We start from the raw sequence: 288,358 nt of genomic DNA, 5'->3' as shown, positions 1-288,358 counted from the left end.
AGAGTAAATGTTGTTAGCAAAAATCTCGAAGTTGTTGGCTGGCTGCCTTCAAATTTTTACACATTTATCTTATACATATTTGGTCAGACACAACCTCTATGCTATAGCACCTAAATCATTTCAAAGTTTGTAGTCCTACAGGTTCACAGTTTAAAACTATCTGAAGTATTTTCGCTGAAGTTACTATCCTTACAGATCCAGCAGCTCTCATTCCCTGTAACCAATGATCCCAACTGATTTACCCATCCATTCTAAGCAACTTAAATTCCAAGCAAGGTTTTCTTTGCAATAAGGGTCAAGGACAGAGGAGGGGAGGGGGGGGGGGGGAGTGGACGGGATAATGAATGCGTCCGATTCCACCAGTCTGCTTTGACCCATGACGTCACCAATATGGCAGAAATGACCATTCACAACAACTCCCATATTGCGCCTATGATGTTATTATGTACACATTACAAATAGATCGAAAAATGATCAAAAACATATTCATCGAAAAATATAATGAAACTAATGGGACAAGCGGGGGAAATTGTGGGTTTTTTGGTGGGGACAAGCTATAAATAAACACACGCCACTAAACAAAACGAGAAAATAAACCAACCACAACCTTCCCAAAATCAATTAAAAACAATATCCACTGGAATTGATCACTTCCCTTGACCTATATAGATCAACAGAAACTACCGATACTAAATCATAAAACCCAAAACGATCACCACCTCCACAATCATTGCTACCTAAAATCCCACAGCTACAACCACACATTGGAATCGAACACTTCCCTTCACCTATACAGGTAACAGAAATTCACAATACCAAATCACCAATACCAACAACCAAACCCCCCACAAATAACCCACCAACCATCTAAACAGACAAAAAAATAAACCAAAAAAGAAATAACTCATTGCAAAAAGCACCGGCGCTGCCCTCTAGGTGAGACACCACAATCTCCCACACATACACACACACACACACACACACACACACACACACACACACAACAAACCACAACCAAATAAAATAACCAACCCACGCACACCCCAACCCCCCCTCCCCCCCCCCCCCCCCCCCCCCCCAAAAAAAATCAAAGACCTGTTAAAAAAAAAAGAACATAATCACACCCTAAACTAAAAAAACTACAACAAAATCTAAAAACACTGACCACCCCCCACCCACCTACCTCCCCAAACCCTACCAACAACAACCCCCCCCCCCTCCAAACCTAACTAACCCACAACCTTCGGCCTATACATCTTACTGACAGCCCTTAAAGAAGGCCTAAAAGTACAGTAGCCCTCAAGGACACTCTTCAGCCAACAGTACTCATCCAAATGAGCCTGAAGGTTAGAAGAGCACCTCTTCCCCCTCCCAATAACAGACTTAACAGCCCCCCAAAACCCATCTATAGTATTAGTACAGGCCCTACTCAGCTCGACACTGTGGTTCACTACCAAATGCTGGTACCCATGCTGACCCAACCCACTATAAGAAGAAAATGCGTCCGAAACTGTAGTGCTACCCACTTCTACATATTCCTCAATCAAACCTACTAACTCCCTTTTTGTATGCCCCTTGACAACCCTAAAAACACATTCTGAACACACAGCCCCCCACACCCATAAACCAACCACAGGCTTACCCCTCGCGTACTTTCTCCTCCCGAACTGCGGCTCATCAATCTCTACAACAACCCCAGCCCCACCCAACTTACCCCTGTATTTAATATATTCAGAACAAACCTCATGACAAAAAGAATACCAGTCAAGCACCATCCTCTCACTAACACCCACCTTATGCACATAAAATCTGCGAGAGGATTGATAACAAAAATGATAACTCATTAACACAATTTCACACATGCCCAAGCTAGACATCTAGAACCAGGAACCTCGGCATATAGAGCATCATAGGTTATCCCTACAACATCTCCTCATGTAGCTGTCCCTGATTCGAGATGCCAGAACTTTGGTAAGCCTCATATCTTCTCCACACACCGAACATCTCACCACTTCCGCCAAGAGAACGAACATCTGCCAGAACTTTATAAGCGACAATGCACTGTCACCCAAAGCCTCCACAAACGACAACTGTTTATCTTCTCTGTCATATCCATACCTAACAAAGACATAACAACAATTATCTAAAGAATTCACATACGACGAACCAAAAACAACACTACAATAACTTAGCCATAACAAAAATTAAACTGTCAACTCACTACAAAATATTCCAGTAGACACACAGTCAGCACCACAACAAAACCCATCAACGTCTACCACTCAAATGAACCCAATACAACACATAACATGCAACCCACCAACACCACCAGAGAGCACCACTGACCACAACAAAAGAACCACCTACAAACACACCACAAACGCAAACTAAACCCACAACACCACACATCACACAACCCACAAACACACCACCAGAGAGCACCTCCGTCCGCATCAACATGACACTCACGACTAAACTTCGTGCTGTCGTGACATCACACACCACAACAGCTTTACATCACGGGTCAAAGCCGATGGGTGGAATCGGACGCTTTCATTGACCCAGAATAATGGACATAGGGAGGGGGAAAGAGGAGATGGACAGAGAGAGGGATGATGTTCGGTTTGTGGAGCGCTCAACTGTGCAGTCATCGGTGCCCATACAAAGTCCCAATTTTTACACAGTCCAATTTAGCCACTGTCACTAATGATATATGATGATGAAATGATTAGGACAACACAAACACCCTGTCCCTGGGCAGAAAGAGGGGGAGGTTTGGACAGTTGGAGGAGGGAGGAAATCATGGACAGAGGGAATTGTAACATTGTGGAGACAGTATCGGTAGATTCAGTAAAACTTAGTACTTCATCTGTACAATCTGTTCAAACTGTTCACCCAATATTGTGACAGATAACATCTGTAGACAGTGTACAAGTACTATAGACAAGAAATATAGGATGGATTTTACAGCTTGTCGAAAATTATCTTCAATGTAGACTTACAACCAAATTTGCAACCTTACGATTATCAGGAAAACAGAAATTTTTGTAACAGCCAAAATGTATATTACATGTAAACAAACCTCTGAGCACTGACATTGTAGAAATAACCATGTTAATTTCAATAATGAAATGTATCACAAAAATTACAAATCGTGCAATGTTATTAAATTATTAATTAAATCATCTTTTGGAACTTTGTCTCATTCAAAACCTTAGGAGACAGAGACTCTGAAATGCTTCCTAATTTTTGTCAGTTCTATCCCAATTAGAAAATAGCTAAATTTGAAATATGAAAATTGCTTCATAATTTTGATTAAAAAACACCATTGATTCACAAAAGTGTTCACACCAAAATTACATTAATTGTTAGAAAATCCTGATATGGAACATACAACAGATGTAATGTATTTGTAAAAAACACAAAATTGCAAAACACCTGTTTGACAATCAGAGTAGAAAACATACCGAAGTCAAATTAAGTATACCACTGTCAACACAATATAAACACCATATTCTTGCAAATAATTAGCAGTAGTTACTGTAAGCATTAGTCTCAACCTGCGAGTTTCACATTTTTCTAGTTTATGTAATAGTATTAACCTGTGTCGAAAGCTTGCAAACAAAATCCAGATTAACAACTCCATCCTGAAGCTGGAGGTTTCACAAGGTCTTCAACATCTCAAGGCAGAAGACACACTTGTTTGCCAGAAATGGTAGCAAGTGGAGGAATGATCATCATAATAAAATAAGGAAATCAGAGCTTACACTATTGGAGAGTGGAATAATAGAGAATTATTGTAAAGATGATTCGATGAACCCTCTGCCAGGCACTTAAGTGTGATTTGCAGAGTATCCATGGATGAGTTTTGAGGGGCGCTGTTGTCACGACTAATACATGTGAATATTGTAACCAGTACTGAAAGTGTAATCAGAATTTGGAAGTAAACCATCTGGTGGAAAATAACATCATGAGCCAGACCTTTTGTTTAAAGACAAATGTCAAACCTCTTGCCAGAAACTGAGCGAGGTGGCGCAGTGGTTAGCACACTGGACTCGCATTCGGGAGGACGACGGTTCAATCCCGTCTCCGGCCATCCTGATTTAGGTTTTCCGTGATTTCCCTAAATCACTTCAGGCAAATGCCGGGATGGTTCCTTTGAAAGGGCACGGCCAATTTCCTTCCCCCATCATTCCCTCACCCGAGCTTGCGCTCCGTCTCTAATGACCTCATTGTCGACGGGACGTTAAACATTAATATCCTCCTCCTCCTCCTCTTGCCAGAACTTATCTTTATGAACTTGCACAAGAAGCAGCAGCAGCCACCTTGGAGACATCACCCAAAACTTCAACAACACCAGAAATCTAAGTATAAATTAATTCAGCTATGCCTTCTTCACTTTGTCCAAATTTAAACACTTTAGGGAAGTAGATGAGTATGGGAAATTAGTCATACAGAAAAGGTATTAGGAGAGGTGGATGTGACGTTAGAGAGTGGTAGGAGGAGGAGATGGACAGAGAGAGGGGAAGAAGGAGACTGGGATGTATACCAAGTTCCCATACAGCACAATTTAGCAATTAAAAAGCATTGCTGGGTTTCCTTGTTGAAGTAATGATTTTCTTGGGTTACAGTTCACAATATTTTTAAATGTTGTATTCCCAAATTTGGACAAATAAGGTCATCCAGCATAAAAATTTCAATTATCTTGTATAAATTTAATTTTTAATGAATAAGTTGTGAGTTAATGCAAAATATATTGCAAACAATTCATCCAGTTCTCCTACTCACCTTCTGCATGATATCACAATGTTTGCAGGTGGGGCTGAATCCATTATATCTCACAATATGTAAAGTTATGGTCAGTGGCTTGTAAGAAGAGGTGAAGCTTAATTGTGTCAGAGAGCAAACTCTGGGGAAGATGACTCCAGGTCGTGATATCAACAAAGACGGCAGTAATCTTATATTGTTTGTGGTAACCTGAATTTTTGAAGGAAACAGGGATATCTTTGTTTCATGCAGTATTATGCATGCAGAAATGTCTGAGAGTTTAGCTACAGCTTCAAGAACAAGGTGGTGTTTGTGAGTTAGGCTATGAGCAGCAATAATAGCTGTGGTACTTATTGGCCACAGGATGTTTGAGGCTGTGCTTAATTTCAGGATTGATTGATGGAAGAGGTGTCAGTGAATTCCATGTTACGGTCTGTAGTGTGTTTATATACCAACTCGTGCTTTGTAAGACGTGATACATCTCCCGATGCCCAACTAATTTTGAGTGACTATTTTAAATGTATTAAACATAGTGCTGAAGTATTTTGTTTACCTAATGAGGAACTAGATATTATTACTAACATACTTGAAGGGATTACACAAACTGATAAATTGTAAAAGTGGTTCATGATGAAGCCCACTTTCTGGCTGGAACATGATAAAATGGTGCATGTGGAGAATATTAGGTATGATAATTAAATTGAAACCCTTAGCTGCTGACAGGTGTTGTTGATATACATCAATGGGGACAGCTGAAAATGTGTGCCCTGACCGGGACTCAAACCTGGGATCTCCTGCTTGTGGACAGTTGGGAATGTGGATGTCACAGGAAGCGTGCAAGGGGTAAGTCCCTGCAGTTGCACTATCCTCTGTACCCTCTGTGGCTCAGATGGATAGAGCATCTGCCATGTCAGCAGGAGATCCCGGGTTGGAGTCCCGGTCGGGGCACACATTTTCAGCTGTCCCTACTGATGTATATCAACAACACCTGTCGGAGGCTAAGGGTTTCGATTTAATTATCATTTCATTCTAGAGAAGCTGCACCATCGTCAATGGTATCTGTTCTTTCGGGAACAGATACCATCTTCATAGAGTTAAAGGCTACCCAGCCATTGACCTTCTTCTGTGTGAATGCGCACAGGTTGCCCAAACTCTTACGAGACTCGTCAGCTTAGTCTGGCGCAAGTAATGAGTGAATGGGCAAAAATCTATTAGGAACATTACGAACATAGGTTGTGGACAGTTGGGAATGTGGGTCTCACGGGAAGCGTGCAAGGAGTAAGGCCCAGCAGTCTCAGTATCCTCCATGCTCTCGGTGGCTCAGATGGATAGAGCATCTGCCATGTATGCAGGAGATCCTGGGTTCGAGTCCCAGTCGGGGCACACATTTTCAGCTGTCCCCATTGATGTATATCAACAACACCTGTCGTCAGCTAAGGGTTTCAATTTAATTATCATTTCATTCTAGAGAAGCTGCTCGGTCATCAATGGTATCTGTTCTTTCAGGAACAGATACCATCTTCAAACATTAGATATGTGAATGAACAACACAGAACTTTGAAAAATAAGCGAGTAATAGCATCACTATTAATGTGTAAGTGGGCAGTTTTTGAGGAAATGTTTCTGGTGCGATAGTGCCAATCGCCTTTATCAGAATTTCTAGGAGGTTCATATACAATAAACCAAAAAGACTGTATGACTAGTGGCAACAAATTGGAGCAGACTAAGAGCAGATTATCTCTTAAGAATTGTGATTTATGTTGTGGAAAAATAGGAGCTTCCAATGTTAGCATTCCTTTACATTGCAATGGTACAATTGAAGAACAAGTTAGTGCAATTTTTGGACACAGGTAATTCCATTTCCTAGGTAAGTGAAAGTGAGTAGTGCAGTAATCATGGGCGTTCAGACAATAGAACATACGTGGTTGTAGAAGCAGAAAAGATGCTGTTGTTACATGAACTATGAGATAAATTATATGTTAAGGATTTTACTTGCAAATTTCATGTGAGAAGTCACATGACTTACCAGTATCAGTTTTCCTGGTTTCAGATTTTATTCAACAAATGGGCCCGAGACATAAGTGGTGAGAATGCAAATATTCTTTTGGTTTTTTAAGTACAAGACCCATACATTTTTTAACATATGGGACCACCGGTGGCTCAAGTTGATGTTGTTGAGTATAGTATCAAGAAGGAAGAATAAGATTTTGAATGTGATCATTTGTTATGACATATGTTGATCAGTTTTTGGTGTGTGCACTGTTTCAGATATGTAACTTAATCCCCATAGTAATAATATAGCATATGTGACTATATTCATTTGTATGAACAATGTATGGTTGTGTTGTAGTCAAATTACTGCAATACCAATGAATTTTGTGATACAGTGATCCACATACTGACCCAATGGCACAAGGCTAACAACACAGCCAGCCTACAAACCACCTCATCATTTTAGCAATATCCAACTAGATTCTGGTAAAGGCTCATCAAAGAGCAGTGCATGCCGTCATAGCCAAACAGCAAAACAACTTGGTATGAAAATGCTCAGTTGTACTGTGTGGTGGTACTGTGTATGTTGGGGACATACAGACTCTACCAGACCACTGCTAGGCACACTCATCTAGGTCTGATGTTTGATGCCATCAGGCTGCCCATGGAACCTTGTAAGTGCTCTACTTCCCTTCAGTGATGACCATTGTATGATACCACCGGATGAGGGTGCACACCTGTATCTGCTTTAGTTTGATGAATAAGGAGTTTTATTGAACTCCACCTATTCTGCTGCTGTATCCTTCGATTCTGATGTATTTCCCACTGGCCCATTGAATACAGAGTGCCCAGGTTGGGGAAAAGCTATGCCATCCTGAAAGGTTGAAAAATGACTTCTCAGCCCTCTGTAGTGGTTCTATCACTTTAGTGTCAGAAGTAAGATTGGAAAAAGTATTACTGACATCATCAACACCATCATGAGTAAGTAGCATCTTGTGTGAACTTTAGATACTTGTGCGTGCTGTATGTCCTAAGTTCCTGATTAAATATCAGTCCTCTTTTTTGCTTTTCTGTGTAGAAATACACCATAGGCAATATGCCGCAAATGTGGTGAGTGTATGTTGGGAAAATACAGGAGAGTGTAAATAGTAAATGTCACATTATTTAATAAAAGTACTGTTGTCATGTAGGTTATAGATTTAAAAATCCTCCTGGGATCTATGCTGTGTTGTTGTTGTTGTGGTGGTCTTCAGTCCTGAGACTGGTTTGATGCAGCTCTCCATGCTACTCTATCCTGTGATAGCTTCTTCATCTCCCAGTACCTACTGCAGCCTACATCCTTCTGAATCTGCTTAGTGTATTCAGCTCTTGGTCTCCCTCTATGATTTTTACCCTCCACGCTGCCCTCCAGTACTAAATAGGTGATCCCTTGATGCCTCAGAACATGTCCTACCAACCGATCCCTTCTTCTGGTCAAGTTGTGCCACAAACTCCTCTTCTCCCCAATTCTATTCAATACCTCCTCATTAGTTATGTGATCTACCCATCTAATCTTCAGCATTCTTCTGTAGCACCACATTTCGAAAGCTTCTATTCTCTTCTTGTCTAAACTATGTATCGTCCACATTTCACTTCCATACATGGCTACACTCCATACAAATACTTTCAGAAACGGCTTCCTGACACTTAAATCTATACTCGATGTTAACAAATTTCTCTTCTTCAGATACGCTTTCCTTGCCATTGCCAGCCCACATTTTATATCCTCTCTACTTTGACCATCATCAGTTATTTTACTCCCCAAATAGCAAAACTCATTTACTACTTTAAGTGTCTCATTTCCTAGTCTAACTCCCTCAGCATCACCTGATTTAATTCAACTACATTCCATTATCCTCGTTTTGCTTTTGTTGATGTTCATCTTATACCCTCCTTTCAAGACACTGTCCATTCCGTTCAACTGCTCTTCCAAGTCCTTTGCTGTCTCTGACAGAATTACAATGTCATTGGCGAACCTCAAAGTTTATATTTCTTCTCCATGGGTTTTAATTCCAACTCCGAATTTTTCTTTTGTTTCCTTTACTGCTTGCTCAATATACAGATTGAATAGCGTCAGGGAGAGGCTACAACCCTGTCTCACACCCTTCCCAACCACTGCTTCCCTTTCATGTCCCTCGACTCTTATAACTGCCATCTGGTTTCTGTACAAATTGTAAATAGCCTTTCGCTCCCTGTATTTAACACCTGCCACCTTCAGAATTTGAAAGAGAGTATTCCAGTCAACATTGCCAAAAGCTTTCTCTAATTCTACAAGTGCTAGAAATGTAGGTTTGCCTTTCCTTAATCTATTTTCTAAGTTAAGTTGTAGGGTCAGTATGCCTCACATGTTCCAAGATTTCTACGGAATCCAAACTGATCTTCCCCGAGGTCGGATTCTACCAGTTTTTCCATTCATCTGTAAAGAATTTGCTTTAATATTTTGCAGCTGTGACTTATTAAACTGATAGTTCGATAATTTTCACATCTGTCAACACCTGCTTTCTTTGGGATTGGAATTATTATATTTTTCTTGAAGTCTGAGGGAATTTCACCTGTCTCATACATCTTGCTCCCGGGGCCTTGTTTCGACTTAGGTCTTTCAGTGCTCTGTCAAACTCTTCATGCAGTATTATATCTCCCATTTCATCTTCATCTACCTCCTCTTCCATTTCCATAATATTGTCCTCAAGAACATTGCCCCTGTATAGACCCTCTATATACTCCTTCCACCTTTGCTTGGAACTGGGTTTCCGTCTGAGCTCTTGATATTCATGAAAGTGGCTCTCTTTTCTCCAAAGGTCTCTTTAATTTTCCTGTAGGCAGTATCTATCCTACCCCGCATGAGATAAGCCTCTACATTCTTACATTTCTCCTCTAGCCATCCCTGCTTAGCCATTTTGCATTTCCTGTCAATCTCATTTTTGAGACGTTTGTATTCCTTTTTGCCTGCTTCACGTACTGAATTTTTGTATTTTCTTCTTTCATCAATTAAATTCAGTATCTCTTCGGTTACCCAAGGATTTCTACTAGCCCTCGTCTTTTGACCCACTTGATCCTCTGCTGCCTTCACTATTTCATTCCTCAAAGCTACCCATTCTTCTTCTACTGTATTTCTTTCCCCTATTCCTGTCAATTGTTCCCTTATGCTCTCCCTGAAACTCTGTACAACCTCTGGTTCTTTCAGTTTATCCAGGTCCCATCTCCTTAAATTCCTACCTTTTTGCAGTTTCTTCAGTTTTAATCTACAGTTCATAACCAATAGATTGTGGTCAGAGTCCTGGAAATGTCTTACAATTTAAAATCTGGTTCCTAAATCTCTGTCTTACCAATATATAATCTATCTGAAACCTTCTAGTATCTCCAGAGTTCTTCCATGTATACAACCTTCTTTCATGATTCTTGAACCAAGTGTTAGCTATGATTAAGTTATGCTCTGTGCAAAATTCTGCCAGGTGGCTTCCTCTTGCATTTCTTAGCCCCAATCCATATTCACCTACTACGTTTCCTTCTCTTCCTTTTCCTACTGTCGAATTACAGTCACCCATGACTATTAAATTTTCGTCTTCCTTCACTACCTGAATAATTTATTTTATCTCATCATACATTTCATCAATTTCTTCATCATCTGCAGAGCTAGTTGGCATATAAACTTGTACTACTGTAGTAGGCATGGGCTTCGTGTCTATCTTGGCCACAATAATGCATTCACTGTGCTGTTTGTAGTAGCTTACCTGCACTCCTATTTTTTTATTCATTATTAAACCTACTTCTGCATTACCCCTATTTGATTTTGTATTTGGAACCCTGTATTACCTGACCAAAAGTCTTGTTCCTCCTCCCACCAAACTTCACTATGCTAGTAGACATGAAAGTTGACATCTATGGAATACCTGGGTCATGGGCAGAGATTTTTTATTCCTTTTCATTTCTGTGCCACACTGCTTCTGCCTCTTTCTATGACTCTTTTCCCTAGTTTGATAGATATAAGGCATGATACACTATAGACCAGTGTCTCAACAGATACTACACAATCGCAACAGTGTCTTCTGGTAAGATTTTTCTTTCTTTTGATCATGCAATGTCTGAATCATAACGGTATAGTATGGTGCTGAAGTACTGCACAGATGTGAGATAGGTTGCATTCCATTATGTCACTGTTATACTGCTCCCAGTTCCTTCAAGCTGGATCACTATTGCTATTTGGGGAGCAAAATAACTGATGATGGTCGAAGTAGAGAGGATATAAAATGTGGACTGGCAATGGCAAGGAAAGCGTTTCTGAAGAAGAGAAATTTGTTAACATCGAGTATAGATTTAAGTTTCAGAAAGTAGTTTCTGAAAGTATTTATATGGAGTGTAGCCATCTATGGAAGTGAAACGTGGACAATACATAGTTTAGACAAGAAGAGAGTAGAAGCTTTCGAAATGTGGTGCTACAGCTGGAGTGATAGCAATAGTCTGCCTGAAATAGCTGTCAGAACCACTGTAGGGCACTATGGATGGGCACTCGATCAAGGGAACCATTATGTAATAATGTGAGAAGGACTGCTAGTTCCTAATACTAGTTAACATTAGGTGGCATAGGATCAGACTGAAAGTGCACCTATAGCTAGTTGTGATACAGAAGCCAAAATAAGATTGCATAGAGTATCTATGGCTAATCATCTGTGTCAGTCAAATCTCAGAGTTTATGGAAAACACACCTTGAGTATTTTCCCTCAGAAAATAAATGATTTTCCCTACAAACAGTGGAAAATTCAGGATGGAATGTAGCAATATTATGAAAAGGAAAGTTATTACTCACCATATAGAGGAGGTGCTCAGTTGCAGGTAGGCACAACAAAAAGACTGTCACAAATAAAGATTTCAGCCAGTAAGGCCTTCATTAAAAACAGATGACAGACACATATACGTACTCATGCAAATGCAACTGACACATACATGACTGCAGTTTCAGGCAACTGAGGTAAGGAGGAAGCTGGGTTGGGGATGGGGAGGGATAGTAGGGTAGAGGTGGCCAACAGTGACATGCTGCTGGGGTGCATGCAGGGACGAGGTGGAGAGAGAGTAGGGCAGTTATGCGAAGTTGGGTGGTTAGACGGAGATTTAGCGAAGAGGTCGGGGCGGGGTTGGGTGGTGGTGGGGGGGGGGGGGGGTGGGGGGGGGTAGCAGGAAAGGAGAGATGTGAAAAAAGTTGGCCCAATGATGGAATAAGGGCTGTTCAGTGCTGGAATGGAAATGGAAATGATCATATGGCAGTGTTGGCCAGGAGGCCCCTTTTGGGGGAGTTCGGCCACCGTATTGGAAGTCTTTAGGTGACGCCACATCGGCGACTTGCGAGTCAATGATGATGAAGGACACACAACATCCAGTCCCCTGCCGGGAATCAAATCTGGACCCTCTGCATTGTAGGCAGTAATGCTACCACTATGCTACAAAGGCGGATGCTGGAATGGAAACAGAGGAGGGACTGGAGGGTTACGGGAATGTAAGATATATTGAAGGGAAAGTTCACACATGCACAATCAGAAAAGCTGATGTTTTTGGGAAGGATCCACATTGCACAGGCTGTGAAGCAGTCATTGAAACGAAGGATGTCATATTTGGCGGTGTGCTCAGCAACAGGGTGGTCCACTTGTTTCTTGGCTACAGTTTGTCAGTGGCCATTCATGGGGACAGGCAGTTTGTTGGTTGTCATGCCCACATAGAAGGCAGCACAGTGGTTGCAGCTTAGCTTGTAGATTACATGGCTGGTTTCACAGGTAGTCCTACCTTTGATGGGATAGGTGATGTTTGTGACCAGATTGAAGTAGGTGGTTGTGGGAGGATGTATGGGACAGGTCTTGCATCTATGTCTATTACAGGGGTATGAGCCAGAGGAAATGGGTTGGGAGCAGGGATTGTATAAGGATGGAAAAGTATATTGTGTAGGTTTGGTGGACAGCAGAATACCATTTCGGGAAGGATAGTGGGTAGGACACTTCTCATGACGAGAGGTAGTCGAAACCCTGTCAGAGAATGTAATTCAGTTGCTCCAGTCCTGGGTGGTACTGAGTTACGAGGGGAATGCTTCTCTGTGGTTGGATGGTGGGACTTTGAGAGGTGGTGGGAGATTGGAAAGGTAAGGCACAGGAGATTTGTTTTTGTATGAGGTTGGGAGGATACTTGCAGTTTGTGAGAGCTTCAGTGAGACTGATGGTATAGTTCGAGAGGGACTGCTCATCACTGCAGATGTGACGGTCATGGGTTGCTAGGCTGTATGGAAGGGACATCTTGCTATGGAACGGGTGGCAGATGTGGAAGTGGAGATATTGCTGGTGGTTAGCAGGTTTGATATAGACGGAGGTACTGATGTAACCGTATTTGAGGTGGTGGTCAACATCTAGGAAGGTAGCTTGTTGGGTTGAGTAGGACCAGGATGAAGAAAATTGGGAAGAAGTTGTTTAGGTTCTGGAGGAATGTGGGCAGGGTGTCCTCACCCTCAATCCAGGTGGCAAAGATGTCATCTATGAACCAAGAGAGGGGTTTAGGATTCTGGAAAGATTCCTCTAGATGGTCCATGAATAGGACGATGCCAAACACGTGCCCATAGCAATATCCTGGATTTGTTTGAAGGTAATACCTCAAAAGGAGAAGTAATTGTGGGTGAGGATATAGTTGGTTGTGGCATGTAGGAAGGAGGTTGTTGATCTGGAATCTGTCAGGCATTGGGAAAAGTAGTGTACAATAGCGGAAAGGCCATGGACATTGGAGATGTTAGTGTAAAGGGAGGTGGCATCAGTAGTGATGAGCAGGACACTGTGTGGTAAAGGGACAGGAACTATGGAAAGCCAGTGGAGGAAATAGTTGGTATTTTTTATACAGGGTGTTACAAAAAGGTAAGGCCAAACTTTCAGGAAACATTCCTCACACCCAAAGAAAGAAAATATGTTATGTGAACATGTGTCCAGAAACGCTTACTTTCCATGTTAGAGCTCATTTTATTACTTCTCTTCAAATCACATTAATCATGGAATGGAAACACACTGCAACAGAACGTACCAGTGTGACTTCAAACACTTTGTTACAGGAAATGTTCAAAATGTCCTCTGTTAGCGAGGATACATGCATCCACCCTCCATCGCATGGAATCCCTGATGCGCTGATGCAGCCCTGGAGAATGGCATATTGTATCACAGCTGTCCACAATACGAGCATGAAGAGTCTCTACATTTGGTACCGGGGTTGCATAGACAAGAGCTTTCAAATGCCCCCATAAATGAAAGTCAAGAGGGTTGAGGTCAGGAGAGCGTGGAGGTCATGAAATTGGTCCACCTCTACCAATCGATCGGTCACCAAATCTGTTGTTGAGAAGCATACGAACACTTCGACTGAAATGTGCAGGAGCTCCATCGTGCATGAACCACATGTTGTGTCGTACTTGTAAAGGCACATGTTCTAGCAGCACAGGTAGTGTATCCCGTATGAAATAATGATAACATGCTCCATTGAGCGTAGGTGGAAGAACATGGGGCCCAATCAAGACATCACCTACAATGCCTGCCCAAACGTTCACAGAAAATCTGTGTTGATGACATGATTGCACAATTGCGTGCGGATTCTCGTCAGCCCTCACATGTTGATTGTTAAAATTTACAATTTGATCACGTTGGAATGAAGCCTCATCCGTAAAGAGAACATTTGCACTGAAATGAGGATTGACACATTGTTGGATGAACCATTCGCAGAAGTGTACCTGTGTAGACCAATCAGCTGTTGATAGTGCCTGCATATGCTGTACATGGTACGGAAACAACTGGTTCTCCCATAGCACTCTCCATACAGTGACGTGGTCAACGTTACCTTGTACAGCAGCAACTTCTCTGATGCTGACATTAGGTTTATCGTCAACTGCATGAAGAATTGCCTCATCCATTGCAGGTGTCCCGTCATTCTAGGTCTTCCCCAATCATGAGTCATAGGCTGGAATGTTCCGTGCTCCCTAAGACGCCGATCAATTGCTTCGAACGCCTTCCTGTCGGGACACTTTCATTCTGGAAATCTGTCTCGATACAAACGTACCGCGCCATGGCTATTGCCCCGTGCTAATCCATACATCAAATGGGCATCTGTCAACTCCACATTTGTAAACATTGCACTGACTGCAAATCCACGTTCGTGATGAACACTAACCTGTTGATGCTGCGTACTGATGTGTTTGATGCTAGTACTGTAGAGCAATGAGTCACATGTCAACACAAGCACCGAAGTCAACATTAGCCTTCCTTCAATTGGGCCAACTGGTGGTGAATCGAGGAAGTACAGTGCATACTGACGAAACTAAAATGAGCTCTAACATGGAAATTAAGCATTTCCGGACACATGTCCACATAACATCTTTTCTTTATTTGTGTGTGAGGAATGTTTTCTGAAAGTTTGGCCATACCTTTTTGTAACACCCTGTATAGGAGGGTAGGTTCTGGGTAATAGGTTGAAGCAGGCAGAGATTCTCTCAGTGGGAGCACAATAAATGGCCACAATATGGTGTCCAGGGTGGTTAGAGTTATGGACTTAGGAAGCATGTTGGAGGAGTGCAGGGAGTGGTAGGGTGAGCAGAAAGATGGATTCCAGGGCGAGGTTCTGGGTCAGGTCTAGAGATTTTAGGAGTGACTGGAGATCCTGCTGGATTTCTGGGATGGTGTTACTGTGGCAAGGTGTGTAGGTGGATGTATCTGACAGCCAATGGAGTCCTGCTAGGTAATCCTTGCAGTTCAAAACAACACCCCCCCTGTGGGTTGGGGGATTAGAATAGGCTCGAGGTATTTCTGCTTGTCGTAAGACGCAACTAAAAGAAGTCTGACATGTTTCGGCCTTTATGTGATGGTCCCCTGTAGGGTTTGAACTCCAGTTTTCAAAAATTTCCTGAAGAGTGAGTCAACTGGGGAAGGGTGCCTTATATGGTGCATTGTGTCCATCATGCATTGAGATCTTTAGCCCACTTTCTCATTGTCATATTGCAGTCCTGCCCATTCTCCATCTCTTGGATGAGGACACCTTCCTTGGTGTGTTTCCCACCATGCACTATACAGTGTCACTTTCTGTGCTGACGATGAGCATGGACTCCTTAGCACCTCATATCCAGCACAGTAGCCAGTCGGTTGTGGTGGGGCTGCCATGTACCCTGTTGGTTTTAGCCCCCTGACAATACAGGGATTGCTCTGCTGGTGCCTGCGCCATTAATTCCCCACATATGCCAAGGAGTAGATGATGTCACCCTGGGGCATTGGGACTCTGGCAATGGCCATCCTGCCAGGTGGCCTTTCCTGCGTCTGGGTGGCACCCATGGGGAGGCCCCCTGGTTGGAGTGGGTGGCATCAGGGCAGCTGACATGCCTTGAAGTGTAGTACGTCATCTGTTGCTGGTGATCTGCCGCCAGCAAAAGTCGAACTTTAATGCTAAGAAATATGACCCCAAGTCGTTCCCCTCCATGGCCACACCATGGGAGGAACGCCAGGCTAAGGATGGCAGTGAAGCTTATTCGCCCCCGTACCTCATGTGTATGAGAGTTGATGGCAAATATTTCATGTCCATGAAGCCTCAGTTTTTTGTAGATCATTTGGAGGACAAGTATGAGGAGGTGGAGGGCTTGTCCAAAATGCGCTCTGGGTCAGTTTTGATAAAAACATCCTCCAGTGCCCAGTCACGGGCAATCTTGCTTGTGGCAAGTTGGGGGATGTTTCTGTTACCATCATACCTCATAAGAGTTTAAATATGTTCCAGGCTATTATTTCCACAGGGACCTTCTTTTGTAGTCTGACGACGAGCTGTGTGCCAATTTAGAGTGCCGAGGTGCTCATTTCATTGGTCACATCAAGCAGGGTCCGAGGGATAACCAGGTTGCCACCGGTGCCTTCATCTTGGCCTTCGAGGGTGACACATTGCCTGAGAAGGTCAAGGTGATGGTCTGCTGCTGTTGAAGTCAAGCCATATATCCCTCCGCCAATCTACTGAGCAAGGTGGCACAGTGATTAGCACTCTGGACTTGCATTTGGGAGGATGACAGTTCAAACCCGCATCTGGCCATCCTGATTTACGTTTTCCGTGATTTCCCTAAATTGGCTCAGGTGAATTCTGGGATGGTTCCCTTGAAAGGGCATGGCCAGTTTCCTTCTGCATCCTTCCCTAATCTAATAGGCCTGATGACTTCGCTCTTTGTTCCCCTCTCCCCAAATCGACCAACCAACCAACCTCCCTCAATGCGGTGCTTTAAGTGCTGGAAGTTTGGCCATATGTCTTCCCACTGTGCTTCCAGCATCATATGTCAAGATTGTGGACGTCCATCCAATCTGTATCAACTGCAGAGAGCATCATTCACCTTGCTCACCAGCCTGCAGGATTTTACAGAAAGAGAGGAAAATAATGGATTTTAAGACCCCAGACCAACTGATCTACACTGAGGCTAAGAGAAAATAAGAGCACATACATCCTGTGGCTATGACCTCCTCTTATGCCTCCGCTATGAGAACAGTTGTTGCCCCATCAGTTCCTCACATTCCTGTCGCCTCTCAGAACCAGAAGACTATACCTGCCCCCTCGATAGTGGGGGGGAGGGGGGTGCAATTCCCTCCCTGTTGCTCCTGCACTACCTACTTCAGGAGCAACACCCCTCTCCCCAACCATCGGGGATGTCAGTCCACATTTCTGAGCCAGAGAAGCATAAGTCTGCTTCAGCTCCTCTCGCTAGGAAGGGGGGGGGGGGTCACTCCCTTCCCAGGTTTCTGCTAGTGAGAAATATGACACCTGCCAGTGGCTGAAGAGCCCAAAAGAAGCTGGCCGTAGGGCTTCACACTCATCCTAAGTCCAGGAGACTGAATCAGTCAAGTCCTCCGAGCAACTGTTAAGCTTTACACCTGTTTTTTGCATTGACCTCCAGGAAACCTGGCTCCTGGCAATTAGGACCCCTGCCCTGCACATCTATAAGAGATATTACAGGAACCATAGCGACTATAATCGAGTGTCAGGTGGAGTTTGTGTTTATGTCATAAACTCAGTCTGTAGTGTAACTGTGCCCCTTCAAACCCCTCTTGAAGCTGTGGCTGTCGGAATGACGACTACACAGGAAATAACTGTCTGCTATGTATATCTTCCTCCGGATGTGTAGTATCCTTGAATGTATTAACTGCACTGACTGATCAGCTCCCTAAACCTTTCCTAGTTTTGGGGTATTTTAATGCCCATAACCGCTTGTGGGGTGGCACCGTGCTTACTGGCTGAGGCAGAGATGTTGAAACTTTACTGTCTCAGTCCGACCTCTGCCTCTTAAATACTGGGGCTGCCACACATTTCAGTGTGGCTCATGGTAGTTACTCGGCCATTGATTTATCAATTTGCAGCCCAGAACGTCTCCCATCTATCCACTGGAGAGCACACGACGACCTGTGTGGTAGTGACTACTTCCCCATCTTCCTGTCACTACCCCAGCATCAGGCCCAAAGACACCTGCCCAGATGGGCTTTAAACAAGGCAGACTGGGGAACTTTCACCACTGCTGTCACCGCTGAATCTCTCCCACACAATAAAATTGATGTGTGGTTGAGCAGGTAACTGCAACAATAATTTCTGTGGCAGAAAACATAATCCCTCTCTCTTTAGGGTGTCGCCAGTGAAAGGCAATCCCTTGGTGGTCGCCGGAAGTCGCCAAAGCAACTAAGAAGTGTTGGCGAGCTCTACAGCAGCATAAGTGGCAGCCTTCCCTGGAGCACCTCATAGCCTTTAAATGGCTTCCTGCTCATGTTCGCCAACTTATCAAACGACAGAAGCAGGACTGTTGGGAGAGATATGTCTTGATCATTGGGTGCCATACGTCACCTTCCCAAATCTGAGCAAAGATCAAATGTGTTTTCGGGTACCAGACCTCAACAGGTGTTCCCAGTGTTAACAAAAATGGCATGTTATCTACCGACAAAACGTGTTTGCTGAGCACTTAGCTGAACAGTATGCTTGAGCCTCTGCATTGGAGATTTACTGCACAGTGCATGGGGGCTTAATTAATCTATAATGCAAATAATTTTAATTTTTTGTAGCTGTTGTATGTCCGATTACGAAGTCTCGTAAACGGTAGGCCCTGACTAGTATTATTACGCTATCTGACTGCATAGAACAACAACAAAGAATGAAATGAAAATTTTCGTTAATACAATTAATTAATTAAGTCCCCAGCAACTATAAAAACTACGAAACCAAAGCACAAGTATAACTGTTCTGTGTGTGGAAGTATGACTCAACGTACGCATCTGGCACGATTCTTCTTCAACAACACAAGAAATTTTAAATATCATTATACTGAATTAATTAAAGGAAATAGAAATACCATAATTACTCAAGAAAACCAGAATTGCACTCTAATCCAAGAACACAAGCCAGATGCTTTGTTGACTGAACCTGTAATGACACATTATTTAAGACACTGAAATAATGAAAAAAAAAACATAATATTTTACCTTCATATATATTGACGAAAAGCACTCTGATCATTACAGTATTTCCATTCGAACCATCTGCTGTCTATCCCATCAAACAACTGCATAAAACATGGAACAGGCACTTCTTACTACAACATCTCGACAAGCACTGCCCACTAGTAAATTTCAATACGAACTGACTACTACGAGTCCTCGACAAGCACTGCCCACTACGACATCTCAATAATCACTGCCAGTGGAGGCGGCGGAACAATACTCTCTAGCGCGATCTCTGGCGCTGTGGCTCAGTGTAGCCACCTTTCATATGCCCTTCCTCCACGGGCTAGAATTTGATGGTATTTTTGCTAGCATTGGCGGTGAAAATACCACCAAATTCGTCAAAAAAATACAGACAAAAATAAAAGATAATATTAATGCGTAAATATCATATAACTAGACAAAATTTTGGCTTTGCACTGACCTTTCAATAACCTAATATATAAAATACAGTAAGCAATACAAATTCTTTCATACATGTGACTTTACATAACAGTTTACACAAGTATTATGTGGTTAAACAATTCAATCAATAGCGTCAGCAATGACGAATATGTGCAGGTAAGAGTCTCATAACTTTTCACAAATAGTAATACACAAAAAATCAGTTTATACAAATATTCACATAAATGATTTCCATAGCTCAAGAATAAGCAGTTGACAGTTCCAGCAGTAGCACCCAGCAATGGTCAACAGGTGCAAATACCAACAAGTAACATTATTTCAATAGAAGCAGTCCATCAGTGGCACCCAGCAATGTTGAACAGGTGCAGACACCAACAAGTAACATCATTTCAGTATAAGCAGTTCCATTAGTGGCACCAGCAATGTTGAGCAGGTGCACACAGCAACAGGTGACATCTTTTCAGTAGAAGCAGTCCATCAGTGGCACCCAGCAATGTTGAGCAGGTGCAGACATCAACAGGTGACATCTTTTCAGTAGAAGCAGTCCATCAGTGGCACCCAGCAATGTTGAGCAGGTGCAGACATCAACAAGTGACATCATTTCAGTAGAAGCAGTCCATCAGTGGCACCCAGTAATGTTGAACAGGTGCAGACACCCACAAGTAACATCTTTTCAGTAAAAACAGTCCATCAGTGGCACTCAGCAATGTTGAACAGGTGCAGACATCAACAGGTGACATCTTTTCAGTAGAAGCAGTCCATCAGTGGCACCCAGCAATGTTGAGCAGGTGCAGACATCAACAAGTGACATCATTTCAGTAGAAGCAGTCCATCAGTGGCACCCAGTAATGTTGAACAGGTGCAGACACCCACAAGTAACATCTTTTCAGTAAAAACAGTCCATCAGTGGCACTCAGCAATGTTGAACAGGTGCAGACATCAACAGGTGACATCTTTTCAGTAGAAGCAATCCATCAGTGGCACCCAGCAATGTTGAGCAGGTGCAGACACCAACAAGTAACACCATTTCAGTATAAGCAGTTCCATTAGTGGCACCCAGCAATGTTGAACAGGTGCTGACCGCAGTCCATAAAATTCACTATCACTAATCACACTGTTCATCAGCAGAAATTAAACATGTCCTAGTGGCACCAATCATGTAGAAAAAGTGCAAGTAACAAGCCATAATATTCACTATCACTAATTAGACAGTTCATCAGAGTTCATTAGCAGAAATTAAACATTTTCAAGTGGCACCAATCATGTAGAAAAAGTGCAAGTAACAGTCCATAATATTCACTATCACTAATTAGACAGTTCATCATACAAATAATAATAAACACACAAATGATATCATGTAATTGTCATATTAACTATGACTGTACACAAATAACAGTAAACCTATAATATTTATGGGTGTCAGTGCAAGCCACAACAAACAAGTAAAATAATATTTAGGAGATAGGTTGGTACCAATTTGGGATAGGGAAAGGAAAACACACAAAACACACTCTCTCATCTTTCATCCACATTTGTACTACTGTGTAATTGAATAGTGTTAACTGTGTAAATGCAATTCTGTCAAAATTTTATGTTCATCGTGTATATCAAGTAGTAGTGGCAGCAATGTATAACAGTCAATAATAGTTAGTCAATGTCATAGTCATCATGTCAAGACCAATGTTTGCCAAGCCAGATCAAAATGTACGGTTGCTGAACAACTGTCAGTGAGCCAAGATATGCAAATGCTTCCTCTCTCAAAAATAAGTATGTACTCCTTAGTGATTTAACAAAGTGTGTGTAGACAATCTTCCTTCCACTTTAGTGTTCTAGTCTGCCATCTTCATCCTCCTTGTTCCATATAGACCAACAAAAAAAAAAAAAATATGCTCCTCACTTACTTTACCTCTTATCCACCAAAACTCCAATAATCATCAGCATCACATAATCTCAATACTTCAATAATACCTCTTACGTCTACATATAAACCTTATCATGAATATCATTTACCTTTTCTCTTGTCCACCAAAATTCCAATAACCATCAACTTCACATAATCTCAATACCTCAATAATACCTCTTCAATACGTCGATACATATAAACCTCAGCACCAATATCATTTCACTTCCATAACAACTCTTTCCTCTAGTCAGTCTCCTCGAACAAGTACAGACAAAATCCTAGTGCAAACTTCAATTCAGCATCCCATACAATCCGAAGACACAGTGTCCACACACAACCTCTGTGTAATCCATCTGACCCAAATCTTCTACTCATTATGAATCATAAAATATATTTTGCTTACTTTGTCCATCATTAAATAAAAGAAATGCATACATGACTTCTAACAGCCTTTAGTTCGAACAACTCTCAGTAATTAAGTACGATTACGAAGTGTGAATAATCGTGATATTTCAGTGTGTACACCACTTCAAGAATTATGGCAAACAGAAGTAAACATGTGGAGTATTTCTTGTGTCAAGTATCACTTCCTATTTCAATTGCTCACGAAGAATGCAGTGTAATAACTGTCAATGGTCTAAACCTAGTGTTGGTATATCATGTCGTTAGCTTCCTTCCTATTAGCATAAATTTATACAGCTTCCATAAAACCTCCAGCTCATGTGACTTCTATGAAGTTTCTTGTACTAATGTCGTTCGTCGAATTATAGCAGTTCATTTTCTTATCTTAAAAATATAAGGCACTGAGCGTAAGCAAAACATGCAATAGCGCGACAATATACCAGTAGAGAACAGAATGTCAACAAGTGGATGGAGCACAATTCCTACAACAAGGCTCTGCCAAGCAAACAATCTATAATTAATACCATAGTGTGACCTAAGCTCTATGTTCGTACACAGTATCAGCAATTCTATATACCAAATTAAAGAGTAGTTATGACAACAAAACAGAAATGTGTAAATATGCAATCCATACGCAAAGCAGCAAATATACATCTTACCTAATAGACAGGTCATTAGCATCATATCAGCATAAGCAAATAAATGTTCATACGTAATCTTAATAAGTAAACATGAAGGCGCAAGCAGATAAATCACAAAGTATATCTTACATACATAACCACAGTCAGCACAATTAATCAGTTGACAATTACAATTTAAATAAATAAGCACAGCAGGCACATAATAAAAAAAAAAATGACATCAGTGAAAAGGCATAGCAGCCAAGCGATGCATAATATACATAAGTAACAACACTGTTCATCAATCAATAATTGTCAAAATCAACAAATGTACACAAGCACGTCGCTTCACAAGTAAATTCATAGAACATGAAATTTAGCACAAGGTATGAGTCACGTAATCGCAAGCAGCAAATTACGTCTAAAGTACGTACCTAAGTGGAAATATGTTACCTGAAAACTAAACGCAATTAATAGTTACCCTTTTTAGTTTATTACTTTTTTTTTTTCGAAATTACATTCTTCCTGAAATTTTCTCCATAGCAAGTCGTCTTAACGTCGGACACGCACAGAATTTACCTGAAGGTCTTAAATATTTTACACAACCGTATCCTGAAAAATACTGAACGTTAATAACATAATTCATCAAGTCACAATAGCTCTATACTGAATTTAATCCGAGAAATTAGACTGTGTATTTGTTTACGGCTGTCAGTGCATTCGCACTGAGCGCTCGATCAGCTGTTGGCGCGTGACGTAGGAAGTAATTGTTTGCGGTCAACGACTGCCTTGTGCGGCGCGCAGACTGACTGTTGCTTGGAGTATGTGGCGCCGCCAAAACACAGCGCGGTATCCTTGTACTCTCTTCGTGTTTACATGTAGCTGTTAGTTTCTCACAAGTATGTCATTCCACAAAATTTTTTCAAAATTATATCATTCCACAAAAATTTTAACGTTAGATATATGATGTATTCCCTTACAGCGTCGAGATTTAAGAGTTTCTACTTCAACAGTGTTATCATGGATAATTTTGCGAATTCTGTATGGACCGTTATAAAGCAGAAAAAATTTGCGACATAAGCCTTTTCCTTTATGAGACAAACGATGAGATTTAATTAACACCTTCTGACCAACTGACAAAATTTTTAAACGACCAGGACACTTAGCTGATTTCTCTCTTCTTGCCGCCGCAGACGCAATATTTCGTAGAGCCAGGTTGACAACTTCAGAATGCCGCAGTTTCCGTGAAGGCGGAAAAGGAACGATTTCAGAAATGCGATTTGTTGGTACTTTATTTTTTTAATATCAATAGAGGCGGTAAAGAGGTTGAATCATTAGGGAGTTCATTCAGAATGTTTTGAAAAATATGAAGATACTGATCCCAAGTTCTGTGATTCTGATGACAATAAAGACGGCAAAATTTATTGATTTCCTTCATCCATCTCTCTGAAGCGTTAGATTGATGGTGAAAAAGTGAAATAAAAATTGGTTTAATCTTACGACGCCATAGAGTACGAAGCCAAATTTTAGAGCGAAACTGTGATCCATTATCTGATATAACCTTATCAACACGACCAACTTCTTTAAGAAAATGTTTGATGAAAGCGTTAGATACTGAACGAGCTGTTGCTTTGCGTAAAGGTGTAAAACACACATATTTTGATGTTAATTCCACTGCTACGAAAATATACGCAAAACCATTAGTAGAACGAACCACTGGACCGAACAAATCGACTGCAGCCATGTCCTTTAATTTCGCTGGAATGATAGGAAACAACTGTGCTCTGTGAGAAACAGTTGGCGGCTTAGCCTGTTGACATAATTTGCATTTGGCAAGAACAGAACGAATACGTTTTTCCATATTACTGAAGTAGCAATTTTCTCGTAATTTATGAAAGCATTTTCTGGGACCAAAGTGCGCATAACTGAAATGTGTAAACGAGGTGTGGCCAAATCATCCAATCTAACAAAGCGTCTAAGAAAATTACAGACACCAAGGAAACTACGAACATCACGTTTTGTGGAAGGAACAGCATAATTACGAATAGCGTCTAGCTTCTCTGGATCGGGAAGAATACCTTCTGTAGAAATAATGTGACCGAGAAATTTCACCTGAGAACGACCAAATTCAGATTTTTCCAAGTTCACTGTAATGTCAACTCTTGCAAAAATACGTAATAAGTAATCCAAAATTTTGTTGTGCTCACTCCAAGAACATTTAGCAATAAGAATGTCGTCAACATATGAAGTAATATTGTCACGAAAATAAACAGGTAAAATTTCATTTAAGCTACGAATGAATGCTGCAGAAAATATAGTACATCCAAACGGTAATTTCCAAAGTCACTTTTGGGTAAAGCAGTCAAATCCGGTTATTCTTTACCTACTGTCTAGATAGATGGATAGTAGAAGAATTGTTTTTTATAGATGCAAAGAATAATGAAAGAGTAGGCAGCGGTGCAGAAAACTAAAAGCGAAATAGCACCACTACACTCGGGGCCCTGTGAACGCTACGGCACATATTCACTTAGTATAGTGAATCCCCTGAGGACTTTAATAGCCGCACATAAATTTCAGTTTGTGACTTAGTGGCAAATTTAGCGGAAGTGCGTACACAAATTGATCTAACCATGAACATGGATGTATGTCATTCTTAGAATTGCGGAAGATCTTAAATTTCCGAACAGTCAAAAAGTGTTTATAGTCAAAGTTTTCGCCTCGTGGCGACAAAGACCTACCGCGCCTGTCCCAGTCCGAGTGTTGATTATTGTCAAGTTCGCGCGCCTGGCGCTCTCTTGTTGCTTCTCGTAAATGAAATAAATTATTTTCTTCAAACCCCTCTGATATCTGTGATTCTAAATTTCTTTTGCTGTCTTTTCCTACGATTTCGCTTTCAATATGTTTGTCTTGCTTTTGTAGTGCCTCAAATTCCCTATTAACGCGATCATTAAATTTTTCCTGATTTTCAACATACCTATTTATGTTCTGGTACTCTTCGGTTTCTGCAAATGGCAATAGAGCTGTATCATCTGAATCTCTGTCCCCATGTAAACTAAGATTTGTCAATTTATCTGAAATCTCCTCAACTCTTTCCGATGAATCACCTAATTGTTCTTTCTGTTTATTTACGTCTTCCGTAAGTGTCGCGACTCGGGTTTCGGTATTGTCACATTTAGTAGTTAACTGTTCATATTGTTGTGTTAGATTATTTATTCTGTCATTTGGTACAGATTCCTCGATTCTCTCAAATATTTCTTCCTTATCATGTGCACGTTGTAAATTTAACTCTGAAAATTTTTGAACTATCACGCGATCTTTTTCTTCCTGTTCCCTGTCCTGTTCCTCTTGTCTAATTCCTGTTGAAATTAAACTATTATTGTGAGCCTTCAAAATCGGTTGTACTTCTTCTCTAATTTCTTTCTTTGATTCATCTTTCATGTTTTTGAAACATGTCCCTGTTCGTGAGCCTAACTGTGTTTCCATTGTTTCCATCTCGTTTTTAATTGTTCCTTTTTGTGAGCCTAACCGTATTGTCAAAGTTTCCATCTTCGTGTCAATTCTTCCTATTTGTGATCCCACTGTTTTTAATTCAGTTTTAATTGTTCCTAGTACTGATTCTAACTGAGATCCCCGTGAGTCTAACTGTGTTTTTAATTCAGATCCCAAATTTAATATTACACTCATCAACTGCTCCATTTCTTTTGTCGTTAATCTCGTAATCTGAGAATTTTTCGATTGTGAAAAATTTTGAACTGTTTCCGGATTATTTTCGCGACTTATTACATTGTTTTCCACTTCATTATTCATGATACTGTTTTCCTCTGTTGGCGAGTTCGCCATGTTAACAATTTCGTTATTCCGACTATTCATCATTTTTTTTTCTTTTCATCGATCGCGTAATCATTTACAAAACATACAAAACTCGTCACAATACGAAAATTACAGAGAATGTAACACGTTATCACCAACAATACCATAAATACGAAATGCTTCCCTCAAACGCGATTAACGAACAATTGAAATAATTGCACTAAATTATCAAACCCATAGACAAAACAACAACAAAAATAAATTTTGAAAAATATCATTAGAAGAATTCCAATTACCAAATCTACACATGCAATATAGACTACAATTACTAGACTACAAATTACTACAACAATACTACTGTCTACTATTTCTACAATCAGAAAAATTCCAAGGGACGATCCTGGCAGGGTCGCCACGTGCATGGGGGCTTAATTAATATATAATGCAAATAATTTTAATTTTTTGTAGCTGTTGTATGTCCGATTACGAAGTCTCGTAAACGGTAGGCCCTGACTAGTATTATTACGCTATCTGACTGCATAGAACAACAACAAAGAATGAAATGAAAATTTTCGTTAATACAATTAATTAATTAAGTCCCCAGCAACTATAAAAACTACGAAACCAAAGCACAAGTATAACTGTTCTGTGTGTGGAAGTATGACTCAACGTACGCATCTGGCACGATTCTTCTTCAACAACACAAGAAATTTTAAATATCATTATACTGAATTAATTAAAGGAAATAGAAATACCATAATTACTCAAGAAAACCAGAATTGCACTCTAATCCAAGAACACAAGCCAGATGCTTTGTTGACTGAACCTGTAATGACACATTATTTAAGACACTGAAATAATGAAAAAAAACACATAATATTTTACCTTCATATATATTGACGAAAAGCACTCTGATCATTACAGTATTTCCATTCGAACCATCTGCTGTCTATCCCATCAAACAACTGCATAAAACATGGAACAGGCACTTCTTACTACAACATCTCGACAAGCACTGCCCACTAGTACATTTCAATACGAACTGACTACTACGAGTCCTCGACAAGCACTGCCCACTACGACATCTCAATAATCACTGCCAGTGGAGGCGGCGGAACAATACTCTCTAGCGCGATCTCTGGCGCTGTGGCTCGGTGTAGCCACCTTCCAACAGCCTTTCGCACTCTCAAATGGCGGCTTGAAGGGAAAGTCCTCTCGTTCACTACACACCACAGTGAATCCTCTAATGCCCCATTTACAGAGTGGGAGCTCCTCAGTGCCCTTGCACATTGCCCCGACACAGCTCCTGGGCCAGATCGGATCCACAGTCAGATGATCAAAATCTCTCATCTGACTACAAGCAACAACTCCTCGTCATCTTCAACCGGATCTGGTGCGATGGCTTCTTTCCATCGCAATGGCTGGAGAGCACCATCATTTCTGTGCTAAAACCTGGTAAAAACCCACTTTATGTGGATAGCCTCACCAACGTTCTTTGTAAGCTGCTGGAACATAGAGTGTGTCGGCAGTTTTGTTGGGTCGGATCTGGGAGTCACGTGGCCTACTGGCTCCATGTCATGGCGCCTTCCACCAGGGTCGCTCTACCACTGATAATCTTGTGTCCCTCGAGTCTGCCATCTGAACAGCCTTTTCCAGATGCCAACACCTGGCTACCAGTCTTTTTTGATTTACGAAAAGCGTATGACACCACCTGGTGACATCATATCCTTGCCACATTATATGAGTGGGGTCTCCTAGGCCCGCTCCTGATTTTTATCCAAAATTTCCTGTCGCTTCATACTTCCCTTGTCCAAGTTGCTGCCTCCCAGAGTTACCCCCATATCCAGGAGAATGTGGTCCCGCAGGGATCTGTATTGAGTGTCTCTAAATCTTTAGTGGCCATTAATGGTCCAGCGGTAGCTGTAGGGACGTCCGTCTCGCATTCTCTGTATAGAGACGACTTCTGCATTTTGTGCTGCTCCACCATACTGGTGTTGCCGAGCAGCGCCTGCAGGGAGCCATCCACAGGGTACAGTCACGTTATCTAGCCCACGGTTTTCAGTTTTCAGCCACAAAGTCATGTGTTATGCACTTCTGTCACTGTCTTACCATTCATCGAGAACCAGAACTTTACCTTAATGATGATCAACTCACTGTAGCGGAGACATATGGATTCTTAGGACTGGTTTTCTGTGCCCAATTGACTTGGCTTCCCCACCTTCATCAGCTTACGTGGATGTTCTGGGAGCACCTCAATGCCCTCCGCTGCCTGAGCAACACCAACTGGGGTGCAGATCACTCTACGCTGCTGCAGCTCTACAGAGCCCTCGTTCAATCCAACTTTGACTATGGGAGTCTGGTTTATGGTACGGTGGCGCCCTCAGCTTGCGTTTACTTGACCCATTGCACCACTGTGGCGTTCGCCTAGCAGCAGGTGCTTTTAGGACAAGTCCGGTTAGACCCGCATCCTGGTGGAGGCCGGAGTCCCTCCATCACAGGTTAGGTGTGCACAACTGCTGGGCAGTCATGTTGCTCACTTTTGTAGGTTCTCCTGTGCATCCAAATCACCATCTCCTTTTCCCACCCATGGCGGTTCATCTCCCGCAACGGCAGCCCAGGTCATGGTTTCTAATTGCATTTCGTGTCCGATCCATTTTTTCCAAACTGGAGTCCTTTCCTTTACAACCTATACTTGAGGTCTATTCATGTACACCTCCATGGTGTACACCTAGGCCATGGCTTTACCTGGACATTTCACATGGCCCTAAGGACTCGGTTAACCCTGCGGCTCTCCGCTGCCACTTCCTCTTGATTCTTGACATGTACCGAGGCCACAAAGTGGTTTACACCGATGGCTCGATGGCTGATGCTTATGTCGGCTTCGCATATGTCCAGGGAGGATGTATTGAACAGCATTCCTTGCCTGATGGCTGCAGTGTTTTCACAGCTGAGCTAGTGCCTATATCTCGTGCTCTTGAGCACATCCATTCATGCCCTGGGGAATCGTTTCTTCTGTGTACTGACTCCTTGAGCAGCCTACAAGCTATCAACCAGTGCTACCCTCATCATCCTTTGGTAGCTACCATGCAAGAGTCCATCTATGCCCTGGAATGGTCTAGTCGTTCAATGGTGTTTATGTGGACCCCAGGTCACGTCGGAATCCCAGGCAATGAACTTGCTGACAGGCTGGTCAAACAGGCTATGCGGAAATTGCTTATAGAGATTGGCTTCTCTGCATCTGACCTGTGTTCAGTACTATGCCACAAGGTTTTGCGGCTTTGGGAGGTGAAATGGCATAACCTCAGCATGCACAACAAACTGCGTGCCGTTAAGGAGACTACTAATGTGTGGCTGTCCTCCATACGGGCCTCTTGCAGGGACTCTATGTTTCTCTGCCGGCTCCACATTGGCCACTCTTGGGTGACACACTGTTACTGTTGTGACTTGGCAAGACAGCCAAGCCACTAAGAGATAGCCGAAAGGCACGCGTTTAACTCACGCAGGCTGGCGTGAGGTCTGCAACAGGACACGGTTGTTATAGTATCAAAAATAGTACGTAGCTTCTGGAATACTTAACTTTAATCCATAATTGGTGAACATCTGTCTAACGGTACATGCATCACAAGATAAATAACAAATGATAATGGCGCCTTGCTAGGTCGTACCAATGACGTAGCTGAAGGCTATGCTAACTATCGTCTTGGCAAATGAGAGCATAATTTGTCAGTGAACCATTGCTAGTAAAGTCGGCTGTACAACTGGGGCGAGTGCTAGGAAGTCTCTCTAGACCTGCCGTGTGGCGGTGCTCGGTCTGCAATCACTGATAGTGGCGACACGCAGGTCCAACGTATACTAACGGACCGCGGCCGATTTAAAGGCTACCACCTAGCAAGTGTGGTGTCTGGCGGTGACACCACATTCCTCCCCCGCAAATCGGCAGACGGTTGTGGTATAAGGCTTCTGCCCGCCGTGGAGAGGACCCCATGTTGGCGTATGCAACGAGGTGGGGAGACTAACAACAGGCGAGGCTGTGCCACCTGCACCCTGCCATTCGGTCTGAGGGGAGCTAGGAAACGCCTGAAAACCTAGTCCAGGGTGCACGCCAACATGCGGTGTATGCGCCCGCAGAGAGACAGGAGGAGCCGAAGGGTCGACCTCCATCGGGTCGGGGCACCCAACGGGCGAAGATGACATATGGTCCGGAGCGGGCAAGAATTCGATGGCGGAGGACAACTGGTCACGGGAAGCGATCGGTGGCGCGTGACCCAGGAAGGTGCCCGGCGGTGGCAGTGACGCGTCCACTGCGGGCGTCTCCGACGGGAGAACAGGCGGCGGTGGCTGCGGCGCGTCGCCATGAGGCAAAATGGAACGCATTGTTGGTAACACCTGGGGCTGAGGTGAGCCAGTAGATGGGTCCCCAGGGCGCTGACCGGACGGCACCATCACTGAAAGCAGACGGGGAGCGGCAGATCCCGTGCGAAGACAGAGGCGCAGCTGATTGAGATGCCAACACACCTCATCAGAGGCCCCCAAAACCAGATATATAGCGCAGCCGAGGCAGCGAAGAATGCACCCTGCGAGCCAACGCCGTGAACCTCGAAAGTTGCGATAGTATACAACGTCGCCTGGGGCAAAAGCAGGTGTCTGCCGCTGCACAGGAATCTGATGCGGCGTATGTAGCAAAGACATCAAGGTTCGATGAGGGCGACCGTGAAGCAACTCAGCCGGCGAGCGACCATTGCGAGGCTGAGAGCGATACGAGGACAAAAGAGCAATAACGCGTCCTCCTGAGAATGCGACTCATTCAACTTCAACATCTGTGACTTGAAAGTCCTGACCAAACGTTCAGCAGCACCGTTTGACTGTGGCGAAAACGGCGCGGACGTCAGATGTTGAATACCATTGGCCTTGCAGAATGATTGAAATTCTGCGGACATGAATTGTGGGCCATTGTCAGAAACAATAGTCTGTGGAAGACCTTCTATGCAAAAGATAGCAGATAACGCTTGGATGGTGGCAGATGACGTCGTGGAAGACAGCCGGACAACAAAAGGAAAATTACTGAATGAATCCACCACAACCAACCATCGAGCATTCCAGAATGGACCAGCAAAATCGATGTGTAAGCGTTGCCAAGGGGTAGTGGCTTTCGGCCATGCAAAGAATTTCCGCAGTGGTGCGGATTGTTGTTCGGCACACGCCATGCAAGAAGAGCACATATTCGTAATCACAGCATCGATTCCGAACCAAGTACAGTGCTGACGAGCAAGTTGTTTCGTTCGCACTATACCCCAATGTCCTTGGTGGAGAAGCCGTAAGACAGAGGACTGTAAAGAACGTGGGACCACGACCCTGGACTGATCATTATCAGAACGCAACAGCAAAACACCACGTCGTACAAAAAGTCTCTCCTCGTGAGCAAAAAATCGGCGAACCAGCGGATCCTCGATCCATGACTTTGACAAGGGCCACTGCGTAGCAACAAAACGCAGAACGGTAGCAAGGACAGGATCAGCAGCTGTGGCCGTAGCTACACAACAAAAATCAATCGGAAACGATTCGACCACGTCATAGGTTTCTGAATCAATGAACATGCAAGCAAGTTCGGAGGAATCGAATGCTCTATCCTCAGCAACAGGCAAACGGGACAACGCATCGGCATTTCCGTGCTTAGCAGTGGACCGATACAAGATATTGTAACGGTACTGCGAGAGGAAAATAGACCAGCGAATGAATTTCTGCGCTGTGCGTGGAGGTACAGGCTTGGTCGGATGAAAAAGCGACGTCAAAGGTTTGTGGTCTGTGATGATGGTAAAGTGACGACCATACAAGAAATCATGAAACTTTGTAACACCAAATACGAGAGCCAAAGCTTCTTTCTCGATCTGTGAATAATTTCTTTGCGCAGACGAGAGCAATTTGGACGCAAAGGCAATAGGGCGATCGTGCGAACCATCTTTGTGCGCAAGCACAGCACCGATCCCGAAATCCGATGCATCCACCATCAACAAAAGGGGTTTCTGGGGATCGAATGGCGTAAGGCAAGTATTGGAAAGCAACGCCAATTTCAACTGGCGAAAGGCGCGTTCGCATTCCGTCGTCCAGACGAACGGAACACCTTTACGGCGTAAGCGATGAAGTGGAGCTAAAATGGAAGAGGCGTGGCGCACATATCCATGGTAGTAATTGATTTTTCCCAGCACACTCTGTAGCTGCTTCAAATTTTGCGGCGAAGGCAAGTCTTGTATGGCAAAGAGGTGCTCTGGACTGGGATGTATGCCTTGGGCATTGAGTACATGGCCCAGATAGGGTAAATCCCGAGCAAAAAACACACATTTGTCCTTCTGCAAGCGAAGACCATTTTGTCGCAAGACCTGAAATAATGTTCTGAGATTGACTAAATGTTCTTCTTCCGTCTTTCCGGAGATCACAATACCGTCCAGATAGTTTGCTGCAGTAGGGACCGACGCACAAACAGTTTGTAGATATTGCTGAAACAATGCAGGGGCGGATGCACACCCAAATGGCAGTCGTTTGAATCGGTACAAACCAATATGCGTGTTAACCACCAAAACGTGCTGGTATGCTTCATCAACCAGTATTTGCAAGTACGCATCTGCTAGGTCCAACTTCGAAAAATATTTACCCAGACACATTTGTCAAAAAGATCGTCCGGGCAGGGTAAAGGAAAAGTTGCAGTCACTAGTTGGGGATTCGCTGTTGCCTTGAAGTCCACACAAAGTCTCAATTTTCCGGAAGGCTTTTGCAAAATTACTAAGGGTGATGCCCAGAGAGAAGCCTGCACACGTTCAATTACACCTTGTCATTCCAAATCGTGTAATGTTTTTGCGACCTCATCACGCAATGCGTGGGGAACATTGCGCGTTCTGAAAAATTTCGGTTGCGCGTTTACTTTCAGTTCCAAATGGGCTTTATAGTCCTTAGCGCAACCAAGGCCCGGTGCAAAAATGTCTGCAAACTCTTCACATAGACGAGAAACACTGTCTGAAGGCACAGTCTGGTTCACTGAGAGAACCTGATTTACTATAGACAAGTTAAACAACTGAAACAAATCGAAACCAAACAAGTTCACCGCAGAAGAAGAACGAAGGACATACAATGACACAAGTTTTGTTTGTCCCTTGTATGTTGCAAGAAGGCTGCACTGTCCTAACACAGGGAGCCTGTGACCTGAATATGTAGTTAGCTTAATATTTGCAGCACACAACGAAGGTGTGCCCAGCTGTTTGTACGTGTCTTGATTGATCAGTGAATCTGCAGCTCCGGTATCCAGCTGGAACAGTATCACTTTGCCATTAATGTCCAAATCGACAAAAAGTTTATTGTCCTCTTTGACGACAAGAGCGACTGTCTCTTGCAACGTGAACTGACACTGGTACAGAATCACTTGCGACTTGACGTGATTTCCGGCGACGTCTACGCACACTATTTGTGGGATGAACACAGTCACTGTTAGAGAGAGTGGCACTGGGTGGAGTGGCATGAACTACATGAGTTTCCATAGGCGAAGTGTCGCGAGCCTGAGTATCCTTGGTTCGATTCCGATTCCGGCGCGAAGCAAAGGGCCTGGAATGGTTTTGAGCGTCTGATCGGAGCTTTTTCTGGCAAACACTTTGAACATGTCCTTTTTTATTACAGAAAAAGCAAATAGCCTGGCGTGATGGGCAATTCTCACGCGAATGTCTAGTAGCACACCGCGGGCATGATTTCACTGCATTTGCTTGCCAATGCGGGACTCGTGGTGGAGAGCCAGGCGGCTTTGGTGCAGCCGGGCGCGAGGACTGTTTACTGTTCCGTGCAGCTCGCCCGGCGGGCCGGTTAACCTGACACACGGGTGGCCAGTCTAATGCTTTTAGGGTGGATGTTTTAATGTGTCACAGAGTGGCTGCCTTTTCCCTTTTATTCTTGTGGTCGGCCAGCCACGGTCATCTGCTCTCTTATTTTTACCCCTTCTACCTGTTTCTTGCTTCTCTCTGTGGTTTTCTTTTCCTGTCCATAGTAGTGTTGGTTGTCCTTCTGTCATTCTTCTGGTTCTTCCTTTCCCTTTTTATTGTGCTGTACATCTCCTTTCTTTACTTATTTCCCTTGTGTAATAATTTTACTGGGAACAAGGGACCGATTACCTCGCAGTTTTGTCCCTTCCCCCCCTTCCCCAATTTTAAACCAACCAGAAATCCAGCAGGATCTCCAGTCTCTCCTCAAATCACCTTCCTAGTTGCCGTGACCAGCTGTATCCTCACCCAAAAATACTTCTTGTTTGAATGCATTACTTACAAACAAATCCGGGGTATGGCTGTGGGCACCCTCAACGCACCATCCTATGCCAACACAGTCATGGGCTATCTAGTGGAATCCTTCCTAAACACCCAGAATCCTAAACCCCCTCACCTGGTTCAGATTCATTGATGACATCTTTGCGATCTGGACCAAGCATGAGGACACCCTACCCACATTCCTCCAGAACCTCAACAACCTCTTCCTCATTTACTTCACCTGGCTGTACTCAACCCAACAAGCCACCTTCCTGGATGTTTGACCTTCGCCTCAAAGATGGCTACATCAGTACTTCCAACCATATCAAACCTGCTAACCACCAGCAATACCTCCACTTCGACAGGTGCCACCCTTTCCATAGCAAGATGTGCCTTCCATACAGCCTAGCAACCCATGACTGTAGCATCTGCAGTGATGAGCAGTCCCTCTCGAAATATACAGTCAGTCTCGCTAAAGCCTACACAAACCATCATTATCCTGCCTACCTTGTACAAATCTCCCATACCTTTTTCTTCCCAGCCCCCACCACCTTCAATAGTCCCACTGTCTAGTCACAGAGGAGCATTCCCCTTGTAACTCAAAATCACCCACGACTAAAGCAACTTAATTATATTCTCCATCAGTGTTTTGAGTACCTCTTGTGATTCCCTGAAATGAGAAATGTCCTGTCCATTATCCTTCCCACCCCTCCCACAGTGATATTCTACCGTCCATCAAACCTACACAGTATACTTATCCATCCATACACAGCTTCTGCTCCCAACACATTACCTCCTGGCTCATACCACTGTAATAGACCTAGATGCAAGTTGTGTCCAACAAATTCTCCTACCACCACCTACTCCAGTCCAGTCACAAACATCACACATCCCATCAAAGGCAGGGCTACCTGTTAAACCAGTCATGTGATCTACAAGCTAAGCTGCAACCACTCGGCTGCATTCTATGTGGGTATGACAACCAACAAGCTGTCTGTTCACAGGAATGGCCACTGACACACCGCGGCCAAAAAACAGTGGACCACCCTATTGCTGAGCAATCTGCAAAACATGATGTTCTTCATTTCAATGACTGCTTCACAGTCTGTGCTATATGGGTCCTTACCACCAACACCAGCTTCTCTGAACTGAGCAGGTGAGAACTTTCCCTTCAATATATCCTACATCCCCGTAACCGTTCTGCCCTCAATCTTCGTTAGTCATTGTCCTCTCCCATCCCACCCCATCTCTGTTCCCATTTGAGCACTACACAGCCCTCATTCCACCACTGCACCCACTCTTTTTACTTCTCTCTTTTTCCGCTAAACCCCCACCCTCCCTACTACATACTATCTAATCTCTGCAGACTGCACATAGCTGCCCTACCCTCTCTCCACTTCGTCCCTGCATGCTAATCAGCAGCATGTTACAGTTTGCCATCGCTACCCTACTATCCTTCTCCCTCCCTGCCCCAATCTCCTCCTTAACCCCACACAGTTGCTGCTCCCATCAAGTAATGGTGCTGCTGCTCACAGTGCGGCCTTAGTTGCCTGAGACTGCAGTCATGTGTGTGTGTGTGTGTGTGTGTGTGTGTGTGTGTGTGTGTGTGTGTGTGTGCGTGCGTGCGTGCGTGTGTGCATGTTGCATTTACGTGAGTGTGTTTGTGTGTGTCTGTCATCTTGTTTTTGACAAAGGCTTTACTGGCCAAAAGCTTTATTTGTGACGGCCTTCTTGTTGTGCCTATCTGTGACTCAGCATCTTCGCTGTATGGTGAGTAGTAACTTTGATGTTACGTACAAAAATTTGTCTTCAATGCTGAAAGGACAGAGTCTGAAAATAGTTCTGTTTGTTGAACTTGTATATTAGTTAATGAATTTATCATTGAATGAATACATCAGCTTTTGTAGCAGAATGAAACTCACAAGACAGTCAAAGTACCTCTTTTTAAGTATCAACACTGAAAATTTTTAAATAAAATTTATGTTCATCATTATTATCTACTTGAATTTACTCGTTTGTTGAGAACTTAAGGAAGTTAAATTAATCAAGTATTATTGCAATACAACCCATGGGCTATATATGTTTCATAACTTTCTTATGAAAATGAATAATACAAACTTTACATTAACTGCAATCTCTTTCTGATAGGGTTTATGCAAAAGTATTTATTAGGTATTTGTTAAAGAATTGTAACACATTTGACAATTTGTCATTATCATCATCAGCCAATTTGATCATTTGGTGATGTGGCCTCTTTTGAGTCAGTGCACAACATAGGATCCATGCAGATTCTTCCATTTCTACTGACCTCCAACATCCCATTGCCAATTCAATCCAACTGTCTTTCTGAAGTCTATGTTCCATCTGTCCAGTGGTCTTCCATTTGGTCTGTTTTTGTTGGCTGGCCTCCAATCTAGTACTTGTTTTGACTACCTGCCATCTTTTCTTTAAGCAACATGACTAGCCCACTTCGATTTCAAGGTACTCACCCTTTCCATTATATCAGTGACATTTGTTGTCTCTCTGATATCAACTGCATTTTTTCTGTCTTTATTTGTGTAACACAACATTGAACCTTCCATTCCTCGTTTGGTTAAGATTAGTTTTCTAACAGTGAATTCATTTGATGTCCCTGTCTCACAGCCATAAGCTATTGCTGGCATCATATGTTGGTCAAAAACTGTTTTCTTCAGCTCAGAAATGTCACAGACTTCAAAACTGAAGAGTATCTTCTATAAGATTGCCAGCCTAATGTAACATGTTGAAATACACTCCTGGAAATTGAAATAAGAACACCGTGAATTCATTGTCCCTGGGGTCAGATACATCACATGATCACACTGACAGAACCACAGGCACATAGACACAGGCAACAGAGCATGCACAATGTCGGCACTAGTACAGTGTATATCCACCTTTCGCAGCAATGCAGGCTGCTATTCTCCCATGGAAACGATCGTAGAGATGCTGGATGTAGTCCTGTGGAACGGCTTGCCATGCCATTTCCACCTGGCGCCTCAGTTGTACCAGCGTTCGTGCTGGACGTGCAGACCGCGTGAGACGACGCTTCATCCAGTCCCAAACATGCTCAATGGGGGACAGATCCGGAGATCTTGCTGGCCAGGGTAGTTGACTTACACCTTCTAGAGCACGTTGGGTGGCACGGGATACATGCGGACGTGCATTGTCCTGTTGGAACAGCAAGTTCCCTTGCCGGTCTAGGAATGGTAGAACGATGGGTTCGATGACGGTTTGGATGTACCGTGCACTATTCAGTGTCCCCTCGACGATCACCAGTGGTGTACGGCCAGTGTAGGAGATCGCTCCCCACACCATGATGCCGGGTGTTGGCCCTGTGTGCCTCGGTCGTATGCAGTCCTGATTGTGGCGCTCACCTGCACGGCGCCAAACACGCATACGACCATCATTGGCACCAAGGAAGAAGCGACTCTCATCGCTGAAGACGACACGTCTCCATTCGTCCCTCCATTCATGCTTGTCGCGACACCACTGGATGCGGGCTGCACGATGTTGGGGCGTGAGCGGAAGACGGCCTAAAGGTGTGCGGGACCGTAGCCCAGCTTCATGGAGACGGTTGCGAATGGTCCTCGCCGATACCCCAGGAGCAACAGTGTCCCTAATTTGCTGGGAAGTGGCGGTGCGGTCCCCTACGGCACTGCGTAGGATCCGACGGTCTTGGCGTGCATCCGTGCATCGCTGCGGTCCGGTCCCAGGTCGACGGGCACGTGCACCTTCCGCCGACCACTGGCGACAACATCGATGTACTGTGGAGACCTCACGCCCCACGTGTTGAGCAATTCGGCGGTACGTCCACCCGGCCTCCCGCATGCCCACTATACGCCCTCGCTCAAAGTCCGTCAACTGCACATACGGTTCACATCCACGCTGTCGCGGCATGCTACCAGTGTTAAAGACTGCGATGGAGCTCCGTATGCCATGGCAAACTGGCTGACACTGACGGCGGCGGTGCACAAATGCTGCGCAGCTAGCGCCATTCGACGGCCAACACCGCGGTTCCTGGTGTGTCCGCTGTGCCGTGCGTGTGATCATTGCTTGTACAGCCCTCTCGCAGTGTCCGGAGCAAGTATGGTGGGTCTGACACACCGGTGTCAATGTGTTCTTTTTTCCATTTCCAGGAGTGTATTTCTGGTTTTAGGTCTACTTTCATATTTACAAGGTGATCCAGATAGACATAGTCTGTGACCATTTGCAGTTGCGAACTTCCATTCATTGATCGTGCTCTTGGTTTTATCGTAGTTCGTTTTTAGTTCAACTTCAGAGCAGACCATTGCAACTTCACTAACCAGTATTTGAAATTCTTCTACATTATTTGCAAATAGAGCAATATCATCAGCAAATCTCAGCTTATTTAATATCTCTCCCAGAATTTGAACTGCCCTTGTTTTCCAATCCAACTTAGGCATTGTTGTTTTCTAGGGCTACCGAATATAGCAGAGTAAGGGGTAATGGATAGTAAAGCTACTTGTGGGAGCATGCAGCAATGAGGTGAAGAGAGGGTAGAGCAGCTACGTGCAGTCAGGAGGTTCGCAAGGGGGAGGGATAATGGAAAAAGACAAGTACAAAGATTGTGGGTGCACTGGTGGAATAGAGGGCTGTGTAGTGCTGAAATGGAAACAGGGAAGGGGTTAGATGACTAAGAACAATGACTAATGAAGATTGAGGCCAGGAGGGTTATGTGACTGTGGGATATAGTGCAGGAATCACATGACTGGTTTCATAGGTGGCCCTCTCTTTGATGGGATAGGTGATGCATGTCATCAGACTGGAGTAGGTGGTGGTGGAAGGATATATATGACAGGTCTTGAATCTAGGTCTAGGGATAAGAGAGATGAGGTAAGGGGTTTGGAGCAGGGGTTGTGTTGGGATGGATGGAGATATTTTGTAGATTTGCTGGGCAGCGGAATACAACTGTGGAAGGGGTGGGAAGGATAGTGTGAACGACATAACTCATTTAGGCCACGACGAGAGGTAGTCAAAACCCTGGCGGAGCAACTGAGTTACATTCTCCGCCAGGGTTTCAACTACCTCTTGTCATGCCCTGAAATGAGAAATGTTCTTCCAACTATCCTTCCCATCCCTCTCATAGTGATATTCTGCTGTCCATGAACCTACACAATATCCTTGTCCATCAATAGACAATCCCCACTCCCATCCCCTTGCCTCATGACTCATATCCCTGTAATAGCCCTAGATGCAAGACCTGTCCCATACATCCTCCCACAACCACCTACTCCAGTCCGCAAGCATCACTTATCCCATAAAAGGCCAGGCTACCTGTGAAACCAGTCATGTAATTTACAAGCTGAGCTGCAGTCACTGTGCTGCATTGTATGTGGGCATAATAACCAACAAGTTGTCTGTCTGTGTGAAAGGCTACCAATGAACTGCAGCCAAGCAACAGCTGGACCACTCAGTTGCTGAGCACACTGCCTAACAAGACATTCTTCATTTCAATGACTGCTCCATAGCCTGTGCCATCTTTATCCTTTCCATCAACACCAGCTCTTCTGAAATACACAGGTGGGAACTCTCCCTGCAATATATCCTACTTTCCCGTAACCCTCCTGGCCTCAACCTTCATTAGTCATCGTCGTTACACATCCAACCCCTCTCCTGAACCATTCCAGCACCACACAGCCCTCTATTCCACCAACAATACACCCACAGTCTTTTTACTTCTCTCCTTTCCTGCTACCCCCCCCCCCCCCCCCCCCCAACCCTCTGCCTAACCTCCTGACTCTATCTAGCTGCCCTACTCTCTCTCCACATCGTCCCTGTATGATCCCACAAGCAGCATAACAATGCAATTAAACTATCAACTACTGATTTCAGAATACTTATACAAGCAGAATATGGTATCTCTATCTCAATATCAAACACATTATTAAAAGTAAATATAATATAGTTCTGTTACACATGTCCTACATTTTCTTCGTGTTTCCTGTACTGCATCTGTTTTATGATTGTGGTTTAATATTTGTTATTCAAATCAATAAAAAAATTACATATGATTTTTTATACTGTATAGTATCATTATTTTACCACACATAGATCATTTCAGACAGAGTTTGCTTAAACAGTTGTTTTTCCTGAGTAATTTTTAAGCAGTCACAAATTACTCAATCGGTTTTCATCATAATACTGTCACACTTTTTAAACTTGTGCAGGATATACACTCCTGGAAATTGAAATAAGAACACCGTGAATTCATTGTCCCAGGAAGGGGAAACTTTATTGACACATTCCTGGGGTCAGATACATCACATGATCACACTGACAGAACCACAGGCACATAGACACAGGCAACAGAGCATGCACAATGTCGGCACTAGTACAGTGTATATCCACCTTTCGCAGCAATGCAGGCTGCTATTCTCCCATGGAGACGATCGTAGAGATGCTGGATGTAGTCCTGTGGAACGGCTTGCCATGCCATTTCCACCTGGCGCCTCAGTTGGACCAGCGTTCGTGCTGGACGTGCAGACCGCGTGAGACGACGCTTCATCCAGTCCCAAACATGCTCAATGGGGGACAGATCCGGAGATCTTGCTGGTCAGGGTAGTTGACTTACACCTTCTAGAGCACGTTGGGTGGCACGGGATACATGCGGACGTGCATTGTCCTGTTGGAACAGCAAGTTCCCTTGCCGGTCTAGGAATGGTAGAACGATGGGTTCGATGACGGTTTGGATGTACCGTGCACTATTCAGTGTCCCCTCGACGATCACCAGTGGTGTACGGCCAGTGTAGGAGATCGCTCCCCACACCATGATGCCGGGTGTTGGCCCTGTGTGCCTCGGTCGTATGCAGTCCTGATTGTGGCGCTCACCTGCACGGCGCCAAACACGCATACGACCATCATTGGCACCAAGGCAGAAGCGACTCTCATCGCTGAAGACGACACGTCTCCATTCGTCCCTCCATTCACGCCTGTCGCGACACCACTGGAGGCGGGCTGCACAATGTTGGGGCGTGAGCGGAAGACGGCCTAACGGTGTGCGGGGCCGTAGCCCAGCTTCATGGAGACGGTTGCGAATGGTCCTCGCCGATACCCCAGGAGCAACAGTGTCCCTAATTTGCTGGGAAGTGGCGGTGCGGTCCCCTACGGCACTGCGTAGGATCCTACGGTCTTGGCGTGCATCCGTGCGTCGCTGCGGTCCGGTCCCAGGTCGACGGGCACGTGCACCTTCCGCCGACCACTGGCGACAACATCGATGTACTGTGGAGACCTCACGCCCCACGTGTTGAGCAATTCGGTGGTACGTCCACCCGGCCTCCCGCATGCCCACTATACGCCCTCGCTCAAAGTCTGTCAACTGCACATACGGTTCACGTCCACGCTGTCGCGGCATGCTACCAGTGTTAAAGACTGCGATGGAGCTCCGTATGCCACGGCAAACTGGCTGACACTGACGGCGGCGGTGCACAAATGCTGCGCAGCTAGCGCCATTCGACGGCCAACACCGCGGTTCCTGGTGTGTCCGCTGTGCCGTGCGTGTGATCATTGCTTGTACAGCCCTCTCGCAGTGTCCGGAGTAAGTATGGTGGGTCTGACACACCGGTGTCAATGTGTTCTTTTTTCCATTTCCAGGAGTGTATTTTAAAAAAATGTGATATGTCTTTTCACATTAGTAATTCACATAAATATAGCATATTACACTTCTTAATTACTATGTCATTACAAAAAAACATACTTTTTGTCCTATTTAGAAACAAAATATTGTATTTCATCACATTAGTACTCCATTGAGCATCTCCCAGTTTTCTCCTTTTTTTCACTTCCATTATCAGAAAACTGTCAATCTCAGACATTTTTAATACATTTAACATAAGTAAAAGCATCTGAAACTTACATAATTCATATTAGTACATGATACACTACTTTTTCACATACATATTACACTAAATATTCATTTTAATATGTTTATGAAATATTAATCATAGTATTGTTTGAAACTGACATAATATACCGCAATGTGTCAACATTTTATTTTTATTACTGGTTACCAATATTATCCATTCTAGTTTCATAGAGTTTCAGATCACTTTTGTTTCCTACAACCTATGTTTTTCCTCATATAGGAAATTATAAGTAAAAAACATTTGTGTGTGGCATGCCCCAAATTCTGCATGGTTCATTGTTCACAAATTTGAAATGACTATCTCATGGCTGATTTCAGTGTAATATTCATGTCTCTTAACCAGCACTAAGTAACAAAACTTTGAATTTACTACTCTGCAAGATTTTATATCTACAATTCCCCAATTATGCTTGTTGTTTTTCATCCTGTATTTAAGTGTCTCTTTCTTCACATCTAAATCATTTCAGGCAAATGCCAGGATGGTTCCCAATCCTTCCCTAACCCGAGCTTGCGCTCCGTCTCGAATGACCTCGTTGTCGACGGGACGTTAAACACTACCCACCACCACCACCACCACCTTCTTCACATTTGTACTAAGTTCCTTCTGGAATGGGAAATCTAAGAAATTTTCAACTTAAATTATTAGTCTTTCTCTCCATTAAATTGTCTTCTGTAGTAAAAATTGTATCCTCGTGATTCAGATAGTTGATAATCTCTCAGAAAACAGTTATACTCTACTCCTATGGTTATGGTTATTATGGCAGTATGTACAACACAATTTATTATTATGCAATACAACTTGCTATCAGATTATTTGCAGGTTGATATGCTGATATCTGAATGATTTGTACTCGGTTCATATTCACACTTCAGTTCAATATTTTGGGACAAAACTGTCGACCATTATCCAATAATACGTTACTCAGTTTTCACAGTTACAGAAAACTGTATATAATGTATTGTAAGTTATATATTTAATTTATCATAGACTATTTAGCTGTAGCCTTTCTCAAATGATGTAATTTGAGAAATTTTGTAAACATTTCCACTATTACTAAAATGCACCAAAAATTTCCTGAACTGCAGTTAGCTCCATCACGTGAGTGGGTTTATTAGTTTGCATAGGCCCCTTTGCCTTTTGGCACATTTCCCCCTAATTTATTCATTCTGCTACCTTCCTTACCCAGGTATAAAAAATAAATCTTTTGAATATTTTCTAGCTCTGCATTGTCTATATGTGAAATGAAAATAGTCAGTTAGATTGTTAGTGTATTTTAATGGCCAACATCCTCCTAAAATTTCCTAATTTTTGTCCTTACACAAATACCACACACTGTAACGGAACTGAAATGATAGTAGGCTGCCAGTAATTTGGAGCCCATGCGTTGGAAACGGGCGCCCTGGCGTGAGACTGCCAGGGAGCATGCCCTGATGCCATCTATTGGCGAAACCAGAAAGGTTCGGCTGACACTAGCGGGAACTAGCAGAAAGAAACCACCACGCTATCTGTCAGACAATGCACTAAGCTCTCGGACTCAAATGTATTCTTTTTCTTGTTAATTATAAGTTATTACTGTATAATTTAATGTTGTTAAGCACTAGTAGTAAATCATTATGACTGGTATGAACTCCAGGGTAATAAATATAAAATTTCTTAAACGCTAAATGATTTTGGTAAAAATGTGGTAGGGGAAGGCCCCCACTCTTGGTGATACGAGCGTCACTAGTGGTAGCTGGAGACACAGGGACTGAACAAGAGAATGGCCTGAGTGGTGTTGACGTGATCGGACGTGTGTAACTGTGCTCACGCAAATGTGATTGTGCAATGGCGAAGAGGCGAATATCGTCGCCGTTTGTGGAGTAAAACGCGACGAATGGTTATCGAAGCCGCCTCTATGCCACTGGGGCTGATTGTAAGAGTTCCTGCACCCAGATTTTATGGCGAATGCGCAGTAGCTTATACAAGTGCTACGGCTCGTGGTTCCAGCCACCATTAAGGGCATGGGGCGTGAAGAGTTGCGTTATCCACATACATCTCACCACCAGCACCGGCACGTCTACCCAAGGCAAGACTGCTTGTAATTGTTAATTTGAACTTTATAGAAATGTAAAAGGAGAATACCAGTTTTTCTTTTTATGCAAGCACAGAGGACAGAATACAGTTATGAATAAAATTACGACGCGTGTTGTTCATTGTAAAGTGTAGTAACCTCAAACATAGTATAGTGAAATCAGACTGAGGCCACCATCAACTCTTTCATTTACAATTCTTTTGTTATAGAATATTTAAGCGTAGTGGTTCATGGTGTGGGTTCCTGTTGTCATGTCCTGGTTCATGAACCACGGGCAACATACGAATGGCCAAGTAAGTGGTCCCGACAGTCGGGATACCAGTTACTTTGGAATAAGGCTGGGCATCTTGGACGTATTCTGAGTCGTGGTCATCTTTGTGCTCATACGGCAAAGACTACCAAATCCACTGGTTAGTCCCTCAGCCGTTAGGGGTAAAACCCAATGGGACTCGGGGCAAGTAAGGCTAGCAACCTGCTTCCCTGGTACTTTAAATATGATGCTGGCAACAATCAGAGCAAAATGCCTCGGACCTTTGGAGGTGACGGAGTCCCACCTCTAACTGACAAACCAGGGACTCCTAAGATACGACTTGGTAAACAAATGGTAATGAGATGGGGAGCTATTAATATCAATGGGGGCTACTCTGGGAAGAAGGTAGAGCTGGCAGAGGCTGCAAGTAAGATGGGGCTGGACGTTTTAGCTGTTATTGACATTTGGGTAAGGGGTGAGAAAGAAGAGGAAGTGGGAGAATACTAGGTCTACCTGTCAGGAGTCAAAGCAGGAATAGCACAATGGGGTGTAGGGCTTTACATCAAGAAATAAATGGCACCCAGCATAGTTGCAATAAGGTATGTAAACGAACGACTGATGTGGATAGATTTGACAGTGTCTAGCAAGAAAATTAGGACTATGTCAGTATATTCGCATCGTGAAGGGACAGATCAAGATAAGATGGATAGTTTTTATGATGCACTCAGTGATGTAGTTGTTAGACTAAAGGACAAGGACAGTGTTCTACTCATGGGTGATTTTAATTCCAGGATTGGAAAGCGAACAGAAGGGTATGAAAAGGTTATGGGTAAATTTGGAGAGGATATGGAGGCCAACAGGAATGGGAAACAACTCTTGGATTTCTGTGCCAGTATGGGCTTAGTAATCACAAACTCCTTTTTTAAACATAAGAACATTCACCGGTATACTTGGGAAGGCAGGGGAACCAGATCTGTCATTGACTATATAATAACAGATTAGGAATTCAGGAAGGCTGTGAGGGACACACGTGTATTCAGGTGATTCTTTGATGACACTGATCATTATTTAATCTGCAGTGAAATTGGTATTGTGAGGCCGAAAGTGCAGGTCAGGTCCATATGTAGGAGGATAAGAGTGGAGAAACTTCAGGATAAGGAAATCAGGCACAAGTGCATAACAGTGATCTCAGAAAGGTACCAGTTAGTTGTATGTAGTCAATTACAGTCATTGGAAAAGGAATGGACAAGGTACAGGGACACAGTACTAGAAGTGGCTAAAGAATGTCTTGGAACAGTAGTGTGTAAAGGTAGGATGAAGCAAACAGTTTGGTGGAATGACACAGTCAAGGCAGCCTGTAAAAGGAAAAAGAAGGTGTATCAAAAATGGCTACATACTAGAAATCAGGTAGACAGAGAAAGTTATGTTGAAGAAAGAAACAAAGCCAAACAGATAATTGCAGCATCCAAGAAGAAATCTTCGGAAGACTTTGGAAACAGGTTGGAGACTTTGGGTCAAGCTGCTGGAAAACCGTTCTGGAGTATAATTAGGAGTCTTAGAAATGGAGGTAAGAAGGAAATGACAAGCATTTTGGACAGGTCAGGAAAACTGCTGGTGAATCCTGTGGATTCCTTGGGCAGATGGAGGGAATATTTTGAAGAGTTGCTCAATGTACGTGAAAATACGATCAGTAATGTTTCAGATTTCGAGGTACAATGGGATAGGAATGATGATGGAAATAGGATCACATTTGAGGAAGTGGAGAAAATGGTCAATAGATTGCAGTGCAATAAAGCAGCTGGGGTGGGTGAAATTAAGTCGGAACTCATCAAATACAGTGGAATATCAGGTCTTAAATGGCTACACAAGATAACTGAAATGGCCTGGGAGTCGGGACAGGTTCCATCAGACTGTTGAAAAGCAGTAATCACACCAATCTTTAAACAACTACAGAGGTATCTCTTTAATCAGCATTGTGGGTAAAATCTTCCCAGGTATTGTTGAAAGGAAAGTGCGAGTATTAGTTGAGGACCAATTGGATGAAAATTAGTGTGGGTTTAGGCCTCTTAGAGGTTGTCAGGACCAGATCTTTAGCTTATGGCAAATAATGGAGAAGTGTTATGAGTGGAACAAGGAATTGTATATATGCTTTATAGATCTAGAAAAGGCATATGACCGGGTTCCTAGGAGGAAGTTATTGTCTGTTCTAAGAGATTATGGAAAAGGAGGCAAACTTTTGCAAGCAATTAAAGGTCTTTACATGGATAGTCAGGCAGCAGTTAGAGTTGACGGTAAATTGAGTTCATGGTTCAGAGTAGTTTCAGGGGTAAGACAAGGCTGCAACCTGTCTCCACTGTTGTTCATATTATTTATGGATCATATGTTGAAAACAATAGCCTGGCTTGGTGGGATTAAGATATGTGAACACAAAATAAGCAGTCTCACATATGCGGATGACTTAGTTGTGATGGCAGATTCGATTGAAAGTTTGCAAAGTAATATTTCAGAGCTAGATCAGAAATGTAAGGACTATGGTATGAAGATTAGCATCTCCAAAACGAAAGTAATGTCAGTGGGAAAGAGATATAAACGGATTGAGTGCCAATTAGGAGGAACAAAGTTAGAACAGGTGGACGGTTCCAAGTACTTAGGATGCATATTCTCACAGGATGGCAACATAGTGAAAGATCTGGAAGCAAGGTGTAGCAAAGTTAATGCAGTGAGTGCTCAACTATGATCTACTCTCTTCTGCAAGAAGGAAGTCAGTACCAAGACTAAGTCTTTGAACCAACTTTGTTGTATGGGAGCGAAAGCTGGGTGGATTCAGGTTACCTTATCAGTAAGGTTGAGGTTACGGATATGAAAGTAGCTAGGATGATTGCAGGTACTAGTAGATGGGAACAATGGCAGGAGGCTATCCACAATGAGAAAATCAAAGAAAAACTGGGAATGAACTCTAGATGTAGCAATCAGGGCGAACAGGCTTAGATGGTGGGGTCATGTTACTCGCATGGGAGAAGCAAGGTTACCCAAGAGACTCATGGGTTCAGCAGTAGAGGGTAGGAGGAGTCAGGGCAGACCAAGGAGAAGGTACCTGGGTTTGGTTAAGAATGATTTTGAAGTAATAGGCTTAACATCAGAAGAGGCACCAATGTTAGCACTGAATAGGGGATCATGGGGGAATTTTATAAGGGGGACTATGCTCCAGACTGAACGCTGAAAGGCATAATCATTCTTAAATGATGATGATTATGATGATGATGATACTTTAGCTTATAAGAATGTTGAAAGGAGCAATGGTCACACCAGAATGAATCGCCATTTTATAGTTAACTTAAATTTTTCTGAGTAACTTTTTAAGTAATGTCACTTAAGTAATTCTATATCAATTGTTCAAAGAGTAACATTCAAAATCATTACATAAAATTTAAGGATAGAATTTTGCTAACCCAAGTTGCATAAAGAGTCTTGGTAGTAATTGCCAAGTCAACACACAGAAATTGAAAGAGTATTTGCTTTGTTGAATCACCTTGAATGATCAGTAATAGTAATATTCAAAATTAAGTTTAAATTCAACTCAAGCCATTTCACTGTGAAACGAGCCAAAAATTGATTTATTCTTTTGCTCCTTCAGAGCTGGCAACCATAGTTATAAGTATTTTCAGGAGGATTCGACGGTAAGTCTGCTGCTCTCGTCGTGCTGATAGGATTATCCATTGCTGCTAGCAGTGATGATTGGATACATAAGCTCACTACCAAGTTAAGTGGGTCAGGTAGGCAGTGATACCGTGTGAACTGTAGGGCACTGTAGGCCGTGGATCAAACCCGTTCAGTCATCACAGCTCTTTGGGAAATAGTCTGGTTAGGAGTGTGCTTTAATCATTAGGTAAATACTGGCGAGTAATGGTCAAAATGTACATGCAAGTGAATTTAATAGCTTAGCAAGGTCCAAGTAGCACATAGTTAATGCTGTGCAATGGTGAGGGTAGGAGCGGAGTAAAAGTGAACTGAGTGTGTGGTAGCTGTGCTGTATTTAAATATTAACAACTTGAATTCACTACTACCTCTTACCATTAGGACTGAGCTATTTACTGTTAAAATACGTAGCAGTAAGCGCAAAGGCGTGACAGGTGATATACATATGGAATTAGGAAGCGGGTCATTCCGTCAGTAGAGGGGGTTAAAACAACCGAGTCAGTTTAGAACATACCCCATTTACTGACGGAAGGATTCGGCGGTTCGGTCGCATGTGGCGACCGTGACAGGACTTACCAAGTTTGTAGAATAATGGCTGCAATAAAAGTGTTTTATATAAACTTGTAGTTACAAGAAAATTTTTAATTTAAAATTCTGTTGTAGACAAATATACCACAACTGGTAAGTTCAAGATGACAACCTGCAAAGCAGCAAAAGAAAGTCCAATAGTAGGAGTTAAACAAGTAATACTGATTTAATAAAAATTTGTATTAGGCATGAAATACAGCAGCATAAGATGGAGTTGAATGGTAACAAGCAAGACGAAAACATTACAAGGTCAGACCCAGAATTAGGGACCATAGATACTGTTGCAGGGTTGGAAAATCCTATAGATGAATCCACACCCATACGACAGGAGGAACGTGAAGTGAAACTGAAGATAGTGAAAAGTGAACCCAATGTATCTGTGGATGCAAGTCAAAAGGGAGAGGATATGGAATTTACAGGTTTGTTAAATAGGATGATGGCACAAATTTGAGAAGGGTATGCTAGTTTGAAAGCAGAAATGGTTAGTCATATATCCCAATTGGATGAAAACCTATCTGGAAAAATAAAAGCCAATTTAGATATTTTGAATATGCAAAGCCAACTTATCATGGAGGTAAACAAATCAGTAAATAGCATTAGGGCTCAAATAACAAATGTTCAGACAAAAGTCACAGAAATAGAGAAAAGATTTGATACCGAAATTCAGAGAATAGAGAACTCAGTGGAACCTTTGGTCAGTGAAAAATTAGAACTGATAATTGAAAGTAAATTACAGGTAATAATACCAGTTGTAAAGACAGAGATTGTTAAAGAAACAGCAGCTGATATTGAAACACTGCGCAATACCATGTCAAGTTTTGATGCATGTGTGCAGAAGCAGGAAACTACACTGCGTAATGAGATAAAATTGTTAAGTCAGCAAGTTCAGAATCAGACGTTTCTTAACTGTAGTGGTATCCCATTGGTAATGCAAAAATCAGAAATACTGAGCAGGGAGGAAAAATATGATCCTCAAAAGAAACAAGGTGGATGGCATCTAATGGATTTTATAAAAAATTGCGAACGTGTCTTACCAACAGACATGTCGGATAACAAAAAAATTAATTTAGTAATAGACGCTTTAGCAGGTCATGCTAATCGTTGGGGATTGAATTTGGATATGGACAGTTTGAAGTTTACAGACTTCAAAGAAAAGTTCCTAGAGGAATTCTGGGGCACACAACAGAGAGATAGGTTGTGGAGAGAATTCGTGTCACCAGAATGCCAGAACATGGGCGTGGGCCCATGAAAGAACACTGTGAAGAATGGTTCAAGCGTTTGGAGTATCTTAAAGATCATAGATCAGAATCTGAGATAGTGTGGGAGTTGTGGAAAAAGCTACCTGATGATTCAAAATGTTATGTAGGAGGCACTCATCGAACATTCGATGAATTTTTAGAAAAAATTGAGAATGAAGATAGGTGGCGTGAAACTAGAGAGTTTCGAGGTTCCAGAAATCAGAATGGAATAGTAAAAGGTGGTAGGAATGAACCGCAAATTAACATGATGAGAGGAAGAGGTCAAGGAGGTAACTCTCAGCGAGGGAGAGGAAACTATCAGGGAAACAGGGTGCAATATCAAAATCAGGAAAACTAAATGCTGCGCAGGTCAAGGGCCTAACGCGCGGGAAGAAAGAAATGTCCCAAATATAGGGAAGTTCGGAGTATTCAGTACTATAGTAGGATAGTGCGTCGTTCACCTTAAGAGCAGTTTCATAAACAAAACTTTGTGAAGTAAAATGCAGGGATACAAGCAGAGGAGAGAGAGCAGGGAGGAATTATTAATGGAAATGAAGTAGGAAAAGAATATCGGTCAGATTTGAAGGCTCAGGTGAATGGGATGAGTACAATTCGAGGTCAGAGTGACGAATTAATGAGGGAAGGGAAGAGTCAGAGAAGGGGTTGTTTGTCGGTAGGGATGCCAACTGTGCAGAGAGGCAGGGGCAAGGGAGGAGTGATGTTACTTATGGTAAAAGGTTTGTACGAATAGTCGACGAATCGCACGATCTGAAGGTTGACCGATCCATCGTCATTCTTCCGGCGGACAAGGGTTCCACGACCGTGGTACTTGATCGTCGGGAGTATGTGGCTGAGGGACTGCGTCAGCTTTCAGATAACACCACATACAAAGTTTGCCAAGGTAACCCCATTCCCGATGTCCAGGCAGAGCTTCAAGGAATCCTCAGAACCTTAGGCCCCCTGCAAAACCTTTCACCTGACTCCATCAACCTCCTGACCCCACCGACACCCCGCACCCCTACCTTCTTCCTAAAATCCACAAACCCAATCATCCCGGCCGCCCCATTGTAGCTGGTTACCAAGCCCCCACAGAACGTATCTTTGCCTACGTAGATCAACACCTTCAACCCATTACATGCAGTCTCCCATCCTTCATCAAAGACACCAACCACTTTCTCGAACGCCTGGAATCCTTACCCAATCTGTTACCCCCGGAAACCATCCTTGTAACCATTGATGCCACTTCCTTATACACAAATATTCCACACGTCCAGGGCCTTGCTGCGATGGAGCATTTCCTTTCACGCCGATCACCTGCCACCCTACCTAAAACCTCTTTCCTCATCACCTTAACCAGCTTCATCCTGACCCACAACTTCTTCACTTTTGAAGGCCAGACATACCAACAATTAATGGGAACAGCCATGGGTACCAGGATGGCCCCCTCGTACGCCAACCCATTCATGGGTCGCTTAGAGGAAGCCTTCTTGGTTACCCAGGCCTGCCAACCCAAAGTTTGGTACAGATTTATTGATGACATCTTCATGATCTGGACTCACAGTGAAGAAGAACTCCAGAATTTCCTCTCCAACCTCAACTCCTTTGGTACCATCAGATTCACCTGGTCCTACTCCAAATCCCATGCCACTTTCCTTGACGTTGACCTCCACCTATCCAATGGCCAGCTTCACACGTCCGTCCACATCAAACCCACCAACAAGCAACAGTACCTCCATTATGACAGCTGCCACCCATTCCACATCAAACGGTCCCTTCCCTACAGCCTAGGTCTTCGTGGCAAGCGAGTCTGCTCCAGTCCGGAATCCCTGAACCATTACACCCACAACCTGACAACAGCTTTTGCATCTCGCAACTACCCTCCCGACCTGGTACAGATGCAAATAACTAGAGCCACCTCCTCATCCCCTCGAACCCAGAATCCCCCACAGAAGAACCACAAAAGTGCCCCACTTGTGACAGGATACTTTCCGGGACTGGACCAGACTCTGAATGTGGCTCTCCAGCAGGGATACGACTTCCTCAAATCCTGCTCTGAAATGAGATCCATCCTTCATGAAATCCTCCCCACTCCACCAAGAGTGTCTTTCCACTGTCCACCTAACCTTCGTAACCTGTTAGTTCATCCCTATGAAATCCCCAAACCACCTTCCCTATCCTCTGTCTCCTATCCTTGTAACCGCCCCCGGTGTAAAACCTGTCCCATGCACCCTCCCACCACCACCTACTCCAGTCCTGTAACCCGGAAGGTGTACACAATCAAAGGCGGAGCCACATGTGAAAGCACCCACGTGATTTACCAACTGACCTGCCTACACTGTGATGCATTCTATGTGGGAATGACTAGCAACAAACTGTCCATTCGCATGAATGGACACAGGCAGACAGTGTTTGTTGGTAATGAGGATCACCCTGTGGCTAAACATGCCTTGGTGCACGGCCGTCTCATCATCTTTGTTTTTTGATATATATATATATATATTAAAATAAAGCAATATGTAAATAGTTTTGTTTCTTTTGTTCTATGTGAAAGGTAAATGTAAACTAAAATATGTTGCAATATTCTAATGAAACTTCTAGTTTAAGTAGAGACTAAACAGATAGGGAAAGACTGAGCTTCTAAGAAAGCCTTAATAGACGTGTAAGTAAGTGTTGTGGAAAAGGTAGAAAAGTGAGGAGGTAAAGTGAAAAGGATGGGCTATAAAGTAATAGGTGCATAACGTGTGTTTTACTTGCCTGAGATAAAAGAAGTTTATTTAAAATTTTTGTAATCAATTGTTTAAAGTGTGCTGTGTTTAGAAGTAAGAAAATTGGAAAGAGTGTATGTAAATCATTTATGTAATGTTTAGTTGTAAAGAGAGAAAGAATTGGTGTTTAATTTTAAATATGTAATATAAGTGTGGAGGTGTACCAGTAGAAGGGGAAAAAAAACTTTGTAAAAAGCTTAACGATCATTTTCAGATTGATTATAGCAGAGACTTCTTATTGAATTATCACTGTTAGATACTTCAATAAGAAGTGGGGCATGTGTAACGGAACTGAAATGATGGTAGGCTGCCAGTAATTTGGAGCCCGTGCGTCGGAAACGGGCGCGCTGGCATGAGACTGCCAGGGAGCGCGCCCTGATGCCATCTATTGGCGAAACCAGAAAGGTTCGGCTGACACTAGCGGGAACTAGCGGAAAGAAACCACCACGCTATCTGTCAGACAATGCACTAAGCTCTCGGACTCAAATGTATTCTTTTTCTTGTTAATTATAAGTTATTACTGTATAATTTAATGTTGTTAAGCGCTAGTAATAAATCATTATGACTGGTATGAACTCCAGGGTAATAAATATAAAATTTCTTAAACACTAAATGATTTTGGTAAAAATGTGGTAGGGGAAGGCCCCCACACTTGGTGATACGAGCGTCACTAGTGGTAGCTGGAGACACAGGGACTGAACAAGAGAATGGCCTGAGTGGTGTTGACGTGATCGGACGTGTGTAACTGTGCTCACGCAAATGTGATTGTGCAACGGCGAAGAGGCGAATATCGTCGCCGTTTGTGGAGTAAAACGCGACGAATGGTTATCGAAGCCGCCTCTATGCCACTGGGGCTGATTGTAAGAGTTCCTGCACCCAGATTTTATGGCGAACGTGCAGTAGCTTATACGAGTGCTACGGCTCGTGGTTCCAGCCGCCATTAAGGGCATGGGGCGTGAAGAGTTGCGTTATCCACATACATCTCACCACCAGCACCGGCACGTCTACCCAAGGCAAGACTGCTTGTAATTGTTAATTTGAACTTTATAGAAATATAAAAGGAGAATACCAGTTTTTCTTTTTATGCAAGTACAGAGGACAGAATACAGTTATGAGTAAAATTACGATGCATGTTGTTCATTGTAAAGTGTAGTAACCTCAAACATAGCATAGTGAAATCAGACTGAGGCCACCATCGCCTCTTTCATTTACAATTCTTTTGTTATAGAATACTTTAGCGTATAACAATGTTGAAAAGAGCAATGGTCATACCAGAATGAGTCGCCATTTTATAGTTAACTTAAATTTTTCTGAGTAACTTTTTAAGTAACGTCACTTAAGTAATTCTATATCAATTGTTCAAAGAGTAATATTCAGAATCATTACATAAAGTTGAAGGATAGAATTTTGTTAACCCAAGTTGCATAAAGAGTCTTGGTAGTAATTACCAAGTCAACACACAGAAATCGAAAGAGTATTTGCTTTGTTGAATCACCTTGAGTGATCAGTAATAGTAATATTCAAAATTAAGTTTAAATTCAACTCAAGCCGTTTCACTGTGAAACGAGCCAAAAATTGATTTATTCTTTTGCTCCTTCAGAGCTGGCAACTATAGTTATAAGTATTTTCAGGAGGATTCGACGGTAAGTCTGCTGCTCTCATCATGCTGATAGGATTATCCACTGCTGCTAGCAGTGATGATTGGATACATAAGCTGTAGGGCACTGTAGGCTGTGGATCGAACCCGTTCAATCATCACACCTCTTTGAGAAATAGTCCGGTTAGGAGTGTGCTTTAATCATTAGGTAAATACTGGCGAGTAATGGTCAAAATGTACACGCAAGTGAATTTAATAGCTTAGCAAGGTCCAAGTAGCACATAGTTAATACTGTGCAATGGCGAGGGTAGGAGCGGAGTAAAAGTGAACTGAGTGTGTGGCAGCTGTGCTGTATTTAAATATTAACAACTTGAATTCACTACTACCTCTTACCATTAGGACTGAGCTATTTACTGTTAAAATACGTAGCAGTAAGCACAAAGGCATGACAGCTACATGTCCGTATTGGTGATATACATACGGAATTAGGAAGCAGGTCATTCCGTCAGTAGAGGGGGTTAAAATAACCGAGTCAGTTGAGAACATACCCCATTTACTGACGGAAGGTTTCGGTGGTTTGGTCGCAACACCTTTGACTTTTCTGGCTGCTTAGCATCAAATCTATTCTTCACTAACTTCAGACAGTCTCCAGTTAGGTAACATATTTTTACAAATATCAACTATCTTCTAGCTTCCTTAAAATAATTAATATGGAATGTTCCCTCATTTTCCTATTTCCTTTCTTGTTTTTCTGCACATTTAGGCAGGCTAGAAAAAGCATCTTGCCTTCTACAAAGGTTGCCCAGAAAGTAATGCACAACATTTTTTTTTTTCCAGCTGAAAACAATGCTACGAATGCAAAATGTTAAGTATGTGTTACTTGAACTCTCCTGAGTGAGCGCACCACATTTCTGTCACTTCTGACAGATAGTGTAGACGATTTCAAAATGGCGTCTGTAGGTGATGTACATTACAAGCAATGCACCATCATTGAATTTCTCACTGCAGAGGAAGAAACTGTGGGGAATATTCACAAACACTTGTGCAACATGTACGGCACATCTGCTGTTGAGAGAAGTACAGTTAGTCGCTGGGCATGGAGGATGAGGTCATCAGAATGCGGTTCGGCAGAGCAAGATTTGCAACAGTTGGGGAGACCATTCACGGCTGTCACACCTGACATGTTGTAACGAGCTGATGTTGTCACTCACAAGGACAGATTAAAGGATGCCATTCAGGGAAGACATTTTGAGGACGATGAGAAGGTGAGTCACACAGTGAAGCACTGGCTCCGCCACCAGGAAAAGGACTGGTACCAACAGGGCATACACACCTTGTTTCACGCTGGAGGAAGGCCATAGAATGAGATGGAGATTATGTGGAAAAACCGGGTGTGTAGATAAAACACCATTCTTTCGTGTGTGGTGTTCTCATTATGTTCAATAAAGAATTGTTGAAGAAGAAAAGAAATGTGGTGCATTACTTTCTGGGCAATCCTCGTACATATATTATTCTCATCTCAAATCACTGCAAAAAAGAGAATCCATTTGGTTAATCAATTATGTAATAAATGACAATCTTTATGGAAAGTCAAGGCTCTTTAGATGTGTGACTCAGAATTTTGTGACCCCATAAAATTTTTTTTAAACATTTTAAATCCTCAAATCCTTGCTAATGCTTTTTTTTCAGAAATGGTTCCAAAGAACTGGGCCTCACAGACCAAAATCTGAACCATCAGTTCCCACATGAAATGGTTCATTCAAATCAGAATGATATATTATTGCTTCTCCCAACATCTGTTGTTAACTTTTCGAATTAAGATTGGCATTCACGCATCTACATAAATGGGCTATTCTTGTCCAAAAAGTTATCCAAATAATGGTCATTAAATGCATGTCCTTTAACGAACATACAATAAAATCTTAATATTCTAACACATGCCTTCAATTGTTTTCTAGACTTTTGTATTTGACAATTTTTTTATTGCATCCATTTTAGATGCATTTTTTCCTATTCCTTCACTGGTTACAACATGCCCTGAAAATCTCCTTCTTTACAAATTCTGCTTTGTAATTTAAGTGTCATACTTCCTCTGATTAGATCTTGAAATGTGTTATTCATTACATTTAGGTGTACTTGCCAAGTTATAGTGGTTATTAACAAATCGTCCACATATATTTTAATCTTGAAACTAGCTTCTTTAGCTAGGCCTTTATTGAGTGCTCTCATAAAAAGTGATACTGAAGTATTTTAATCTGAAAGGTGCCATTTCGAAGCGGTAGCATTTTCCTGTAAATAAAAATGCAGCAAACTTTCAATATTTAGGTGATAATGGCACTTGCCAATAACCTGTAACTAAATGCAAAATGCTCATGTTCTACTACACCTCTTTTAACTCAACTCAAGAGTTGAAAATATTCAAACTTGCATAAAATATTATATATTTTGAAAATAACTGACTTTGTTTCTTATTTCTTGTGATTGTGTCAGCTTGGAATAAATAAAGCATGCCAATATTGTTCACACTAGCAAATCAGACTTCTTAAATTAAATAGCCAGCAAGTCCTGAATAATCACTACAATTTGTAGCAATATCATTGAGATATCAATAGTGGTGGCTAAGCAAGCTTCAATAAAGCCTATTATTACTGTTCTCACAGCGAGACTAACTTTCATTTTAATTCAATTAAATTTATGGCTTTTAACACATAATTTCACATGCATGTGCATTTTCAACTAAGTATAAAATTTTTACAATTACATTTTTTTAGTTTTCATTATTTCTTATTACATTGTAATTCATGATAAATTCAAGTTACAAGGGCATTTTTGGATAAGCCACTGCTTGACTTGCTTTTTAAAAGTATTGCCTGTCAATATCTTAACTTCATTTGGTAAGAAATTATTAAAAACAGCTCCTTTGACATAGGAGCTTTTTACTGTTAAAGTTCTATGCCTTGTTTCATAGTTGTGAACATCCATTGTTCTTTTTGTGATCTCTGTGTCTTCTTTCACTAGCATTATAGTTTGTAGTACATACAAGGCATAAACTGTGAGAATATTGCATTTAATGAAAAGGGGTTTGTGAGAAGTTCCTTTTTTTTACTTTTGCTATGATCCTCAAGGCTCACTTCTGCAATATGACAACTCTTTTTATATTAGTTTGCCATGACCCACCCCACAGTACTATTCCATAAGACAAGGAAGGATACACTAATCCATAATATGCAGTCCTTAGGGTTTCAGAATTAAGATATGGTGATAATCTTCTTAATACATATTGAGGGGGTGTTAAGGTCTGTAAAAAGAAATTCAGCTTGCTGCTTCCATAAAAGTTGATCATCTATGCATAAACTCTAGAATTTACAATCTGTACAGGTTTTTGGTAGAATTTCATCAATCACAGTACTTTGTCTGTTTGGACCACTTGATTTAAAATGAATAATATTAGTTTTTTTCTATGTTTACTTTTAAGTTCTATCTTTCAAAGTGAGCTCTTGCCTTTTCAATAAAGTTACGTATCTCTTCAACTAGGCTGGGCTCATTGTCTGCACAGCAGCCACCAGATGTATCGTCTGCATAGATTGTGATCAATTGCTTACCGTCAAGAGAAATTGGGAAGTCATTTACACGGCATATGAATAGGACTGGGCCTAAAATACAGCCCTGAGGAACACCAAAATGTATGTTTCTTGTACTTGACCTTCTCCTCTCCAGTATTTCTCCATTAGAGTATATTATCTCCCGGCACTGTTGTCTACCCTTCAAATATGTTTCTAGCAATTGCAAGAGTTTTCCAGTGACACAATCTCCACAATTTTTGATAAGAGCATATCACTATGTACTCTATCAACAGCCCTTGAGAGGTCCAGGAATACTCCTGCTGCTTGGGATTTTTCATTTATTTTTTCAAGTACATTATGGATAAATTGTACTGTTGCTGATGTGGTACTTTGACCTCTTCTGAAACCATGCTGGAAATCACTTAATATTGTTGCATACCATTGATAGTTGAACCCGGGACTCCAGATGGCTGAGCTGAAGCCAGGGACCACTGCGCTGCTTCTCGTCAGGAGGCCAAGCAAGTTCAGTAGAGTCAGGGGGCAGTGCAGAGTGATACAGCGGTATTCGGTAGCATTGCTTGATTCACATAATTTACAATACTTCGATGGGTGCAGCGTAGTGTCAGTGTGCTGCTCGCAGCACTGCTCTGCGAGTCCAGCCGGTTCAGCAACTCCTGGTATGCTGACACCGCTGCTCTGTCATCGAGATCGCTCAGCTCGGAGTCGGCCATGCTCTGCCCGGTCGCCACTCACTGAGGCGTCCCGTCTTGCACCGCGTAGCTGTCCGTGATTCTGGAGACTGTTACATTCCCTGGTTTCCACCACCATCCGCCCCTCTTGGCCTGCTCTGACCGACCATGGGACGAAGGTGATTGTACTGATCACCCGTGGCCCTCGGGCCACCACTGCTCCCAGGACAGGGCCAGACTTGAATCTGCGCCCTCCTGGATGCAGTGCCGCAACCTGCCACCGTCCCTAACGCTGCTTCAGCACTGATGCACCTCCCACAGCGTATGTCTTGCCCGGACCCTGGAACGCCAGGTGGGAAGCGAACATGGCCCATCCTGGACACTCTCACTGCCCTCCTTCAGGCAGATTGTGGAGTCTCCAAGTACCCGGCTTCTGTTCCATCCTGCCCTAGTGTTGTGTCCACGGAGGTGGAATACAACCCGAACAACTACATAGAATATTTACAACATCGCTGCCAGAGACTGGTCCCTATAAGTGTAGACCAGCACAGGTCCGACCCGACTCTTGACTGACCTGGCACACCCCTCAAGCTAAAAGTGCCTGACAATTTATATTGCTTTTTCCCTCACTTCTGATGTAGTGTCAAGGAGAGACAGAAACTATGGCTGGGGTAAATTCCCATATGTCAGCCAGTTACACATCGCCACTCGCGGCTCTGGTCTACTGCCTCGCCTCATACATCGCAATAAGTTAAAGCAACACTGCAGTTCCCTGCCTTGTGTTTGCTTCACTCCAAACAAATTGTACATGCAATGCGCCGCTGCAGCTCTGCGCTATGTTTACTCTGCCTGGCCTAATGGCAGCTGACTATTACCACACGCTGCCAGCGGCCCCAGACTTCATCACCCAGCCGTGTGTTTACTGAATTTTTAACAAAATTGCCCTTTCCTATGACTAAGAGTAATACTAGCACAGCACACCTACCTCCTTTCGACAAGATGTGTCCCAAATCATAATATAACAGCAGTGGCCTGTGGCTGCATAAACATACCTTGTTCACAAAACTTATATGCTACAGACTAAAACTAACAAGAACATAAAAATATTAACACTACCCATATATACTGTTTACACTGGTTACCCATGCTGTAGGCAACTGATGTGTTGGCACCTCCTCTACTGTCACATGTGTCCACCCTCTCCTCAAAGCTTTACTCAAGAAAAATAGAAAAAAGGCACACCCTGTGGCTGAAATGCTCACTGTCATTATTCTGTCAGTGCGATGCTGTTGTAATGTTCAAACGTGTTCCAATACTTTATTAACCATAATAGATACTTCCTGTGCATTAATAAAGGAACCCAACGTTTCCAAAAACACTGGATTTAACGCGGATTTAAATATGTCAGATTCTGCATTGGTAATGTCTCTAGAACCCCTTCCAGATAAAACAACATTCCCTGTGACAAAGTTAAAGCTGTTTCATCCATACGTGATGCTGGAAGATGGAAATCCTTCCCCACAATTTCACAAACTGTACCATTTATAATTATTCCACTCTCTCGCAGTTGCAGCCTCCTTATTTTATCCGCTCTCTGATTGGTATAACAAGTGACCATCACCCATGTCGGCGTAAATACCGAATATAACCAATGCCTCCCTACCTTCTGGAAGTAGGAATGTGTCGATAACACCTCTCTCATAATCTGAGCCATTTGTAATCCCCAGGAACAATCCAACTTCACATGTACTACTATCTGAAAAAACTGGTTGATTAGGGCAAATCATCACTCGTCCCTGTGAAGAAAAGGAACGAAACATGGCTGTACCACCCCTTTCCAATCCAGGTTACTACAACATCATATGACATCCTCAAAAATTCCTGATAGTTCACTCTGTCCCTATCGAATTCTCTGAAAATAGTCTCCCCCATACAATGACAAAACTAAAACAACAAACAAGAAAAACACAACTATTATCTGACATCTGACCCACGAAAACAAAACAAAAAAACAATGTAAATTATCCCTTATACACAAACACCAAATGTAAACATGCCATACAATATTATACATATAATACACTCCTGGAAATGGAAAAAAGAACACATTGACACCGGTGTGTCAGACCCACCATACTTGCTCCGGACACTGCGAGAGGGCTGTACAAGCAATGATCACACGCACGGCACAGCGGACACACCAGGAACCGCGGTGTTGGCCGTCGAATGGCGCTAGCTGCGCAGCATTTGTGCACCGCCGCCGTCAGTGTCAGCCAGTTTGCCGTGGCATACGGAGCTCCATCACAGTCTTTAACACTGGTAGCATGCCGCGACAGCGTGGACGTGAACCGTATGTGCAGTTGACGGACTTTGAGCGAGGGCGTATAGTGGGCATGCGGGAGGCCGGGTGGACGTACCGCCGAATTGCTCAACACGTGGGGCGTGAGGTCTCCACAGTACATCGATGTTGTCGCCAGTGGTCGGCGGAAGGTGCACGTGCCCGTCGACCTGGGACTGGACCGCAGCGACGCACGGATGCACGCCAAGACCGTAGGATCCTACGCAGTGCCGTAGGGGACCGCACCGCCACTTCCCAGCAAATTAGGGACACTGTTGTTCCTGGGGTATCGGCGAGGACCATTCGCAACCGTCTCCATGAAGCTGGGCTACGGTCCCGCACACCGTTAGGCCGTCTTCCGCTCATGCCCCAACATCGTGCAGCCCGCCTCCAGTGGTGTCGCGACAGGCGTGAATGGAGGGACGAATGGAGACGTGTCGTCTTCAGCGATGAGAGTCGCTTCTGCCTTGGTGCCAATGATGGTCGTATGCGTGTTTGGCGCCGTGCAGGTGAGCGCCACAATCAGGACTGCATACGACCGAGGCACACAGGGCCAACACCCGGCATCATGGTGTGGGGAGCGATCTCCTACACTGGCCGTACACCACTGGTGATCGTCGAGGGGACACTGAATAGTGCACGGTACATCCAAACCGTCATCGAACCCATCGTTCTACCATTCCTAGACCGGCAAGGGAACTTGCTGTTCCAACAGGACAATGCACGTCCGCATGTATCCCGTGCCACCCAACGTGCTCTAGAAGGTGTAAGTCAACTACCCTGGCCAGCAAGATCTCCGGATCTGTCCCCCATTGAGCATGTTTGGGACTGGATGAAGCGTCGTCTCACGCGGTCTGCACGTCCAGCACGAACGCTGGTCCAACTGAGGCGCCAGGTGGAAATGGCATGGCAAGCCATTCCACAGGACTACATCCAGCATCTCTACGATCGTCTCCATGGGAGAATAGCAGCCTGCATTGCTGCGAAAGGTGGATATACACTGTACTAGTGCCGACATTGTGCATGCTCTGTTGCCTGTGTCTATGTGCCTGTGGTTCTGTCAGTGTGATCATGTGATGTATCTGACCCCAGGAATGTGTCAATAAAGTTTCCCCTTACTGGGACAATGAATTCACGGTGTTCTTATTTCAATTTCCAGGAGTGTAATTTACTCCCTCCGTGACTGTAATGCATACAGAACATTATGCATCCGCTGTTGTACCTCCACCGCAACATTCTTCTTCCGTTTGCTTTGCCTAGCCTCTGCAATTGGGTCACTTCCTTGTAATTGAGGTAACCCGTCCACCATTCCTTTAAAAGGCTTTACTCTACTTACATGGATAACGGATGTTTTTGTTGGCTGCTGCACTTTAACATTTACAGGCGAAGTCATCTCCATGACCTGGTATGGTCTGTGGTACTTCATCAAGAATTTTTTCGTCTTTCCCTTAGGTGTATATGGATTCATGATCAATACCCATTGACCTACCCTGTACCGTGGTAAAGGTCCCAACCGCTTATTCTATTCTTCCTGCCTTTCCAACACTTTCGTATTGGCCTTCTGTACCCTCTTCCAGACTTCCCGAATTGTCCATGCAAATTTCCTCACTGTGTCCCCTTGAGCTGCTGATTTTGGACATAGAATGTCAAATGGTGATGGCATCTTTCTTCCGTAGACCACCTCGAATGGTGGCATTCTGACCCCCGAATGTATTTTGGTGCTATAACTCGATACCATGTACGGAAGATAAACGTCCCAGTTATCATGGTTTCCATTCACATAATAACTTAGCATTCTTGAAACTGTCTTATATACTCGCTCCATTCTCCTATTTTCCTGCGGATGAAATGGACTGGTCCATAATTTTTTAATTCTCAATAACCGCCACAACTGTGACATTAATTCGGACATGAAGTTCATTCCCTAATCCGTAATTATGGTGTCAGGCACCCCAAACTTTAATAACCAGTTATTGACTAAAGCTTCTGCTACCGTACTTGCCTGTTGGTCTGGTATTGTGACCATGGCTAGAAACCGTGAAAAGTGATCAATTGTAGTTAAAACATAACAATTCCTTGCCGGTATTTGGTTATATGGCCCACAGATACCTAGCCCGATAAACTTGAAAGATTTCGAAGCCTCTGGTAACTGTCACAATGGAATTCTTGCATGCGTTGCATCCACTCTCTGCACGCACAGTACACAATTTGCTATATATTGTTCCACATCCCTTCTTCGAGTGCTCCACCAAAATCATTCTGTTACTCGTCTTTCCATTGCTCGATGACCCCCATGCCCTGAAAGCACATGATCATGTGCCTGCTTTAAGACTTCCTCTCTCAGACTTTTTGGTACCACTATCTGTGGTCCACGCCTGGTAATTATACACAACAAATTTCCCTCCACAATGAAATGTGGTTGAGTTCTAACACCCTGGCACTCCTCATCCTCTGCTTGTGCCGTTTGTCATTCCACAACACTCTTCCCCATTACTTCTAATGCATCTCACTTGTGACTTAATGCATCTGCATTCCCGTGTTTCTTCCCTGGCTTATGAATTACTTCAACGTCAAACTCACTTAATTTTAGAGCCCACCGTATTAACTGACTAGAAGAATCCTTGAGTCCCAGTAACCATCTCAAAGCTGCATGATCTGTCATGACCTTAAACTTCCTACCATAAAGGTAACAACAAAAATACGTTACTCCATATATTACAGCCAACATCTCCTTTTCCATTGCAGAATAATTCCGCTCCGCCCTATTTAATTGTCTGGAAGCATACACCACCAGGTGCTCCTGTCCATTTACCATTTGCCCCAGAACACATCCTACGGTGCCATTTGAAGCATCACATGATAAGATAAAGTCTTCTTCAAAATTCAGAAACACCAACACCGGACCAGAAAATAATCTCTTTTTTAATGCGTCGAAAGCTTGCTGGCATTCCTCTGTCCATTGAAATTTAACCTCTTTCTTTAAAAGTTTTGTTAATGGCTCAGCTATTTTAGCAAAATCCTTTACAAATTTACGATAATATGAACATAACCCAATATATAATTGTAATTGCTTTGTTGTACATGGTGTCAGAAAATTCTGAACTGCCTCTGTTAACCGAGGATCGGTTTGAACCCCTTGTTCACTGATTACATGACCTAAATATTTGACCTGCATCCGTGCAGAATTACATTTTTCTAAACTTAATGTTAACCATGCCAACTGTAATCTCCTAAGGACTTCTCTTAAACATGATACATGTTCTGGTACATCCTTTGAAAATACTATAATCTCATCTAGGTAAACCATACATGTGCTTGGTTTCAGTTCCCTTAAAATCCCACCTAATAATCGCTGAAAAGTTGGTGGTGCATTCTTCAACCCGAACAGCATACATATATACTGATAGTGTCCCCCAGGAACAGTAAAAGCTGTCTTTGCCCTATCCTCTGGCGCTACTTCCACCTGGTGGTATCCACATAAATCCATCGTCGTAAAATACTTACATTGTCCCAGATTATCCAATATGTCCGTGATATTCGGAATCGGGTATGCACCTGAAATGGTTTTCGCATTCAGAAACCTATAATCACAACAAAACCTATATTTCCTTGTACCATCCACCGACTTCTTAGGTATGAGAACTAAATGGCTTGAATACGGACTATCGCTATGCTCTATGATTCCATCCCGTAGTTGTTCTATAAACTCCTCTAGTAGCGGTTGCATATGACATGCTATCTTCTATATGGTTTCCTAAATACTGGTATATTATCCTCCATTGGTATGTGATGCTTCGTAATCGGTGTTGCCAGTAACCTACCCTTCGTTCCGAATAAATTGCTAAATATCAATAACAATTCCTCCAATGCGACCCTGTCGTCTCCCTGCAAATGCTGTAATTTTCCCCTCAAATGTGCTGCATTAATGTTTTGCTTATGGCTCACCCCTAAATCCTCCGTATCAAGATCATCTTCATTAAAAAAAACCAATGTGGCCAATAACATCCCTTTTGATAAGCTAAAATCTGCTCTGCTGAAGTTATCTATACTTACAGGAACCCTATTATATCCTTCCACATAACTTGTGTGAACTAAACTCCTTCGCACATAATAGTGTGCATTATCCAACTCCTCATTTATACTAATGTAACCCTTTCTATGTCATTAACAGGTTTTGTTATACATGGTGGCCAACATGAAATTTCATCATGTTTCTCCACAGAAAAGAGTTCATTTTGCTGTTAAAAAGAAGATGTGTGCAAATTGTAAAGCCGAGATCATGAAGTTAAATGAATGTTTGTCCAGCTTACAATTTACAATCGGTGCTCTGAAAGTGGATATTTCGAATTTTCAGCAAAGCGTCATGCCTGCTAGCAAAAAATGGATTACAGTCACTTTCGAAAACAGAACACAAGATCTGCAAAATCATGTAAAGGGTAAAAGTACCGGTGACACAATCTTTGTGCAGGAGAACCCTTTTGAAGTGCTTTCAACTGTAGACTATGATATCTTAGCGAGCTGCATCAAACCACTCAGAAAGAAAAAGAACATCAGAAACAAAGAACGACAGAGTCAACTGTGATTGTAGTCACTGACAGTGAATCAAAATCAAACATTCCTCAAGTTGGATTATTGACTAATATAGACAAAAAAGACAAAACAAACAGTGCCACCACACAACATCCAAGTACCAGCAGGCCTAAAAAACAGTTATCATCAACCAGCAAAAACATGTAAAATAAACCCATTTGCAAATAGTCAAGGACGGAACATAGCAGCTGAATTTCAGCCTAGAAGCAGTCCCAAAATAACTAGCACAGTGAAACCAGGTGCAAAATTTCAGGATTTCCATGAAATGAATACAACATCAAACAACAACTTTTTCATTTTCTTAGCAGGAACAAATGATGTAGCAAAAAACGAAAAGAAAGACCTAGTGATCTCACTTAAAAGAAGGCTGCATGAGCTCAGGAGTTCAAACATGATCATCTTCTCTGTTCCACATCAACAGGACTTGCCAATCTGATCATGTGTTAATAAAGAAATGCAAAGTGCAAATAAACAGATCCTAAATATATGCATGAGACTCAAAAATGTTACATTTGTGGACATAAGCTGTGTAGGAAGAAGATTCCACACATCCCATGGCTTACATCTCAACAAACTAGGGAAGGACTTAGTTATAAAACAGATCCAAGAAATAGTGAACAGCAAATTGAATGTACAGTGTTGTGCTACAGAGGCCATCCCTCTCAAAGACAAAAATAACGAACACTTATGAGAATCAACCACGAAATGCCAGGTCAGTAAAACAATACATTGGCAGGAAAACAGCGATGTTTTTTTAAGACAGTAAAACCCTCCACCAGCGAAACACCAGATGCACGTGTATGTGTTTCGTATGTGCCTCAAGCAGACGTCAATCCACACAAGAATAATTTATCACTTTTGCATTATAATGTACAGGGTTCAGGCAACAAAATAGATGCTTTTGAATCATTTATCACAGGACTATCTCCACATGTAGTAATAGTTACAGAACACCAGAAAATAGTGAACAAGATTCAATATTGCAAATTGGAAGGCTACAACCTAGCTACGTTCTACTGCAGAACACACAGTAAAGCTGGTGGTGTTGCCACCTTCTCAAGAAAATGTAAGTTCATAACCACCACAGAAAAAGTGCTATGGGGGAACAATTTTTGTGTTGACAAAGATTTCAAAATTGCATTTCTTAAAATCTCATTTTGCCCTATTCCTTTCTATGTCATAGGTGTATATAGATCTCCTGTGGAAACTTTGATGCTTTTCTGAAATCACTTGATGGAGTTTTAAGTAAATTAATGTCACACTGTAGAAGTGCAAATCTTGTCATACTGGGAGATCTGAAAAGCAACACTTTACATGATGGTCAGGAAAGCAAACATTTTATAGATTGTATCCTGTCTTATGGAGCTAAAGATCTTCTTGGACTCATACCCACCAAAATAGCTAACACACATAGTAGTTCAATTGATCATGTTATCACAAACTATGACCACATCATCCCAACAGACGTAATAAATGGTCACCTCTCAGATCATTTAGGCCAAACACTAGTGCTAAAATATAATACCAAACTCAAAGCAAGGAAAATGTACGAGTACAGGTGAATATTATCTGCAAACAACATTACTACACTAAGACACAGTTTAAGTCAGGAATCATGAGAATCAGTTATGACAATAAATGGAACATGTTCACAGAAATTATGACTGAGCACTTAAATAGAACCATGCCTTTAAAAAAAGTGAGTCTCCAGAAAAATCAACCTTCAAATTCAAAACATGTGCCATTAGATTTTAAAACAAAAGATCTGAAAGAAAAAATGGAAAATATGTATAGCTTACACAGACTGACAAACTCAAGAGTTACACAAGCAGTACAAATATAAGTATCGCAAAGAAGTCAGGAGATTAAAATCAGAAGGAGTCAGCCAACAGATAATGCTTCAAAGACTTGCTGGTCAATTGTAAATAAAATCAGAAACAATGAAACAGTAACTAAAATCAATAACGTACAATTAACTGTGAATAATGAAGATATCTCTGATCCTCTTCTAGTCAGCAATATTTTTAATAATTACTTCACTGATACTGTATCTATGAAATAGGATATACAGCAGTAATTTGAGTCTTCTAACAAACAGACCTGCAGTACATTATCCGCAGGAAGCACATATGGCATTCTGCAGCTTATTGATAACCTTCTCCATATCTATTGAAGAAATCTAAACATGAACTAATGAAAAACCACTCGTTCATCCAATAAACTGTGTTCTCAAAGATGGTGTGTTCCCTGACAAGCTGAAATTGTCTGTAGTGAAACCAGAAACCAGTACACAAAAAGGGGGAAAAAGCATGTACAGAACTACAGACCCATTGCCCTAATCTCAACTTTCAGCAAACTCATAGAGAAAATAATATTAAAAAAAAAATTTGGAACATTACAACAATACTGACATATTGCTGTGCTAGTATTAATCTTAGTTGTAGGAAAGGGGAATTTTGTTAAAAATTCATTAAAGGCATGCTTGGACGATGAAGACTGGGGCCACTGACAGTGTGTGGTAACAGTCGGCAGCTAGTAGGCCAGGGAGAGTAAACTTGGTGCAGAGCCACAGTGGCGTATTGCACGTACAATTTGTTTGTAGTGGTGAAACAGCAAGGCAGGGAACTGCAGTGTTGCTTTAAGTTATTATGATGTATGAGGCGAGGCAGTAGGCCAGAGCCGGGAGTGGCGATGTGTAAGTGGCTGATGTATGGGAATTTACCCCTGCCATAGTTTCTGTCTCTCTCTGAAACTACGTCCGAAGCGATGGGAAAAGCAGTATAAATAGTCAGACACTTTTAGCTTGAGGGGTGTGTCAGGTCAGTTGAGAGTCGGGTCGGACCTGTACTGGTCTATGCTTATAGGGGCCAGTCTGGCAGTGATGTTTCAAATATTCTGTTTATCTTGTACTTTGTTTCTATGTACTTGTTAGGGTTGTATTCTGACTCTGGGGACACAACTCCAGGATGGGATGGAACAGCAGCCAGGTACTTGTAAATTGCACGGTCTGCCTGAAGGAGGTCAGTAACAGCAGCCTGCAGCGGGTCCAGGACAGGCCACGTTCGCTTCCCACCTGGAGCACTGGGGTCCAGACGAGGCATATGCTGCAGGAGGCACAGCAGTGCTAAAACAGTGTTAGGGATGGCGGCAAGTGTTGCCATCCGGCAAGCACCACTAGCGGCGAGTTGCGGCACCGCATCCAGGCAGGCGTGGGCTCGAGTCCGGCCCTGTCCTGGAAGCAGCAGAGGCCCGAGGGCTACGGGTGACCAGTACAACCACCTTCGTCCCACGGTTGGACAGAGCAGACCAAACGAGCAGCTATGCAGTGAACGACATGATGCCTCAGTGGGAGGTGACCGGGCAGAGCGTGCTGACTCCCAGCTGAGCGATCTTGATGATGGAGCAGCGGCATTGGCATACCAGGAGTTACTGAGCCAGCTGGACTTGCAGAACAGCACTGTGGGTGGCACACCGACACTACGCTGTACCCAAGTACTGTAAATTATGTGAATAAAGCAATGCTACCGAATACCGCTGTATCACTCTCCCCTTGATGCTATTGAACTTGCTTGGCCTCCTGACAAGGAGCGGTGTGGTGGGCCCCCCCTTCAGCTCGGCCATCTGGAGTCCCGGGTTTGACCATCGACACGCCGCAACAGTGGTTACAACGCTGGTACCGGGTTTCCATTCTCACATCTTATGTCAAGCAAGTAGCGTTGAGGTGTGCCTGTGTAGAGTGGTAGTTGAGGTGTTTGGTTGCGTTCGTGATGGGTGGTTGTACACTTCTTGTTACATCTTGTCATTCGGGAAGTGTTTGTCCATACCAGTATAGGGAGGAAAGCAGGACTCACCTGCACACAAGTACAGTGGGGATGGGTGAGTGACATCTGATTTATTGTTTATGTGTCATTCTTTTGTGTTTTAAGGGGTTAAGTGTCAATTAGGATTGACTTTTTGAAGGTGTCTTTTGTAAGGCCAGAGGAGCCTGTAGATTTATCTGAATTCAGGGGAAATGATGGATATGATGACATAGTGTGTAAGTGATGTAATTTATGTAACCTGTCAGGCCATGGATTACCATGTACAAAGTGGGTGCCGAAGAGTTGTTTTATTAATAACACATTTGGACATTTGGCGGGCAATTGGTCAGAATGTACATGGGCGATGATTCGCCGCATGAACTAAATTTTAGGAGTAGCAGAGTGGAATTTATACTGACAGTACAGCTATAAGCAAGAATGGTGGAAACATGGCAAGCAGCAGAGGCTGTGGCAGTGATTACAGCGGAAGCTGTAGCTGCTCTAACTGAGCAAATTCGGGTATTGTCGGAGGCAAGGATAAGAGACAAAGAAAAATATGAAGAATTAGCAGGGAGATTTGAGGCATTGCGAGTAGGGGAAGGGACGTCGGGTGAAAGTAAATTGCAGGTCAGGGAGAGTCATAGACCATTTGACCCGGCAATCACAGCATTGATTAACCCCTTTTTGGGTAAAACAACGGAGGATGTGTCGGTATTCCTTAATGATATTATCACAATGGCTGAGGCCAATAGGTGGTCAGATGTTGTAATGTTGAGAGTGGCGAAGTTACGCTTGATAGGGGATGCCAAGTTGTACATACTGTACCACGAGATGTTGAACAATGTGGGGACGTTTGCAGATCTTGAGGCTGAGTTATACCATAGGTACGAAAAACAGAATAGTACCAGGTTTTTTCGGGAAAAATTAAGTGTATTAGTTATGAGAAGAAATGAGACTGTGGAGGTTTTCTCAGACAGGATTCGAAAGCTGAATGCACAAACGTTCGAACTGTCACTGAATGGGGAGATGAATAGAGTGCTGTTACAGGAGGCCGAGAACAAGGTGTTAGATGTGTTTTTGTGGGGAGTACCACCAGATATGTCATGTTGGGTGAGAATGGAGAATCCCAGCGATCTTGCGGCGGCTCTAAGGATTGCCACATATGTAGAGGAGGTAGATTATGTGACGAAGCAAAAGGTGGAGCATAAAGTTCTGGCAGTGGAAATTAAGTGTTTTGGTTGTGGCCAGGTAGGGCATAAGAGGAGGCAGTGTCAGCATCTGTTGCGGTGCTACTCATGTGGGAAAATGGGTCACTGGGCAGTGAACTGCAGGAGTACAAGTAGGGGGGAACCTCAGCAACAGCAGCCATTAAACGAGAACAGGACTGCTTCAACCAGCGGAGGGCGGTCCCAGTGAAATTAGGTAATGCGCTTGTAGGTGCACAGATGGAATGCTGCTTATTAGGCTTGGTGAACGGAAGGGAACAGACGTTTCTGGTTGACACGGGGGCATACGTGTCTGTTATTAGTCTAGATCTGGTTAGCAGGAGAAGGCTTGAGCCAACACGTTGTAGGTTACATGGGGTGAGGGATAATAAAGTGGAGTCATTGGGTACAGGAGTACTTCGATTTGTGATCACAGGAACTAAGTTTAGTGAGCAGGTAGAGGTGTTACCATGTGCGGGTGAGGGGTATTCAGTGATTCTCGGACTGGACTTCCTTGACAAGCAATGTGCAAAGATAGATCTTTGGCTACAAACAGTGGAACTTAGTGGAACAATGTTTTGCGTGGGGGAAATGGTTGCAAATGGATGAATGTCGCAAGGTGCACTAACGCGAAAGTGTTGCCAGCTAAACTGCGAATAGATTCATTAAAGGTCGATCAGCAGGATAACATACCGGCAGGTACAGGGAAGGTAGTATGGGTTTCGATAAATGTTTGGACAAAAAAATGAGTGATGATTTTCACTTAAAGAAACTTAAATTAATTTGTACCTCTCGACAGTACAAGGCCATGAGGAGGAAAGGTGAAGAGGGAAGTGACAGATGAAGGATGTCAGACAAAAGGCGAATACTAATTTTACAAAGATTGTTCTGTCAGTTTCTCTATTACTCTGAAGTTTAATTGATACCATTTTTATGATTTTACTTTTTAAAGCTGTAAGTTATTTTTTTACACACATCAAAAACAGTTTTGTATCAACTTGGTTCCGAGAGTTCCGGAACCTGTACAGAAAATTGGAATAGAGATCAACATAAACATTGTGAATGAGACATAAACATCATTTCTGCCCTTTTTATTGCTCATGAAAACCACACATTGCATATTGTACCACCATACAGCGAGACCTTCAGAAGTGGCGACCCAGATTGCTGTACACACCAGTACCTCTAATACCTAGTAGCATGTCCTCTTGCATTGATGCATGCCTGTATTCATTGTGGCATGCTATCCACAAGTTCATCAAGGGACTGTTGGTCCAGATTGTCCCACTCCTCAACAGCAATTCAGTGTAGATCCCTCAGAGTGGTTGGTGGATCATGTCGCCCATGAACAGCCCTTTTCAGTCTATCCCAGGCTTGTTCGATAGAGTTCATGTCTGGAGAACAAGCTGGCTACTCTAGTTGAGCGACGTCTTTATCGTGAGGGATGTCATTCACAAGATGTGCACAATGGGGGCGCAAATTGTCATCCATGAAGACGAATGCCTCACCAATATGCTGCTGGTATGGTTGCACTATCACTCGGAGGATGGCATTCACATATTGTACAGCAGTTACGGCACCTTCCATGACCACCAGTGGCATACATCAGCCCCACATAATGCCACCCCAAAACAGCAGAGAAGCTCCACCTTGCTGCACTCGCTGGACAATGTGTCTAAGGCAGGGCCGGCCAAACGCTGCACAGTGTGCAGACGTGTGGAAGTGCTGCACATGTGCGCACGTGTGCGACAGCGAGCGACAGCGACATCTGTTATTAGACATGTGTCCTAAATGAACGGTGGCGGCTCCACCTCCCTGTTTATGTAGTACATGCAAGAGCTTGTTTGTGAAAGATTTTTCTAGGTGATGAAAATGAATAAATCAAGGTTTCGCTCAAGCATAAGTGATGAAAATTTTCGCAACTGCTTGCGTTTGTCAATGAGCCGCACTTTTGCACCCGATTTTAACTATATCATTTCTCATGACGAGTGATAAACGTGTTTGGATTTATTCCTTTCATAATTAAAAATTATTGTTTACTAAATGTGCATTATTGCCTCATTCTGCTCCATGTTACATTATTATCATGAAAATTGGTCATTAAACCGATTGTTCCAATGTATACTTACATTTAGGGGTTTTTATTAATGTAAGAAGGGCTACGCTCAGCTGAAGTCGATAAAACATAACATTCATCTAATTGTCAGTTATTATGGAGATTTCAGATGGAACTGCTGAAAGATATAGCAATAATGGTATTGAAATAACAGGTGATTATCGAGATGTCCGCGGTTATCATTTTGTTCAGAGGTCAGTGAGTCAGAAATGATGTGGGTGTAACTGAGGGCACTTAGAATTAGTTACAGAAAACCTTGCATTAGTTTAATGTTATTTGAAATCATGAATAAGGTTCGTTGGAAGTCGCTAAGTGCTCTCTTTCTTAAATACTAGATCAAAAACATTATGCGTATTTACGTGCCGTCAGTCAAGCTACCTTAATAAAAACCCACAGTTGTTAACTGTATTGCTTGTCTTACTGGGTTAAACTGTTAACATAAAAGTAGACGTCTCAATGAGCAGACTGTGACAGTAATGTTTAATACGCGAAATACCTTCCCATGGTTGGCTTGCAAGCTGTGGAAAGAGCACTAGAATTCGCCGGTACAGAGTATCCCAGCAAGTGGATAAAGAGACATCTATGCGTAGAAACATGCACTACATGAACACTGACGGCTGCGGAGTGCACGCTATGACCCGGAAGTTGCACATGTGCAGGAGCACCGCACGTATGCAGAATTTCTGGCCGGCCCTGGTCTAAGGTGTTCAGCCTGATCGGGTTACCTCCAAACATGTCTTCAATGATTGTCTGGTTGAAGGCATATGCGACACTCATTATTAAAGAGAACATGCTGTCAATCCTGAGCAGTCCATTTGGCATGTTGTTGGGCCCATCTGTACTGAGCTGCATGGTGTCATGGTTGCAAAGATGGACCTCGCTATGGATGTCGAGAGTGAAGTTGCGCATCATGCGACCTATTGCGCACACTTTGAGTCATAACATGACGCCCTGTGGCTGCATGAAAAGCATTATCCAACATGGTGGCGTTGCTGTCAGGGTTCCTTCGAGCCATAATCCGTAGGTAGCAGTCATCCACTGCAGTAGTAGCCCTTGGGGAACTGTGCTATTGACCGTCTAGGCATGGTTGATCTACAGACAACCCGAGCCGTGTACCTCCTTCCTGGTGGAATGACTGGAACTGTTCTTCTGTTGGACCCCCTCCATCTAATAGATGCTGCTCATGCATGGTAGTTTACATATTTGGGTGGGTTTAGTGACATCTCTGAACAGTCAAAGGGACTGTGTCTGTGATTCAATATCCACAGTCAACGTTTACCTTCAGGAGTTCTGGGAACCAGGGTGATGCAAAACTTTTTTGATGTGTATATTATAAATAATCTTCCCCCATGAACCATGGACCTTGCCGTTGGTGGGGAGGCTTGCGTGCCTCAGCGATACAGATGGCCGAACCGTAGGTGCAACCACAACGGAGGGATATCTGTTGAGAGGCCAGACAAACATGTGGTTCCTGAAGAGGGGCAGCAGCCTTTTCAGTAGCTGCAGGGGCAACAGTCTGGATGATTGACTGATCTGGCCTTGTAACATTAACCAAAACGGCCTTGCTGTGCTGGTACTGCGAACGGCTGAAAGCAAGGGGGAACTACAGCCGTAATTTTTCCCGAGGACATGTAGCTTTACTGTATGATTAAATGATGATGGCGTCCTCTTGGGTAAAATATTCTGGAGATAAAATAGTCCCCCATTCGGATCTCCGGGCGGGGACTACTCAAGAGGACGTCATTATCAGGAGAAAGAAAACTGGCATTCTACGGATCAGAGCGTGGAATGTCAGATCCCTTAATCGGGCAGGTAGGTTAGAAAATTTAAAAAGGGAAATGGATAGGTTAAAGTTAGATATAGTGGGAATTAGTGAAGTTCGGTGGCAGGAGGAACAAGACTTTTGGTCAGGTGATTACAGGGTTATAAATACAAAATCAAATAGGGATAATGCAGGAGTAGGTTTAATAATGAATAAAAAATAGGAGTGTGGGTAAGCTACTACAAACAGCACAGTGAATGCATTATTGTGGCCAAGATAGACACAAAGCCCATGCCTACTACAGTAGTACAAGTTTATATGCCAACTAGCTCTGCAGATGATGAAGAAATTGATGAAATGTATGACGAGATAAAAGGTAGTGAAGGGAGGCGAAAATTTAATAGTCATGGGTGACTGGAGTTCGTCAGTAGGAAAAGGGAGAGAAGGAAACATAGTAGGTGAATATGGATTGGGGGGAAGAAATGAAAGAGGAAGCCGCCTTGTAGAATTTTGCACAGAGCATAACTTAATCATAGCTAACACTTGGTTCAAGAATCATAAAAGAAGGTTGTATACCTGGAAGAATCCTGGAGATACTAATAGGTATCAGATAGATTATATAATGGTAAAACAGAGATTTAGGAACCAGGTTTTAAATTGTAAGACATTTCCAGGAGCAGATGTGGATTCTGACCACAATCTATTGGTTATGAACTGCAGATTGAAACTGAAGAAACTGCAAAAAGGTGGGAATTTAAGGAGATGGGACCTGGATAAACCGAAAGAACCAGAGGTTGTAGAGAGTTTCAGGGAGAGCATAAGGGAACAATTGACGGAATGGGGGAAAGAAATACAGTAGAAGAAGAATGGGTAGCTCTGAGGGATGAAGTAGCGAAGGCAGCAGAGGATCAAGTAGGTAAAAAGACGAGGGCTAATAGAAATCCTTGGGTAACAGAAGAAATATTGAATTTAATTGATGAAAGGAGAAAATATAAAAATGCAGTAAATGAAGCAGGTAAAAGGAATACAAACATCTCAAAAATGAGATCGACAGAAGGTGCAAAATGGCTAAGCAGGGATGGCTAGAGGACAAATGTAAGGATGTAGAGGCTTGTCTCACTAGGGGTAAGATACATACTGCCTACAGGAAAATTAAAGAGACCTTTGGAGAGAACAACTTGTATGAATATCAAGAGCTCAGATGGCAACCCAGTTCTAAGCAAAGAAGGGAAGGCAGAAAGGTGGAAGGAGTATATAGAGGGTTTATACAAGGGTGATGTACTTGAGGACAATATTATGGAAATGGAAGAGGATGTAGATGAAGATGAAATGGGAGATAAGATACTGCGTGAAGAGTTTGACAGAGCACTGAAAGACCTGAGTCGAAACAAGGCCCCGGGAGTAGACAACATTCCATTAGAACTACTGATGGCCTTGGGAGAGCCAGTCCTGACAAAACTCTACCATCTGGTGAGCAAGATGTATAAGACAGGCGAAATACCCACAGACTTCAAGAAGAATATAATAATTCCAATACCAAAGAAAGCAGGTGTTGACAGATGTGAAAATTACCGAACTATCAGTTTAATAAGTCACAGCTGCAAAATACTAACGCGAATTCTTTACAGACGAATGGAAAAACTGGTAGAAGCGGACCTCGGGGAAGATCAGTTTGGATTCTGTAGAAATGTTGGAACACGTGAGGCAATACTAACCTTATGACTTATCTTAGAAGAAAGATTAAGAAAAGGCAAACCTATGTTTCTAGCATTTGTAGACTTAGAGAAAGCTTTTGACAACGTTAACTGGAATACTCTTTTTCAAATTCTGAAGGTGGCAGGGGTAAAATACAGGGAGCAGAAGGCTATTTACAATTTGTACAGAAACCAGATGGCAGTTATAAGAGTCGAGGGGCATGAAAGGGAAGCAGTGGTTGGGAAAGGAGTGAGACAGGGTTGTAGCCTCTCCCTGATGTTATTCCATCTGTATATTGAGCAAGCAGTAAAGGAAACAAAAGAAAAATTCGGAGTAGGTTTTAAAATTGATGGAGAAGAAGTAAAAACTTTGAGGTTCGCCGATGACATTGTAATTCTGTCAGAGACAGCAAAGGACTTGGAAGAGCAGTTGAACGGAATGGACAGTGTCTTGAAAGGAGGATATAAGATGAACATCAACAAAAGCAAAACGAGGATAATGGAATGTAGTCAAATTAAATCGGGTGATGCTGAGGGGATTAGATTAGGAAATGAGACACTTAAAGAAGTAAAGGAGTTTTGCTATTTAGGGAGTAAAATAACTGATGATGGTCGAAGTAGAGAGGATATAAAATGTAGACTGGCAATGGCAAGGAAATCGTTTCTGAAGAAGAGAAATTTGTTAACATCGAGTATAGATTTAAGTGTCAGGAAGTCGTTTCTGAAAGTATTTGTATGGAGTGTAGCCACATATGGAAGTGAAACATGGACGATAAATAGTTTGGATAAGAAGAGAATAGAAGCTTTTGAAATGTGGTGCTACAGAAGAATGCTGAAGATTAGATGGGTAGATCACGTAACTAATGAGGAGGTATTGAATAGGATTGGGGAGAAGAGAAGTTTGTGGCACAACTTGACTAGAAGAAGGGATCGGTTGGTAGGACATGTTTTGAGGCATCAAGGGATCACAAATTTAGCATTGGAGGGCAGCGTGGAGGGTAAAAATCGTAAAGGGAGACCAAGAGATCAATACACTAAGCAGATTCAGAAGGATGTAGGTTGCAGTAGGTACTGGGAGATGAAGAAGCTTGCACAGGATAGAGTAGCATGGAGAGCTGCATCAAACCAGTCTCAGGACTGAAGACCACAACAACAACAACATTATAAATAATGTATCTGACAGTCATAATACTATAACTGCTCTAAAAATAAAATTAAATTTCATTTAAAAAAGAAGGTAAAGACAAAATACTATTGTGTCTCTATACTGCACCCTTGACTGAAGCAAAGAAATAATTATATTTACTTGATGAAATCAAATTTAATAAGTGTCTTCCACTAATTCCAAATCTCTTAAATAATAAACATCTAGTATCTTAGCTAGATTAAAAGTTTAAATAAGTATCTATTTGGTGTTGAAAGTTAAGTCCTTCATAATTTTCATCATCAGACCCATGTATCATACAGTTACGTATAGATAAAAAAAAACTGTATCTTATTGTGTTAAAAGTTCAATAGTTTCAAAGTCACAGCAGTAAGGTAATAACCACAAAGAATAATTGCACATGCACTTAGTTCTTCTGATTATTTAGCACATAACACCAAAACGAAAATGGTTCAGTTACATTGTTAATTTTTCTTTAAAAAGTTTGGACCATATTTGGTTAGTCATATTATTCATTAAAATTTAGGACCAGTGACATGGGCATTGTAGTCAGTGGACCAGGTGTGCAGGACACCAGACATGACTACATGTTGTCTGAGGACCCATCAACGAAGCCAGAACCATCCAGAAAGGTTATTCAAAATTAGTGGACAGAATATCTCAAGGCCTTTCAAGACAGGATTCCATGGAGATCATGATGATGTCCACATTCAGTGAGTTACATAAAAGACACATAGATTAGATTACATTAATATAAAATATTCTTGCATGCTTGACAAGGAAAGTCTATTTTAGAGGGTAGGTAAATTTGTTTTCTTTTCATTTAACATTAATCATTATAATCTGCATCAACATTTATTCATAAGAAATTCTCATAAGTATAAATTTGAAGCTGCTGTATACTTGCATGGCTATTCCAGTCTTACTTTAGCACAGCTTATTTACAGAATACTGGGGATAGTTCTTAGATCGTCTTTATTGGTGAATGTTCATACTAGGGATCACTAAACAAAGGCATAGCTTAAAGTGTCCTTGTGCATAGTATTGTATTTTGAAACACCTCATATTTGTCTGTTGAAAGTTAAGAATATAGGCATCTGAATCAGAACACTGACAATAATTGAGTATTACATCACACACCCGGCAGCTAAATTACATGATATAACACTATTGATGCATATACACATCCCATTGCTTTAGTGAATATTCAAGATGTGTGTATCTTCAACAATTCACAGTTTTTGGTGTTATTCACTGGATGAAGCAATGACCTCTTTTGTGACCGCAATTGCTGCTCGCTTCTACAATGATCCACCACTGATAAATGAAATGTAATTTCATAGGCACATAGTTTATTCAGAGTGTGAAACAATTACTTTGCACCACCACTTATCACTCTTTCAGTTTTTATTCGTCACAAACAGTCTCAGATGCACATAACGCAATAAGTTGCCAAGACTAAATAAAACAAAATTATTGTCTCCCTCTTGCCTTAGTTATAGAACATTTTATATGCATTTAGGTATTGCTCATGAGTAATGGACTACTATTTAGCCAAGATTTATCTCTTGCTTTTACATTATGTTACAATATTTTACACATTTACAACTTTCTTTCTCTGTGCGGAGAGATCAGCTGAGTGGTCAAAGTATTGTCTTCAATTCCCTTCAGATGGGATCACAGTTTAGTGCATTTATTGTCCTCATCAGCTGTACTTAGCAAGACAATATCACTCATTCATTCACTGAAAAATGAAACCAATAAATTTCCAATACACGAATGAAATCATTACAAGCACTAAGGTGTGCAAAAGTCTGTCTCATTAAAGGAGACAAAGAATGGAAACTCTAACCATGGAGCTTATGGGAAGATAAAAGAAGTGTGGCGACAGTCGGCTGCCAGAAACTTCACCCTCGAAGCGCAGAGTAAACGGGCTTTGGACACTCGAGCTTCTTTGGCAGTCCCGTCTGCGACTTGACTAGTGATACACGTGTCATGAAATTGTGCATTGTTTTTCTTGTGCTTCTGTAAATATACGAACCGTAATGAAAGTGCCTTATTGTAATAAGTTGGAATTTTTGGTGCGTGGACTGTCACTATAGCCATAAAAACCCACATTGGTGACCCCGAGTTGCGAAAATACATTGCAGTCGCTTGCTGTGTATCACCGGTTTTGCGCCAATAGACAATGTCGCAGCCTCCAGTTTTTACGGCAGTGCACGACGCCGCGACTGCAGAATGGACATTCGACTGTGAAGCGCAACGCTTCACCCCGTGTGCCACTAATACACCAGGAATGTTTGTATCTCCCGTGTGTGCCTCGCCTGGCCGGACGACTCTAACCACTGCTGGCATACCACAACGGTGCTGTACACATCGTCACGGACACCTTCTATGGCATTCTACGCTCAACAGAATGCCCCTTCAGCACAGGACCCCGGAAACCCCAAGTTTCTACCGCACAACATGGACCACGTGGCTGGCCAGTTTCTGGGTCCACATGCATGGCCGCCGTTTAACATGACCCCCTTCGCGCCGGTTGAAGGGACACTCGCGCCAACCATGCCGGACCATTTATACGCCTATCCGTCCTGCCGCCCCGCGCACACCTCGGGCGACGCACCTGCCGTGGTTCCGCCCCGTCACTCGGCGCTCAATCGCGATCTCACACGTATGCTCGAGATTCTGGCTGCACCGGCAGTTGACCCGCCCACGCCTGCCATGCCGTGCTTGTCGTGTGGCCGTACAGATTCCGTGCCTACAAGGACGGGATACCACGTCTCGCCTACACAGCTAACGGACGTTCAACGCAACACATCGCCTGCCACTGAGGCACATTTCGCACCAGTGAACACCGTGCAGAATCTCCGTGCGTTTCGTGCCTCTCCTACAGTCCCGCAAACACTGGCCCCCGGCCGTTTTCCGAAGCTGCCGCCGTTACAACCGGACAACCCAGTGACGTGGTGTACCTTGGCGGACAACATGTTGGACATACACGGTATTGCGGACGACAGCACCCGTTTCGTGTGTTTAGTGAACCACCTGCACAACCACCCTGATCTCATCAGTGACTTATTGCTGAACCCACCTAAGAGCAACAAATATGCCTCTGCTCGCACATTACTTATCGAACGCCTCTCTCGTCCGCCGGCCAATACTATTCACAACATAATTTACGACGAGACTTTAGGCGACAGATCACCCTCACAGCTGTGGCGACGCTTGCGTGCACAGGTCAGTACCGAGATCCTGCCGAACTTAGCGCTCTGGGCATTGTGGTTGGTGAAGCTGCCGCAAGAACTACAGTTACATTTGCTTCCACATACCACAGCGTCACTCGAGGATAAACTACGGCTGGCGGATCAGGCATACGCCATTATTCGACACAGCCACCTTCCCCCGCGCAGCACAGTGTCTAACACCACTGAGGTTGGTAACCCTGTGTGTATACTTCCACCGTCGGGCGGTAGAGGCCGGGAGCGTGCGTATCGCGGACAGCACACAGAACAGCAGCCACCTAGCGGCCAAGACCGGGAACCGCCATCGGGTCGGCAACAGCCGCTCCCCACCCCAACTGGGCCAGTGCCTACCCGCCCCGCCTTCCCCCTGCCTGACGCTTCGGCTGGCGGGACGAGTACAGCCGACTCACGCATATGCTGGTTTCACACCACTTTCAGGGACGCCGCTCGCAACTGCCGTCCACCCTGCACGTTCCCAAACGCTGCACGCGGGCCGCAGTAGGTGCAATGGCCCGCGGATACAGGCAGGGGCGCCCACAGACATTGCATTCTGTCAGATCCCCCACCCCACGAGGACGTCTGTATGCCTTGGATGTAGGTTCGCGCCAGTATTTTCTCGTCGATACCGGAGCAGACGTTAGTGTCATACCTCCCACATTTTCTGTAAAGGACACGACACCAACCAAACTGTCCCTTCGAGCAGCAAATAAGTCGACACTTCGTGTCGAGGGTTTGGCCAAGTCACCTATTGAACTCATACCTGGTAAACTGTTCACTTGGTCCTTCTACGTGGCTGATGTCGAAGATCCAGTATTAGGCATTGACTTCCTTTTCCACTTCAGACTGTCTCCAGATCTTCAGTCAGCCGTATTATTGCACCACGCCTCGTCCACGCACATTGCATGTTCAGTCGCCTCTTCGGCCCCCCCTCCCCCTCGGCTGCCCGACGACCTGGACACAGCTCCCATCAAGTGCTCTTCATTAGCAGACAGCCTCACAATTTCCACCGCCCATCTCCAGCCCGAACGCCCTGCAGTCGACGATCTCCGTCCTCACAACGTCGAATGGAACTGTGCCAGATCATTGGCTATGCAAGCCCTCACCGAGGCACGACGCCTCGTACACCGCCTGCCAACGCCGCCACCACCTGACACTGGAGATGCACCTCGTGGAACTTTGTCGACACCGAAGCAGACTGCTTCCCTGGCACATCAGGTTAGTGACTCTTGTGTACTACCGATCCCCATTCACGACGGCCCCCAAATGAGTTCACCAGCCAAGCTGAACGCTATCACAAATGGCACGACACACAAAATTGTCACGACAGATGGGCCCCCAGTGCGCCATAAAGCGTGCCGACTGCCACCACATAAACTACGCCTTGCTAAAGATGCAGTGGAGGAACTTCTAAGGACAGGCATTGTTCGCCCATCGGACAGTAACTGGTCTTCCTCATACATTTAGTTCCCAAAAAGGACGGCACTGTGCGCCTGTGCGGTGACTATCGTCGCCTCAACGCGCGGACGGTATTAGACAATTACCCGATACCTCACATACAAGACTTTGCGCAAGTACTTAGCGGAGCACGCATCTTCAGTGTCTTGGACTGCCGCAAGGCATATTTACAGATACCAATGGAACAGAGTGACATCCCAAAGACAGCAGTAATCACACCTTTTGGCCTGTACGAATTTTGTTACATGCCTTATGGTCTCAAAAACGCGGCCCAAACTTGGCAGCATTTTATAGACTCACTTCTTTTTAACTGCACATATTGCTACGCATACCTCGATGACATACTAATTTTCTCCCCCTCTGACAGGGAACATGAACTCCACCTGGCCACGATACAGGACTTATTGACACGTAACGGAGTCAAGATCAATAATGACAAGTCACAACTCCGCTGCACCACTGTCACTTTTCTGGGGTACACAGTCTCCTTGGATTGTATATGCCCCCCGCAGGAGCGGGTTGACTGCATTCGTGAGCTACCCCTCCCAGTGTCGTTTCGCAAATTACGCCAGTTTTTAGGAACTGTCAATTTCTACCATCATAACCTACCGATGGCGGCAGCAATTCAAGCCCCTTTGACTGATGCATTGGCCGGGAAACAAACCTCAGGCAGTCGCTGAGTACCGTGGTCTGACAACATGGTGAGACCTTTTGAAGACCTTAAATCAGTGTTAGCACGTGGTGTCACTCTTGCCCATCCTTTGCCAGATGCCTGCATCTCGATTACAGCGGATGCAAGTGATTTCGCAATCAGTGCAGTCCTACAACAGCATGTCAATGACACGACTCAACCACTCCGGTTTTTTTCCAAAAAATTATCTACAGCTCAACGTAAATGGTCAGCATTTGACAGAGAATTGCTTGCAGTTTATGAAGCTGTAAAATATTTCTGCACATACATTGAAGGAAGGAATATAACAATTTTCACGGACCACCGCCCCCTCGAGGAGGCTCTCCGTAACCCCGATACTGACCTTCCCCCACGTAGGTTCTGGCAAATGGACTTAATTTGCCAATACACAACAGACATCCGTTACATTCGAGGGTCAGAAAATGTGGTGGCTGACTACCTATCACGTATCACTGCAATTTCATCCCCCATTAATTTCAATGAATTGGCCCACTTACAGGACAGTGACACCGAATTGCACAACCTCCGACAGGACCCAGATACTTCCCTTCAGATTGTTTCATGCAACCTACCACGCTCGGCCAAGCCACTGTGGTGTGATACATCCATGGGCACTGCTCGGCCTATTGTTCCCCCTCCACTGCGTCGCCAAGTGTTCACTACTTTACATAACCTGGCACATCGTGGTGCTAAGGCTACTACGCGCATGGTTACAGAACGCTTTGTGTGGCCAGGTGTGAAGAGGGATTGTCGTACTTGGGCTCGTGCTTGTTTACAGTGCCAGCGCAGCAAAGTCGGCAGGCACACACAACCCAGTCTAGGTAAATTCGACATCCCGAAAGGCCGCTTCCGTCATGTACATGTGGATCTCATAGGACCATTACCCGTGTCAGATGGTTTCAGATATATCCTGTCCGGCATTGATCGCGTTACACGTTGGGTGGAGGCAATCCCCCTGCGGGACATCACAGCAGATTCCGTAGCATGCGCATTTGTATCCTCCTGGATAGCTCGATTTGGCTGTCCTACATCCATCACCACCGACCAGGGAAGACAGTTTGAATCCCTGCTGTTTAACAAACTCTGCGTCCTCTGTGGGGTGGATAGATTCCGCACTACGGCTTACCACCCCCAGAGCAATGGACTGGTCGAGCGGTGGCACAGAACGCTGAAAGCGGCACTCACGTGCCACGGTGGTGAGTAGTGTGATGCCCTTCCCTGGGTTATGCTAGGAATACGCACGGCATACAAGACAGACCTCCAGGCTTCACTCGCAGAGCTCCTGTATGGCGAGACCCTAGTCCTCCCCGCAGAGTTCGTCAATGACGAAGCAATCGCCGACCTGTCCGACCTCCACATGCTAATTGAACGGGTCCGGACACACGTAGCCACGATCTGCTCGCCTCCTCAATGGCCACATACCCGCCCTCGCGTGTTCAGGCATGCGGTGCTGGACTCTTGTGAGTACGTTATGTTACGGGATGACACAGTCAAACCGGCATTACAACCACCCTACTCTGGCCCACATCGAGCAGTGGCTCGCAGGGACAATACTATGGACATTCTCGTCAGTGGTCGCCGGCAGACAGTTTCCCTCCAACGCGTGAAACCAGCCTGGACGATCGAAGAATCTGTAACACACCCCCCCCCGAGTCGAGTGTTCATCCATCAGATGGTGACGATCCCGATCCCACACAGACCACCCACCCTCCTGCGTCCCACCATGATCGTATGTGCACCGAGCCTACACCCGAGGGTAACTCAGCGGTTGCGTACGATGATATTCTACCCTCGTTCCAAACAGGCACTGTGTGTGACAATCCACAACCTCAGGCTCAACCTCATGTTGCGTGTGACATTACACCGTCACAAGTGTTGGCACCCAATACCTCCACAGAGTGTTCCAATGTTTCTCCTGAACTACGTTACTTTTCGCCCCCAGCCCCCGTAGTGCACCCTACATCCACTGTCGACGAAATTTGCATCGCAATCAACGCCTCTGAGTGCCAATGTGATGAGCTTTCCTTGCAGCTCCACGAGGGATCCATCTTCGTCCTCCGCATAGGGGACACTTCTCGTGGGTCCACACCCATGTCACACATCACCATCCTGCACACAGTCCCTATCCCAAATGGGGTGGATACGGCTGCCATAACTGCAACGTTCAGCACCGACGGGATGCTCAAGATTCGCATCCCCCTCTCCACCAGTACTGCAACAACATCTCCTGTGCCTGTCCAGTCCACGCGCGCAGGTCGACCAGTCCGCCCCCCCCCCCCCCCCCCTCACTGGATGGCGGACTATACGAGCGCTAGTCCACCCTGCACAAACAGTATGGACACTTCACTTCGCACACGCTGCTATCAACCAGCGAGCATCCCACAGGAAGACACCCACGTCCTTCCCCCCAGTGCTCCGCACTCCCGGGGGGGGGGCCCCTGTGGCGACAGTCGACTGCCAGTAACTTCACCGGCGAAGCGCAGAGTAAACAGGCTTTGGAGACTCGAGCTTCTTTGGCAGTCCCGTCTGCAACTTGACTAGTGATACATGTGTCGTGAAATTGTGCATTGTTTTTCTTGTGTTTCTGTAAATATATGAACCGTAATAAAAGTGCCTTATCGTAATAAGTTGGAATTTTTGGTGCGTGGACCGTCACTATAGCCATAAAAACCCACAGAAGTAAAATTTATTGTTTTGAGACTTGTACACAGAACTCTATAGCTAGTGTTGTAAAATTCCCGGGAATTTAAAATCTAAGAAATATTCCTAGGGAATACTGCCGGCAATATTCCCAAAATTCATAAATTCCTGGGAATTTATGATTAATTAGCAAGACAGCTCAAAACTGTTAATAGTTAAAAGCAGTAATTATATGGTTAAATCTTATATGAATCTGGACTTAACCTCCTTGTTAGAAATAAACACATTTTTTGGTTTTTAATGTTTTAAGTATCAAAGAATTAACCCTAGAACTGGGAAGCATTGACATTTATGACTCTTACGTTTCCTAGAACTGCCAACATTGAAATAATCAAACTTTAGAAAAACCAAGTTTATAATATTACTGTGCCATCTAGTAACTAAAGTTACTAAAATACACAGGGAAGTTTGTTTATTCAATTTGTCAAGTTTTCCATTGGCATTAGAGGTATTTTAAGCTATAAAGTTTAAAATAAACTCGTGCAAATTTTGTAAACATTAGTCATTGAAAATGACATTTTGGGGAAAAATTATGCGAATAAACTGGTTGAGTTTTATGATTTACTTGAAAATACAAGTGATTTTATTGACGTAGAACATGGTAAAATATTAACAATTCTAAAAGTGAAAGTGATCACGATATTTCAGAAAATAAATTTATAAATTGTAATTCATCACATGAAATGAGGAGTCTTTGAATTCTGAAAGTGAAACATCTCTAGTCATTCATTTGGAAAAATTAAAAAATACCACAGATAATGGCTGATTGAGAATTACACCACCAGAGAAATATTTTCTAAGTTTAGGTTTCATTCAGAGAAATGTGGGGTTTCAACTTGCCTAAAAATAGTATGCCTAGCGAAAATTTTAAATTATTTTCTCCACCAGACTTACCGTAAATAATGTTTTGCATGGAATTTGCAAGGAAATTAATGCATGGAATGGTAAATCTTGGATTAAAATGTATGACTTTACTTAGTTAACTTAGATTTGATGTACTTTACATTTAATAAGTGTTAAAGCATTCAAAAGCTAACAATTTTCATAAATTCCCAATTTTTGGGAATCTTTCTGGGCCAAAGAAATATCCCTGGCAGTATTCCCATTTTATAAGTTCCCTCCCACCGGGAATATACCCAGCCTGCATCACTATCTATAGCACTTCTCATTTACTTATTTATCCATGAAAATAATTCTGACATATAAGTATAAATGTACACTTCTTATTTATCTGGTTATCTCCAGCTGTCATTCTAAAAGCATAATTTTGTTCTCTTACTTATTCACATATTAGATAATGTCTAAATAACTATTCAGGTATGAGACTACTCCCTAACTACAAACAGGTTAAACACATTTACAAAAGTTCTTGAAAGGGCAAAATAAAAATAGTCCAATTACTCCCCTGGTGCTATTCAAAATTCCACACTTTCTTCAAAATTTTAGTCAGAAGCATCCGTGTAACACGCCAAGCATCATATCATTATTTACTAATTAACACTAGTTGATAGATTTTTTTATCACTTACCATACACAGGCTTGAAGATTAGATTACCCAATGGAATGGGACACCCTTTTCTCTGGACTCATTTACAAAGTAGTAATGTATTTTGGCGAGGATTCTTTTTTTGTCAAGAAAGTTTGTAAACTCTTTTGCATTTTAAACTCTTTGGAATATTGTGAATACCGCAGAATGTAATTAGTAGATGGAAACAAAACATTTTTATGTGATCGACACTAGCAATATAATTTGGTATATTAAGTGGAAATTGAAAGAACATTGTGATATTTAATAATGTGACAAAGAATAAAATTCAAGAAATATACAGGCAAATCTTCATCAGTTATTTAGTCATCAGGAACCCACAACGTTAAGTCAAAATTTTAGCCACAAGAATGTATCCCTAGATGCAAGTCTTGGAGCCAACAAGAAGAGAAAATGAAGATAAGTAAAAGGTTTTTTCTTTTGTATATCTTAAGCCTCATGAAGCTTTTGAAACTAATGAATACACTAAAAAAAAAAAAAAAAAAAAAAAAAAAGTTAATGATGATGTGTGGGAGGGTAAGATTACACCATCCAAGGTATATCTGTATTACTTCATCAAACCATTCTGTGGCCAGGATTTTTATTAGGATACGGTAATTTTAAGTTCATAGCACAGACTTCTATTGTTTTATTCTTATAGGGAGAGTACACTTGATTCCTATTGACTTTGGTGACTGAGGTCTCTTTACATTTTATTACATTTCTAATACAAGTAGTTTATACTGAAATTTGGTAACTATTACATTTCACAGCTTTCATTCATTAACATGAGGTGGTTACTTATGCACTAAATAAATAAATCCCCAGATAAATCATCAGATCACATTTCATAAGTAAATTGGTTTCCACAGTATTTGTGATGATTTCAGGCAATAAGACTGACACAAGTCAAAACAGTGGGAACATTAATGTTTAAGAATGTTTTGTAGAAGTGTAAGTTGTCCTTGTTCTTTGATACTTGCATTTGGTTCTTTGTTTGCATTGTACTGTGTAATTCATATGTGTGATGTGTTAGTATGTATTAAAGTGTACAGTGTATTCATATCCAGTGTACATCTTTTTGTTGGAGGGGAAGTCATAATTTTTCCACTTTGGTGACCCTGAACTGGACAATTATCTTCTGCAAGTGTATTGTTACAAACCTTGACAATATGGCTTACGATAACTCCACTTCTGTAAAAGAAGAACCTCAAACTCAAAAGCAAGATTCTTCTACAGCACCTGTGGCAACTGCAAGCAATGGCAATCACTTGGGCAACAGGAATGTCAAGATTCCCCCCCTTTTGGCCTACAAATACTCAATTGTGGTTAATACAAGTAGAACCCATCTTGCATTTCCATGGCATTTTGTTGGACATTCACAGTAGTGGACTTAGTTAGCAATTAGTGGACATATTCCATCAACAATCTTTTTCAGTTCCAAGGGAAACACCTTTGCAATGTTTTGTCTTACTGCCAGAATCACAGTTGCATACGATCACTGATAGTGAAGGTAGTGCCAGTAGTTTCCCCTTGCAAGTGCTGGCTGGGAAGGGCTTACTGTCAGAAAAATCTCTCAAACTGTTTTGGCTACATCATTTCTCTCAGCATGTTTGGGCTATTTTATCAGCCTTCACAGATCTGCCTGTAGACAAACTTGCATGCAAAGCTGATGGTATTTCTGTTGCTCATGTTAATGTGACTGCAATGGCATTAGAGGTTGTAGCAGGCAGCCCCAAACCATGCATAGCAGCAGAAGTTGCTTCAGGTGCCCTCAAATTGTGCATTACAATCCAACCATCTCACAGTTTGGATCTGGAGCCATCTTTGAGCAAATTAGTTAATGAATTGGCTCACCTCAATGCTAGATTTCTGAAGCAGGAAGAGGTAGCGTGTGCACCTACACATGAAGGCCAAGGCTGCAAAGGTGTTGGTTTCACCGACATTTCAGTATGGTTGAAGATGATGTTGCAGGGGTGAGGGTACAAGATATCCCAAATGTTTTGCGGCCAAAGTTTTTGAAAATAAATAGTTTCAATGACTGAGGGTAAAATCTCATACCAATTTTGAATATAAATGAACAAGCTTTGTCAGCTGATTTGTTCATTTGTTTATCTGGAAAAACCATACAGAGGTTGAAAGTTTAATTAGTTTGTGAGAAGATTGGTAAGGAGTGTGTCTTGTTTCATGTGTTTTGTTATTTTTGTTTGAGGAATTTCACATCAGCTTTCTGTTGTCTCAGTAACGTTAAAGCAGAGATTGGCATTATGATGTGAGGAGTGATGGGAAATGGCAAAGCATCATCTGCACAAACCATGACATTCCCTGATGAATACCAATGACCAGAATATTAATAATGTAAATATTGATGTATGGACACGCTTATTTTTTGTTTTCGAGGTTTTGGAGTTTGTTAGAAATGAGATGCACCTATCTGATTAACCTCGTATCATGCTTGTAGTCAAAGGCATAAGAATAGGCTTCAAACAAATCAGAGTTGATGAGTTCTGGCTTTGATATAAGTAGAATTCTTCTACAGACATAAGAAGAATTTCTCAATGAGTTGGGGGATCACAGACTTCTCGAAGATGAAGCCCAAGGAAGAGTTAATTTATAAACTAACTGAACCCTTGCACAAGCCATGTGCCTACCCAAACTCCAAAGACGAACGCCAACAGGTGCACACACTCATCTCTACTAGCTGAAATGCCTACAACCAATGTGAAACGACACAGTTTCTGCAGTGACAGTTTTGCTATACTTTTTATGAAAGACAGACTGACCAGTGACCTTTTCCTAACTGATACGGGGTCAGAGACGAGTGTGTACCCAAAATCTCAAGCTGTGCACCCTTCTGCCACACTATTATCTATTCTCACAGCTTTCAACAACTGCTGCATTTGGAAGGATAAATTTGACTGTGGATTTGGTTGATAACTTTCTCCCTTCATGGACCTTCACTGTGGTGGATTTTAGCAATGCTACCTTGGGTGTTGATTTCTTATATTATTTCTCCATAATATCTGATTTAGTGCAACGGTGTCTAGTTAGAATGCCACACTCTCCTGCTCACTCTACCACATAGGGTCACATGTTGCGTGATGCTGGATTGTCACATAAGTACACAAGGATTTTCGCATTGACCATGCCTTCCGTGTTGAGCCAACAGTGTAGGCTATTCCACCGTCCTCCATGCAGAACACATGCTGTAGCAAAGCAGGTTTAAATCCATTCCCATTTTGTTTTGTTATTAGCCTCCTTAAATGATTTTTTTTCCTTTTTTGCTTTCTTAATTATCATAAGTGTTAGTGAGAAATGTGCCATAACAAAGCTGCAGTTTTGTAATTCCCAGCATAAGACCAGGCCCAACTTTTCTAAGTTACATTAGTCAGAAACTAGTTTGCTAAAGCTCAGTTCAATTTACTAGCAGTAATTATTTCCTATTCCAGTTACATTGTTGACATGAAAACAGTTGTAATAACTACATTACTGATAAATTTAGGAAAATACCCATATAAATCCTTAAAATACTCTTGTAGCTTTTGCAGTTTTATCATCCAGAATGCTTATTTGCCACTCTTAGTATAACATAAAGTGCTGACCAAAGCCAATTTTTCTGCACTATTCAATTAATTTTGGATGTAAAATTATAATTAGAAATTATCAAAATTATGTATTTAACAATGTGAAACTTCAGTAGCCATATATGCAAAGCTATAAAACCACTAGGCCTGAAGCCATTTTTATGTTAATCTGTTCAGAGATTTTAAGTGTGGAATTTGTGTCAGTCAAAACAGCCATAATGTGCTTGTGCAATAATGTGTTTAACTTAATATGAAATAATGAGATATCAAGAGTGGAACATACATCAGTCAGAACCATAAAAATGTTATGGTGCAATGATGTGTTGTTGTGAATAAGAAGATGGACAGTGAAGTATGACAATTAAGAGCGATTATTGATAAATTTTAGTATAAAAGAGCCATACATATTGGACATGTGCATGATAATGTTTGTTGGTTGGGTAGGTTATACTGAAAAGTGACTGTTCTCGTATAATTAGAAGGTGCAGTATGTGCATATCGAGTAAATGAGACTTTTCTACGTAACTAAGACATGAACTGACCGTAAGTAATTCAGTGAGTGTATGTCTGACATTTATGGAAGCAAAACCTGTGAAACCAAATGTGGGTGTCAACCAAATTATTGAATGTAGACAGTACTGTAACCACCTATATTTGCAGCCAGTTATTTACCATGATTGCTGCCACTGAGGAACTACAAGCTGATTTATGATCAGGTATGTCTCATGTGGTGCTCTTCAGATGAGGAGTGTTCTGTTGGGAGCAACAGAGATGAGCTCACTAAAAACGTTGATCAACATGTGTCGGTTGAACAGTGAACCCAAGAATGGTTTACAGTATAGTGAGTTTAACGGAGTGTCTGCTACATGTGGCATCAGAATTTTGTTGACAGTGAACAGATAATATTACGGAAGTGTGAAATTCAATTATTTTGAAATATCAAATTCGATGTAGCCGCCATTAAACAGGAAGGTGCAACAGGCAATCAGTGCATGGGTTTCATGGGTGCAGTAACAGAGTATCACAGCAGCCAAGGCAGCAATCAGCAAATGGATTCTATGGAAGGGTGGACACAGCCGACCGGGTAAACAATACGCATCAATGAGAGAATTGCAACTTGCAACAGCCTTGCAGATGACGAATTGAGATGACAGCGACAACAGTGGGTGATAGCTTCGATAAAATCGTTAGTGAGCAAAAACTACGTGTGTATAAATTGATTCAAAATGAGTGGTAATGGATCGAAAGGCAATATATAGGAAGGAAGAGGAATATCATCTCTGGAAATAGGCAGACGCGCGTATACGAAGCTCTCGCTAAGTTAAGTGATTAATGTTGAAATAAGAGCTAATTTAGTTAATATTACATTTTAGACTAGTGTATGTACTTCTTCTCTAGGCTATCTATTGAAGGTTTCGCTTTTCTGACGGTACTTAGATCGAAAAGGAAGTATTTCGTAAAAGGCCGGTAGTCGCTAGTTTTGTTTACGTTTTTTAGGAGTAAATTTCGCGCGAGTGTAGATTTTACTTTTTGACTAGAGTTATCGCTTCAAAGTTAAATTAATTCGTGCCGGTCATACAGAGTTTAGGTAGTTAAAACTTTAGGAAGTAAGTTTAAATGTTTGTTTACATTAGTGTTTATTTATGAATTAGTAGGCTATAGATTACGAAACTACTGTGGTCTTGTGCCAATTTATTCTCTGCTTTTGTGTTAAGTTTGTCTATCAAACCATGTGTGACAAATGTGGTGGTTGCCGTAGAATTTTGAAAGAGGGGGGTGTTCTGTGTGGACTGTGAGTTATGGTTTCATTGGGGCGAATGTAGCGGCGAGGAAACGAGGGTAGAAAATCAGGCTCTTCCATGGCAGTGTAGGTTATGTAGAAAGGACAGAAAAATCGCGGAACAGGAGGCAAAAATTTGTGCCCTTAAGACTGAATTAGAAAACGCGAACTTGGAATTACGTAGGTTAAGGGAGGAAAAAGAGTCTGGGAACTGGGAAAAGGTAACAAGCAAAGGGTGAAAAAGGGAAACCGTTGAAAAAACTCCAGAAATTCAATTACTAATTCAGTGTTTTGCTTGCTATCTAAAGTGGAGGAAGGACTCATCCAAATGAAGCTGAAAGTAGGTTGAAGCAGAATATTAGCTTAAAGAAAAAAGACAGGTCGAGATCAAACAAAAATAGGAAAAGAAGACTTCTGCTTATAGGCAGCAGTCATGGGAGGGGTGTGGGCCAGCACTTTCAGGAGAAATTAGGTGCAGGGACCAGGTCACAAGTTTTGTGAAATCAAGTGCTAGCCTTAGCCAGGTGACAGAAAACTTAGGTCAGCTTTGCAGGGACTTTGAGAAGGAAGATCAGATAATTATAGTTGGGGGAGCAGGAAACAGCCTGGCTATGAATCCAAGATACAGTATTAGGAGTGACCTGGATAAAATAGGAGCTGAAACTGAGCACACAAATGTGGGGTTTGTGGAGGCCCTGGGTAAAAGCCCTGGGTAAACACTGCTGTAAGACATGTCAACACTGAGCTGAACATGATGCTCCAGACACCAGCAAAATCTCACATAAGTGTTGTTCCAGTAAACGCTACTGGTAGATGTGGATACACTACACATGGCCTGCACCTGAATAGGATGGGAAACAGTAAGTTACCTTCTCTATTAGTAGAAACTGTAAGAAGGTCCACAGTCACACAAGGGGTGATCCCTGTGGTTAATGGGTCCAGACAGACAGATTTTTTAGGTTAAAGCCAGAGTCCAGACAGATGACAAGATAAATAGAATAAAAGAAACTTCACTTACAGTTAATTGGGGTAAAGCTAAGGGCAGTATCAACATACTTCATCAAAATATCAGGGGAATAAAAAATAAAGTAGATGAGCTATTAATGTGTTTAGATGATCTCAAAAATAAGAATGAGATTGATATATTTTGTCTGAACACCATGTATATGTGGGCATGGATAGTGTCAGTATAAGTGGGTATAATTTAGCATCTTACACTTGTAGATTTATGATAGATGAAGGAGGAGTTGCCATTTTCATAAAACAAGGATATAAATGCAAAATTGTAAAAGTAAGCAAATGTTGTGTTGAACAGCACTTTGAGTTTTGTGCATGTGAACTTCAGCTAGATAATGTAGTATTGATATTAGCAACAGTGTACAGGTCCCTATTAGGAGACTGGGAGCTGTTCATAAAAAAGTTTGAATCACTATTATGCTGTCTGTCAGACAAAGAGAGGTAGTTATTAATCTGTGGTGATTTCAAAGTAAACTTTCTAAGTAATTCTGATACGAAAAGTGAACTAGAAGTGTTATTAACAACATATAACTTAGAATCAGTGATCAATTTCCCTACACATATAGCTCAGGGCGGTAGCTTGCTAATAGATAATGTATTTGTACAAAAAGAGGATGTAAAACAAACATGTGCCTTCCCTGTGGCAAGTCGATTGTCAGACCATGATGCACAACTGAGTAACTTACAAAACCTAACATGTTGTACAGTTCAGAAACCATCAAGTTAAAGTGTGAGGTCGCTCAGCCTGGTATCTATACAGCACTTCAGAGAAAGCTTAAGAAATGTTAATTGGGGAAATGAGCCAAATGCTAAGTGCAAAATATTTCTTGATAAATTTATATCCCACTTTGAACATTTCCCAAAGAAAATTACTAAGTGTAAAACCACACACTTTTCAAAGAAACCTTGGATTACTACATTTTTCTATTAAAGTGCCTTCAGAAAGAAAAAGAAAACTGTATGAGACAGCAAGAACTAGTAAAGATCCAGAAGTAGTTTTACACTATAAAAATTCTTGTAAGATACTGAGAAAAGTTATAAGGAAAACAAGAAATATGTATGTCAGAGAAGAAATTAACAACTCCAGCAATAAAATCAAATCAGTATGGAATGTTGCTAGAAGGGAGACAGGAAAAGTAACCACTGGGGTAGGTAGTAGTACTGTTAAAGAGATTAAGACGGTCTTAAACAACAGTACACAGGTAGCCAATGTACACTCCTGGAAATGGAAAAAAGAACACATTGACACCGGTGTGTCAGACCCACCACACTTGCTCCGGACACTGCGAGAGGGCTGTACAAGCAATGATCACACGCACGGCACAGCGGACACACCAGGAACAGCGGTGTTGGCCGTCGAATGGCGCTAGCTGCGCAGCATTTGTGCACCGCCGCCGTCAGTGTCAGCCAGTTTGCCGTGGCATACGGAGCTCCATCGCAGTCTTTAACACTGGTAGCATGCCGCGACAGTGTGGACGTGAACCGTATGTGCAGTTGACGGACTTTGAGCGAGGGCGTATAGTGGGCATGCGGGAGGCCGGGTGGACGTACCGCCGAATTGCTCAACACGTGGGGCGTGAGGTCTCCACAGTACATCGATGTTGTCGCCAGTGGTCGGCGGAAGGTGCACGTGCCCGTCGACCTGGGACTGGACCGCAGCGACGCACGGATGCACGCCAAGAGCGTAGGATCCTACGCAGTGCCGTAGGGGACCGCACCGCCACTTCCCACCAAATTAGGGACACTGTTGCTCCTGGGGTATCGGCGAGGACCATTCGCAACCGTCTCCATGAAGCTGGGCTACGGTCCCGCACACCGTTAGGCCGTCTTCCGCTCACGCCCCAACATCGTGCAGCCCGCCTCCAGTGGTGTCGCGACAGGCGTGAATGGAGGGACGATTGGAGACGTGTCGTCTTCAGCGATGAGAGTCCTTTCTGCCTTGGTGCCAATGATGGTCATATGCGTGTTTGGCGCCGTGCAGGTGAGCGCCACAATCAGGACTGCATACGACTGAGGCACACAGGGCCAACACCTGGCATCATGGTGTGGGGAGCGATCTCCTACACTGGCCGTACACCACTGGTGATCGTCGAGGGGACACTGAATAGTGCACGGTACATCCAAACCGTCATCGAACCCATCGTTCTACCATTCCTAGACCGGCAAGGGAACTTGCTGTTCCAACAGGACAATGCACGTCCGCATGTATCCCGTGCCACCCAACGTGCTCTAGAAGGTGTAAGTCAACTACCCTGGCCAGCAAGATCTCCAGATCTGTCCCCCATTGAGCATGTTTGGGACTGGATGAAGCATCGTCTCACGCGGTCTGCACGTCCAGCACGAACGCTGGTCCAACTGAGGCGCCAGGTGGAAATGGCATGGCAAGCCGTTCCACAGGACTACATCCAGCATCTCTACGATCGTCTCCATGGGAGAATAGCAGCCTGCATTGCTGCGAAAGGTGGATATACAGTGTACTAGTGCCGACATTGTGCATGCTCTGTTGCCTGTGTCTATGTGCCTGTGGTTCTGTCAGTGTGATCATGTGATGTATCTGACCCCAGGAATGTGTCAATAAAGTTTCCCCTTCCTGGGACAATGAATTCACTGTGTTCTTATTTCAATTTCCAGGAGTGTATTTAACAGTCACTTCTTAAGTGTAGGAGAAAAAATTGGTGAGAATAGTTCTAAAGATAGTCAGATTAAGTTTCATCTAACAACCTCTTGTGAAATAAGGAAAATTATGAAATCTTTGAAAAATAAATATTCTGTTGGAGTAGATGACATCTCTAATAAGATATTAAAACAATGTGGAGCAATTACAGCTGATGTTTTGAGTCACATATGTAATGCATCACTATTTTCAAAAATCTTCGAGAAAGTAATCCACTAAAGAGTGGTTAGACATCTCAACAGTAATGGGGTACTTAGTAAATCACAGTTCCGATTTCAGAAATGCTGTTCCACTGAGACAGTAATATACAATTTCACTGTCCACATAATAGAGTCTTTAAATAGTAAAATGTCACCAGTAGGAATATTCTGTGACTTATCCAAAGCACATGATTGAGTGAACGATGACATTATGTTAGAGAAATTACAATTCTATGGTATAAATGGAACAGCATATGAGTGGTTGAAGTCATATCTACAGAACAGGATGCAAAAAGTCTCTTTATATGCTTCAAGTGATTCAAAGGAGTTTACCACTTCATCTAACTGGGATGGAATTACATTAGGTGTTCCACAAGGTTTGATCATGGGTCCCCTCCTGTTATTGATGTATGTGAATGACCTCCCTTCTTATGTGAGACAAGATGCTGAACTGATACTGTTTGCTGATGATACAAGCATAATTATTAATCCACTAACAGAAAGTCCGATAGAAAATGATACAAATAAGGTCTTTGGAAAAGTTATTAATTGGTTTTCTGCAAACGGTCTTCCTCTGAACTTTGAAAAAACACAGGACATCCATTTTTCTGCTGCAAAAAGTGTCATTCCTTCAATAAGCATAAACCATCAAAAGAAGTCAGTAGCTAGGGTAGAGCATACTAAGTTTCGGTTGTACATATAGATGAGAATCTTAATTGGAAAAGTCATATTTTGGATCTTCTAAAGAGACTAGGTTCAGCAACTTTTGCAATCAGAATAATTGCCAATTTTGATGATACAGAAATTATTAAGCTAACGTACTTTGCATACTTTCACTCTCTGATGTCATACGGAATAATATTTTGGGGTATCTCAACATTTAGACAAAAAGTATTCACTGCTTGAAAGAAAGTGGTTAGAATAATGTGTGGGGTTCATAGTCACACATCTTGTAGGCATCTTTTTAAAAGATTGGGAATTCTTACAACAGCCTCACAGTACATTTACTCACTACAGAAATTTGTTCCCAACAACATGGACCAGTTTAAAAACATCAGTGACATTCATGATTATAATACCAGAAAAAAGAAAGAAAAAATGGGTAAAATATGCTGCTATAAAAATTTTTGACAAATTACCAGATGAAATAAAATGTCTGACAGACAGCGGTAATAGCTTCAAAAATAAATGGAAATCATATCTCCTTCTATATCATAAATGAATTCTTGAAAAGGAATAAATAAATCTATAAATATAGTATGTGCATTTTGTGCCATTTAAGGGAATGGGGTAAATAATAGAAATATTAATTTTTAACTCTGTATTGTAATATATATATATATATATATATATATATATATATATATATATATATATATAAATTGTTTCATATCTGCATTTCTTGTGCACTTGACACATTCCACATCATAATGGCTACCTACCATGTGATTGATCAATTGAACATGGACCCAACTAACTAACTAAGGAAATGAACAACAGGGAGACAATGTTGTTAATGACAAGGCAGGAGACTCTGATGTTTGAAATGAACAGAAAGAGTTAATGTGACCTGAATTTATGGATAATAGTGGGTATAAATCAGATATGAACATAACTTTGTAGGATGGGGATTACAGTCAAATTTTAGATGAAAACTAAAATTGTCACCTACAGGATGTGGTAATGGAGATGAGAAAGACAAAGATAGTTCTGGAGTGAGTGAGACAGTTGAGGCTGAGGAGGAATCATGCAGTGTAAATCAGGAAATACAAAAAATGGAAATGAAGTCCCATGCTTCTTTACAGAGCGTAGGGGAATGATGCGGGAGACCCGCACCGCCTTACTAGGCAAGGTCCTAATGGAGGTGGTTTGCCGTTGTCTTCCTCCGACCGTAATGGGAATGAATGATGCTTATAGTAAATGAGGACTTAAAGGCACAATTCATGCAGCTTATGAGGAGCATGGGCAGCATAAAAAATGATGTGTGTACAAAACATGACATGGGTAGTATGAAAAATGAAATTAATGCAGGACATGGACAAGAAAAAAAAATTCCCGGATGTTTCCCAGTTAAAAATATTCTTTCTCCAAGATGAAAATATACTTCTTCCGTGGTAAATGACAGTATACTTTTCCTTGGAACAGTAAAACTTATCAACCCTTTGAATGGTTATGGTTTTATACACTGGCATAGAATTTCCCAGCCTTTAAAAAACGAAACTCAATAAAAATAATGAAACACGTTTTGGAAGATCTTTGATGTGCAGCAATATGTACACTGCATGTTTTCGTGATGTAGTCAGCCAATAGCAATATTGCTGTTAACCTTTAAATATAACACTTATTAGAATATACACAAATATAACCTTGGGGTCTCGTGGACCCCAATGTATTTCTTCTTATATTTACCACATTTTTTGAAATTTTTGAAAATATTTTGTTTACATATTTCTCACGTACATTTAATCACGCTGAAACAATTTTTGGTTGGAAAACTTGTCTTATCGAATTTTAGTAGCAATTTTCAAAAGGTGTTACATTCTTATTTACTAAAATGTATTGATTTCCAAAAAATAAAAATAATTTGAAATTTTAAAAACTTGATTGAATTCTCTTATATTTTCAGAAAGTACACAAAAATTAGAATAATTTAGTGTTTCTGGAAACGTGAAATCATAGAAAGATTTTCTTATAATACAACACAAAAAAGATACATTTTACTACGAAAATTACCCAAATCCTCTTACATCATAGTTATAGGCTCTTATAAAATAGGTATAAATTGAAAACTAATTAAATCTGCTACCAGGAGTTTTGTTTGCACACTATAAACTACATTTGTTTCACACAATGTTAAATAAGTTTTAGATCATTGAATGCTAACAAAATTAATTAACCACTAAGTGAAAAATGTAAGAAAAATTGATAATAAGTGGTTTATGTACTTTTTCTACTCTGTACAATCTCTGCAAACCATTGCATGATGTTCCTCACACATAGCAGATCAGCATGATGAACAGTGGAGTTTTGTTTTCTGATCTCTTGCTCGAGGGCAGAAGGGGTAGCGTTGTTTTCTAGGTGGCTCGACGTCGTTTGCAACTAAATGTTCTGCTGGAATCTGCAGTATTTCTCGAATAGCAAGTTTGATTCCTCTCTTAATCGTTGGAATTTCCAGCTGTTCATAGAGCCATGGTTTTATCAAGTACTTTGCCAATATCTGCAAATACATTCTTCGGCTGAGTTTAGGATTTTTTGCATTCAAAAGGTACAAAACCATAGAGTTGACGCTTCATTGATCCAACATCCCAAAAAAGAATCTTACCAGCCAAGGTTTCGTTCTCCGTCTGACACTGTAACCATGGCAGAATTTGTCAAAAGTATCAGTCCCTCCTTTTGTATAGTTATAGGTAAGAACTATTTCGGGTTTCTTGGTCTCTGCATCTACATTTGACTGTGATGCATTGTCAAGAGCAAAATAACATTTTACTTCTCTTTTGGGCTATATAAACTGAGGTCTTGTTATGGTCGAAAGCGAATATCGATTCTCCTGCAGGTTTAGATTGCAAAAATTTTGCAGATATCTCAGTCTTCTTAGCCCTCATTGTTCCAACTATTGTTAGCTTTTGGTCGACAAGCATTTTGTTGAACAACGGGATGGACGTGAACCAGTTGTCTGTCGTAATATTACGATTTGTCCCTTATACTGGCTCAGATAACTTCCTCACATAATACATGGGTGTTCACTGTTCAGGGTTTTTACTTTTCCAATGTAAGGAATTGCGTTTAACATGTATCTGGTCTTACAATCGTTCTGCATAACTATTTTCGAACCAACCCTGCCTGGTTTTGATTTCATGTATACCGTGAATCCACATCGACCACGAAAGCCTAGAAGTTGTTCATCAATGGTGCAGTGCTGAAATGGTGTGTAATAAGTACAACAGTGTTCCACAAAAGTGTTCCACAAATATCGTACCGCAGTCAAACGTTCATCTCTTATTCTCTCTTTCCTAGTGGATTTGTCATCAAAGTGCAAGCAAGTACTTATAAAGTGAAATCGAGGTAAGGTAAGGACATAGTAGCTCTGTAAATAGAAAACCCTAACTCAAGTTGACCAAAGTTCTTCTAAATTCCTTTTTGAATCTTTGTGCACACCAGCCAAGTACAAAAGCCCTATGTACGCAGTCATTTCGTTTTACATGTATTCCGCTGATACAACTGCCTTACAATGTTACATACTTGTCTGTCTTTTTCTTCATTAGTTCGCATGGTTATCTCTTCTAGCATCACATCATCAATTAGGAGTTTCCAAGCATTTTCAGGTGTTCCTACCTCTTTAGCAGCTTCCTTAGGTAAATGTGTTACCAGGTTTCTTTCTGCAGCTCTTCCACAGTGTACTGGTTCTTTGGTGGACCAAATATGTGGCGTCTTTTTATTCCTCCCCCGAATCAGATGTCTATTTCGTTGGTATTCCTCATTTTCACTGCTATCATCTTCTTCACCTTCTTTTTGACTATCTTCATTTTCTATTTCACGAGGCCCACCACTATTCAGCGCATCATTAGGTTCACTAGCAACCAGTTCATCATCTATATCCTCATCTTCAAGAACGACATCTGGATCAGAATCAGTATCATCACCAAATAGGCTTTCTGAATATTCTTCCTCACTTGCTTCCAACAAAGCTAGAATTAAGTCTGGCCTATCACATAAATTTTCTGCCATTTTGTTAGTATAAACAGATGAAACTCAAATGTAAACAAAAACTTACAACTTAAAAAATGTACACGTTAATATAACACTGGGGTCCAGCAGACCCCTCAGCAGGTTGTTTGCTGTGCAGGCACCCAGGAGCACGCATCCAGGAGCACACTGACAGCTGCTGGGCAATGGTGCAAAATCACCACATGGATGCCAACGGAATTTACATAGGAGTGAAATATCCCTACCTTCTGTTTTCAAAGAGAAATTATTTAAAAAGGAAAGGGTGGGGTCCGCTGGTCCCCAGGGTTATATTCAAAGGTTAAGTAGCACGTAGACACAAATATGGAAAGTTAATCGTTTAAATTAATATACATAGTTTTGCTACAAGAAAAACAAAGCTTTCACATATAATGTTGGTCTCGAAGATAAATAAGCTGCAAGAGAAGCTAAGCTTTCACATATGATGTTGATCTTTTTTGCGTAGATTACACGTACATCACAAAGCGTGCCAGTAAAATTTTTAATGAGGCCGGCATTACACTATCAAATTTCTTTGCCAAAGTTTGATCAAAGATGTGATGAAATACACAGCTCTACAAATTAAAATTTTTTTTTCGTTGCCAGGGAAGTTTGAACGAAAATGGGATATTGTTATGATATTCATTCCGAGTATATTTGTACATTTTCCAAATTGGCTCTGGTTTTTGAGATATAGGTTATTTGTGGAAATGAGAGTTTCATGTGGATAATATCGACTGCAGGGTCCATATATGGTGTAATGTATTTGCTACCTGTTTTTTAATTAGTGATATTGTACTATCTTTATTAAACAATTGTGCTCAGGGAGTGCATCTGTGTGGTTGAGGATTACATCATGCAAACATCACACTGTCAGCATGTGTTCAGTCCTGTTGTGCGGTGCGTGTGTTGAAGATATTGAGGGTTGTGCAGATTTGAATTCGGCGGTACTCGACATTCATTTGTTGGCCGAGGTAATCCCCGCAACAGCCGATAGGTAGCGTTCAGTGTAAACAAGAAAAATGGCGATGGTCGAAAGTCACACACATGTGCAGTGCAGCTTCAAGGAGATAGAACCTTTTCATCGTGACATAGCAAATAAGAGGTGAGTATTCATTTCACACAAAACAATTAATGATGTTTGTTGGATGTGATTGACATGCAAATACAAGAAAGTTCTGCGTAATATGTAGTATTTGTGAAATTTTGTTTTAGGAAAACATGAGTTCTTCACGCCGTCTTTGCGTGAACCATCCAGATGAGTTCTGTTACATTTGTGGTGAATACGTTCTTCAAAAGAACAGGAAGAATATCACTCCTTTTGTGAAGGAAGCGTATCTGGCATATTTCGGAATTAAACTTGGAGATCAAGACAAGGCGTGGGCACCCCATAAAGTTTGTAAATGCTGTGTGGAGTGCTTACGGCAGTGGACAAAACGAAAAAGGAAAAGTTTAAACTTCGGAGTGCCTATGGTATGGCGAGAGCAGAAGAACCATACAGATGATTGCTATTATTGCATTGTTAATGTGAAAGGTTTTAATATGTTCAAAAAACGAAAGTGGGAATATCCCGATTTGGAGTCAGCAAGAAGACCGGTGGTGCACAGCAACGATGTTCCTGTACCAACCTTCACAACATTACCCACGCTAACATCATCAGATGACGATGTGCACGGCGAGGAATGTACAAGTAGTGGTTCGGAATACGAAGGACGTGAGACACAACCCCAGCAGTTCGACCAGAAGGAGCTCAGTGACTTGATACGAGAACTCAATCTTTCAAAGCAAGCATCAGAACTCTTAGCATCCAGGCTTAAGGAAAAGAACTGTCTTCATCCAAGTGTTAAAATAACAGCTTACCGGACGAGAGAAGAAAACCTTCTTCCATACTTCAACCAAGAAGAGGTTATAGTGTATTGCAGCAATATACCTGGACTTTTACTTGAATTGGGGCTGCCGGAATATAGACCAGAGGACTGGCGTCTCTTCATAGACAGTTCCACTAGAAGTTTAAAATGTGTTCTCCTACACAATGGCAATCGTTACGCATCTATTCCAATTGCCCACTCAACAAAACTTTGTGAAGCATATGCTAACATCAAGATGGTTCTGCAGAAAATTCAGTATATGCAGCACCAGTGGTTGATTTGTGTTGATTTGAAAATGGTGAACTTCTTGCTTGGACAACAAAGTGGATACACAAAGCACCCATGTTTTATCTGCATGTGGGATAGTAGGGCAAAGCACGAACATTGGAAGCAGAAAACATGGCCTCCAAGGGAACATATGGCTGTTGGTGAAGCAAACATCATTAATGAACCTCTGGTTAGTAGGGACAAGATTGTTCTTCCACCATTACATATTAAGTTAGGACTAATGAAGCAATTCACCAAAGCTTTAGACAGAAATGGTAATTGCTTCACATACATCTGCAAACCGTTCCCTGGACTCAGTAGTGAAAAACTTAAGGCAGGAATATTTGATGGTCCTCAAATTCGCAGGCTCATCAACGATACCAATTTTACAAGTGTCATGACTGTCACTGAAGCATCGGCCTGGAACAGTTTTGTCGCTGTTGTAAAATGTTTTTTGGGCAATCATAAAGCTCCCAATTACGAGGAACTGGTCAAAAACATGCTCACTAACTTTCAAAACTTAGGAGCTAACATGAGCATAAAATCGCACTTCCTTCACAGCCACTTGGATCGATTTCCTCGTAATGTAGGTGATTTCAGTGAGGAACAAGGAGAGCGGTTCCATCAAGATATGAAAGGAATAGAGGAAAGATGTAAAGGAAGATGGGACAGGCATATGATGGCAGATTATTGCTGGAATCTGCAACGTGACTGTTCTGAAGAGACCTATAAAAGGAAAGCGTGCAGGAAGCGGTTCGTCATGGACGGAAAATGATATACTTATAGAGAAACTTTTCAATTATGTTTTATACGTGGACAAATGCCTATCAGGTTTTCATAGAAGCTATTTATAAAGATTATTTTCTTTTTTCATTGTAGTTTGTAGCGCTCGAGTTCAGTATTAGCAATTTTTTCTAATTTTTTGAATAAATCATGCATTATCTCAAAAACTAGAGCCAAACTGCATAAATGGTTGCTATATTCGTCCTCAGCACCACTAACCCATCCTAAAGCCACTCAAATATCCTTGGCAAGAAAATGAGTGTTGACCAGTGATATTTTTCAAATATATTTGACAAAGATCTTTGATGTCGCGCTAAAAAGGGGTATTCCACTGTCATCATATTTTTCGTCAAAGTTCAAGACTACTGACAACAACAACGTGTTATCAACTGCAGCAGTTGCATGTACCACAATTGCACTGTGTGCACATGCAGAAGAGAAGTGGGGAAAAAAGGAAACAACCTTGGTGAAGGCGTGGGTTTTATGAGGGCACGATAAAAGCATTCAACAAAACGTGTTATGTAAGCTTATGGTGGAGGACGTCAAGTCTTACATCAATTACTAAAGAATGGATGAGCATACATTTCTGCATCTGCTCAGTGAAACGTATTCTCATATCACAAAGCACAGTACTCACTTAAGAACTGCTATATCTGCAGAAGACAACCCCACTGTAACACTCCGATTCCTTACTACAGGAGAGAGTTAAGTTAGGTTAGGCTAGGCTAGGTCTCCAATCTTCTAATCTATTTTTGTATTCAGTGTGCGTCACGTTGTAAAGCGCCTCACCAGCTTCATACATGTATTTACCGGCAGATGACAAAACGCTGCAGTATTGCTAGCGCTCCACGTGGTAACGTGTCACATTGCAACGAACAGAAGACATTTGACAAAGTTCCCTATTACACCATCAAATTTCTTTGACGAAGAATATCGGCCTAACGACATAAATGTCTCAAAGAGTTGATTTTTAAATGAGTGACAGTCAAACGCTCTGTGATTTAAGAAATTCATCATACGTTCTCACACATAGCTCAACTTGCTTGAAAGAAAAATTTACTTTGAAAGTAACGCTTTTCAAATAACCATCAGCAATATTTTCCCATGACCTGTTAAAAATAGGTTCGTTTCAGCAGTTACCAGAGATCGCCTGATATGTGGCGTCACTGCACTTGCGCGGTTACGATAACGCAAGAATCCCGTATGTTCGTACGTGTTAAACATATGTCATAAAAGAAACAAGACATCAGAGGATACTCCAAAAGCATCGGAATTTTGTGAACCATACTAAAATGCATAATTCGGCTTAAAGTGCACATTTGTATGTTCAGATTAGGATGTAAATTTTCTTGGAGTAACAATACTGTATTCTCATGTTTGGTTCTTTATTATGGCATAATGCCACACGTGCTAGAAGATGAAAACATGCACTTTTGAAATGCAGTGAACAATTGAAACTAGCCAGTAAAGTGGAATTAAACACTTCGTTTCAAATAAATTGCCTGCCTCAATCGAAAAAATGAATAAAAGCCAAATTTCTTTAGCAAACCAACAAAAATAACTTCATTGTTCTGCAACGCGATAAATTCTTCACTGTCAGAAAAGTGGAAATAAAATAAAATCTGAAAGTAATAACATATTTTAGCCTACCGGAATTATGTGATATATTTCACTTGATAGCTTGCAGCCACAAAAACCCGTTTTGTTGTCATTTGATGTGAGAGCAATAAACGAAAAGGAAACAGCAAAATCACTAAACGCGAACACAGGTCACATGGAGATCGTCCACTTTCCCACTACAGCTCAGGCTGCTCTGTGCATCAGCCCTGGGTGCCTGCCGATCGTTTCGGTACTCAAGAGCACCAAACGGTCTAGTACTCGAATTAGAGCCCCTGCATTATTCAGTACGCATTTTGGAACCGATACCGTTCGGGTCCAGAGAACCGAAGCGCTGTTGGTTCGCGTCGCGCAAGCCAATCAAAAGCAAGCGGCCGAAAATCCGCGCATGCGCACTGCAGCGCGCACAGCGCCACGAACACAAAGCGAATGCGGCTAGCAGGCGACACAGGCCCGCTATTCTTCCAAGTACCGAAAATTACGTTTACGTTGCCATAACGCATGACGCCGCATTCCATCGAGCTGACGTGCCCGCCTTCATCGCCCTTGCCTCCTCCGTAACAGTATGAGGCGCAGTACATCCATTTCCATCATTCTCAGCTGAAATGCATAAACATTTTTACAGTTTCTCTGACCGCATGTTTCCATGCATGCATAATAACGATAGCGTATTTGACTGTATTCTGCAGATTGTCGTAAATGCCGCATTATATCATCTTATTCTCATTCACACTGACATCGTGCTTTGGAAATTACGTTTCGGAAAATGAGTTAGGAATACTGTGTAGTACCACATTGTACTAATACATCTATAAAAACACCCGAAAAATTGCTTCTGAGAGTTTCAAAGAATAAGAAGATAAACAGAATGTGGTTATAACACACTCCTAGAGATCCAAATGATTAAGTAGCCCACTTCCCTATATGATGCGTCAACGATTTGGGTCTTAAAAACAGAATTGAAAAAAAACGCATTTTCGAGAGCTCCTGAAGTTCGTCGAAGTTTATAACATGCATCTCATGAATGAAAATGTTTCGTATATGGTGCTACAGCCTAAAAATATTACGGCAGAGGTCTTTCATCTCTGTCTACTGTGGTTGAGAATTCGATCGCAGATAAATACTCGTGACAAGCAAGATTATGAAGATGACTGCTGCTAGTTACATTCCCAGTAATTTAAGTTGTCCTCTTAGATTCCTGTCTAACCGCATAATCGGAAATCACTACATATTCTGAATAAATGGTGAATTATTTCTAACAAGAAAAAATATAAAGGTCACTGTCGGTTGTTTCACTCACAGCAATTTCATATTTCGTATTTTAAACACACAGAAATCACGAAATCGATTACTGAGGAACTGCGCTCTTACATGTAAGTAATAACGAATATTGCAGAAAAATCTTAACTTACACGAATAACAATGTCTCAGAACGTGTTGCATATATGAAGAGGAAAAATACAATTTTTGCGTCCACCCATGCGCGAACCCACGCATTCCTGTTCGCTAACCACTTTTTTTTTAATCTCATTTTGTTCGTTATAGTTTGTTCTATATGTTCAGGGCGGACGTCCTATGACGTCCGTTTTAGGTTCTTCGTTGAACCATTCACTCAGTTTTTTTTATTGCAGAGGGCAGCTAACCCTCTGACCGAGCACGCTGAGCTACCGTGCCGTTTACACCTCTTGGCCATGCCAAACAACAGAAACGCAATACTCATTTGTTGTGGTATTGTGTAGAGGAATGTAGGCTGACTTTGTTGCCAAATGGTGCTCCGTAAGTCATAAATGCGTGATAGTTTGGAAGGTTTCCAATATCAGGCTTCACATAATTGCTTTCCATTGTTACTTGAAAGTTGTAAACACGTTTCGATAATTACTAACTAACCTGTTTGTGGGAAAAAGTACGCAAAGTCACTAGTAACGTAATATACATAAGCAGAGCCGATATCTTGATATTTAATGATCTTTAAACTCTTATTTGCTTAAAACAACACATATTTTGAGAGAATATTGACCGAAAAGGTAATTTTTTTAATGTAATCATTCACAGTGACAACCTAACCTAACCATATTTCTAACAAAGGAAAATAATCTATTATGAACTCACTTTCCAACCGGATGCGTCCTATGGTAATTCTTTAGTAACACAACCAAATCCGAAGCTAAAACAGCTAACTAAATATGTTTAAAATAACAAATTATAAGTGTACATAAAACACAGCTCACCGCTCGAAAAGGCCACACCGAAATCCAAAACCTCTCAGCATAATTGCCGTAAAATCGGCGGGAGTACCGTTCGGTAACAGAAAGCTTACTGAATAGGATATTTGGATAAAGAACCGAAAATGACGTCACTAACGAGACTAACCTACTACACCGATCGGTATGAACGGTACAGAATAGTGCCCCTGGATCAATGATATTTTCGAACTGCATACATAGTGGTACCCATCTCCCCCCCCCCCCTCCCCGTTCCACAAGCATTTGAGGTAGGACGCCAAAAATTTTTTAAAAATCGATTTTTCAAAATTATGTTCATTTTGTAGCGCACACTGTTGTGATGAGTCTGATATGAAGGATTCTTCTATGACACGTCACTGTATTTCGCTCTGTGGAAGTCAAACGTGTATGTTTTGTAATAGATGCCATTAAACTATATTCAGGACAGTGAAATTTAAAAATCTTGTGGTGCCTCTCCTGCTCCCAGTCAACCAGTTTGACATCCAGCCCGCCTTTTAAAAAAATCACATTTAGTAGTGGGTGGGATTATTTGTGACCGAAAGAAAAAGAATTCTTCAGAAAATTTGCACTATTTAATGTCTATTAGCTAATAACTTCCTTTTTTGCGTGACATAAAATTAAATACAGGATACATAAAACTAGTAAAGACAAGAGACTAGCAAGGCAGTACACATTTCTTCAATCGATAATTCCTAGCATTTTTCCTCTCTAATCTTGCTACAGCTTCATATGACTTTGGGAAAGAATCTATTGCCTCATCAAAGTTCGTCCGTCAAACGTTTTGCTACAAGAAAAAACGAAATGTCGTTGTCTAATACTGAAAAAGCTGTTAATACAAATAGTATCTAAGACTGATGTTGTTTCTCGATCAGATTACGTGTATTTTGTCACTGTCTGCTAGATGAAACGAAATATGTCAGTCTAATATTGCAGCAATTGTAGCACACACCAAATAAACAAGACTGTTTTAGCACAAATGGTCATTTTTATAACAGGACAGAATATAATTCCCAAAGTACTAATATCAAATGCCTATTAGGCATACTACAAGCAAAAAGCTTTAGATTCGGAAATAGTTTTACATTTCATTCATATGCTCCAGCTTCTCAAGCATGTGATCGAATAGTAGTAGTACGAAATTTTTATATAAGTTTGGAATCGTCATATTCTTCCATAATTTGTGTGATTTCCCCTTTTCTTCTCCTTCCTCGTTCTAACAAACAATCTTGTCATCATTATTGCTACAACTATTCCTGCCAGTGTCAAAACTTATTCTCCAGTTAACTTCACTAACCAACCCTGCCACAATCAACGGTTTAGTTATCCCTCGTTTATTTTCTGGTTAGGCATTATTAAATGTTCGTACAATGCGTTTTCGCGCTACTCCAAGAACAGAACTTAGGCGGCTGCAACCAGGGACTGTAGAACTAGCCCTAACTAGTATACCAGTATGGTCAAAAATTTTCTGTCAAAATTTCAATTTCTAGGATACACCGAGAAGATAATACGTAAACTTTCTTACCTGTTATTCCTGTTAGTCGTTTATTTCCACTCTGGTAGTCTCAATCAATGGATTTCGCTGGAGTTATAACAACGCTGATCATTTGCAAACCCAGTCAACCACATAAACAAACAGCGATTGGCATTCACCCATTTGGCTTTATTCCACTCAGCTCGTATAACAGGAAAGTTTATTTCTAGATGCAATGGCGATTCCCCTGGCAGAGACATCACATACATGATGCACACATTGTGGCCGAGCGGTTGTAGGCGCTTCAGTCTGGAACCGCGCGACCGCTACGGTCGCAGGTTCGAATCCTGCCTCGGGCATGGATGTGTGTGATGTCCTTAGGTTAGTTAGGTTTAAGTAGTTCTAAGTTCTAGGGGACGGATGACCTCAGCTGTTAAGTGCCATAGTGCTCAGAGCCATTTGAACCGTTTTTTTGATGCGCACATTGAAAAATCAGGTTATTATTCATTCAGATATCAACTTAGAATATGTTCAAAAACCAACAATGATGCGTTTCAAACTCGTATGGGTAATCCTTAGACCAACGTGCGCTGGATACTAGGCGCTTTGTGAAGCAAGAATTTTTTTCCTCAAGAATTTGAATTTGCTGCTTGCTGTTACTGCTTATACAGCTAACAGCCACCCTTTTGTAGCCAGAATCGAGAGAAGGTACTACACATACACGAAGCAACAGTGCATGCCTATGAGTTCGCTCACAACAACTCAAATGCATCTTATGTAAACAGTTGTGATTCACTCTCATCGGAGGCAATTTGTTGTTATGAAACATTGCATAATATTCCTAATCCTTTGACACATTTTGCTGTTTGTAGACGTTTGTATTAGCATTGTGTTTTGTTACTGTATATGGCGCATTTCCTTTGCACCTTAAATTTTATTTTCTTTTTTTTTTTTCTCGTCCATGTTTTATTGCTGTAGTATTATTCTGCAGTGACGGGATACAGTATTTTCCTTTATTACAGTTTTGTTTCTTACCACTCAAACTTACAAAATTTTACCTGATAAGTAAAACAAACAAAAATTCCGGAGTTCTAAAAAAGTGCTGGGTATTTCCCAGTTTTCTCCTGGACGAAAAAATTCCTGGGTTTTTTCCGGATCTCTTGGTTGTCCTGGGTCATATACACCCTGTCATAGTAAGAAAAATGACGTAGGTAATTTAAAGGATGAAATCAGGATAGACAAGTCAAATCTGTCTAAGTTAGATAAAAAAGTTTAAGCCGTAACTGTGATGAAAAAACAAGTAAAGTAGTTCATGATACTGAGGAAAATTAAAAATGATTAGAAGTAACTGCAAAGGAGAAGAAGAAACTTTGTGAAGTGTGTAGTAATAGGGCTTGACAGGCAGTACAAAAACAATGTTCAGTCAGCTAGGAAGTTTTGTGCTGACAGTAGGGTTAAACTTGAAAATTAAATTGATCAGATTAAAAATTAATTAGAGGGCAAATTAGAAACAGAGGTAGAAACCAAGTGTGCAGCAGTTTTTGAGGAGAAAGTGGGAAAGGTAAAAGAAGGTGTGGGTTCAGAATCAGTAGAAATTTAAGAAAAAAAGGAGGTGGAAGTGCTTGTAATGTGTTTAGCAATCCTTCTTTTGTTAGTTGTAAGATATTTAATAATTTTGAGCCATATAGAGTAGTGCACTCACTTGACTTTATTAGGGAATTTAGTGGTTCTCTTGAAACATGGAGTGATAAAGAGAAAATGTCATTTCTAAGAGTTTTTTTTAAGGGTATTCTTATGGATAGGCTGCTCAGGTAGGTGATAACTGTAATTTATGGGAGAGTTTTAAAAAAGCATTTTTAGATGAATATTAGTCCAAGGAGAAGCAGCAGAGAATTTTAAGTAATTTTTGGGGTGGGGAAAGATGTGATTCCAGGAAAGGTACTGTGAAAGGTTTCTGTCACTTTTGGATAAACAAATTATAATATTTGGACAAGGACCAGGGGAAAGAATCAATAATCATGGGCTTGCAAACAAAATTGCCACAAAAAGTTAGGAAACTGTTTGTGCCGCCCCAAGAGGTACTATTAATATTTTTTGAACTATGTAGACAAAGCAGAAAGGGTGAAGCCCACAATGGAGGACCACAGGAGAAAGTTTGATGATAAAAGTCACTCAGGAAGATATTTTCAGGTAAACAGAAAAGGCAGAACTGGTTCTGGAAGGAACACTAGGGGTTCTAGAAGTAATTCCATAGAGAATGACCAAAATGTCCTGTCTCCTCTGTAAAAAGTACAGGATCTGTCATTACTCATCCCCTTAACTGTGAGTGGCATGTCAATAGTGGATTTAGACATCCTGTACAGGATGGACAGGAACCATGGAGGACTCAGGCTGTTGTACCGATCTCCTAACCAACCATTTTGTGGTGCTGTCTGTCACTGAAACTGAAACTGAGCCAGTGTGACTCACTTCACCTGTTTTGTGGGTGTCCGGAGGCGGCAAATGCGAAAGGGTAGGGTCTATTAATCATCAGCAGTTCAAAAACATGACGAATGATTGTACCTCTTAGGGAAATGGCAGCAAGGGACAGGAAAGGACACCAAGTGCATTCACTGTGTATGCTTGGAGGCCTCATTCAACATGTTGAAGCGGCCAGGATGCAACCAAAAGCGTACTGTGGCACATGTTGGAATGAATGATGCTTGTAGTCTGGGCTCTGAAGTCATTCTTGGGTCACTCCAGAGACTGGCAGAGAAGACTGAGAAGACCGGCCCTGCGAATGTAGTTTCAATGAAGCTCACAATTTGTAGCTTTGTCCCCAGAACTGAACTTGGCCCGATGGTTCTGAGTCAAGTGGAAGGACTGAAGCAGAGACTTTGAAAGTTCTGTTACAAGCTACACTGCAACTTCCTGGTCTGGCGCCACAGGGCCGAGAACCGAAGGGCATCTGACTATGTATGGGGTGCACGCAAGTGTTTTTTAGTTTAGGCGACTCTCCATCCAATCCAGGTAGCAATAGTTGTAGCAAACCCAGAAGTATCAGTGTAAGAACAAAAGAAATGCCTTCCTCAGGTGAGAATATTAAAATCTTAGTGGTAAACTGATGAAGCATTTGCAATAAAGTGCCAAAGTTTGAAGTGCTTATGAAAAGTAGTGAAGCTGACATAATAATAGATACAGAAAGCTGGTTGAAATCTGAAACTGACGGAAGTGAGGTCTTTGGGGAAAATTTAAGTATATGTCAAAAGGATACTCAAATGGGAAATGGAGGCTATTTATTTTATTTATTTATTTCATTCGTGTTGTGTAGTCCCATTTACGATAAATCGCTTGGGTGTAGAACGTGTCATTTACATAGATTTTTGAGACATTTGTTTATAACAATAGATTGTACAATGAATAATATATTACATAGAAAAAAATGTTTACAAGAATTGTTTTTTGTAAAAGGTTACAAATTACATTGAACAGACTTACAATAGATAAAATCAATTCACACATTCTCATACATAAATTCGTCCAGTGAGTAAATGGTTTTACTTAGAAGATATTGTTTAAGTTGATCTTTAGAAGTAGGTGGATCAGTAACTGACATTTTTATTGCCTGAGGGAGAGCATTCAATATTTTTATGCAAGAGTAGTGTACTCCTTTTTGTACCATACTTAGATTCTTTTGTTCAAGATGTAGATCATTTTTACCCTAGTGTCCTAGTTATGATACATGTTGTTCATTTCAAAAAGGGAATGGTTTTTACACAAGAAACACATGAGAGAGAAAATGTACTGAGATACTGTTGTGAGTATTCTCAGCTCTTGGAAGAGTTTCCTGCAGGAATGTCTGTAATTGACACCACACGGAATCCTAATGACTCTTTTTTGGAATTTTGTTTGCCTTTGGCTGGTTTCCCCAGAATATAATTCCATAGGCCATCAGGGCACGAAAATAACCAAAATAGGCAGCTTTCAAAGTATTTCTGTCACTGAATGGAGCAATCACACGAATAACATAAACTGCTGAGCTTAGATTTTTATAGGTAAGGAATGTGTAAGGACCAGTTTAGATTCCTATTAACAAGTAGACCCATGAACTTTGTTGACTCCACTATTGCTAAAAACCCATCATTGTATTTAACATTAATCTCACCTTCGATATTTTGGCTTGTATGGAATTGAATCAATTGAGTTTTTTCAAAATGTAGTGATAATCCATTAGAGGTAAACCAGTTAAAGGTCTTCTGAAAAATTGCTTTTACAGTGATCTCAAGATTAGCATTTGTTGAATTGTCTACCAGAATCGTCATTTCATCAGCAAGCAAAGTCAATTTTACCTTAGTCCTTGTACACATTGGAAGGTCATTTATGAAAATAAGTAAAAGTAGAGGACCCAGAATAGAGCCCTGTGGGACTCTATAGGTTATTGTGCCCCAAGAAGAGGACACTGGTTCCCCATTAGTGTCGTTTACCATGTCTTTCTGTTTCCGGTCCCTTAAGTAGGAGGCAAGCTACATCCCTGCTTCTCCAGTTAACCCATAAAATTCTGCCTTTCTCAGAAAAATCTCATGGTTCACGCAATCGAACGCATTAGAAAGGTCACAAAAAATTCCAGTTGGAGACATTTTACTATTGATTGATTCAAGAATTGCATTGGTGAAAGAATATATTGCATCTTTTGTTGAGATGTTTTTCTGGAAACCGAATTGTCTTTTATTGGGAATATTGTATTTGATGCTCAAGAATCCTTCTGTGTACAAGTTCCTCGAGAATCTTGGAGAAACAAGTTAAGAGTGAAATAGGACGATAATTGGTTACTACGTTTCTATCATCCTTCTTGTACAGTGGTTTCACCACTGCATAAGTAAGTCTCAGTGAGTCATTAAAGATGTGGCACAGGAATTCAAAAATGAAAGTGTGTGTGTTTTTCAACACTTTGATGGAAATACCATCAATACCAGTTGAGTTTTTGTTTTTCATAGACCTTCTTATCTTCTTAATTTCCTCAACAGTGACAGGAGGCATGCTAATCTGGGGTGTTGCACTAAGTCCACTTCTTTGTAAAAGATTCAGAACCTCATTTATAGAACCATTACACCCTATTTTATCCGCTGCAGTCAAAAAATGCTTGTTGAAAATTTTTGCAACATTTTCACCCTTATCAATGATATTCCCATTATGTCTAACTTCAATATTTTCTGCATCGTTTGAGTAACTACCAGTTTCTCTTTTAATAATACCCCAGATGGTTTTTATTTTGTTGGCAGAATTATCTATTTCTGATTTGATGAACATACTTTTTGCCTTTATCAGAACTTCATTTAAGATCTTGCAGTATCTTTTATAATGAGCTCTTATTTCAGGATCATTTGTATTTCTGAGAGAAACATAAAGCTGTCTTTTAGTCCTACATGATGTTTTTATTCCTTTTTTGAGCCACTGTTTGCTGGTATGGCTCTGGTACTTGTTCTTTGCAGTTCTTAGAGGGAAGACAGCTTCAAAGTGGCACATAAATTCATTTATAAAAAGGTTAAATTTGTCATTGACTTTCAGTGCTCTATAAATTGGTCTCCAGTCAATGAGTTGAAGATAACTGTTGAAGATCATGAGATTTTCATTATTAATTACCCTAAATGACCTTTTACAGACTTTGTCCTTCTTGTGTGGGCATATATCATTGGTAGTTAGCAATTGGCCATCATGGTCTGAAAGACTGTTTAGGACTTGTTTTACTGTTGCATTGGTGTTTCTATTCTCATCAATGAAAATATTATTTATAAGACCTGAACAGTAATTTGTAACCCTTGTGGGAAAGTCTACCATGCGTGTGAGGTTGCATGTGTTAATTATATGTAGCAGGTCAGCTCTACTACTATCCTAATCTAGAAAGTTAATGTTAAAGTCTCCTAAGCCTATAGTATTTTTATTTTTTGAATGTATATGGGATAGAAGAGATTCGATTTGCTTAAAGAACATACATGCTTTCCTGATGGGCCCCTATACACTGTTACTACAACGGGTGACTGGGTCTTGGTGCTAATTTCTATACGACAAGCTTCATAATGCTCATCAAAACATTATTTAGTGAGCTCTAGACATCTATACATTATATTCTTTTTACATATATTATTACACCACCATTCTGCACACTGTTTCTACAAAAGTGAGAGGCAATATGATAGCCATCTAGATTCAGCATATTGATACCCTCCTTTACATGGTGTTTGGTAAAACAAACGATATCGACATTATCAATAGTATTACTGTTACTAATATACAGGGTTATTACAAATGATTGAAGCGATTTCACAGCTCTACAATAACTTTATTATTTGAGATATTTTCACAATGCTTTGCACACACATACAAAAACTCAAAAAGTTTTTTTAGGCATTCACAAATGTTCGATATGTGCTCCTTTAGTGATTCGGCAGACATCAAGCCGATAATCAAGTTCCTCCCACACTCGGCGCAGCATGTCCCCATCAATGAGTTCGAGAGCATCGTTGATGCGAGCTCGCAGTTCTGGCACGTTTCTTGGTAGAGGAGGTTTAAACACTGAATCTTTCACATAACCCCACAGGAAGAAATCGCATGGGGTTAAGTCAGGAGAGCGTGGAGGCCATGACATGAATTGCTGATCATGATCTCCACCACGACCGATCCATCGGTTTTCCAATCTCCTGTTTAAGAAATGCCGAACATCATGATGGAAGTGCGGTGGAGCACCATCCTGTTGAAAGACGAAGTCGGCACTGTCGGTCTCCAGTTGTGGCATGAGCCAATTTTCCAGCAGGTCCAGATACACGTGTCCTGTAACGTTTTTTTTTCGCAGAAGAAAAAGGGGCCGTAAACTTTAAACCGTGAGATTGCACAAAACACGTTAACTTTTGGTGAATTGCGAATTTGCTGCACGAATGCGTGAGGATTCTCTACCGTCCAGATTCGCACATTGTGTCTGTTCACTTCACCATTAAGAAACAATGTTGCTTCATCACTGAAAACAAGTTTCGCACTGAACGCATCCTCTTCCATGAGCTGTTGCAACCGCGCCGAAAATTCAAAGCGTTTGGCTTTGTCATCGGGTGTCAGGGCTTGTAGCAATTGTAAACGGTAGGGCTTCTGCTTTAGCCTTTTCCGTAAGATTTTCCTAACCGTCGGCTGTGGTACGTTTAGCTCCCTGCTTGCTTTATTCGTCGACTTCCGCGGGCTACGCGTGAAACTTGCCCGCACGCGTTCAACCGTTTCTTTGCTCACTGCAGGCCGACCCATTGATTTCCCCTTACAGAGGCATCCAGAAGCTTTAAACTGCGCATACCATCGCCGAATGGAGTTAGCAGTTGGTGGATCTTTGTTGAACTTCGTCCTGAATGTCGTTGCACTGTTATGACTGACTGATGTGAGCATTTCAAGCACGACATACGCTTTCTCGGCTCCTGTCGCCATTTTGTCTTACTGCGCTCTCGAGCGCTCTGGCGGCAGAAACCAGAAGTGCGGCTTCAGCCGAACAAAACTTTATGAGTTTTTCTACGTATCTGTAGTGTGTCGTGACCATATGTCAATAAATGGAGCTACAGTGAATTTATGAAATCGCTTGAATCATTTGTAATAGCCCTGTACATTGTCAACAGTTCTAGTTTACTTCTTAGCCCCCTTATATTTTGATGGAAAATACACAGTTTGTCACATTTAGTATTGACTTTCTGAGGAAGTGAGTTGCTAGGTTTCAAGATGGGTGAGTTTTTGCACACACTCATTAGTTAATTGATTTTTTTCTGAGTGTCATTTCTGACTGACTTACCTAAGTCATGGTTTTCGCATTTTTGTTGCAAAACCATAAAAAATCTTGATTTAGTAGAGCAGGTTTTCTAGGCCTCAAGCTCCTCTTTTGATTGTAGACTGCTGCAGGCCTTGGTGACACTACAGTAGCTTTGATGAAGCACTGTGATCTAGTTGTTGATCCTGCTGCAGTTAATGTTAATGTTTCCGGTGCTGTAGTTGCAGTAGCTGGAGTTAATGACACTTCCACGGTTGACGAGACAGTTGATGTAGTAGAAACTGAGCTTGACAAATCATCTATATCGATTTCTTTACTTGAATTATTTCTCAATTTATCCGAAGTCTCTCGAGTTGTACCACTCTGTGATCCTAGATTAGGTTCCACCATACTTACTGCTATTCGTGGATACTGGATACATAGAATTAATTTAGGTTTTCCAGTATTAAGTCACACAATCTAGATTTGCCACTGCCGTTCCTGTGCATATCATTGTTGTGAAGTCTTCTCTTAGACTGACAGCTTTAAGAAAACTCCCACTGTAGAACAGTTTGCACATTTCCTCAATTTTACGATTTGTAATTTCTATTTCTTTATTTATACAAGATGTTTTTGTTAGGACATGTCGCTCAGGAATACTAACAATAGTTATTTTGAGTGCTGGCACACACTCTAGCATTTTCTTCAGATCTCTTATTGCATGTTTCGCTTCGTTTTTGTAAACATCATTTGCTCCAGCTATTATTATAAATGAGTTATTAGAACCTGATTCTTTGTATTTCTGGATACCTTTCATAACAACATGCAGAGGCGCACCTGGTTTCACTAGGCCCACAAAATTTACCTTTTCCATTTTTTCTTTCAGTGTTTCAGCTATCCCTTTTCCATGACTGTCTGAGAATAAGTAAATATTTTCTTGATTTACTTTCTGATTTTCAACACTGTCGTTTTTCCCCAGCAATAAAATGTTCACCTTATCATCACATTTGTTTATAATATATAACCTAGTAGTACTTTTTTTGCTGCCAGAACGATAATATCTGATATCTCTTACTTAATTTGATATGAAAATAATCTGTAGAAACTTTCGCCTGATGAACCTTTTTAGGGCCGGCCGCGGTTGTCTCGTGGTTCTAGGCGCTCAGTCCGGACCCGCGCGACTGCTATGGTCGCAGGTTCGAATCCTGCCTCGGGCATGGATGTGTGTGATGTCCTTAGGTTAGTTAGGTTTAAGTAGTTCTAAGTTCTAGGGGACTGATGACCACAGATGTTAAGTCCCATAGTGCTCAGAGCCATTTGAAGCCTTTTTAGGTGTGTAAGACATGTTACAAACAAGGTCAAAGTGAGTGTCTGCTGCTTTTACGTTCGCCGACTTGGTGTTTTCTAATGAGAAGGCATTTCTTAGTTTGTTTACTTCAGCTTTTAGCCGGCAAACATCATTCGTTATTGTTATGACAACACATTGTTCAATTCCTGCATCATATGCCACGAAGTCTTCGTTAATGGCGCTACACTGGTCACTACACAAACACGTTTTATTGATTGCAGTGTAATTTAAACTGAGTGCGACAACACAATTTGAATGAACCCACTGTTGAGCTTCTTCACACATACAGAGTCCCTGCGTTACATTTTCTCCACATACGTAGCACTTAACACCATTATTTTCGTAATTTGAACTGGAGTGATTTAGCACTACACCAATATGTGACGCCATCTCGTCCGAACTCAAAAAAATGGTTCAAATGGCTATGAGCACTATGGGACTTAACTTCTGAGGTCATCAGTCCCCTAGAAGTTAGAACTACTTAAACCTAACCACACACGTCCATGCCCGAGGCATGATTCGAACCTCGACCGTAGCGGTCGCGCGGTTCCAGACTGTAGCGCCTAGAACCGCTTGACCACTCAGGCCGGCTGTCCAAACTCCTAGAAACTCAAATCCATTGAGACAGAAATTGAAGCTGTGTATGAGATTATTTGGGCAAGACTTAGTATCAGGGGTGGCATAAAATAATAATTGGATCCTTTTATTAGCCACCAGACTCTTATTCTTTAGAGAGAACCTTAGTAATCATTGGTGGAGACTTTAATCATCCAATAATTAATTGGGAAAATAACAGTTTTCTTAGTAGTAGGCATGAAAAGATATCCTGTGAAACTTTACTGAATGCCTTCTCTGAAAACTACCCAGAACAGATAGTTACAAACTCCACTCATAATGGAAATTTAGTGGACCTAATGGCAACAAATAGACCTGACCTCTTTGAGGATGTCTACATCGAAACTGTTATCAATTACCATGACGCAGTTGCAGCAACAGTGATTACCAAAGTACAAAGGACAACTAAAACAAGCAGAAAAAATATATGTTCAGTAAACTAGACAAAACGTCAGTAGTGTCATATCTCAATGAGGAACTTGAAACTTTCAGCACATGTCAGGAGCATGTGGGGGAACTCTGGCTCAAGTTTAAAAGAATAGTTGACTATACTTTGGACAGATACATACCGAGTAGAACAGTTCATAATGGGAGGGAACCTCCATGCTATACAGTCACTGTAAATAAACTTCTAAAGAAACGGCGATTACTGCGCAATAGCTGTAAAAGAAAGCATAGGGCTATAGATAGTGAGATGCTAAATGAAACGCATTTGGCTGTCAAGAGAGCAGTGTGTGATGCCTTCAGTGACTGCCGTAGGAATATTATCAAGTGATCTTTCGCAGAACCCAAAGAAATTCTGTTTGTACATAAATGTAGATTTACATCAAGATTGAGTAGTATATTTTCCTGCTTCTGGCTACAGGAATGTGGCTGTTGACTGTGCAAGCAGCTAGATGTTACCGGGAAAAGTGGGCGCCAAATTCATATTCTTGAGGAAAAAAACTTGTTTCACAAAGCGCCTAGCATGTAGCGCGTGTTGGTCTATCGATTATTCATATGATTTTGAAACGCGTCGCTGTTGGTTTTTGAACATTTTGAACACATTTTAAGTTGATTTCTGAATGAATCGTTGGTTGATTTTTGAATGTGTGCATAGTGTACATGATGTCTCTGTCAGGATAATCCTCGTTACATCTAGAAATAAACTTCCCACGGACAAAAGGGGATGGGGCTATACGAGCTGAGCGGACTAAAGCCAAATGGATGAATGTCGATAGCTGTCTGATTATGTGGTTGACTGGGTTTGCAAATGACCAGCGTTGTTATAATTACTAGCAAAATCTATAGATTCAGACTACCAGAATGGAAATAAACGACTAACAGGAATAACAGGTGAGAATAGATTACATATTACCTTCTTGGTGTATCCAAGAAAAAATGAAATTTTGACAGAAAATGTTTGACCAGATTGCTACACTAGTAAGGATCAGTTGTACAGTCCCCAGCTAGCAGCCGCTTAAGTTCTATTCTGGATGTAATGCGGAAAACATGTTGTACGAACATGTAACAAAGCCTAACCAGACAATAGTCGCTGGATAACTAAACTGGTGATTCTGGCAGGGTCAGTGAAGTTAATTGGCAGACAAATTTTGACACTGGCAGGAATAGCTACAGAATTGGTGATGACAAGATTGTTTGTTAGAACGAGGAAGGAGAAGAAACAGGGACATCACATAAATTATGGAAGAATAAGACGATTCCAAATTTACATAAAAACTTCGTAATACTACTTTTCGATCTCATTCTTGAGAAACTGGTGTGTATGAATGAAATTTGAAACTATTTCCTAACATAAAGCTTTATGCTTGTAGTGGGCCTAATAGACATCTGATATTGGTACTTCATGAATTATATTCTTTCGTGTTATAAAAATGAACATTTGTGCCAAAACAGTCTCGTTTATTTGGTGTGTGTTACAAAACTGCTGCAACATTAGAAAGGCCTATTTTGTTTTATCTAGCAAACAGAGACAAAATAGACGTAATCACATCGAAAACCACAGTAATCTTGGGCATTATTTGTATTACTGGTAACAACTTTCTCAGTATTAGTTAATGACATTTCAATTTTTCATGTAGCAAAACGTTTGACGAACTTTGATGAGGTAATAGATTCTTTCTTAGAAAGGAAAGCACGCCGTGTAAAGCTGTAGCAAGATTAGAGAGAAAAACATGCTAGGAGCTAAGGATTGAAGAAATGTGAACTTTCTTGCTTGCCTCTCGTCTTTGTTGGTTTTTTGCATCCTATATTTAATTTTATGTCACACAAAACAGCAAATTATTAGCTAATAGGCAATAAAGAGTACATATTTTCTGAAGAGTTCTTGTTCCCCCGATTACAAATAATCCCATGCCCTATTAATTGCGAGATTTTTTTGATTTTTTAAATTTTTTTTAAGAGGACAGGCTGTCAAACCGGCCGACTGGGAGCAGGAGAGGCACCATAGGACATTACAATTTCCATTGTCCTGAATATAGTTTGCTGGCATCCATTACAAACTATACACGTTCAATCATTCCATGTAGGCTTTCACGGCCGGCGTCTTCATCAGTAAACACTTCCGGGCTAAGTTGCCGTGGTCGATCTGTAGAACCTGGGCTAAGTTGCCGTGGTCGATCTGTAGAACTTCTAGTTATGGTGTTTACTGATATACACGTTCAATTCCACAGAGCGAAATACAGTGATATGCAACAGAAGAATGGTGTATGAAGAGGCATGGCATTGCACTTTGGCACACTTAAGACCAAATAACGTGTCTTACATTTCCTCGAACATGTATGTCTTATGTTTCAGACTTTTCAGAAAGATGTGCGCTACGAAATGAACATATTTTTGAAAATTTGATTTTTTCAGTATTGACCTGGTTAGAAATATTGTAGATCCGGGACTGATGCACAGAGCAGACTGAGTTATAGTGAGTTGTCTCCATGTGACCCTTGTTTACATTTAGTGATTTTGCTGTTTCCCCTTCGTTTACTCTCATGTCAAATGAAAACAAAACGGATATCTATGGCCAGGAGCTGTCAAGTGAATTAAAATACATTCACAGAATTACGGAAGGCTAAAATATGTCATTAGTTTCAGGTTTTATTTTATTTCCACCTTTCTGACAGTCAAGCATTAATCACATTGCAGAACAATGAAGTTATTCTTGTCTGTTTGCTAAAGAAATTTGACTTTTATTAACCTTTTCTGCAGAGGTGGTCAATGTATTTGAAACGAAATGTTCAATTCCACAGTGCTGGCTAGTTTCAACTGTTTGCTGCATTTCAAGTGCACGTTTTCATCTTCTAGCATGAATGGCAGTATGCCATAATAAAGAATCAAACATGATATACTACAGTACTGGTGCTCCAAGGAAATTTACATCCCGAAAACCACACTGAAAAGGTCCAGGTCTCACTTTTAAGTATGCACTTTATATGTGCACATTTTAGTATGGTTCAAGAAATTCCGATGCTCTTGGAGTATCCTCTGATGTCTTGTTTCTTTTATGACATGACATGTACATGTTTTACATGTACATACATACGGACTTCCTGCATCATGGTAGCTGTGCAAGTGCAGTGTCGCCTGTTATCTATGCTCTCTGGTAACTGCTGAAGCGAAGTTATTTCTAACAGATCACTGGAAAATATTGCGAATGGTGGTTTGGAAAGCGTTACTTTCAAAGTAAACATCCTTTTTCAATAGTTGAACTATGTGCGAGAATGTACCATGAATTTCTTAAATCATAGAGCTTTTGACACTCATTTAACAATCAACTCTTTGATGATGAGCCATTTAGAAGAATTTCGAACCCTGAAGATCAGACATTTATGTCATTATTAAAAATTTTACTGGCACATTTGTGTGATATATCTTAAAGTGTAACACGCGCAAAAAAGATCACTATTATATGTGAAAGCTTAGCTTCTCCTGCAGTTTATTAACCTTAGAGACCAATATTATATGCGAACATTTTGCTTTTCTTGTAGTAACACTATGTATATTAATTTAAACTATTAAATTTCCCTCTTTGTGTGTTCATACTACTTAACAGTGATGTTGCTGTTGGCTGACTACGTCATGTGTCCTATGCTCTGAATATCTGCTGTCATCAGCTACCAAGATCACGTGACATGAGCTATGACTGGCTTACAAAAGCGCATTGCAATCTCGATTTCAATGCTTCGGAAAGTAACATGTGGTGTTTGGTGTAATTCCAATGTGTACTTTCATAATACGAAAACACACAGCACACATGTTGCTGCACATCAAAGATATCTCCAAAACGTGTCTTTTTCCCTTAGTTTCGTTTTGTAAAGTGCTGGGCAATTCTTCGCCCGTGTATAAAACCATTAGCATTCAAAGGATTGATAAGTTTTGGAGTTCCGAGGGAAAATATACTGTCATGTAACATGGAAAAAGTGTGTTTTCACCCGGGAGAAAGTGTATTTTTAACTGGGAAATCCGGGATTTTTTTTTCCTTGTCTGCATATATCCCCTGTTAACTTCTTCATACCTAACAACAGACACCCAACACAGCTCCAGGACAATGTCATGTGTTTGTCTTGGGATTGCGAATCAGTTGCAGCCGTTGACTGGGATACCCCCACTGATGGTCAAGACTCGGATATCTTCCTTCTTCAGTGTCAACAGGGTCCATCATCAATTTTGCATCTTGAACTCCTACCTCTGCAAGGTTCTCGCCGAAATGTATGGTGTGACATGTCCTGCAATAACGTTCACCCCCATTTCCTGCTAAATAGCGTTACCCAGTTTTTGTCATTTTTCACAGCTTGTCTGACTTCAGTATCAAAGGCAGCACTAAACCAGTGGCTGGAAAGGTAGTCCAGGCTGGGCTGCATAGAGATTGTCGGCAGTGGGCGAAGTGTTGTCACAAATGTCAATCTTCAAAAATGCTATTCCTATCTCTTCTTTCCCCTCCCCTTCAGGAGATCGTCACATATCCAATTGGATATTATTGCCCTCCTCCCCCATGCCCTACTTATGACAGTAATAGATAGATTCACAAGGTGGTCTGAGGCTGTTTCGGTTGCAAACATTTCTGCTCGCATCGCCCAGAGTCTGATTAGTTTTTGCTTTTCACTATTTGGCATTCCTCAGTGTATTACTGCTGACACAAGTAGGCAATTTGACTGCCTTTTGTTTGACAAAATCACGTGTCTGTGTGGGTGTACTCACATTTGTACTGTGAGCTACCATCCAACCAGTACCGGGATGGTCGAGCACCTGCACTGCACTTTGAAGTCAGCCCTGACATGCCATTCTGTTTCTTGGTCTGATGCATTACCTTTAGTTCTTCTACATCTTCGCACCATTGTAAAAGAGAATATCAGGTACTCTACGGTCCAGGTTGTCTACTGAGAGACGTTAATGGTCCCAGGTGAACTTCTTTTCTCCTGACTTTCATATTGGAGACTTTGAACTCTTCTTATAGAAGTTGCAATTGCGTATGCAGTTCTTTTAGCCATTTAGTCATTTACAAAGATTTACGTACATACCCTTTCGTCTGGCTGAGGGGGAAGGTGGGCTGTCAAGCCTCTGCTTTCCCCATTATATAAGATCCCTTTAATGTGTTATACTGTTTGGACATTTTGCTGGATGTAAATGGACGTTGAGATACTGTGCCGATCTAGTGACTGAACATGACTTATAAGGAGAAGTACTCAGGTTCTATAGTTACACTGCAGGTGCCATAAGTGCTTCAGTCAGTCTCACTCACCTTCTCCTACCCTCCTGCAAATCCACTGGTCATTTTTTCACAAGCTGGAAGGAAGATTTCTTATTGCTTTCACACGTTCTGGGGGCTTCTGGTTTTTCTCACAGATCTCAGCCATTTAATGTGAAGTGCCTCGATTCAAATCAAAGAAAATTTGATCTCCCAAGTTCAGTCCTCCATAACACAAAAATGAAGCGGCCTGATGAGGACTCATCAGACAATAATACCAACACTAGTCAAAACAGTGTGAACATTAAAGTATAAAGATCTTTTGTAAAAGTGTATGTTATCTTTGTACCTTTGTTCTTTGATAGCCGTATTTGGTTTTATGTTTGCATTATACTGTGGATGCTATTCATGAGTTGAATTAATGTGTATTAGTTGTGAAAATAAAGTGTACATTGCATTCACATCCAGCGTACATCTTTTTGTTGAAGAGTGAATCATAAATTTCCCAGAAGTTCTTTGCTCTTACTATCATGAGATGAAAAGTTCATTTTAATTTATAGAATACTAAGAGAATATTTTCACACATAGATTGTGAAAAAATGGTGCTTGAGAGTGTATAATCAAGGCTTCGGGCTAGATTATATATACTTATTCTACTAATTAGTGCAATTAAATTTCTATTTTCATGGGTGTTTGCTACTGTCTTACTTATTCATCAAGAGTTCTGAGAACACTGTTATACATTCTTTAGCCAATGTAGATAATATTACTCTTTTTTGTTTTGATGAGACAGCATCAGCTCCATCACATACGTTTCACAAAATCCTTACATACCTGCTTACATGCCCATTAATTAAATAATGTTCCTTGTGGAAGAACAATTCTTTCACTCCTTTAAATACTCCATACTCCTGATCAAATGCATCTGATTACTTACTTGTGCTGTGTCAATTGACTCAGATTCCCTCTAATGGACCTATTCTAAAACTATAGTGGTCATATGATCGGTCTTCTTTCACTACAAAAAGTGTGTACCTACTGAACAACAGTACTAGCCACTAATGTTTCATAGTTACTTATAAAATAGCATTAAAGCTAACATAGTGAAATATGACCAGAAACATAGTGAAACATGATCAGACTATTTCAGAGATGAACAGGATGTTTAAGCTTCCTGATCGCCAGTTTTTGCACCAATGTCTTGGATTAAATTCCAAACCTCTCCACAATCTCTCACGAAGAGAGGACATGTGACACTGTCGATGGTGATTTGTTCGTCAGATGGGGATGTTAAGCTTGGTGGCCCCCTTTTGCTTTTTGAGAGAATTCCACTATGTGCCAGCACTGAGTTTCAACCTCTCCCTCCCCATCCATAAAATAAAGACACAAACACGACACCACACAGTAGCAGCACTCACCAGTCATTACCTATCTACGAAAACACGCCTGACACTTCATAACAGCTCGGAGGAGGGCAATCCCAAACCACCTCCACTCAGACCCTTCCCGGGATGGCGTTTCAGGATTCCTGCTTCTCCTCCCTATGCACAGTTCGTGAGTATAGGACTCTTACTTACTACTGTTTCTTTGCTTACAACAGAAATTAGAGCCATTTGCTACCACATGATGTTTGTTTTGCTGTGTTTACCTGTCATGCAAGATGTTTGATGTGTTAGTTAAAAAACAGCCATGCACATTGCTCAATACAAAGGAAATCTAAGGAGTTAATTTCAGTTCAGTTTTTCGGTTATATCCTACATGTATTTAATTTGAATGAACAAATTGAAATACAGCCCATGTTTGCAATGCACTGAGTTTTAGTGCAGTACTTCCACGGCACTGTGTTGCAGGTGCACAAAGTTTTGCATTCGTAATAGTTTTATCAAAGGAAATATTTTTTTTTAAATTAAATGAAACTAGAAAAATCTGTCAAAAAAGGCCCAGTTTTAATAATATCCACCAAAAAATCTCTCAACTGTCAAACTAAGTTTTTGCCATCGCACAACATGAAATTTCGTCAAATTTGACAGGAAATCCGTCACACTGGTAACGCTGTAGCGCAACCGTCACCTCCTCTCCCACAATTGTTGCCATACTGCTGGTGCGACGACTCATGCCGTTGCCATTTCGATAGTTGTTATTGTTATTTCTAACGTTTTCATTTATTAAATCATTTTAATCTAACACAGACAAGAAAAACTCTAAGTTTGATTCAGAGACTTGGACTAGGCTTTTCTCTAATGCTGATCGGGAATTTATTTTTAAAACACGTAATACACCTTTGTGGGATACTGGTTCATCCCAGAAGCGAGCTTCATTGAAATACTTCTCAGAGTACTTTCTTAAGTTTCCTTTTTAAACATTCTATAGCGCTGGACTAAACAGTTCTTTCCTCAACCTCTCCTGAATGCATTTAGACCAATATATCGACATAAAGGACTTCTCAAAGAGTTCATACATGTGAAAATATCCAGCAGTTGCTTAGAGGGCGGCTTCACCCTGCACAAAACGTGTGATGTATTGTATCTTTTTCTGGTTACGCCATTATTTGGGCAACACATCTCTAAAAGATTTCATAAAAATAAGAGGTTGTACACTTCTCTTCTCCAGTATGAAAACTTAAAATTGCATTTGTCTGAGGAGACTTTCTTCCAAAAAAAGGAAGTAAGAGTGGTCTCCTCTCCTGTACATCTACTTCTGGTTTTGTTGCAACTGATTGCTTCAGTGCATTTTATCAACTTAAATATTTTCATTGGATGCTGGACTATGACAAACATCATAAGCCTGAGCTATATGCGCTGCTTGTGATGTGTCATCCCCCACCTGTTTTTACTGTGTTTAATTTTTCCTCTTTGCTTTCTATCTAATCATTAACATGGGTCTGAATGTCCTATTGCCATTTAGGTAAATCTTATGTCAAAGTTTTTTTTATCTAAATCCTGATTCATCTTTAACTGTCTGTGCACAAGTGCTCTTTTCGGAATACACATTGGTAATAGTTTGCATAGCTTTCTGTAAATCTGATTCTAATCACTCTGTAATTTGGGTGTTCTTTTCCTTTAAAAATCCATCTAAGTTTATTTCGTGACCAGCGTAGAGATGCTCTCCTCAGTTTTCTACCTGATGAAGGATGGATTTGAAAGTTTCTTGGTCTAGTTACAAAGTACTAACGTTTTCTGTCAGTTCTTCTATAGATTCAGGAATACCTCTGATGGTGGTTTTCAGGTTTGAAATCTCGTTAGTTAGGATTTGTAGATCAGGTTACAACTTGTTGGTCATGTGACTTGCAACCTCGGTTTTTAACTCCTCTGATTATTGACCTGTTTAGTTAACTGCGTAACCTGATTAGATAAGCTATACTGTTGTTTTCTCATAGTGGCCATGTCACTAGGCATAGTCTCTAGTTTTTCAAAACTAACGTAATAGGATTTCCTGTTGACACTAACAATTTCAGTAATAGTCTCGTCTATAGGCAGCAATGCATTTTCACTCATCGCAACTATCATGTTATTTAAATTTTCAGTGGTGACTTCGCCCTCTATTACGTGTTTACTCCGTCCTGGATGTGAAGAAGCCATTATTCTCAACTGCTGTCGGGTTATCGCCATAATAGTGTGCTATACAGTTTATAGAATCTATTACATATCGTATGCAGCATGACGTCTGTCTCGTGGGCCCCGAGGAATTGCTTCATGACGTCATCAGAAAGGCCGAAAGCGTGACAGCGCCGCCTGGTGACTAGAACTGTAGGCAGCTCTATTGACATATGTGACGTCAGTCAACTGTTGAACAAAGCCTTTACACAGAACTGCCAACAGCTGACATTTTGGAATGTCAAGTCGATATACACTGAAGAGCCAAAGAAACTGGTACACCTGTCTAATATCATGTAGAGCCCCCACAAGCACGCAGAAGTGCCGCAAAACAGCGTGGCGTGGATTCGACTAATGTCTGAAGTATGCTGGAAGGAACTAACACTATGAATCCTGCAGGGCTGTCCATAAACCCGTAAGATTACAAGGGGGTGGAGATCTCTTTTGAAAAGCATGTTGCAAGGCATCCCAGCTATGCTCACTAATGTTCGGACTGGGGGGGAGGGGGGGGGAGGGTTGGTGGCCAGCGGAAGTATTTAAACTCAGAAGAGTGTTCCTGGTGCCACTCTGTAGCAATTCTGGGCTTGTGGGATGCCGCATTGCCCTGCTATACTTGCCCAATGGATATGAATAAATGCTGTTTGATCAGACAGGATGCTTACATACATGTCGCCTGTCAGAGTCGTCTCTAGGCGTATCAAGTATCCCATATCATTGCAACTGCACACGCCCCACACCATTACAGAGTCTCCACCGGCTTGAACAGTCCTCTGCTGACATGCAGGATCCATAGATTCATGAGATTGTCCCCATATACGTATACATCTATCTGCTCGATACAATTTCAAATGAGACTCGTGCAGTCATACTGGCTACATGAGTGGGATTTTGGCTGTGAAAGCCCATATCAACGATGCTATGTTAAATGGTTCTCACGCTGACACTAATTGATGGCCCTGCATTGAAATCTGCAGCAATTTGCAGAAGGGTTGCACTTCTGTCAGGTTGATAGATTTTCTTCAGTTGTCGTTGGTCCCGTTCTTGCAGAATCTTTTTCGGCCACTGTGCTATCAGAGATTTGATGTTTTACCAGATTCCTAATATTCACAGTACACTCATGGAATGGTTGTATGGGAAAATCCTCACTTCATCGCTACTTCGGATATGCTGTGGCTCATCACTCATGTGCCAACTATAAAACCACGATGAAACTCACTTTAATCGTGACAACCTGCCATATTAGCAGCACTGACAGATCTAACAGCTGTGCCAGACACTTATTGTCTTATATAGGCGTTGCCAACCACAACCACAGTCTAACATGTTAGACGCTTCAATGCAGATTGCTTGAATGAAGCTTCTGTTATGAGAATTAAATGTAGAGACAAGGATCGAATGTGAATAATCTCGATTATGGTGACATACTATTTCATAGCATAGTCGGAGCTACAGATTAGAGAATACATGATTGATTGAAGCTAACTGGTTACGAATTATCATTTGAATGGCAGAGAGATTTGTAGCTTTTTTTGGGGGGGGGGGGAGGCAACAGTCTTCTGACTGGTTTTATGCAGCCTGCCACGAATTCCTCTCCTGTGCCAACCTCTTCATCTCAGAGTAGCACTTGCAACCTACGTGGTCTATTATTTGCTGGATGTATTCCAATCTCTGTCTCCATCTACAGTTTTTGCCTTCTACAGCTCCCTGTAGTTCCATGGAAATCATTCCTCGTGTCTTAACAGATGTTGTATCGTCCTGTCCCTTCTACTTATCAGTGTGTTCCACAAATTCCTTTCCTCTCCGATTATGCACAGAACCTCCTCATTCCTTACCTTACCATTCCACGTAATTTTCAACATTAATCTGTAGCACCACATCTCAAATGCTTCGATTGTCTTCTGTTCCGGTTTTCCTACAGTCGATGTTTCACTACAATACAATGCTGTACTCCAGACATATATTCTCAGAAATTTCTTCCTCAAATCAAGGCCGATATTTGATATTAGTAGACTTCTCTTTGCCAGGAATGCCCTCTTTGCCATTGCAAGTCTGCTTTTGATGTCCTGCTAGCTCTGTCCATCATTGGTTGTTTTACTGCCTAGGTAGCAGAATTCCTTAACTTCATGTAGTTCGTGACCATCAATCCTGATATTAAGTTTCTCGCTGTTCTCATTTCTACTACTTCCCTTCACCTTCCTCTTTCTTCGATTTACTCTCAATCCGTACTCTGCACTCATTAGACTGTTCATTCCATTCAGCAGATCATGTAATTCTTCTTCACTTTCAATCAGGATAGCGATGTCATCAATGAATCATATCATTGATATCCTTTCACCGTGGATTTTAATTCCGCTTCTGAACCTTTCCATAAGGAGTAGTTTGTGTTGTTGCCCCGGATGATAATTAGACGAAAAATCTGTCAGGATTTGTAAGCAGTGGGTGCTTGAGGTAAGGCAATACACGCACACAAGAAGTAAGTTTAAACAGTTTTATTAACAAAGGCTGATTATAAAACATACATGCTACGCACACCTATCATCACTATGTCTGACATCCTAATTACAGTCGTATCGAAAGGCTCCATGGTGAGCTAAGAAATAGACATATTCATGCCCAAGGCTGCTCTAGTTAATATGGCGCACTGCGAATGGCGGCTAGCAGCTTACTGCTGCATTGCAAAGCGGCCAGACACACGTGTACTGACCAAGCAAAATGTCAGCATTCCAAATAGGTCTGCTGGTGAGCGCGTGTTACGTACCGTACGGCTGTGTGCAACCCATAGACCATTATATCAATCTCCTCAGACAAAAAGAGCAACCATAGGTGGCTCGAAACGACCTCCTGGGCGTTATGAATCTATTTCGCCATTTATGGCATCAGAAGGCATTGCAACATGTATTTCATCTGCAGACACAGTAACGTTTGGTACAGAGAAGTGTGCCTTCAGGATGACAATTTCATACATGCTGTTGACAAATTAATAAAAGCAATAAAACCCAATACTGACAATCAAATAAGCATTGACATTACTGGACGAATCGAAGGACTTAATTCTATTTGCTGCTTCAATGAAGTTTAACTCATTATTGGAAGAAATCAAATTTTGATGTGTATCCTTAATTAAATTATTGCCATGAGAAAAACATGATAAGGGATGCTTTCCATATGTTAATATGTATGAATCATTGTAACAAACAGATAACATTCTCGTTAATGGCAAATGTCCAGTTGCATGAAATGTAGTTGGCAATACACTAGGCACATCAAATAGTTCACATGGTAAATCACAATGTATGGCATTCAAGATTAATCTACTATTATTCAATTTGAGTGTAAAGGGTAGCTCAGGTGTATCATACTTTTTACATGTAAATGTGACATCAAGGGTGGACTTATATGAGAAAATTATACCTTCAGAACATCGTTTATGAAATGGATGATGAAGATGCGTTAAAGTTCTAGGGCAATCGTTTCTTTGGAGATGATTCATAATCAATTCTTTCTCACAGCTGTACACTCTACTATCTAAGGATACTGCCAATTCAGGGCAAATTAACTTATGACTACGTTTACACATATGCAAATCATTTTCATTTAGGGTCACAAAATACCTTTGATCCTTCCTTATCAATAAATAATCATTCAGTATGTACTTTACAAGAATACCTGCCTGTCTCCATTTCACAGCATAAGTGTAAATGCTATACATTTCAAAATCTAGCAATGGGTATAGAAACAATAACAGTGAACTCATCTTCAATCATTAAAGAATGTGTGATCGTTAACTTATAGTAATCGTATAAATTGTAAGAGTTAGCATGGTAAATCATAGTATATGTTGCATCTAGCTTTCGTTCAATTGATAGTAGTATCTATAAAAAATTGTTCTGAATGTAGTAATACACTGCTCAAACAATCATTTGAACTACTTTCTAAGGCTGTTCTTAAGTTAAGGGTATCAATTCTAGCATTTGATAAACTATCAGTAATCCTTAACAAAAGAGTGTTTAAATCTGTGCACTCACAGCATTCAATCCTTGGAATAGTTCTCGGATATTTGCGTTTGTTACATAACGAATTACATGGAAATGCGAGATAAATAGCTTTACAATCTGTTCAATCAAAACTGTGTGTTTAATAATGGTTGTTTGCATATTCTTTAATACGGTAATCTCATTAGAGAGGTTAGTTGAATCTGTACTGAACTGTTGTTCAAGACCTAATATTTTGCCTTTAACTTCCAGAAGATCTCGACTAGTTAAAGTACTAAATACAGTACGAAAGATACTCCCTCCAAAATCAAACCAGGCATGTTTATGCCTGATTAAAGTTTTGTGTGGGAAAAGCTTTAAAAGCAGCAAATCTCTTGTTCATAATTAGCAAATGTAGACTCTATTCCCTTTTGGCACTGATGCAGTTATTATATTAAGATGTACCCACTTCCAAAATTGTATCATTACTCTTAACAGAACGAATTAGATCAATTTGCTTCTTTAAAGAATTAAACTGTTGCTGGTTTCACTCAGATTGTACTTGAGGACAAGTTTTGCACTACTTGTTGAAACTACCATGTCTGATCGTGGTTCAAACAAAACACCTGTACTCTGTGGTATTATTACTACAGCAGTAGTAGAATACGCCATCATAGCAAACATTAGAATAAAAATGAACATGGTTATAATTAGTTCTAAATACTAGAGTTAACAATGAACATAAAGTAAATGAGTTTCTTGTGGTAATCCGTGGAATAAAAAGTTTAGTTTCAGTTGTGCATTCTTGCAATAGCTTCGATACTAAATTTTCACAACACATTCACATAAGCACATGGCTGAAATAAAAACACACATTGCACTCTCACACACTACACACGTTTATGCAGATTGTAGGGGTATCTGGAACAAGATCGCTCAGAACGTGGCGATGCCTCAGCCTCAATGTCTGGACTGCGACTTCGCGATTCTCGCTTCCTGGGCTTGAGAACAGCAGGTCTGCCTCTCGGTCGGTCGTCGTCTTGCAATACTACAGGAAATCTACCCACAAATGGCTTTGAGAAGTGGCATGAGCCCCCTCTCATATTTCTATCTTACTCTGAGTAATTCGATTTTCCTCTCTAATTGCATGTAGTGAAAAGACACTATTCCTTCACACGCAGACTTCCCACGCAGCGTCTCTCGTCACCCAGGTGGACCGGTGACAGGCGGGTTCTGCTTATTTTTAAAGGGTTAAGCCGACGGATGTGAGGAAGTCGAGTGGATGCTTTCCAGACGCCTATATTGTCATAAGAGCGGTGGCGACACGCCCACAGGGCCCTGTCGGAGCGGCTGGGCTAGAGATTCCGTTAGTTCGCAGAAACTTAGTGAAAACACTTTCTGGCGGGCTACCAGAGAGGTGTGGGAATGACTTGTGTTCCCAGGCAGTCTTGGCAGGCAAATTCCCGCGTTTTCTGCAAAATCATAACTGTGATTGGCTTGCTCAGGGAATAGCCCCGTGACGTAGCAAATTCGGCGCAGAAATTGGCGTCAAGTATCTCCATTAGTGGAACAGTACTGTGTCGGCAATAGAGGGGAATTTTCCACCGGTTTTCGAGCTGCTGATTGGAACGTTTAACCATGGCCACTGTCATGGGGGCGGGAATGTGCCATGTTCGGCTTGTACGGGTGCTCTTTAGAGAGTCGGCTCTCGCCTTTCGGTCGGAGTAGGTTGCAAGACTGAGCTCTCGCTGCTCTGGACAGCCTGCCTTCCGTTGGCTGTCTAATATACTTTGATTTGATTGTAACTGTTTGACGAAGTTGCTGAAGTTTCGACTTCAATGTAACTTTCCGGGTACGGTTGGCAATTGAGCGTTCTGCGTACAAGCGGGCTATGTTGTCTGTCTTGGTCAGCTTTGGCTAAAATTGACTGTATCGGAGTTACTGTGTGACTTCGCTTGTTAAAATCAATCACTGTACTGTCAGTGATTATATGGCCGCCCTTCTTCGTCTACCGCAGAGGCGTATTTGTGTTGCTAGGAAGTCTTTAGTCTGGAACAACCAGACCAGGAGAATTTGTTTCAGGCTATACTCACGACAATATCATCACCATGACAGAACGTCGAAGCAACCAGCCATCGCCTCCGGTATGCCAGATTGTGTCCTTGCAGTTAAGAAGACAGATTGGTAATGTATGTCCGCAGCACTGGCAAAGCAGGTAATTTTGCTAGGTGCTAATCAGAGCTGAGCAGAGCGCGCCTGTTCGTCTTTTCTAACTTTGTTGTGTCTTGGGTATTCATTGTCTGAGTTATCACTACTGTAGCAGCAATTAATGTTGGGTTGGCTGGGTGTTTCTCTTAAGATTTGAGTTGCAAGGAATTGGCTCCACATACCACTTGGTCATAAATGTCACAATCTAGTTTATGGACAACTTCACCTTCACAGCCTTTATTTGAGTATCCAATTTGATGTATTGTAAATGTTTTGTGTGTTTTGTTTATTATTTTGAGTTTAGTTATAATAAATCAAATTGTTATTTTGGATGGAACTTTCATTCTGTTAATCGGTAGAGTAACCCTTTCATTTCTCACTACGTTAATGAAAATTTCCTTAATTTCTATCCAATGAAATTATTGCAGGTGCCAAACTCTTTTCTACTCCCCTTGCAGGGTCGATTACAGTCGATTCGCGTTTCTTCTTAATCCATGTGCAGCAGCAAAAGTAGGAGTTAGAAAAGGGGGGGCTTAGAGCATCATTTCCATATTAAGATTCGAGAAGAATTTAGTGTTAAATACACTGCTAGCCCCGGCACCTCGCATAAAATGGCGACCCTTAGCCTCCGATCTTTCCTGTGAATCACTGATAAACAGACAGTATTCATAAGTAGTGGCTACATGATTACAGTTTTTGTTTTCAGTGTGTATTTTTTTTTGTTCACTGTTTTATGTGTTTCCTTGTTCTGGTGTCCGTACCACATCACACTTTCTCGGGTTTGTGTGCGGTTTCTGTACCACAACATATCGTGCATGCAATTACAGTGGTGGAGCGGCGTTTTTGAAATTTTATGTCTATGTGGAAAAATATATAGAGTAGATTATTTTTATTGTACATTTTTAGATAATTTTTTTTTCATGAATGATAACGTGAAGTAAGACACGACTATTATCGAGCAAAGCTAAAACAAAAGAGGATAGCATAATGGATAAGGGGCAGTTTACTGATGGAGATAGGTTTGGAGATGAGATGGGCACATTTTTAACAGGACAAGACGACAGGGTCATTGGTGAGCAAGATGATTTGGAGGCAGTCTTAGAGCAACGTCGCGGCCGTGATTATGATAGTGAGGTAGAGGATGAAACAGAGACAGGCACACAGGTCGAGACGGTAGCAGAAGTTTATAATAAAACGAACGATAGCAGACAGGGGCCAGCTCGGTCACGTCAGAGCTCTAGCGCCCTGGTGTCCAGAGTTACATCGCCCATGTGTGACGAGGATCAAAAAGATGACATAAACCCAATACTGATCTTCCTACGATCAATGAAAGAAGAAGTTGACGAACAACGCAAGAAGGAGAAGGAAGAAGATGAGAAACAGCGTAAGAAGGAGAAGGAAGAAGCTGACGAACGGCGTAAGAAGGACACTGAGGCAATAATTTCGCATATAGGGGCCATTCGTGGGAAATTACTAACGATAAAGAAAGAGTGTGGAGAAGCAAAACAAATGTCAATGTTAGCACAAAAAGTAGCAGGCCTAGCCAAAACGGCAGGAATAGGGGCAATGAAAATCGCAAAAGTAACTTCTCAACTCGCAGGGCGCTTGCGACGTGCGACACAAGCCCACTCAAAAGCCCTAGCGTTCTTATAAAGTCAAGGTAATATCATGGTTATGAACATCACGAAACGAATGAAAGAAGTAGAAAGTCGGATAGCAGAACTAGAGTGAAACGGGCACACGAGCACTGCGCGTTGGGATACCAATGATGGAGTACACAGAATTCTGTCTCCAAGGAAAAGCTCGCCGTGCTCTAGCCCAGTGACAGAGTGCAGAACTAACAATGCATACGCAGAAACAGCGAGTAATAGCTCCAATAATTGCAACCCACTTAGAAGAGTGAATGCTGAATGCCACTTCCACTGTGATACAGAGGTAGCACATCACAGTTACCAGCAAGATAGATCAGGACATCATCAGACGTGCAAGTATCGGAAACGAGTGACAACAACAGTGCGAGGATGGACAGGATTTTGATCACAATCACTTCCTGTCGATACTAAAATTCCAAAAGTTCAGAGATAATGGAGGGTCGATGCATCCCAAGAGCTGGGTGATGCAGTTTACAAATTCATTACTGTCATCGTGGCCAACCCTGGCAAAATTAGAATTCATGTGTGGACACATCGAAGGCCAAGCTGCGGAACAAGATGCGGGGTGTGGCAGCGACGTGTCAGACTTATCACGAATTTGTTGATGCATTCCTGGGGATCTACTGGTCAACGGAAACGCAAAACAGGATTAAAGAGGAAATAATATTTTGTCCTGAACTGGAAGTGTCCGGGCAAATGAGCGCAACCAAATTTTTTGATGATTTACTCAAGAAGAATCAAGTTTTAGATAGTCCATATAGCAAGGGAGAAATCATCAAATTTTGTTTTTCCAAATTGTCAGTTAGGTACCAACAGACACTTGTCGGGAAGTGTGGATCTGACACAGAAACATTCAAGGGTCTATTGCGTGAACTCGAAGATGTCTTTGACAAACAAGACGCAAAGGACAGGAAGAAGGGGCAGAGTAGCAAATACCAACGACCAGCAAGGGAGGACGACAACAGATGGCATAATCGCACTGGTCATTTAGGAAACCAGAGTTACAGAAATCAAGATTACGCTAACCAAGGTTTTGGAAACCAGAGACACAGAAACCAGAACGTCAGGGAACAGGATCATGCTAGACAAGGAAGCGGGGACAGGAGGAATAACGAACGGCATAGCGACCGTAATTGGAGGGAGCGTAAATCAAGGACAACAGGAGAACCAGGAGATTGAAATTAGACCTGCAAATCCTAATGCACGTCAGAGGAGGGGGAGTCTAACAAGGGATTGGCGCTAGTCCATGGGACTCCACCACATCTCTCACACAAAGAAGTTCATGGAATAATAGTAGTTTAAGTGGTGTACATAGTAGAATAGGCAAATATATGAACCTTCCTTCTGGGAACAATAATCGTTGCATTAATAGATTAAGGATCTTAAAGTATTAACATGCTGCGTTGTCCTGTAAAAGAATTTACTGCTGCTAGTCTTTTTTTTTTTTGTTTTGTTTATGTTCGCGACTTCCAATGTCGATGGAGTAGGAGGCACTACCATTCCATGAGCAATGTTTTTGTCCTTTCCTGTCTGGTGTCCATGTTGAGGGATAATGATGAGTGAGGAGATGTCGCACAAACGGGCGCATACAAGAACGTGCAGGCACGCGTCAGTGCATTGCAAGATTGTGGTATATTGCATGATTTCGAGGATGAATATGGGCAGTATAGTTTTTACAGAGATGCGCCAGCATCGTTGTCTTGCAAGTCGGGGTGAACCTGTGAGCGTTTGACTCCAATGGTGCCCTTAGACGGTAGAAATGCGGGCATAAAGCGTACCATGCCAATGTGCTGGTTGGGAATTTAGTGTGCTGCTCGTGACTGTCACAGATGAATAACCATGGAATTATACTTGGAGATTCGAGACATACTGTGTAGCTGGCGTGAAGTGGGTGACTGAGTCCTCAACAGGAACCAGTCCTGACTTGGTCATATTGCATTGCCTCTGGAAAGGTGCCCTTTGATCGCTAAAACAGCATCACATAGAAAAAGAAGTTGCAACTATAAATTTATTGTCTTGTATAGACATGGCTAACCCAGTCTCTCGAGTTTCAGTGAGGCGCAGTGAGAACTCGGAGGCCGTGTCGTACGGCGCGCACATCACTGTCGTCGTCAATAGCGGCGAGCAGCGAGACATCTCAGCGTAACAGGAATTATGTAAGAGTATTGTATAAGGTAAAAAAAAGAGAGTACCATATACTAGGATAAGTTAAACTTTAGGATTTAACAATAACTAGATCCTTAATATTGTGGGAGGTTTGTGTTTGGCGCGCGCCTGTTGGGATGCTATTTTCAGGTCACCAAACCACAGACCCGAGATGGAGGGACGACGGGCGAGCGAGAGTAGAATAGTTGCATGTTCTTTATAGCACAGTAAAACTTTAACCTGCATAATAACATAATTTATTCAAAAGACATAGAATATAGATCGTTGGCAAATGGTAGTTAATTCTTGAGCATGTCTACTGTCGATCTATATAAGTAATAGTAATATTAGTGCGGGCCTGCACATTTAGTTGTTCATCCAAAACATAGCATCAGTTGTCACACACCATATACAGTAGTGAGATCGGTCTCTACACAAATATCAAGATAAATTATTTCCATGTATAGATTAGATATACCAAGATTTTGTTATAATGATAGCCATAGATTAATAACTATAAAAGTAAAATAAGAGTGTCTGAAATGACAGACCATCAATGCAACGTTATGTAAATTTATCATAACATCGAAGGTCATGGGAAAAAGTTAGGCATAAGATTTTTGCCAGAATTGTGCAGATGGCGGGTGTCGTGGCAATGCAAGGCCAGCCGGAGCAAAAACAAGAGGTCATCGGCTACCTGCAAGAAGGGGAGCGTCAGCACACCACCTAACGAGAAGGGTGCGGGAGCGTCCGCCCTACAAGCTGACAGTCACCGGGCCATATACCTGAGGGATTAGGTGGGGAACAACCTTCGCTGGGCCACAGGCGAAAGTGAGACTGGCCGTTGACACTGACATGCAACCAACACACAACAGCCAGCTAGCTCTCCGGACACGGCAGCCGTTTGAAACGATTCCCTGTGGCAGGCCACGTTGTCGTGAGTACACAAAGAAGATCACGTATGGTGTCAGAACCTGCTCTTCATGTGTGTCAGCACAGAAAGGGACGCTATATACTCACATGTTTGAGTTTTTACAACTCACTAGCATTGGCAGATCTGCATATACAAAGCAGTGCCACAAATTCTAACAAATGAATTGTCTCATTTCTAACTTCTCCTCTCTATTAGAGAGCAGTTGTAGCAATCTTCGCTCCTAGTTTGATCCTGTATAGATGACCTCACACACTTGTGGAGTCACTCCTCGTGCCATCATCCCTCGTCGAACTTCAAAATTGGGAAATGTGAAGTACTGTCCAGGGAGAGAAGAGATCTGGACTAGTGATGCATCCCAACTAGTAGACCTCAGAGACAATTAATTGATGTGAGGAGAGCCTATCACTATGTCTTCCTACCGTACTGCTGTGATCAAATGCTTGGGTCTTGCTGCAATCTCAACAGCGTACTGTTGATGCTCCAGCACACCCTATTGCTGTGGCAACAACGTAGCAACAACACCCGACGTTTAGTCCTATGTGATGTCAGTACTGTGGCCCCATCCCAAAAGCCCCCCCTCCGATGCTCAAGACATGGAACCATGTGCATCAATGCATATGACTCAACATACCAAACCCCTCAGAGAAACCAACGAATTTGTGAAGTGCTTCGAATATTTGTAACAATGTGATTAAGTGCCTCATTCTCAGCACAGTCGTGAACATTGTGCAATGTGCAAGCACAACTTGACACCCCATGAACCTTGTTTTTTTCTTAAATTTTTTTCTCTAATGTTGTTTTTGTAATGTATGTTATACCTTGTATGTTTCTGTGTTTTGCACTGTAATTCTTCTCTACACCATGTTTTTATTGTATTCTGTATTTATTGTTGTGTGTATGCAAACAGTGTGCCTGTTGTCCCCATAAACTGAAGAAGATACCACCGCTGTAATTGTGAATGGACCATCAGTTCAGGAAACATTTTGTAAAGGTTATTCTTGCTGCAGGGAGACGGAATGAATCAGGGGTTGTAATTATCTTCTGAAAGCTCACAAAGAGATTGTTCACTTAAATAGTATCATGTGTGATTGAGTTCAGGTTAGTTTAATGATTGAAATTGTGGTAACATCTTGGGCATTTAATTGCAGAGCACTCCAACTCTGATTGTAAAGAATAAACTGCTCCATATTTGGCTCACATGCCTGGGCCATATTTAGAGCGTGAATGCCTGTGTGAATCGGTGTTTGGAAGGGGCTCCCTGGGTATAGATGTGTGATGTGAGTGTTAGATTTCCATATTACGAAGGTGAAGTTGGCCACATCATAAATAATCCTCCCTCTATGAGTTGCATCTTCTGTTGCAGTGATTTTTTTTTTATAGCATGCGGCATTTGGAGTCAGTTTGCAAGATTGTTCTTGGGCGATTGACACTCTACCTTGCTCCTAAGTGAACCAGCCACTCACCAATTACAATCTAAAATGGCGTAGGGGCTATGAGCGGTGGCTTGAGCCCCCTCTCATATTTCTATCTTACTCTGAGTAATTCGATTTTCCTCTCTAATTGCATGTAGTGAAAAGACACTATTCCTTCACACGCAGACTTCCCACGCAGCGTCTCTCGTCACCCGGGTGGTCCGGTGACAGGCGGGTTCTGCTTATTGTTAAAGGGTTAAGCCAACGGGTGTGAGGAAGTCGAGTGGATGCTTTCCAGATGCCTATATTGTCATAAGAGCGGCGGCGTCACGCCGACAGGGGCCTGAGAAAGCGGCTGGGCTAGAGATTCCGTTAGTTCGCAGAAACTTAGTGAAAACACTTTCTGGCGGGCTACCAGCTAGGCGTGGGAATGACTTGTGTTCCCAGGCAGTCTTGGCAGGCAAATTCCCGCGTTTTCTGCAAAATCATAACTGTGATTGGCTTGTTCAGGGAATAGCCCCGTGACGTAGCAAAATCGGCGCAGAAATTGGCGCCAAGTATCTCAATTAGTGGAACAGTACTGTGTCGGCAATAGAGGGGAATTTTCCGCCGGTTTTCGAGTTGCTGATTGGAACGTTTAACCACGGCCACTGTCGTGGGGGCGGGAATGTGCTGTGTTCGGCTTGTACGGGTGCTCTTGAGAGAGTCGGTTCTCACCTTTCGGTCGGAGTAGGTTGCAAGACTGAGCTCTCGCTGCTCTGGACAGCCTGCCTTCCGTTGGCTGTCTAATATACTTTTATTTGATTCTAACTGTTTGACGAAGTTGCTGAAGTTTCGACTTCAATGTAACTTTCCGAGTACAGTTGGCAATTGAGCGTTCTGTGTACAAGCGGGCTATGTTGTCTGTCTTGGTCAGTTTTGGCTAAAATTGACTGTATCGGAGTTACTGTGTGACTTCGCTTGTTAAAATCAATCACTGTACTGTCAGTGATTATATGGCCGCCCTTCTTCGTCTCCCGCAGAGGCGTATTTGTGTTGCTAGGAAGTCTTTAGTCTGGAACAACCAGACCAGGAGAATTTGTTTCAGGCTATACTCACGACAATATCATCACCATGACAGAACGTCGAAGCAACCAGCCATCGCCTCCGGTATGCCAGATTGTGTCCTTGCAGTTAAGAAGACAGATTGGTAATGTACGTCCGCAGCACCGGCAAAGCAGGCAATTTTGCTAGGTGCTAATCAGAGCTGAGCAGAGCGCGCCTGTTCGTCTTTTCTAACTTTGTTGTGTCTTGGGTATTCATTGTCTGAGTTATCACTACTGTAGCAGCAATTAATGTTGGGTTGGCTGGGTGTTTCTCTTAAGATTTGAGTTGCAAGGAATTGGCTCCACATACCACTTGGTCATAAATGTCACAATCTAGTTTATGGACAACTTCACCTTCACAGCCTTTATTTGAGTATCCAATTTGATGTATTGTAAATGTTTCATGTGTTTTGTTTATTATTTTGAGTTTAGTCATAATAAATCAAATTACTATTTTGGACAGAACTTTCATTTTGTTAATCGGTAGAGCAACCCTTTCATTTCTCACTACATTAATGAAAATTTCCTTAATTTCTATCCAATGAAATTATTGCAGGTGCCAAACTCTTTTCTACTCCCCTTGCAGGGTCGATTACAGTCAGTTCACGTTTCTTCTTAATCCATGTGCAGCAGCAAAAGTAGGAGTTAGAAAAGGGGGGGCTTGGAGCATCATTTCCATATGAAGATTCGTGAAGAATGTAGTGTTAAATACAATGCTAGCCCGGCTCCTCGCAGCTTTACACGATTGACATGAACAACAATCGAACGAACGGTCAGTTGGATCTTAAGAGTGCGGGTGACAACACCTCCAAGATTGGATATGGTCCATTCAAAACCTTTTTAAATTTTTTGATTTGACTCTTCTTTAACACCATGTAGCTCAGATACCTAGATCTCCAACTCGATACTGTGGCATCGCCGCTTGGTGGTTGTGTTGTCTTGCTTGCTGAAGAAAGGATTGATGATTTCGCTGTTTCACTCCCCTCCGTGCTTCCTTAAGCTTGCGCGCTAGATCTGTTACGTGTTCATTGCTGATTCCGGCAGTTGATCATGCGAAATCCAAGAGTGGATGCATTCTTCTTCTGTAGATCATCTAATATGGACTTAGGCCAGTTGAGCAGTGTATTTTGGCGTTGTAACAACTTACAAAGTACGGTAAACAGACATCCAATTGTCGTGTTTGCTGCCCACATAATGGCTAACCATTTTAATAATTGTTCTGTGGACTCATTCGACTCTTCCATTTCTTTCATGTAGTCCTTAACTGATTTATTTGCATGAGCTAACAAGTCTGTTTAAGTAATTCACTCATAAAATTCATTCCTTGATCACTAATTATAGTTAAAGGTGATCCAAACTTAAGAATCCATTCTTTTACAAAAACTTTAGCTATAGTCTCAGCACTCTGATCAGGTATTGGTATCATGAAAAGGTATGTAGAGAAATGATCAAACATTGTCAATATGTATTTGTTTCCATCTTTAATCTTAGGCTACGGTCCTATGACATCTAGTGCTACTCGTTCAAATGGTTACTTGTTTCTGGCAGTTCTTGCAGTGGTGCTCTACTTTTTCCTACATTATTCCGTCTGTTATAGGAATCACATTGTGAAACAAACTCGAAAACATCAGCTTTGTGGCTCGGCCACCAAAACATTTGAACTATTTTAATGTTTGTTGCTTTTTTACTGCAATGTCCTGATAATAAAGAATCGTGTTGTTCTTTCATGATTCGCTCTTTCATGCTTTCTGGGATAACTAGGCGGTTTCCTTTACTAGTGATTTTGTATAATAATCCATCTATTTCGACAAAACATTGATCATTTTTCCATAATTTGCATTCTTCTTGAGCTGCCTTTAACTTTTCTTCTCGACTTATTGTAACACAAACATTGACTTTTTAACTCATTGCTTCAGCATTCACATGTTGTTTACCAGGATGGTGAATAACCTTAAATTGGTACTCACACGGTCTTAATGCTCATCTTGTTAATCTGGAACTTGGATCCTTTAAGCTCAATAGCCATTTAAGTGTGACATGATCTGTAATAACTGTAAATTCTCTTCCTGTTAAGAAACATCTTTTATGTGTTATACCAAAATCCAAAGCACAAAGCTCCTTCTCAGTAGTAGTACAATTACATTCTGCTTTGTTTAATTGTCTGAAAGCAAATGAGATTGGATGTTCATGACTGTCAACTTCTTGAGGCAAGATTGCACCTGTGGCAAAATTGGATGCATCCGTTGAAAGAATAAAAGTTAAGTTCTTCCATTGCCTTTTTGCATTCTGTTGACCAATTAAATGTGGCTCCTTTCTTCAGTAGCTGTGTCATTGGACATGCTATATTCGCATAATTGGTGTAAATCGTCTGTAGAAATTTGACAATCCCAAGAATGTTTGTAGTTCTTTCAAATTCTGTGATTCAGGAAAATTCTTTACATCTTCAGTTAATTTTGGATCAGGTCGAACACCTTCACTGGTTATAACATGACCAAGATAGTTAACTTAACTTGTGCAAACTGACATTTATCTATTGTTAAAGACAGGTTTGCGCTTCTTATACACTCAAAAACAGCTTGTAGTCTCTCAGTATGCTGCTTCATGTTTTCACCAAAAACTATTAAATCATCAAGGTAAAAAAGTGCTTGTGTTGGGGTGAGCCCTCGTAAAACTGAATCCATCAGACATTGAAATGTAGCTGGAGCATTACAAAGTCCAAATGGCATACGAAGATACTTGTATACTCCTGCTGTTACAAATGAAGTTTTTGCTTGATCATCTGGATGCACTGTTACCTGGTGATAACCACTTGTTAAATCACATACTGAAAAAATTCGACATCTGCCCAAGTAATCCAAGGTTTCCACTAAATTCGGTGAGGGGTAAATGTCGAATGTGGTCACAGCATTCAAAGATCGATAATCAACACAAAAACGGAACTGTGGTTCTCCAGAAATTGATTTCTGCTTTACAATTACAACAGGCGAACACCACGGAGGGTCTGAAGGATCTCTTGGTTTTATAATTCCGGCTTCTCATTGTTCTTTAAATCATGTCTTCTACCAACTTTCTTTGACTGAATGGTGTTCGGTAAGATTTCTGTGTGATTGGGACTGCATTCCCTGTATGAATACGATGCTGACCTAAATGAGTGACAGGTAAATTTGCACGTTCTCGGAATAAATCTGCATACTCCAACAAAACAGGCGCTAAAATCTTCTGTTCATCAGCTGTCAAATGTTTTATCTTCTTCCAAATCTTGCGCTTCACTTCATTATTAACTTCGTCTCCTCGTTGTAATTTTGTGGTGCTGTTACAAAAATCTGTGTTTATAACTGCAGCATTTGTTATCTCATCTGTAATCTGTATTACGTCACTTTTACTTACGTTTAACACTTCAGCAACTATCGTTCCTCGTGTCAAAACAACTTGCTCATTGCTCATATTCGTTATTGTAACCAGGACTTTTGCGACATTCTGCCTCACCATTGTAGCGACACCTACACTTCTAGCAACATAACAATGCATTTTATCCAGTAACTCACTTTTCTCCGATCGCTCAATTAATAACAAAGTTCCTTCCTTGAATCGGGGTGACTTAACTTCATCGTGGATTGTCTTTCCTGCTCCCTTGGGAATTTGCTGAGGCTGATCAATTTGAACTTCGACTCGGACGGTATGAACTGATGCATCGTTTGGGCGGTCCGCTCTCCACGACGTCAGTATTGCTGCTCCTTTGAGTACGATCTGAAGAACGATTTCCTAGGTTGTAGTTACTACGGCCTAGTCTGATCTTCTTTTCTGCAACAAATATCACAAATATCTCTGCCTCGTTAGCGGACAAGAAATAAAATCCAAGTATACTGTCATAACGCATTTCGTTATTTGAAACTTCTTGCACCCTTGCTTTGTATTTATCTTTATTTTCACCCTCTTCTTGGCATTGGCCAAGAATTAATTCTGCGTCAACTTCTCCAATGCTACGTAGCTTTCCTCCGTTTAACCCTCTCACTTTTAATAGCGGCGGTTTCAATTTATCCCGTTTATCTATGCAACACCACATTAATGAGGTCTGTGTTCCTGTGTCAATAAGTAGTTTGATGTTTTTCCCACGATATACAGCACCTATCACGAAGTCATTTTCGGTCTGATTTTCGCTGGAACTAACAGGAATCACTGTCTCTAGCAAGGGGCGGACGGAGTGGTGGCCCATACGTCCCCGTACGTGTTTCAAGATCTGGCAGATTGTCTGCTGTTCGCATTACCTTTCTTCTTGTTGCGACAATCTCTCGACTCTGGTCGGCTTCGAACAACTGAATGCGATTTTCATTTTCATCTTCTACTAACTCGTACGTTTGAGCGTTGATGTTTCGAATTCTGTCGGCAAACTGCTCGATAGATTCGTCTTGCGCATTCACAAACTGAGAAGCTGCTCTCTGTAAAATCCGATCGCGTTTCTTGTTTAAATCTCTGAACAACACTCGTTCTAAACTCATTGTAATCTTTTGTTTACGCAGTTAGTTCAGCGTGGTGTGTGATTTCATACATCAAACACCACTGGTGTGCAATTATGTTTATGTTCTACGATCATTTCTTTCTTACCAGTACCTTCTTGGTATGGAATCCAGACACTACAATAATACTATGTAACTGATAGCACAAGTGATTTATGTAAAATGGTTCAAACCTTTTCTATCTGGAGCTCCGTCATGTATAACTCAAATGTTTCTTCTTATTATTATTAATCTCAATTACGTCAAAACAATACTCTCAAATGCATCAGGCTGCTGTACACCAATAAGGAGTGCTAAACTCCTCTCATTAAGGCATATAGAGAGTTCGTGGGTAATTGGATGGGTGACATAAGAATATTGGTACGGAACAGTGTGTACAGAATGGCAGTTACAGTACTGGAATGAGAAAACTGGTCTATATCACTAGCGCCAGTCAGTATAATTTGGGAACAGATGTTACACATTTGCGAAACAAAATATCGAAGTATAATGATTATTTACATACAACTCAGCTCGTTCTGTTCCTCCACGAGATGTCGAATGTAGCGGGTATAATACCCTACTACTTCAGGTCAGTTTCAAATTAAAGTGAAGACAGTGCTGCAGGGAGATTTGGTTGACAGAGGAAGAGTTACAAGATGCATAGAGAGACGCTATGTTGAGTTTCTTCAGGGCCCTTAACCTTTAGGTTCAACAAAGGGGTAGCTAGTTTAGAAATAGAGGGATGAGTGCTAGAGCTTTGAATCTCTGACTATCCCACGAATACGAGAACACTTTGTGACTCCATCCACGTAGGTTGGAGATGGCAAATCGTAATAAAATCTTACCGAATTTATAAAGTGTTTCGGTTAAGGAATATACTTTTTGCACCTCCTCTCTATGGCTATTACCTACACTAAGAAATGGTATTTATGTCATGTGATGTAGCCTTTGTAACATGGTTCGCTATATGTCTTCATGTATATGACGGTCGCTAAGTAATGGAGGGAATAGTTTAGCGGTTATACAGAAATTGAGAACCATGCTGCAAATCGACGCGATGAGGCGTTTTTTCGATGTGACAACTTGTTGGGAGTGATGGTTTCGACCTCGAGTAACTGAATAAAATGGGGTGAAATTACGGAAAACCTGGTAAAATTACGAAAATTGATGGAAAATACATAAAAATGATGAAAATACGACAAAAAGTGGTAGAGGGATGAGGGCATTTACATGCTCGACTAGGTTTATGAAAATCATTCCACTCTTCCACTGGTGGGATAGAAAATTAATGGTGCATAGTGTTCGTGCTCTATGGGCTTAAGTCCTGCAGCATACCCCATTGTTCCACTGTTAAGTCATAAAAATTAATGACGCAAAGTGCAAAGATTCGGAGGTAGGATGACTATCACTTAGGCCATCGAAACATCGACATATGTCTGGGTATAACGTACACCATAAACATGAGGAATCAATGCTCATGGTTTCCTCGGAAAACTCTGGCCTCTTCAACCCTGTCACTGTAGCAGATGAGATCAAATGTAGAGATCATCACCATTGGACAGCTGTTTGCAAACTCCCCACAATGCCACAAACTATTCCAATTTCCATAAGTCGTGAAGTCCTCCACATTTTTGTCAATATTAAACACTGCATCTCTCTTTTATTACAACCATCCTGTCTGATGTGGAGCAGTATATTCTACACCATGCAATTTCCATACTTCTGTGAGAGCCAATGGATCGAAATGTGTTAATGTCGGTTTAGGACCCGAAACAGACCTCGAAGTTGAGGTGAAAAACAAAATGTATGGCAGTGTACAAAGCTGTAGTCATACATTGCTTGGATCTTTTACAGCACAAAAATGATACATGAAATTGCTTATGAAAGAACAATACAGGAACCCTCACATGTGACTGGCAGTCTGTGGTATATGGTCCTCCTATAGTATGCGCAATGAAACTTTACACTGATCCGTGCAAGCGACTTCTATCACTGTCCAACTGTTCCAATGGCCAATACCTGTATATTTAATAGGATCGGCACATTCACTCGGTGTCAGCATGCAGACAGTATTTGTTTTCGATGTATCAGAAGAGAATGACACGATAATATCTTATTGAGGTCTCTACCAGGTGAGAGTGAAGTTGTTATAGGGCATAGGCTTTCTCGGTTGGATGATACAGAGTAACAAGAAGGGAGACAATTTGTGGGTGAATGATATACATACACCCTGAGAGAAGCAGATCTCCTTTGGGCTGCAGTATCTGTATGTAATGTGGAAATGCAATAAACTGCAGCAGCAAAATCCTTGTCCTTCAAGTTCCCATACAATGTGAAGACTTCCTAATTTTCCTGATAAGAAATACCACTGTAACTGCTTGTACTGTCTTTTATATTACCTCATGTTACAGGAGAAAGCTTCTTTTGGCGCTGGCCTTACACATTGTACACGGCTGGTGGTGCCACAACAACATGTTCCCATTTCCACCAAGTGGTCAAAACATGGTCCTGCTGCATTTAATCACCTCACCGTGTTTCTCCATGGGGCGCAGAAGGTGGTAGATATAGCGCTCTCCTATTTCCACTCAGTTCTGACTTAAACTGGTACCATCACATAGGCAAAGCTGCAGGGAGGACGGGACAGAGACTGAGGAACATTTACAAGACAGAGAGGCTGTCTAAAACCACACTGAAGGTTTGCTGGTGGGGTCCTTAGCAGATAGGTTCAGAAAAGGTGACTCGTTTTGAGGTATGGGAGTGCCATGATTATGATTCACCAGTGGCTGTAATTATTAAAAAACATCTCAATAGGATCGAACACAAGTATCTACATCTACATCCATATTCCGCAAGCCACCTGATGGTGTGTGGCGGAGGGTACCTTGAGTACCTCTATCGGTTTTCCCTTCTATGCCAGTCTCGTATTGTTCGTGGAAAGAAGGATTGTCGGTATGCTTCTGTGTGGGCTCCAATCTCTCTGATTTTATCCTCATGGTCTCTTCGCGAGGTATATGTAGGAGGGAGCAATATACTGCTTGACTCTTCGGTGAAGGTATGTTCTCGAAACTTTAACAAAAGCCCGTACACAGCTACTGAGTGTCTCTCCTGCAGAGTCCTCCACTGGAGTTTATCTGTCATCTCCGCAACGCTTTCGCGATTACTAAATGATCCCGTAACGAAGCGCGCCGCTCTCAGTTGGATCTTCTCTATCTCTTCTATCAACCCTATCTGGTATGGATCCCACACTGCTGAGCAGTATTCAAGCAGTGGGCGAACAAGCGTACTGTAACCTACTTCCTTTGTTTTCGGATTGCATTTCCTTAGGATTCTTCCAATGAATCTCAGTCTGGCATCCGCCCTACCGACGATCAACTTCATATGGTCATTCCATTTTAAATCACTCCTATTGCGTACTCCCAGATAATTTATGGAATTAACTGCTTCCAGTTGCTGACCTGCTATTTTGTAGCTAAATGATAAGGGAACTATCTTTCTATGTATTCGCAGCACATTACACTTGTCTACATTGAGATTCAATTGCCATTCCCTGCACCATGCGTCAATTCGCTGCAGATCCTCCTGCATTTCAGTACAATTTTCCACTGTTACAACCTCTCGATAACCACAGCATCATCTGCAAAAAGCCTCAGTGAACTTCCGATGTCATCCACAAGGTCATTTATGTGTATTGTGAATAGCAACGGTCCTATGACATTCCCCTGCGCCAAACCCGAAATCACTCTTACTTCGAAAGACTTCTCTCCATTGAGAATGACATGCTGCATTCTGTTATCTAGGAATCCAATCACACAATTGATCTGATAGTCCATATGCTCTTACTTTGTTCATTAAATGACTGTGGGGAACTGTATGTGGTTGAATGGAGATACTTGATTCCAAATCGCTTACAGAATTTCTACCAGAAAGCGTAGCGCTATAGATCTGATATGCTGGTGTATCGGTCATAGAATTTTGTACATTTCTTATGACTTCAATCTAGCACTGCGTTTTTTAAGTGTTCCTCACATAGCAAACCATCTACTGTTTGTGATCATCCTTCCACACCTATAACCCTGTGGATATATGGCAGAGCCTCTGTTATCAGTCTACATGACAACAAGTTAGAACATATTACAAATATTATTTGTTAGTATAGGAAATATCTAGCAGTGGTAGGTTTGACTTGCAAATATCAGCTTGATACCACGTTCCTTAGAGCTGAATCAATTTCTAAATTCGATGAGAAAGGTGATTTTATTATGAGCTTACACCTCTGGTGACGTGCACCCAAACTTTCGATCTATTAATAAAGCCCCCGTAACTCACAATCAACATCTATAATCAGTGTCGCGGTACTCGTGTGGGATACTACTCCATTCGGAAGAAATACCATACCTCGATTTATAAGGTATGTATAGTTTCTCATATAAATATCATTAGCGATACATATGTATGCCTGTAGAACCAAGACTGCTTTTTATGCAGGGTGGCAGTATCATAGTCGTCGCGATCTTGTTTTTAATAGCTGATCCTTATAAGATGATTATATCTCACTTCCTAAGACACACCGGTACCACTTGCAAGAAAAAAAAAGGCTTTTCCATCCATGGTGGATTGTCACCAGCATTCAGTTATTGTCGAAGTATTATAAAAGTATTGTACTTGCTAGTGAATGAGTGATAGATTCACTGTGATAGGTAGGCTTGTAAGATATATGTTGAGGTGTGAAGTTACTGTGATCAGTGTTCCAACATCTGCAAAGGTATTGACTATATCCGGTCACAAGGGGGGTATGTGAAACTTCCTGTCATATTAAAACTGTGTGCCAGACTGAGACTCGAACACGGGACCTTTGCATTTCATGGGCAAGTGCTCTACCAACTGAGATACCCAAGCACGACTCACGACCCGTCCTCACAGCCCCAATTCCTCCAGAACCTTGTGTGCTACCTTCCAAAGTTCACAGAAGCTCTCATTTATACCTTGCAGAACTAGCACTCCTGGAGAAAAGGTTATTGCGGAGACATGGCTTAGCCACAGCCTAGGGGACATTACCAGAATGATATTTTCACTCAGTAGCGGAGTGTGCGCTGATATGAAACTTCCTGGCAGATTAAAACCGTGTGCCAGACCGAGACTCGAATGCGGGACCTTTGCATTTCACGGGCAAGTGTTCTACCAACTGAGCTACCCGAGCATGACTCACAACCCGTCCTCACAGACCCAATTCCGCCATTACCTCGTCTCTTGGTTTGGAAGGTAGGAGACGAGGTACTGGCTGAATTGGGGCTGTGAGGACGGCTCAATAGTCGTGCTTGGGTAGCTCAGTTGGTAGAGCATATGCCTGCGAAATGCAAAGGTTCCATTTTCGAGGCTCGGTCCGCCACACAGTTTTAATCTGCCAGGGAGTTTCATATCAGTGCAAACTCCGCTGCAGAGTGAAAATTTCATTCAGGGGGGTATGTATTTGACGTAGAAAATTTCGATTTCAGCGTATCGATAGTTATAAAGTGATTGAAAGATTTTATGTGGAAAATAATGTCTATTCATAAGGGGATACATACATTGATATTTTAATGTGAGATTCGGCCCAGAGCAACAGTTATCAGGAGGAGGTATTTCCAATACTTCACTTATTGTCGACTTTCACTCGGTTGGGTCTGCAATCGTAATATTTAATTGTAATTACAGTGATGTATTTGCGGCTGGTTTCTGAGGACGACTCTGCTGGCTGTTCGGGTGCCTGACAGAGGTAGCCTTGACTGGAACGAATTGACTTTTAAGGCTTAAGGCTGTCGCTAGTGGCGGATACAAAGAAATGTTCCAGCCGGCTTCCTGGTCGGGTCTTGCACGCAGCTGTTGGGACAAGTCCCAGCGGCGGCACTCACAGCGCTCTCTGGATAGCTGAGTAGTGAACTAATACTTAGTATGTATTGAACTGTCTGCATGCAAGACTGTGACTGTGGTGATAGTGGCAGTTTTCTCTGACGTCTGACTGTTGGTGCTAGCAGTGTACGAGGGAACGTGTGCACTATGTGTGAACAAATGGGGGGAGGGGATGGTGGGCTGTATGTATGGGTGTTTTCATGGATCTCAAACAATTAGCCATGACAACTATTAGAATTGTGGTTTAGTGTTTCTCAACACATTGCCCTTTGTCTTGTAGTGGTATTTCTTGGTGTTACTATCTTATCATGCAGTAGACCCTTTTCTCCTCCTTTTTTCACCTGGTGGGGCTGAGAGAACAAACCTAGGAAATCTATAGAGCTTTATAAAACACACTTAGCAGACCTGCTGTTTCAGGAGCTCCACAACGGCGATGGTATAAATTCACTCCGAAATTCGAAATTCCAACTATCGTTTTATATAGCATCACTTCCAGTCGAGAATTCAAACCCCTGATCGATCAGTTTATTGGTTCAAACAGTGCTACTGTGAGCACACACATCAATCCACCCCTCTGCAGATTGTTTAAGGACATAACATGATGGAATTTGAAATTCTCAGCTATCTCCAGCGTAATGGACCACCTGCCGTATTCAGTTGCCTAACTGTGCCACTAACTGTCAACAGGAGACAGAGGGGGAAAAAGTCAGAAGGGTTTGGAAACAGGGCAGTTACGGTATCGAATCTCGCCACATGTACCAGTCCTAGTTTCCAGCAGTAGGATGCAAGGAAAAACTGCCAGCACACAAAGGGTATCGACTTAGTTTTTTAATTAGTCACAGAATGCGGGAATATTTCCAAGATATCCACAGCTGGGGATTTACCAGGTATCCATTAGTTTGTTCAGAACAAAGAAGTGTTTAGTGTGGTGCATGACAGATGCTCACTGGGCAGAAAGTAGAGACAGAGAGAGGGAGAGGGACAGAGAGAGAGAGAGAGAGAGCGTACATTTTGAAAGTAGTTTCCCAGGAATCAATAACAAAGAGTTGCCACCACCTGTATCAGAGGGTTGCCACCACCTGATGCTTTGTCTAGCTAGAGGAACCCAGTGGGGTGACGGGAGGAGAGGAAGATATTGGAGGGAGGAGGGGTGGGGAGTCGATTCTCCCAGCGTTGTCTGCCAGTGGTATTGTGAACTAACTCAGTCAGTATCTGCACAGCAGGTCGAGCACATAGAGCAGCTGCTTCCACTGATCTGGTATGGAAGGCGTGTGTCTGGGAGCAGATTGTGCAGGTGCTGCAACCAGAAGTAGCTGCTTGATGTGACTAAAGAAACTGCCATGAACAAAGGAGACTGCAGTTGTGGGCGAGACCTAGCTGCCAGATGGTCGTAAAAAAATGAGCACTGTATTCTGAGACACTATGGTACAGTTTGATTTGAATTGTCCCAAGCAGTGGCATACGACAGAAAGTAGCCTATTGGGGAGTTCTAATACCATGATACAGCTGATGGTATGGGACTGACAGTGATGGTGGGGCCCAAGCAGGCGTAGTGCAGCCTCTCAGACACTGCCACCTTGTGCAGCCTGGCGAAGTGGTTATCACATGGGCGTGCAATGTCCCAGAGGGCACGTCTCCCCTGTAGTTGTCCCGAAGACAGGATTGGAGAATTTTTTAACACTGTAATTGTATGTGGTGAGTTATGTTGACATCGATTTCATGTCTATATTCCTTGCACGATTGGAAATAGAAGTGGTCTACTTAATTACTTCTTTTCGATGTATTTTACAAGATCTGCATCTTCACAGACAGCAGAGAATGATGAACTTTTCGCATTGCATAAAAGAGAGATCCAACACCTGCAGATTGAATTTAGTTGATAAACAATACATCCTTTGATATGTTATTGACAATCATTTGAATTTCCTGTTGTGGATCCTTTGTCTCCAGCACAGAGTCCTTTTCCTGCTAATTACCAGGTGAGGGAGGGGAGGGGAGGTTGGGGGATTTACCAGAGGGGAAGGGCCTAGTTAATTTATTGATTTAATTAATTAGTCAATCAAATTGAAAGTGTGCTTGTTTCAGCGAGGGCGACTGGGAAAAGTTGGAGATTTCCAGAGGGGACGTGGAGGGTGAGGGGGAGGGTGAAGGCTTTCTTGGAAGTACATATTATCCTCAGGGGGTCATAAATCAACCCTCAGATGTCATAAACCACACAGTGGATCAGTAGGTTAAGATAATAAATCAATCATCTGTCATAATTTAATTAATTAGCATCTCAATTTGATATCAAAAGTGTGCTCGTTTCCCTGTTATCCTACTATTATCCAATTCCCATACATATTTTGTTATTGTGAAGCACTGGTGGGTTCGCTACATTTTGTAGAAAGTAAGGTTGTCCACAATACACAGCTCTTTGCTAGGCATGGTCCTGTTTTTAGGGGTGAAATATGTTTTAGTAGTAGTAGTAGTAGTAGTAGTAGTAGTAGTAGCTTTATTCAACTCTAGATCTTTTTTTACAAGGATATAGGACATGTCAAAGTATTTACAAATTTAGATGAATTTAAAATAAGCTAATTCGTACACACATATATTTACAGACTTCTAGTCAGAGACAATCAGTAGATTTACTCCTGGTATACAATACTTTTTTTACGAATAACTTATTAAATAATGTAATTCCACATTGTTCACTCATATGTCACTATCAGTCACTGCACACGCTGGACACATATTGTTTCACAATACATCACTCACTACACACACACACACACACACACACACACACACACACACACTGGTGATCTCTGGGCCATTTTCTGTACTGCAACTTCCCATTTGCTATCCTGAAAAACTGAGGCAGCATCCCTCCATAATGAGTGAGATATTGAGCTCAGAAAAAGGAAGAGGTGTTAGTATTGTGTTATGTATGGCACAATTCATAGCTTGGGGGTAAGTATTTCTAGAAAGGAAAAAAAACATGAAGTGAAGGTGTTATGTGGAATGTTGTATATTTTATAACGATTATTTTTATTATTTATTTGTATAATATTTTTTATGAAACCCCTACTCTGTTTTAGCTAAGTAATCCTCCAATGTATAAAATGTATTGCATAACATGTACTTTTTAGCTGCCTTTTTAAATAAGTGTATTTTTGCAATTTCTTTAATCGCTTTTGGTAATTTATTGTGCAGTTTTATTCCTTGGTAGAAAATGCTGTTTTGAGTTTTATGTTAATTTTTCTTAGGTAAATGTAAGTTGAGTCTGTGTCTTGTTGCGTGGTCATAGACAGAGCTGTTTGTGCAGTAACTACCAATGTTATTTTTGATGTGTACAACTGACTAGTAAACGTATTCACATGGAGCAGTTAAAATCCCCAGTGTTCTGAACAGATCTTTATAATAAGCTCGACTAGTATTTTTGGTTATTATTCTTAAGGCTCTTTTCTGGAGTTTGAAATTTGTGTTCATATTTTGTGCATTTGTTCCCCAAAACAGAATGCCAAAGCTAAGAATTGAGTGTACAGTAACTAAAAGACACTGCATGTTACACAGTGATGATAGGATTCTAGGGGCATAACTTGCTGATGACATTCTGTTTGCAAGTACCTTTGTGTGTTCACACCACTTCAACTGAAGATCAATATTCATTCCTAGAAATTTTGAATTTGTTACGCAGTGTATAGAGGTGCCATCTACATTTAATTTAACATTGTCATTTTTCCTCTTCAAACTGAAATTCATGGCATTAGTTTTCTTTGTGTTCAATGTCACTTCATTGCTTATTGACCAATCATCAACTTTCTTGAGAGTTTCATTTGCTTTCTCGGCAAGTAGGTCTCTTGTTTTCTCAGTGACTATAGTATTGCTGTCATCAGCGAAGAGGATTTTTTTCTCCATGAGTAACACTACTGAGAAAGTCATTGATTACCCCTATATTAATGTATTTTGGTTCTGATAAGTGTTTTACTAAATGTTTAGATTTATTTGAAGTATGTGTTATCTCTACTCTTTGTACCCTATCTGTTAGGCATGATCGAAACCAGTCATTAGCTACCCCTCTTATTTCTAATGCTTCTAATTTATTTAACAGAATCTTGTGCTCGACTGTATCAAACACTTTAGAAAGATCCAAAAATATGCCTGTGACACATTCATCTTTATCAAGAGTATCAAGTACAACTTTTGTGAATTCTACTATGGCTGACTCCGTATTTTTGCCACTTCGGAAACTAAACTGTGATTCGCTTAAAAGATTGTGTTTATTCAGGTAATTCATTAATCTGACTTTCATAATTGCTTCTGTTATTTTTGAGAATGCTGACAGCAGGAAAATGGGCTGCAAATTTTCTATGTCTTCTGCAGTACCTTTCTTAAGCAAAGGTACAACTCTTGCCTGTTTTAACTGCTCTGGAAATGTCCCTGAAGTGAAGGATTCATTTATTATATTTGTTAAGGGGCCTTGTATAATCCATATGCATTGTTTCAGTACACACATTGGTACTTCATCTAAGCCTACTAACTTTTTATTTGTTAGTTTCTGGATAGTTTTACTGACTTCATTCTCTGTGGTTGGAAGTAACATCATTGCATTTAGTGCAACATTATTTACAGGTGTTATATTTGTTTTGGGGGATTTTTGCTGTAACTTCTCTGCAATACTTGAAAAAATGCTCGTTTACGTAGATTTCTAAGTGCTGTGAATCATTTATTACTTTATCCGCCTCCCTTAGGAGTATGTTATTCTGCATTTGTTTACCTCTCCCTGTTTCCTTTATTACAACATCCCAGACTGCGTTGCTTTTATTCTCTCCATTATATATTATTTTGTCATTAAATAACTTTTTGCAGCAATCAGCACCTTCCTATAGATCTTTTTGTATCTGTGATATAAACTTAGGAATTCTGGATCATTGTGAATCTTTTTAATGGAACTGAGGTGTTTAAGAGTTTAGGAGGACTTCTTAATACCTGCTGTTATCCATCTGTTTTTGTGAGATGTTGATACAGACATGCATACTTTTGAATATGCCTTTTCAAAGTTCAGTTTAAACAGTGTGAATAATTTAGAGTATTTCATATTCACATTAGTTTCCTTATAAACTTCATCCCAGCTTTGATTTTCTAGTTCCTTTGAAAAATCTTTTATTTTGATTTCTGATAGATGTCTTTTGTAGGCTTGTAGTTTAGGGAATGATTCGATGCCTGACTTTACTGTTGTTATTTGACAGAAATAGTCTGATAGTCTGAGGTCTTTTACAGCTACATCACATTTTTCCCTGTCCATATTTGTGGCAACATGGTCAATTACTGATGAAGTTGTGGTAACGCTTGTTGCACTATTGACCAATAGGGACATGCCAAAACTTTGAAGGATGTTTATGAAGGTGCTGCTGGATTCATTTATGATGTTAGTGTTGATGTTAATGTCCCCATGTTGACCTTTGCACTTGAGGTTTATCTAGAACTTCTGTTAACTTATTGAAAAAAGCGTCCACACTACCGTTGGGAGATCCATACACACACAAAATGATTAATTAATTGTTGACATCAAGCCCTGTTAATTCAGTAGCTGATATTTAGAAGTGTTTGTCTTCACTTACGGTACTGAGGTCATGTCTTTATTTGAACTGTGTTCCTCTTCTGATATAAATGCGAGATCCTCTTCCCCTTGAATTAGTTCTGCAGTAAGAGTTTGCCTTTTCATACAATGATAATAATACATGTTGGATTTCTGTGTCTCTACACCAGTGCTCAGTAATACAAACTACTGTGCAGTTCAGACATTGGAGGTCAACTTCTAATAGTTGTATTTTATTTTTTATAGATTGCATGTTTCGATGTAGGATTGTTAAGTCTGTGAAATGCAGCATATTACTCTTTCCAATGGTTTGTTTTTCTTTGTGACATCTGGTATATGTGATATTTGAGGTGTTAAAATCTGTTTTGTGAGTGATTGTTTCAGTATTTTTTTAAGTGCTAGAGATACTCTTTAGGCAGGGGAACCCATTGTCTGGATTTATCCTAAAAAAGACATACTTGTGGGAGTGACAAGTCGATAGTCGACAAGACACTGAGAGATTCTCTTTACGAGTGGGGTTCTTTGGAGGACACGAGTAGTGTTCGTTTCCCACGTTAATGTATGTATCTATTGTGTTTGTGCGGTACAATAAAGGTGGTCGTTCACAGTATAAATTCCACACAAGTGTTTTCCTTTATGTAGTGAAATTACTCCTACATAAGTGGTGACCCCGAAGTGATTTGAAAACGCAACCTTCTGATGCTCATGGAATAACACTTAACAAGGACAAGTGCGTGTTTGGGGAACCCATGGTAACCTTCCTGGGTGATAAAGTGTCAGTTCAGGGCATTTTCTCACTGCCAGAGAAGCTGGAGTTGTTGCGTACCCTACCACGGCCTCAACCCTACCACGATCTCTGACGATTCCTAGGGATGATAAATTTCTATCGTCACCACCTCCCCGGAACAGCAGCAATCCAGACGCCATTGAACAATGCCTTGGCCGGACACAACAAAATTCGCAAGCGCCCACTCCCATGGCCACCCGAGATGGACTCGGCTTTCAAGGCACTGCAAAACAGCTTTTACAACGCAGTGGGGCTTGCACACCCTGCACCAGGAGCTCAGCTAGCCATAGTAGTGGACGCAAGCCAAGTCGCAATTGGGGCAGCACTGCACCAGAGAGTGAAGGGTCATTGGCAGCCACTAAGTTTCTTCTCACAAAAACTACAGATGAGTCAAACTCGTTGGAGTGCATATGACAGGGAACTCCTCGCAATGTATGAAAGCGTCAGGCACTTCCGCCCCTTCGTTGAGGGCAGGCGATTCACCATATACACCGACCACAAACCTCTCGTGGCAGCTTTCTACAAAGTCAGCGATTCATGTTCCCCCCGCCAGGCCCGCCACATAGAGTTTATATGCCAGTTTTCCACAGACGTGCGTCACATCCATGGTGCCGACAACATTGTGGCAGACTATTTCTCACGTATTAATGGGATAAGTCCAATGTTGGATTATTCCGAATTGGCAAGGGCTCAGGCTTCAGATGCGCAGCTGCAGTCCTTGTTGGTGGACCCATCCACTGGCTTACGTTTACATCTTGTGGACATCGCCTGCAGCCAATGTAAGGTATGGTGTGACACCTCCACGGTTAGACCACGCCCATACATCACCCCACAGTTCCGACGAAAGGTATTCACAACCTGGCACACCCGGGAACCAATGCCTCAGTGAAATTAGTAACGGACCGTTTTGTGTGGCCTTCAATCAAGAAAGATACACGGGAGTGGGCCCGCAGCTGCTATCAGTGTCAATGTAGCAAAGTGGGACGCCATGTTCACGCTCCATTAGGACAATTTCCAAACCCAACGGCACGTTTTGGGCATGTACACATTGACTTGGTTGGACCCCTCCCCCCTTCAGAAGGTTACAGGTACTTGTTTACGGTAGTGGATCGTTGCACGCGGCAGGCAGAGGCTACACCAATCAGAGACATTTCTGCAGAGACTACTGCACGGGCATTCTTGGAAACTTGGATGGCTCGTTTTGGGTGCCCATTTTTCGTTACCACCGACCAAGGACGCGAGTTCGAGTCAACACTGTTCCAACAACTGTCAAAACTCTGCGGCATCCAACGAAACTGTACTACTAGCTACCACCCGGCCAGCAACGGTTTGGTGGAGAGGTGGCACCGGACCTTAAAGGCTGCCCTGATGTGCCACGAGGACTCATGGACTCAAGCGTTGCCACTGGTTTTGTTGGGGTTACGGACCGCATTAAAAACAGACATCAATTGTTGTTCGGCAGAGTTGGTATATGGAGAACCACTCCGTGTTCCAGCAGAATTCCTTGCACCAGTTCCTCTCCCAGATGACACACAACTACCCCACCTCTTGCAACAAATGAGGAAGCAGGCAGAGACGCTATGTGCAGCCCCGACGTCTCAGCACGGCACGCATCCAGTGTTCATACACAAGTCCCTCGATACCTGTTCCCACATCATGCTCCGCACAGACCTGGTGCGTCATTCGTTACAGCCACCGTGCACTGGACCATACCAAGTGCTAGGACGGGACGCACACACTATGGATATCCTCCTCCAGGGAAAGTCGACCAAGATTTCCATTGAGCGAGTAAAACCCGCTTGGACAATGACAGCACCGACTACAGTCTCACAGATGACTTCAGACACAGCTTGCAACGAACCCACACCTTCCGCTGAACCAGACAGCTGTGACCCACAGGAGCCCCACACCAGGGGACCTAATGCAGCAACGGAATCATCAAGCAGCACCCACACCCACACTATCTGCACTCGGGCAGGCCGAGAGGTGAAGTTTAAGTACCCCACCATACCGGGTGCTCTGCACTTCATGGGGGGGGGGGGGCTTTGTGGGAGTGACAAGTCGATAATCGACAAGACACTGAGAGATTCTTTTTACGAGTGGGGTTATTTGGAGGACACGAGCAGTGTTCGTTTCCCGCATTAATGTATGTATCTATTGTGTTTGTGCGGTACAATAAAGGTGGTCGTTCACAGTATAAATTCCACACAAGTGTTTTCCTTTATGTAGTGAAATTACTCCTACATACTTTTCGTAGCTATGACAACAGGTATTTGGCCATGTGTGGCCCGAGATCCACCCCCTACACTTTCATGAATCAACTGTAGCAATCTTCCCTTCCCAGTCCTGTTTAGGTGTAGGCCATGCCTAGTGAAACCCCACTGTTGATGTTTGAAATGCCCTACTGAGACTTTTACAGCAGTATCTACAGTTGAATATAGTCACTTCTGAATCAAAGTGTTTGTAGTATTTATATGTTTCTTATAGTATGTCATGTCTTTTAAATGTTTGAAACTATAGCAGAAGTGGGGTTCATTGCTAATTCTATTTTACTGTCGTTTGTTAATAACATACTTCTTTAATATAGGAAATACCACTTCAAAGAGATTCTTGGTAGGAGCAAGTTTGACTGTTGCAAAAGTTAGCTCAACCCCACTTGACTATTTTTCAGCTAATTTAATTGTAACATGTCACAGGTTATTTTGTGACTGTTAATAACACTGAAAACTTCTTTTGGATGTACATGCATGAATTTCATCGAATTTCTTGTAGACATTTTTAGAAATTGCAAAGAATCCTCTGAGGAATTTTTAAAATATAAATTAACTGGTATTGTCATCTAACCATTTATTAACAATGTCTTTAATTTCGGAATTAAGTTCTGTATTTTTATTTTTACCTTTAAATAAATTATTTTGTTTATCTATTTAGAGTGTTCTCTCATGTTATTATCTCCTCAAGAAACAAGAAAACAATAATGTGACAGAAAAACACTAAACAGAGAAATAAAATGCAAAGATATATTATACAATTTACTCCTCTGGAAATAACATGATAATAATTTGACAGAAATGCACCAAATAGAAACATTAAATAATTCTTTAAAAATAGAAATTAAAGTAATAAATTTAATCTTCAAATTACAGACATTGTTAATAACAGTTTAGATGAAAGTAAGACTTAATCAACATTTGAAAATTCCACTGTTACTGTCATATAAATGGTTATTAACAGTTTCAGTACTTTAGAGAGCAAATTGATTACTTTAATTTTTAACTTTAAAGGAATTGTTTTAAGGCTTTACTTAACTAACTGAAACCTTAGAAAGGGTGCCGCAAGGTTCGGTCTTGGGTCCTCTGCTGTTCTTAATGTATATTAATTACTTGCCATTCTGTATTCACGAAGATGCAAAGCTGGTACTTTTTGCCGATGATACAAGTATAGCTATCACACCCAACAGACAAGAATTAACTGGTGAAATTGTAAACGATGTTTTTCAGAAAATCATTAAGTGGTTCTCTGCAAATGGGCTCTCATTAAACTCTGACAAAACACAGTATATACAGTTCCATACAGTAAATGGAATGACATCATTAAGCCGGCCAGTGTGGCCGTGCGGTTCTAGGCGCTTCAGAGTGGAACCGCGTGACCGCTACGGTCACAGGTTCGAATCCTGCCTCGAGCATGGATGTGTGTGATGTCCTTAGGTTAGTTAAGTTTAAGTAGTTCTAAGTTCTAGGGGACTGATGACCACAGATATTAAGTCCCATAGTACTCAGGGCCATTTGAACCATTTTTTTGACACCATTAATAAATACAGACTTCGATCAGAAATCGGTAGCTAAGGTAGAATATTCAAAATTTCTAGGTGTATGCGTTGATGAGGGGTTGAACTGGAAAAAATACACTGAGGATCTGCTGAAACGTTTGAGTTCAGCTACTTATGCTATTAGGGTCATTGCAAATTTTGGTGATATACATCTGAGTAAATTAGCTTACCATGCATATTTTCACTCTCTGCTTTCGTATGGCATCATATTCTGGGGTAACTCATCATTGAGTGAAAGAGTGTTCATTGCACAAAAGCGTGTAATCAGAATAATTCTGGAGCTCATCCAAGATCATCCGGCAGACACTTATTTAAAGAGCTAGAGATTTTCACTGTAGCCTCACAATATATATATATTCAATTATGAAATTTGTTATTAACAATCTGAACAGATTCAAAAGTAATAGCAGTGTACATGGCTACAACACTAGGAGAAATGATGATCTTCACTACTCAAGGTTAAATCTAACTTTGGCTCAGAAGGGGGTAAATTATGCTGCCACAAATGTCTTTACCTAATAGCATCAAAAGTCTGACAGATAGCCATATAGCATTTCAAAGGAAATTAAAAGAATTTCTTAATGGCAACTTCTTCTACTCATTAGATGAATTTTTGGATATAGTAAGTGGGTAATTTCCCCAACCCCCACAAAAAACATTAAAAATATTAAGTGTCATGTTATATTTTGTGTAATGTAATATCTTGTATAGGCACCTTTTGTTAACTTGACATGTTCCACATCGTTACAAAATGTTGTATTCTTGATCTATGGATCAACTACTAATCTAATCTAATCTGCTGTTTACATTTAAGTCATTGAGGTACAGTTCAGTCAATTTATGTACCACTACATGGTTTCCAGAAGTAGAGCTGTGAGGACCGGGCGTGAGTCGTGCTTCGGTAACTCAGATGGTAGAGCACTTGCCCGCGAAAGGCAAAGGTCCCGATTTCGAGTCTCGGTCAGGCACACAGTTTTAATCTGCCAGGAAGTTTCACTATATGGTTTTCTGAAAAGGAGTAAAGACCTATTTGGCAGTCTCTGTGTACATACAGTAATTATTTCCTTTTCTGTTATTTCGTGCACATAGTCCTCGATTTTTGTAAGTAGATTACACCTATTGTATGTTCCTTCAGCTATTTTAAAACCTCTTTCTACTAAACACTCATCCACAACTCCTAGTTTTTCTGATTTAAGCAACCGTTTTAAAAGCTAATATTCTTGAAATGTATTTCTGTTTTTTATACAGGTTTAAACTGAGACAAAGTAATATCTGAAAAGAAACCACATTCATCAATCATTACTTCTGCTTCATAATTATTATATTAAGTACGAAGGCATTACCATACACAATCCTTGTTTGCACAATATGAGACAGAAAGTAAGTTAGAGTTGTTGGATGATAAAGGTCAACTTGTTGTACACTACAACTACTAACTTCTTTCATAATACAATTATATATATTGTATGTGTGCATGCAAGTGCAAATTATGGAAAAGAACATAACTGCGTAAAGTGCAACAGAAGTATGAGTGAAATGTTAACCTTAATCTCCAAATTTAACTTCTATCTACCGACTGCAAGTTCTTTAAATTATACAGGGTGCCTTTCCTGAGAATCATCAGGCACATTCTCTACTATGTTTTGGCAGATATTTGCAATTGCGATTTTGCTTATCATGTGTTTATGTGATAGCCAGTAATCATCAGAAAGCATTGATTTGTTTCCCATAACAAACGAAATGATTTTATAAGCGGAAAAAATGTGTCAATCATAATAGAAAATACGCGTGACGATACTTAGGAGGGACACCTGGCATAAGTGCATATCTAATTTCTGAAAGAAAACTGAAATGCATCTACAAGTTTCAGAGAAAAATTCGATAATATCTCTGCAGTTGTACCTGATTTGACTTCACGAGGTTATTTATTCAAATATTTCAAATCACATCACCATAGGGCAGCACTATGCCTCTGTGCATCGACCAGTGTTAGTAAGTTCCTCATTTGTTATTTACGTGTTATTACAACCATGACATGCACTTTAAAAGTATCTATTCACCAGATAGTTATTCAGGCATACATCCCATCATCACTGACGTCTAATACAGAAGATAAACCACAGATGTGTATGAAACTTCCTAGCAGTTTAAAACTGTGTGTCACATCGAGACTCGAAAGCGGAACCTCCGCCTTTCGTGGGCAAGTGCCCTGCCAACTTTTTTAAAAAAGGGCCCCCATCCTCCCCTACAACCCATTCATTATGTTCACCAATTTCGCCTTGTTTGACGTTGGCTCCTTCTGCCATGACAATGAATTCCTTCTTCTTAGATTAGTCCCATAACTAAGTATCTTCTTGTTTTAATGGTCACCAGTTTATTTTCTTAACATAATAATTTAGTTTTTAATTGTACTGATATGTAAATATCGAACATATGAATAAAGTAAACTGCTTCTTCTGGACTAAAGGAAAAAAATGAAGGAACTGATAAATAAAAGAATACGAGGTCTCTTCCAAATATTTCGGAACTTTGACCACAAAATTTTTCTGCGCTTACCTTTTACTTATTGTGCGTGGTCTCTCTCGAAATATTCTCCTCCACAACTGATACACCGCTCCCAACGCCGTTTCCACTTCTGGAAGTTGTGTTGGTATACCTATTTCTGGATCGTACGAAGCGCCGTCATACGAATTTTCTTTTGTCTCGTCGATTGTTGCAAGCGCTCCTTTCAACGCCAACGCCGTTTTCAACTTTGAAAATTAAAAAAAAACGTTCGTGCAGGGGTCAGGTGAGGGACTGGTCTGGAGAATATGGAGGATGAGACAGCACAGTGATTTCGTTTTTCGTCTAGTAGTCAAGCACCGGCAGGGATGAGTGTGCGGATACGTTATCGTGACGCAAGAATCATGAATTGTCACGCCATATTTCAGGCTGTTTCCTTCTGACATTTCCTCACAAGCGTCCTGATAGTACCATCAATTAACAGATAGTCCCTGTGGCTCTGATTCATGACGAACTAATCCTTTCAAGTAAAAAAAAAAACTGTTAGCATGGCTTTGACATTTGGCCTGATCTGATGAGATTTTTTTGGTCTTGGAGAACCTTTTTCGACCCATTGTGAAGACTGAACCTTGGTCTCAATTTTATAACTGTATACGCACGTCTCATCACCAGTTATGATTCTCTTAAGGAGCATCTCTTTCTTATTTGCACGACCCAAAAACTCTTCACAGATTGCAAAGCGAAGGTATTTCTGGTCTTGATTCATGGGACGAGCTTGGTGGCAACACAACGCATTCCAAGACGCTGTGTCAGAATATCATGACATGATCCAACTGAAAAGTTACATTCTTTTTCAATCTCTCTGGCAGTCTTCAATTGGCACGCACAATTTCGTTGACGTTCCTGACATGGGTATCGTCGATGGACGTCGTACGGCGTTCTGAACGAGGGTCATCTTTAATGTCCTCCGGCCATTTTTGAACCGTGTGAATCATTCTTTAGTCGGAATGCGGTTAAGCACTCATCACCTGCATCATTTGGTGTGTTTCTGTATAAGTTTCCTAGAGTTTAACGCAAACTTAGTGCGGATGCGTTGCTCCCCTAACTTTGCCATATCCAAACTCGCAAACTGTGCGACAGAGCATTCTACTCAACACAGCACTGAACAATAACTAACGGATATACAACAGTGAAACTTTCGGCAGTTACACATTATACACAGCCTTGTGCATTTCGCTCCAGCACACCATTGGTGCGAAATTACGGAATTTTTGAAGTTGACCTCCTATGGTGGGTAGCAAAAGGAATGAGCTCTTCTATCTTGACACAGTTATTGTTCAGTAAGGAAGTTATTTATAATATCTTCCAAACTTGCATAGATCACACCAATATTTAAGAAAGGTAGTAGTAGTAATCCACTAAATTATAGGCCCATATCATTAACGTCGACACGCAGCCGGGTTTTGTGTTTGAACATTATGAATTACCTCGAAGAAAACGGTCTATTGACACACAATCAACACGGATTTAGAAAATATCATTCTTGTGAAACACAACTAGCTCTTTATTCGCATGAAGTGTTGAGTGCTATTGACAAGGGATTTCAAATTGATTCCGTATTTCTAGATTCCCGGAAGGCTTTTGACACACAAACGGAATGTAGTGAAAGTGCGTACTTGTGGAATATCGTCTCAGTCATGTGACTGGATCTGTGATTTCCTGTCAGAGAGGTCAAAGTCCGCAGTAATTGATAGAAAATCATCGAGTAAAACGGAAGTGATTTCTGGCGTTCCCCAAGGTAGTGTTATAGGCCCTTTGCTGTTCCTTATCTATATAAACGATTTGGGAGACAATCTGAGATCTGAGCAGCCATCTTAGATTGTTTGCAGATGGCGCTGTCATTTATCAACTAGTAAAGTCATCAGAAGATCAAAACAAATTGCAAAACAATTTAGAAAAGATATCTGAATGGTGCAAAAACTTGCAGTTGACCCTAAATAACGAAAAGTGTGAGGTCATCCACATGAGTGCTAAAAGGAATTCGTTAAACTTCGGTTACACGATAAATCAGTCTAATCCAAAAGCCGTAAATTAAACTAAATACCTAGGAATTAAAATTAAACAGGAAGGAACACATAGAAAATGTAGTGGGGAAGACTAACCAAAGACTGCGTTTTGTTGGCAGGACACTAAGAAAATGTAACAGATCTACTAAGGAGACTGCCTGCACTACTCTTGTCCATCCTCTTTTAGAATACTGCTGCATGGTGTGGGATCCTTATCAGATAGAACTGATGGAGTATATCGAAAAAGTTGAAAGAAGGACACCACGATTTGTATTATCGCGAAATAGGGGAGAGAGTGTCACTAAAATGATACAGGATTTGGGATGGACATCATTAAAACAAAGGCTTTATCATTGTTGAGGAATCTTCTCACGAAATTCCAATCACCAACTTTCTCTTCCGAAAGCGAAAATAGTTTGCTGACGCCGACCTACATGGGCATAACCAATCACCATAATAAAATAAAGGAAATCAGAGCTCATAGGGAAATATATAGATGTTTGGTCTTTATGCCCACTATACGAGGTTGGAATAATAGAGAATTGTGAAGGTGGTTCGATGAACCCTCTGCCAGACCCTTAAATGTGATTTCCAGGTGTAGATGTAGATGTACTTTTAATACATTGCCTTGTAGTTTTTAAATCATTTTGTTCTCCACCTCTCTAATGTTAAAGAATTAAGAAAACCCTTCACTTTTTATTGGATACTGTCTCTTCCCTGGTTTACAAAACCTCATTATCTGTGTATCTCTTTGGTCTGTTCTGTTCATTAAAGGAAGTTTAGATTTTTGTCCACAGGTGTATCTGCTCGTATTTTGTTACACAGAAATGTGTGTTCCAGTTTGCCTTGTTCCTCACAGTAAGAACATTTAATACTTACACAACCTTTAATTGAGTTAAGCATTTCATTTGATGCCTCATACCATACTGTCTGCACTGGCAGCCTTAAATGTTTGTTGGATATGTTTGGTCATATTGCTGCCTACTTTCTGTCACTACATCTTCACCCCATCCTCTTCATATAGGATTTATGGAGCATCTCATTATATGTATCCGCAGACTTTTATGGAAGTCTTATGTGTTATCCACCCAGTAATTAATATAACCTAACCAAGTCCAAGATGTGACTGATATGAGATATATTCACCGGTGGTCTCAGGCTCTATGGTCACATCTATTTCAAAATTCCATCTGCTAAACCATTTGATAGCGCTTTTCATTCCCTCCATGCTCTACACAATTGTAAGACATCACGCTACCTAAAGATATTATATCGCCAAATACAACAGATACCTTCTAACAACTCTCAACATTTTTCTCTGATTATTTGCAGCCATTTTTTGAGTGTTCGTGTGCATGTATATACCTAGTATGTTATGGATTTCTGTCTCTTTAAATCCATGATTGTTAGCTAATGTTATATCCTTTCGTTCCATAAGAATCTTGGTGTCGTGGGAATTAGTTTTAGCATCTGATGTTGCGCACTAAGCATTGAGTATTTTCAAATTTTTTGTCAGATCTTCTTGGTCCTTTACTGCTGTTCCGACATCGTCAGATAAGCTTTACAAGTAAAATCTACTCCAAAGACATGTAATTGTGGAACGTGGTGTTCTATTACTAAAAAAAATGGGAGCCAGTGCTATCGCAAACATGTTCATGGATAAGAAACGTCTTTGTTATATGGGTAGATTAGCAGGGTGAGGTGGTTTTCCATTGGCTTGTGACCGGGAAATGCAGTCTCCTCTGCTGTTATAAAGGTCAGCTTCGACATCTTTTTCCAGAATACATCTGTCTCGTCACAATTAAAAACCTGTTGCGGCAGATAATCAGATGATCATTTATCACAATTATCGAGTTTGATGAACTGAATACAGAGAAACCTCGCATAGGGGGCATAATTCGTGCCAGAATGTTACTCGTAGTGCGAAACGCTCGTTAACTGTAACAGTTTGTCCCATATGAATTAATGTAAACTACAATAATGAGTTCCAAGCAGAAAAAGTACAAAAAGTTTTATCTTATTCACGCTATTTATTCAAAGAAAATTATACACACAGTATTACGTACTTTATTATTCAAGATACATAACTAATTCTTTTTTTACTAGGGAGTTATCTGTAGTCATTAGTTTCTGCTGACACTTCAACACCTGGTGAAAATGTGACACAGCATTATCATCAAATAAATTTGTAGGGCGCATAGCCACTGCTTTATCGGGGTGATGATTTTCATTGTGCAATGCAACCGATTTCCCTTCTTTCAGAATTTCTCTTATTGTATCAGAAGACCGCTGCTTTGCTGTTACCGCCTCCTCGTTCTCCTTCTCCTCTGAAGAACTCGTCTCCACAACTTCTTGCTGTGAAACACACTGCAATTCCACAAGCTCTTCAGTGATCATTTCTTGGCTGTGATCTTCCACAAGCTCATCAATATTGCCACGTAGAAAAAGTTTTAATTAGGTGAATGACGAACACTAACTTCACTTAACGAAGGTTTATTCAGCACTTGGACATACAATAGAGAGGAGCGAACTGCCTCTGGCCAGAACACATACAGTATATATACAGCTACAGAACATTTGAGTACAATGATTCTTGATATTTTTGGATACTTCTAGAACGTACTCGAACCGAATATAGAAATTAAAACTGTACAATCCAGGTGAGTTTTGAACTCATGATCCTCCATGCAACAGTTTAGTATCATAACCACTACACGACGGTACTGCTCTGCTTCTGCTTGCGACAATTCTCCCTCTTTAAGAGAACAGCTTCTCGGTGTTACGTCGTCCTAGTCCGGGAACGAGTCCTCGGTCATGCATACTCCGACTCCCGATGACTGATGCTCGCCCTGGCGGTGATCTTCATAGAACTTCTTTTGCCGCTACGCTCTTCGCCACCTTTCCTCTTGTTGCCTGTCGCTGGAGCTTCTAATTTACCCTGGGTGGCAGGATACTTGTAGGGTTTCATTCGAAGGACGTGGACCGTATCTCTGATCTTTCGTCATCTTGCGTCAGGGTCGAAACCTTTAACTTCATAGGTAACATCAGACAGCTGTCTAACAACCTTACAAGGTCCAAAGGAGCGCCTGAGGAGAATCTCAGAGAGACTAACCTTCCGAAAAGGAGTGGATTCAGACGAGGTCACCAGGCTGGTAGACAACAGGGCGGTGGCTCTCGTCATACCTCCGGCGATCGTTCTCTTGAGCCTGCAGCGTACGGAGTCGAGCTAACTGCCGAGCTTCCTCAGTTCTGGTTAAAAACTGGCCGATGTAGTCATCGTCCACGTCATCAGGATTTAACGGGAACACAGTGTCCATCGTAGTATTCGCCTCACGCCCATACACTACGAAAAATGGCGTAAATCCTGTGGTGTCTTGTTTGGCGGTGTCGTAGGCAAACGTCACGAAAGGTAGCACCTCATCCCAGTTGCTCTGCTCAAAATTGACGAACATTCATAGCATGTCGGCCAAGGTCTTATTAAGGCGTTCAGTAAGCCCGCTAGTTTGCGGATGGTAGGCAGTCGTCATGTGAAGAGTAATGTTGCATCGACAGTTTATCTCTGTCACAAGATTCGATTGAAAAACTTTCCCTCGATCCGTAATTAACGACCTTGGGGCGCCGTGTTTTAATACAATGTCTTCCACGACGAATTTGGCTACCTCAGATGCTTCAGCTGTTTTCACGGCTTTTGTAATGGCATAGCATGTCAGATAATCAGTGCAAACAATAATCCATCTATTGCCACTAGCACACGTTGGAAATCGTCCGAGGAGGTCAATCCCAACACGCTGGAAACGCGTATCGGCTGGTGGAATTGGTATGAGTCGGCCAGGTGGTTTCTGAGGAACTGCCTCTCTCCTCTGGCATTCCCTACAGTGCGACACATAGTGATGGACACTCCTAAATAAACCTGGCCAGAAAAATCTCTTGCGGATTCTATCGTATGTCTTAAAAAATCCTAAATGTCCGGCCTCAGGTGAGTCATGGAATTTCTGTAGAACATCTAAGCGCATGTGTTTAGGAATCACTGGTAGCCATCTCTTTCCAAACGGATCAAAGTTTTTCTTGCAAAGTAATCCATTAACTACCTTAAATTGCCTTTCACATCCTCTGACCGATTTAAGGCAAGCATAATTTGATATACACTCCTGGAAATTGAAATAAGAACACCGTGAATTCATTGTCCCAGGAAGGGGAAACTTTATTGACACATTCCTGGGGTCAGATACCTCACATGATCACACTGACAGAACCACAGGCACATAGACACAGGCAACAGAGCATGCACAATGTCGGCACTAGTACAGTGTATATCCACCTTTCGCAGCAATGCAGGCTGCTATTCTCCCATGGAGACGATCGTAGAGATGCTGGATGTAGTCCTGTGGAGCGGCTTGCCATGCCATTTCCACCTGGCGCCTCAGCTGGACCAGCGTTCGTGCTGGACGTGCAGACCGCGTGAGACGACGCTTCATCCAATCCCAAACATGCTCAATGGGGGACAGATCCGGAGATCTTGCTGGCCAGGGTAGTTGACTTACACCTTCTAGAGCACGTTGGGTGGCACGGGATACATGCGGACGTGCATTGTCCTGTTGGAACAGCAAGTTCCCTTGCCGGTCTAGGAATGGTAGAACGATGGGTTCGATGACGGTTTGGATGTACCGTGCACTATTCAGTGTCCCCTCGACGATCACCAGTGGTGTACGGCCAGTGTAGGAGATCGCTCCCCACACCATGATGCCGGGTGTTGGCCCTGTGTGCCTCGGTCGTATGCAGTCCTGATTGTGGCGCTCACCTGCACGGCGCCAAACACGCATACGACCATCATTGGCACCAAGGCAGAAGCGACTCTCATCGCTGAAGACGACACGTCTCCATTCGTCCCTCCATTCACGCCTGTCGCGACACCACTGGAGGCGGGCTGCACGATGTTGGGGCGTGAGCGGAAGACGGCCTAACGGTGTGCGGGACCGTAGCCCAGCTTCATGGAGACGGTTGCGAATGGTCCTCGCCGATACCCCATGAGCAACAGTGTCCCTAATTTGCTGGGAAGTGGCGGTGCGGTCCCCTACGGCACTGCGTAGGATCCTACGGTCTTGGCGTGCATCCGTGCGTCGCTGCGGTCCGGTCCCAGGTCGACGGGCACGTGCACCTTCCGCCGACCACTGGCGACAACATCGATGTACTGTGGAGACCTCACGCCCCACGTGTTGAGCAATTCGGCGGTACGTCCACCCGGCCTCCCGCATGCCCACTATACGCCCTCGCTCAAAGTCCGTCAACTGCACATACGGTTCACGTCCACGCTGTCGCGGCATGCTACCAGTGTTAAAGACTGCGATGGAGCTCCGTATGCCACGGCAAACTGGCTGACACTGACGGCGGCGGTGCACAAATGCTGCGCAGCTAGCGCCATTCGACGGCTAACACCGCGGTTCCTGGTGTGTCCGCTGTGCCGTGCGTGTGATCATTGCTTGTACAGCCCTCTCGCAGTGTCCGGAGCAAGTATGGTGGGTCTGACACACCGGTGTCAATGTGTTCTTTTTTCCATTTCCAGGAGTGTATCTTCGCGTCCTCCTTCTGCTCAGCAGAGAGACCCTGGAGTGCAGCGAGACAGTCACTACCTTCATCAAAGACTTGATGATCTTGCACAGGGTTTCTTGAGAGACAGTCGGCAACTTGGTGTTTTTTCAACTTTTGTTCACTAAGGTCATGTCACACCCTTGAAGACGTAGTGCCCACCTGGCGAGTCGTCCTGTTGGATCCTTAAGACCTGTCAGCCAGCAAAGTGAATGGTGGTCTGTAACAACTGTGAATGGCCTTTTTTAGAGATACTGTTAAAATTAGCACATGGCCCAGATCACAGCAAGACATTCTCTTTCTATAGTTGAGTAGTTTCTCTCGGCTTTTGTAAGTGTCCTAGAAGCATAGGCTATAACCTTCTCTTTTCCATCCGAAATTTGCACCAGAACAGCACAGATCACATACGCTCTGGCATCTGTGTGTAGTTCTGGGGGTGTTCTCTCATCATACAGACCACGTACAGGATCAGTCGTCAGAGCTTTTCGCAGCACATCGAAAGAATCTTGTTGAGCAACAACCCAGATAAATTTAGCATCAGCTTTTTACAACTCTTGGAGTGGCCTGGCTTTGATACAAAAGTCTTTGATAAAACTACAGTATTAAGAACATAATCGAAGGAAGCTTCTCACATCTCTAATACTTTTAGAAATAGGAAATTACTTTATAGATCTCACCTTTTCTCGGTCGGGCCACACACCTTCGTTTGTCACAAGTTGTCCAAGTATTATGATTTCTTTTGCTCCAAAGAGACAGGATTAAGTTTCAGTCCGTCTTCTTGGAGACAGTTAAGCCCGGCCCTCAGTCTTTTTATATGTTCATCAAATGCCTCTGAAAACACTATAATGTCATCTAAATAACAAAGACACATCGTCGTCTTCAGATGACGTTCAAAAGTTGCTGGTGCATTACACAAACCAGACGGCATTACCTTAAACTCATACAGGTCCTCAGGGATGATGAATGCAGTTTTATCACGATTAGCCTCATCCACTTCGATTTGCCAATACCCCGAGTACATGTCCATGGTTGAGAAAAACTTAGCCCCCTTCAGACAATCTAGCGTGTCATCAATACGTGGAAGAGGGTAAACGTCCTTTTTAGTTATCTTATTAAGCTTCCTGTAATCAACACAAAAGCGCCAACTGCCATTCTTCTTCCTGACGAGGACCACTGGTCACGACCTTGGACTCTGCAAAGACTGAATGATGTCATTCTTCATCATTTTCTCTACCTCGTCACGCATTATTCGATGTTCCATTGCTGACAGACGGTATACTCTCTGGCTTATTGGTTGATGGTCTCCAGTACTAATCCGGTGCTTGACTGTCGAGTTGTCTAATTTGCTCTTCACCTGTGGATTGAAACATTCAGAGAACTCTTGAAGAAAGGCAAGTAGCATCTTCTGTTGTTCCTTAGTGAGATCTGGTGATAGTCGAGCTAGGAGATCTTGTCTCGTAGTGGTAGCGCTAATTTCGCCCTCAGACTCGGCATGGGAGGTTTCTACGATGCTCAGCTGTTCTTCAATTAACGGCTCAGCATTTGCTATGCACAAGCATCTTGGAAGGATCTGCGGTTCTCGGCGACAGTTAACTATCCAGAATTCACCGAATCCGTTCTGAAACGAGACGACAGAGGCTGGGATGGCCAAGTTATTGTTCAGTGGTATGCTTCTCTTACATTCCACTACAAGATCCATGGGTTGATGCATGACATGACACGTGACAGTTACCTTTCTAGTGCTGACTGCAGGAATGATCACTTCATCCAGCACACATAGTCTCCACACACTCAGATGCGCATCTTCCTGTCCACAGTCTCTCATCTCGTCTAGCATAATCTTCGAACGACCACAGTCTATAATTGCCTGAGAAGCTTTCAAAAAGTCCCACCTGAGAATGACGTCATGACTACAATCTTGTAAGATGATGAATTCTAAGGGCTGTGTATGGCCAGTTATACCCACACGAATGCTATATCTTCCTGTAAGGTTTACAGATTTCCCATTAGCCACCTTCAGCAGAGATGTTTTGCTGTCGACGAATACGGTTTCCTGCAACTGGCGACGGTACTTCTCCGAAATGACTGAATAGGATGCTCCAGAGTCCACAAGAGCTTGGGCTAGTCGGCCATCCATGAGGATATCGACGTAGTTTCCTATCATTTTTGTAGTGATCGATGGAGGAGGATTTTTCTCTTCGGCGGCCTCACGTCCAAGGAAGGTCGCATCCTTCCAGGTTGCGGCGGCTAGGTGATCGGCTGCAGCTTCTAAACGGCAATGGAGACCTTGATCGGCGTGTTGGGGAGCGTCCTCTCCAGCGGCTACCTTGCGGCGATGGCGACCTTCATCGTCCTGCACCCACATCTTCTTGTTCATCTTCGTCATCCCACAGTTGCCGTCGGCTAAGATCGGTCTGCTATTTTCTGGCGCGGACGTCATCAAATATCCGCCGCCTTTTTCGACAATAACCATATGTCCCAGTCGTCCACAGTGGAAACATACTGGATGGTTATCCTGGGTCCTCCAAACGTCAGTCTTCCTTGGTGCCCAAACAGGTTCCTCATGCGGCATTGCAGGGACGTAACTTTGCCTGGGTGTCGACTTTTTCGCCGTTTTAAAGGGAAATGAAGGACGAGAGATTGAGTTCAATGTCTGTTCCACTTCCTACTTTATGAGCTCTTGAAGCGTCTCGGTTTTTTGTTGGCCGTGCAATCCAAATGCCTTCTGAACTTCCTCTCTCACTATCTGACGAAGAATACTTGTGAAATCAGTTTCGTCCTCCATCACAGACATCGATACGACGTTTGGAAACCGATCCAACTTTTTGCTTGTAATTCTTTTTTGATGGATTGTCTCGATATACTGGCGCCATTTTATGCAGTCGTCTGCTGTCGAAACCTCCTTCGTGAGTAGGGCTTGATACATGTCCTCAGCAAACAGCCTTCAAGAGATGTGCAACCTTATCTTCCTCCTTCATTCTAGGATCCACTATGTTACACAGGTCCAAGACGTCTTTAATGTAGGATGCTGTAGTTTCTCCTGGACGCTGTGTCCTGCACTTTTATTTATCTTCAGCCTTGCACTTCTGTCGTTGTGTGTCGCCGAAATACTTGCGCAGTTTCGCCTGGAATACTTCCCAGCTTGTGAACTTCTCCTCGTTTTCTCATACCATTGCTTGGCAGTGCCCTCCAAGTAGAAAAATACGTTAGCCAAACACACGGTGTCATCCCAGTTGTTAAATTTGGCTATACGCTCATATACCTTCAGCTACTTGTTTGGATCTTGGCCATCGTCACCAGAGAACCCGGAAGGATGTCTCATGTGGTGGCACACATTTGCTATCATCGTCACGTCCTCTTCTTCTTCTAACTCCGGTAGATTGCGATCTGTTGAATATGGCTCGAACTCGGGTTTCTCGCCACGTAAACGGCGGCTCTGTCGTGGCCTGGTGGGAGCCACTGTGTCGTCAATAATGTGAGCTATCACAAGTTCCAATACCAAGCGTCTCCACCAGAGTAATGTCACGTAGAAGAAGGTGTAAGTAGATGAATGACGAACACTAACTTCACTTAACGATGGTTTATTCAGCACTTGCACATACAAGAGTGCGGAGAGAACTGCAAACGGCCAGAACTCATACCGCATTTATACAGCTACTGAACATTCCCAGTACAATGATTCTTGATATTTTTGTTACTTCTAGAATATACTCGAACCGGATATAGAAATTAAAATTGTACAGTCCAGATGAGTTTTGAACTCATGATCCTCCATGCAACAGTTTAGTATCATAACCACTACACGACAGTGCTGTCCAACTTTTTCTGCGACAATATCATTGTTATCTACTTCTAGTCCCTTGCTCTTGGCCAAAGACACAATCTTGTTGACTACAGGCTCCACAGGTACTGACTCAAACGCCTCAAAGTCACATTCGATAACGCACTCTACCCAAAGCTTCTTCCAAGGAAGGGTGAGAGTTATCTTGGTAACCCCTTCTCACGCCTTTTCGATCATCTTGACGCCAGAAACGATGTTGAAGTGATATTTCCAAAACTCTGTAGGAGTGAGATTGCTAGTTTCAGTCAAAACAATGCAATGTTCGAAGAGTGGTTTAGTGTAGAACTTCTTAAAGTTATAAATAATCTGCTGGTCCATATGCTGGAGTAACAGAGTGGTGTTGGGAGGCAGACATTGGATCTTGATGAACTGAAATTTTTCAAGGAGGTGGTCTTGAAGGCTTGGAGAATGGGCAGGAGCGTTGTCCATAACGTCCATTACAAGCAATACATGGAGTGGCAGATCATCTCAAGCAAATATTTTTTCACAAAAGGACCAAACACTTCATCGATCCTATCACAAAAAGGTCATGTGTCACCCAAGCCTTGTTGTTGGACCTCCACATCATATGTAACCTTCTCTTCTGGACTTTACATTTTTTGAAGGCTTGTGGACTTTTTGAATGGTAAACAAGCAACAGTTTAATCTTCAAATCGCTGCATGAAATGGCGCAGAATAGCAGGGTGAGTTGGTCTTTCATTGACTTGTGACCCAGCAATGCATTCTCCTCTGCTGTTATAAAGGTATGCTTCAGCGTCTTTTTCCAGAATACATCCGTCTCGTCTCAATTAAAAACCCATTGCGGCAGATATCCCTCAGAATCTACGAGCATCTAGAAGTTACAGATAAAGTTCTATGCTGGCTTTGTGTCGGAGCTGGCTGCCTCGCCGTGCCTCATAACGCCATGGATGCCCGTTCTTCTCTTAAACTTCTCGAACCCACTGTGGCTTCCCTTAAACACTTCTTCGGCCGCAAATGATCCTGGCGTCTTCTTAACGAGGTTAGCGAAAAACCTTCTCACAAATGATGTTCTCGTTAACAATGTCACTTTGCAATTGCTTTTCATTTATCCATATAAGGAGAAACTTATCGACATCATCTTGAATACGAAACCGTTTCTCAGATAACCTTGTGACTCCCTTTGGTGCACCTGTTTCCTTAATTTCGTCCTTGTTCTTGAGTATAGCGCAAATAGTTGATGTAGGCCGATTGTATATGAGTGCTAAATCAGCAATGTTCACACCATGTTCAAGTTTTTCGGTGATGTTACGTTTCATTTCTTAGTCTTTTTATTTCTCTCATGGTCGTCTTCTTGCGGCTTTCTTAGAGCACATTTCTACCAAGGTTATTAAGATTTGAACACAAGATAAACACTGTATGAACACAAGTTTAGAGGAATGTGTGATCGCATGTTGCACCAAGATGGTAGCAGAAAGAGCGCTAAATCCAGACTGCAGTACGTACTAAAGATGTTGTTGATATTCCTCTGCCATCAATGAAAGGTGTTCATATTGTTGAACCTTTCCCCCACCGCGCGAACGGCTGGTGACATGAAACTAAATCGTCGTTACTCGTTATGCGAAACACCGACCCTTAAGCAAATAATTTTTTTACAATTTGTTTTTCTCGTTATGTGGCTTGTGCATAATGGGAGGTGATTGTTAAATGGTCATTATGCAGTAAAGGTATTTGTCAGGTGCTTTCAAGAAGTCAAATGATAATATGAATGAACTCACTTTTGTTCTAGATGTTGCCCCTATCAGTTTATATAACTAGTAACAGGCTGTACTACAAATTTTCCTGGCAAAATGCTAATCTGGTTGTGATAAGATTTTCTTCACGACCTGTTTCAATCTAATCTTCAGTGCTCTTCTTAATATCTTATAATTACAATTCAAAAGCGAGATAGGGTTGAACTTAGATAAACGTTTCGCCTGCATCTTTTTTGGAAAGAGCATCATATCAATATCGTAGTGTGTCAATATCGTAGTTTACCCAAATACAGTTCCTGATATCAATGATATGCCTCCCAGAATTTCGTATAGAACTCAAGGGGACTCCTTCTGAACCTGGTGATTTACCTTTTGCTGCATCTTTTATCAAATCAACAATTTCTTCCTTGATGAAGGGGCTCCATCGTGACTGATTATCTTCTCCATCAAACTTGTCTGTTACATGTCTCAAAAGATAATAAGATGCCATATCATTGGTAACATCCTCTCTGTAGAGGTTTCGAAAATATTTATGAACTTCTTGTTGAATGCCTTTATGATCTATCACAATTTTGCCTTCCTCCATTTGTATTTCTTTTACTATTTTTTGATTCCTTCTTTTGTTGTATCTTAGAAGACTACAGCTATGTTTGTTCTTGCTCGCTTTCACTGATGACCTTGGCTCTTACTTTCAGACCATCAATATGTTCCGATGTGATATGTGAAACTTTACTCATAACTTCATTAATATTTTGTCTATCACTCAACAGGTCTGTACATCTGCTATATAAATAATACAGACACGAATAGTAGAAGTTTAAGATGTCGTCTTGTTCTCTCTTTTTGCAGCTTGAAAAACGAATGAAATACGTCGTAAAACTTGGCTTTGTCAGTTTTACCCATCGATCCAAAGCATTAGGATATTTATGCACTTGCTTTGTACAGTTCTGCCATACACCATGAAATTCGTGTTGTGATTCTTCATTCAAGAACATACTGACATCAAGCTTCCATATCCCTCTTTTTTTTTATTTGCTGTGTTTTCTTCTTGATGTAATGTCATGTGATAGCAGTTGTCAGAAGTCGAGAAGTGCTATCTGTGAATTAACTATATTTGTTTCTATTTGTTTTCAATTGTCATGTCATGTATATTCTATTCAACGTGCTCGCTGAAGTATTCCTTGCTCAAAAAGAAGTTCAGATAGTCTATGACTTGAATCCAATTGTTCTGTTTCCAAAAATGGAATTCCTTCTCTCACTAGCATACCTGTCCCATTACAACCAGTTATGGTGATATTCAAGTAAGATGTGTATCCTTTCACCGGTATTTCCTCTGTACAAATTTCTTGTAAGAGTTCTATGTCTACAGCATAGCAATAAGGAAATTCAGGAAGTAATGATGTCCTCTTTGTGGATTCCTTGGTTAGTGTCTTCAGTTTGTTCTACGCTACTCGCTTTCAGTTTTGTTGGTGCTATTGTATTGCAGAAACTTCAAGAAAAAGGGGAACAATATAAAGCACATACACAATGTGGTTGCTACTACAAGACATATATTTCAAGACAGCAACAAATCACAGTGATATGCTTTGCAATATATAGATTAACATAAAAATTTCACTTCAATACATTCTTAAATGTTTATATTGCTAAATAAGGCACTTAACATATTCAAATCAAAGATTTTAAACACTCAAATGGGACATGAAGAACTGGTCTGGTGAGAATATCCACAGCTTGCTTATTGCCCAGTACATGCTTAATGGCTAGCTGGCCACCTTGAGTTTTCTCAAGGAAAACTTAAACATCTTTCTACTCACTTGTAGATATTAATCCATCATCCACACAGAAAACTACCATCAGCTTGTCATTCCAGTCTTCTCAATAGAATAGGCGTGCATCTACCTTACTTTCCACGAGCCCAAGACTCATTAGGACATCCTTGACCCTTTGATTCCAGCACGCTGGAGGTTGTTTTAGTCTACATAAACTTAAAGCCCGTATCAGTCCCATTGCTATTTACCTCAGCCTGTTCCATACGAGCTTATATCTCTTCATTTTCGAAGCCATTCAAAAAGGTAGATTTTACATTGATCTCTGCCACCTGAAAATGCTCACTAGCAGCTACATTTAAAATTACACTAACTGTGTTGTACCTAGCAATGGGACTAAACCTTCTGTTATAATCAATACCTTCTTGTTGACCAAAGCCACAAACAACTAGTCTTACTTTACAGCAATTAATTTCACCATTATCTTTAGATTTAATTCTACAAACCCAATGCTTTATAATAAGCTTATGATCTAGTTCAGAGGTTGCAAAGTCCACATTGCATTTTCCTTGAACGAAGTCATTTCTTCCTCTATTGCTCTTCTCCAGTCCTCATAGCTTCCCCCATCGGAGGTTCAAGTTCTCCCTGCGGCATGGGTGGGTGTGTTGTCCTTAGTGTAAGTTAGTTTAATTTAGATTAAGTATTGTGTAAGCCTAGGGACCGATGACCTCACCAGTTTTGTCCCATAGGAAATTACCACAGATTTCCATTTTCCAGTGCACGTAGTCTACAGTTAGTATAATCCTTAGGCTCATTTACTTCAGCTAGCATCATTTTAATAAGACGCTTTGGTTTCTTCAGTTGTTGCCTATTTCTCAATCTCTTTCACTGTAACATGCTTCTGCATGTTCTTTAAACACACTTGCATTGTCTTCATGATGACTCTTAGACACTTCAACGCACATTTCACTTGGGAGTAATACCACTGTTTCTCCAGTTTTCATGGGTTCAGAAACAACATCCTTAATTCAAATAGTCCATTTTTTCTGATTCAGTCCACACTCGAAAGCTATCATTGCCACCAATAAAGATTTCTTGTTTTCGTTTTGGATCCCACTTCTTTTCCTTTGGAATTTGAATAAAAGTATGAAGTTTTTCCAGTGAATATCTCGTATGGTGTTGTGCCATTAACACTATTTGTACCAATTCTGTTTAACAGGTAAGTAGCCGAGTTTACCTCTTCTGCACGCTAAAACATAAGTAGACCCTGAGCTAACAACATGGTTAGAACTAGTTTCACAACAGTTGTGTTGGTACCCCCCTGCACATCTGTTCTGCTCTGTAGCATAAGAAATAATAATGATGAGTTGTTTACCACTTAATTTCATCAAATCTTTAACATCAATATTATCAAATTCTCGTTTGCCATCACACTGAAATTCTGTTGGTAGTCGACCACAAAAATTCTTGATAGTGCTCACCTTTTCAACAATATCCTCTGCAGACACAGACCTCAGCGAGAGTAAATATACCATGAGTAATCTTGAAATATCACAAGTAAAGCAGAGTAAATATTCAGCTCCTTCCAATGATTCACACTGCCTGGTCCACACAGATCAGAATCAATCACATCTCCAGCCTTTGTAAGAAGCTGCTTTCATGACTGAAAATTGCTCTGATACTACTTCCCATTAACACATGCCTCACAAAATTCTTCCCCAATTCTTCAACAATACGTTGCTTCACGAATTGTAGGGCATGACGGTTGTTCTGATGACCCAATCGTTCATATCAAATTTGCAGATTCCTTTGATGCAAGATTTGCCACTGGATATGCCACACTCTTTTACAACGCCATTTTTTCAGAACTCACACTTGTCCTTTAATGAATTAATATCTAATCATATGACATATCTAATCATATGACACAGAAAAGAAATTTCTTCACCCTTCATGAGTATACAAAACATAAGTTCCATTCTCCATCAACAAAAGCATCGAACTAAATACTCCCTTTTCTTAACTCAGTCATAGCCAAATCATTGCCCATCGATATCTGTAATGGATTTGGAAATTTAGTAAACGACATATACCACTCAGTTCTCTTGGACATATGATTCATCGCTCCACAATCAATTATCCATGAGCCTTCGTCCAGTTATGCACTCATTACTTCGCCAATATAAGCCTGGAAATTTTTGTGTTTGTCATTTTGACTCATTTTTATCCATGTCCAAATCCATCATAACCGAAAATTTCAGCTTGTTTTTGTCTCTCGACTTTTAGTGTACAATGATCTGACTCACTGCACAATCAGGTTTGTCCCATGTTTTTTCGCTGCATTAAACTCACCTTGTTGTGGTGATGACGCATCCTCTGGAAAAGCCTCGTGTTTTCCTACATCAGCAATACACACACCATAGCGCCGTCCAATGCAAATAATAAATTTCATACTGAAAACTTCCACATGGTCCAATTTTGATCCCCACACAGTTTCTCAATACCATGGAAATCCACTGCAGCCTTGTAAAACAGTTCAGTCTTATAGCTGCAAAAATTCCACATGAGAATGGGCAGCAGTTATTCACATATGCACAGCTCTAACTGCACGGACCCTATAACACATGCTAAAGTGTTTCAAGTGGCACAAAATGCAAAACTGCAGTACCCAATTTATTTCTTGAACCATGGACTGGGAACATAACCCTATGCAGAAACTTTAAGTAAAAGGGGCACAATATAAAGCATATAGACAATGTTGTTGCTACTGCAAGACACTTATATACTATCAGAAAAAAAATCGCAACACCACAAAATAGTTAATGTAGAGCAATGAAATTTTGGGAATACATTTGTCTAGGTAACATATTTCAGTCATTAACATACAGATTACTGTAACTCTGATACATGTCATTGTAAAAGTCAAATGCTGGTATGTTAATAACCGTGCAATCAGAATGTTGAATACAAGCGCGAAAACAAGCATGTGTTGTGTTGCACAGGTGCCAGATGCCAGTTTGTGGAACAGAGCTTGATGGCCATTGCTCTTGGTCAGTCAATATAGGGACAGTTAATGCTGTTTTTGGACGATACTAGAGTTGTTATTCGATGATGTCACATAGGTGGTCTACTGCAGGCAGATCTTGTGATTGAGCAGCTCAAGGCAACATGTCGACACTCTGTAGAGAATATTGGGTTACAACAGTGGTATGTAGGTGAGCGTTATCCTGTTGGTATACAACTGCTGTAATGCGTACAAATTGACATACAAATTTGCAATCTGAATGCTTGGGATAACCACGACAGTACTTCTGCTGTTGTACGAAATCGTACATCAGACCATTACTCCAGTGTTTAGCACATAGATAGGTTGGTTGCAGGCCCCCAAATGGCCTCCTCCTAACCAACCCACGGCCATCAAACGCACTGAGGCAGATCCAGATTTCATAAGGATATACAACTGACCTCCAAACTGCCCTCCAATGAGCACTTGGTTTGCACCATTGAAGTCGCTAATGTCAGTGGTTTGGGATCAGTGGAATGCATGCCACAGGGCGACTGGCTCGGATATGTCATCGAAATAACCGATTTGTAACGTTCGTTGTGTCAATGTGGTGCTAACTGCTGCTGCAAGTGCTGCTGCAGGTGAAATATGAAGCCCCGCAGCCATATTCTGAACACAATAGTCTTCCCTCTTGGTAGTGCCAAGTATATGTCCAGAGCGCGGTCTTTCTGCAACCATACATTCTCGTGACCACCACTGTCAGCATTCATCTGCAGTGGCTACATTCCTGCCAAATCTTTCTGCAATATCGGGGAAGATACAGCCATTTCCTAGTAGGCTCTTACACGACCTCTTTCATACTTACTGAGGTGTTGATAATGGCGTCTTTGTCGCCTTAAAAGCATTCTTAAGGAATACAACCTAACATGTCGAATGTCAAAGGTAACTTACGCTCACGATCATTACAGCATATATTTAAAACAAATATGATCTACATCATGATAGTGAGGCTACTAGCGCCACCCTTGTGTGACTAGCGCGGAAATTGAATAAATGTCATGTTACAGATGTAGGAACAAATCAATCAGTTTCATTTACGCTGCACAATTCCTTCTTGGTGTTGTAATTTTTTTCTAGTAGTGTATTTTAGGACAGCAACAAAAAACAGAGGTGTCCTGTTCCCTAGAGGTTAATATATACATTTCACTTCAACCAATTGGACTATATTTAATTTGCCATTTTGTGGTATAGTTGGCTCAGATGTGCTCCCTCTTCCCACTTCATTTGTTTTCACTGCATTATTCTTTTCACTGCATTATTCATTTCTTCTTCCCACTCAACTCGATTCTCTTGAATGGATTCCCAAATACGATTTCATTTCAACTGATCAAAATCGTTTTGCCCACATTTCTCTGCTTATGGCCTGTGTCACTATGAAGTTGTAAAGGCATTCTTCGGTCACAAGAACTCCTCAAATGCTCTGCGGAGCTGCAGACTAAACAAGTATGGGGCTGATTTTTAGGTGCTGCATAAACTCTGAGGTCACAAATAAACAGATATGCTTCTGCAAATCCATGCTGATCACCCTGTTTCCTGTTAGTTTACCAAATAAACATTTCTCTGGTCATGGATCCTCCTTGAATCGTAGCCAGTGCCATAAATCTTCAGTGTGTTTACTATTTTATCAGCTGGAACATCAAAGGTCAAACTGTAGATTCTGGAAGTCCAGAAACCTAAACCAGAATAAGTAATCGCAATCACTGAACCGTCGTTGTACCAAAATTTTTCAAGTAGCGTTCGTAGTTTGTGCGATTGTTTCAAAAACTTCATCATTGATAAACTTAACGAATATGCTTTTTGTTATGTTATCCATCTGAACGGCAAAAAATTCCTCGTCATTCAATTTTAGTTCGTTTATCAGCCAGTTCGAAAAGCAGAACAGAGATGGTCATACACTAATCCTCTCAAAGCAAAACCTCAACTTTGTTTCCTGTGAACAATACAGTTTCACTGGAATTACAATTACGAAACTGTGCCATGGAAGGTAACTGCGAGAGTTCTCGCTGTAAATAACGTCGCTCCGTCTTCAAGACCACAGCGCACCACGATAGCTGGAGTTGGACTGAAGCATTTGAGATAACAAAGTACGATTCACAATCCGTTCTCATAGCTTATTTCTGCCAGTATCTCGTCTCCTACCATTCAAACTTCACAGAAGTTCTCCAGCAAAACTTGTGGGAAAATAGGATATTCTATAAGAGGGGCTAGATATCTGAAAGCGAAAACTTATTTAGGTTCACTACAAGTGAATAAACCTGACGCTTGCACAGCATATAAATAAGAAAATAAATTAGTGAATCACTTTTCGTTTATTAGTCTTTTATTAAGTGAAAACGTCAACTTTATTTAACGTGAAAAAACAGTTGTTTATTGAAATATTTGGTACACTGGAAGAAAAAACTTTCAGATAAGGTAAATAGTATCCATGGATTCACTTGTGAATATTGTTTGACGTGTTTTTATGTTCTATATATTTTCGCTGGCAGGTTATGCCTTTATTTACAAATTTTGTATAACATCTCAGCAATTTACCATCGAAAACTGGTGAATAACATACGTTATGAAATTTGCCTTGACCATTAATATCGGAGGAAGCTAAGTTCACCGGACTTGGATACGATGTGACGTCACTATGACGTATACACGCTACATCGAAAACTATAGAAACCGTATATCGACTTTTGTGAACTTTCGAGAGATTGTGACAGGGTAGCCACAGTCTAACATAAGGGTAGCGCTGTGCTCTGCGCCATTCGTTTAAATGTGTTTTGCGTTCCTTGCGTTTAAATCGTGTATTGTACTGTGTTTGTGTCCTGTGCGTTGTTTTTCGTTTGCTCGTCCCTAATTATGTGTTGAGCATTCGAGAGACTAATGAGAGAAAAGCTTACCACCATGGAATGCTTTGACACTGCATTCAATCATTTCATACGTCAATCAGTACTAGACACTAACCTTTGGTTAAGATTACATTGAGAAATCCACTTCCCCTCGTATTTCATCTCCGGCCGACGATTTGTCTTCAACAATGCCTCATATTTTTCTTTTTAAGTTCGAAATTCAATCATTCTACACATCAGTCATTACTTGACACTAAGCTACCTGTCTCTGCAGTCCGAGTGTAAAATTACTTGGAATTATGGTTGATAAAAGACTATCTTGGGATGGACATATAAATTACTTAGCTAACAAACTTGCACGAGTTCTCTTTCAGCTATATAAATTAAGAAAAAAAAGTCAGCAAGAGTATGCTGCTACAATCTAATATGTACTGACAAGACCGATTGTATGAAACCATACTAAAATGTTGATAACAAATAAATATTATTTTCGGCGTAAGCATTGAATACAACAATCTAATCTGGTCGGTACATAAGAAGACTTCACTTTTTTACATGGTGTTTTCAAGGCCACGGTCAGGAATATTTCTATTAATATCCAGCTCTTTTATTTTGGCGAAATACATATACGCTGCCACACTGAGCTGTTTTCAGAATCGCACGTATCAAAACAAACCACTAGCTGACGACAGTTTAGAATCTCGAACGTTCGTAAAAGTCGATAGGTGTGTTAATCGACTAAAGCGTATATACGTCATAATGACGTCACATCATATCCAGGTTGGGTGAACTTGGCATCCTCCATTAATATCTCCTTATCATTTCTGATACTCGAATTGCGATTCTACAGGTCGACTTTTTGTATCCTAGATGGTATCTCATAACCGCACTTTATGCGTACGATACTGCGCTGAGAGAAGTTTAAAGACCGCCTGATGTTTCGTTGCGTGTCTTTGGCGCCTAGTGTGAATCAATCTATAAACAACGTAACAATACGTACATGACCACAGGAAATTCTATCTCTTGGTGTCTCACTTGTGAGTTACACAGAAGTACTCTTGCTTAGGTGGGCATACATTGTTACTGATTCCTGTGTTAGGGCCACACATTATTTTTGTTTACCGGGAAAGGGTTTACCAATATGGCAAATAAGTGGTTTTTATTTTAATTTAATTGATTAATCTGTGGGCTCTAGGTGAAAACATTGTACATTCTTTTAATTAAACGAAATATTTGTAAGTCTTGTTTGGAAACATGGCTATACGGATTCCGTTTATTTCTTGTAAAATAATTTTGACTTGTAGGTCATGGTATATTACAAGCTGCGGAGCGCACGTTTTTTCTTATTACCTCAATAAAAAAGTCTGTTATTTATCCGTATGTTCGTCAATCTGGGAGAAGTGATTTTCTTAAAATATATATAATTGTTTGTGTCAGTTACCCTTTATATTGTGAAAGGATGTCTTTGACATTTAGCTATAGAATCTTTGATCCAAAGTAATGGTTGAAGAGAACCGGCATAATTTGTAAAAGGCGTTTGTATACTTGGCCAGAAATCCATATTCTTCATAATTTTGGTTTGTTAGACACATTGTTTTTCTCCAGATAGTTATTGATATGTTTTATTCGGATTGCTTTTTATGGTATTAGTTCATTTGTATATATGTTTGCCATTTACAAACTTGGAATTATTTGTCATGTCTGTATTTTACATGCAACGAAAACCCAAGTATGAATTATTGAATTGTGTGAGAAACATAATTTTGTATTATTAATCGTTGGTGTACTGGAGTGCAATATATACTTACGCGGCATTTTGTTTTTAAGGTTAAATTGTGTTGACACGTATGGGAAGAATAATTTTTTTCTGGTTGTTGTAATAGTAACTTAATTGAACAGATATTTTTATTAGATAATATCGTTCTACGTACAAATTTTCAAACCACGCTGCCATTCAGCTCTGTGAGAATTAGATGTTAGATCAAAAACAAACCTATTTTAGGTTAAAGTCTTAGGACTTTCTTTTCAGTATTGTTATAGAATTACTACATAGCTCTATCGAACTCAGCTGTACCATGTGAAGCAATTTATTTTGATCAAGCATTTATTTTAGTTTGTAGTGAAATAAGGTAATAAGCAGTGTGGTCTTGTCTTCACAGGTCTGAAATGGCAGAATCCGAAGAACTTGGTTTAAGTTCTGAAGATCAATTAGAGACTTTGGACGCTCTCGAAAATGGACAAGAAGTTGACACTGCTGATGTAACTGAAGGTGATGCATCAGGTGTTCCTAGCTCTGCTGTTGAAGACCAGGTAAACTGTAGCATGCTTTAGACTTTGAAGGAGAAAGCAGGAAATAAATTAACATAAAATTAGACTTCTTAGAAATCTCACATCGAAACCAAATTCCCTGTCTATTTGTACTGTTAGATCAAGCTCATTCTTATCCCATGTTTCATGGTTTTGATTTGTATTTGTGTTGCTCACTGAGTGCTGTTGTTATACTGTTACCCACATTTAAGTAACTAAATTTTTAGTAGTTGGCCACCCCACCACCCTATTATAAACTTCTGTGTGAAGGTGTATAAAATTTACATTTCTGTGTAGCAAGGCTGCTCCATGGCTTTAGGGTGTCTTAGACATGTCCAACTTCTTGTAAGCATGTCCAACTTCTTGTCTCAATTCATAGATAGAGTGAAATTCTATTTCTGAAACTATTGTAATGTTTTTCATTGTAGATGAAAATTTGATGCATGCCAGTGTCTTCTCTCTTCACCACCTCTCGATGAAATTAACAGTGATTGACAGTTGATCATGGCAGGGGACAATGTTGTTGGTACATGTTTATGTGTGCACAGACTCTGACTGGCAGCAACAGCTGGGTCTTTCTGTTCTAGATACTTTCAAGTGCTGCGTGTTAATGTGCAATATTGGATTTGGTAGTGGGGTTGGTATGGTCTTACATCTTTTCTGCGCAGTTTCACAACTAGCTTCTGACTTCATATTCTGTGCAATAAATGCACTGCACCGAGGAAAATGCAGAAGCGTCCGATCCCGCCTGTCTGCTTTGACCCATGACGTCACAAATATGGCGGAAACGACCATAAACCACGATTCGAAAATGGCGACATATAAAGTCGTTACGTACACATTATGAGGACGAAAATACATCGAAAAACAAACACACACACACACACACGTTCCACAAAAAGCCTGATGACACTAACGGGACAAGCGTGGGAAATAGGGGGTTTTTGGGTGGGGACAAATTAAATATAAACAAATGATATGAATATAATAGAGGGAAACATTCCACGTGGGAAAAATATATCTAAAAACACAGATGATGTGACTTACCGAACGAAAGTGCTGGCAGGTCGATAGACACACAAACATACACATGAAATTCAAGCTTTCGCAACAAACTGTTGCCTCATCAGGAAAGAGGGAAGGGGAGGGAGAGGGAAAGACGAAAGGATGTGGGTTTCCCTCTCCTTCCCTCTTTCCTGATGAGGCAACAGTTTGTTGTGAAAGCTTGAATTTCGTGTGTATGTTTGTGTTTGTTTGTGTGTCTATCGACCTGCCAGCACTTTCGTTCGGTAAGTCACATCATATAAATATAAACAAATTTAGACAGCCACCCCCATACAAAACCACGAAAAAAACAGACATCACAAAACTCCCCAAATACCACTAAACACAATATCATTTGGAATCGGACACTTCCCTTGACCTATATAGCTCAACAGCAGCTCCCGATCCCATAAATTGGGATCGAAACTTCCCTTGACCTGTTATCCTTACGACATCTCCACATGCAGCCGTCCTCGGTCCGAGACGCCGGAACTTTAAATAAGCCTCATTTTTTCACAACATACTGAACACTTCACAACTTCATCAAAAATCAGAATAGTTGAAGAAATTTTATTAGAGACAACACACTGTCCCCCATCATAGCCGACAACCAAAAACTGTTGACCCTGTCAGTCATATCCATACCTACCAAAGACATAAAAAAAGCAATTTACCAAAATTCACACTCGCAAACTAAACCAAAAACATCACCGAACACACCACCAGAGAACACCACCGATCGCATCAAAATGACACCAACAAACACGCCACTCTCACAAACTAAATTCTGTGCCGTTGTGACGTCACACTCCACAACAGCCTTATGTCACGGGTCAAAGCCCACGGGTGGGATCGGACGCTTTGGTCAACCCGCACAGAGAAACAATGTAAATTAATAACAAATGGTAAGTTACTAGCCGCATGCATGAATGTTAACTGGCGGCGGAGACAGCAGGTTGTTGCTGTGTTTGATAGCTGCTGAGCAAGCAAGTGTCATACACTTTATTCTGATTTAAGTATAGACCTCAAGTTAATGTTGCAAATTGGTCTTGTAACCCCGGGGCGGGGGGTGAGGGGCAGTACTATCATACCCTGATCAGAAATTTGTATTCTGCAGTCTCCTCCCAATATGCTGGTATTGCATTTGTGTCACTTTGAGAGAAGTTTGATTATAAATGGATGTTTCGACACAGTTACTAAATAGAAATCACATGTTTGAAGCCGTTATCAACTTCTAGTACAATAATAAGGAATTTTTGGGGATTATGAAAACTAGGAAATGATTGACAACTCAGTGTGCAGTTCTACTGAAGAGTCAATTGGTGAATAGTCTTTAAATTTGCAGCTCAGTTCTTTAAATTGCCTTTATTGTTAGATACACTACCACATGGTCCCAGAATTGTGGACTGGCTGTAGTGAGCAGCGCTCATGAGGTCAGCAGGTGTGGAAGTTGTCAATGAAAGAAAGGGGAAAGTGGTGGGGTAACAAAGAATTGAGGAAGAGGTCATGAATATGGTGTTGGGCAGAAAATACCCAGGTAGAAAAATCGCACATTCTGTATGTTGATACATAGTAGTATGGTCTGGGGAGAGACCACTGAGTGAACTTTGTTGTCCTTGACCTTCAGAACTAAGTGGCATAGGAGCAGAGAGAAATAATAATAATAAAAAGAAATTTGCTGGTAGGCATAGGTGCAAGAGATATATTAGCAGGAACGGAGCTCAGTTATTTCCCCAGCAAAGACATGAACAGTGTGAAACCATTTTTTTATTATGTAGTTGAAAAATATGATTGTTTTGGTGTAATATTTCTGGCTGCATAGACTTTGTAGTGTTGGTTTTAAAATATTGTGACTTTTTCAAATACTGGGTAACTAAATTCCCTATACAGATTTTGAGAGCTTGCAGTGGAGACAGAAACAGTTATGTTTATCTTAGGAACTTGCGTCCAGAAACATAGCTGTTCCTGCAACACACAAAATGTCACGACACAGGTTCTTATCCAACTCGTGCTGCTTCTCTTCTGAGTCCACTTAAAAAGTAGACCTCGATGTGACAACTACCACCAATACAGATACGGTACCTCTGTATAGAGTTTTGGTATACACGATGACCATCCAGTATCCACTGCAGCCATAATCTGCGCCAATAGGTCTTTCTTGGATACCACAGGGGTCTAGTAACTCAAAAATTTCATGTGACCCCACAGCATTCAAGCCACCACTGTGCATCCACTGTTGGTGGTGCACCATCATGCTGGAACGTGTCTTTAATTATGATCAACAGAAATACACTGAAAGTGAAATGTACGTACAGCTTGCATTCTGTACATTAATGATTGATGACTACAGTACAGTGTGAATAAAGACCACAAGAACAACTGGTACAAACCTCCCTGGACAGATCACAAACACAACTTAGTGGTATGTGGTATGGAATATTAGGTGATTGGTGAACGATATACATAATATCGTAGTAAGTAGTGCTGAAAATGCGGAAGATTGGAACATGTTGTGGTACTTTGCTTGTATTGGGAAAACTTTTTTTTCCACACGAGTTCCTATGGCAAACTTAACCATCTTGGTTCTCACCGCAAACCTAAACATCTATAAATTGAATTCAGTTACACCCTGTACATGTCACCACCCACTAACGCATCACGGAGCTTCTGATATGACACTTTCATTTTTGTATATCATGAAGAATACCTCCTATAACTTCAGGTACAGAGCATCAACTTTTTTGAACCTTCATTTTCAGCCCCCTAACTGAGTTGCAGAAGAACTTTGTTTAGTTGCAGAAGAACTTTGTTTGCAGAATCCATGGCAATTGCTGTTAAGCAGAATTTTGTACTTGTGTACGGTCATAACAAATGAGCACAAAGCATGTTCCGTAATTGCACAACAGATTAATATGATATAGGCCTAAAATTATTTGTATGTGTCTGCAGGCCACCTTGAAAATGAAAATGATCTACATGGTTTTTTGAATCCAATACTTGTTCCGCTACCATTGAGTAATTTCTGGGACATTTGCACTGACAAATATGCAGTCAGCTATGTGATTAGGAACAAAAGTTCACTTAGATGCATCTCTGTCTGCAATGGACTGGATATCTTTCTTGGACCAATAAGCAGTTGAAAATGCCTATTACAGCATTCCATCCACACCAATTTTTAAGATGGCTGACGAAAAGCACTACTGTAATGCTTCTTTCATTACAACCATATCATACTGTTCAGTGACTCGTGTCTGCACTCTTTCCACACAGTGCATTAACAATTTTTTTAAAAATCAACAATACTTGACAACTACTAAAGATATACACACCTATACATTTTTCAGCTCCATTAGTGTTGAGTTTATTAACTTTGTAAGAAGGGCACTGAAAGTTTGCTTTCTACAATAAACTATTTAATAATTATAAACAAACTTATTCTTTAAATAAAATAGAAAACTTTAGATTTTACTTATGGTGTATTTGAACACACACACACACACGTGCGTAAAGCACACATGCCCACAGTCTCTGACTGCTCTGGCCAGAATACATTGGTGTGCACCTAATGCAAGCAGCAATCAGATCAGGAGCAGCAGAGGGGGGGGGGGGGAGTCACAGCTGCCTGGCGGAGCATGCTGGGACTAGATGGTAGCAAAACAAGGCTGTCAGGTGCAGTGCATGAAGCTGTGGGGGAGGGTGGGGGTGAAGGGAGCATAAAAAGAGAGGGGGCAGAAAAAGGAAAAAGACTTGTAAGTGTATTGGCAGAGAGTGGCACAGAATGGGAATGAGGGGATGTGAATTGGGAGGAGTTGTAGGAAAGAGGAGGTGGAGGGTGTGGGAACAGTAGGTTACTGTATATTGAGGCTGGGATAATTTTGAGAGTGGAGAACATGTGGTAAGAACAACTCCCGTCAGATAAGCCAGCAACAAGAATGGAATAGAAAATATTATGTAGATGGATTGGGGTAGGTCTTGCACCTGGGTCATCCACAGCAACACAATCCCGTAGCCGCCAGGGGGCTCGCCGCTCTTTGGTGTGTTCATGCTTGGCTACCACAGGGCCCCAGCCCTTGCAGCATGTGCTGCATGTCTATCCTCTTTCTTGTTCCCCTTTCTTGGGGAACATGTCTGGGATGTTGCGGGAGTGTTCTGTACTGTTCATAACTGACATAAGAACAATCCTGCCACTGTTTTTCATTCCTTTTTTTCTTTCTTTGTTCACCTTCTCCTATCTCTTCTCCTCTTTGCTGTTTGAGGCTCCTCTCTTTTCTTCTTCCTCCCTGTGTGCACCTTAACGACGGCCCCATGCATCTGACACGTAACAGGTGACTAGGTAATGCGTAATTTCCAGCCCTGGGTGAATAGGTAAGGTTCACATGTACCCTCTGGTACAATACTGGCCCAGGGGGGTTGATTACCTGAGCTGCTACCTTCCCAAATTGCTGAATGGTACCTCTGTCAGATGTTCAGGAGGTGTGAAGTCACCTATGGCGGGTGCGCTTCATTGTGGAGGCTCCCCCCAGTTGGAAGGAACGTGCCATCGGAGACGCTGGCAGTCATGGGCATTTCTTCACAATGAGTCGGTCATCATCTTGGCCGTCCACGTCTACCAAAACATAAACGGAATGAAGCTCTCAATTCAAAGACCCTCCCAGCCGCAGCACGGTTCCTCATGGTTTCATGTACCGAAGATGGTCAGTCCTTCGCAATGGTAAATTCGTCTCTTATTCAGAAAGATGTTGATACAGTTTTCGGCCCTGTGAAATCCTGCTCTTGTTTATGGAATGGCACTTTGATTTTGGAGACTACTTCTGATTCTCAAGCACAACAACTGCTTACTGCTTCGCTTCTCCACAGCTATCCTGTTCGAGGCCAATAGTATTTTGAATTCTTCCTGTGCTCTTATTTACACTAGGCTGATCGCATATTTTGGTCGAAGAGAAGCAAATTTTGAGAATCCTATTTTGTCTTCAGGATACTTTTTTACAGAGAGAATACAATTGCTTAAAACAGACGCTTTTGCTCATAGGTATTTTTGCTGGTGCTCACTTTGTCTTTTTTCCCAGGCATTATTCTTTTTTTGTCATACAAATAAAAACTCTACTTTTTGCACTGTGTCATGTGGCAGAGTCTTTCCTCTTTTCTGCCCAGCCATTGATAAAATACCCTTCTCCATTAAGAGCTCTTGCTTGTCATACCAAATATTCAGAAACCTGAAATTTGGAATTGACTTTCTGTCTAGACCACGTTGGCGGCACAAGAGTAAGTGAATTTTTTCAGATTATTTGCATATTCAATTTTGTGTTTGATTGTGTCGATGAGTTCATCATGATGTTTTGCCTTTTGTTCCAGTTCTCTTAAATCACTGTCAGGGATAGTGCTTGCATCAGCAACCAACTGAAGTTGATACGTATGTGAAATTTTAGTTTTCAGAGTCCCAGCTGCTGATTTCAATTTTCGATTGGCTGCTGCACACCGACTATGCCAAGCAACTGAATGTAGCTTTGCAAGAGATACTTCTAAGTTAGTTAAGTTAGTATTGAGCACCGATTTTTTTGGGAGTCTGCAGCTTCACGTTACTGTCATTTATATAGTCTGGTGATGAGTCGTCACTTGCTTGTTTTTCATTAATAAGTTTGATACAGGTTGGGCACATTTTCTCTCCAGGAATAATGCTAAAGCCTCCCATTTTGGAGGTCTTTGCGTTTTCTAAACTAATTTCATGCAATCCAGATGAAACAGATAATTTATGTTACTTGAAGGGATCACTGCAAATTTTGTTATGTAGAGAGAATCTGCGCAGGTCTGTCTGTGTTTAACGCGCGCGCGCCCACACACCCACCCACCCACACACACACACACACACACACACACACACACACACACACACACACACACACACACCCTTGTCCATTCGAAATTAGGCTATTAGTGTTTTGTTTATGCATCTGCACATCTGTCCCTCTTATTTTGTCTCAATACCATCCACGATCGTGGCATCTGTTGGGGCCACTAGTGCCTTTTACACTAGCCTGGTTGAGAGTCTGTATGCAGAAGCTGCCGAAGTACTGCTGTCCTACCGCCATGACTTTCTAATCAGCAGATATGCATGCCGTTATGTCTACCATGTGTGGCCAGCCATCTTATGTGTCCTTCTTTGATGACTCCTCTGATTATCTGTATGGGCCACGTCCCTCTTCTGTTACCTCCTGGAGTTTGCTTTTGGCGCTTTCTCCAGTAGATTAATTTCATGCCCCCTGCATCTTTGTAGGTGGGTGTGAACCCTTCACCACCTTGGCTTTGTGTGGTGACCCATTGCTCACCTTGGCCTGCATTCGCTTCCTAAGGGCACTACTCCAGCCTTGCTCTGTTGCCTTCAGTTTCATGACCTTCGCAATAGTACCTTTGTGTACACTGATGGCTCTCGAACTCACCATGGTGTCGGGTGTGCCTTCATCATTGGTGCAGACATTTTACGGTATCGGGTTCCAGCACACTGCTCAATATTTACAGCAGAGCCAGTCTGAATGAGAGGGTTTTCTTGGTGTGCTGTCGGAATGGAGGTACTTTTGGTGGTTGGTGGGTTAATTTGGACAAAGGTGTGATGGAGCTGTCAGAGGATGTGGTCAGTGTCCAGGAAGGTGACATGCTAGATTGAAGAAGGCAAATTGAAATGAATGGGAGAGATATTAAGGTTGTAAAGGAGTGAGGATAGGGTGTCCTGGCTCCAAGTCCAAATCATTAAGATGTAATCGAGGAACCAAAACAAGACCAGGAGTTTGGAGTTTTGAGGGTCTAGGGAGCTTTTCTGTAGATGACCCAAAAACAGTTTGGCATTGGAAGGTGCTATGCAGGTGCCCATGGCTGTGCCATGGATGTGTTTATATACCTTACCTTGAAAGGAGTAGTAGTTCTGAGTTAGGAAAAAGTTAGTAAGGTTGCAAGGAATGAGGTAGTTTGTTCGGAGTGTGGAGGATGTCGGGTGAGTTAGTACTGAATAGCGGCAAGACCATGGGTATGAGGAATGTTAGTGTTTAGGTAAGTGAAGTCAGCAGTGATGTGTAGGAATCGAGGAGATCAAGGGGTGGGAAGTAGTGGGTGTCTTCGATGTGGGAGGCTAGATTTCAGGCAATAGGTTTGAGGTTGTTGAGTGAGGGTTGAAATGCTTTTAGTGGGTGCACAATAACCCACTACAATGGGGCATTCTGCAATTTTTTTTAAAATTTGTAGATTGTGGGGAGCATGTAGTAGTTGGGTGTGGTGGGTATCATAAGGGTCAGGGGGGAAAATGGATTCAGGGGAGAGGTTTTGCCAAGAGGCCAAGGCTTTAAACTGGGATTTGAGATTGATGGGCTTCTGGGATGGCATTAACCTGCCAGAATTTATAGCAGTGCGTGCCCCAGGAAATCCAAGGAAATATTTTCATGTGGAAAAAGGCTAAGATAAACCCAGGCATCTTTTAGAATTCTGGGGATTTTTCGTTGTTTCAGTTAAATTTTTGTGATTTTTACTGGTAAAAACTGATGCTCTAACAAAGAAATTTACTTAAACGTACTACTTCAGAATAATACTGCAGGAATAAAACATAAATGAGAGGACAACACCAAAATAAAATTGAAGTGCCAAAGAAAATGCACCATTCTCAACAAAACATTGTACACAAAAATGTCTGTCAACAGCAAAATGTGGCAAAGGCTATAGTATGAGGACTATGCAATAATTTGTAACAAAAAACTGCTTTCAGTGAGCATGACGTAACAACTGTTTACATTTCTAACAGGTTGCGGGAAAATATTGCAAATGGTGGTTTGAGAAGTGTTACTGTCAAAGTAGATTTCTTTTTACGCAAGATGAATTATGTTACATGTGAGAACCGCAAGATGAATTATGTTACATGTGAGAACGTGTGATGAATTTCTTAAATCACAGAGATTTTGACTCTCATTCAGAACTTAACACTTTGAGGACCCACAACTTAGAAAAAAATTCTGGTCCAGAAGAGCAGCCATTTATGCCATTATTTAAAACGTTACTGGCATTTTTGTGTTTGGTGTATCGTGAAGGGTAACATGCTAAAAAAGACCAAACTTCAAGGTTAGTTTTTCATATTTATTTTAGTTCTTTCATAGATTACAAAATTGTACAATAACAATTGCAAAATATGGGAAAATTCTGAGAATTTTTTCTTGTCAATGTGTACACACTGTACAGGTGGAGGAGTCGTACAATTGACACAGGCCTTCCACCAGGTAGACAATGCAATTCAGAATGTCAGTGGTGGAACCTTTGTCTGCAGGTGGGATGATTAAGTCAGGATGTGTTTTTAGGCTGTATATGGCTCTCCTTTCTCCTCTTGTAAGATTGGTGTTCTTAGGAAGGTACTCTCGTAGCACCCAGACCCTGCCTAGCTCATCTTTTCAGCTTGCCACATCCCCCTAAACTCCCACTCAACACTACACCAAATCCAGAACTAAACCAGTCCCAGAACATTGTTGTTAATCATTCCACCAAAATCCTCAGCTCACAGAAGTTTGTCCTATCGAAAGGCCTCCCTTTCAGCCCTACACCCAAATGTAACCATGTTCGACTTGTCAAAGATCTACTCTGCTTCTCTTGATCCCTAGAGTGGAAACGCCTTTGCCTCTCCCAGTTCATACTACCATCCAACCATGATCCTCCTCTCCCACCTACCCACCCCATTGTCATCTTCTTGGAATTCCTCTCCTCTGACATGGCCTCACTGTCCACCCACAGGTCGCTTCCCAAGAACACCAACCTTTCAGCAGAAAGAAGACAAACGTTCCATCAGTGTTGTTATGAATTGCAGTAACTATCTGGTGGAGTGCCTCTACCAGCTATCTGGCTTCTCCACTTACAAACTATGTCAGAGTGGTGCCATACCAGAAGTCCAACATAACTTTCAATCCCTGCTTAAAGCCTTAGGCCCTTGCCAGAACCTCTCACCTGATTCCATTTCCATCCTAACCCCTGTTAGCACACACACCTTCTGCTTGCTCCCCAAAATCCACAAATACAACAGTCTTGGATGCCCCATTGTGCCCCCATGGAAATAATTCGGCCTTCGTTGACCAATGCCTCGAACCTATTGCCAGAAATCTAGCCTTCCTTGTCAAAGATAACAACTACTTCCTTCACCAACTCTGTACCATCCTCACCCTTTTAACTCCTGGGTTCCTACTCTCCACTGTTGACCAACATCCCTCGGGCTCATGGTCTTGCTGCTATTGAACACTACATCCTTTACTTTCCAAATCACTACCCCTTTCCTCATGCACCTTACTAACTTGACCCAAAATCACTACTACTCCGTTGACCGCAAAATCTACAAACAAATATTCAAGGCACAGCCACTGGCACCTGCATGGCACCCTTATGTTTCTTGGCCATCTAGAAGAAACCATGCTAGCCTCCAAAAACCGTAAACCCCTTGTCTTGTTCATGTACAGTGATGATATCTCATGATCTGGACTGAAGAGACACCCTTCCTCATTCCTTCACGTCAACACTTCACCTACCTATTTAACCTGGTCCTCCTCAACCCTGTGTGCCACCTTCTTGAGTGTTGACCTCCTCCTCTCCGATGGCTCCAGCCACATCTCTGTCCATATTAAACCCATCGACAGTTCCTGCATTTCGGCAGCACACCAAGAAATCCCTCCCGTACATCCTGGCCACCTGGGGTGGCGAATCTGCAGTGACAGGAACTACCTTAGCCAGTATGCTGAAGGTCTCACAACGGCCTTCACAGACAGGTACTATCCCCCACATCTAGTCCACAGACATGTTACCCATTTCATATCCCCACACATCCACAGTCCTCCCATCACATACAAGAACCATCTACCAAGGAGCGCCGCCCCCTTCCTCACCTGAAACCACTCCAGACCAGAACAACTGAACCACATGCATTGTCAGGGCTGCTATCATCATGCCATAAATTAGATACATTCTGTCAGAGATTCTTCCCACCCTTTCTAAAGTGGCTTCCATCGCTCACCCAACCTCCACAGCACCTATAGTGTGCGTCATTTACGACGGCAGCCAAGTTTAGGTTCATTCTGCGCATCTGATGTCACAAAACACAGTCAGCCAATGAACGGAGAACGACGCTGCCAGAGCTCGACCGCAGTGCAGAGCACGGACGAGTGTCTTCAGTTTTAGAAACGTTCAGTCATAAATAAAGTAATTGAACAATAGCAATGTCTTGATAGCAGACTTTCTTTTATAGAAAGTTTGGAAAAAGCATTCTTTATACCAATTGCTTCATATTCTATTAATTAATTAAACCGAACAAGCGATAAGCCTCCTCATTCAGGCGATAACAAGGAAAGGTGTTTGTATCATTGTCACAAACCGCTTTTTCACAGTAAAGAAGAGTGGTAATTGTTTATTTCATATTGTAATTCGACGAAACGTGAGTAATTCATAGTCATACCAACAGTGTTGGTCGTTATTTTGCATGATATTTTAAAGTCCTCCAGGAGTTCTGTTGAATGACGAGCTGCGTTAGCGTAATGGTTAACGTGATTGGCTGCTAAGGGAAAGGTTCTGAGTTCAAACCTTGTTTGGTGCTTAATGTTTTCTTTATTTAAAAACAATATCGAAGTGTCTTACTTCATGAATTTTATTCGTTTGAATGTAATTTTTTGAAATTTCTAGTACTTTGTCTCTTCATTATAATCATAATAAGTTTTCGGTTTTTCTAATTTTGTGCTCCAGTTTTTATTTTCACCGCAATTAAAAACAAAGAAAAGGCACATTTACAATATTCATGTTATCTGTTTTGTTTGTATATCTTCACTTTCGCAGTCGCTGTTTTACTATTCATATTGAGATATATCTTTTGCGACAGTATTAAAAGTGTTATTAAGAGCAGAATTTCGGCTCGTACGTTGCCGAGCTACTTGACTGTCTCAGGCAATTCTTTGCTTCACTGCTTTGGAAACATCATATTCGATGTTTTCGTTGACTGATCTATGTTTTGGCAAGTATTTGCTGTCTGTTGTGCGACAAACTTAAATTGTTTGCGCACTGCCCCTCACTGACAATATATTTTAGTTTCTATGTTTTATTACATCCAAAATTCAGTTTTGTGTACTTCGCCAACTTCGTTTTAATCAGAACATTTTAGAAAAAAGTGAAATGACTCTGGTATAAATAAAAGTTTTATTAGAGTCGCTAAAGATGGAATATTTCCCAATTTATAAACACTGTTTGTTATAAAGGGCGTTCATTTTCACTGGGGACATTGAAATCTCTTGAAAACAACACACAGAGCCAAAAGAAATAGTAATGAAAATTAGTTCCTCTGGGAAGGGGACATTCAATTATAACAAACTTGACCACAAATTCGTCGGTTTTTGTATCATTGGATGTCCCCCTCAGAGACAAACAAATTTTAGTTACAAATTTGTTTGATCTGATGTGTAGATTTTCGGATATTTCAATGTCTCCAATTAAAATGAACACTCCGTATAGTTGGAACCATGAACAACTGTGGCCGATGTAAGGCTCGTTCTATGCACCTGACGTCACGCATCTGCTGACAGCCAATGAGTGTTCAGCAGTTTTCTGAGTGGTCTGCTGTGAATGTCTTCGTGAGTGCGAGTGTTAAATGTGATTGTAGTTACTATTTGGTGAATTTTTATCGCATTTGTTCCAAATTGTCATGGCTGATGATGGTGGTAAGTGACAAACTCTCCATACACAGGCAAGGGACATAATTTACAGGATACATGCTTTTTTTTCAAGCGCGAAGCAGAAAACGGTGGACCTATCACAGACATCGCCAGATCTCAGGAACGCACTGCAGAAGCGACAGGCGTTGGCTTGAGAACCGTTCAGCGGATTGCCAATGAAGGAAAATTATCTACAGAGAACACAAAGGTGTTCTAAGATGAGAAGTGCTCAACATGTACAACACTGGCGAATTTCCTACTGTAAAAAAAAAAAATATCACAGTGAAAATGCTTGAAACCATAAATTTTAAAGATAGCATGACTTCAATGAATAGAATACTTAAAAATATTGGATTCAAAAATGTACCTACAAATGACGGAAGATAGTTTTTAATGGAATGTAGTGATATTGCTGCTTCTAGGGCACAGTTTTTAAGACTTATTATTGAAGTAAGGAAATCTGGGAATAAGAACATTTTTTTCTTGGGCGAAACATGAGTAAACCAAAATCACACATGGAAAGCGTGTAGATGCCACCGGGAAAAATTTTACTGGAGCGCCCAAGCTGCCAGATTCATGCATGCGCAGCAGGCCCAGATATAGGTTGGCCTGGAGGGGGGGGGGCAAATTCATATTCTTGAGGGGGGGAACTTGTTTCACAAAGTGACTAGCATCCAGCGCACATCAGTTTATCGATTATTCATATGACTGCAACGCATCCCTGTCGGTTTTTGAACACTTTCCAAGTTGATTTCTGAATGAATCGTAAGTTGATCTGTGAATGCGTGCATAATGTACATGATGTCTCTGTCGGGGGGAATCCTCGTCCCATGTAGAAACAAACTTTCCTACAGACAAAGGGGACTCTACGAGCTGAGCGGAGTTAAGGCCGAACGGATGAATGCCAACCGCTGTCTGATTGTGTGGTTGGGTTTGCGAATGGTGAGCGTTGTTATAATTAATAGCAAAATCTGTAGATTCAGACTACGGGAGTGGAAATAAACAAATAACAGGTAAGAAAGATTACGTATTACCTTCTCAGTGTATCCAAGAAAATGAAATCTTGACAGAAAATTTTTGGCCAGATCGCTACACTAGTAAGGGCCAGTTGTACAGTCCCTGGCTAGCAGCAGCTGAAGTTCTGTTCTGGAAGAAGCGCGGAAATCGTGTTGTGCGAACATGTAACAATGCCTAACCGGAGAATAATCGCCGGAGACTAAACTGGTGATTCTGGCAGAGTTAGTGAGGTTAACCTGCGAATAAGCTTTGACATTGACAGGAATAGTTCCAGAATCAGTGATAACAAGACTGTATGTTAGAACGAGGAAGGAGAAGAAACGGGACATCACACAAATTATGAAACAATATGACGATTCCAAGTTTGTATAAAAATTTCGTACTACTACTTTTCGATCTCGTGCTTGAGAAACTGGAGCGTATGAATGAAGTGTGAAACTATTTCCTAACGTAAACCTTTTTGCTTGTAGTAAGCCTAATAGGCTTTTGATAATGGTACTTTGTGAATTATATTATGTCGTTACAAAAAAGTCTGTTTGTGCCAAAACATCTCGTTTATTTTGGTGTGTGTACAATTGTTGCAGTATTAGAAAGGCCTATTTTGTTTTATCTAGCAAGCAGTGACAAAATAGACGTAATCAGATCGGGAAACCACACCAGTCTTGGGTCCTATTTGTATTAACAGCTTTTTCAGTATTTGACAATGACATTTCGATTCTTCATGTAGTAAAACGTTTGACGAATTTTGATAAGGTGGTAGATTCTTTCGCAGAAAGGAAAGCACGCCATGTAAAACTGTACCAAGATTAGAGAGAAAAAATTCTAGGAGTTAAGGATTGAAGAAATGTGTATTGGCTTGCTTGTCTCATGTCTTTGCTGGGTTTATGTACCCTATATTTAATTTTATGTCACACAAAACAGCCAAGTTGTTAGCTGATAGGCAATAAAGAGTGCAAATTTTCTGAAGAGTTTTTTTTTTTTTTTAAAGAAAAGAAAAGAGACTGACAGGATGTCAAACCAGCCGACTGTGAGCAGGAGAGGCACCACAGGACATTTTAATTTCCACTGTCCAGAATATGGTCGATAGAAGAATTCTGTGTGAGGAGGCGAGGCACTGCACTTTGGCACACTTACGACCAAATAACATGTCTTACATTTCCTCGAACACATATTTTTGAAAATTCACTTTTTTTTTAAATTTTTGACGACCTATCTCAAACGCTCGAGAGAGTGGCGGGGTATTGCCCCGGTTCGGAAATATCGTAGATCTGGGGCTGATGCGCAGAGCAGTCTGAGTTATAGTGGGGAAGTGGATAGTCACTACGTGACCCGTGTTTACATTTAGTGATTTTGCTGTTTCCTCTTGGTTTACTGCTCTCACGTCAAATGAAAACAAAACAGATTTCTGTGGCCGGGAGCTATCAACTGAATTAACACACATTCACATAATTACGGAAGGCTAAAATGTGTTGTTAGTTGCAGATTTTATTTCCACCTTTCTGACAGTCAAGCATTAATTGCCTTCAGAACAATATTTTTGTCCGCTTGCTAAAGAAGTTTTCTTTTATTAATCTTTTCCGCTGAGGCAGACATATTTGAAACATTTCCAACTTCTAGCATGTATGGCATTATGCCATAATAAAGAACCAAACATGAGATAACACAGTAATGGTACTCCAAGAAAATTTACTTCCCGAAAACCACCTTGAAAAGCTTAATATCAGATCGTGGCCTACTTTTCTGGGAATCTGGACATACGAATGTGCACTTGAAATGTGCACTTTTAGTATGGATCATGAAATTCCGATGTTCTTGGAGTATGACATAATGTAAGATCTTTTAATGTTTTACACATACAAACGTACGGGCTCTCTACGACATCGTTGCTGCGCAAGCTAGGTGACGCCTGTCATCTGGTTCGCTCTAGCAATTGCAGAAACGTACCTGTTTCTAACAGGTCGCAGGAAAATATTCCGAATGGTGGTTTGAAAAGCGTTACCATTGAAGTAAATTTCCTTTTACTCAAGTTGAACTATGTGCGAGAATGTATGATGAATTTCTTAAATCACAGTGTGTTTGACTGTCATTTAAAAATCAGTTCTTTGATGACGAGTCATTTAGGTAAATTTCGAGCCTAGAAGATCAGACATTTATGTCGTTATTAAAAATTTTACTGGCACATTTGTGTGATATATCTTAAATTGTAATAGGCGCATAAAAGACCAACATCATATGTGAAAGCTTAGCTTCTCTTGCAGCGTTTTAGTCTTGTAGACCAATATTATATGTAAAAGCTTTGTGCTTCGTGTAACGGCACTATGTATATTAATTTAAACCATTAACTTTTCCTGTTTGTGTGTTCGCGCTACTTAACAGTGATGTTGCTATAGGCTGACTTCATCAGGTCCTCTAAGCTCTGAATACCCGCTGTCATCGGCTGGTGAGATCACGTGACATGAGCTATGACTGGCTTACAAAAGCGCATTGCAATCTCGATTTCAATGCTTCGGAAAGTAACATGCGGTGTTTGGTGGAATTCGAATTTATACTTTCGTAATACGAAAATAGGCAGCGTACATGTTGCTGCACATCAAAGATTTTTCCAAAACGTGTTTATTGCCCTGTGTTTTGTTTTCTAAAGCGCCGGGAAATTCTACGCCCGTGTATAAAACCATAATCATTCAAAGGACTGAAAAGTTATACAGTTCGGAGAGAAAATATACTGTCAGTTAATAGGGGAAAAGTATGTTTTCATCCGGGAGACAGTGTATTTTTAACTGGGAAATCTGGGAATTTTTTTTTCTTGTCCACGTATACACCCTGTACTTCCAACTTTCCAGCAACCAAAATGTTGCTAGTTATTTCAGTTTTAGATTATTAAAGCATGCTAAACTTAAACACACAGCTCTTTATTTCACAGCATCCAACACAGTGTTAAATGTGTGCAGAATACTCCCTCTCACTGCAGAGGACAGCACAATCCACTCTTCACTTAAAAGGAACCCCTTGAGGGCGAGGTTGCAATATTGGCTGCTAGTGGCACCTGGGGGGAGGGTGGACTAGAGGCATCCAATGGTGAGCACAGCATGAGGCTACGGAGCATAGTTGAATTGCAAACTCGATGAGTATCTCACAACAATGCTACAGTGCTAGTGGTGTTGATACAAAGCAGAGCAGTGGCATCAACAAACAAAGCAGACGTTGCATTATGTCTACAACAACAGTTGCCAAAGTTGACATTTCATCAGAATGAGAAAGAAGTGGCAGGTGAAATATTAACATTATTGCAAGATGAGTCGGTATATGCTACACTGTGTGGACAACGTACAGGAGTACAATGATGATGATAACAGGTGAGAGCCATTTCATTCGTCATCCTTGTCAACCAGGGAGCCACAAATCCCATGTCCAGTGAAAGGTAGTACAGGACAATCACTGTCTGAGGAGTGGGTGCTAAACATTATACTAAACATAATTTAAACCTTAAGAAACATAATTACATACGTATAAGATCATCTACAGCACAGTAAAAAACAATTATGAACAGTTTTCGAATGAGACTGAAGCAATATGACCGTTTAGCACATAAGAAAAACTGATATTCAAAGAGTTACAAAAAGGATGTTTCAAGGATGTTAGAAACAATTTACAAGATATGCATGGTAGTGACCTATGTTGTGTACAGCAAACTGAAAATTTCAAGAGAATTAGTGGATGGTTGCATAACTTCAAACTGTGCTACAGAATTGTAATACGTAAGATAATGAAATTTCAAACAAAGCATCATTACAACAATGCATAGCAAGCTGCAGGATCAGCCCAAAAATTTGTATATGAGAGAAACTTCGTAATGTTAATGAATATGATCCCACTTCTGGTTACCAATGTTAATGTATATGGGCAGGGAAGGGGGGAGAAGGTTGTTACATATGCCTTATGACGACAGTGTGCAGGAGTTCGAGCAGTCAGGATTTGGGAGTGTGCATCCAGGGCTGCCATTAAATGACAAAACAGGAAATTAAGTACACTAAAGAGGATATGTTTCAATGTACGGTGTACAAGGGGTGCGCCTAAGGTCGGAAGTTACCAGGTTTAGGCCAGTCCAGGAGGTCAAACAATTAAATGGGCAACTGAAAGGGAAGTGGTTCATGTTAACTTACGTTGGTGGCTGGTCATGAAAAGCAGAGTCAGAGGCTCTGCCATCCAAAAAGACGTCTGTTCTGCTCGAGGTCTGGATTCCAAGAGAGAGAGGCAACTGTGTTCCGCACCACAGAACACTCCAGTGTCCACACACGTGACCTGTATTCCATACACGCTGTTGGCTAAAACCAATGGCGTGAATTCGCTAGCAGTTTCAGCAGAGCTCTCAGGACATTTCTTGTCAGCAGCTTTACCTAGACAGAACTGCCTCGATTTCCAAAGACAGGCAACTTGCGTCACGTAGGCACAGCGTAAGTTACTGTGGGAGAAAACTTGTAAAGATTTCACTGGGCCTTTGAAATAAATTTTTTAAACCAATTCCCTAAGATACTCCATGACTGGCTGCCACCATGTACAGTAAGGAATTTGTTTTCAACTCGGACCAATCGAGATTTGAAGAGAAAATGCATATGAGAGGAATGCTGGAAATACGACGTACCAAGAGAGCTATATCAAAATCAACTAACATCAGTACCTTAACGCATTTGTATAAAATTATGCCAACTGTTAATCTGGATGGTAAATTGGCTGGAAAGTTATTTGTTGTGCTGTGAGAAGTTCTTTCTCGTGCGCGTTATCTTGCAGGGGCAGTAGGGAATGTTTACATCACAGCAAGCAAGAGTGGGAAATGGGCTTAAGCGAACTAAAACTACTGTAAGAGCACTGCTTTTGGCCAATAGTTGGTCAAAATAACTTGCTTTTGTTTGATTCCTGGTCTGTCTATAAAAACCATACTCCTTTGCAGCAAACTATTCCTTCTGAAAAATGTGCAACATTGTATGTCATACCACCTGAAACCACTGAATAAATTCAGCCTCTAGATGTTTGTTTTTTCCATACCTATAAAATATATTATCACACTGTCTGCAACTTGAGCCTTAAAAGATATCAAGTTTCATGATAAGCTCCACGACAGACTGTTTAGCCTGTTACATTAATATTATTCTCTATGCATTATTTAAGGGCGGATACCTTGCTAATTGTCCTGCACAATTTGAAACTCCCAAGGAGTTTACCTTCAGCATTGATTGTGCAAACCGTTGTGATCACTGTGGTGTGCCATTTTTCATTCTGTGTTCACAGTGCAAGTTAATGGTTTGCTTTGAACATTTCTTGAATTCGATGATGTCCATTTTATGAAATGTAATACATACATCCCACAGAAGTTTGACCTCTAAACCTCCCAGACACTTATTTTCTGTCACCTTCCCGATGCACATTGAGTCATTAGTAGCTAATATTTTTCCTGTCATAATTGTTAACTTTTAGATAAGGCAACAGATGGCATAAGTGTCTGTCCTCGGTCACCAAAACCATTAGACAATGAATTAGCATGCTAGCTTTCATTACAAAGTTCAGTTTAAGACTCAGCCGAGATTGAGGAGTTTTTCAGACGTTTGCATAACAATCTGTATTCTTATTGAAAACTATAGTTCTTTGTCATATTTCTAACATAATGGTGACTTCCTATTAGTTCTTTAGTGCTGCACTGATGATTATATGAAATTTGTAATGGTTTCCTGACAGGTGAGAGTCTTGTAATGCCATAATATTAACTTTTCAGTATACAGCAATAAAGTACCAATTTTCGAGAATGCTCCAAGTGAGACGTAACTTCTTCTTTTTTTTTTTTTTTTTTTTTTTTTTTTTTTTTTTTTTTTTTTTTTTTTTTTTAACTAACTAAAAACTTTGTTGCTGTATACACCTAATGGATTCCCTTCAACAATTTTTAAAATGGAAGCTGTAGGGTATGTAAGGCAGCACTTGCGTGCTTCTTTTCATAATACTATGAGAGTTCTCAGTTCTGTGTAACCTGGTGCATTGTAATGGTACGAAATGAAACTGCAATAGCTCTTGATACAGTGATTTAACACAAACTTTCCTGCGTACTCTCAGTAATCATTGTGTGTTGCGTATCAAGAGAAACAGGCAGATGTCTGGTTTTCATAAAGAATGGGGCAACAGTTTTGTCATCAGAACTGTAGTCCCCTTTTTTGTTGAACCTGTATCAAGTAGGTGCAGGAATTAATATCAGACTGATGTCTTACCAACATTTCTTTCATCAGAAAACCCTCTTTCAAATTTTTGAAGACTAACTCAGCATAAGTCCTCTTTGCTTGACTTTCTATTACTTTGGGAGAGAAAGCAGCATATGCTTAATTTCACACACGTTATCATTTTCTTGTCTTGCTACTGTTGTATGCCAGGGAGAGTGTATTAATGAAGGGCTAAGTGTGTCTTCCACATTCCCAAAATAAATTTCTCTGCCCAATAATTGTTCAAAATCATGGTCTTTTAAGTATATATCAACTAGGTTGCAGGTGCCATTTCTCACTACTACCTGTGCTATGTCACAGGCATTGTCAGTTCAGTAACAATGAATATAGTTTCAAATCCAAATATCCTATTGTAACATGGATTTGCTTTTGATGTTGCTGAAAATGTTGACGTGTGGTCCTTATTTTAATTTGAATGTAATTTTTGTTTCATAATTCGCTGCATACATTTTAACACTTTTACCTACTTCTAATATATCCCCCCCCCCTACCCCCTCCCTGGTCTCTGAAACTCGTATCCGAATGTTTTGTATCATATCTGAATGTGTTTTCATGTAGAAATAGGAGTAATAAACTGTCATTGGTTATCGCCCTTCACTTTACTATTATCCTCAAGTCCCAAAAGAAGCTGTGTTTCTGCTTTAGGAAGATAAGTTTATAGTCTGTCATTTTACCAGGTGACTCGGAAAGAAAGAAAGAAAGAAAGAACAGATTTCAGTTGTTTATTACAGTCAAACAATATAACATGGATAAACATTGAGCGTGTCATTGGATAGAGGAAGGTTCAAAGTTTTGACACAGCTACACTGATGTTTGTCTGTCTGTTTGTTTGTTGCAATGTGGTGACATCATCACAAGAGAAATTATTTTGTGTGTTGGAATTTGCACAACGTCAATCCATTGTTCAAGTAGAACATGCATTTCACCATTGGTTCAGTTAGAAGTTGCCTCTGTTCAAGCAGATTTACAACTGGCATACAAAATTCCTGGAAGGTAGTTGCGCATGCAAAGGGAAGAGCACTGTTACACCATACATGTGTGATGAAAATCTAGAGTGTAACAGAGATGCATTCACATGGAGCCCTTGGAAATAAAAAAAGACAGGCAGGCCAGGAACTTCGTGGCATGTTCTGAAATGATGCCTGCATGTGAAGCCTTAAAAGTTGCAGTTACGGCAGCAGTTGCATCATGGTAATCATAACAAACGGTGTGAAGTTTGCATTTCAGTTCTCCAGGATATTGCAGAGGACATTTCTTCTGAAAGGCTCATCTTTTTGGACGAATCAATGTTTCATCTATCGGGTAAAGTAAACTGCCACAGTGTAAGAATTTGGGGGTCACAAAATCTGGCGTCGTCGTTGAATGTGGAACCCAGAAACTGGATGTGTTTTGTGCTGTTTCTGCTAACAAAGTTTATGGACTTTTCTTTTTTGGGAGGAATTTGTAACAGGAATGCCATAACAGGGCATGCCGCAAAATTGGTTGTTTCCTCAACTTCATGAATATTCCAATGATTTTATTTTTATGTGTGATGGCGTACTGTGTCACTTTCCACTGGAGGTGCATCGTTATCTTAATACCACCATCCTACAGTGTTGGATTGGAAGAGGTGGACAAAAAGATCTTGTTTGTTGGTTTAGGCCTCCCGTGTCACCTGACTTCACACCTTGCAATTTTTTTCTTGGGGTACATTCAAAAGCTGAGAAATGAAGTTGTTGAAGCTGTCAATTTAATAAACAGTGACCATTTGATTCATGTGTGGATTGAAATGGACTGTCATTTTGATGTTTCTCAGACAATGCATGGGGCTCATGTTGAACTCAGTGTCTGTGCGAATATAAAACTTTGAACCTTCCGATATCCAATCATGTGTGTAATGTGTTTATTTCATTATTTCTCTGTAATAAGCAGTTGAAATCAGTTCTTCATTTTTTTAATCGCCCTGTATTTATTTTAAAATTATAAAGTGCTACTATTTTGTTTCTCCTCTGTTATAGCTGGTCACAGTGATGTAATGGAGTGGATAAAATTTATTAGACAGCCCCTCTCCAAATATACAGTTGTGCAATTAAGGAAGAATCTTCTGTACTTGATGAAATTATAGTAAGAGAGAACTTATAAATATGACCCTTCAGCAAATTCCATGAACATAAACGTGAAAATAGCTAATGTGCCATTTTGTAAATCTGATCCCATTATATCACCATTGTACTATTTCTTGTCATTGGTCTTCTGGCAGGTTTGCAACAGCTTGCTGCAAATTTCCCTTGTGTGCAAATCTCTTCTTTTCAGAGCACAAAAATATGAAGAGAAACTGAGTTATACATCAACACGTACTTTTTTAATTTTCGGTAGTCTGTACCGTGTAATAACCAACGGTTGTTTTAGCAATGATATTCAAAAATAGGACAGTCTTCATATACTGATAAATGTATTTTAAACCTCAAGTGGGTGTGCCTTTGTATAAATGTGTCAACCACAAATAGAGTAGTATTGTACTGTTCCATTGTTGCTTTACAGCTGAGAGTCCATACCTATTCCTTCATTATTGCTTCAGCTAATCGGTGCTAGGTCATGCTGTGATATGTCCAAGTGGGCAGCAGTAATATAAAATGAAATGCATGCTAGGTGAGAAAAGTGTACAATCTGTGCAAGGAAATGACCCAGATTCCAAGCTAGCGGCACAGTCCCATAATGAGGTGGCTGGATAAGAGATAATTAGCAATATAATGAGTGGTTGGCTGTGATCTAATGCAACTGTGCTGTTTAATGGTTACAGTAAGTCATTGCTGTGGAGTAAGGCTTGTACGCATCATGTGAGTGATATAATGAAAGTAATTTATTTTTAATTAAACAACGATTTAGCTCATATAATGTAAGTTTATTGTATCATTGTTTAATTAAACTAAGATTAAACTGTGGTATTGCTCCTTCATGTTTACCTTGGTAACATGAAGACAGATATCTTTTAAATGTGTACAGAGTGCACCATGGACCTGCTTGTGTTACAAACATCAATGCACCCACACTCGAGGGTTAAATAGCCTGAAGATGCTTTTAAGACTTAACAGCTTGTTAATGTTGTAACAGTGTCTTTGATTTTCACGCAGACATTTCTTATGTTCATAAAGAAGTGTAATATGTAAAACAACTGCATTATGATGAAACTGTGTTTAGTTTTTGTCTACTTTCCTGTATACTATTTTTTAAAAGTGAATTAACATACGCGTTTTATAATTGGCTATAATGCAAGGTATTGGCATCCAGAGGTGGAGTGAACTTACATTATATTTTTATTTGAGGAATTGGAGGCCATTAAAGCAAGAGTGAGAGAAATGGAAGAAGAAGCAGAGAAATTAAAGCAGCTGCAATCAGAGGTTGATAAACAGATGAATTTAGGAAGTCCACCAGGAATGAGTAAGTATTCTTCCTACAAGATAATATAGTTATATTTTGTGTAGATTTGTAAATTGCATCTGCTTTAATACCTATGCCTTGTGATACTAATATTCATTCTTGACAAGTGGAATAAGGAACAAAAAGAGCAGCAAAATCCCCTTCATTTTTTTAAAGCTGAATCATGTTAACATGCTCAGTAAACAATGAGAAAATGTTGAGATTCTAAAGCACTACGTATTACATCTGACTCTGAACAACAGACAGATTTGTGTAAGAAACAAATTTCCTAGCTTTGGAAAAAGCCCATGTTTATTTTAACCCCCCTCCCCCCAATCTCTCTCTCTCTCTCTCTCTCTCTCTCTCTCTCTCTCTCTCTCTCTCTCTCTCTCTCACACACACACACACACACACACACACACACACACACACCTCTCTAACATGATTTGCCAGGTTTTTGTATTAAACTGTTGTTTGCAATGAATATGTGTAAAGCCATCATATATTTTCTTCCTTAACTGCAGCTTTGAAAGAACAACTGGATAAAAACATGACAAGTTAAAAAGACAAGGACCTGTCCACTAATGATTCAGGTACCTAATTGTAAATGTGGACTGCCAAAACCAGATAGTAATACAAGACTCCAATATGAGGAATCATGAAAACAGTGTTAAAATAGCTTTACAACTTTAAGGAGAACTGTAGTTATTTGTGCTGCCAGATGAAGGTAGAATACTGTGCTAGCTTCAAACAGAACTTTATTTGTGGTGCTTTGTAATGATGTCTTCTGCGTGTCATGCTGTTTGGCTCAACTTGCACGCTTTGTGCGGATCCTTGTGCTACCCCTGCCATTATCTTCAGCTTTCAGCTCATGTGGATGGATATGATGTCCCAACAATAGTCACTGAAGTGCATGTCTTTCATAGGCTGAATAAAAGAGGGATTATGGATATTTTTGAGTATATTGATTCAACTTTTGGAAACTACCTTTAAGTATTATCAACCAACTAACTCGACTGAAGAACAGGAGATTCTGTAAAACTTTGAACAAGTACTAGATGCCAGATAAGATTTTAGACCTTGGTATGTCAGCTTCAAAGAGAGTCAGGTGACATCTACTGGCCCATTACTTTAAATTATGAGAGCTTTCAGGATGTGTTGACATCTTGTTGCTTGTCATCAGCAGGGCCCAGATTTTTGCGTTTTTATAAATGGGTTTTAGCATTTTATTATCTTGTTCTAGTCCTTTGTAGGTTTAAACAAACTATTTTAGCATTTAGTGGAAAATATAACAAACAATAATAATAAAATAGAAAATTTTGTTACATTTTGGCACAGTTATTCTAGTTCTTTGTGGAAAATACAGTTAACAATTCCTTATATCAGCAATAAAAAATGCATAAACAGTTAGTTGGGATATGTACCTGTGCTATCATTGTTTTATCTTTTTATAATACTTTAATGAAAAATTTTTTATTTAAAAGTAAATAAATATAAAAATATTAAACAATGACATTAGCTATAAGCCTGCCACAACAGTGGTCTCGTCACCTGAAAGGCAGTTACAGTAGTCACCACTGTCTATTTAAATATCAGCAATAGCCTTTTCATACACCTGTCTCAAATAATTTTTGTGCAGTCTCAACTCATCTGGTATGTTGCGGCCACTGATACTCTCTAGAAAACTCTTAAGAATAGGGTTGTTCAGCACGTTCCATGGCACTTTGACAGACGCTAGAGCCTCACACAAGTCTACATTAAAGCTATCCACTGCACTACTGCTCATAGACAAAATTGTTGATTGAAGCTGTTGTTGGGTCTTTCTCTTCCTAGTGGCACTTGTAATGTGAGCTGCAGAAGCTTTGTGCCGAAGGAAATGTGACTTTATTGTAGCTTACCTAAAATTGAAACAAATGAATACTAAGAAGATAGCAGTAACAAAAAAATAAGAACATGATCTTGTAAAATGTCATCTTTGAGTCTCACATACATGTCTGTAAACTAATTTAAATTTTGATTTGAAACGCCAAGGGAAGAAGAGTAGCAAGGAGACTGTTAGATAAATGAATGATAAAAATAACCTGTGTTTGTTTGCTTTTTTTGTCAGGCTTTGCAAAAAATTACTCTGCCATCAGTTGTAAAATTGAATTCTCCCCACTCCTCTGCTGGTAAAAGACCAAATTTTGACAATTTCTGTTTATGCACGACAAAATAACCCATGAAGCACACTTCTTAAAGCAAGTCAACACAACAAGCAACTTTCCTTTGTAACTAGAAAAATACTCAGGTGCTAATGATTAACGTAGTTCTTTTGATATACGACTCTGTCAGATAATGTGAAAATTACCAAACTATCTGTTTAATAAGTCATGGTTGCAAAATATTAATTCGAATTCTTTACAGATGAATGGAAAAACTGGCAGAAGCTGACCTTGGGAGGATCAGTTTGGATTCTGTAGAAATGTAGGAAAACACGAGGCAATACTGAACCTACGTCTTATCTCAGAAGATTGGTTAAAGAAAGGCATTTGTAGACTCAGAGAAAGCTTTTGAAAATCTTTACCAGAATACTCTTTCAAATTCCGAAGGTGGCAGGGATCAAATACAGGGATCAAAAGGCTATTTAAAATTTGTATAGAAACCAGAAGGCAGTTATAAGAGTTGAGGGGCACGAAAGGAAAGCAATGGTTGAGAAGGGAGTGAGACAAGGTTGTAACCTATCCCCAGTGCTATTCAATCTGTACATTGAACAAGCAGTTAAGGAAAGGAAAGAAAAATTTGTAGTAGGAATTAAAATCCGGGGAGAAATAAAAACCTTGAGGTTTGCTGATGACATTGTAATTCTGTCAGAGAAAGCAAAGGACTTGGAAGAACAGTTGAATGGAATGGACAGTCTTGAAAGGAGGCTATAAGATGCACATATAAAAAAGCAAAATGAGGATAATGGACTGTAGTTGAATTAAATCAGGTGATGCTGAGGGAATTTGATTAGGAAATGGTAGATGAGTTTTGCTATTTGGGGAGCAAAATAACTGATGATGGTCAAAGTAAAGAGGATATAAAATGTAGACTGGCAGTGGCAAGGAAAGGGTTTCTGAAGAAGAGAAATTTGTTAACACAGTGTCAGGAAGTCTTTTCTGAAAGTATTTGTATGGAGTATAGCGATGTATGGAAGTGAATCATGGACAATAAACAGTTCAGACAAGAAGAGGATAGAAGCTTTTGAAATGTGGTGTTACAGACAAATTGTGAAGATTAGATGGGTAGATCACATAACTAATGAGGAAGTACTGAATAGAATTGGGGGAGAAGAGAAATTTGTGGCACAACTTGACTAGAAGTAGGGATTCGTTGGTAGGACATTATCTGATGTATTAAGGGATCACCAATTAAGTACTTGCAGGAAGTGTGGAGGGTAAAAATCATAGACTGAGACCAAGAGATGAATACACTAAGCAGATTTAGAAGGTTGCAGTAGTTACTCGGAGATGAAGAGGCTTGCACAGGATAGAATAGCAGGGAGAACTGCATCAAGCCAGACTTTGGACTGAAGACAATGACAACAACAATAACAACAACAACAATTGTCAGATAACATTTAAGTAAATGCCGGCTGGGTTTGTCCGAATGCAGGAGCGTGTGGAAATACTCCAAATTTGACAATGCCTCATACACGTTATTGATTTCAATGAGGGGAATATTTCTTACGCATTCTGAACTACAAAAAACATGAAGTAAGGAAAAGACAACCATTCAGCAATAGTGGATCAATGCTTGGAGTACCGAAACACGTAACAGAAACAGTATTCATGCTAGCTTTAAAGCACTAGCATGTTTTCTAACAAACATGGCCCCATTCATACACACAACAACGCAGAAGTGCATATTCGTATGGCCAGAGAAAGACTAATTACTGATTGTGGAGATTAGTGGAGATGGTGGAGGTGGGGAGGAGCTAGGTATGGTGGGGGAGGCAGGTCTTTGAATGGATGACTCTGCAACTGCACAGCACGACAAAGGGAGTAGAGAAGGTACAGCAAAAAGAGATGTAGGAAGGGGAAGAAATGGGTGAGGGGGAGGATAGAAAGGTGAATGTGAAGAAGGAGAAAGGGGGGAGGGAGAGAGAGAGAAAGAGAGAAAGAGAGAGAGAGAGAGAGAGACCACATGGAGGGGGGGTCTGATGCAGAGCAATGGTAGAAGGCAGTGCATAATCTGGACGGAGGAGGAGGAGGAGGAGGAGGAGGAGTGATATAGAGAGAAGGGAAAAGGTAAGGTGAGGCAGTGGGAACAGGTTAGTGGAGATACAGGCCTAGAGGTGTGCGAGAATGCAGGATGTCTTGCAAGAGAGGATTCTCATTTGTGTAGTTCAGAGAGAAACTTTTGCTGGAAGGGTCTATCCATCTGGCCCCGCATAGTGAAGCAGCTGTTGAAGTAATTTGTGTTGTGTTGTGCAGCATGTTGTCAGAGCGGAAATACTCTTTGAGGATGGTGCACTAGAGATGGATGGATGTACTTATGGAGCCAACTGTGAGGTGGAGACTAACATCTAGGAAGGTGGCTAGATGAATTGAAAAGAACCAGATGAAATGGATTTGGGAATAGGTGAGATTTTGGATGAAAGAGCAAAGGTTGTTCCTGATGTGAGTCCAGATCATGAAAATGTCATCAGTGAATTTGAACTAGACAAGAGATTTTAGGTGCTGACTGTATAGGAATGATTCCTCCAGGTAGCAAATAAATAGGTTGGCATTGAATAGTGCCACTTGAGTACCCATGGCAGTAACTAGGATTTGTTTGCAAATTTGACCTTTGAAAATGAAATAATTCTGGGTCAGGTTGTGGTGGCTGGAGTTCACTTCCAAATTCATGTCTGTAACCTCCCATTGTACATTAAAGACACTGCTCACTTCCTTCAGTGCCTCTCCATGGTTCCTCTCCCAGTACCAGCACACTCCTTGTTGGTCACTGTTAATGTGATGTCTTTGTACGCAAACATCCCCCATGCCTTTGCTCTTGGGCTGCCAAACTCTTTCTTTTTCCACATCCTACTGATACCAACCCCATCCTCTTTTTCCTAATCCTCCTAGGCAACCACATCCTGACCTACAAATATTTCTCTTTCAAAAGCCAGCTATACAAACAAATGTCATAGGTACTTGCTTAGCACCATCCTATGCCAACTTATTTGTGGACCATCTGGAGGAAACCTTCCTATCCAGTCAACATGAGAGACCTCTTGTCTGGCTCAGATTCATTGATGAGGTTTCCATGATCTGAACTCTCAGCGAGTACAACCTTTGCTCCTACCTCCGTAACATCAAAACCTACTCTCAAATCTGCTTGACTTGATCCTTCTCAGTCCACAGAACTGTCTACTTATATGTGGATCTCCATCCATCATCTGGCTCCATATATATATATATATATATATATATATATACATGTCCTTATCAACTGCACCAACCACCAACAGTACCTTCACTTTGACAGCTGCATCTGTTCCATGTCAAAAGTCTCTCATTACAGCCTCTCCATTCATGAATGCTGCATCTGTAGGAGCTGCTGAAATATACTAATAGCCTCACCAGAGGCTTTACTGATACACAATATACAAACCAGCTCACCCATAAATAAATCTCCTGTGCCATCTGCTCCTATAATACCAGTAAACCTGCTAACCAGTCCTATGCAAAATCGTACCCACATCCCACAAACTGACATTCCACCATCCTCTCAACCTACAGAATACCCTCGTTCATCCCTATTGCAATCCTAATTCTAATCCTTCACCCCATGGGACGTTCCCTCGTGGTCAGCAAAGTTCCAAAGACCATCCATCACCTCCTACCAAAGTCCACACACAGGCCTTTCCTACCAGATAAGAGGCAGGGTCACATGTGAAAGTTGCCATGTTATATGAGCTATGCTGCAATTGCTGTACCTCATATTATGTGGCATGACAAGTAACCAACTGTCTACTCACATCAAAAATTAACACCACACCCTGGCAAACCACATACCTAACAGTCCAGTTACCGGCTGTACACCACAACACAAATTGCTTAAACAGCTGCTCTACAATGTGCACCATTTGGATAGTTCCTTCCTGCACTAGTTTTTCTCTGAGCTAAGCAGCTGGGAATTCTCTCTCCAGCATACTCTGCATTCTCGCAGTCTCCCAGGCCTAAACCTCTGCTAACATGTTCCCACTGCCCCACCTTACCCCTTTCCCTTCTCACTCTTGTCAATACCACTCCTTCACCATCCAGATCATGCACTGCCTTCTCACAACTCTTCTCCCCCCTCCCCTCCACATCCTCAGCCCCTCCCCACCCACTTACTGTGTAGCTCTCCCTCTTCCCCCCTTTTCAACTCCTCTCCCCTTCCTCTCTTCACCTTCAGCTTTCTGTCCTTCCCCCTTCTCCTTTTTAGCTGTGTTCCCCCATTCCCTCTTGCTACATCTCTTTCAGTAGTTTTTGTCTTGTGTGCTGCAGACCTGTCAAAAGACCTATCCCTTTCCAACTATCCCCTCCTTGCATACTTCCCTACCCCTTCCTGACCTCCAACTCTTTAAAAACAGTGTTTTTGTGCTAAAATCATATTTAGCCTCTACTTTTTCTGGGAAAATCCTGTTTAGCCACTTTGAGGCCTTTGTCGATTTAACTCTCTTTAGGTTCTATAAGGTCATAGTTATGACATTCCACCTTTTTGTTTTTTCTAGTTTCTGATTTTGGGTTCCCTGTGCTTTATTATGCAGTTCCGTGCTTTCTGTTAAATGCCCAATATTTCTTCTCTGCTTGTTAAACCCGGAAGGGGGTAGGGTGGTAAGAAGGGCTTATTCTGGAATGCTGGGAACATGTCATTCAAACATGATTTACTCCTTGGAAAAAAGTATGTAGTGCACCACTAACACTTCTCTAGGTGTGGGGCTAGAGGAGGGGGGAGGGAATGAGATATATGAATAACTGGGATGAGTGGAGAAAATTCAACCGAACTTAGTGTAAGTATAGCTTAGTATCTAGGGGGAAAAAATGTGTTTTGGGTAAGGCATCCCCAGCATTGCTGATAGTGGGCTGGGATGCAAGTGACATGTAAAAATAAGCAAATTACTTACATTACTGCTGAATAATTGATGGTTTTCAGTATCGCTTAGTTGATTGGTGACTGTCTCAGTTACATTTCACTGCTGCAAGTTTGAGTAGGTGCAAGCAGGGAGTGACAAGTGAAAATAATAATATAAAAACATGTACACCTTGTAATTACCCTCCCACACATCACTGTAGAAGTCACATTCCCTACACAAATCTTAAAAACTTTGAGAGGAGTAAGATTACAAAAGAAGAAATTTTTACTTATCTTGATTATCTTGTTGTAGATGGCTCATTGTTGTAGATGGCTCAGTCTTGTCTAGGAGTACTTTCGTGTAGCTGAAAATTTAGATTTCTTAGGTTCGTGATTATGAAATAACTGTTGAAGAGTTGCCTGTTGCTATGAAAATCTTTTTATTTTATCCCATTCTTCTAAATCACAAGGACTTAACAATTTCCACATTCAAAAACCCAATAATTACATTGTTGTTGACAAGTTTAGCAAAATATGTGTTTCCATCAGAGGCATGCCCGCCACTATTACATTCTGCTGTACTCATAATATGCAAAAGAGTTTACAAAACAGAAGATGAATCATTGCTAAAATATCATTATTTCATAAATTAAGCCAGAAATGAATTTAATAATTAGTGTTAGATTGTGCAGTTAATAATGTGAATTTTAAGTAAGCCACAAATTTTGTAATTTCAAATATTTTAAAAGAAGAGTAATTTTAACTGTTAGTACATGTTGATTGTAACACATTAATTTCTTTTTTATACATTTTAGCCTGAAATATAATACATTGTATGCAAAATCATATGAATTCTTTTAATGAAACAGCTGAGATAATTTTAACCTATGCGAGATTGGAGATTATACATGGTATTGATTCTCTATTTAAAAAAAGGTAATGTTACAGGAGGAAGAGCTTTGACATGTAGTATACAGTATTATTTGTTAATGAGTTTGACTTTTTAAGATATTCTAACTTGCACATACAATTATAAGCTGCCATGTGGTCTGTATGAACTAAGAAAATAATTCAAAATAATCTTCAGGAGTGCTGCTAATGTAATGCGGCCCGGTATCATGGTATGTACACCAGACGGCAATAAAATAAAATCAATAAACATGAATGTCTTGTCATTTGGCTAGTAGATGAGAAATACCACTATGTTCATAGAATCTTAAGTGATAAGCTAGATAACTGTTGTGCTAGATACATTTGAGTAGCTCAGATCCAAAAGCTGCTAACTGCATTATAAGCGAAACTGAGATAATTGTGGAAAAACTCATCCTATCGGAACTATTAGTTAAAAACTTCATTTCTTTTCTAAAAATAAATAAAAAAACATGATTAATTACATGGTGTTAATTTCAGTGATATGTTAGGAATGACAGAAAGGTCGAATTTAATTGTGGCAAGTGGGTCATTCCATGTCAACTCAACTTGCATTCAGTGACCCAGGTAAGAGATGGAAAAATACCAATTCACAGATCTGTATTACAACTGTGAAGAAAGTCACAAGTCTGGGAAGTTTGGAATTTGTGATAAATTTACATGCATATGTCACAACATAAATGACTGTAATTCTGGTTCTAATTCAGTTACTGAGATGCTTTTATTTCAACGAATCAACTTAGCCTGTTCTAGTGAACAGCCAATCAGAGAGATTTTTATTTCAACCCATCAACATTAGCCTGTTTTACTGAACAGCCAACCACAGAAACTCTTATTTCAACTAGTCACCATTAGTCCACTGATCTCTATATATTATGCCAATTTTGTTTCATACGTTTTATGGCTGTGGCTTGTTTAACAAAGTGCATTGCAAATGTGTCGTAAAGTAAAATTTAGTAAAAAATAGATTTCAGGTCAAAATTGTATTGTTGCAAGCCGTTGAGGGAAGGAGGTCATGCAAGATTCCAGAAGAATTTAAGGAATGTTCAGGAGTGGATAATAAACAAATATCCTAATGTATCGTTAGGTGGAAAAATTTGCAGTAAATGTAGAAAAAAAAATCGCAAAACCCAACAATCACCGCAGATGTCGCCTCAGTTGTGCCAGGTACTTCCAATTCTGGCATTCAGTGCTTTAAATTGTAGCCTTCAGTATTTAGGTGAATCTCCCATGAAGAAAGAGGCTGAAGAGTGAGAAAAAGTATCCAAAGCAAAAACTGAAAAAAAAGCAGCCTCCGTGTTGGAGCATACTTGTCTGGCACAACCGGAAAAAGAAGAGTGAAAATGCAGAAAGTGAAATTATAACCCAGCTGAAAGATAAGTTTCACAGTTCAGACCGTATGTGCGACAAAACACAAATTCTAACTGTACTGCCAAAGAGTTGGAGTATAAAGAAAACTGTGAAAGAATTTTCTGCTTCAGATTACATGATACGGAGAGCAAAACAGTTTGTACCAGAACATGGTATATTAGTGACACCAAATCCAAAGCCAGGTAAGACATTATGTGAAAAAACTGTTCAGTGTGTGCGTGATTTTTTACTGTGATTATGACGTGAGCCGTATGATGCCAGGAAGACGACTTTGTCTCCAAAAGAACATGGAATTACAGTACATAAACAAAAGCAGCAAGTGTTGCACAACCTTAAGGAACTGTATGCATATTTCAAAGATAAATACCTAGCTATAAATATTGGATTCTCTAAATTTTGTTAGTTGCGGCCAAAGCACTGTGTTCTTGCCAATGCCAGTGGAACACATGCTCTGTGTGTGTGTGTGTGTGTGTGTGTGTGTGTGTGTGTGTTTTGCACTAAAATTTAAAGTTAATGATTGAAGGCTGTAAACTTAAAACACTAACAAAGAGTGAAGAATACACATTACCATTATACAAGCACTGTGTAGCATTTGTTACATGTAATCCTGCACTACCAGCAAGTTTCTAGGTTCATGGCCCTATCGTCCAGGTGTGGCAAGACCAACTGATTATCTGTATGATCTGTTTGGTAAGAACTGCATTGACGAAATTGCATATAAGTGTTGGTTATCTACAGGCAGATTTGTTCTAGAGGCTATAACAAAGTCAACAGATGATTTCACTGAGGTGTTTGCATCAAGGTTACAACAGCTCCTACCGCACTCTTTTATCTCCCAGCAGCAGTCACATTTCTGAAAAACCACTAAAGAAGGTCTCACAGTAAATGAGTTTCTTGTTCTTTGTGACTGCAGAAAATTACTCCTTCACCATCCAGGATGAGGTACAAGGATTCCACTGGAATAATTCAGACTACAATTCACCCATTTGTAGCTTTAGAGACTCAAGCACTAATGAAATATGACATGTATCATACGTGGAAATATCTGACTGCCTTCAGCATGATACAATGTGTGTTTATTCTTTCCAGACAAATTTCATCAATTTCTTAAAATGTTAGTTCTCAAATCCAAAGCACATTTATTACTTTTCGGGTGGATGTGTTGCCCAGTACAAAAACAGAAAGAACTTTATGAATCTGTCCTACCACCAAGAAGATTTTTATGTTACAGCAGAATGGCATTTTTTTTTTTTTTTTTTTGTTTGCTACAGTGCATGGTTAAGGACCTTGTGATTGGGGTAACAGGGACTGTAAAGAGATTAGCAAGACTTGCCAGCCTCAAGCGACCTTACGAAAATAATATTTTGACATCACGACAGTTGTTTTGAGTGGTGCAAGGAAAATGTTCCTTCATGTCTCTTCCATTATACATCGGTTTCCCATCACTATGAAGATACGGCCAAGCTGAAAAAGCGTTTCAAAAATACAAGAATAATTCCAGCTACCCATAAGCTTCATTGTGTAATACCTGTTAACAAAGGTTTAGTAAAGACAGACATATTGTGCTTCTTTAGTGAGTAGAGACGAGTCAGTGATTGCTATGGTGAATGAAATGCTGTTAACAAATATACATGGTTTTGTTGCCTGTATGTATGACAGTCATTGGTGGGTTGCATATGTCTTACAAACACGTGAAAAAACTGATGAAGTAAAGGTCAACTTCTTGCATCCACATGGACCATCTCCATCATTTGTGTTTCCTGCCAAACCAGACACTTGTCATCAGAAAACGGAACATTATCACAAGAGTGGATCCAGTGATACGAACTGGAAGGGCGTACAATCTCCCTGCATCAGATTCGGTGAACATTAACAATTTAGTTGGAGAATTGTGAAGAGAGATCTAATAACTTTTCATTGCCTTTCATTACAACTGTAATGTAAATAATGTAATGTGAATAATTCATAATACCACTATAATAATATAAACCATATTTTTTTACAGTATTGCTTATGGAGTGTACTTTATCATAATTTGTTTCATATATGTGTGTTACCTTCTTCATTTCAGTAGTGTATTGATGCTGACAAAATAATTTTTTGTGCATGATGTTTTTGGCGTGCTATCTTGATATTTACATTTATAGTAACATGCTGGAGCAATTAAATATATTTTTTTCAAAAAAATTGAAGATGGGATGTTTTGAGATATTAAAGACTAAAGGTCAGTGTCAGTGACCTTTAGTATGAAGATTAGGTTAGATTAGTTTTTCGTTCCATAGATACGTTCTGAGGAGATCCTTGTGGATGTGGAACGTGTCAATATTTTTTTTTTTTTTAAGCTGAAATAACAATACACCATTTGTTTGTATTAAAAAATTCGTCAATGGAGTAGGAGTAGTTTGCCACTAGTAAGTCTTTTAGGCTCCTTTTAAACTGATCTTTATTTGTAACATAAATTTTTTATGTTTGCTGGCAAATTATTGAAGGTGAGTGTTCCTGTGTAGTGGACCCCTTTTTGAACTAAAGTAAGTGCTTTTAAGTCCTTGTGCAGAAACTTGCCATGTAGCATATCAATGTAAAGGTCTATTTGTTAGCTTTCCAATGGTACCATTGTTATTGCTGTAACTGCATTAGAACCAGAATTACAGTCATTTATATAGTGACGAGACACATGTAAATTTCTCACTAATTCCAAACTTTACAGACCTATAACTTTCTTCACAGTTGTAACACACACCTGCAAATTGGTATTTTCTTATCTGGGTCATTGAATGCACCGAATTTGAGAGAAATCTGAGAGGGTCAGGTTGAAAATGTTAATTAACTGCGTTGATGTGACATGGAATGACCCAAATATAAACAGCGTATGTTTTATTTCAAAGAGAATTGGCATATAAAAATACGAAGGTGACACTATTTTACTAGGAAAAACTCACTTAATGTAAAAAAGAGAACAAAAATGAATGTTCAACATTAGGGTATTTTTAAAAAATACACCATTGCGTTTTTGGCATCCTGAAAGTCCTACACCAGCTGCAATTGAAGTTGGACTGTTCCCTTTACTGAAATGTTTTGCCTCTTGCCTCTTCATGATTCCCTCCCTCTCTCTCTAGCTTCAAATACGTAGAAGGGCTCTCCATGAAGTAGACAAAGAATCTTGTTTTTGCTTTCTGTGACCACAATTTTTTTCAAGATTTAGAAATGCCAGTAACTTTCACTAATTTTTCTACATTTGTCATAACAATAAGTGGCAAACAGTTTCATTGTATAACATTGCTTTAATAATACTTTTCATGTTCTTACTTTCATGTTTCTTTTCCACTGATCAGTCTTGTTCTGGTCATTTGCAGCTATAATGATGGGTTCGACTTCTAACGAATTTCTACTATTTCAATTATTCCCACTTCATTTTTGCCATCTTCTGCATTTAAACTGTCTACAAAATAACTTATTTTCTTCATAACACTCACTCAAATAAGTCAACACACATCCTACTGATCAGCTGAACTGTGCTTACTGACAGATATTTCAACGATGCATTAGCAGTGAGAGCTTCATTGTTGTGTACCTTCGCTACAGTGCAGCGAACCTAACTCTGAATAAGAAAATATCCCTTCTAATCATAATAAACTGAAAGATAGCTTTGAATGACCAGATTGATAAGTCTGATGTCAGTTAGTGCGCTTTGCATCTGAACATGGCATGGCGACTGCCATGCATGTTGAACTGGCGGTTTTTGCAGTCATTGGATATTAGAGGGCTTTGCACCTGAATACAACGTGCAGTTGGTGGCTTTTGCAACTGAACACGATTTTCTAAAATCAGTTTCAACAGTTTATAGCAGGTTTTGCACCCTGAAACCTATTTCATTGTGTACGTGCTGAAAAAAATCTTTATGGTAGTGTGCTCAACTCAGAACTGGCCAAAAATGCATTTAGCAGCTTGTGCGTCTGGGCTACTCATTTGTTGTTATGACTTCAATTGTAAATTCTCATAATGTGGTAACGTGATTTATTATATGGTGATGTCCTTTTATTGTGTGATAGTAAACTTTTGATCATGCTCACTTTTATTGCATACGTTTGTGTGTGAATGGGTGAGCTCTTTGGGCTCTGACACAAGTTTTACGTTTTTGGTGCAGAGTACTCTAGTTAATTCCATTGACAATACAACCTGTGGAGGTTTAAAATTCCAACTTTATTATGCTGACAGTTATTCCAAGTATATGTTTACAATAATGGAAAAAAAATCACTTCATCTGATGACATCCAGTGTGATAAAACAGTGTAATTCAGATCCACATTTAATATTTTTGTGGTTTCTGTCACATTTGGCTAATGCAAAAGTTAAGGTGGTTCCTTTGAAAAGGACACAGCTGATTTTATTCCCCATCCTTGACCATTCTGAACTGTGACTCCACTTTGAATGATCTCATTGGTGGGACTTCAGATCCTAACCTTCCTTCTTTGCTTCCTGAAAATACAAATGTGTATTTCATGATCTTAAAGAGCTGTTTAGCTTCCTGAGTTGGTTTCATTTGTGACTGTGGCAAAGGAGCCTCTTATTTGTTTTAGTCAAATGTGGTTTTTGGGGTCAAAATGCAAAGCAAAAATAAATTTTTAAAAATATAATGTAACTGTATAGATAAAAAAATCTACTGACCAACATTATACTGTCAAAAATGGAAATGTTATTTTCATTGAGATGTTAGCTTCTGTGACTATCATTCCTATTTACCTAATACTATGCCAATTTGCTAGTCTTCGTTGTCTGTTGTGCTCAGATTGTCATCTTGTTTTTTAACTTAATGTAGTAGTTCACTCATTTATTTGTACCACCTATGTTAACTAACGTCTTGCTGCTGTACCTTTTCTAGTACTGATTTCCAAGCACTTACGTGGGTCCGTTGTTGTTCACAGATTCGAGTATAACACATTGTTTATGATTCACTACACTGCAGAGCCTTTTCTGATTCTCTTTCTCTGATTACAAATTTCACATAACTTTCCTTTCTCACTTGCCTGTTATCTTGCTTGTACGTGGTTCATTCATGTTTTTATGCATTTGTTTTTCACCAAATTGCACTGATCAGCTTTTACTGCCATCTCTTGCTTTATATTTGATTTCCCAAACATGGGAGTTTGTTTTCTCTGTTTGCCTTATTTTTAAACCTTTGACTGTTTCCACTTTTCCACGAACTTTCCCAATCACAGTTTCTTGTTGTAATTTATTCTATCATAATTTTGTTGTGTCTTACAGTTAACTTTTCTGGCGATAATTTCTCACCCACTCTTTTCCTCTTGTTTACCCTTGCATTTTCTCATGATTTTCATACTACGAATTTTTCTGGTCCCCCCTCCTCCTGCTGGTTCCCCCCCTCCCCCCTTCTGTTCCCTTTTTTGCTGCTCTCCCAATCTCTAATACTGCAAAACCACCTCTTGCCATGATGAATCACATCACATATTTAGACCTTTAGAAAACATGATTTTGCACTTATCAAAACTAAGGTCCCACATTCTGTTTCTTGAAACTTGCTTGTCCCAGGGAGTTACCCTCAAAGGCCCAACATTGAAAGTCACTGTTTCTGGATGTGATATTGCTCTACGTGAGGCCCTTTTGCAGTTCCAAATACAGCAGTCTCTTGCACTTGCCCACATAATGTGTGACCTATATGCCTCATCTGCCAATTTACACTCCAGTTTTTTTCTTTTATAAAATAGTGTGCTTACCTGCCCCTCATGTTTCTTTTGATGGCACCATCCAACAAGCCAAATTGACTGCAATAACAGGCCAGACTTCACCTCAAAAGGCTATGATATCTTCTTGTAAACTACCTCAAGAGTGACATTTCCCTTTCTGTTCCTCTCCAGCTCTCTAAACAGCCACACCATCAACCATCACTCCCTTCCTTCAAATTGAGCTTGGCCATCCTTTTTAACAATCCCCAGCCTTCACCATTGCCTCATAGCAATTACAGCTTATGAGCACAAGAACCATCCACATCAGTACAGTGTTCTCAACCTCTCAACACTTTCTCTCCTGAATTCTCTATTATCCAAGAGTCTCGCTTTCAGCCCTAGACCTGCATTTCATCATGCTTCTTTGGTAAAGGCTCCATTTTCCTTCACACGTAATGTCAACTTGGAGTATCACTTTGCAAACAGCAAATGTGACACTGGACCCTGGCTTGAACAGATCTGACCATGATCCCAACTTGATCCTCCACCACCACCACCACCACCACCACCACCACCACCACCACCACATTAAAATCACCCCTTACAAGCCTTCCAAGAATTCCTAACAACCAGAATTGCTGTTAACCTTCTCACAGGTCCCTACAGCATGACCCTAATCTGTCCTCTGCAGAACGCCAGGCTGTTCTTTCGCTAAAAACTGTGAATTGATCATCATCCTGACGGACAAGAGATCTACCATGGTGATACTTGGCCAACAGGAGTATGTAAACAAGTGTCCCTGCCATCTCTCTGACACCTCTGTATACAGCATCTGTCTGTCTCTTATGATACAAATTTACCTACAGTCCCTTACAAGGACTAACACCTCAATCCATAGAACTTCTTACCACACCCAACCCACTCACCCCCATCTTTTATCCTCTTCCTAAGATCCACAACCCAATCACCCCAGCTCTCCCATGGTTGCTGACTTCAAAGCACCCATTGAACATATATCTGCCCTAGTTGACAGACACCTATATTAAGACATCAACCATTTCCTATATTGTCTGAAATCTGTGACCGTCTCGTTCCTGTCATGCACCTTGCTTGTCACCACTGATGCTATCTTCCTGGACATAAACATCCGCTATGTACATGGTCAGTGTGCTACTGAATATTACCTCAACCAGTGACCATATGATTAAAAACCTATAATCTCCTTCCTGCTCACCTTAATCAACTTTATACGTATGAGCTACTACTTCACCTTCAAGAGGCAGACATATGAACAGATCAGGGGCATGGCAGTGGGAACCAGAATGGCTCCTTCCTATGCCAATCTTTCCATGGATCACCTGGATGAGGTATTTCTGGGATCCGCTAAGATCTTAGCCCCTGGCTTGGTTCAGATACATTGATGATACCTTTGCCATGTGAGCACATAGTGAGGCTGACCTGTTAAAATTTTTGGGAACTCGAAATACATCCTCTCAATTAAATTTCACATGATCCTATACTTCTCTCCTTGATTTTGATGTCGCCCTCTCTGAGGGTCAGATATACACTTATATTTGTATTAAACCTACTGACAAGCAGTTGTATTTATATTTAAGCTGTTTTCATCCTTTTTACGTCAAAAATTACCTCTGATGCAGCCTTAGCATTTGAGACAAGTATATTTGTTCAGAATCAGATTCCTTACAGCAGTTACCCTGGTCTTGAATGTATTAATCTCCCAATCTCTGCAATATTGTGGTCAGATCCTATGCTGCTCCTGCAGCCATTTCCATACTGTATGGCTTCCCACCCCTGTGATAATACCCACTGTATGGATTGCCCTATGCACCATCCTCCAACCACCTATACGAGCCCTATAACTGCCAAAACATGCACTATCAAAGGGAAGGCCACCTGTGAAAAGGCACAGAAGCTACCAGTCAGGACGGATGACAATACACATAGGTTGTGCAAAGGAAACAAACATTACCCTGTTGCACAGCATGCTCTACAGGATGACAGTTGTGACCTCTTCGCCTGTTTTACCGCGCACAGTATCTGGATTCATCCACCAAACACTAGCATCTGAAGACTGCAGGTGGGAACTGGTATTACAGCACATTCTTAGTCAACAAATTTCTTGTTTTCTTCTGTCTCTGGTTCTTCAGCTGACATTTGTTTCATAATTTTTCTGGTGTTTCACCAGAACGAGTGGCTGACATAGCCAAAGCTTCACCCTCCAGTGTTAGTGGTGGATTGGAGTCGAGCTCATTGGCACAGATTATATGTACCTGGTGTGCTAACATCCAAAGGCTTTCTATGGTTATTTGTGCTGCAGCTCTCCCTTTGCTATCTGCAACAGTTGTTCTATGCAACATGGAAATCCAGGATCCATTCGCCATGAAGCTTGGACTGAGGCATGCCGCAACGCAATTTACACACGGAGACGTGCTCTCTGTGTTTCTAACCGCACCCTACACAGGCAAACTGCTTGCATTATAAACAGATGCACGTAAAGTGTCATCACACTCTTCGGGATAGCAAAAGAGCTAGCTGGATTTCATTCACTAGTTCTTCTAACAGCTCTACACCAGGGCTTCCCATCCTTTCCAGCTGGCGGACCCCTTCTTCAGTCGAAAATCCATGGCGGACCCCTAGTCAGTCAAGAGCACAGTAACTTTAAATTTCAGAGCGAAACCCATGGGAACTGAAAGCTTCTTAATGCAAGTGCCATGTTCTCAATGATCCCCCCCTCCCCCCGTCTGAAGTATCAATAGTCTTTGGTTTAGAGATGAATGAAAACAACTTTAAATTAATGATCCAATTTGAATTCCCACTGTATCCAGACACTTACTAGTGGATTTACTCCCTTTGTTCAACACACTATAGCCTGATTAAAATTACTTGGTAATTGACATTTCACACGTTGGAGCTGCCTTCCTCCAAGAGCAATCAACATCACGCCCAAACTGTTCGCTTTTGACAAGCTGCCACTTGTGGTCTTCACTTCCACTGTTTGGCTACTGTTGTGCAAGGAGCATGCATATTTCATAAGTGGTGTGTGTGTGTGTGTGTGTGTGTGTGTGTGTGTGTGTGTGTTTGTGTGGGCGCGTGCGTGTTTGGTTTTTGGTGAAATCAGTAGAAAAATGTTCAAATCTATGTAAGTCTATGGGACTTAACTGCTGAGGTCATCAGTCCCTAGTCTTACTATTAACGTAAGTTTAACTTCCGCTAAGGACAACATGCAAGCGTGCGCGCGCGCGCACGCACACACACACACACACACACACACACACACACACACACACACACACACGAGGGAGGACTCGAACCTCCGGTGGGAGCGGCCGCGCAATCCACGACGACATGGCGTCTTAGACTGCGCAGCCATTCCGCACGGCTGTGAAGAAAAGAGGCAGGCCCATGAGACGGGATACAAACACGTCATGAAAGAAAAGAGGCCAAGGAATTGCCTTCAAAGGACTATTGCGACATCTGTTGTGCAATGTGTGGGAATACATTCACCCAGTTTACATGCGTTCTCAAAACCGGATTTCGTAAGCCGATGTCCCAGTTCCACTTTTGGTTGGTCGGGTAAACACTTCAAAATCGATTCTGGAAATCTGCTTTTATAAAGCCGTTTTCCAGTTCCACAATTGATTTTCGTGCCCATGTAAACAGTTCAGAAAGTCTAGTTATTTTTACGTCTTTGTGTATCTACTGAACGGCAGCTTTCAGTCCATAGCCGACAGCTAGCAGGCAGCGTTGCAACAGTGTACTGTCAGTTGGTAGCTTGCAACTGGCAGGTGGTGTGACAACAGTTTAGCCACAGCTGACAATTTCAACTACTACTTGGACACTATATCGTGGCAGTCAGCCTCGACTGTAAACAAATTAGGAAAACAAACAAACAGACTTATTTCTATATAAGAAGACAAAGCATTTCACAAAACGTAAGACTTTTTTCCTCAAAGGAAACAATACTGGCAGATGAGTTTTACCTTTTACAAGGTGGCATGTGAAAAGTCCTCATTTGTTTACGCTGACAACCAGTTGCCACAATATAGTGCCAGAGTAATAGCAAGTAATTGTAATTGAAGTATAGGCAGGCCATATTTTTAACTGAGAGGACGGAATATATTATAAAGGAAAGAAATTAGCTCTGAAATCATTTTAATATTCGTAACAATATTATCAATGCCAACAGAATTCAATTAATAATTATTTTGTAAATGATAGAAGACAGAAACAAAATTCCTACAAAGTTATAGTTCAGGTACGTTCACTGAGCATCTACAAAGAAAAATGCTTTCTTCTTTACTATAGATGAATCTGTAGGAATAATAATGGAATCCTAATGTGATGGTTGAGGGTGCTTCTGCTGACACAATTTTGGAATGATGAGTTCAATTCTTGACAACTGGAGACGGATGTCTGGTTCCGCATCTAGACAGCTTCGGTACTTAGTTTTGTGGGCAGCATAGATCGAGAATCCAGATTCACACATGTATGTTGCAGCAAGCGGAAGTAGTACACGTTTTGCCTTTTAACAAGGGGGTAGTATTTCTTGTTATCCAAACAGATCCAAAAGTGTGAGTGACTGTCAATGTCAAAACTTGATTTCAAGGTAGGGTCCGTGGCAATTTCTATCAACAACTCATATTCATTTGATGACAGAATGTTCGGCTTTTTGGATACAGTGAATGGGTTCACCACCCATTCGTATTTCTGCAACTTCTCATCTTCAGCTGTTGGGAAATAATGCTCCAACAATGACATCAAGCTTCGGAGATGTTCCAGGATTTGATGAAACAAATTCTTCCCAAGCGCCTACGTTCTGTTTTTCAAAAACTCTTTGAGAAGGGGAAAACACTCGGCCTCCCCCTCCTCGGCACTCTCTGCCAAAAAATTTATTTCACCTCTTGAATGCTCGAACTTTGTCGATAGCAGTGACCTTTGTTTCACTTTGCCCTTGAAGTGAAATATTCATTTTGTTCATTTTGGAGAAAATATTTGACAAATAGGTAAGTATACACTGCTAATTTTCGTCTATAAGATCTGCTAATTAGGTGTTAGGCTCCAAAAGGAAAGCTAAGACTTCCAATCTTAATTCGTACAACCAAGAGAGTGCATTCCCACATGAGACCACCTCACTTCTGTGTGGAGAAGCAGGGAACAAAGAAGGCTTCCCATATCTTCACACAGTATTGTGAAGAGTCTTGACTTCAACGGCCTAGATTTTATGTAGTTAATGATTTGAATGGATTCGTCTAAAACTTTCTTGAACGAAACAGGCATTTGTTTCGTAGCTAAAGCCTATCTGTGGAGAGCACAATGACTACTGCTGCAATTCTTGGCGTTTTCTTTTATTGTCGTTATTGCTCCGACTGTAGAACCCGTCATAGCTTTTGCACCATCTGTGCACACATCTATGCAATTAGACCATGAAACTTCGTTAGTCCTTAAAAAATCATCCAATAGATGGGATATTTCAGCACCTGGTGTGTTGGCAGGCAGTGGTCTGCACAATAAGAGGTCCTCCTCAAAACATCCAGACTATTCATTATGGACAAAAGCCAATAAAATCGCTAATCCTGCAACATCAATGGATTCATCTATCTACAGAGAAAATGAATTGTTGGATGCGAGAAACAAGAGTGTCTTTCACATCAATTGACATGTCAACAATGCATCTCTTGACAGTATTGTTTGATAATGGCACCGAAGATACAAGCTCTACTGCCTTTTCGTCTAGCATGCAAGAAACAATATCATTAACACATGGCTTTACGAGATTTTCTGCAATGGTATGAGCTTTGGCTGTTTTTGCCACTCGATAGCTAACCAAGAAAGAAGCTTTTAATGAATTTCATTAATTGTTTTTGCATGAGTTTTCATGCAAAGCTGAGAAGCAGCTAGTTCAGCACCCTTCCTTTTGAAAAAAATCAATGGCTGTAGCCTTTCTAAATAGCTTTCGTTGTACTTATGCTTCTTGTTTAATCCACTTCCACAGAATATTGCAACCAGTGGAGTACGTGCAGTGTTTCCACATAATAAATCCGGATGTGGAGCTTCCTTTGGTCGTCCTCCCTCCTCCTTCATTTCAACTGTAAACTCCCCTTGTTGTGAAGGCGATGGAGAAACTGCACCCTTCTTCAATCCTTCAGCCACAGATCCATGTTAGAAGTAATAAACTGCTCAAAAATCGACTTACGAAATAGGTAGTGAACTGACAAAGCAAGTTTAACATTTAATGATGCCTGGGCCGCATACGTGCCAGCGAGCACTGTGATTGGTCGACAAAGCTCGCTCCGTGCATGCGCAAAAGGTTTCAGCGCATCTAGTGCCGTGAGCCGGCGCACAAACGACCCCCGTATTGTTGGAAACAGTCAATCAGAGAAGCGGCATTCTCCGGCACTGAATTGTGTATGCGTTCTCACTTAGGAACCACAATAGCTGCTTGGGAATACGACCTGAAGAAAAGTACACGTTTTTCACACGAAAATAAAATAGTGATGAATTTGATTTTCACATTTTTATTCAATAATTTTACTCATTATTTTACACGATTTGGTGAAAGGTGGCCACGGACCCCCTAGAAAGAGCCGGCGGACCCCTAAGAGGTCCGCGGACCACACGTTGGGAAGCCCTGCTCTACACCTTCCTCTGTGATGGGGGCCAACCTCCGACAGCTCCCTGGAACCGAGATCCATTCTCCCATTTCTGGCCTGACAGTAGCTGACGATGTCATAGTAGACCCTGTTGCTATCTCCAATACATTGGACTGCCATTTTGCAGAAATTTCGAGCTCTTCCCACTATCACCCTGCCTTCCTCCATTGGAAATGAGCGGAGGCGGCTCGGGCGATACCCTTATCTTCTCCGAATCATGAGTGCAACAGTTCCGCCTTCACTATGAGGGAGCTAGATCATGTTTTCAGCTCATGCCAATCCGCCGCCCCAGGGCCAGACGCTATCCACATTTAGTTGTTGCAGCACCTTTCTCTTGTGGGCAAGCACTTTCTGCTTAATGCATACAACCGCATTTGGGCAGAGGACAAATTTCCTTGATGCTGGCATGAAGCCACCATCATACCCATACCTAAGCCTCGTAAGGACAAAAGGCTTCCTTCTAGCTACTGCCCCATCTCTCGTACCAGTTGTTTGGAAGGTGACGGAACGTATGATTCATGCTGGCTGGTGTGGTGGCTCAAGTCTCACCATTTACAAACGAATGCACAGTGTGGATTTAATGTGCAGTGTTCTGCAGTTGACCATCTTGTTACTTTGTCCATCCATCTTCTGAATGGTTTTCTGTAGAAATCCCAGACTGTGGCTGTGTTTTTTGATTTGGAGAAGGCTTACGACACCTGTTGGTATCATCCGTACTCTTTGTGGGCAGCTGCCCTGTTTTCTTCAGGCATTTTTACAAGACAGAGTTCTGCCTTGTCAGACACCTTTCTCTAGGAAAATGGTGTGCCACAGGGTTCTGTCCTGAGCGTTGCCCTCTTTGCTATCGCCATTAACCCTATAATGGCCTGTCTGCTGCCGGGCGTCTCTGGCTCCCTTTTTCTTGACGATTTTGCCATCTATTGTAGTTCTCCACGATCATGTCTCACTGAGCGACGTCTTCAGCGCTGTCTTGATCGTCATTAATCATGGAGCATCGACAATGGCTTTCGCTTTTCCACTGGCAAAACAGTTTGTGTGAATTTCTAGTTGCGCAAATGGTTTCTCCCACTATCTCTCCATCTTGGGCCTGTTGCCCTTCCATTCATAGAAACTATGAAAATCCTGGGGCTCATGCTCCATAGGAAACACTCTCTGTCCTCCCATGTACCATACCTGGCAACTCCCACTGTACACGGTCCCTCAATGTCGTATGTGTCCTCAATGGTACTTCCTGGAGTGCCGATCAAACCACCCTCCTCCATTTACACTGGTCCTTTGTTTGTTCGAAACTCGACTATGGGTGCTTCGTTCATGCGTCTGCACGGCCATCCATGTAATGCCACCTCTACACTATCCACCATCGTGGTATCCGTTTGCCCACGGGTGCCTTTTACACTAGCCCGGTTGAGAGTCTGTATGCTGAAGTTCCTGAACTACCACTGTCCTACCGCCATGACTTTCTCCTCAGTAAGTATGCATGCCATTTGTCTGCCATGTCTGGCCACCCATCCTATGCCTCCTTCTTTGATGATTTCTTTGATAATGAGTATGGGGCTCGTCTCTCTTCTCTATTACCTCCTGGAGTACGCTTTTGGCACTTCTTACGGCAGCTTGACTTCACACTGCCTGCGACTCCTGCGACTCCTGCGACTTTGTGAACCCTTCACCACCATGGCTTCGTGAAGGGGTCCATGTTAATCTTGGCCTTCATTCACTTCCTAAGGACACTACTCCAGCTTCGGTCTATCGCCTTCAGTTTCAAGACCTTCGCATGGAACTTGCTATAGTACCTTTGCGTACACTGATGGCTCTCGGACTGACTTTGGCGTCAGGTGTCCTTTCGTCATTGGCACCCGTGTGTTAACATATCGGCTTCCGGCACACTCCTCAGTATTTACAGCCGAGCCCTTTGCCATGCCTCAGGCCACAGAGTACATCTGGCATTACAGGCTTTTTAATTGTATCCTCTGCTCAGACTCATTCAGTGCCCTTCAAAGGCTTATGTGTGCTGTACACTGCCCATCCCTCAGTGCAGCAGATCCAGGAAACCTGTCACTTGCTCACTCTTGGTGGAGCCAGTGTCATGTTTCTGTGGGTTCCTGGTCTTGTCAGTCTGCTAAGAAGCCAGGCTGCTGACAACTGCTGCCAAGGCTGCAGTCCTCTTACCTCAGCCCACGAGTACCTATATTCCCTCTGATCTCTGCATTGCTGTCTGTCAGGAGGTGGTGTCCCTTTGGCATTGCCAATGGTCCTCCCTCCAATGGAATAATCTTTGGCTTAAGTGTCTCCCAGTGCCTTGGATGACCACCTCTCGGCCCTTCTGTCGGCAGGAAATTATTTTCACTTGGCTGTGTATTGGGCACTGCCTTTTTAGCCATCATCATTTGCTAAGTGGTGCTGCCCCACCACTTTGTGCATATTGCGCCCAAATTTTAATTTTATGTCACTTCCTGATGGACTGCCCTTTTTTTAACCCTTTACGTTCCAGCTTGTGTTTGCAGTCTGATTTATCAGCCGTTTTAGGGAATGACGCATGGGCTGTTGACTGCCTTGTACTTTTTATCCTCCAAAGCAATATGGCGAGGCCATTTAAGTTTGTTTTGAACCTCTGTTTCTGTATGGTGTCTTTTTTAGCCCTTTTTCCACATTCCTCCTTCCCTTCTGTCAATTGGGACTGACATATAGTAGTTTAAGTCCTCTCTGCATTCGTGTACCTGTAAAATTTTACCATTAGTGAGATGTGTGGGTTCTGTCGTAGGTTTGTGAGTAGTCGGTTACACTGTGGGATTTGTTCAAAGTATTTTGAGTGGGAAGAGTGCAGTGGGGAATCCAGTGGGCATTCTAGTGAGATCCTCTCCTGGGAATGCAGAATCGTTAGTAGAAATAAGTTGATGGAGGAGCAGGAGCATAAGATCTGTGACCTTCAGGTGCAGTTTAAAACGCACAAAGGAGGAACTAGATAGGTTGAGGAGGTTGAAAGGTGGTGGGGAATGGGAACTGGCAGTTGGCAAGAAGGCAGCTAGGACGAGGTGGTATTCAGACAGTTATACTTTGTGTATATGCAATAGACTTGACCAACTGTCAGAGTTGAGTGGAGATGAGCCTCTTGTAACATGCAGCAGTCCTCAGCAGTTAGGAGGCCTAGGTTAGTTGTAAAGTCAAACAGAAAGAATAATGTTCTGCTGCTAGGTAGTTCGCACAGTAGAGGTGTGGGCCAGCAGTTGCAGGAAGTGTTGGGGATTGAGTACAAGGTCCACCAGCATTGTGAAGCCTAGTGCAGGGCTGGCTCAGATGACTGACAACACGGGGGAGTTATGTAGTAATTTTACAAACGAGGATCAGGTAGTGATAATGCGTGGAGCAGGGAACAGTCTTGATAGGGACGGGGAATATGATGTAGGTGGTGACCTGGTAAAGACAGCTACTCAAACTGGTGGCACTAATGTGCATTTCGTGCAACTGTTTCATCGTCATGATCAGCCTCATCTTAATGCGGCTGTTAGGCGTGTTAACATAGGGCTGAAGGTGGTGCTGATGCCAGAGGGCATGGGTCACATTTCAGTGGTGCCAGTTGGGTCTATTAGTAGATGGGGTTCCACTAAGCATGGCCTGCACCTCAGTAGATATGGGAAGGGGAGACTGGCAAAGCTATAAGGTGACAGTGTAGTGGGTGGTGGTAGTATCACTCCAGGAAAAATTCGTGTAGTAGTTGGTGTTAGAAGTGCACATTTTTAGATAGGTATACCTGGTTAAAGGAAGTCGGTCTAACTAAGGGCTCACCTTCAAGAGGACGTCATGTTTCCATGCCATGTAGAGAAGGAATTAGCATATTTCATCAGAATATAAGAGGTATTAGAGATAAAGTTAGTGAACTGCTTATAGATGTTGATGCTAAAATTATTGGTATGCTAGAGCACCACTTAAATAATTTGACAATTCAGATGCCTCCTTTACCAGAATCAGTGTTGGGGCTACTTCTGTTCCTAATTTATATAAATGACATGCCCTCTAGTATTACGAGTAACTCTAAAATATTTGTTTGCTGATGGCACTAGCTTGTTAGTAAAGGATTTTGTGTGCAACATTGGCTCAGTGTCAAATAGTGCAGTTCATGACCTAAGTTCATGGCATGTAGATTATGTAATTATATGATTAGTGAAACTGAACAGTTCAAATTTCTAGGTGTTCAGGTAGATAGTAAACTTTCATGGAAAGGTCATGTTCAGGATCGTGTTCAAAGACTTAATGCTGCCAATTCTACTATTTGAACGGTATCTGAAGTGAGTGATTGTTGAACACGAAAATTAGTGTACTTTGCTTATTTTAATTCGCCTATGTTTTATGTATTATGTTTTGGCGTAACTCTCCCCATTCTAAAAGGATATTTTTGGCTCAGAAACGGGTGGTTCGGGCAGTAAGTGGTGTAAGTTCACGAATCTTCTGTCAACCTCTGTTCCTGAGTCTGGGTATTTTGACATTTGCCTCTCAATATATATATTCCTTACTGTCATTTCCTTTAACAATATTAGCTTATTCCCAAGAATAAGTAGCTTTCACTCAGTTAATGCTCAGCAGAAATCAAACCTGTCTTTGGATTGGACTTCCTTTACTGTTGTGCAAAAAAGGTGTGCAATACACTGCTGCATCCATTTTCAATAAGCTACCACTCAAATTCAAAAATATTAGCAGTAATCCACGCACTTTCAAATCCAAACTTAAGAGTTTCTTCATGGGCCACTCCTTCCATGCTGTTGAAGAGTTCTTTAAAAATTAAACTGATTTTTGTTGTATTGTTGGTTGCATTTACTTAAACTTTCGGATTTTTTTTCCCCCATAAACATTTTATTTTTATCTGTTATTACTTTTATGTTGTAATTTCGTGTACGGACATGTTCCATGACCTTAGAGATTTGCTCCTCAATTTGGTCATACGGAACTTGACGTGCAAATGAATAAAAATAAAATTAACAATGTGGTTTGCCTCACACAGCACCTGCTTCATTGCCGTTTTTTCTACCTGCCCCAAACTAAATTACTAATTATGTTCAGTGATCCTAGTGTTGAATGACAGTACAGTCATTCCAGCATAGACTTTCCTTCCAGCAGAGACTTTCTCACATGTACATGGTATTCGGTATATTCCTGACTTTGCGAGTGAGTTCCTTTTCTCCTTTGCCAATCTGAGACACTCTCTGATCTTCTTTGTCAGTTTATAAATAGTCTTTCGGCCCGGTTTGTGCCGATTTTGTCAGTCACTCTAGGAATGTATGTCAGAGAGGTCGTACCTGACATTTTTTTTTCTGCTGTGTCACTTCATTGAGTGTTTGATTCCGTGACTCTTCTTATGTAATTGTTGGAGTATCCACTGCTCCTCAGAATGCTTTCCAGGTGTTGCATCTTGCATCTGAGGTATTACGGCTCACATATTTGTTGTGCTCGTGTTAAGAGTGTGTTAAATGTGCTTCCATTCTGGCTCAGGTGGTGGTATATTTTGTGCAGATATCTGTCTATGTGTATCTGTTTTTGATACACACAGTGTCCCAGGTTTCCATCGCCCAATGTCCCCAGCATCTCTAGAAAGGGTAGCTGTTGGTCCTTTTCTATTCCATGGTAAATTTTATGTTGGCATGGAGACTGTTCTGTTGTCTTCGGAAGTCACCAAGCTGTTCCTCGCCATGACTCCACACAATGGAAGTATTGTCAGTGTATCCTTGCCACAGCATAGGTTTACAAGGTGCCAAGTCCAGCACCTGTGCTTTGAAATGTTCCATGAAGTGGGTCAAGAATGGTGAAACCTTCCAGCTGTTCATAGAAGTTGCCATCCACATTAAATAGCTTCTGTGGAGCCATGGTGGGTAACAACTTGGTGACTTCCTAAGACACCAGAACAGTCTTCATGCAAACACAAAATTTACCATGAAGATAAATGAAGGACCAGGAGCTACCCTTTCTGGATGTGATGGTCACAAGTGATGGTGAAAATGTGGAACACTGTGTGTAGAAAACCGACACGCATGGACCTGCACAAAAAATCAGATCACCACCCGAACCAGAAAAGAGGCATGATTAACATGCTTGTAATGGGAACAAGATGTGAGATGCAACACCTGGAAAGCAGTCTGAGGGGCAATGGGTACTCCACCAGTTACATGAGAAATACCACAGAATCACTCTATGAAGTGACACAATGGAAAAGGAAGTGTCAGGTATGGCTTTTTGGCCATTCGTCCCCAGAGTGATGGAGGGAACCAGCTGCATGTGGTGCAAACATGGTGTAAAGATTATTTATAAACTGACAAAGAAGATCAAAGAGTGTGTCAGATTGGTAAGGTAGAAGAGGGACCCACTTACAATATCGGGAATGTACTGAGTGCCATGTACACGTGGCCAAGTCTATGTTGGAATGACTGTAAGATCAGTCGACACGAGGATCACTGAACGTAAGCAGCATTGCACATTGGGTAGGTAGAGAAAATGGCCACAGTGATGCACGCGCTTTGAGAGACCAGGCACATAGTGAATTTCACTGACATGGAAGTTCTTGCTGTGGACAAAATTTATTACCCTCGCTTGTTCAGGGAAGTTATAGAAATACACAAATGAGCATAGCTTTAACAAAAAGAAGAAAGCCTCAAGATGAATGGACCCTGGATTCCTGTGCTGCAGAAAAGACCCTTGCAGGTAGCAAGGGGAGAACCGCACCAGAAATGACCACAAAAAAACTCTTGGACATTGGCACGTCAGGTACATATAATCTGTGGCTGTGATCTCGACTCCAGTCCACCACCAGCAATGGAGGGTGAAGCCTTTTCGTGCTGGTGAAACATCAGAAAAATGATCAAATGAATGTCAGCCAAAGAACCTTAGGCAGAAGCCAAGGAGCAATTTGTCAGCAAATGGCCACCAAATTCTGTTCCTGTTTTCACCACCCACCTGGCGATAAGTTACATTAATTGCTTGGGTGTCAGCATTATTTTTAGCAGATATTCCTTTCTTCACTACCTGTTAGTTTTCCATATATTTCATATTCTGACCTGTCTGCTCTCCCTACTTAGTTTTCTGCTCTTAATAACTCTTGCATAATGTTTTGTCAGTAATCTCTGACCCTACCTTCCAATTCTACTGTCAGGTTTTCAAGTCTTGTCCGGTGCAGTCCCCAACAGTCAGTCAGTCTTTCTCATCCCATCCAGTAAGTTGCCCCTGACCCAGAATTCTGGCTGATTTTTCCAGACTCTCCCAAGTTCCTAACATCTTAAGTTGTGTTTTGTTTATCTCTCTTCCTTCCCCTTAAACCCTTCTGCCAGGAGGAGTCACTGGATCCAGAAGCTTGCAAGTTTCCTTGACCTTCATAGGCGTGTGTTCTCCTGCCGCTGTACGGTGAATAGATTTTTATCATCTATCCAGTTACATTAAACCAGGAGTTGTTTGATGTGATGAACCAGCATAATTAGAATTTAATTTAGTTGATGTAGTCATTATTGTCATAGTTTATAATCTTCTTATTGCTACAATTCAGGTTTTGCTCTTATATATTATGCTTTTTGTTGAATATTGTTTTTTTTTTGCAAGTCCTACTTACGAAAATAGGGGGCCTATTCATATTAAAGCCTCTGTCTGGTGTAGTTTGAGAGTGTGAAATGCTGAAGTGCTAAGAATAATCCAAATACTCTGGAATATACAGGATGTACATAAAGTCCGGGAACACTTTCAATTATTTATTGCAGAACAACTAACCATTGTACAGATTTCATACATATTGCATTTTGAAGAGAAACTCTGAAAGCTTTTTTTTTTTACAAACATTCGATATGCGAACCGTGGGTGACCTGGCAGATGTCAATACGGTAGTCGAATTCTTGCCATACCTGTCCCAGCATGGCATCGTCGACTGTGACAGTCGCTTCCTGTATTCTCTCCCGGAGCTCTGCTGTACACGTGGTAGAGGCGGTACATACACCAGATCTTTAATGTGTCCCCACAGAAAAGTCAACACGGAGTGATACCTGGTGATTGAGGAGGCCATTTCGTGAAACAGCTGTCCCCTTCTGTAGCATGGCTGATCCATCGATGTGGCTACTCCGTGTTCAGGTACCCACAAACTTCATGATGAAAATGGGGTAGAGACCCATCCCGCTGAAAGATGGAGAGTCCGATAGCATTTGAGGCATCATCCATTGCTGCAACATGGGTGTAACACACTTGTTTTTGTCGAACTGCAACACACGGAAAGCTCGCTCCACACCTGAACTCGCCATGTTTGCGACTATTGCTGAATATCGGCTAATTACCAAACTACAGTGTGGCAGTATAGATGAAAAACACTTTCAGGGTTTCTCTTCAAAATGACATATGTATGATACTGTACAATGTTTGGCTCTTGTGCAATAACTAATTGAAGTGTTCCCTGACCATATTTACACCCTGTATTTTTTATATGAATTATAGTTTGTTTATGAGAAGTTTATTAGTCATTTATTATGTGTTATGAAAATGTCATATGAAGCTGGAAAGATATATTTCAAACTTTTGAGTACAACTTTGTTTGACTAAGTTATTAACTGAGATTTGGTATGAAAGAACATAAGTTCATTGTGGGTCTAACAACCAAGTGGAAAATTTTGGTACTTAAAATCCAGGAAAAAGTTCTTATAATACACTAAAAACTAAGGAATGTTAGAAACAATAATTTCACAAATACACACATTGCATAGCAGTAAAATCTTACGCTGTACATCACTCAAGAATAGTAATTTAGTGAGGTCATAATCAGTGCAACTCGATACATTGATTTTTCTGTATTTCATGTCTTACGTACATTTCTTTTGTGGGTGCAGACATGAATTACGTAGTAACTGTAAAAGATGTTGAATGTGATAAGTATTCTACATTTTTGTTCAGTTTACAGTATGGACTAGCTATTTAAGTGATAGACATAAAAAGTTCCATTACTATAAAACTCCTATTATTGAAATTTAAGATATGTAATGGAAAATATTTGTGGTAAACATGCTCTTTCAACAGTGAATTAAGCAAACAAATAAAAAAATTAAAAGTGTCTTCCCCAGTGTGTGTGTGTGTGTGTGTGTGTGTGTGTGTGTGTGTGTGTGTGTGTGTGTGTGTGTGTCCCCACCCCCAGGCATACATTCAGTCAGGTACTGGAAGGTTTCTTGGGAATGGCAGCCAACTATTCACGGAGTACTGCACTGAAGAGAGGTATTGATGTCTGTCGATGAGGCCTGGCACGAAATCAGCATTCCAAAACATCCCAAAGGTGTTCTTTAGGATTCAGGTCGAGACTCTGTGCAGGCCAGTCCATTACAGGGAAATTATTGTTGTGTAACCACTCTGCCACAGGCCATGCATAATGAACAGGTGCTCAATCGTGTTTAAAGATGCAATTGCCATCCCCAAATTGCTTCAACAGTGGGAAGCAAGAAGGTGCTTAAAACATCAGTTGAGGCCAGTGCTGTGATAAAGTCATGCAAAACAAAGGATGCAAGCCCTCTCCATGAAAATCACGACCACACCGTAACACCACCACCTCCAAATTTTGCTGTTGTCACCACACACGCTGACGCATGACGTTCACCAGGCATTCGTCATACCCACACCCTGCTATCGTATCGCAACATTGTGTACTGTGATTTCTCACTGTACACAATGGTTTTGCAGTGTTCAGTCATCCAATGTTTACACTTCTTACATCAAGCGAAGCGTCGTTTGGCATTTACTGGCCTGATGTGTGGCTTATGAGGAGCTGCTCGACCATGAAATCAAAGTTTTCCCACCTCCTGCCTAACTGTCATAGTACGTGCAGTGGATCCTGATGCAGTTTGGAATTCCGGTGTGATGGTGTGTCCCTTCGTGTTTACACTTCACTATCACATTGGAAACTGTGGACCTAGGGATGTATACGAGTATGGTAATCTCGCGTACAGACATATGACACAAGTGACACCCGATCAGCTGACCACATTTGAAGTCCATGAGTTCCACAGAGCACCCCCAATCTCCTCTCACAATGTCTAATGACTTTTGAGGTTGCTGATATGGAGTACTTGAAAGTAGGTGGAAGCACAATGCACCTAATACGAAAACTGTATTTTTTTTGGGGAAGGGGGGGGGGGGGTCCGGATACTTTTGGTCACATACTGTATATGCAGCCCATATACTATAGTGCCACATAGAAAGGCATGCTATCACACAATGCCCCTCACCTTTTACACGGTCATAGTTAGAATTTATGGTACCAGGTGTCACACAATGCCCCTCACCTTTTACATGGTCATAGTTAGAATTTATGGTACCAGGTTTATCTTAAGTAACTGCACAGTGCAAAAGCATAAATTCCGACATACAATTATAAAAACTTTACATTGTTGTTATGTGCCTCCTTCCACAAGGTTTTGGTTTACAGGAAAATAATAAATACTTGATTTGTAATTGTCTTTTCTTCATTTTGTGTTCCGTAATTTTTCTGTTAAAATGTCCAGTTCATCCTTAGTTTCCTTCAAATGTCAAATTATTAATTGTATTTTCAGCAAGCCCGTTAAACATGTCGTTAGAAGAAAAGATGGAGGTGGACAACCGCTCCATATATGTTGGAAATGTGAGTATTACTTCATGTCAGTACTATTAGTGATAATTCTTAAATTTTAGTTAATGAGATATCAGGCTTTCGAAATGTTTGTTTCTTGGTGTGCTTATCATTGCTGACCAAACTCACAGGCATATTTATGAACCCACACTGGCGCGAATTTGTCCTCGTTAGACCCAGACCTGTTGAAATGTCATAGTTGTTAGCCACTGGTCTTTTAGAGTGGTGGCTCTCGGATACCTGTCTGGCTGTTATCATGTCCTGAATGTTTTATCCTTAAACATTTCCACTTCGTTTTCTTTCCCCCCCACTTCATTTTCTTTTCCCCCCACTTCATTTTCTTTTCCCCCCACTTCTTTTTCTTTTTTCCCCCCCACTTCTTTTTCTTCCCCCCCACTTCTTTTTCTTTTTTCCCCCCACTTCTTTTTCTTTTTCCCCCCACTTCTTTTTCCCCCCACTTCTTTTTCTTCCCCCCCCACTTTTTCTTTTCCCCCCACTTCTTTTTCTCCCCCCACTTCTTTTTCTCCCCCCACTTCTTTTTCTCCCCCCCACTTCTTTTTCTCCCCCCACTTCTTTTTCTCCCCCACTTCTTTTTCCCCCCCACTTCTTTTTCTCACCCCCCACTTCTTTTTCTCCCCCCCCACTTCTTTTTCTCCCCCCAACTTTTTTCTCCCCCACTTCTTTTTATCCCCCCCCACTTCTTTTTCTCCCCCCCCACTTCTTTTTCTCCCCCCCAATTCTTTTCCTCCCCCCCACTTATTTTTCTCCACCCGACTTACTTTTCTCCCCCCACTTATTTTTCTCCCCCCACTTATTTTTCTCCCCCCCCACTTATTTTTCTCCCCCCCACTTATTTTTCTCCCCCCCACTTATTTTTCTCCCCCCCACTTATTTTTCTCTCCCCCACTTATTTTTCTCTCCCCCACTTATTTTTCTCTCCCCCACTTATTTTTCTCTCCCCCACTTCTTTTTCTCTCCCCCACTTCTTTTTCTCTCCCCCACTTCTTTTTCTCTCCCCCACTTCTTTTTCTCTCTCCCCCACTTCTTTTTCTCTCTCCCCCACTTCTTTTTCTCTCCCCCCCACTTCTTTTTCTCTCCCCCCCACTTCTTTTTCTCTCCCCCCCACTTCTTTTTCTCTCCCCCCCACTTCTTTTTCTCTCCCCCCCACTTCTTTTTCTCTCCCCCCCACTTCTTTTTCTCTCCCCCCCCACTTCTTTTTCTCTCCCCCCACACCACTTCCTTTTCTTCCCCATCCCCACACCACTTCCTTTTCTCCCCCCCCCACCACTTCCTTTTCTTCCCCCCACCACTTCCTTTTCTTCCCCCCACCACTTCCTTTTCTTCCCCCCACACCACACCACACCACTTCTTTTTCTCCCCCACACCCCCCCACTTCTTTTTCTCCCCCACACCCCCCCACTTCTTTTTCTCCCCCACACCCCCCCACTTCTTTTTCTCCCCCCACTTCCTTACCCCCCCACCTCTTCCTTCCCCCCCACACACCACTTCCTTCCCCCCACTTCCTCCCACCCCCACCTCTTCCTTCCCCCCCACACACCACTTCCTTCCCCCCCACTTCCTCCCACCCCCACCTCTTCCTTCCCCCCCCACACACCACTTCCTTCCCCCCCACACACCACTTCCTTCCCCCCCACTTCCTCCCACCCCACACCACTTCCTCCCCCCCACACCACTTCCTTCCCCCCCACACTACTTCATTCCCCCAACCCCACACCACTTCCTTCCGCCCCTACACCACTTCCTTCCCCCCACCCACCCCACTTCATTCCCCCGCCCCCTACACCACTTCCTTCCCCCCCTACACCACTTCCTTCCCCCCCTACACCACTTCCTTCCCCCCCTACACCACTTCCTTCCCCCCCCCCCTACACCACTTCCTTCCCCCCCCCCCCCTACACCACTTCCTTCCCCCCCCCCTACACCACTTCCTTCCCCCCCTCCTACACCACTTCCTTCCCCCCACACCACTTCCTTCCCCCCACACCACCTCCTCCCCCCCACAACTTCCTCCTCCCCCCCACAACTTCCTCCTCCCCCCCACAACTTCCTTCTCCCCCCCACAACTTCCTTCTCCCCCACACCACTTCCTTTTTTCCCCCCACACTACTTCCTTTACTCCCCCCCCCACAACACTTCCTTTTCTCCCCCCCCACCACACTATTTCCTTTACTCCCCCCACACCCCTTCCTTTTCTCCCCCCACACACTACTTCCTTTTCACCCCACCCCAACTTCAATTTCTCCCCCCCCCACACCCCTTCCTTTTCTCCCCCCCACACACTACTTCCTTTTCACCCCACCCCAACTTCAATTTCTCCCCCCCCACACCCCTTCCTTTTCTCCCCCCACACACTACTTCCTTTTCACCCCTCCCCACGACCCCAACTTCAATTTCTCCTCCCACCCCAACTTCAATTTCTCCCCACCCACAACTTCAATTTCTCCCCCCCCACAACTTCAATTTCTCCCCCCACCACCACAACTTCAATTTCTCCCCCCCACCACCACCACAACTTCAATTTTTCTCCCCCCCCCGACCACAACTTCAATTTTTCTCCCCTCCCCCCCCCCGACCACAACTTCAATTTTTCTTCCCCCCCGACCACAACTTCAATTTTTCTCCCCCCCCCCACACCACAACTTCAATTTTTCTCCCCCCCACACCACAACTTCAATTTTTCTCCCCCCCCCATCACCACAACTTCAATTTTTCTCCCCCCCACCACCACAACTTCAATTTTTCTCCCCCCCACCACCACAACTTCAATTTTTCTCCCCACCACCACCACCACCACAACTTCAATTTTTCTCCCCACCACCACCACCACAACTTCAATTTTTCTCCCCACCACCACCACCACCACCACCACCACCACCACCACCACCACCACCACCACAACTTCAATTTTTCTCCCCACCACCACCACCACCACCACAACTTCAATTTTTCTCCCCACCACCACCACCACCACCACCACCACCACCACCACAACTTCAATTTTTCTCCCCACCACCACCACCACCACCACCACCACCACCACAACTTCATTTTTTCTCGCCCCCCCCACCACCACAACTTCAATTTTTCCCCCACCCCCCACCACCACAACTTCAATTTTTCCCCCACCCCCCACCACCACAACTTCAATTTTTCCCCCACCCCCCACCACCACAACTTCAATTTTTCTCCCCCCACCACCACAACTTCAATTTTTCTCCCCCCACCACCACAACTTCAATTTTTCTCCCCCCACCACCACAACTACAATTTTTCTCCCCCACCCCCCACCCCAACTTCAATTTTTCTCCCCCCCCCCCAACACAACTTCAATTTTTCTCCCACCCCACCACAACTTCAATTTTTCTCCTCCCCCCACACCACAACTTCAATTTTTCTCCCCCCCCACCACCACAACTTCAATTTTTCTCCCCCCCACCACCACAACTTCAATTTTTCTCCCCCCCCACCACAACTTCAATTTTTCTCCCCCCCCACCACAACTTCAATTTTTCTCCCCCCCCCACCACCCCAACTTCAATTTTTCTCCCCCCCCCCACCCCAACTTCAATCCCCCCCACCCCAACTTCATTTTCTCCCCCCCCCCCACCCCCATCCCCCACCCCAACTGCTTGTCTAAACTATTTATCACCCATGTTTCACTTCCATACATGGCTACACTCCATACAAATACTTTCAGAAACGACTTCCTGACACTTAAGTCAATACTAGATGTTAACAAATTTCTCTTCTTCAGAAACGCTTTCCTTGCCATAGCCAGTCTACATTTTATATCCAGTTATTTTGATCCCCAAATAGCAAAACTCTTTTACTACTTTCAGTGTCTCATTTCCTAATCTAATTCCCTCAGCATCACCAGACTTAATTCGACTGCATTCCATTATCCTCATTTTGCTTTTGTTGATGTTCATCTTATAACCTCCTTTCAAGACGCTGTCCGTTGCGTTCAACTGCTCTTCCAAGTTCTTTGCTGTCTCTGACAGAATTACAATGTCATCAGCGAACCTCAAAGTTTTTATTTCTTCTCCATGGATTTTAATACCTACTCTGAACTTTTCTTTTGTTTCCTTTACTGCTTGATCAATATACAAATTGAATAGCATCGGGGAGAGGCTACAACCCTGTCTCACTCCCTTCCCAACCACTGCTTCCCTTTCATGTCCTTTCTGTACAAATTGTAAATAGCCTTTCGCTCCCTGTATTTTACCCCTGCCACCTTCGGAATTTCAAAGAGTATTCCAGTCAATATTGTCAAAAGCTTTCTCTAAGACTACAAATGTTAGAAACATAGGTTTTGTCTTTTCTTAATCTTTCTTCTAAGATAAGTCGTAGGGTCAGTATTGCCTCACATGTTCCAACATTTCTACGGAATCCAAACTGATCTTCTATGAGGTCGGCTTCTACCCATTTTTCATTCGTCTGTAAAGAATTCGCGTTAATATTTTGCAGCTGTGGCTTATTAAACTGATTGATCGGTAATTTTCACATCGGTCAACACCTGCTTTCTTTGGGATTGGAATTATTACATTCTTCTTGAAGTCTGAGGGAATTTCGCCTGTCTCATACATCTTGCTCACCAGATGGTAGAGTTTTGTCAGGACTGGCTCTCCCAAGGCCATCAGTAGTTCTAATGGAATGTTGTCTACACCCTGGGCCTTGTTTCGACTTAGGTCTTTCAGTGCTCTGTCAAACTCCTCACGCAGTATCGTATCTCCCATTTCATCTTCATATACCTCCTCTTCCATTTCCATAATATTGTCCTCAAGAACATCACCCCTGTATAGACCCTCTATATACTCCTTCCACCTTTCTGCTTCCCCTTCTTTTCTTAGAACTGGGTTTCCATCTGAGCTCTTGATATTCATGCAAGTGGCTCTCTTTTCTCCAAAGGTCTCTTTAATTTTCCTGTAGGCAGTATCTATCTTACCCCTCATGAGATACGCCTCTACATCCTTACATTTCTCCTCTAGCCATCCTTGCTTAGCCATTTTGCATTTCCTGTCAATTTCATTTTTGATACGTTTGTATTCCTTTTTGCCTGCTTCATGTACTGAATTATTTTTATTTTCTCCTTTCATCAATTAAATTCAGTATCTCTTTGATTACCCAAGGATTTCTACTAGCCCTCGTCTTTTTACCTACTTGATCCTCTGCTGCCTTCACTATTTCATTCCTCAAAGCTACCTATTCTTCTTGTACTGTATTTCTTTCCCCCATTCCTGTGAATTGTTCCCTTATGCTCTTACTGAAACTCTGTACAACTTCTGGTTTAGTCAGTTTATCCAGGTCCCATCTCCTTAAATTCCCACCTTTTTGCAGTTTCTTCAATTTTAATCTGCAGTTCATAACCAATAGATTGTGGTCAGAGTCCACATCTGCCCCTGGAAATGTCTTACAATTGTTCCTGGAAATGTCTTACAATTTAAAACCTGGTTCCTAAATCTCTGCCTTACCATTACATAATCTATCTGAAACCTTCCACTATCTCCAGGCGACTTCCATGTATACAACCTTCTTTCATGGTTCTTGAACCAAGTGTTAGCTGTGATTAAATTATGCTCTGTGCAAAATTCTACCAGGCGGCTTCCTCTTGCATTTCTTAGCCCCAATCCATATTAACCTCCTTCTCTTCCTTTTCCTACTGTCGAATTCCAGTCACCCATGACTATTAAATTTTCGTCTCCCTTCACTACCTGAATAATTTCTTTTATCTGAACATACATTTCTTCAATTTCTTCATCATTTGCAGAGCTAGTTGGCATATAAACCTGTACTACTGTAGTAGGCGTGGGCTTCGTATCTATCTTGGCTACAACAGTGCATTCACTATGATGTTTGTAGTAGCTTACCTGCACTCCTATTTTTTTATTCATTATTAAACCTACTCCTGCATTACCCCTATTTGATTTTGTATTTAGAACCCTGTATTCACCTGACAAAAAGTCTTCTTCCTCCTGCCACCGAACTTCACTAATTCCCACTATATCTAACTTTAACCTATCCATTTCACTTTTTAATTTTCTAACCTACCTGCCCGATTAAGGGATCTGACATTCCACGCTCCGATCCGTAGAACGCCAGTTTTCTTTCTCCTGATAACGACGTCCTCCTGAGTAGTCTTCGCCCGGAGATCCGAATTAGGGACTATTTTACCTCCGGAATATTTTACCCAAGAGGACGCCGTCATCATTTAATCATACAGTATAGCTGCATGCCCTTGAGAAAAATTACTGCTGTAATTTCCCCTTGCTTTCAACTGTTCGCAGTACCAAAACAGCAAGGCCGTTTTGGTTAGTGTTACAGGACCAGATCAGGCAATCATCCAGACTGTTGCCCCTGCAGCTACTGAGAAGGCTGCTGCCCCTCTTCAGGAACCACACGTTTGTCTGGCCTCTCAACAGATACCCCTCCGTTCTGGTTGCACCTACGGTATGGCTATCTGTATCGTTGAGGCCCTCAAGCCTCCCCACCAATGGCAAGGTCCAAGGTTCTTCTCTAAAACTTAGAGCCGTGCTCCTTGGACTATCAGTTTGAACTTACTTGAATGCCAGATACAGGCTCAGATTCCCCACAGCTCTGGCGTCTTCTGCTTGCTGCAAACTCTTCTCCGAAGATTCTATATTTTGAAGAAGGTGGAAATTCATCTACTATTCCAAAATCCTATTATCTAGTCCAAATAAAGACACTCTCAAAATTCAGTTGCTGTTGACATATTCTATATTCAAAATTCAATACACCATTTCACTGGCACATTAAACAGTAAGCCCACAATTTCTTAGGGAATTTGCAGACGACTGAATTCAACCAAATTAAAGAACATTTTTATCTCAATGATACAATACTAATATACATGTCCGTCTGCTCGAGACCAAGTCACTATTTAATAATAATTTTTTTTTTTCTTCCGTTGTCTCTCCACAACACAAAACAATCACCAATGTTTTTCGTGCATGAAATTCGTCCACGAAATTCTGGGCCAGAAGTTTTTCTTTTCTCTTTGCTGCAACCAAGCGCGTCACTTGTTGGCCCGGTTTTGCTCTTCTTTCTCAGTTGGCCTGCACAAATAACGTTCTGCGGCAGTGTGTATCTGTTTATGCTACAACCCACTACAAAATAACGTGTGTGTTCGAAGCAGCTGGAACACAAGTGTCTCCAGACTTTCGTAAAATTCTGGGGGCACTACAGGTGTCCTGAAGAATATGAAGTGCGCAAGTTTTTAATGGAGCTGGAGTCCTTACAAGATTGTGAAAATGTTGTATTCAAACAATGGATGCAGACTGATCGACCTTCACTGGAGACATGAATGAAGATGACCAAAGAATTTGTTTATCTCATGCAAAAATTTCAAAACTTAACACATCATCGTCATGTATCAAAATCTCAGAGTCACTACTTCAAATCAAGTAAAGAAACCCTCCATGATACTACATGCATCATCATAGTGGATTTTGCAGAGAACTATACCTGTTTGCTTCAGGATGCTGCACAAGGATTTCATTGGCAGAACATTAAAGTCAAACTTCATCATTTTGTGGTGTATTTTAAAACAGATGGCTGCATTAAGTCAATTTCATTGTGTTGTAAAAGTGACTGTTTGCAGCATGATACAAACACATTCTGTGTTTTCCAGAAAACTTCTCTCACTTGTATACTGGAAAAATTACCACACATCCAGCATGTTCTACACAATATAAAAACTTTAAGAACTTCATAAAATTTGTGCCATCACAAACAAGGTCATGGAGTAACTGCAGAATGGAATTTTTTTGCCACTAGTCATGGCAAAAATGCATGTGATGGAGTTGGTGGTACTATTAAATGTTTAGCAACAAGAGCAAGTTTACAGCATCCATATGATAGTCACATTTTAAGTCCAAAAGATCTGTTTACATTTGCCAAAACTCATGTTCCAGGAATAGAAACCTTTTGTTAAAACAGAGGAGATAACATATTCACAAACATGTTACAAAAATGATATGAGATTGGTTCTACCATTCCTGGGACAAGAGTGAATCATTTGTTTCAAACCACTGAATGAAAAAAAGTTGCCGATAAAGCATGTTTCATCACCCACTAAATTCATTCAAGTTCCTCTTGGAATTCAAAACCACTGCCTCTAACACAATTAAAGAAGAAACATTTGTCGCAGCTATCTACAATAACCAGTGGTGGCTTGGAAAAATTCTAAAGATAAGTGAAGAACACAGAGATGCAAAAGTCAAGTTCATGTGTCCAAGTGGCCCTTCCTCAAGTTATTCATGGCCACTTCACACTGATGTTTGCTGGATTCCTTATGAAAACATTTTAATGACTTTGCCTGCTCCTAGTGAAAGCACAAGTACTGGTCGTTTATATACTTTTGAATCAGACATAATATTGTCCATTGAAAACTTATCTGAAAGAATGAATGCTTTTTAGAATTTTATGAATGTGTTTTATGAGAACTGATCATTTGTGACCACTAGGTAAGAGTCACAAAATGAAACATGTATATTATTATTTATGTTCTTTCTGTTTTAAATGATTAAACAGAACAAACACCCTTCTGATTTTTTATGTTGTTATGTATGATAGTAGGAATTCTTTGAGATAAAATTTAAAATGGTGAAGCTTGTGATTTTGATGAAAGAAATTCATGAAGTTTGTAAAAAAAATTGAAAAATGACTTTAATTACAGATTAGTACATATTTGTATGTACAGTTGCAGCATTTTTATAGTTTAGTCATATAGTTGGTCCTTTTATCTTTCTAATAACATCAAATTGTATAAAATAGATTTATAAATAAGGGAGTTATAGTAGTTAAAAACTTTCAACCTACCTTTCGTACTGACGCCAGATGGAGGAAATGCTAGACATTTCAAAATGGCCCCCTGACTACAGTTTTGATCTAAAAAAAATTATTTTATCGCTTTCTATTTATTTACTTTATTACACCAAATTTTTACAAATATCTGTGACATGATGGCAATGAGTTTTCTTTATTTTGGGCGATTTTAAATGAAATGAACCAATGTGTGTTTTGGTTTTGTTAGTGTTGTGTGTGATCATCAGTGCCATGTTCTTTGCTTTACCACAGTGCAACAACATATTAATGAATATTACTTAGGTAAGTTGGTATAGTAGATAAAGATTTATTATAAAATCATATCATTATAAAGTCAAGAAGCTATTGTTGGCACTAAGATGGCATTGTCTGAAAATATTGCTGTAAAATGTAAATATCGATATACAATGTATTATATACATACATTATTTGAAAATATTATTGCATTTTATAGTACATTATATTTCATAATTTAAGGTTGACTATGGAGCAACTGCCGAGGAGTTAGAGCAGCATTTTCATGGCTGTGGCTCAATTAACAGAGTAACAATACTGTGCAATAAGTTTGATGGACATCCCAAAGGATTTGCGTACATAGAATTTGCTGAACGTGAATCGGTACAAACTGCAATGGCAATGGATGAATCTCTCTTTAGAGGACGGCAGATAAAAGTAAGCATTCCACTTATTTACTGTTGTATAAAACTAGATGGCTATTAAGATGATAAATACAATTTCATAAATTGTGATTGTCATTCGTTAATGTACTGTAAGATAATTTTTATTTTCATGGTCATAGCCTTATACTTTAGTAAGGCCATGTAAGCAGGAGATCCCGGGTTCGAATCTCGGTCAGGGCACACATTTTCAGCTGTCCACATTGAGGTATATCAACAACACCTGTCGGCAGCTGAGGGTTTCAGTTAGTCATCATTTATTCCAGGGAAAAGTTGCACGGTCATCTACAGTATCTGTTCTTTCGAGAACAGTTACTGTCTTCATAAACATTTTATGGACGGTCACCTACAGTGTTGGTTCACACAATTATTCTCTATCTTATATGCTTCTTTGAAGAGACCTACTTCTTTTTTAGGTTATTTCTGAAATCAATGAAGATATTTTAAATCTGTTTTGCAACTCCGAGAAAATGGTTTTTTTTTATTTTTAAATAAAAGAACAGCAGTGGTCGTAATGAAACACACATCATTTGGCTTGCTTTCTCCAACTAAAAACAGTTTGTTAAGAGAGATGTTGATGTTAGTACTTCAGATTTTTCCTCATACCAATAAACACTATCTTTTTCCACATTTGCGCTATTCTTTCTTGTACCGTAGCTACAAAGACAGATTGTCAACTTACATCTTGACTTAACTTTGAGATCTCAAAATTTGTCTGGGAGAAATGCTAAAACTTGTTTGGAAATATGGGAAATATCAGGAAATTTCACTTGAGGAAACTTGTGGCAAGCTTTCTTTTTTTCCTACATTTTGTGCATAGTGTTATTAATATTATTTTGTAACACAGAAATTTCATATACCAGTAAAGCCATCAACCAGGCCACATTGTGCAACTTTGTATAGCCATAAACTGACACACACACACACACACACACACACACACACACACACAATCCACAATCCACATTCTTATCTCTATAATGGAAACTATTTTTTGTCCAAAAATGTGCACAGTAGTATCGACTACATAAAAAAGTCACTTCTACTATTTTTTACATTTTTTATTGTTTGAAGTGAAGGTCGGTAGACTCGTGGCGTACTGAAAAATGTTTAATTTGGGTTTCTATAATATCAGGGAAATTACTAACTGTCTCCTCGCCAGGTGAGAAAATACAGAATAGTTTAATTTAATTTCATGGGTATCGCTTTGGCAACATAAGAAAAAATGTAGTAAAGCAAAATCTGTAACATTTATAAATTTGGAGATTGATGGTCGTTACTATGAAATGAAAGCAGAAATGCCAAACTAAACAATTATTTTTTAACGAAGGAAGCTTTTTATACTGACATCTGACATCTCTTGCATTAATATCACAGTTTTGGACGTAACAATGAATTTTTGCCATATTCCGGTGAAATACGTAGAAATTACATTAATCGTAGCCCGACTCTGGAGCGAAAGAAAAAAGTATTCATAGTCATATCAGTAATTTCAATTGGCAATAATAATGTCACAATTAAACAAATTCCTAAAAGAAATAAAATTTCAGTTCATTTGAACAAAATGGGAGAAAATAAAGTGTCTGATAGCGTGAGGTGCTGTCGGAAAGTTGCACGACTAAAGAAGAGAAAGAAAAGATGAGCATGCATTCTTATATAGAACAAAATACAGATGATAATGCTATGCCGCTCTCACTATTCTGGGCGTACATATTCGCTGACTTGCAGTGCAGTTCATTGACTCAGTGGTTAAATTATATCTTTAACTCTTGATATTTTGATAGGAAAGGAAAATAGTATGATATTACGTCGTGGGCAGGGCACAATATCACTCTGGTCAGCACAACAGAATGCCATGCTAAGGGGCCCGGGTTCGATTCCTGGCTGGGTTGTAGATTTTCTCCACTCAGGGACTGGGTGTTTTGTTGCATTCATCATCATCATCATCATCTCATCCCAGACGTGCAAGTCGCTGAAGTGGCGTCAACTAAAAAGACTTCCACCAGGTGACTGGTCTACCTGACTGGAGTCTCGAGCCACACTACATTTCATTTTCATCACTCATTTGTTATCATAGCCTCAAAAAGTCTTGCTCTCGACTTTTCAAGGGTATTGACTGGTGTCAGTTAAATGCAGACTTTCATAAATCCCCATAAAAAATATACCCAGTGGTGTTAAATCAGGTGAGATGGGAAGCCAAAGCCTCTTTCAGGGACCATTGCACCCAACTTACTTGTGCCGGATCACTCTATTCCAATGTCAGCTGACTACCAGAGTGGAATTCAGCAGAGCAGCATTCTGTTGAAACAACAGCTTTAAGTGTACGTGGAGGAGAACATCTTCCCACAGTGTGGACAGTTTCTCTTGTAATAGTCTATTTCATTTTGGAAATACAGTATAATGAGAATCCAATCCCAGACATTCATTGAAAAACTTTACTGGTGATCGTACTTTTTAATGTAACGGGGACTTTCACAAGCCCACTGGTATTACGGAAGTGAAATACTGCTTCCCTAGTAAAAATAGCCTCATCTGTAAAATGGGTGAAGTAGGGGAGAGGGGAGGCATTTTTGTGTGAAACATTGTTTCTTGTCAAATTTGTTGATTGTAGGTCAAAGGAAGTACCCTATAGATTTTGATGAGTTAATTTACGATTATCAAAATGCGTGACATAAATGGTCATGTCTTTCAATTGCATTGGTATAGAAGTTTAAAATTTTTCATTCCATCAAGGTACTGTAGACCTTGATATGTGCTATAAATTTCAAAATGGTACATCCACCTGTTCCTGAGAAAAAGGGATCTTAACAGTTGGTCAGAAGAACATACAGGGAAAGTGATCCTATAAGATTTCTGTTTCTGCCAGTTAAGGTATGAAACCCTAAAAATACTAAACTTGGTGGTATTTGTATTGTAATAACTTTCAAAATATTGGTCATATCAGTGAGACCTTCCAACAAGCAATTGCAGTGTTAAATTTGCTATCCAATGGTGTACTTGAACTTGGTGCTGCTCTACTGCTTCTGTTAATTTATGTACATTCTAATAGAGATTTTTTTTTTTTTTAATTTAGTTTCACATTGCAGTAATGTCCTTTTGGCCAAGGCAGCCATTGTTGGCATGTATTATTAATTAAAATCACATGTACAAAGATTTCAACTGGAAAAAGAATGATAGAAAGAAAAATTGAGCATATCAAGAAGTGATATGATGATTAAAATGATGTGAGAAAGGAATAGGAATAAAAAATAGGTTTCATTAATTGAATAAAAATAATGATCAGTCATTTTGATAAAAATTTGAAATACCTGACAAGATTTGAACCCATAACCTTCTACATGTGAAGGCCTTACTCTATCTGTTACACCACACAGTCAGTCAGTACAATGCTCCTTGTTTAATACTGTTGAACATCACATAAAACTCCATTTTTTTGGTCGATTTCTTGCAAATGCAGCCCCACCAGGGTAAATGGCTGCAGGATGTGATACCTGGGATCTTAACTTACATCTCTCTATAGATGCTTTCAAAAAGTTAATCCTTGCTGGGACCTTCCCTTGTTAGTCAGGTATACTGACCTGACCATCATGCTGTCTCTCCTCCTCCTACTCCTCTTATTCTTCCTCCTCCTCTTTTTAACTATATTTTTTGAGAAGAGAGCCAGTAAAGATTAGTTTCCATACTAGATGAGACAATATCAAGCGAGTTAACTTGCCTCCTCTTGCCTCCTCTGCTTCTCAATACAGAAACAGTGGTAACTGGAATTACATAATTCTTGTTTGTTTTAGAATATTTAGTTGTAGTAAACTAATCTGGTCACAAAAATTACAGAATTTTTTATATACCATTACCCTTTATTTTAGAATGAATTATTTTAAGCAAAGTTGTGTAATTTTTGAGCAATCTACAGCACATCAGAATTTTAATATACTAAAACTTAACCGAAAACATGAGCCAGAACCTTTTGTAAGTGATGTAATCAATATTTTTATCTTACGAGAATGAAACAAAAATTTAACCTATATGTTCCTGGTTCCACACTGCAAGTTACCTTTGTGCCAAGAAAACAATCTGTGGGTCTACTTACATACTTATACACCAGTAGAGGCATGTCCACGAGTTCAAATATGCCTTAACACTTCGTAGACAGGCCAATTAGCAGAACACTGGGCCTGGGAAACTAGCTGTTTATACCGTTATTTAAACCATTACTAGCATGTGCGTAATAGACGTATCTTCCTGGGTGATGCTTAGTCACAAGGGAAATGCTCCTGTGTGGCCGGACAGTGAGACTTTGGGAGGTGGGGATGATTGGAGACACAAAGCATGTTTGTGTGTAAGGGTTGGAGGGCAAGTACGGTCTTTGAAGACCTTAGTGAAACCCATGATATATTTAATTGCAGATGTGACAGCGGTGGGTCGCTGAGCTGTATCGAAGGAACTTCTTGTTATGGAATGGGTGACAGTTGTCGAAGTGGAGGTATTGCTAGTAGTTATTAGGCTTGATATGGACGGAGTTACTGATGTAGCCATATTTGAGGTGTAGGTCAACATCGAGGAAGGTGGAATGTGCTCTAGGCTGTCATTGAACAGATGGGCACTGTTAAGCAGAGAGATGGGTGAAGGAGGAAGAAATGGATAGTGAGACAGAAGAGGAGGTGGTGGACAGAGAGAGGGGTGAGAAAGAGGTAGGCGAGAAGAAGGGGGGACGAGATGTGTTCAGTATATGTGACATACGTGGCCCAAAGCTGCATTTGCAGCTGCTCACTGGTGATCTCCACTGAACTTCACAATTGCTGAGGTTGCAATTTACATGACTGCAAGTTTTCACAACAAAACATTTATCCGAAGTAGGTTGTTGAAGTTTTATTTGCTGTTGCACATTAGCGAATGCCCCTAAGCTCTATAGTACGCTGTGGTGACTTGTGCAAATTTTTACGAGAATGCTTCAATTTAGTGGCTTACAGCCTTCTGACTTAGTGTAATAATAATAATAATAATAACAAAGTTTGATATATTAATTTTGTGTGTCAAAATTGAACTGTTTAAATATATTTAAATTTTATAATTAATTATTTAACATAGTTAGGAGTAAAAAGAAAGGAATTGGTGGGAATCAAACTTGGGCCACCAATTTGCAAGTCTGCATTTAGCTGCTGCACCATTGCGAGCACAACCGCTCAAAAATAAGTTAAACACTGCGCGTAAATCTGTAGAGGGTTTTACATTTTCCTACACTCAACATGAGCAACACATTCCAGGAATTTGAAACTGCCGTCTACCTCCTCCTACTCATGTGTTGGAGCCAAATCGGCAAGTCCCATCCAATGCCCTCATGTTAGATTTCCATTTGGAGAAAATCTACCTAACTCTTTAAATCTCAATTTTTCCAACAGAGGTCTACTGGAAAATTGCATTTTCAGCAGATCATCTACAAGAAACTTTCATACTAAATGAAGATGGGATTTTGCTATGTTAAATTTATTGATTCACTGCTAGTTTCTGTTTTTAGGCCATTCTCAAGTGGTGGTATGGTTCAGCAGTAGAAAACTGTGCCTTGGATATTGAAAGCCAGTGTCATTAAATTTGTTTTTCTATTAATTTTGGTCCATAAATACTAACTTGTCAGTTTGCCTGTTTTACATTTGTGAAGGTATTATTATTCATTTTTATGCACAAATGCTGTCTTGTTGGTTTGACTGCATTGCTAACTAAAACGAATTATAATACCTTCATACATGTCAAACAGTCAAACTAACAGAACAGTATTTATGACCAAAATGAATCAGGAAAAAACTCTATTAAAAAATAAAATTAATACAACAAAAGTGGAAAATGCCACCTCCATTTAATAAATTCATTGCTGTGGTACACAGTGTGAGAAAAGCTTTCAGGCTAAATTTGTGTGTAACTCATTTAGTGCTTTTTTATTTTATTTGTTTATTTTTTTTTTTTTATACTGTCTATAGCCATTTGGCTTACAGGGTAGAAATCATAACTAAATTAAATATATTAATTTTACATAAATAAATAGAACTGTTTAAATATATTTAAATTTTTAAATAATTGTGTGTCATGAGGGATAGAATAAAATGGAAAAAAAATTATATGCTGGTAGCAGTGGGATTCATATGCTGGTAGCAGCGGGAATCAAACCAGATCCAATGGATTTGCAGTCAGTAAGCCTGACTACTTGCCCACAGAACCAGTACAGCAGCTGCTTCTCGAAAATGCCTCATACTCTATGCTTGCACAATAAATTACACATAATTTCAAAGAAAAATATTGATCTGGTGCTGTGTGCAACTTAGCATTCAGAGTGACACCACATGAGAGCATGCACAGTTGAAAACAATTGTGTCCCTTCTCTGAGTCAAGTGTAGCACAGCTGACCATCTTTCTGGCTCCCAACGTTGATTTCTAGTTATCTTGGAGAGAGTGCTACAAAATATGATTTCGTCCATTTCATTTGCATACCATCCTACATCTGAAGAGAAATAGTGTAATTTTAGTGCGATTTCCGTCTCACATTCAAATAGAAGTGGCATAATTTTAGTTGATATTTACCGTGTGCTGTAGCATGTTGGCCCATGATAACAGGCTGCCACTGATAATGTGTGATCTCTCTCGTAGGTATTTAAATTCATTGTCACTTCCTAAGAACTGCGTTATGCAGTACACAGCCCTAATGGGATATATTTTATTAGAGGCGATCGATTTCGGTCTGTGGTCAGATCATCATAGGGACTAAAAACCATTTCAGCCATGCATTTATGTAATTGGGATAACAGTTGAACACATGTATATTTTTCCATCATTGACTTCAGCTGTAGATATCTAACATTGTCCATTTGTTGATAAATTCTATGAGGCTAAATGGACATATTTTTATGTATACACATCAAATATCAGTGAGAAACAGTGTACTACTGATAATTATTCCAACTACGCAAACGCATAGCTGAGACAGTTTTTAGACCCGATGATGGTCCGATCCTAGACTGAAATCGATCGTCTGTAATAAAATCTATCATTACAGCCGCGTATTGCATAATGCAGTTCTTAACATTCATTAAAGCTGTGCAGCACCAACTCCATAAAATATTTCATTGTTGATTGGGACATAAACTAAAAAGACCTTAAACCTAAAAATACAAGTAAATCTCACTATGTTCTTTTCATAATCTTCCCATTTAATTTTAGTACATTATTGTACAAAAACATCAGAAATATCAGATAAATAGACATTAAATTCCACTGGGCAACAAAAATCCAAGCGACTATTTCTAAATTGGCAACAAATAAATCTGTCACATGAATGTTCCACAAGTTCAGCTGAAGCTGAAGATCAGTTTTTCCCAAATAAATTGATTGCAGATGTCATCTGACAATGGAGATGTCAGCTAATATAGTAATATATAGCGCCTCACAAAAACTTCCTGTTTTCATGCTTGATCTGTGAGCGGTGTTTGACGGGCTGTCCACTGGACCCCCTTACCAGTAAATTTGTTCATGATGACCACATAAAATCAAAGTTAAATATCTCTAGTATTCTTGAGAATATTTTCTTTTCAGTGTTTCTCTCTTGCAATTCAGGTACAGTCTCTGATGATTTTGAATACAACGCCATGCAGATTCCTTTTGCTCTCCATCTATGGTCAGTAGTCAAGAAACATTTTGCATTAATTTAAAACACTTAACCAGAAAATTTGTCAACAGCTTCTAACTCCTCAACTAGTGTCTAAATATGAATTACTGTTCATCAATGTCGAAGGGAATTCTTGAATAAAAGTAGTGTTCGTAATTTTCTGGTACGAGAACGGATCTCTGCTGTTACTTGCCTGACATGAAGTCAGCAGCTGTTTTCTCTGACATGAAGACGAGATTGTATTAAGTGGTGTAAATTAACAAATCAAAGCCAGTAATAAATGGTATTCAGAATAAAATGAAATGTGACCCGTAATGGTTCGTCCAGTTCTCCACAAAAAGAATATATCTCTTTTCCACATGTAGATTCTCTGTATCGAAATTTGCTACTATTTTGGTTTTGGTTTGTACATCTACTTCATCAAAGGATGATAGGAGTGAGAAATCTTCTAATAAATAGCACAAATGACGATTAAATTTTATTATAGCTGTTTTTGAAATCGTGGAATGTTTCCTTTCATATATTTCATATCTTTTAAGAAGGTTAGACCCAAATCAGACGCTTTTAAATATCCCCTGCACTGATGCCATGGGTTGAAATAAACATTTAACAATGAAGAGAGATATTTCTCATTGCATTTTTATTTTCAATGTATAATTCATGTTGTGATCTCAGAAACATTTTTAAGCAATAAATTGCTCTAGCCATACATCTTGTCTGATGCATTCCTCCAAGAGACTACATTTTCAATTTTTTTCCTGCTGTCTCCTCCCATAAATATTATGCAGAACTCTCAGAGTTCCTGGTAATCACATCTCACATTTGTTTTATTTAATTCTCTTTCATAAAAGTCTGACTCACTGATAATTTAATCAACGATCTTTTTGCTAGTGTGAAAATTACTGACCTTTATTTTTCCAGTTTTCCGTCAAATTTTGAACAAATGTCATGACTGCTTATTACACCATGTACTTTACCTTCAAACATCCTTTTCAAAATAAGTGCTTACATGTGCTAACGACATGGGAAATACATTAATTCCCTGTCCAATTTGTGTTAAAGTAAGATGTGTGCCCCAATAAGACAGTCAGTGTTAGAGGCAGTTGTATCGCAGCAAAGAACTTGAACATTGTCTTCAATACCCCAGTACTTTAATGCATTCCAAACAGGGTTCACTTGCTCTTTACCACAACCATTCTATAATTTTGGAAGGCCAATGAGCTGTTCACTGTCCCCAAATGAAACAATGTTGTGAAGCCTTTCTTCTCTTGTGTCCTTGAAATTTAATACTGGCAACAGTTTACCGTTCCAGTAAACAAAAAGAGGTGTACATCATTCATGAAAGATGACTTTATTGTTTCAGCTGTTTTCTTCTGTCTGAGTGGCCGAGCGGTTCTAGTCGCTTCAGTCTGGAACCGCGCGACCGCTACATTCAGAGGTTCGAATCCTGCCTCGGGCATGGATGTGTATGATGTCCTTAGGTTAGTTAGGTTTCCGTGGTTCTAAGTTCTAGGGGACTGATGACCTAAGATGTTAAGTCCCGTAGTGCTCAGAGCCATTTTTTTTTTTTTTTTCCTTCTGTCTGAGTCTATAAAGAGAAGTTTTATTAATACAGAGCTCTTCAGTATTGTGACAAAGAGCCTCTACTGTTACTTGAAAAATATATATAGAATCTGTTACTGAGCTGGCATCTATCCAAGGCAGCCAATAATTTTTCTATAATAAAATCTTGCTACCTCGCCTTGCAGTATCATCAAAATGCCTGAACTTGAAATTACCTTATCTGATTCTTCAGATAATGAAGTAGTAAGTTTAGCAGATGCAGAAGTAGATATTGTGCACTTTTGTTTCTTTTGCCTTTTCTCTTCTTCCACTTTTTTCTGCATCCACTTCTTTTCTTTAGCAGCAAGTATTCAGTCTACTCCTGCAATGTAACCTTTGTGCCTGGACTGGCTCTGTCGAAGCACAAGTCTTCTGTCTTCTTCCAACTTGATTGTTTGTAGAGAATCGGCATGTGAGATTTCAGGTAGGTTATCCAGATTATTTATAAACCTCTTGTCAAGGTGCTTCACTCCCCCATCCGCAGTATTTTCCACTCCAAGTGCAAGTTCGTATGTTTTTGTGAACAATGTTGACTAGCTCTTGGCAGACTTCTCACTTTCTTTCAAAATATAATGCACTTGTGATCCACAAGGTTAGCACTTTCACTAATGGTTAATTTTATTTCCCATATGTTAAAAAATAGAACTCCCAGCACGTGCCTATTTGATGCTAATTTGGGTCCACCTATTGGGAGTTTAAGACCCCAGTTAAAAACACTGCCTAATTGAGGTGACACTTCATATAGCAACTAAAAAATATGTGCAACACAATTGGTAACAAGCAACTAACAGTACAGCATGTGCACATACTGATAACCTGAGATGATGATAGCACGACATCAGCGAACAGTGTGAAAGATTGTGTTCAAGTGAGGTTGCACTCCAGTCAGCATGGGTTTAAGTGCTTTGATCACAACAAAATATTGTTGAGACATGATTTAATCATTCCAACAGTATTAGAGGGTGAGCACTCAAAAATACTAAAGTTAGAAAATAAGGAACACATTAATACTCTTTTGAGACTTAATGACTAATGGTCCAATGTTGGGGACACTTATCTATTATTTTCGAAGTAACAATATCACATAACAGCAACAGGGAGCGGTGGCTGGGATGCTGTTCACGTGCTGTGCAGAAGTTACCGGATTGGCTGGGTCCGCATGTGACTAGATTTGGGTGTGACAAAATGGCACTTATGACTAAGGCATGATAACACTAATGGGGCTGCTTCTCGCTTTGGTAGAATTCAACCGTACCAGCTATACATGCATGTGGCAGTGAGCATAAGTAGTCAAACAACAACAACAAGAAAGATTCCTGCAGTGGGACCAACCGCTGTAACACTTGATACAAGGCGGGAGAAATCCATGACAAACAGTGCATGCCAAACCTCAGCAACCGTAATATGGAAGACTTGGAAATGTTGCCGTAGGCAGTGTTTGTACACTTCCCAATCTTCCTCAGCCTCGTTAGACGATGGGAGCAGAGGAGAAAACATAGCCAGAGACAAACAGGGAGAGCAATACCAGCACAGCCTTTCAAATGACAGTAAGATGTTCCATCCGTTGTTGCACTGATGTTTGAAGCAGAGACTCCGTGTCACAATACGATGCAAAAACCAACAACAAAACAGCTGGGAAAAAAAGACCCTATCTGTTCCCAATGTGTTCTGACCGCAAGAACATACAGATAATAATGAATACAAAATTTCATTATGTCTAGAATACGTATACAAGAAGACACTTGCCACAGAGTGGCTGCACACCGAATATCAACGTATGACTGAGAACGAGGCTGGCTGGGCGTTACTCTGAGCTGTAGGCCAGCCAGCAGAGTGCACTGCGGAGAGGCTGCGCACACATCTAAGACTGGTGACGTCTGTAGGTACTAACGTCTTAAGACTTCTGTGACACACCTCAGACTGTGCACCTGGATTGTGGGTGTGGAATATGTGTGGGTCACAACAGTCTCCACACAGCTTCTTTGAACCTAACACCTTGAGCATTATACCTGTGTTAGTATTATCCAATCTGTGAGTGTCTGTATTCACCATAATAGTGTCTATAGCCTATCATTTGTATTATCTAGCTCAGCAGGAGCCTTCAGTACCTCCTCCATCTTTTGGGTCAGTACAGGCATTGTCAAAATAATACGTATTGTGCTTTATGGACTACAAGATGCTACAGACTATAAGACACACCTTAATTTTTAAGCAGTTTTTTTAATTATCATTTTTATTATTAGCTAGCAAAGCCTGACCTCAAAAATCGTCATATTAACTTTCTTCTTCTTCTTCTTCTTCTTCATTATTTTCATTATCCTCCTCATATAAAATGGTCTTCACTGCCATCGAGAGCATTACTTATGCTGCAGTTCTTGAAAGATTAAAGAATCATGTGTTGTCTTTCTCTAGACGAGGACGGTTTTATCCACTGATACACTTGTTTGATTGTAGGTCATTTGAAGGCCCCCTTTGGTGTGAGTTCTTGTTGGGTTTCATCCATTATCCATTTGTTCCATTCCTCTCTCATATACTTTAAATAGTTTATTTATAGAGATATCAAGAAGTTGCAGCTGTGAAATAAGTCCTCCCAGAATAACAGCAAGCGGTGTATTTTCCTGTCTCAATTTCTCTTTCACAGAACTTTTCAAATGAATAGTAAACTGATCTAGCACAAGAAGGGAACTCTTCTTCAATAAAGCAGTTTTCCTTGTCTCCCACACTCCGTTAATCCAAAATTTCATACCAGTCTTGTCCATGCAGCCCTTGTCACGTACATGTCCACCACCACCTGGCAGTATTTCAAAAGGTTTGGGATTTTTTTGTGTTTGAAAATGATCAGTGGATTAAGTGTAGTAACATCAGCACAACATGAAAGGACAACAGTGTAGTGCATTTTCTCATATCCACTTGTTTTTGTAGTTAGAAGTGGCAACAGTTCTAGTACTTGACACATCAAATGTCAGAGGAATTTAGCCCATATTCACTATTTGGCTTAAGTTTCGCACTGGCTTACTTCTGATGATGAATAATAAAATCATGGAAAGACACCATAATATATTGTCTTCATACTCTTGTGCATTTTCTGAGATATTTGCTTGCTTGATGCATCACATCATTGATGGGGAACAGGACTGCTGCACTTGATTAACCAGTACTGCCGTTGGGTGGTGAGCAGCTAGCATAGAAACAGCTAAACACTGTGACGTATTCCGGGACCTGATGAAATCAGTGAACTGTCAGTTTATTCTTGATTTTCATTTAAAATAAAGCTCATGCAACATTCATAGATTTCCAACATAAACCATTCTGCTTCTTGTCCCTATAGTGCCAAAATGTAGCCTTCCCCTTTAAATATTTGTATGTTCAGGACTGATTTGTTGTCTTCTCTTATATCTGAACATAGGCACCTAAAAGTCAAATTCTCTTCAGACTGTGCCATGCAGCTTTGATGAACCTCACCTCTGAGGGACCCGTGTTTGTGCTGGAATCAAACACACTTCAACAAAATTTCAACTTCCATGAGTGAATACAAAGCATGTCTTCTTTGTAATTATATTTGGATATTCTGTCATCTTGCACGATACTTATTGCGTCTCAAACATTACAGCATTGGGAACATTAATTATACTAATAATAAGTTCATAAACAGACTGACATTGTGATGAATTAAATCATGTTAAATGTTTTTTTCTGCAGTCAAATACACCCATTAAGCACAATTTTAAAATGCTCTATGGGGTAGCACCAGTTGTCAATCAAATATAATTTCAGTTTGTATTTGAGGTTAATTTTGTTGTATATTACAGTTTTACTTATCATACAGTCCAAATCAAATAAATAATTATTGCAATCTGTGTCAATGCCCTTTCGTTAGATAATTGTTATTCTGAGAAAAATTGTACTTGTCTCCACAAATCTGCATTAGCTGTTCTTGCCTTTAGACATCATGTGGGCTATAGCTGTGGTACCAAAAATCAAACTTTTTCATGCAGTAATTTTTTTATAAAATCAAGTGGCAAGTTTTTTTTCCCCCCGGAATGCCTCTCTCAGCACTGGCACCAGTGTTTTGTGAGCAGTACAGCTATAAAGAAAGTTTCTCTCTGCACAGAATGCAGAGAGCACATTTGTAACAGTGAAAGCGTTAAAGAGGATGAGAAAAAAAGGTTTTAAAAGTGAAATTATGCTTTTTGAACAATTTTTTTTTTCATAATTTATGGCTGCAAGTTCAAATGACACTGAACAGTCTGTACATATCCATTGTATAATTAACTCGGTGATTGAATTTTGCCTGAAATTGGTTTTATTCCAGATGTTTAGAAAGAGTTAAAACTAACTGGTTATACAAACATAACTTGTATGTTACATAAGGAAAAAAAACTATTAGCAGCAGTTGTCATAATTTCTTATACTCTGACAGCAGCTCATGCAGGGTCTGTACCGACATGACATCATAGCTGTATAAAACGTTTTGTGTACACAATTGAAGTACAGTGAAATTATTAGTACTTATTACACAACATCAACCGATAGTGTCCTAGTTTTTTGGAAAGTGAACGCTTTTGTAACAACAAAAGTTCTGATCAACGTTGTCATGAAGATGTTAGAATTTTTCTGTAACGTGGTTTTTCTTAACATATGGTTTGCAAAGTCACAGGCTACAGTGACAAATTGGCCAATTGGATATGTGAAAGGGGTTGCGTAGTTCTGCATTAAATTCCACAAGCATTCTTGATGTGTGTTTATAGCCCGACATTTGTTAGTTTTACGCAGAAATGCCATTATAAAGGGAAGAAGAACTCGTATAAAATTAACTTGGAAGAGGTCAAGTCACATTGCACTTACATGACAATATGAGAATAAGTATGGTAATTGAAAGTCTGTGGTGGATGAATAAGTGTGTGATAATGAGAGGAATGAAGTTAGGGGTGGGGGCTAGCAGAGGTTTGAGGCTAGGAGAGTTTTAGTGTTGGAGGATTTATTTCAAGGACAGCTCCATACAGGTAATTCAGAAGAGCTGGTTGGAGGGGGGTGCAGATGGCACAGGTTATGAAGAAGCAATTGAAGTAAGGCATGTTGTGTTCAGCATTATGCTCTGCCATTGTGCTCTTAAGTCACAGCGTGGCAGTGGCTATTTATTCATGTGGACATGTGGTTGCTGTTTTCGCTATGACAGTACTTCTGGTAGGATAGGATAAACCTGTGGCAGAACAGAATAGGATGTATCCTTGGTGGGTGTATTGGACACGTATTGCATGTGGGTCTTCCACAGGGCTATGACTAATGTGACAGTGGTTTGTTGGTGTAGTTGTGTTTAAATATGGACTAGGATATTATTTAGATTAGATGATGTGTAGAATACATCCTTGGGAGGAGTGGGAATGGTTATGGATAGTATAGTCCTCATTTCGGGGTGTGATTGTGAAAAAATTGAAACCCCTAGCAAAGGATATGGTTCAATTTTGTCAGTCTGGGATGTGGGTGGTGAATGGGTGCTCCTTTGCTGCTGGTTCCTGGGGATGGTCAGAGAATATGTTTACCACTATCTGGAGAAGCAAGCAACCACTTGAAAAGATACAGCAAAAATGTGGTTATGAAAAAGTCAACTGTTGTGCTCTCTCTTGAATGCCGTTAGAGACAAGTTGTTCTCACACTGAATAATAACTATGGTGATAACATCATTCAGTTAACAGTCTTATGAAAAGGATGGATGGCTACTCACCATAAAGATGACACATTGAGCTGTAGACAGGCACAATGAGAAAGACTGTTACACATTGAGCTTTTGGCAAAAGCCTCCTTCAGGAAGGAAAAAGTACACACATTATCACTATCTCCAGCCAGAATGCGACTGTTCCTGTCGAATGGGACAGGGTAGGGGGAGTGATAGCAGGTTATGGGTGAGATGAGAGAAGTCAGCTTTGCCTGGTAGTGTGTGGAGGAACTAGATAATGACAGGATAAGACTGCCAGGCAAAGCATGGGAAGCTGTGGGGGGGGGGGGGGGGGGATCACAAAAGGAGAGGAACAGGGAGGAGGAAAAGAGCCGTGGGCGCCTTGGCAGAGAACAGCATATGGTGAGGGTGATGGAACATGAATTGGGAGTAGGTGACAGGACAGAGGAGGTGGAAACTGTTGGGTGGAGGGTGTGGAGACAGTAGGTTACTGTAGGTTGAGGCGGAGATAATATTGGGAGCAGAGAATGTGGGCTGAAGATAACTCCCATCTGCGCAGTTCATAAAAACTGGTGGTTTAGAGGAGGAACCAGATGGCCCAGATTGCAAAGCAACCATTTAAATCAGCTGCACGTTGCACCACAGGGTGATCTACCACTCTCTTGGCTCCTGTTTGACATTGGATGTTCATCCTGGTGGACAACTGTTGGTAGTCATACCATTAGAAAAAGTGGTGCAGTGATTGCAGTGGAGCTGGTATATGACATGGCTGCTTTCACAGGTAGCCCAGCCTCTGATTGGGTAGTATAAGCTTGTAACAAGACTGGAACAAGAAGTGCTGGGCGGGTGGACTGGACTAGTCTTGCACCTGGACTTCAACAGGCATATGATCCCTGTGGCAAGGGGTTGGGATTGCGAGTGGCATAGGGATGCTCTAGGATCTCATGGCGGTTGGGTAGGCGACAAAACCCTGCTTTAGCATGGGTGGGAAGGATGTTTGTGTAGGATGTTCCACTCAGTAGTTACTGCCCCCTGTCCTATCACCTCCTTCCAGTTTATGTCCCCTCATCCTCATTGTACACTGCCATCTGCCAATGTATCCATCAGTCTTTCCCCCTCTCTGCTTCTCTCCTTTTCTGCTCCCCATTCCCCCAGCCTCCTCCCTCCCACACAGCCTCCCAATGCTGTGCCTGGCAGCCTTGACCTGCCATCTAGTTCCTGCACCCTCTTACCAGTCAGTGCTGACTTCTTCCCTCCTCCCTACTCACTCATGCCCTGCTATCCCTCACTCTCCTCATCCCACTGTGGATTGCCGCTACCATTAAACATGACACATTTGCATTATGGCTGGAGGCTTGCCTGCTTGTGTGAAAGTGTGTGAGCCTTCTCCTTTCTGAAGGCTTTGGCCGAAAGCTCAATATGTAACAATCTTTTTGTTCTGCCAACTCAACATGTGATCTTTACAGTGAGTAACAATCTATCTGTTTAATAACGTTGTTGATATTCCAGCCTGTACTTTACATTGTTCAGGTAGGTGGTCCTAATCACTATTTCACAAGATTAGTCAAATGCTTCCAGATCTTCATTTTTTTTTTTTTTTTTTTCGTAGCATATCTTAAAGGCTGAATTGATGTACCAGTTTTGCTATAGCAACTTTGATCAGATATTGTATTCAGTGTTTATCATTAAATGAGACATTCTGCACAATATCAAATAGGTCACATTACCATATGTTTCATGCCGTTTCATTTGAGCTAAGATACTGAATGATTAAATTGGTAAGAAAGGAGGAAAAAAAAGCACGCATGCACTCACTCTCTCTCTCTCTCTCTCTCTCTCTCTCTCTCTCTCTCTCTCTCTCTCTCTCTCTTCCGTATTTGCCACTCTTTGAGTGCTGCAGTAGTCGCCTAAGGTGCTGCATCATTCCTTTGTGTATGACCTCTATAATTTGTCAGATTTTTATAAAGTCTATTCTTGTTGACGCACATTATTACTGTGAACTGTAAAGAATCACTTGAAATACATGCTGTTACATTTGCTGTTATAATTTGTTTGCATAGTTTTGTTCTTTGATTCAGAAATATTGTGCTATTCTCTTTACTATTTCAGGTAATGCCGAAGAGAACAAATCGCCCTGGTTTAAGTATGACGAATCGTCCTCCTCGAGGCAGAGGGTACCGAGGAAGCAGAGGTAGAGGGTCATCTTATTATGGCTACAGACCAACTAGGAGACCAAGGTTAGTGCCTATAGGTTTTATTTTAGGACTGTATTTTCCTCTGTAGCTTAATTTTTTCAATTTTATAATATAGTGTGTTATTTGTTCAACTTCTATTGGTCACTGTTACATATTCTCTCTATTTAAATGTAGAAGTCAAAAATATACTATTAGTGAGAATAATAATTTATACTGTTTGTGAAAGTTATGCAAATATGATAAAGTCAAATTAATTTCCATTACACATATTTCTGAGGATAGATGACAGGGTAAAAACATATATTGACTGATGATCGCTTTTAAAATCACTTTTCTTTTTGCAAATGCAGATGGCTTTTTGCAGTCCAGGTGTAAACTGTATTCTGAATTTGGTCTAGAGTGCTAACATGCCAGTGAAAAACTCTCTCTCTCTCTCTCTCTGTGTGTGTGTGTGTGTGTGTGTGTGTGTGTGTGTGTGTGTGTGATGTCCTTACAGTCTGTAGCAACGGTTCCCATCTTCATCTACATATGATTACTCTGCAGTTCACAATTAATAGCCTGCAAGAGGGTTTATTGAACTACCTTCAAGCTATTTCTCTGCCATTCCATCCTCAAACTGTGCATGGGAAAAGCGAACATTTAAATCTTTGTGTGTGGGCTCTAGTTTCTGCTATAATGATCATTTCACCCTACGTAAGTGGGCGTCAACAAAATGTTTTCACACTCTGAGGAGAAAGTTGGGGATCAAAATTTCATGAGAAGATCCTGCTGCAGTGAAAAACATGTTTGTTTCAATGATTGCCAGCCCAGTTTGCTTATCATATCCACGGCCTACACTTCCCCTATTTTGCGATAATACAAAATGAGTTGCCCTTCTTAGGACTTTCTCAGTATCCTCTGTCAATCCCAATTGATGCTGATCCCACATTGTAATGCAATACTCCAGAAGAGATTGGGCAAGTGTAGTGTGAGCGGTCTCTTTCGTAGCCCTGCTGTATTTTCTAAGTGTTCTGCCAATAAATGGCAGTATTTGGTTTGCTCTCCCCACAGCATTATGTACATGATTGTTCTAATTTATTTGTAGTTGTAATCCCTAAATGTTTAGTTGAATTGACAGCCTTCAGATTTGTTGAATTTATCATGTAACCAAAATTTAGTATCTAGAATGAAATTTTCACTTTACAGCGGAGTGTACGCTGATATGAAACTTCCTGGCAGATTAAAACTGTGTGCCGGACCGAGACCCAAACTCGGGACCTTTGCCTTTCGCGGGCAAGTGCTCTCCCGACTGAGCTACCCAAGCACGACTCACGCCCCGTCCTCACAGCTGTAATTCCGCCAGTACCTCGTCTTCTACCTTCCAAACTTCACAGAAGCTATCCTGCGAGGTATATGGCCCTAAGACATTGGATCACAGAGGGCAAGCAGTACACGGAAGTATGAAGCTGCTATACACAAGTCAGAAGCACGAAGCTCAGGCCCATGTTGTAAATAAGCTGCTCAGGCATCCATCAGACATCGAGTAGAGATTGCAAAGTTTTCCTTGAGGAAAAGGGGAGTACAAGAGCTGGAAGTAATGAGATGCCTATAAATATTGTGCAAAGGTGTGATAGATGTATAAGGGCAATGAAAAAACTTTCCATTAAGAACCATACAGGCCAGAATCAGCATGTCAATCAGGCAAAATAACAGTGAGCTTTGAGGCAGTAATGCCATCAATGCACCAGGTTGAAGATACAGTGTTCAGTAAAACACTGTGTTCTGTTGTGTGAAGTAGCCCATACTGCCCACTGTGCATCCTCATCCAACAAGAATCGTTCATCCATCAAGGCCGTTTTTAAGGACTAAAGGCATGATAATCACACGGGGAGAGATCCCGACTATAGGGTGCGGGCTCAAGTGCCTTGAGGTTAGCAGTAACGTGTCACATGCCTATATAAGTAATACTTTCGTCAAAGAAGACATCAGTCTTCGTGCAGCTGCTCGTGCAACAGTATTGTTCACACAGAACATACCCCGTTACAGTAGATACAGATGATGTTCCCACAGCACTGTTTACAAGGCTATCAATTTGGAGACTACTACAGCTAATGCAGTTAGTGGCCAAATTATGTTGTAAGGTCCCTCTATGTTTTATGGATGTGTAGTGAATTTCACCGTTATCAAAAATGATGCTGCACTGGGTGGTAATGGTTGGTTAACTAATGCAGTAGTATGTTATAATAGTGATAAGGTTCAAAAAGTTCCTGGGCTTGAGACATTTAGTAGTAGGGATGTAATTGCTCATCATACCTTTCACGTTGGAGAAGTATATAACAGAGCTGGTGAACTTCTGTATTAAGACATTCACAATATTGGCACATGCATTGTTATGAAGTAACGGCACCCTTTGTTGTGGACCGCTGGCCGAAGTGGCCGTGCAGTTCTAAGCGCTGCAGTTTGGAACCGCGAGACCGCTACGGTCGCAGGTTCGAATCCTGCCTTGGGCATGGATGTGTGTGATGTCCTTAGGTTGGTTAGGTTTAAGTAGTTCTAAGTTCTAGGGGACTAATGACCTCAGAAGTTGAGTCCCATAGTGCTCAGAGCCATTTGAACCATTTTGTTGTGGACCATTCCACAATGATGGTTTTTGACAGACATGCTACCACACACACATTCTTCATTCTCTGAGGGATGTCTAATGGTGTGCATCCTCAGGCATCTACATCTACATCTATACTCCGCGAGCCACCTTACGGTGTGTGGCGGAGGGTACTTATTGTACCACTATCTGATCCCCCCTTCCCTGTTCCATTCACGAATTGTGCGTGGGAAGAACGACTGCTTGTAAGTCTCCGTATTTGCTCTAATTTCTCGGATCTTTTCGTTGTGATCATTACGCGAGATATATGTGGGCGGTAGTAATATGTTGCCCATCTCTTCCCGGAATGTGCTCTCTCGTAATTTCGATAATAAACCTCTCCGTATTGCGTAACGCCTTTCTTGAAGTGTCCGCCACTGGAGCTTGTTCAGCATCTCCGTAACGCTCTCGCGCTGACTAAATGTCCCCATGACGAATCACGCTGCTTTTCGCTGGATCATGTCTATCTCTTCTATTAATCCAACCTGGTAAGGGTCCCATACTGATGAGCAATACTCAAGAATCGGACGAACAAGCGTTTTGTAAGCTACTTCTTTCGTCGATGAGTCACATTTTCTTAGAATTCTTCCTATGAATCTCAACCTGGCGCCTGCTTTTCCCACTATTTGTTTTATGTGATCATTCCACTTCAGATCGCTCCGGATAGTAACTCCTAAGTATTTTACGGTCGTTACCGCTTCCAATGATTTACCACCTATGGCATAATCGTACTGGAATGGATTTCTGCCCCTATGTATGCGCATTATATTACATTTATCTACGTTTAGGGAAAGCTGCCAGCTGTCGCACCATTCATTAATCCTCTGCAGGTCTTCCTGGAGTACGTACGAGTCTTCTGATGTTGCTACTTTCTTGTAGACAACCGTGTCATCTGTAAATAGCCTCACGGAGCTACCGATGTTGTCAACTAAGTCATTTATGTATATTGTAAACAATAAAGGTCCTATCACGCTTCCTTGCGGTACTCCCGAAATTACCTCTACATCTGCAGATTTTGAACCGTTAAGAATGACATGTTGTGTTCTTTCTTCTAGGAAATCCTGAATCCAATCACAAACCTGGTCCGATATTCCGTAAGCTTGTATTTTTTTCACTAAACGTAAGTGCGGAACCGTATCAAATGCCTTGCTGAAGTCCAGGAATACGGCATCAATCTGCTCGCCAGTGTCTACGGCACTGTGAATTTCTTGGACAAATAGGGCGAGCTGAGTTTCACATGATCTCTGTTTGCGGAATCCATGTTGGTTATGATGAAGGAGATTTGTATTATCTAAGAACGTCATAATACGAGAACATAAAACATGTTCCATTATTCTACAACAGATTGACGTAAGCGAAATAAGCCTATAATTATTCGCATCTGATTTATGACCCTTCTTGAAAATGGGAACGACCTGCGCTTTCTTCCAGTCGCTAGGTACTTTACGTTCTTCCAGAGATCTACGATAAATTGCTGATAGAAAGGGGGCAAGTTCTTTAGCATAATCACTGTAGAATCTTACGGGTATCTCGTCTGGTCCGGATGCTTTTCCGCTACTAAGTGATAGCAGTTGTTTTTCAATTCCGATATCGTTTATTTCAATATTTTCCATTTTGGCGTCCGTGCGACGGCTGAAGTCAGGGACCGTGTTACGATTTTCCGCAGTGAAACAGTTTCGGAACACTGAATTCAGTATTTCTGCCTTTCTTCGGTCGTCCTCTGTTTCGGTGCCATCGTGGTCAACGAGTGACTGAATAGGGGATTTAGATCCGCTTACCGATTTTACATATGACCAAAACTTTTTAGGGTTCTTGTTTAGATTGTTTGCCAATGTTTTATGTTCGAATTCGTTGAATGCTTCTCTCATTGCTCTCTTTACGCTCTTTTTCGCTTCGTTCAGCTTTTCCTTATCAGCTATGATTCGACTACTCTTAAACCTATGATGAAGCTTTCTTTGTTTCCGTAGTACCTTTCGTACATGATTGTTATACCACGGTGGATCTTTCCCCTCGCTTTGGACCTTAGTCGGTACGAACTTATCTAAGGCGTACTGGACGATGTTTCTGAATTTTTTCCCTTTTTGTTCCACATCCTCTTTCTCAGAAATGAACGTTTGATGGTGGTCACTCAGATATTCTGCGATTTGTGCCCTATCACTCTTGTTAAGCAAATATATTTTCCTTCCTTTCTTGGCATTTCTTATTACACTTGTAGTCATTGATGCAACCACTGACTTATGATCACTGATACCCTCTTCTACATTCACGGAGTCGAAAAGTTCCGGTCTATTTGTTGCTATGAGGTCTAAAACGTTAGCTTCACGAGTTGGTTCTCTAACTATCTGCTCGAAGTAATTCTCGGACAAGGCAGTCAGGATAATGTCACAAGAGTCTCTGTCCCTGGCTCCAGTTCTGATTGTGTGACTATCCCATTCTATACCTGGTAGATTGAAGTCTCCCCCTATTACAATAGTATGATCACGAAACTTCTTCACGACGTTCTGCAGGTTCTCTCTGAGGCGCTCAACTACTACGGTTGCTGATGCAGGTGGTCTATAGAAGCATCCGACTATCATATCTGACCCACCTTTGATACTTAACTTAACCCAGATTATTTCACATTCGCATTCGCTAATAACTTCACTGGATATTATTGAATTCTTTACTGCTATAAATACTCCTCCACCATTGGCGTTTATCCTATCCTTGCGGTATATATTCCATTCTGTGTCTAGGATTTCGTTACTGTTCACTTCCGGTTTTAACCAACTTTCCGTTCCTAATACTATATGCGCACTATTTCCTTCAATAAGCGATACTAATTCAGGAACCTTGCCCTGGATACTCCTGCAGTTTACCAATATTACGTTAACTTTTCCTGTTTTTGGTCTCTGAGGACGGACGTTCTTTATCAACGATGCTGATGTTCTCTCTGGTAAGCCGTCAGGTATTTTATCGTTTCGCCCAAGGGGGGGTCCCTCTAACCTAAAAAACCCCCGTGTGCACGCCACACGTACTCTGCTACCCTAGTAGCTGCTTCCGGTGTGTAGTGCACGCCTGACCTGTCTAGGGGGGCCCTACAGTTCTCCACCCAATAACGGAGGTCGATGAATTTGCAACCATTATAGTCGCAGAGTCGTCTGAGCCTCTGGTTTAGACCCTCCACACGGCTCCAAACCAGAGGACCGCGATCGACTCTGGGCACTATGCTGCAGATATTAAGCTCAGCTTGCACTCCGCCTGTGATGCTGGTTGTCTTCACCAAATCAGCCAGCCGCCGGAAGGAACCAAGGATGGCCTCAGAACCCAAGCGGCAGGCGTCATTCGTTCCGACATGTGCTACTATCTGCAGCCGGTCACACCCAGTGCGTTCAATAGCTGCCGGAAGGGCCTCCTCCACATTACGGACGAGACCCCCCGGCAAGCACACCGAGTGCACACTGGCATTCTTCCCCGACCTACCCGCTATTTTCCTGAGGGGCTCCATAACCCGCCTAACGTTGGAGCTCCCTATAACTAATAGGCCCGCCCTCTGTGACTGTCGGGACCTTGCCGGAGGCAGTCAAGAAAAGAATTACAACACACAAATTTATATCATCATCATAGTTAAAGTTTCTGCAATTACTGCGCGCATGTCAGAAAGACACGAATGCCACACTAATCTCTTGCTTACATGTAAGCCCTTATATACTTGCAGCAGAGCTGCGATACTTGCATATATGCTGCAGCAGTGCACTCAAACAGAAAACTTTTGATTGCCTTTTGTATAATTATCATTAAGCTCAAATACTTACAACACTGTTTACTGAAGGAAATAAATGAGCCAACAACACTGACTTAAAATACAGTCCAAATACAGTCCCAGAAACTGTTCCTCCTTTTTGGAAATATTAATGCACATATCATGATATTCAGCTACCTTGTGCCTCTGAGGAGAAACTGTTCAGCACTCTGTTTTCTGCACATGGGACCTGGGCCATATTTAGGATTTTTAGATGCCTGTGCTGAATCTATGGTGCAGGGATAATTTTGTAATATCTAACTTGCAGAAATAGCATTTCAGAACAATTTTGAAATTAAAACAATGTATTAAATTGTATAAAAGTTAGCCATACAGTTGTGTGACTAAATGAACTGACGAGATTAAAAAATGAAAGAAACTGAAATTTTCAGGGTATTAAACGAGATTTTGTGACATCAATATGAACAACAATAATTTTTGAGTAAAGGAGAAAATAAGATTCATGCCCATGCAAAAATAATTATTTGGGTTTAAAAAAATGATTTATTGTAACTATTATCAGTTGGTAGCAGTATAATTATGACCAGAATTTTTTATACAAAATAAATTTTTATAAAAATAATGTATTTGTTTACTTGACCTTTGAATTACTCTTTAAAAAGCTCACAGAGGTTGCATGAGCTCACTGCTTCATCATGAGTCAGTAACCTACATCTATGTAAATACTCTGTGAGCCACTGTGCAGTGTGTGGCAGAGTATACCTTGTGCTACTATTAGTCATCTAAAAAAAATCTTTTATTGATATATTGTATACATCATTGTACCTTTACGTTCTTTGCAGATGAAAGACAAGATTGTTTCTACCTTCCTTTGAGCCATAGATTACGTAGCTTTTCAATCTCTTGATTTATATAATCACAAAGACAATTCTTGTCAGTGAACATCAGCTTACTTTCCTTCCAATGATGATTAACTTCTTGCTGGCACATTTGTTTTGACTTGTCTGCATGCTTTATGTATGCATTGTAAAAGTTTTGATACAAATTTGCTTTCAGTACAGTAACATCGGCTTCATAATCTTTGCTGAATATCACAACTTGCTCACTTGCTGCCACATAGTGATTTCACCCAGTGTGACAGGGAGCTGCCCAAATGAAATCTCATGCTTGTGTAGCACTGGTTTCGAAATGTGGAAACCAGAGCATGCAAATATGTAAGCATTCAGTTGAGAGAGGTCGTAAAGAGCGATGTGCACTTTAATATTGTCTATGCTCAGGGTTAATTTATAAAAGAAAATGTTATCTGTTATAACAGTATATATTCTCTGAATTAAAAAGTTGACTTGATGTTGTCATTACTCCCCTCCCGCATTTTGAGCTCGTGTAATTAATGGACATCCCCTTGCCTCCACACTTTGATATGTTCAATAGGTATCAGACAAATATTACACTTGTTTTGAAGAGAACCTGATGCCATTGATCCAGGTTCCATTCCAGGTTTATCTTTCCCACATTCTTCATGTATTATGGTGCTGAGCGACATAGACTGTTGATTGTAATAGATGCCTAGAGGCCAAATTAATTGTGTGGAGATAATTGTGTACTGTTTGCATCAATGCAGTCCTCCCAATTACCTCCAGAAACCCAGTTTACAGTTCTGTTAACATTAATCTCTGTGCCCTGCAAATGAAACTTTGCTAGTAGCAGTCATTAGATGCTGCTGTTGACCATGGGTGACCACTATGAGGCAGATCTTCAATGTTTCACATTTCTCAATAGCTGCTGAATATTCAAATGAAATTGCTGTGGTGTACACCAATTCGGCAGGCAATTTCTTGACAATGCCCCATATATGATCGGAACCATAGTTGACCCATCTGAACTGCACAGTGAATTCAGGTTTACTTTTAGATGTGTTACACGGGTGGCTATATTTTTAGTAAATTAATATGTTCAGAAGAGTAGTGAGCAAGTATTTTCAATCTAACAGACAACCCCCCCCCCCTCTCTCTCTCTCTCTCTCTCTCTCTCTCTCTCTCTCTCTCTCACACACACACACACACACACACACATTCACATTATGCAATCGTGAGGATGGTGCAAAACTGTTTTGAGCATTGTAGTTGGTAGCAGACAGGTCGTATATACTCCAATTTTGCAAGGCTTTCATGTAGTTCTGATTGGATTTCTCTTGTTGTTGTTGTTGTTGTTGTTGTTGTTGTTGTTGTTGTTGTCTTCAGTCCTGAGTTTGGTTCGATGCAGCTCTCCATTTGTAAAAGAACTATATTGATTTCCTCTCATTTTTCCTACAGGGGCTACCGTGGAAGATCAGCATACTATATGCCTTACTAAGCTGAAAATTGAAGACAACGATGCCACCTGAGTGCAGATTCGCTCATTTTATATAAATTCTTGGGACATCCATTTTGATGGATACTCTGTTGAAATACTGTATGTATGTATGTATGTATCAGCCCATCCCCTCCCTCCCAAGGAAATGAAATTACTTCTTTATTTTGTACTTTAGTGGCTACTGTTTGCATGTGTTTAACAGAAAGGTTTTAAGACATTATTTTGCTTTGTTTAAAGTTTGCATAGAGAGGTGTGTGTGTGTGTGTGTGTGTGTGTGTGTGTGTGCGTGCGTGCGTGCGTGCGTGCGTGTGTGTGCGCGTGCGTGTGCGTGCACAAGTGCCTGAGGCTCAGTGTATGAGCAATTTTGATATGGAGGGTTACTTAATTACGCCCCCTGCTGACATTCGTGAGATGTACTTGCTCTTTTTAACAAGGAATTTATAAACTTCATGTTTGTGAGAGGTTATCATTTGCTAGTTGTGTGCAAGATTAATTGAATATATTTGTTTGTGACTAAGTACTGAATTCACTTATATCTTAACATTACACTACTTGCACACAAAAGAATTGTACAAACCAAATTTTTCACTAGAACATACTTCTTTCATTACCATAGTGTTAGTCACGCTAGTGGTGATACAAAACTTGTAAGAAGAAATATAAATGTCCCCCGATCACTTTTGATTATATTAAGATCTTAATGAGAATATTGTCTAGTTATGTATTGAGTTTGATGACTTAACTCTTTGGAAGCACTCATGAGTGAAAACAGTGTGACACTCAGCCTGTAAGGAAGGCACAGTTTTTTTTACTGGTATGACAAGATTAGTTAATTTTTACTTACGCATTATGTAACCACTTTTTAACTGAGGAAGCATCAGTGTGGAATATTTGACATGGGTAATACTTTGAAGAAATTCATTCTGTACGTAATCTCACAGAATATCTGAACATAATGTAAAAAAGTCTGCTTTGATTGTTTCTTGTTTCTATGTCTTCCATATTTTTTTTATTTTTTACACTTCAGTCTGCTAATAAATTATTTATTTGTAGATCACAAAACTAATTTTTAAAGTTTTGTAGAATGAAAAACTAGAATGATGTACAATAAGCAAAAGAAATGTAAATTGAGTAAAAGCAGTTTGAAAACATTTCATGAACAAGAAAAAAATTGTGTTGTATGCTTTACTATGAATTATGTGTACAAAAAAGTGCTATATAATTTGTATTAGCTTCATTGTTAGGACCTACAGCTTCTTTCTTTTTCCCCTTCTGGTAACATGTAGTGTGGTTCAGTATAAATTCGGTACTTGCCAAAGGGTTGTTTCACAAATGAAAACTGAAATGTCTGTGGATGAAAGTTGATATTAACATCTTTTTCTGCTGGGTATACAAGTAGATATTAAATCAAAGATTCAATACATTGACAGCAACTCATATTGCCTATTATTATTGAGTTCACATTTAATCTTGTTTGGAAATGAAGGACACAAAGTTCTCTATGAATATCCTATGAATATAACACGTTATTGAAAGTGGTTACGAGTTGCAGTATACATTCCAGTTCCATTATGCTTATTTCAGAGAGAGTTGTCCAACATGAGACAGTATCTGTTTTACTTTGTTCCAAAAGAAATGTTTTGACAGAGTAAAAAGTTTCTTTCTTTGTTTCTCTCGTAGAGATGCTAGTAGTAACAGAACTAGTTACATCTCACAATTTGTACAGTTGTTTCTTTCTTTGAGCCTGATTGCTATTATGTACTATCATAACAAAAGCACTAGATTGTCATGTTAAGTACCTTTTTTTTTAAAAAAAAAAAAACTCAAGTCTGTTGACAGGAAATATATTTTCACTTACTTTGTCTTTAAGAGGAGGAATTACTTTTTATGGCATTAACAGTATAGAAAATAATTATTTTCATGATCTCTCTCACAAGTTATTTACAGTTTACTTGAGTATCGAGTGCTAAGTTTGGAAATGTTTGCATTTCTTGCCAATTGCAATGTGTATGTGTATATGTAAAGGTTCACCAGTTAATATGGGTAAAATCATTTAACGTTTTGTAGACAATACCAAACATTAGGCATTTAAGTTCCAAAGCAGTACATACATTATTATTCATACATTGTTGTCTATCTTCAAAAGATTGTAAGATCTCTTTGTGCTGTTAAATACAGTTACTGCCCATATTTCCATTCTGTTGTTGGCATTGAGGAACTAAGTAATCAAAAGTTATTTATGTAATTTTGTAGTGTAATGTTCAGATATGTGAGTGGAGCAGTACATGAAATAACCTGTTTGGTACATTTTTGGAATAAGTTTAGAAAATGAGATTGGATGTAGAACAAGGTTCAGCCTCTTTAATATTTATCATTACTTCTGTTGTAGCTTGTGTTCGTCATTGAAATGTGGTTGATCTACACCCTAATCCAGAGAGCAGACTGTGAATAAGTGTGTGCGTGTGCGTGCATGTATGGTGTGGTCGCATAGGCGTATAATGGGTGTGTGTCCGTGTGTGGTCGTCTTATTGTTTTCCAGGAACGAGGAGAAGGACATGGAGAAAAAGAAGAAGAAGAATACTTTTTATTGAGAGAAGGACAAATAGTGGCTGCCGTGCAGAAAAAAATAGAATATAGTCGTGGGACTTTTTCTAAAAATGTAAATTGAACTGGTGTAAGTTTAAAGTATCTTAATAAAGTCTCCATTAATTAATAACTTTGTATTGTTCAGCCTAGATTCCTGACTGTGTTATACAAAAAACTTTTATGAAGTGATTTATGGTTTCAAGATGATATTTTAAATCACAGATTTTGTGCTGTGTTGTTATTTCTGTTGTCGTATGTGTGCTGTGCCATTTCCGTAAGATGATGATGTTTCCATACACGAGAATATACTCTCCTGTGTATGAGTTGACAAATCATTATTTCCGTTGTTTTCTGTTCAACATTTAAGAGTTGAGTAGTAAGTTATTGTGTAATGGTATTAATAATGTAATAGAAAAAAGGGAAAAGAACCAGTTATTTAAGTGAGTATTGTTTAGGGCTACCTGTGTTATCAGTGAGAGACTAGAGAGAAAATATTGACTATTGGTTGAACTATTGGTATAAGTTAGTATAAGGTAAAGAGGGTGGGGGGAATTGTACAAAGCTAATCAATCTTCATTTTGGATTTTAGGGCATAAAGTTTAAAAGGCCAAAACAAACAATACACATCAAATGAAATTCCTTTGCTCCTTAAGAGGTATATGCTGTATTGCTGTGCCTATGTGTAACTCAATCCAAGAAATTTACGTGCTGTGGGCATTGTTCTTTCAGCTGATCCACATGAACATGTTTGTAACTCCTCACTATTACTTCCAAATTATGTCTGTGAATATATGCTAAGAGCTTCTCAGCCTGGCACAAACAGTGTGTTCATACCAATGTGCTTCACAACAGCATTGGTTAAATTCCAGCTCTACTGTGAAATAATTTGTTTCCATAGCTATTTAGTCATTGTATTGTGTGTGCTTTGTTCAAATGTATAAACTGCAATACCATACTGATATAAAATTCTTCATTTTGGGCAATCAACAGAAATTCGTTCAAACCTGTTGAAGGCTTATGAATCTACGTCTTCATGTTCAACAATTAAGATATTGGTGGTTTATTTCAGACGTGCTATACATACCACGAAGATAATCCTTGCAAAGGAAATCCCTTAATTCATGATATTAATAGGTATGCTGATATGTCACACTCTCATTTCTGCCTCTTCCCACATCTAAATAAATTATTATTGAAAAGAATGGTGGATGTCGTATGGCAGTCATGATCTTCTCACTGAGAAAACCGCCAGACCAAGTAATGTTCATCTAGCCATCATAAGCTATCAGGTGCAGCTGATTGATTATGGCGCTGAGTTTGACCCCGGCAACAGGATTAAAACAGAGGATAATTTTTACTTCGACTTCTCACAAATGATCAACCCATTTTATATTCTCTCATTTACACTCCTGAGTGAAAACTCAACATAATATCCCACTCTTTGAACGTGCTGGACCCGTCCCATCACTGTAGAATCTATACAGAGTTGTAAAGAAATATGCAAGTCAGTGCCAAGTTAAAGCAAGTTCTTGAGGTGTGCCTGAGTGGTTTAGCTGGAAGAGTACTACAAAAATGGACTTCTTTTATCCTAACTTAAATTCCATTCAGACACTGTACTCGTAGTCACAAATAATCAAATATTAATAGAGACGGTAAAGGCAAATGTTACGATAGGAAAGATTGCAAGTAATGTTAACTTCAGTTCAGTTAAGATGTCCGGCCCATTTAAATATTTTAATTTACTGGTAATGTTCAGTTGTTAACACAGAACTCGCTCTCCATTCCATAGTGTCTGAAATTCACAACTCTCTTAAATATGGTCTGTGAATCTTTTTTGTATTCCAGGGCTGCAGAAATATATGGTGTCCTATGAGGTCATTTGAAGGTTTGAACGACAAACAGAAACTTTGTATATAGTTTGTTTTTTATTATTCAGTGCAAAATAAAAAAATAAAATTGTTTCGCATCAATGTGGCCATTGTAAGTGTTGTTACCAAACTTTATTTCAGAACCCCCCTTTTGCCATTGCAGTGTGTCAATTGCAAAGTTGTTTTAATAGATACGTAGCTTCTTTTGTTATGGTGACTTTTGATAACATTCTTATAGTGTCAAGTAAGTCCTATGTTTGAATCAAACTATCAATTGATTTATTTCAAATGACAGTGAAGGCCACTTTTCTGAATGATTTTATGGATCAAAATAGAATTCAAGAACCCTCTGAATTGCTGATCCCGTCTGCATGCAATGCATCTTTATAATAACTATATTGACGGAAGCAGGTTGACATGACAGAAGGGCTGAAAACATTCAAAAACAAAGATCACTAAAAAATAAAAATTAAACCATATACATACACTGCCTAACAAAATATGCAAAGCACACTGAAGACAGTCAGATGTCAGTGTAACTTAGTACACTTTATCAGCAGGTATGTAGATGATTAAAGAATTCTCTGTGGCAGGTAGAACAGCTACCAGACTAATCACTGTTGTTACTGGGCCTAGCAGGGTATATGTGAGATGTGAACAGTGTCAGGTGTTGAATAATCACTGTGAAGGCCACAGAGATGAAGCATCTTTCTGTGAGACAGCATTATCATCAGATGACAGTGTTTGAAAGAGGCCTCATTGTGGGTCTCCGTTTAGCCGGTTGGTCTAATCGTGCAGCATCCAGATATGTGGGGCATTCGGATGTAACAGTGGCCTGATGTTGGACTGCTGGGTGCAACTGGCGCAGGCATAGTCATTGTCAAGGTTCCTGTCGACCACATCTGTTCACCACAAGGTAAGATCACCATTACTGTGCACCAGGTACATTGTAATCCCTTCATATCTGCAATCCAGGAATAAATAATGGGTTCCCTACAACGTTATGTTCGTGACAATTGTAATTGAGTTATATTGCTCGATAAAACTTTGTCTTAAGGGATGGTTGTTTGACTCCAGTTAATTGTCACTTTAAATAAAATAATGAAGTTCATTGTTGTACTAATCAGATTTAAAATAACATTAGGTTTACTAATCAGATTTAAAATAACATTAGGTTAATAGGAGGTATGGCAAATCGAAAAAATACACTGGTACCACAACAACAGTGTTAAAAGGTTTATTGTCCTTAATATCACACAAAATTTCGTAAGCTAGTGATGGAGTCAGTGTAATTAAGTGAATTGTAATTTAGTTCAAAACCTAATATAATGGTTAGTTAACACTCTGTATAAGTAAAACAGTGGGAAAACACAATAGCTACTCACAGCTAAAATTCCACACCAACTCAAATAGATGGTAATCTAACTGATACACAACTCATTAATCTTAAGAGCCATTCAGTGACGAAAATAATCAAGGCCCTCCACTGGTGAACTGAGTTAAAAAATAATTCCGTGCAAGTAATTCAATCAGCTTCACTCACAAAATGCAAAATCTGCTGAACAGTTGACAGAAATAGACTAGGAGTACTAACCATTGCAAAATATCTCGAGTCCCCACTGAACTGATGGAAAAAATTTCAAAGTGACATGACTAACAATGTGAAAATTTCTCAGTGAAAGTGTGTTGCTGGATCATTGCTTGGATTTTGGTAGGTGTTGCTTCCACCAAACCATGCCAAACAGTACAACAGAGAAGGGTTGCTGCTGCCACCTTGTTAAGCTCGTGGAATGCCCCTCTACAGAAAATCCATGTCTCTGTGTCATTTATTTATTCCATGTGATCTGATGGTACACAGTGTGTTGCAAATGTCGGAAAATATCATTTAACATTGTTAACATATATTAACGTAGGCCTATAGTATCCTAATGTATTATATTGCTCAATGTTTTCAATTTAACACAAACAGCAAGATTACTGTTCTAAATATTCATTTACAGAGTAAAAACAGTGTCACAACAAATATGACTTCATGGCTTTGCTAAATTTTATGTTGTCTTCGATGGAATTCATACTAGTGGGAAGATTGTTTAACAGTTGTAGGCCCATGTGAAAAACTCCCTTTTTACACAGTTGAGTGTTTGTACGTATAACATGCAGGTTTGCGTTTTTCCTGGTGTTGTGTTCATGTATTTCATTATTTTTTACGACTCTGGGGTCAGTTGGCACTATGTGGTTTCTGAAAAATTTTAGAGTCTCGAGAATGTAGAGGCAAGGCAGTGTAAGGACTTCCAACTTTCTGAAGATGGGTTTGCAGGAGTCTCTGGGTTTGCTCCCAGTAATAATCCTCATTGCTCTCTTCTGGATTCTGAATGTGCTCAGAGCAGTTGGAGAATTTCCCCAGAATATTACACCATAGTTTAGGTGGGCTTGTATGTAAACATAGTATGCACTGGTTAATGTTTTCAGGCTAGCACATGTTTTCAGTACACTCAATGCATAACAGCCAGTACAAATCCTGGCATTTACCTTTCCTGTATGTGTATTCCATTTCAGGTTATCTTGAACCCACAGACCTAGGAATTTGAAAACAGTGTCGGTATCTATTGACTGGTTATTTATAGTGACAAATGGCTGAGAGGAATTTGCATTTTGTGTTGTGTGAAAGTTCATGGAAGCTGTCTTTTTGGTGTTGATAGTTAATCTGTTGATTTTTGCCCAGTTGCTGAGTTGATCAGTAGCCAAGTTCACAGCTTTTTGCACAGCTTCTGTATTCTCCCCTTTGAGGAGTACAGGTGTGTCATCAGCAAATATTATTGTTTTGTGTGCATCAACATTCAGGCTCAAGTCATTAATATACAGGAGGAAAATGGAGGGGTCCCAATACTGAGCCCTGTGGAACACCTTGCTTTACAGTTTTATTACTTGATAATATTTCGGTTATTGAGTTGCTTTGTCTATTAGTATATTTCATGCTGACTCTCTGCATCCGATTTCTTAGGAATGTAGCAATACAGTTGTTTGCAATTCCTCTGATACCGCAGTGTTCTAATTTTTCCAGTAATATTTTGTGGTCAACAGTGTCTAAAGCCTTTGACAGATCCAGAAATATGCTTGTTATGGGTTGTTTTCTATCTAACAGTTCTAAAAGCGTATTTATGCAATCGTATACTGCAGTTTCAGTAGATTTGTTGCTTCTGAACCCATGTTGAGCTAAACTTAGTAAATCCTCTTTTTTCTTTAAGTCCATCATTTTTTTGGGCATAATTTTTTCAAAAACTTTAGAAAAGCAGGATGAGATTTAGATAGGCCTGTAGTTATTCATATCTTTATTATCACATTTTTTTAAGACAGGAATTACTTTAGAAAGTTTCAGAGCTTCAGGGAAGATACCTGCCTGGAAAGAACAGTCACAGATGCGAGTTAATGGTTCAGCAATTGTGTGTTCACAATTTTTGATTACAGCTGCTGGGATACCATCAATTCCAGCTGAATATGAATTTTTTAACTCTCTGAGGGCTTTTGCAACATCATTTTCAGTGACTTTGGTAATGAAAATTGACTCTGCACATGTGTGATATTTTTGTTTTGCTGGTTGGTAATTTGTGTTAGGATTATTTTCGACCAGTTTTTCAGCTATGCTTGTAAAGAAATTGTTGAAAGAGTTCACCACAACTTCGGGATTAGATATAGATTCATTGTTGAGTTTGATTTCTATGTTCGTGTGTCAAGCTTTCATTTCCCCTCTTTCCCTTTTTATGATATTCCACATTGCTTTTACTTTATTGCTGGATTTGTCAATGTACTCATCATTCTGCATCCTTTTTGCTTAATGACTTTGCACTGTCACCAGCCTCTTTTACAACTTTTTATATACAAATGCAATTAAAAATCCAAATGTCTCATTAGATACCTTATAAAAGTCTAAACAGAATTCATATCTTATATTCTATATGCAGAAGGGTACTGAACTAATTTTAAACATTTGCAAATTGTATCAGCAGTAGTAAAAATGCTTAATGCTCTTACTGTTACTAATAACAGAACAGACAAGTATGGGACCTTCATCTTACAGAAATTTGCTTGCTGTTTTGACTGCTGTAATCAAAATTAACATAGCTCAAATTAGTTTTGAACTATGAGCAAAACTGTTTATAAACAATTAATAAAAAGACAATTAAAAATAAAAATTTTAGAAACTAAATGTTGTATGTGATGTGTAATCATATCTGCAAACATGCATTGTCCTGTTGTTAGTGTGTCGGATTTCATTTAAACATATCTGCTTGATGGTATATCTTCCCTTACACATTATATCCAGAGCATATCTCCATATAAACAGAATTGTCTTTACTTCCTCTAACTTGACACACAGTGCTTTCCTGTAACTAATAGTTTGTGCTGCATAAACTTGAACAATGTAAATCTACAGTTTGTGCTCACTACTGGGCAGGTCTAATGTCATTTTCCTGGGGGCTTTCAAATTTTTACAGGAGCATGTGCGGACCTGGCCACACCCACAGCCATTTGTCAGAGGCCCACTCACCTTACCCCTGTGCCACAGCGCAAGCTAACCAAACCA

General features: G+C 41.0%; 1 protein-coding gene across 1 annotated transcript; it reads left to right on the top strand.

Annotated features, from left to right (window-relative positions):
* The first annotated feature begins 187,398 nt into the window (after positions 1-187,398).
* Positions 187,399-282,038, top strand: LOC126253113 (polyadenylate-binding protein 2). Its single transcript, XM_049954225.1, has 7 exons — positions 187,399-187,492; positions 188,075-188,225; positions 211,542-211,656; positions 243,892-243,959; positions 253,290-253,484; positions 270,523-270,650; positions 279,283-282,038. The coding sequence occupies exons 2-7, from the start codon at positions 188,082-188,084 to the stop codon at positions 279,320-279,322; spliced, it is 690 nt and encodes a 229-aa protein (XP_049810182.1). The 5' UTR covers positions 187,399-187,492; positions 188,075-188,081; the 3' UTR covers positions 279,323-282,038.
* The last annotated feature ends 6,320 nt before the right edge of the window (positions 282,039-288,358 follow it).

Source organism: Schistocerca nitens, chromosome 4 (genome assembly GCF_023898315.1).
Source record: "Schistocerca nitens isolate TAMUIC-IGC-003100 chromosome 4, iqSchNite1.1, whole genome shotgun sequence".
NCBI lineage: Eukaryota > Metazoa > Arthropoda > Insecta > Orthoptera > Acrididae > Schistocerca > Schistocerca nitens.
Note: the sequence above shows the minus strand (reverse complement) of the source record. Positions and strands in the feature narration are given on the sequence as shown.

What these genes read in the sequence shown, in the direction of transcription:
- LOC126253113 (XM_049954225.1), top strand. Translation starts at nt 188,082, where the DNA reads ATGGCAGAATCCGAAGAACTTGGTTTAAGTTCTGAAGATCAATTAGAG. An exon ending in AGGAAGTCCACCAGGAATGA is followed by an intron (nt 211,657 to 243,891) that starts GTAAGTATTCTT and finishes TTGTATTTTCAG; the next exon opens with CAAGCCCGTTAAACATGTCG. An exon ending in TTAGAGGACGGCAGATAAAA is followed by an intron (nt 253,485 to 270,522) that starts GTAAGCATTCCA and finishes TTACTATTTCAG; the next exon opens with GTAATGCCGAAGAGAACAAA.